The 272,443-nt window shown below is 33.0% G+C and overlaps 4 protein-coding genes across 39 annotated transcripts; 1 reads left to right on the top strand and 3 right to left on the bottom strand.

Moving 5' to 3' along the window:
- Positions 1 to 22,597: 22,597 nt before the first annotated feature.
- On the bottom strand, positions 22,598 to 72,653 carry LOC124369013. The gene is made up of 2 exons (XM_046826638.1): positions 71,262 to 72,653; positions 22,598 to 24,450 (listed from the first exon to the last, which is right to left on the bottom strand). The coding sequence occupies exons 1-2, from the start codon at positions 72,259 to 72,261 to the stop codon at positions 22,793 to 22,795; spliced, it is 2,658 nt and encodes an 885-aa protein (XP_046682594.1). The 5' UTR covers positions 72,262 to 72,653; the 3' UTR covers positions 22,598 to 22,792.
- An 11,973-nt stretch (positions 72,654 to 84,626) lies between these two features.
- On the bottom strand, positions 84,627 to 160,356 carry LOC124369014 (calponin homology domain-containing protein DDB_G0272472). 35 transcript variants are annotated; one of them, XM_046826641.1, is made up of 22 exons: positions 160,252 to 160,356; positions 158,079 to 158,163; positions 139,006 to 139,204; positions 130,521 to 130,574; positions 127,362 to 127,418; positions 125,871 to 125,927; positions 124,497 to 124,553; positions 123,191 to 123,247; positions 122,064 to 122,120; positions 121,180 to 121,257; positions 117,654 to 117,704; positions 114,074 to 114,130; positions 110,255 to 110,311; positions 107,083 to 107,133; positions 104,041 to 104,100; positions 102,065 to 102,542; positions 99,905 to 100,080; positions 91,300 to 91,423; positions 89,793 to 90,100; positions 88,616 to 88,922; positions 86,961 to 87,259; positions 84,627 to 85,863 (listed from the first exon to the last, which is right to left on the bottom strand). In XM_046826641.1, coding segments are annotated over exons 2-22 (2,853 nt in total). In that variant the 5' UTR covers positions 158,081 to 158,163; positions 160,252 to 160,356; the 3' UTR covers positions 84,627 to 85,596. The 35 variants fall into 35 exon arrangements, with proteins under 35 accessions (XP_046682597.1, XP_046682600.1, XP_046682601.1 ...); XM_046826644.1 differs by lacking the exon at positions 158,079 to 158,163 and having other exon boundaries at positions 160,252 to 160,326; XM_046826645.1 differs by lacking the exons at positions 158,079 to 158,163; positions 160,252 to 160,356 and adding an exon at positions 148,520 to 148,602.
- An 11,988-nt stretch (positions 160,357 to 172,344) lies between these two features.
- Positions 172,345 to 208,816, bottom strand: LOC124369017 (trichoplein keratin filament-binding protein-like). Of its 2 annotated transcripts, none has more exons than XM_046826677.1 (11): positions 208,688 to 208,816; positions 206,902 to 207,080; positions 203,302 to 203,422; positions 196,714 to 196,869; positions 187,698 to 187,924; positions 186,545 to 186,673; positions 185,694 to 185,933; positions 183,155 to 183,260; positions 178,555 to 178,716; positions 178,114 to 178,263; positions 172,345 to 174,942 (listed from the first exon to the last, which is right to left on the bottom strand). In XM_046826677.1, exons 2-11 carry the CDS (start codon positions 207,072 to 207,074, stop codon positions 174,913 to 174,915), a joined length of 1,494 nt encoding a protein of 497 aa, XP_046682633.1. In that variant the 5' UTR covers positions 207,075 to 207,080; positions 208,688 to 208,816; the 3' UTR covers positions 172,345 to 174,912. The 2 variants fall into 2 exon arrangements, with proteins under 2 accessions (XP_046682633.1, XP_046682634.1); XM_046826678.1 differs by lacking the exon at positions 208,688 to 208,816 and adding an exon at positions 208,475 to 208,613.
- Positions 208,817 to 228,565: 19,749 nt separating this feature from the next.
- LOC124369018 (ras-related protein Rab-31) lies at positions 228,566 to 248,656 on the top strand. Its single transcript, XM_046826679.1, has 5 exons — positions 228,566 to 228,802; positions 232,759 to 232,886; positions 239,140 to 239,272; positions 243,436 to 243,591; positions 248,201 to 248,656. The coding sequence occupies exons 1-5, from the start codon at positions 228,760 to 228,762 to the stop codon at positions 248,395 to 248,397; spliced, it is 657 nt and encodes a 218-aa protein (XP_046682635.1). The 5' UTR covers positions 228,566 to 228,759; the 3' UTR covers positions 248,398 to 248,656.
- Positions 248,657 to 272,443: the final 23,787 nt, after the last annotated feature.

The following is a 272,443-nucleotide window of genomic DNA, read 5'->3' on the forward strand; positions in this document are numbered from 1 at the left end:
CCACATAAAACACGTGGGATTAAAGTTATTAGTACAAGTAACTACACTGTTTTGCTTCGATTCAAGGACATGTGATACATTACAATAGCAATAACTGCTAAATAAATGTGTAAATGCGGAGCTAAATGAGTTGGCACTCCGATAAAAATGAGAAGAATTATAATATCGACAGCATAAAGATAGACCTAACAATTCAAATTTATTTCATGTCACTGATAAACTCTAAGAAAAACAGAATAGAGCCTTTTGACACGCCTGAATTAGAACTGAAACTTTCGGAATGAATTCCTCAAAACCCTACTCATATTCTTACTACTACATCTAACTCCTATATCATAGTCTTTTTTTAATAGTACCCTTTGTAATAGGAGGCAAGAGAAAATCCAATAGGTGGTGGCCTCTTCCGAAATGCTTATTTAACGCCTTTTGTAAATCAATTTTTATACTAAAATATTAACTCGTCATCTAATCACAGGACTAGCCACTATTAAAAGGGTGAAAATCTGTTACAATTGAACGGTCTTCCATGGCATTGTGCTGATTTGGGAAAATAAGGTTAAAATTTAACTTAAAAACAACAGAAATTGCTGTAAACTAGAGAGACAATTAGTGCGAGTAACGCAGTGGAGGAAAAGAAATGTCCTCTCAATAAACTACATCTGGCCAATGAGATAATTTTAAGGAAATAGTTATATACTGTACATCTGATGATGAACACAAGAACAAACAATGGAGTTTAGAACGTTTTTTGTTCTCGATGACATACTCGTCAGTGGTAATTGATACGGGAAGATTGTCCCGTACATTTTAATTAAATTTTTTTCCAAATGGTAAAACATGCCTATTTAATAACTGTTTAAGAAAGAGTTTCTGAAGTGCACCTAGCTGCTAAAGTTTAAATATATCAAAACAAGACCAAGAATAAAAAAATCTTAATATTGCATGTTAAACCTAAATGCAGCAGAACAAATTGTCCATAAGATATTTCAAAATTGACTGTCATATTGAACAACGGCGGCAGAATTAAAAAAAATTCAAATGCGTAAAGTAAAAACAACGGTAAAACTTGAAACTTATAGACATTAATAAATTGATATAAGAAGATATCCTTATTTGTATATAGCATTCTTTCCAAGGAAAATATGTTTTCGCTTACATTTAAAGTTACGTTTAATTTACGTTTAAAGGCAAGTTCTAAATGTGTATCCTAAATGTCACTGTGCAAGGCTTTGTAAGGTTTTACGCACAGATGGTAAGGCTCTATTTCATACCCCGTTGTGGAGGGCCTATGTGAACTGCCAACATGACCCTATCTCTCGTATTGTACAAGTAAAGGACTCAGTGACAGGGAAGAGGCTAGTTTTCTTTTGAGAAAAGCGCAGTACTCATAACCCACCAAGCCCGCAAGGATCAAAATGATATGTGATATCAGCATTTAGCCTAAGGCCGGATCTGATGGCAAATCCTTACGAAAGCAGTTACTCTTCTTTCAGATGTTAGTTGGTATTTATCTCAGGTTGCATTTAATATTTATGGAGTTCTGCCTTCTATCGATCTATCTTTTCCAGCACTCCTTTCAGGCCAGAATACATTGCTTAGTAATTCGTAGCTCCGAGTTCTATTTCACAAAATAATAGTTGACATCCAAAACTAACGTAAAATCAAATACTAATTATTAAAATAAATTGTATCTCAGAAGCTATATAAAAAGTTAAGTTTAATATTTGTTATCATGCTTGAAGGCGGGTTCCTCGGTCATATATTATGTCCCAAGCTATTCAAACGTGAAAATATAATGCGGCAGAAAATGGTGCTGGCGTATGTCTTGAGAAAGATCTTTAACAATTATTCAACAGTTTTCAGCTAGAAAAGAAAGATCTCAGTCTAGTATTTGTAATATGAGTATGTCTCAATTTTTCCAATTATGAACATAATTTTAAAAATAATTTAAAAATATATGGTTGGTTTTCGTAAAAAACTCAATCAGATATCCGATAACCTTCTTAACTTCAGAAAGTTTACCTTTTTCCATTTGGCGTTGCCAAAACTAGCCTCTTGTCACTGATATTGAAGCAATGCTGACAACAAAACGCCAAATCCTGGAAACCTAATTAAAATAATTGTTTGTGAATTCAGCTTTTAGGGATCCTGCTACACAATAAGATTTTTGATCCTGCATACGTTGTTCAATAGTTATTTCACTGCTATTCATAATCAAACATTGTGAACTCGGGTGTTTAAATACTTCTTTCGCCCGATCTTGCCTGATTTCAGATCCTATAGTTAAAAAGTGGTTTGATGAGATTTCAAAAGTGCTTTTTCTCGAAAACTGTGAATGTCGTTCAGTAAAATTGTATTATTAGTTATAATGATTCATATAATAAACATATTTTTATGATATTATTTAATTTTCACCCGGTTCAATTTGGCGTGAGTGTTTGTGTGTGTGTTTGTGTTTTTCAGTAGTAGTTTTATCATTAAATAAACCCTATAATATTTTGAAATAGTATAGTGCTATAGACTAATTTTGCCTATATTAAATTTGGGTGTGCTGAAGAGACGTAATTTGTTTAAAAACTATAAATATATGTTTTTTGTAATCATATTTTAGCCTGTGTGTTGACTGATTTTATATTTGTTGTAAATGTTGAGTTTAGCTCCAGTTCGCCTTCCTCTTAGTGCAGCGTCAAAGACTTGACTCCTGGAATCTGGAGTCATGTTCGTCTGGAAAGATCCAAAATAGTCGGCTACTAAGTAGCTCAAAATGAACTTTTTACGTCGTTTCGAAATCAGAGAAAAAAGAGTACAAGTATTCTCATTCTAAAATAGATATTTCAAAGTGAATGTTGAGATCAGCTCCAGAATCAACCTTTCCAACCATAGCTACTTTATGTGTTATATGTGTTGTTAGTAGTTATTGATTAATAATCAAAAATAGTATTTGATGTTTATGAAAACGTTTTTGGGTTGTTGTTCCTGTCAGAGGGCATACAATTTTGGATGGTTCTGTTGTTCCATAATGATTTAAATAGTAGTGCACAATAAAATTAGTTTGGTAATGTTGCTTTTGCCAGACTTTTTTATGATGTTTAAAATATTTACGAGGAGTATTCCATCTGTGAAAGAAAATGCTGACAAGAATATTGCTTTACCTGCCGCACACGGCTCAGCTAAGAAAGGGGCTGGGTAATTCCAGGGTACAAAAGGCCACAGGCAAAAATATAACCTACACAATTTAACAGCGGAGTGGTGAATAACTCCCTACGGTGTCACTTCAGTCTACGTTACTTGCTAGAATATAGGCTATGAACTTGACTAACTATCACAAGGTTCTATTTGTAATGTCACTAAAAATGATAGACAGAGATATCTAGAAATATCTGGCAGTAGTCTAGCCTAACTTCATAACTATTTTCTTCAGCACACGTGTTGTTCTTGTTTCTAACTTTAGTATTGTTACAACAGGCTATAGGATGCCACAGGAAAATTAGATAAATTAGTTATGAACACGCTCATAATAATCACTAACTATAATAATTATGTTGATAAATGTTTTGATTTCAGAGTGTACTAAAATATTAAAGAGCCTAGCTAATCTTAAAACATTTCTGTTGTTGCACTCATGTTTTGTGAGTTATACAAATTGCACAGCCACGTTTAACAGGCCATGTTTGTAATATAAAATAAATATTCAATTATATAATAATTATAATTATATGTAATGCATTCACCATCGCGTGGGTCTGAAGAATATTTTCTTTCAATCAATAATTTAATTAGCCGACCAAATTCCTCTTAAATGGTAACATCCAGGCTTTTAACATATGCTCAAATCTTCGATTTTCCCTTTTTCAACTCGTGTACTAGATCGCGGATTTGTTGGTAACACTCCTTGCTCCTTCAAAGAGTCAACAGGGAAGATAATTTTCTTCACAAAATTCTACAATCTTCAATTCGATTTCAATATCCGCCATGTTGCAACTACGATTTACACACAACTATATTCCACAAACTCTCCAACACGATCTCTCGAGCTTCCTCTCCCTCTCTTTACTCTCCAAAACAGCTGGACTCTCGATCAGGTGACCACGGCCTGCCAATCGTCCGTTGCTGACTGCAGCCACAGCCACAGTTGCTTGCACTGCCACTGCCTGCTGTAGTATCATCGCTTCGCCGGGTTTATTTGCCCATTACACGAATTATACCCCCCAGCAAAATTTGCCTCGTCACATATTGTTCAGCAATAACGCAAATAGTAAATGGATTTTAACAAACTTCATTCAAGTTACTTCCGTTCAACTTTGTCTGATTTTGAGTAACTCATAAATAATTTAATCACTACCTATTTAAATATACTAGATAACAATATAGTTTGAAAACTGTTTTAGAGATGTTGCTTCGGTCTTAATCTGTACGACTTTGAATATGTTCACTTATATTTAATGTTTTAAATAGCTTCATGATACTTTCCAACATTGTCTGATGTTAGGTAAGTTGTTAAGTACAGCATAAATTATATTATCGATTAAACATTAATATGTAAATTTTCAAATACAATTTTAGTGATGATGCTGCTGTCCTACTCTGATATTGGGACGGTATGCAGTGTGTATGTATTTTATTATCATCAAAACTTAGATATTGTGAAATAAAATGTTAGGAATGGTGATCTGTTGAATATCGTCTGTTATTGGGGTATGTGGTACAGAAGTGATTAGAACAGGTATACTAATAAAAAATAAAATTTTAAAAATACAGCGTCAATTAAAATGCTTTTAGTTCATTGACAATTGAGAGTTGGCAACACTGCTGCGACAATACCTGAATACAAGTTATTATTGTACAGCTGTCCAACAATTCAGCTGTTACATTAACTCGTCTATAATCTTTGATTTGTGCAGTGTATGTGTAATATTGCATTGTATTTGTATTTTATTAGTGTTTTGTAACGACAAGATATAATTTACATTTTTAACTCAAGCGTACGCAGATATTGGTTTCGTCAATGGTTTGGCCAATGAACATAGTCGTGCAGCTAAACGTGAATATGAAGAGGATTTTCGAACAGAAAAACACATAGTAACGTAACATTTGCATCGGATTTCAATAACTTACGAACACATGGATTTGTTGATTCATCATTTCACTGAATCGAACAGTTGAAGTGCACTGATTTGCTGCTGCGCACTTAAAACTGCGACAATCAGTAGTTTTGCACTGATCATTAGTAGACATGTACTCAAACATATTTAGAGAATTTGTTTTTCTTACTAACGAAGAAAGTTAAACTCTTTAGAACAAACCCATTGTTAACAACTTTTAAGGTGTATAGTATAGGCTGATATTAGGAGACTAAAATTAATTTTATGAAACTTTAAACAAATTTAGATCGGATTAGATTAATTATGAGTAGCATAAGGGCCAGGCCCTGGTGCCACTGAGGCTCGAAGCCGACCACAGTATGGAAGAGACCTATATAGTGTGGCACCAAATCATAAAACCTTACTTACAAACCATCGTTGGCAAAGTTGTTCTACTAACCAATCCGAAATAATCGATCATTGACTCAGTGACTGTATTGGTACCGTATGTATGTATGTAAGACTAAGTGTGGTGTGTTATGGATGGCTGTATGCATACAAATTAACAATTAACCATAATTAAATACATAAATATAATCTAAATTTGGCAATAAATATGTCCTTTTCTTAAATAATATTTTACAGTAATTCTAAAACTAAGTATTTCACGCAATTGATTCCAATTAAATAGGACGTACGATGTTGGATTTATGTACGTGTATGATTCTATATTATAATGAATACGTGTGTGTGTTTTTGCGTGTTTGTATGATGGGACCTGGTATGTAAGTATGTATGTAAGACTGGGTGTAGTGTGTTGTGGATGGATGTATGCATACAATTCTTAAATGTATAATCATTAAGACTACTAATGTAGTCAGAAATAGTTGAAAACAATTATTAAATGTAGTGAGCGGGTGGTGCGGGTTTGATGGCAGGAGTGTGCGGGATGAATGACTTTTTGAATGAAGCAATTGATGATTTTAGAGTAGTAAATCCAGTAGTGTATGAGGATATTGGGGGTTTTACCGTTTGGGCGAGAGACGTTGATGGTTCAGACAGCTGTGGTATAACAATTTTACATGCAAATATTATGAGTTATAACATACACATAGACGAACTCTTAATTATCTTAAATAGTCTCGGTAATAAGTTTGATATTATTGTTTTAACAGAAACCTGGTTAGATGAAAGTTGTAGTACGGCTGGTTGTATGGATGGGTATGATGTGATTATGAACAAACGAAAGAGGAACCAGAATGATGGCGTAATTGTGTGTGTCAATAAATGTTTCCGAGTAGAGTATGAGGAAGTAAGTATGGATGGGGCCACAAGTATCAGAGTGGATATGTCGGTTGGCGGTGAGCGGCTCAGTTTGCTTGTGGTGTATCGCTGCCCATCCTCAGATAATGATCTCGATGTATTTATTAATGACCCTGAATTTTATAGCAGCAATAGACCCAGGGACCGAATACACTGGCTAATTGGTGACGTCAATTGCTGCATTTTGCAGGAAAATCAAAGTTTGTTATCACAACGTTATCTTGATATATTGTATATGCGCCGGCTTTATTAGTTGTATAAATATTCCAACTAGAGTTACGGCAAATTCATCTAGCTGCATCGACCACATTTTTGTTGATATAAAGAACACAGATCGCATTGAATCGGGCTTAATAAAATCAAGTATGACAGATCATTATCTAATCGTTACTAAAATTTGGACATTAGTACCTATTGTAAATAATATAAATAACAACAATATTGACAAATTTGATAAAGATTTGGTCTTGAGATGCATTTCTGAGCAGAATTGGAACTTAGTTACGGGTTTAGATGACGTAAATTCAAGTTGTAACGTTCTTGTTGAAATATTTCAGACCATAATGGAAAAATCAAAAAAGTCTCAATTTTGTTCGGCTAGGGAACGAAAATTTAAGCCTTGGATCAGAAATAGTTTAATCAAATCGATTAGATTTAGAGATAAATTAAGTCAACGTTGCAAAAGGGAACCATTCAATACAGTGCTACTTAAAAACTTCAAAACCTATAGAATTATCTTAAATAAAACAATTAAAAATGCAAAGTGACAATACTACAGGAGGAATATCTCTAAAGCGGGAAACAATAGCAAATTACTGCGGAAAAATATTGGAGAAATTACAGGCACTGTGACTAAAAAAGATCATTTTCCGATTGAACAGTTTTTAACGAACAAGAATAATATTTTGAACTCAGACATTATCAATGTGGCTAATATTTTTAATGAGTATTATGTAGGAGTAGGAGCTGATCTGGCCGGCGCTGTCCCTCCTGTGGCCGGGTGTGTGGACGACGACATGCACAGGGTGGACTCTGTCTTTCGGCTGGAACCCGTCACTGAGCAGGATATTGTAAAAGTAGTACAAGACATGCGAGGTGGGTCCGCCCCCGTGCTGGACGACTACCAGTTTGGTCTATAAAAGAAAACATCCAAGTTCTTAAATTTCCACTTTCACACGTAATAAATAATAGTTTTAGGTAAGGTATTTATCCGGTTGCGTTTTAAAACGGGATAAGTCATCTCCATACAAGGGAGGTCCAAAAATCAGTGCATTAGTTTCAGGCCTATCACTCTTGCAAGTGTCCTCGCGAAGATTTTAGAAAAGTGTGTAAGAAACCAATTTCAAAATTACGTTATTAATCATGGATTTTTGTATGGAAACTAATTTGGTTTTCGGAATGATAAAAAACCTGAACGATAACTTATTTTCATTTACAAAAGAAATTCATGATGCAGTTGGGCGTAATAAGAAAGTACTAATAGTTTTCATAGATCTAGCCAAAGCTTTTGACGCACTCAATAGAGAGTTACTAGTAAAAAAACTAGGTTGTATAGGTGTTAGTGGTACGACTTTGGAATGGTTTAAAAATTATCCAAGCGAGAGATATCAGGCTGTTTCAATTTTAGGCAATCATAGTTTAACCAAAGAGGTTGAATATGGTGTTATTCAAGGTAGTACATTAGGACCACTTCTGTTTCTAATTCATATAAACAATATTGGTAAAATTGACCTACTAGGTGGCCAGATCTTTCCATATGCAGATGACAAGCTTTGTTGTTCGAGGGATCCATCTCGAGGGAAGCATATGGAGCGGGGGCTGTGCACTGGCAAGCGATGGTTTGACCAAAATCAGCTCACAGTCAATTTATATTAAACCAAGTGCATGGCAATATCACTGAGGGCTGACGGAGATCCTGTGAACCTTACTTTGAAACTCCACACTTGTGCAGGCCAGAATGAATGTGGCTGCGAAAGAGTGACAGAATATAAGTACCTCGGTGTAATATTTGATAGTAGACTTAAGTGGACAGCTCATGTGCAATTGTTAAAGAACAGACTGAGGAAGTTTATTTACATATTTTCTGTTCTTCATAAAATATTAACGCTAGTTTTGATGAAAACAGTTTATCACGCATATGTACAATCATTATTACAATTTGGTATTATTGCTTGGGGCGGAGCATATAAAACTATTCTTCTACCATTACATACTTCACAGAAAGCCATTATGAAAGCGGCATTACAAAAACCAACTAGTTACTCATCTGAATTATTATTTAATGAGTTAAAGGTGTTTAATATAACTCAATTATATGCAAGAACAATAATCTTATATATTTTTAAAAATCAAGAAAATATGTTCTAAAAACCAACCACCCATACGTTACAAGAACACGGATTAACTCGGGTATTATAACACCAAGAATCAATCAATCTATAAATGTTACAGATACTTTTTATATAGCTGGAATTGTTTTCTCAAAATCACCCCACCAAATGAAAACTCCCGGTCCATGCAGTTACTATTCATATAAGAAAATAGTTAATAATTGGCTAGTAGAATTAGGTAGAACAGGGGTTGATAATCTCTTTAAGTCCACTTACCGGGCAACCTAAATACCGGGGTACTTACGTAGGCTATCTCGGTGGTTTGTGCGTGTGCGTGCGTGCGTGCGTGCGCGCGCGCGCGTGTGTGTGTGTGTGTGTGTGTGTGTGTGTGTGTGTGTGTGTGTGTGTGTGTGTGTGTGCGTGTATGGCATGTGTGGGATAGAGAGAATGGATGTATCGTAAATTAGGTAAACCTTGTGATTGTGTCTGTTTCTGAAATCAATCATGCGTGGAATGTTTGCTATTTGGAAATGAGTTACGCAGGGCAAAACTATTTATGCCCTTAATGGATTATAATTTTACTACATATTTGTACCTGGCTATAGTTAGAGCTACAGTCTGTACGATCAGATATATTGCTTGTGTTATTTCCACTTCAAAAACAAAGAATGTGTAAAATTGCTGTTCATTATTTTAAATATATCACTTAGTTAACTGAATGTGGACTGATTGGACTCGATTCTCGCGCACAGGTTACAACCCATGCGAGGATCTTTTTCTATACTTAGTTACTATGGATGTTTAATGTGTTTTTTATGGCTGGAAATAAATGTATTTTCTTTCAAAAAAAGTGTTTATAATAAAAGAATAAATTTAACGACAATTACAAGGTGCATATTTTATTTTAATGCAGTTTTCGTTCAATACACATTTTCATCGTTTACTTATTTTAAATTCTAAAAAACTGCCTTTTCCAAACTGTTTGGAAAAGATGACTACCTGATAAAGCACGAAAACATGCATTATCACAAAGGAAGTGTTTAAGCTAGTCAAGATTTCATAAGAACGTTCGAAGCACCAAAAGAAGAATTTGTAGATCAGATGAACAAACTGAGGCTCCAATACGTTGAGGAGAATAGAGCTAGACTATGGGCCATAGTTGTTGAGACAATCATATTTTTAGGAAGACAAAACATTCCTTGGCGGGGCCACAGGGAAGATGGACTACTAGATGACGAGGCACGCCCTTCCAATGACGGACATTTTAGAGAGCTCTTTGAAATTTAAAGTTGCTAGTGGCGACAATAATTTGAAAATGCACCTGGCAACTGCCTCAACAATTTACATTGAAAAAAATACCCAAAATGAGATAATGAACTGCTGCGGTGAATATATTACAAAAACAATCATTGAAAGGATTCATCAAGCAGGCTATTATTCCATTTTATTCGATGAACAACTACCCTTCAGCGTTCGATATATTTTTGATGGAGCTATACAAGAAGACTTTTTGAAGTTTGTAGATGTGTATGTGGACCCATCTGAAGGGTCGCGGGCAAGAACAATCAGAGTCAACTGAACCTAGTTTGCCAGAAAACAGTTTTTAAAGTTTAACGTCGCCTACCTACTATTAAAAAAGGTCTAAAGCTAAAAATAACTATCCAAACATGTTACAAATAGTATTTAGTTTATTCCAAACATAGTAAACATTTTTAAGTCACGACAATAAAAGGTTGTTTTAAATATTTAAAAAAAGAGTCATGACCTTGATTGGTTTTTCCCCGTCACTGGGCCCTCATCAATGAGTGGGTCGTCTGCAAACTCGCCGTCCGAGGCTTCCTCTAAAACATTCACTGTCAGGTACTAACGCTTCATAGAAAGCTTTTGACTCCTGGTGTGTCAAAAACTGTTTTAAGTGTAAAAGGTCTTTCACTTTTGCCGCTTTAATAGGCACTGGTCCGTTGTACTGTTTACTAAGCAATTTTGGAGAGTTGTTTTTGTTAGGATTTCTTGAATTTTGCTTTTTTTTTTCACTGGAGGAACTAAGACAGCCTTTAAATAACTACCAAAGTAGTTAGACTTGTGCAGCATGAATTCTTGGTTCATTTTTGTCAATCTTGAGTACTCTTATAGGTCTCGTTGGGATGGGACATTTTTTTACGTACTTGTCAGAAAAGTACTTCGTCCAGGTTTGAAAATTAACCTCAGTGCCACAGTTTATTACTGTGAAAGGTGAAGGTTTCACCCTCGAATTTCTGAGCACATCCCTCCAGTCATCTGGTGTCTCTGTGTAGGATTTTGAGTTTACAACGCTCATGTCTTTGTCCTCCCTCCATATACGAATGACCTCTTATGGGGAACACAACTTTCACACTATCGAAAACGGTCCTTGTCCACAACTGTGTGATGTAAAAAAAGCGTATGACGGTATAATTCTTGTTCTGTCCTGCACACACGAGTCGCAAAACAGAACAAGATGTCGCACATTCAAAGCTTAGTACATTGTCAAAAACATGTTCAAGCATTGAACAAACATCATCTGCTCCCTTCTTGGCGACGGTTTTCGTCGTATGTGTAAAACAACGATGTAGAGTCACTTAACACGTGGACATTGAATGATATAAAGTTGAGCTGGCGTCGATAATATACGTCAGATGTTGTAATGTTTGGTGTAGGCAAATTTTTTTTTGAAAGTCCATCGTAACGGCCTCAAATTCTTCTTTTCCTTCTTGCTTCCTTCCTGCACTTAGTTTTAATTGAATAAAATTTTGTGCCTTTAGCCAGGTGAATTTCTTTTTCTTTTTGTTTCTTTGTTAGATCTTGTGATAATGTATCTTTAGTTTTTTTGTCATCCGCTCATTGATTTTTTCTTCTAAAACAGAAATTTCTGCTTTAAGTACATCACAGGTACTGCACGTATCTTTCCTTGGGTACCCGAATGAAATATTGAATTTACTATCAAAAATGTCTCGAAATGTAGTGAACCCAACAGTATTATCTTTATTTTGTTTCATTGTACATTCTATGCAATTTAGACTTATTGAGCTCTTCAGGTAAGTATAATTTTTGATGTGTCCTTCAAAGAGTAATGTGATTTTCTACCCTTCAGGGATTGAATGAAACTTATTACTTTTGCTTTTGTTTCTTCGGACAGAGCATTAGATCTGTTTGCATGTTTACCTCGCCCATCTGGCTTGACCTCTCCAAAACTAGTAAAGGTGTTTCTTTATGGTTTGAACGCGATTGTTCCCAATGCCATGTAATGACATGAATGCTTTGTAACAAACTGTAACGTCCTGTAAATTATCATCTACATATGCACGAACACGGGTAACAATAAGAAGAAAGATTGAAATTAGCCTCTTCTTGGGAATTTTCGGTTGCGGCGCTGCTTAACAGGTACAACAGATATAAGACCACCCAAGTACTGATTTTGTGCGTTGTAATCACCTAGTCCGTTAAAGTTATTGATGATACGTTGTCGGTTTTCCGGTGAAACAACGTGAAAAACACTTGTAACGAGAACATTGACAATCATCACCAACCTCATGAGTAGTTGCACGAAGTTTTTTCATCACGTCGCTCATATTCCCCGTTTTCTTCCTTTTCTTTGCATTTTGTAAAACCAACATGAGTCCCTTCCTCCCCCTCACTTCCACTTATATCACTCAACATAGCGTTTACTAACAATAAAATAATCTAACAATCTTGAAAACTTGTCCGCACAACATTCACACATCCACTAAAGTAGGGTTATGTTTTGGAAACAAAACAACAAAGCACCTGACTGAATCTGAGTTAGAGTGAGGTGGAGGGGAGCGACATTGACTCTGATTGTTATTGTGCGCCGCCGCATGGACTATGATGTTTTCTTGCCCGTTAGCTTATATCTTTCCCTTTGAAAAACTTAGTGACTCTACTTGTTTTTGCACGTTTGTAATAGCATTAAGAAATCTACTTCTATTAAGCTATCGAAATGGCACTAAAAACTCGATTTCGTGAAAAAATTGACTCTGATTGTTCTTGCTCGCGACCCTTCATCTACGACTGCACCTGATGGTGACCCACTGAACGAGCGCAAGCTCTCTGGGAAAGCACTGGGAACGATCGTTTTGAATACGATGAAGGAACTAAATCTTGACCTCAATTTGTGTGTCGGAATAGGGACTGACAATTTGTAGTGTAATGTCCTCTAAGCTGTAGGGGTTGTGAAAGAAATAAATGATGAAGCAACTAATGCATGTAGAGTACCGTGTTATAATCACAGCCTGAACGATTTTCTGTCAAAATCTAGTACAGTAGCGAATATAAGAAACGCAGTTGACATTATGAAATCTGTTATTTCATTTTTTATATGTCTGCAAAGAGTAACTTTGTTATCAATAATACACTAGAAAGACAGTTATCTGGACTTTGTGAGACATGGTGGGCAGAGAGACATGATGGTGTTTGGAATTCATAACGTACTTCACAGAAATTATAGAAGCTCTTATCCGTATTTCAACTTGGAAAAACACACAGACATCTTCCAAAGCTATAACTCTTCCATACTCCATTATATGTGTTCACCAGAGTTTATCATATCAACTTTGATTTTAATGGATATATTCCAAGTGACTCTTCCTATTAGCAGATTGCTGCAGTTACCTGTTTTAGACCCCAATCGGGCATCCACACCTCAATTCACAATACACTTTCTACATTGGAGAATAAGAGGAGCGATCGCGATGAATTGTTCGCTAACATTTTCCCAGAAGCTAGTGATGTAGCTGCTTCAGTTGAAGTAGAAATAAAATTATCCCGAATTGTTGGTAGGAAAACTAATAGGGAAAACTATGCACACAGTTCTCCAGAAGAATACTTTCGACGAGCCATTTACATCTCATTACTAGAAAATATCTGTGAATATATCAAAGAAATATTTCTACAATCGACTCTTCAATGCTTTGGATTAAGAAACTTACTCCCAAAATTGTTACTGCTTGAATAAAAAAAACATCCCAAACGGTACAATTTTCACCGGTCCTCAAAACAGAAGAAAAAATTTTGCTACTCCAGTTCCGAGGTAAACTTCAACTAAGGGCCAAGAAATGGAAAACTGAAAAACCCAAAGTCATTCCAGAAAATTTCATTGATCTGGTTAACTGCCGTGACGAGAACTTTTCCCTGTAATCAAAGAAGTTTTAAGAATCCTCACCACTCTGCCGTTGCTTCCGCTGAACGCTCGCTCTCCTCTTTGAGAAGATTGAAGATATGGCTGCGCTCAAGGATGACGGTAAGTCGATCGACTGGATTTTGCTTTTTACACGTTCACAAAGACATTGATCAAATCATTGACCGGTTTTCATACAAAACCAGGAGACTTGATTTTGTAATTAGATTTTTCTTTAGGTTCACTTACACCTTTAGTTATAGAATGTAAAATAACATTAACTGTTTATAATGTAAGGTAACCTCTTGAAATTCCTTTCGACACACGTTTAAAATTAAAGTAAGTTTAATTATTTATATCTCGAATTGTGTTTAGTTATTAAAATTTGTAAAATAAAATAACAATGCCTTACCTTTATTATCTTTAGTCCTCATCCATACAATATTACAGTAATTGGTATGACTGCAAATAAGTTTACGTAAATACGAGTATCATTCTTAACACTTATTTGTACTAAATCATTATAAAATATAGTTTTTCAGTGTTATTACTATATCTTGTAATTTAATGTGAAAGATTCAATAAAAAAAATTAGTTATGGGTATGACTACAAATAAGTGCCGATATACGCAAAATAAGTACCAGTATATGTGCTTATTTACATTAGAAATATATTTTTTATTTAAAATGTGCTATCATTCTAGGAGCTACGAGGCTTCAGAAGTTACATATTTTGAGGTTAAATATTTATTAATGCAAACACCTAACCTATATTAATTTACGTCCCCTGATATAAAAATCCCTTGGATTACTACCTTTGGGATAATTTAAAGTAACTTTTGTACGTAGAACCAAGTAATTCCAAAGAAGAATTATTGAACCGAATTTTAAACGCTTGTGAACTACTTAATAACGACCAAGATGCTATAAAAAACGCTACACGTGGTTTCATTAAAAGAAATAGATTGTGCATAAATTATTAAGGAGATCATGTTGAAAACCATTTATAAGGTATGTAAATGTATTTTAGAAATATTGTTCCGCAATCTACCATGTTTAATAACTATTTACTTGGCTGAAAAAAACAGCAATTAACGTATTTTTTACGAAGAACGTTCATTTAATAAATAGATATTACATTTTACGTCTTATTTTTGGTATGTGTTGATTTAATTAAAAATTATTTTTTTAATATATATATATTTGTTTATTATTAGCCTATTTTACATTATTCTTCGGAATTAAATTTTATAACAGCTTTGGTAAAAAAGTTTGCGTGTTTATTTCCCATTTAATGAAGTTAATAATGTACGTCAAATCTAAATAAAAGCATGTTTTTCGAGACAGAATTTTGCATATTTTGTCTGATATCTCAGAAATGGGTGATCTAACAGGTCTGGTACGTATTTTATTCAATTTTTCAGTTCATTTGACATTAAATCCAATAAATGAAACAACTATTTTTACGCCATGAATACATCAGTTTAGCTTTATTTCCGTCCTTTCCTAGAAAATCTTTCGCTAGTCGTAGGTTGCTAAAAATGCGTTTCCGAACATATGTTTATATGACTTTTTACATTATTTCGATGAGAGGAAACCACCTGAAAGTTTCTCGGATTACACGGGTGACAACCTTTATTTTGAAATCAGTTTTTAACTTGTGTTGCTTCCGTTTCACTTTGGGAGTAAATTAAATAGTGTTGGTCCAGAATAAATTATTGAATGTTTTAAAAGAGGAAATTTTTCACCAATCTGTTTCGAGATTTAGTTTGTTTCTATTGTTACAATAGTGTTTAAGAACAGCAACATTTTTTTATTTTTAGAGAAAGATTAAACTGTGATGAATTAGCAGAGAGACAAGAGTAAAGGTGCAACGTACGACTGTGAAGTTGCCCCACACTTATAGCCCGCACATTAAAGTTTGATCTCAATCGTTAGTGATTCGTTACTTCACGATAGTTCAGAAAAAAATCGTTAGTTCAGAGTTTTAACCATAACTCTTTGCATAAGATAAATGCACAGGCCAACTTCAAGCTGGCCCCTCTCAACTGCTGTACATACAATTTGTATTAATAATGTTGTCAAGAAGAAGAAGGTTAGGTAAACTATATGATTTTATGATGTTTGAGATTGACACTCAATAGCGTGGGTCTTATACAAATGAATAAAACATGTATTTTAAACAAACTCCTAAAGAATCGTTGATATGCTATATTGAATGAATTACAAAGAGAATCGAAAACCTTGTGATTGATAATAACGCAGGTATCTTCAGAAAATAGCTATCGAACTATTTCTATAAGAAGTCAATACGAAGGCAGATGAATTATGGAGCCTTGAGGTACCCCAGTTCGGACAAACGGGAAATCTGAGGGATGATTTTTCTTTATTTCTGGACTTGAACAAATTGAGTACGGACGAGCCAAATAAGAGTTAAACCATTGTAACATATTTTCACGAATAGCTTACCTCTAAAGTTTGTACAAAAGAAGCACATGGTCTTGTGTATCGAATGCCCTGCTTATGTTATAAGAAGGTCAAGTAGTGTGCTCACCAGAATCAATTGAAGTACGTTAAGGCCGAAGCATCTGAAATATTACAACCTAGTCCAAAGAGGTAATGATAAAGAGATGACATTCCAATTTACTCACAAAGCTAAGACGTCAGCCGTGAACAAACGTTCCGAAATCGTTTTAGAATACGGTCATTAGGCCTACAGTACTTGGTTGGTAAGATTATGAATGTCTTGCTCCGGTTATTTATCCAACACAGAAACAGTTTTGCTGACTTTGTCAGTTTAAAATACCTGCAAAGTTGGATATGAAATATATCAAAATAGGAACAAGATCAGTATCAAACTCCTGTATAAAAATTATATATAAATATACTTTCGAATAGGAGTTTTTAAGGATAGCATTACACCTATTGTATTTGTGTTATCAGTCATAAAAGATAAAGAACCCCAAACTTTCCTTAAAAAAAGATATTAAGACGTCGAGTAAAATGTCAAGGGTGGGTTTTTAATATCTTTGACAACATTAATTTGACATTGTATAATTGAGAACGGATGTTATCTCTACTGGATTATTAAGATGGCAATATGGCGTGCTGTACTCAAGCTCTCACACTCTACGTGTAGAAACTTGGATGTAGCTCTATAGCCGTTTACTATCTACCAAACTCCTTTTACTGGATTTCGACTACCTGAGATACGCTGTTTAGCTTGATTTGATTTGGTACTTTTGATGGTATTGCGATATTTGTTCCGTAAAAATGGCCCTCCATAAGTACTACGCCTTTTTATAGACCCACTTGGTGTGACAAGGAGAGATAAAGTTTACATTAACTGTCCCTTTTTTTTCAGACAATCGTGAAAAGAATAAAATTTCAAATTTGAAGTAGCATAAAGGATGATTAGTTTTAATATTGTTAAAATGTAAAAAAATTAGTTGTAAATAATACATATGTTTTTCAAATTATTCAGCGTAATAAGATCTTTAAAGTGATGTATCACACCATCTGTAATTACAATTAAAAGTTCGAAAAATATCATCCTCCCCCAATTGGGGGTATAGATAAATCAAATTACTGGGTATAGAGAAATAAAGTATTCCTTTCATATAATCATTATATTTACCACATGAGTAGATAGTCCCACTCACTGTAACTTAAGATATTTTTTAATTTTAAGGTACATTTTTCGAATGCTTATATCATGATTATTCTGATTAAAGGTACTTTATTGATTACGAGACCATTGGTTCACTAAGAGTCCAAGAATGACCCTCTCTATTTAAATTTTTCTTGAGAGAGATCAAAGAAGTTATACAAATAAGATTTCTATTCCCAATAAACGACATTAAGCCTTCTTATCCTATTAGGGAATTGAATGATACATTCAACTTTAAAAAACAATCGGTGCGGTATCTCTGAGTGGTACATTCTTAACGCCATTTGCTTAAATGCCTAAACGCGCAAGTTTATAGCCTGCGGTAGTAGATATTAAAAATTTAGTATTATGGTTGAGAACAATATCAGTGGAATAGGCGTATTTCCTTGCAATATTGCAAAGGAACTTGATGTCGGATTCAATATCTCATTGTCCTTTGAACATCATATCATATTGATAGCATATTCACCTGACCCTCTAAACTTCTTGGCCTCATCTTCGGATGCCCCCTAACTGGCTTGTCAGCTGACTATTTCGTCTGCATCTATAACTATCTTATTAGACCATTATAGGTATATGCCTAAGTAATTTGGAGCCCTCTCCAACAATATCACAAGATCAAACCCCATACGATTTAGGGAAAATTCCTGAGACTAATTAGCTTCAGAGTTTGACTAGAGGATCGGCGTATTATTTTGTTAAGTTCCTGTTTTTTAAACTCTGATGCACTGACCTGATATTTCTATTGAGGCATTCTAGGAATGTTTCTGGTTGCTCTGCGCTAATCTATGTGTCGACCTAAGGGTACCTACAAGAAAAATCCAACGATCTTTGCCCGCCAGAGGCTAACAATTATCTAACGATAAACCAATCATGGTGAACTGAATTCAATAGCTGGCAAATGTTGATTATGAGGTGGACTTCTTTGGTGATTCCCAATATGTGTTTAGGGGGTATTATAGACTTGTCTGATAACAGGAGCACTCGAGTGATCAGTCTTTATTGATTATCTCTCTTGTAGATGGCATCTGTTAGGTTAGGGTCAATTGGAAGACAGGGCCTTATGGCCCTAAATTCGCACTTTGTACACAGTGTTACAAAAAAGTTTGTTGTCATTTTGTCATCTCTGAATAACTTAAGCAGTTTTTTCTTTTAATATTTTACTGAAACCGAAATTAACAAAAAATCTTATTCTCCGATCTACATTAGTATGTATTTGTATGTCGTAATGGGTTTTATAAGAATTTATAATTTACTTTGTATTGCTTTATATAATAAATATAGTAAAAATTTATTGCCGTTGAAAAATAAAATTTAAAAGAAATAAACTTAAAATAAAGTACTTGACCTTTAATTACTTTTTAAAATCTATAGTTTCCACTTATACGCTGTGCAGCCCTTATAATTCTTAAATTACTTGTTTAAAATTACAACTGGAGAATTCGACTTAATCGTAGAAAACTGTTTTACTCTTAGGGATGGAGGTTGCAATCAATAAAATATACCAACATCAACAATAAAATCGTTAGTTCTTCGTTTATTGAATGGAAATAATCTGTTTTATTGTTTGTTTAAAAAAAACTACATTTGTATAAAGAAATCGTATTTTCGGCTACAGAACGACAGTTTGGAGATGTTCTCAGCATATTATACTGTTAATTACCTTACATTATTAAAAGTGATAGTTTAAAACTAATGTTATAATAAAGCAATAAGTTAATATAGAACTAATTATGGTACATGGTGAACATTTGTTACAATATACACACACACGCGGATTTACATTTAAAAATATGAATTTATTCACATTATACAATTAATTTAACACTTCTTACAAGGTAGGTAGTACGAGTAGTACTACATAATATGCTGTACAGGTCAGGAAGAAAACTGTACAAACGTCAAACAATTGTATAATGTATTATATAAATATGAGTTGAGCATTAGAGTGAGCTTAATAGTCTACACTTTAATAAATACCAGAGCAAACTATAATTTACTCATAAACTTCTGTTACATAGGTTACATTAAAACATGATCAAAACGTATATATTTAAATATTAACACAAATTGTTAACTCAAAAAGTTTCCTTAGAACACGAACAGTGAAAGATTCAATTCCAACATATGACTCATCCTTGCATAGGAGTATGAACAGCCAACATTCCGAGTCATAATAGTTGTGTTCTCTTAGGAAAAGAAGCTTATAAATTGCACTCAGTCCTGTGAGAACCTTTGCGGTGCTTCCGGAGTGATTAGATATTCAGGATGGGTAAGATTAGGGAGTAGGGGCCGCCTCCTATCGAGATCCATGAAGAAGAATTAGGACTCTACATCTCAAAGTCATGTCTCCCTGGAAGAAGGGGAGGCCAGCTCTGAACTAGTCTCTCCAGTCAAAGTAGGTAGGGGGTGGCACACCCTTGTTGAGGCTAGCAAGAACCTCTGAAGTTAGGGAACAAACCCCACAAACTCCAACAGTCATCTCCCACAGTTAGACCTATCGAATTGCCCATGAACCCCAGAATCTCGACCTTTGCGGTTAGTTATGTGCCGCTCCTGGACATCCATAAGGTTGCCCAGATTGAAGTGACACATCGGTTTTTGCTGTGCCCAGTGGTGGGTTCAACTGGAAGGTATAAACCAGCCAGAAGTGATTCCTGCTGGGCTAGTCACAATAGTTAGAGGAATCTTTAAACTTCAGAATATCCTCGTATACGTGTTCTCTGTACGTATAGTTATTTTCACGTCAGTAGACAAAATGCTTTGTATAAAGTAATAGTGAGTTGTGATTAATCAATCCTTAATTGTAATAGTTTATTGTTAAATTTTAAGCTGTGAGTTACTTTACGAATAAAGGAGAGAAACCGGTGTACAAAGGATTGATTGAATCGAAAGCCTATAGGCCGGTTGACGATTTCGTAGAACGAAAGTACGTAGGTCTAGAGTTTTCATAAATGGGGGTAGTTTCACCGCTATATACATGGCAAACTGCACATTAAATGCAGAAACTCGCGTAATAAAGTTTTGCTCTTGAGTTTTTAAACTCGTTGGCAGTAGTTTTCATATTAAATAGCGGTTAATTTTGGATGCTTTTCATGAAGGACTTTTCAAGCTTCACTAACGTTAATTATTACCAGTTGCAAGTTTTACGCAAATCCAGTTGATCGGGAAGAACTCCGATTCCTTCACAAGGGGCTTGCCAAGTTCAACTTTGGCACAAACACTCTAAGCTTACCCATAATAATTTTAGGTATAGTTGTAATTTATGTATTGATTATGATGTTTTCAGATTTGTGGCTGTTTTACTAAACTGCTCACATTTCTAAGCCTTAATTTCATGCTTCCGGATGCTGTATTTTTTCCAATATTCATGAATCCACCGATGATACATCGGGAATTCGGAATTCTAAATACTAAAAAAACCTTATCTTAGTTGTTTGAAATCTGTTGTCCTATAACATTATAAAATTGCCAAATAGCCCAGCAGTTATAGACGTAATTAAAATGTGGTAATACTTACCTAAACATATCTGTCAACAAAGTTTTTGTTTATTCAGATCATTTGGACAACATTATGATGTCTTTCTTCGGAGCGATACATCATAACTAGGAGTGCTAGGTGCTCTTATGTTTCAAAGAGTCTTGCTAAGGTACAAGTTTAGAACAGTTGTGTGGAAAGGCTGAATTAAATACTAGGATTTGGGACGACTACGTGAGTTATGCTGATCTTACAATGAAAGAAATTAAAAGAAGTAAGACAGGGGAGAAGGAAGACAAGAAGGAAAGTGGGAGATGAAGAGGAAGCAAATGACCCTTTTTATGCCACTTGGTCTTTCTAAATAATGTAAGTGAATCAAAGCCTACTCTGTTATATTAAAACTTATACATTCAGTAAATTATATTTATTTCGTTCTCAAAAATCTTAATTAAGCCTCAAGAAACACTGTACTAAAGAAAATATTCATAGATTCTTCGGGGATTTACACAGCTCGTTCACTCCGCTACCGTTAGCAGAGTGCAGTAATCTTCTATCTGACAAATACTTTATTTTTGGTTCATACAAATAAAAATGTAACGATTAACAATTTATATTTTTAAAAGAATTATAATTACAATTCCGGTTCATTATAGTAGTCACAATAGAGTATAAATAACATGCAAAGTTTAAAATCTACAGAATTTATAGTTCTTTTAAGCATATTTAAGCACACTTAAATTCCGGCGATGTAACATGATGAAGATATGGATGTCCGTGTAACCTGAACTGTAAAAATCGAATTTTAAAACCAGATTGGTACTTTAGCGTGGTGAATTCAAAGGTAAGTCAGATTCGATTAAAAAGTTCAAGATGGTGTATATTCACATTCCTGCAGAGTTTTTGAGTGACAAATTTGGACTATTGCAAAGTTTACGAAGTTATAGAGCATGAACAAATAGTGTCACTGTCGGGAGCATACAGAAACGAAATAGGTATTGAGAAACAAGATAGATGTAGCATTCTTGTATTTTGTAATTAGATGTAGTTTATTCCAGTTCATGTGTATAAGGTGTAGTTTTATGAGGTAAGTGAACTTCATCAATATTTTCAGTACCTGCCAAAACCCAGATGTAACACATCATAGAACAAAAAAAAAAATAAATATCGCTTCAGAATACTCCCAGCAAAAACTGTAGAATGATTTAGTATTCAAAATGCCAAAATGATGCTATAAATAAAGTTTGCGATTATTTTTATCACTATATGGATTACTGTTTCGTTCGACTTTTGATAACCATCTATAACTAATGTATAACTGGTTTAATAATTACTTCTTAAGCCAAGGTTTGCTGTCAGAGATTCATTGTCCAGTAAGTTTACTTTATTATTATTGTATTAATATTGTACATAAAAAATTTTAATCTTAAAATATTGAGAGTGGATAAAAATATACATTTTTCTGTAAACATTTTATAATAACGCCAAGTCATCACATTTAAAATGTTATTCACTTGTATTCGTGAGACACAAAATATTTTGTGGATTTTTACAAATACAAATTTCTCCCTAGCTATACTATTACATTGCAATCTTCTTTGATCAAACAGGGTTTTAATATTTTATTACTGTACTTATATACTGTAGAACCTCTTGGGGAGATCTTGCTGTTATTCTGGTTGATTATACGAAGCTGTCGGGACAGGCTAATCCTGTTATAAAGGTAAGTACTGTACATCACAGCACGTAGCAAGCAGAATGTCAGTACGGGTGAATGGCTGCCATCCCTACCCGACCCGACGACAAGGAGCTGTTGGTGTGATGTAACATCTCGTGATGAGGCTGTAGTGTCGGCTGGTACTGATGAAAAGGTTCTGCATAACTATGACGATATCTCGGTGAAGAAGTCTGAACTTCATCAGCTGGATGAACTCTTGCTGTCTCTCGGTCTAGTCCTGGGTATCTTTCACGTTCATCAAGTTCTTGATAATCTAAACTGTTGGCACAGATTTCCATTGTAGGTCCGTGATCTTGGAATGACCTGCGTTTGAATTCTTTTGCTAGTTCGTTGGAATTCCTTCTTCTTTCGTCCTCAATGGATTCGTACATTGACCTTCGCTTTTTGTCGTTGTTATCATACACACGTTGAGGATAATTTCGCATATCAGAATGCATCACGTTCCTATAATCGTGGTCATCTTCGTCTTCGCTATTCGGTGTCGGGTACCTCTGATGCCTAGGAGAAGGTCTTGGAGCTGTAGAAACTCTTGGAGGGCTTCTATATCGTTCTAGTGGTATCGCACTGTTGTTTTCAGCAAATGGCACAGGGTTCATATTTAAATGACTTCTAGGTATTTTCCCTACGTACCTCGAATGTGTATCTTCTATTGGAGGATCGTCAGGATATTTCATTGGACTCGATCTCGGAATGTTCCCCACTGGACTTTTACATCTTTCCTTCCTATTCTTCATAGCAGGACTGTGTTCTCTTCTCGGACTAGCGTACCTCCGGTTAATCGGAGGATTAAATTTATCTTCAGGTGTGTTATAACCGTGGCTATCTATATTACGTGTAGAAGGACTAGGATTCACTTTTCGACGCTGTTCTTCAGATCTGTGGACATAAGGCAAACTCGGTTTTCCGTGTTGCATCATTGAATTGTCTTCAGAATCCGGAATGCTTCCGTGTGAGTGGCTTTTTAAATACGATGGTTCACGCCTCAAACCGTGTACGTATTCTCTCTCGTTGTGATATTTGTAGTTGTCATCGTTCGCTGAGTACCCGTGCTGGGACAATTCTTCGACCTCTTCCTCCGAATCTTTACTTCTCGACCAACTGTTCATACGCCTCAATCGCATAACCGGCATTACAGAGGGTGAAATAGGAGGTTCGATGGGCTGGTTGTTTCTCCTTCGTTCGTTAATCAGTGCTCTTTCTTGCCTTTCTCGTTCCTCTTGTTTTTCCCTTTCAAGAGACAAGAATTTCTCTTTCGCATCGTTAAACCTATCTCTTGGAGTCAAAGAGCCTATTGTAGATTTGGTGTTGGTGGGCGAGGGAGACCTCTGGCGTTCTTCAGCATTCTTTCGTCTTCGCTGGGCCACCGGTTGGTGCGTGTTAGAACCGGGTTGAGAAAACGAGTCGGCACTGTGTTGTTTCTTCAGCTTAGTCATATCGGGATATATGGACGGCTCTTCTGCCGGCTCGCGGCTGCGGTAGTAGTCAGCACAGTTGCTACTGTTCACTCTGCGGCGACGTGAGACCAGTTCGCCGTCAGGTACGGGCGTCGGTGGGTCGAAACCACTGCTGTTGAGACGGCGTGCACGCGGCAGTGACATCTCTCCACTGCTGCGCCAGCTGCCCTGCCCGGGCTGCACCAGAAACAGCGACTCCTTGGTTGGCTCTGTATTCCATTCCTCATCTGTAAAACAACAAAATATTCTTTTAGTGCCTGTTTTTACTAGATTTATACGCGATAACACCAAAACGTAATATACAATGAATACATAAATGATTAGCAGAGTTAAAACATGTCTTCTCCGACACGAATTTTCTACAGTATTTGCAACTTGATTAGAGCGAATATGCATAATAGTATAATACTACAAAGAATTATAATAGAACAAATTGTTCGCAGTTCCACGTTTAGAGATAGGTCCATTATTAACATATCCTGTTGGTCACCGCACGCGAAGAAATAGCCTTCAAATATAAAAATCTATTGATAACTAATTTGTCATTAAAATGTACTGTCGTCATTTAGTCCTGTAAAATTTAGATTAGAGTACTTGTACCTATTTAGAACTCTTTTATATACGATTGCAATAGTACTATAGTATATTTTTGGTTGGTTATAATGATAAATAAAATGCAATACTTAATCCTCTAGATCTCAGGCCACGATTTTACAAATGGATTTTAAACATTCAACCAGGAGCTATAGGCATTCAAATAAATGCCATTTTGAAATCACACCCTCGAAAAAACTGTTGAAGATAAAGGCAGTATGTACATGGGATATGGTGGAGAAAATGCATATATGTTATATAAAACTACGCCATTTTGTTATGTTATCTCCAGTCACTTTTTCTTCAGATTGGTTACAAAATTGCACAAAATGACTGTCTTAAATGCCTATACTTTGGTATGCAGTGATTAAAAAAACGAATCAAAACCAATAGCACCATCATATCTACCGGATCGACTCTTGAAGCTCGAGGACTAACATCGTATTTAAAGACGAACAGGATCCAAAGTGACCTAAAAAGAACGAGCACTTAAAAATTTCTAGATATCACTAAATTATCAATCCCCAGTATTATCAATTCGACTACGAGGCACCGTGAAAAATGATGTAGGAATTAGTGTGATCCAGATCACAGGTTCGCAGGATGAGGAGGTGGCCAGTGTGGGAGGTCGGAACCAGCAGCAGGAGCAAAGCCAGGAATGGAAGGTATGTATTAGTGAGGCGGGAATAAGGTCAACAACTGGACCCAAGTGGCAAAGCCGTCGACAAACAGGTCTCCTGACCCACAGTCCAGGGTCCTTGACTCTGCCCTAGCCGTGCTACGATCCTGTCTACCGGCTGAATTAAACCTCACCGCTAAATTAAATCACAGTGAAATGTACAAATTATGGAACTGAATATTTAAGTCATCATTAAGTATACAACCAAGTATACACACTTTGTTGATACAATAAATTTTAATTAAATAAAAAAATCACATAGGCGCCTAATAGCATATATCTCTTAATTTAACCGTTTAGTGTAAACAGGGTCTTTCGATGTCCTACCTTCGGGTCTGAGAGAGCTATTCATTTCAAATTTTCCACTTAATTCCTACTGAAATAGGCAACATAACTGAGTTTTCGCTTTGGAGGTCGAGGATTCGATAAGCGGGCAGGGGGTATTAGTAGAAGCCTGAACCGAATATGAATAGGAATTGTATGGTGACGATGTGTCGTGTCCACTTTTGAATCTGGAGAATCAGTTATCAGGCAAGACCAGGCGTGCAGGTTTACTCCCAGCACAATCCATTGTTGTTGGTTATATTCCATTTGTATCTGTAGATGGAATGTTAAAGTGTATTGAAATTCACTGCAGTGTTTCAGATATTCGGTATACTATTTAGCAAACAACTGTTTAATAATATTTTTTATCACTGTGTAAACCAAATAGCCACCGCGCCAACTCCAGCTTCCTAAGCTCTCACTTTCCTTAGTCTGGACAGTGTATTAGGCTCATTACTTCGGCCAAAGCATTCCCAACGTGGTAAACAGAAATTTTTTACTAACAGGAGTTTCTATTCTTACTAAACAAACAGGGAAATGGTATTATCTTTGGAGGTTTTTTAAACACAAATATTTACCAATCCCAACTTTTCAGCTGGGCTATTCTAAATACAAAATGGCTCAAATAATCTGATTGTGTACATGTACGTCACCTTTCCTTTCTTTGGTTTGTTTGTTTTGTCTATTTATGAGAAGAAGCTGAGAAGGCTCTCTTCGCACTCGGTCCTAAAAGGACTTTTGCCCTTGCTTCCAAAGTGACAGGGTGTTCAGGATGGGTAAAGTTGAGAGTTGGGGCCGCCTCCTACCACGATACCATGAGGAGGGATAGCGGACACACTATGTCTCAGTCATGTCACCTTGGAAGAAAGGAGAACCTCTGTTTCAGCCTCTCCAGTCAAAAGCGGGCAGGATACAGCACTTCCTAGTGCCCAGGCTAGCAACGACCTGTACACTAAGAGAGCTTCACTCACTCCAACAGTCATCCTTCACAGTAGACTAGAGCTAGCGATTCACCCTTCCACCCCAATACCTCAACATTTGTGGTTAGTGATGTGCTGCTCATGAACATCAATAGGGTTGCCCAGATATACGAGGGTAAGTGACACTCGACTTTTGCTGTACCCAGTTTAGGTTCAACTGGAAGGTATAAAACCGGCCAGAAGTGAACGTCACCGTAATTGGGATAAATATAGGGATTTCAATCATATCACGTATTATTAATTATATTTTATATTTTAAACGCTCCGGGTGGGAACTGTATCCTCTTGTCATTGACTAGTTGTAATACACAGAGTACCTAGCAGTTTGTTATTGTGGTGTAGTATGCAGTGTTATAGTACACACTTGCACTCTTGTGCTGTATTATGTAGGGTTACAACATCCCTTGTCCTCATTCTGTGGTTTCAGGGTTACAATATCATCTCGTTGCAGTGCTATGGTATATAGTAGTATAGAAATATCTTGTCCTCTTATTATAGTGTACATGATGACAATACTCGCACAACCATTGGAAACATACATTTTTAGCATAAGTTGTAATTTCATAAACAAAACGTACTATTTATTGTATTTATAAAATAATATTTGATTAGGTGTGTTGACATAAACTTTAAATTGTCAATATGAAGTGAAGACACACGTATAGTAAATTAAGAATGAAAGGGATATATATATATATATATATATATATATATATATATCCATATGAAAAGTTCTTAGAAGAACTTGCTTTTTAAAATTATAATAACTATGATGGAACATTCTATTTTGATTTTATAGAAGTTATATCACACCTATAACCATCAAACGACAAATCATAATTGAACATCGGCATTAACCCTAGGAGTGGTACTTTTTACGTCTTCAATTTTCTGTTTTGTTTTATATTTATCTTTAAATACAAATATGGATAATCTGAAAATCATATCGCATGCCTCATAATCAAAAATTTGTAATAAGATTATGATTATGTTGAATTTTGAAAAGTGAAGCGACGAGAATTGTAATAATAAGAAATAACTAATGTAATTAGTACGGTGCAATACACTGTTATGGTGTTATATTTTAAATACGATTAACATGTTACAAAATTTACTTGACATAGAAAGCGCTAAACCGTTCCTCGATGACTATTTTCCAACAAATTAACGACAATGTGTTATACACCGGCATTGTTTCCAGGCCAACTCTGACATGTTAATTGGTATTAAGTACTCCGAACGAAGAAGAAAGTAGCCTCTAAACCCGAGGAGAAAGTAGAGGTAGATTCTAGGTGAGACCTGCCAAATATCTCAACAAGTAATTTAACGCACAATATAAGTTGAGAAAAGCAGTCTATAAAGAATAAATTCTCGAGGACTATAAACTATTTGCAGGAATAAGATAGTTACACAATAAAAAGTTTGATCAGAAAACAATAAGAAACAATGTGAGTGGGAAGAAAGAGGCAAGTGGTGAAATCGGACAAGAAGGCCGCTGTGCCACGGCACTACCACGCTGAGTGGGTCACGGCATGATGCAACCGTACATGGGGCACAAGGCACACTTCTCACTGCCCCTGGCCCCAAGGCATCTCCTGGGCTCCTTCCCCAGCAGACTAACTTGGGTCCAAACTGTTTTTCCCAACGACGTTATTGTGTCTTCTGAGGATCTGCCAATCGAGAAAGGCAGTAATAACGATAAAAAACAAATGATATTTTTATTTACCTTTAGGGTTGGAGGGAGCTTCTAGGATATTCTCAAACAGCTGATACCGATAATAATAATAATAAATTATTTATTGCGTAAAACATAAGCACAATGTTCTATCAGTCGTCAAGTATTTTTAGCTAAATTTTCCACTCGTTCTAGAATTGAAGTCCCTTCCATACGTACAATTTTTGCGTTCACTCTCTCTCACTCATTCGAATTTATCCACCACTTCCCCGGTCAGTCAGCCAATTGAGAGGTCTCCCAATTGTGTGCCATAAACTCGTCTATACTGTAGAACGCATGTGTAATCAATGTTGTTTTTAGACGAGTTTTGAATGCCTTCAGCATGGGGACACTTTTGATTGAGTTCGGCATGTTGTTGACAATTCGAACTCCTGTCTGTCTTAAAACTCCAGTTCATCTATGATGTCTGGCAGACAAAAATAAATTTGCCATGTTTTTACTGAAAGGTACTATACGAGTAATTGTTAACATCGATAACAATCATACAGAGCGTTTAAAACTGTAAAAAATTATACAAATGTAGCATATACATGGTTGACAAATTCATAATATTGGAGTATCGACATTAAAAATTCGTCTCTAATTTTGACGGACTACGCCTATTGTTGGTGTAATAAGAGTAGCTACGTATTACATTAAAGTTTTTGATCAAATGTCAATGGGTTACATACATATATGATTCAATTTAAGTAGACATTAGCTTACTAAGCTATTGACATTTTTAGTCTCTGTATCAAAAGAGACTGGACGAGTTTGTTGAGAACAATACACGTGTTATGTGTTACGAAAATTGTTATGCTAGTCCAAAAAATAAATTAAAGTTATACATTTAATGTGCCATGTTTATATACTCTACTGATTGTTGTTCTAGTCCATTCACACCAATTCAACATGAATGACTGGGTAACGAGGTTAAACTTCTTTTGTCCTTCTTTAATAATTTTTGCACGAAGTAAAAAGAAAGTATTGTAATTTTATAGATGCAATACAATAGGTTTAAAAAAAATTCTTTTCAAATGTCAAATTCTGTGATAGCTTAAATTTGTAATGGTAATGTATTTTGTCCTCTCCCATTGTTAAAATCAAATGTAAAGTATTATATGTACCTTAGGTCTCCTTGAAGACTTATACACATAACAATATAAATGTTTCCACTTTGACTTTGACTAATTTTGCTGTATATACAGTGTTATTTAACAAAATTTATACAACACTATAAGTTCAATTATTTACAATTTATTAACCGGGTATATCACACAAATATAGGCCTACCTGGTTAATAATAGTGTGACTGATGGGAAATTTGAATTTTTTAACTAACTTTCTCAACTTTTAAATGAGTATTAAACAATCTTAGCACACACTAATAAGCCTCAGTAGTTTCAGGACAAGTGAAATAAACATAATCATTGTTATTTGAAGACCATAGAATGGAAGTTAAATCATTTACATCATTTAGGCTACTTAGTTTACATTTCAATGTGAAGTAAAAAAACTTACACTGAACACTGGTAAAACACAATTTGAGAGTTTTGGACAGTTTCTAAAAGATGTGAAATTGATCTCTTATTAGCAATCAAAACGATCATATAAACTAAAAACTGTTACTTTTAAACCACTTTGTTGCGATGGATTTTTGACATCAGTGGAATGTGTACACATATTCACATCAGGACTGTAAATAATATATTTCACTAAATCTTCCTTTACTTGAAAACTTTAAGACAGTAGAACATTATAATCAAATTTAATACTGTAGATAACCTTAATATGTAGACTACAATTGTAACTCTTTGCAGCCTCTCTTAAGATTCTCAGTTTGAGTAAGAACGCGTCTAATTTTAAAGTTGTAAATTATGGAGTCATCAACGCGTGACCTTGGGACAGGGTATGTCTTCATTTGTCATTGACGTTCTCAGCTGGTGAATGTTATACTATCGTACAGCTAGGTCTCACGCGAATAGGGTCGATGTCCAAGTTCACAAGGCAATGAGAACAATGAATAGAACTGTAATCTCAACATTTCAGTGAACGCGCCTCTCTCCGCAGGCAGTTCTTTCCTGTCCCGATGAAACCTGTAAAACAATCTACTCCGAATCCAGTCGATTGAGATCTTCCATTATCAAGGGATAGATAAAGTTCCGTTTTCGGTTAGAGTAATCTTTTGAAATTTCACAGTCATGACACTTTAAGATACCTTTGTTAAAGACAGGAGAACAATTATGGGGGTATTACACGAGGATCTGTACAAACTTGGAAAATCTTGAAAATTAGACTCGTGGTAAAACGACTAAAGATGTATGAAAACGAAAACGTTTGTGAATGTCAAATGACCGAAAGAAAGTAATCATAATAAAATAATTTCCTTATATAATATTCTATTTACAAAATATGACTATCTCAGTCATAATGTATTAAAATACTTGATTTACCTCAAATCATAATTCATAAACCAAATGTAGTACATTCCTATTTTTCTAAATGAACCTAACTGAAGTTACAGACACTGAAAGTCCGGTCTAACGTTATGAAACTTCGACTGTTCAAGCATTGTCCTTCAGAAATCGAGAGTTAATATCCTACACACGTGCCCTATCGCTGTGATGTGTGTAGGCTAAACAGAAGAAATGAGCTGCAGATATTTTAACTAGATCAAGCTACTATGTTCATGGTTTAACAGGCCAAGCAAGCCCTTAGAAGAGTTTTCAGGTGATCACTGGCAGTAAATCTTATACCACTCATCTCATTTATTTGAACTTGAAACATCGTTTGTACATGCGAAAGATTTTAGAACTCTTTGAAAATCAATAGAGGAAGAAAATTTTGCACTACTTAGAAACTTGCGAGATACAGTTAAAATCCTAAATCACATATTGAAAATTGAAGTTGATAATAGACTTTCAAAACTCAAAAAACCCACCAGGTGGTGTTTGTTTGAATTGATTGAACAAGCTGAAAAAGGTGAACTTAAATGAATACTGCAACGGATACTACATGAAATCTTCTTTGAATCTTCTTTAATTTTACTAGTAGGGTTTTAAAATGTGTTTCGAAGCCTAGTTAATTAATTAATTGCTAGTTTATTCATTGCCTAACAGCAAAATATTACACATCTACGTTTTTATATTTTTCATTGCATGTCTTTTAGTGATAATTTGAAGCGAAACACCCACTTTACAAGTAGAATGTGTTCAATTTTTGAAACTTTTGTGAAATCCAATTATATAGTGAATCGTTCTCATGAACACCTAAAACCTAATTTGGTAATCGGGATGTCAAAATTCGAGCCAAAATAGAAACACATCGTTGACCAAAAACAACTGTACAAATCTCCCATACATAAGAAAGACAAGGGATGGGTCAATAGAACATTTTCTATAATGTTTCTTCAACTGCAAAGAATATTAATTTTCGTAAATAGAGATAAATGTATTTTATACCCAAATAGTTTATAGTTATCTCTAGAAACCTACTATACTTTCTCAGTTACTGCACCACTGTCGGGTCTTGGTAATTGTGTATACATACACTATAATCATGTTTTCTTTCAATAACATACATGCAAAAGTTCTTGACCCACCTGCCTCCAAAGATTTTTCATTTTGACCCTAGAAAGAGATTTTGAGTCGAAACTGAGTTATAGATGGTACAGATTCGAATCCTGCCTGTGCTCGTTGTACTTTTTATCAGTACTTTTGACCTTGTTCTGTACTGACTCTCCTCCTTATTCAGTTTGATAAAATACTAGCACAAACCAGTGGCTCTTGAGGACGGGCAAAATAAGGCTAGAAAGGGGGTTGGCCTATAGTTTTCTTAAAAAAGAACAAGACTAACCCAACACCCATACGCTCACTGCTTACTTTACAAATTTTGATTTACAGATTCCAGTTTGAAAACCAGTAACTTCGGTCAATTCGTTTTAAGGCGGTGTCCAACGTTTAATTCTTCCTAGTTTGATCATACTAGTATTTTTCAACCAAAGCTGCGGTAATAATTGTCAAAAGTTCGTATACAGACGATATTTGTTTTGTCGTACTAGTTAATTTTCCACTGGCATTAGACTAAAACCGTTGCTTTTGCGTACATACCTGTTTGTATGTTTGTTTCCGTGCCCTGTGTTACGGACTAAAACCAGGCAAAACTATGAAATTTATGAATTGGCCCATTAGTTAGTAAATAAAGGAATACATTTTGTTTAGTTTTCATGCCAACCAACATTAATTACAAAATTGTTGTCTTTTATTGTAATAAAATACATAAAGTAATAAATAATAAATACATAATAAAGTTGAGTAAGGAATACGGATTTCTGGTGCAAGTTATTAGATTTGTTTTGTACTTTTACATGTTATACGTACTTTTAAACAATATAAAATACATTTTTCAAACATCACGCTCAGGAATTTAAACACTTTTATATGACTAAAAATATATGTTATAAATTCCATAGTTACCATTTTCAAACACTACTAATGAACGTATAAAGAGCAACTGAACTGTTCGCAATGAATGTTAATGTAATAGTCACAACATGCAAAACTGCAAATACCACTAGGGCATAACATTTTACAGGTCGGCGTGTCGCCCCCGACCCTGGCCTGCGGTTTAGGAGCCATAATTTTTGGAAGGACGCATCCTTAATTCTCCGAAATAAGTGCATCGCTTAATAAGATTCACGGTCTTAGAAATTATTTTCTAATTTAAAATTAACTCCAACAAAGTTCGCATGTTTAATACGGACTAGCAAAAAGATAAAATAAACTAGAGGTCTAATATTGGCCACCAGAAACGCTTAACCGCCGCAGATGTTTTGAGATACTTTGTATACTCTAGCAATCATTACAAGACAAAATTATTTTTAATAACAACCGGGCTCCTTATCTTATTCTACTCTTCGTTGTGTGCAACAGACATGTGCGAATATGTTATCAAACAGTACTACAAGAGGGTGAGTCGGTACATAACCAGGAAGATGGTTCTATGGTCACTGACAAAATAAATGGCGTTATGATCACATACAGGATAGGTGGTGCTATGATCACATACAGGATAGGTGGTGTTATGGTCACAGACAGGATAGATGGTGTTATGGTCACAGACAGGATAGGTGGTGATATGGTCACAGACAGGATAGATGGTGTTATGGTCACATACAGGATAGATGGTGTTATGGTCACAGACAGGATAGATGGTGTTATGGTCACAGACAGGATAGGTGGTGCTATGATCACATACAGGATAGGTGGTGTTATGGTCACAGACAGGATAGGCGGTGCTATGGTCACATACAGGATAGATGGTGCTATGGTCACAGACAGGATAGACGGTGTTATGGTCACAGACACGATAGGTGGTGATATGGTCACAGACAGGATAGATGGTGTTATGGTCACAGACAGGATAGATGGTGTTATGGTCACAGACAGGATAGGCGGTGCTATGGTCACATACAGGATAGATGGTGCTATGGTCACAGACAGGATAGATGGTGTTATGGTCACAGACAGGATAGGTGGTGTTATGGTCACAGACAGGATAGATGGTGTTATGGTCACAAATAGGATAGGTGGTGATATGGTCACAGACAGGATAGATGGTGTTATGGTCACAGACAGGATAGGCGGTGCTATGGTCACATACAGGATAGATGGTGCTATGGTCACAGACAGGATAGATGGTGTTATGGTCACAGACAGGATAGGTGGTGATATGGTCACAGACAGGATAGATGGTGTTATGGTCACAGACAGGATAGGTGGTGCTATGATCACATACAGGATAGGTGGTGTTATGGTCACAGACAGGATAGGCGGTGCTATGGTCACATACAGGATAGATGGTGCTATGGTCACAGACAGGATAGATGGTGTTATGGTCACAGACAGGATAGATGGTGATATGGTCACAGACAGGATAGATGGTGTTATGGTCACAGACAGGATAGGTGGTGCTATGATCACAGGCAGGATAGACGGTGTTGTGGTCAAGGAAATAAATTGCGCTATTATTTACACATATATGATAATAATTGAAAATATAAAACTAGAGTTTTTGTACTATCCTATTTACCTAACTTACCATAGCACATTGGATGATCTTGATTCTTTACCTAAACCTGAATCTTATTTATGATTTTGAGTACAAGAAAACTTGCCTTATTGTCTTTAATCTTTCATTCGTATAATTACTTAGTATTAAAATTCTTAATGTTTTAGGTTTAAGATTTAATTTACACCTTTAGAAGCGTTGTCACTTAACTAGTGGGTTGAAAACTGCGGTTTAAGAGTACACAATCATGGTTCTCTTAACTCGGGTTATACTTATCATCTGTATTATGCAAATTATTATAAAGCTCTACTTATAAAAATGTTTTTAACACTATTTTCAAAAGCATTTAATTGTAGTGAAATTTACAATTTCTTCTAATTATTACCTGGTCAGGGGTGAATTAATATAATACAAGACTGTAATACAAGGTAATAAGTTTTAGTAAGAACATTATACTGAAACACTATACACTATAAGATTTTGTCAACATGGGTCTTATATTAAACCATACACTTCATTCACCCCCACAGTTTGTTGACACTCAAAGTTAAGTGTCCAAAACTGCAATATTTGAAACAGTTATGCCTTAAACCGAGCTAGATGTCAGTTACATGATCATAGTTCGCATGCCATTTGTATGTTCCAATACTACTTGCTGTCATTACCGAAAAATCCTATTTGTCAAAACTGTTTACTGTATCAGTACTGATGCCGGATAACAAACTTCAAAGTTGGCAAACTGAAATAACGTATCTATCGTGAGTATGGTTGATTCAATGCAAATATTAAATTAAGCTCCATTTGACCTTGCTTAGTGGACATCTAGTGGAGCATCTGGATTCTAACACTAGTACAGATTGGCATCAAGGCAACAACGGAGCTTAGTCTGGTTACCTGCCTTAGCTACTTTATGTGTTCGAAACTTGGTTGATCCGCTGTTCTGTGGGATCGTGTCTAAAACATCTTTTTGCACTTAATTGTGGACCTGATCAGACAATCAGAACACCTCTTCATCTATTTTACGCTGGATAGCTGCTGGGTACCGACACTAAACTCCTTAGTAGCCTAAGTGTCTCTGATGTACCGAAACGATGCAAAGAGTTCGTTATGAACGTCTTTGTCACCGACTTTTATGGATCTTCTTAGGCAGATGACGACTTAGGAGTCAATTACCAGCGTTAGATTTCAGATGCCGCACTAAGCAGAAGGTGAAATGGAATTAACACAATATTTGCAAATAAAACTAAGTTGGCACTCTAAACATAAGCTACACGCTGGAAATCTTGGAACTATATTTTTATGATATTCAGTTAACCTCGGAGGATTAAAAAAAAACTTTAGTCACAACGTACAAAACCAAAAGATCTGTGGAAATTTACCGTCTACGATGTAAGGATAACTGCATCTTTTTGTATTCTAATTTTTCTTCTAAATCTAAACCAACGCAAAATGTACATCTATTGATAATTGTTCTGTATTTAGCCAACGTTAATTTATAAGAGGCTTGTGGTATATACTCCGTCCTACTAGTATATTTGTAACTGATAAATGGTCAAATAACTGTTGACGTCTCTCTTGGTTTTAAAAGACAGTATTATACAGCTCGTATACGTAGTCTTCAGTCACGGGTGAGCATTTACAGTGACAGGGTATGATTAATTTACAAATTTTATGAGGGTTGTTATAAAAAACCTTACAAAGTCTTGGAAATTAAACAGCTGGCGTGTACTGAAGTCATTCTCAGTTAGCAACACCTCCAATTTTCAACCACATTAAATTGTTACTTTGTGTTCAGCATTTTTTTGAGTCTTACGACTCAAAAAGTCCATACAGCGGACATTCTTTTCCGCAATTGTACCCTTGCTTAAACAAAATTCCATTTCATCTAGGCATTTTCCATGCTGGGGCACAGTTAAGGATGCAACGGAACCAAATACCTAAGTAGGGGTGATTCAGAACAGCATCCTTTCCATTTCGTGTCCACCACTCCTTGAGGAATGATCTGGTGGGGTTTTGTCATAGAAACATATTTTTATGGGCCAGTTATAAACTTTGAAGTTGTGAAAGATTAACCAATCCAAAAACTATACATAATACACACTAGTGATCGATTTTCTTTTTTCTAAATAGATTAAGAAGATTATTTCTCGGCTTCTCAAACAGTGCCACACATAACCCTTTCAGCCATAGAAACAATATTTATCTTTTGATGGACACCCTTCTCTGGCAGCCTATGATATAGTCTAGTATTTTGTTTCAGACATGTAATAGTGAATCCATAATTCATCCGCAGACAACGAAAGTTCTGATAGAGAGGCTGTCAAAAGGTCGCGGCAGTAAAGCTCTTTGGAGTGCCTCAGAATTGTTAGCTCATATTGAGTCTTGGAGGTGGCATACTATTTTTAGGAAGTAAATATAATATAGGGTTAGAGTTTTTAGGCGCTATATTTTTACAAGCGCTAGTACTTAGAATTGACTACTGCGGAGTGGTTGTTAAAAAAGTGAGTCTTCGGGGTGACAAATTACTAATTACGAAGGAAAATTATGAGACGGTTTCGGGAGCTTCCATTTAGCATTGATTAATGAAGGAGGGTTAACACCAAAACGTGAACCTTGGGAATAGACATATTATATTTCAGTAAGGAAATATGAGACGAGGGGCATAATATGAGAGCGCTGGTATGTAGGACTGACTACTGAGGAGTGATTGTCAACAAGGTGATATATAATTCTCAGGATGATATATGAGACGAGGTGGGGGCGCTAGTACTTAGGATTGACTACTAAGGAGTGATTATCAACAAATTGAGACTTGGTGGTGATATATTATTTCTCAGGATGATATATGAGACGGGGTGGGGGCGCTGGTATTTAGGATTGACTACTGACGAGTGGTTTGTCAGCAAAGTGAGACTTGGGGGTGAAATCTTATTTCTCAGGATGATATATGAGACGGGATGAGGGCGCTGGTATTTAGGATTGACTACTGACGAGTGGTTGTCAGCAAAGTGATACCTGGGGGTGAAATATTATTTCTCAGGATGACATATGAGACGGGGTGGGGGCGCTGGTATTTAGGATTGACTACTGACGAGTGGTTGTCAGCAAAGTGATACCTGGGGGTGAAATATTATTTCTCAGGATGATATATGAGACGGGGTGAGGGCGCTGGTATTTAGGATCGACTACTGACGAGTGGTTGTCAGCAAAGTGAGACCTGGGGGTGAAATATTATTTCTCAGGATGATATATGAGACGGGGTGAGGGCGCTGGTATTTAGGATTGACTACTGACGAGTGGTTGTCAGCAAAGTGAGACTTGGGGGTGAAATCTTACTTCTCAGGATGACATATGAGACGGGGTGAGGGCGCTGGTATTTAGGATTGACTACTGAGGAGTGGTTGTCAGCAAAGTGATACCTGGGGGTGAAATCTTATTTCTCAGGATGATATATGAGACGGGGTGAGGGCGCTGGTATTTAGGGTTGACTACTGACGAGTGGTTGTCAGCAAATTGAGACTTGGAGGTAAAATATTATTTCTCAGGATGATATATGAGACGGGGTGAGGGCGCTGGTATTTAGGATTGACTACTGAGGAGTGGTTGTCAGCAAAGTGAGACTTGGGGGTGAAATCTTATTTCTCAGGATGATATATGAGACGGGGTGAGGGCGCTGGTATTTAGGATTGACTACTGACGAGTGGTTGTCAGCAAATTGAGACTTGGAGGTAAAATATTATTTCTCAGGATGATATATGAGACGGGATGAGGGCGCTGGTATTTAGGATTGACTACTGACGAGTGGTTGTCAGCAAAGTGATACCTGGGGGTGAAATATTATTTCTCAGGATGACATATAAGACGGGGTGGGGGCGCTGGTATTTAGGATTGACTACTGACGAGTGGTTGTCAGCAAAGTGATACCTGGGGGTGAAATATTATTTCTCAGGATGATATATGAGACGGGATGAGGGCGCTGGTATTTAGGATTGACTACTGACGAGTGGTTGTCAGCAAAGTGATACCTGGGGGTGAAATATTATTTCTCAGGATGATATATGAGACGGGATGAGGGCGCTGGTATTTAGGATTGACTACTGACGAGTGGTTGTCAGCAAAGTGAGACTTGGGGGTGAAATCTTATTTCTCAGGATGATATATGAGACGGGGTGAGGGCGCTGGTATTTAGGATTGACTACTGACGAGTGGTTTTCAGCAAAGTGAGACCTGGGGGTGAAATATTTTTTCTCAGGATGACATATGAGACGGGGTGGGGGCGCTGGTATTTAGGATTGACTACTGAGGAGTGGTTGTCAGCAAAGTGAGACCTGGGGGTGAAATATTATTTCTCAGGATGATATATGAGACGGGATGAGGGCGCTGGTATTTAGGATTGACTACTGACGAGTGGTTGTCAGCAAAGTGAGACCTGGGGGTGAAATATTATTTCTCAGGATGACATATGAGACGGGGTGGGGGCGCTGGTATTTAGGATTGACTACTGAGGAGTGGTTGTCAGCAAAGTGAGACTTGGGGGTGAAATCTTATTTCTCAGGATGATATATGAGACGGGGTGGGGGCGCTGGTATTTAGGATTGACTACTGAGGAGTGGTTGTCAGCAAATTGAGACTTGGGGGTAAAATATTTTTTCTCAGGATGACATATGATACAGGGTGGGGGCGCTGGTATTTAGAATTGACTACTGAGGAGTGGTTGTCAGCAAATTGAGACTTGGGGGTGAAATCTTACTTCTCAGGATGACATATGATACAGGGTGGGGGCGCTGGTATTTAGAATTGACTACTGAGGAGTGGTTGTCAGCAAATTGAGACTTGGGGGTGAAATCTTACTTCTCAGGATGACATATGATACAGGGTGGGGGCGCTGGTATTTAGAATTGACTACTGAGGAGTGGTTGTCAGCAAATTGAGACTTGGGGGTGAAATCTTACTTCTCAGGATGACATATGATACAGGGTGGGGGCGCTGGTATTTAGAATTGACTACTGAGGAGTGGTTGTCAGCAAATTGAGACTTGGGGGTGAAATCTTACTTCTCAGGATGACATATGATACAGGGTGGGGGCGCTGGTATTTAGGAATTGACTACTGACGAGTGGTTGTCAGCAAATTGAGACTTGGGGGTGAAATCTTACTTCTCAGGATGACATATGATACAGGGTGAGGGCGCTGGTATTTAGAATTGACTACTGAGGAGTGGTTGTCAGCAAATTGAGACTTGGGGGTGAAATCTTATTTCTCAGGATGACATATGATACGGGGTGGGGGCGCTGGTATTTAGAATTGACTACTGACGAGTGGTTGTCAGCAAAGTGAGACCTGGGGGTGAAATCTTACTTCTCAGGATGACATATGAGACGGGGTGAGGGCGCTGGTATTTAGGATTGACTACTGACGAGTGGTTGTCAGCAAAGTGAGACCTGGGGGTGAAATCTTACTTCTCAGGATGACATATGAGACGGGGTGAGGGCGCTGGTATTTAGGATTGACTACTGACGAGTGGTTGTCAGCAAAGTGAGACCTGGGGGTGAAATCTTACTTCTCAGGATGACATATGAGACGGGGTGAGGGCGCTGGTATTTAGGATTGACTACTGAGGAGTGGTTGTCAGCAAAGTGAGTCCTGGGGGGTGGGAAACTTTTTTTCTCAGGATGACATATGATACAGGGTGGGGGCGCTGGTATTTAGAATTGACTACTGAGGAGTGGTTGTCAGCAAATTGAGACTTGGGGGTGAAATCTTACTTCTCAGGATGACATATGATACAGGGTGGGGGCGCTGGTATTTAGAATTGACTACTGAGGAGTGGTTGTCAGCAAATTGAGACTTGGGGGTGAAATCTTACTTCTCAGGATGACATATGAGACGGGGTGAGGGCGCTGGTATTTAGGATTGACTACTGACGAGTGGTTGTCAGCAAAGTGAGACCTGGGGGTGAAATCTTACTTCTCAGGATGACATATGAGACGGGGTGAGGGCGCTGGTATTTAGGATTGACTACTGACGAGTGGTTGTCAGCAAAGTGAGACCTGGGGGTGAAATCTTACTTCTCAGGATGACATATGAGACGGGGTGAGGGCGCTGGTATTTAGGATTGACTACTGAGGAGTGGTTGTCAGCAAGGCGAGCCCAGGCAGGGCCAGCCAAGCCACTTCCTCCCCGCCATATGTAGAGGTGTTCCGCATACCAGCACGCCCGTTATGAACGGGTTTGCGGCGGACTGGCGGTCGGAGCAAGGCTCGTTGTGAGCCCACCTGCTCAGTGCTAGCTGCTCGGTACACGGCTAGTGCTCCTACACTAAACAACTGCACTTCACATGCACATGCATATCGCTGCAGCTGTTATCGCACCAATCTTACACCTCATTACTCCTTTCCTCGCCTCATAAAGGCGTTCCAACGTTTATAGCACAGTGCGTTACTGCACATGTACGGCACATACAAGGACGTCTGTTAGACATATTCTAAACATAGAAAAGTGAACAATGAATGTTTTTTTTATAATTTCTCAGCAATAGCTAACACATACATAGAATATACGGTTGAAAACTCTACTTTTTGAGCCCGGGTTGGAGAAAGCGTGTGACCAAATCCTGTTTTAGATCTGAGGAATTTTTATCAGTACTGTCTACTTCGGCTCTCTCTCCCTTACTCAGATCTATAAAACAGACTGGTCCTAAGTCTCTGGACTATTTTCTAGCTATACTACTTCCCGTAACCTTGAGATGTGAAATTTTATGTCCAAACAATTTTGGCCGTAAACATAAGGGTAAGCAAATATGATTTATATTTATTTTGTTTCTACTGTTTTTATTAATCCCGGTAAATAATCGAGTTAATTCTGTACTATTAAAATGGTAGTCCAAAGTTTAAGTACAACACACTATACTGTATGGTTAGTGATATTTATAGATTAGTTATAGATTAAATTTTTAATACTGCATGGTTTTTCACGAAACGTAATTTAACTACTGGACAAACTTTTATAACATTCTATTTATGTGTTACGAGTATAAATACGCATTATGTTCTCAAGTTTGGGTTCCAAATTAAAAACACACGTATAAAATACTTTTGTAATATACAAATCTCTAAATTAACAAATTTCACTTGAGTGACGCATTCAAATAAAGTACTGCTGTCTAGTATATAACAGAAATAAAATAAAATAAAACACCTCGATACTAGTTTGTAACGTTTGATAGTGAAATGAGGGTTTCTGATGACAAACCAAGACCTTGGGAAAGAAGACTGGATAAACTGAATAGATGGTTTCTCCTAATCAATGGCCATAGGTGGTAAAGGATTGCTTGAAGACATCTTGCTATATAAAAAATGTACAAAATAGAATCTTATTATATGAAAGCCCTTTCGAAGTCTTTTTGATTTTAAGGCCAGATAAGTGTGTGTAAGAGGTGTGGGAATGAAGGTAGCTAAAATATCATTTAGGAATGCTTAGAAATGATATGTATTGACTATCACCATGAAAAAGTTTTTTTTTTATCCCAATGATTCACTCTTTGGTGGTCCCGATCCAAAAGACTACATAATGAAGCGAAATGATTTTAAATTTTGCTTTCTTTCCTTAGATTTATCAGCCTCTGGGCTAAGTACAGCACTAGAGGTAAGCAAGAAGTAATATATTTTATCTCCAACTATGGACAGTGAAACAGCTCACGCGCCTTTTTTATGACTACAAATATATATTTCATAGATGTTACAAAGCAATAACACATAATAAAATTTATTGTCTTTTGAAATGGTCTCTGCTGTTCCCGCAGCCAGTGGCAGAATCAACATCGTATTGAGATTGTTTCTGTGTTTGATAAATAAACAATTTTGCGTTTTATTTTATTACAAACGTGAAGGTTTTTTTATAAATAAATCTCAATATTTTTGGCACTTCAACGTTTAAATATAAAAAAGTATACACTAAAAAAACGGAAAAGCGTTTGGATGCGTATTAATTATATCTTTACAATCACACATCTCTTATAACGCTGCGATCAAAAATTAGGACATAAAGTGTTAACTTCAACAGGACAGATATAGACTTTTTTTTTGGGGGGGGGAGTCTTCATAAATAAAAATAAATAAAGTTTGTTATAGACGATATAAGGTTTGAAACGATAATATGATTTCGAACATTTGCCATCGTTATATGTTTCATACAAGTATAACACGACGTTTCGAGGATTGAAATCTATCGCCTTCTTCAGTTGTAAAAATATCCTAATACATTAAAAACCTTTAAAATTTGGAAATTGATTAACATTTCTACACTCTCGCTAGTTCAGGAGTGACGTGGTAGTGCTCCTGGCTCCTGTGCAGTGACATCGTTTGGACTCAATCTGTCCAGTCTGCTGCAATTTACGTGGCAGTTTGCCTATAACCATGAAAACTGTTCGAAATTCTAGTATCCTTCAAAAATGAATAGCTGGCAATCTAATGTGTTGTTTATATCCTGGAAGGAGATTGAGACATTTAATTGCTGTGAATCTCATAAGTGGGATTTTAGCGCGTACATGAGACAAGAAGTGTTTTATTTGTTGATTCATTTTATATTTGCTTGTGAATGCAATTTATAGTTTTTTTCAGCTCCGTACACAAAATCAAGTTAAAGTTTAGCTGAAACCAGTAGAGGAGACGGGAGTGCTGAATTATTTGTTTCATAGAAAACGCATCCTAAACTACATTTAAAAATATTTCGTCAAATATGTCGGTTCTGTCAGTATTCTAAATTCAGCAACAAACCAGATTCTATAAGCTAGCTAAACTATGATGAGACATTACAAATATGTATCTGTAACAATAATACTACACCCAAACAACATCTGAATTCTAAAGTTAAATATAATATTTTCAGTGTACTACAAATATACTAAATAAATGCCCACTTTACTGCAATATGGAAATATTAAGTGATAACCATATTTGAATTCGCGTCTTTAATATGAATATGAATTATATGATTACAGCAAGATGAACATGAATAGCAAGGTTAGATACTTGCTCACCTTCCTACTGTAGGAAAGTTCTGAGTCCAGAAAGTGTCCCGCCTACACGATGTTATACTCTCATTATATGTACTACTAAATACACAACGACATTGAAATGTAATATATGTTTGTAGTTTGTGGTCCAGGCATATACATTAATTATGTATTCAACACCTATTCAATTATTGATATGGAATATATGTTTTGCGGTAGGTCTAGCAAATACATTAATGACTAAGTTTTCCGGCTCACACCACATCGAAACATAACGATTAACACATTTAAATATTCCAATATATTATTGTGTTAACAATGTTATGACGTTGTGTGAACCAGAAACCTTACGTTACAGATGTGACACGGCCGCGTAAGCGTAAGAACTAAAAGTACATCAATGGAACACTGATCAGTCAATCGGTTGACTACAACTGACGTAAGATGGGATGATACTTCTCACGATACCTAAATAAATCAGAACATTATCAGGATTGTTAGGCAAGGATATTTATTTGTAATGATTTGCAGACTTAAAATTCATGTACTTTGATTGTTTTATGTAATACAGTGAGACTATGATAAGGCATTTAATTACTTTATGTCGTAGAGTGGACAAATATTAATATTGTCTGATGTAACGATTGTTATAAGTACACACAGTCTACTAAGCAAATCGTGGAACTTAAAATAATTCTAATATATAATTTAACATGTATTACATTGCTGTACGTATTTATTTATAACGCTAATAGAGTATGACGTAGTACTGTACGAAATTGTATCTGTTAATTACTGATGTCATAAGAGTTTACTGATGTATTTTGGAAAATGTGTTTAACGTAAACGGAATCTCACACATACATTTATTCTTAAGATGGACCGCTAGGTAGCTGGTGACTGCACATATGAGAAGACCCCTACACTAAAATCTTAGATTATAGTGTATCATATTCAGAATAGATTTTCCCATAAGAACTTCTCTACATACAGATTTCTACTTTTGCAATGGATTCAGGTTACGAACATTGGTAGCAATTAGTTTATTTTTGATATAAATCAGATTACTTAGCTATAAAGACTTCAATTTAAATAAATTTCTACGCATAAAACATGAACTTCAAATTTTAATATATTTCCTTCAGAAATAGTATCATTTTTCTTAGCTTCAAGTTTTATTTTATATATTAATATATATTTTGGTTTAAAATTATATAAATTTAAAATTTCATAATAAAGCTTTATAATTTAACTGAATTTAACCTTCATAATATCCATAATTACATACTCAATAATAGTAACTGTAATGACATGAGCTGCACGTTTTAAAACTAATACCTTCATTAAACATATACTGACATTGTTCCTTAACATTAATACGCTTGTACAAGGTTAAATGTGAAGCACTGAGTAAATGCCATAAAAACAGTGTAGGCTTGAAGCTCGTAGTCTTTTACATGAATGTACAAACAACAGTTCAAACATTACAGACCAGTGCGTGTTGTTAAGATAATTAAATTTATTTAACATTAAAATTTGCATTTAAAGAACTGCAGATATAAAAGAACGGTTGAAATATGAATTGCATGTGTTATGTGTAGTCATTATAAATGTTGTGTAATGAACGGGGAAATGTCTTTAGTAAACAATCATAGTAAAATATGTTGTCATTGGCACAAGTAGCGTTTAATTACTCCCGGAATTGTGTTTTTTTTAATAGTTGCCTTATTGGTAATTTTTTTATTTCATCGTGCAACTTATATAGAATTGCACCAAAATTCTCTGGCAGGGCGGCCACATAGTACTTTAAAAATATGTAATAATTCAATTTAAGATTAATTCCTAAACTTATAGCTGTATGTTTTAAGTTTAAGTTAAAATCACACTCCTAGTAGACTTAATGTTTAATTGGTTTAACATTAAATATGTTACCAGCATAATCTAAAAGTTAAGCGCCATATTTGGAATAAGGTTATAAGATTGTTAATATGCATGGAAATTATAGTTATTAACTCTATTCCAAATCTCTCTTCGGTTTCATACACACAAAAAGTGTCTTATACGTTTTCGTATGAAATGAATCACGAAAAGAGTCATCGTTTGACGCGGGGTGGGAGTCAAATGGCTACGTGAGAATGCTGATTTTTGTAGGATTATTAACGAAATACTCCGATTAATAATAGTTGTGTAGAAGTGAACGCCCAAATGTATGTAATATTTATATGTATATATGTGCTAATGTTTTAATAATTTTTTAATAATTTCAATTTTTCAATAAGAGTAAATGGAATAAATAATTTTGCATTAAAATGAGTGTTAAGAAATATTTGTCTACTTTTCATTTCAAAGCTTCTTTATTCCACCGCCAACGAGAATGATCAATGGCAACTGATCAATATAGAAATCTCAATCATTTGTGTGGGTGTGTGCTGTGTCGCAGAGTTGTAAATTTTGGGCCAAAAAGGTCACGTGGCACAACCATGCTATGGATTAAAATATTGAATGAAATATGCTGCCATGCTTAGCGTGTTTTCGCCAGTTTGCGTTCATAGCCTGCTTGTCATCCGATTCCCGGATAAGAGACAAACGAATAAGAGACCAACTCCAACAATAAGAGACAAACGAAGAGGATAGCTCAAGATTTGTAAGCTTTAATTGCCTACTCAAGCACTGTAGAAACAAATTAGTAAGTTACGACAAATAAGGTAATGTAAAAAAGTGAGGTTTTCTATTTTAAGGCACAACTATTCAAATAATGTCCAGAAATTTCCAGCCAATCCACAAATTGCTATGAATGAATAACCGAACTTCAATAGTTATTCCAAAGAATGGTAGTTTCATCTAGGTAGATGGGCCAAAGACATGTAAAGTACATTGGAAATTATTCCCTGTCATAAAATTGGACGATCTAACTATAATAAATTATGTGTATTATAGTAATTTAAATATCCAGGTTCCTACTAGGTGTAGAGATAGAAATAAGTCAGGAAACTATCCAAGATCCCGAACGACGCAACTTTCCAATTCCCAAAAACAAATTCGGGTGAACAGTTAATAACGAGTACCAAACTCTTTCTATGGTTCAGGGATTTGCAGTCATTTTAGCCAACCTCACCTACCTGAAGATTAGATGGTTCATGGTCTGCAACTCAGAGATTGTAATACCGTCGGTAGTTCATGATTTTTCATTGATAAACAACTGGAAATATATTTCTTAAACTGAAACCTTCAAAAGCAACAAACCTATTCGTCTTCAGTTGACTGAATCAAACTGTACATCACATACTTGATAGATAAGAGCTATTGGATATGACCGGAAGAAAATGTAAAAGGCCCGAAAGCCTCCTCGGAAACAGGTGACGAGACAACTGGTCAAACGTTTTGTGAACCTCAAGATACCAGTACTAACATATCTTCGTAGCTCAACGATACAAATTTTTAAATTTTGTAGCAGTCATAGCAGCACCGTTGTATGTAGAAGTAAGATGGCGAATTTTCTCATAAACAAAACTAAATTGTTGCAAATAAAGTTTTGGTACTAAAACAACAAACATATCGGTGTAAAAATCTAATTATCCACGAATATGTCTTATTATGATTCACTGTGCTTTGTGGTTTTATTAATGAATACTGTAGCTGTATATGTTTCATATAGTCTACGGGTTATCTCGGAAGACAATAGCGCGGATATGGATTGTATGGGTAACAATACTGCTATATAAGTTAGAAAACGGTGGTAAGAATGTTCTATTAACATGAGTGTTAAGAAATAGCTTTGTCTATTTTTATTGCAAAGCTCGTTCATTCCACTGCCAACGACAATGTCAATGGCATTCGAACAATAGAGAAATCTCAATCATTCGAGTATCGCGGCACTATTACTACAACACAACAACACAAGTAGGTACATGCATAAAACCATAACCATTAGATTTAAGTTATACGCATCAACAAACTGGCATTTACAACGGATTTCCATTAATGTATACTTGTATTACTCATTTACCTACTCTTAAAAAATGTAGATTTACTTTTTTTAAGTGAAACTGTTATAAATATTACGTGTGTAAATCATTAGTGTAAAATGTATGGCGATCTAAAATTGTTCATAGTTATTTCTCAATTTTAACATATTGCTATATTGTTTTTTAAAAGTCGGTTCGATCTTCCTATCCAGAAACATTTTCCTATCTTGATAGTTCCGAAGTATTTATTTTATGCGTTTATATGGTGTGTGTAGTTTACAATGATAAAAAACTCATGTTTGAAAATCAGGATGAGCAAAATCTAAACGAAAATTACAGAGTAACGTCATTTATACAACCGATGGCTTAACAACAGAACAATATTATAGGTGTAGATCAAAACCAAATACCGTGAAGAAGAAGTGAAGCGTGGCGCCGTGTCGATCGTCAGTTGTAGTTATGAGGTACATACAATAAAACGGCATTAATACGAGAGAATGAATAGGATAACGTTGTGTAGAAGTAGTAAGGAGAAAGGTCGATCGAAGAAAACCCCGAGGAAGGTCATCGTTAGACCTTCTATGCTAGGTCTGAAGGCCGAATAACGGGCATGACAGGGCTGCGACGACTGCGGCCTACGAGGCGACAATGGCACGAACCGTGCCGCCGAGTACCAGACTGCACTTGGGAAATCGATATTCGTAATAATATATTGTAATTTTTATGTGATTAATATTACAATTGTTGTACACTTGTGTTACAGTCAAGATTATTAAACTTATAATTTTCTTAAATATTGTATTCAATACGTGAATTCGAATTACACTTTCGTTCGTTTAGATACGTTGATTTGGTAATCTAATAATTAAACTAGTAACTTTCTGGTCCCCTTGGATTTGTTTTTTTTCACTAAGTTGTGGGTACACCATAATTTTAAAGTTAAGTTATATACTTTACTTATCAGTAAACTTAGATAGATCTGACAGTTAATCATATATCTATCAGCAGTTCGCCATAACATAGGAAGTGAGAGCGTTATTCCAACTATTGATGGTAGTTGGATTGCAGCGTGCTCCTAATTGAAAATATATAAAAAATAAATAACATTTTATTTTGTCAACAAGATTAGCTTTACAGACTAATCAAAGCTACCGTTGAACTTTAAAGATGTTTCACTTTGTGTCTTGTAAAGTCATTAGTGACAAAATCTGCTTTTTTATTTTCTTTATGTAATTACATTACTTTTCGTTACTACAAGTTTTCCGCTAACGTGGACCATAACAGTATTCAATGCGCGTGTTTGATGTTTTATATACGACACAATCTATTATGTATTGTGGTTATCAATTATTATTTTACGACACAATTATATATTCCCGAAGGATTATATGTTTTCTTTTTTCAATGTATCGCAGTAAAAAACTTCAAATTGTCACTATTAGAAGATGTAACTTAGCAATTTTGAATATTTAAGAAAGACAAAGTAAGTATTTTGCCAATAAGGATTTTTGGTTTCATAAAACTAAGATTTAAGTATAATAATTATAGTTTTACTTAATTTCAATTTCGCTTGCAAGATCTTCTAATGTTCCTTTGAATTCATATCCAATTTATTAAAAATATTGGTAAGAAATAATTAGATTTCTAATTAGTTGGTATAGCTTAAAAGGCAATTCTACTGGCTCAAGTGGAAAATATCAACTGACCAGTGTAAATCGCATACGAAACCTTGGTATAAAAGAGGCACTCTTTAATTCCCTAAGAGGCTACGCTGGCCAGAGTTGCGGGAAGGGCCTGAAACCAGATCTAAGTGTCAACTCCCTTCCCTTCCCCAAGGTTTAAACAAGCAGATTTACTTTCACTTTCAAAAGTTCGAAACGAAACGTAGTATTAGTTTTATATTTCAATCCAAAGTAAAGGTTTCAGAAAGGTCTTTGGACATTCTCCAGTTTTGTTCTACTTTCTTCACAATTAATGTAGGAAATATATACAGAATACTTCTTTTCAGGTATATCCATAGTTTGTACGACGATCTCAACAATTACAATCAGAGGTGCACCTATACTGATTTTTGCCAATGTATTTGAAATAATATAAAATCTTGATCAAGATCTAAATTCTGTATTATCCAAGTCAGAACAAAAACATACAGTTTCATTTCTTTAAGACGTAATTTCAAGAACCAGTTCATACAGCAAAAACTATTACTTATGTTTTTATTACCACACATACACCGAGAAACTTTAATATTTTTTAATGAGCCGTTTGATACCTGTGATTACATTGTTTATCTCACTTTTTACCATTTTACCGCACTTTCGCTGCTTTCGCCATCAAATGATTCTCTGGCGTATCAAGTATCTGCGGTATTTATACTCAACTTTTTCATTTTATTTCATTTAAAGTTTCTCAGAGTTCAAAATATGTTAAGGTCTTACAACCATAGCGTTCTTCAATATTTTAATTTTTTACTATTTCATATTAAAACATGAATACAGGAGGTATTTACAGTATTAGTTTAATATGTGATATAATATATTACATGTTAAACTGTAAATATAATGTAGAAACATTAAATATAATATCAAAATTAAATAAAAAGCAAAACTAGGAAATTCTACAATTTATTTATTGAGATGGCAGCACATAAAGCCAACAAAATCCTATTATCAACAGTCGACAATCATTATATGTTTATTAGAGCGGCTCTCTACAGAACGTTGGTTAGTTAGTCCTTGTATATAAAGTTATAAATATTTATTTAGTATAAATACAGTATCGATTAAAAAATAATGTAATGCGAATGTTGAGTTTAGCTCCCTCAACATCTTCCGTTCATTGCAGCGTCTAAAATCTGGCACTGTTACCAAAATCTAGATCTGTGAGTTGACTCCTGGAATCTGGAGATCCAAAATTGTTGTTTATTTTGACGAATTATATCAAAATAAACTCTTAACATCGTTTCTACATCAGACACACTTAGACTATAGAATATAGTGTACTCTAGGTGAAAAGTTATTCTCATTGTTACATTAGTAATCTCAAAGTGATTGAAAGTGAATATTGAGTTCTGCAGAAATATTAACCTTTTCCGCTATAGCTACGTTATGGGAGCTCCTGGAATCTGGTGTCTACGTCCGTCGAAGCGATCCAAAAATGTTGGCAACGAAGACGTTCAGAAAAAAACTCTCTGCATCGTTTTGATACCAGAGACACTTATACTATACGTATAAGAGCTAAGTCTTGTTACCCAGGAACCACGCAGTACTCAGGATGAAGTGATGTTCTCATTGTCTCATCAGTTGCACAACTGAGTGCACTACGATGTTTTAGACACGATCCCAAGCACGCAGGAGCAACCGAGTTTCAACACATAACACAGCCACGGTAGGAAGGGTTGGCTCAAAACATTTGCCACTATAGCGTTGTTATGCATAACACATTACAAGTAAAAAATTGTCTCAACGTTTAATGGAATGAAGTAGTCCATTCCAATCTAAAATTTAAAAATACGCAACATAATATCTCATTTATTACCTGCCATATGTGAGCGGTTGATGGTAGTAAAATGTATTGTGTTAACATCTTTATAAGGAATTATTACACTTTAAATAAAAATATACTATTTTAAAAATTATAAACATTATGCATTATTAGCCTAAACTGGCAAGCATTTCAAGAAATTATTTATATAATTAATCTGAAAAAGTCTGTATTAGAAAAACATTAATTCATCTACTCTGTCTGATTATAATTTTTCATTAAATTTACTATTTCATCGCGATTGAAGTCACCTGAACCGTAACACAAACAAAGAATTATTCCCCTACATTGCCTGAGGTAATTTATATGCGAAGATAATTCTGAGATTGTTTTTTTCCGTATTTCTTAAAGCATAAGCTGGAGATGTCTTCCTCGAGCTAGGCACTGATGGCTTTCACAGAGTTTTCTTGACAATGGTCCACGTGCATGAGTCGACGTGCCAAAGCAATACAGAACGATACATTTTATTGTGTATATGCATTTTAAATGGACCATGCAATTATTGAGTTTTAAATTAAAATGACAAAGCGTCTATTCAAATGGACACATTCTGAGGACTGAAATTATTCAGCTTCGTCTTAAACGTACGGCGTAATTGTATTGACAGTGAAATAATGAACACATGACTTAATCTTACGCTATATTGATAGTAGAAATAATAAATAATATGATGTTACTTCAGTAATTACTCGAAACAGGAAACAGTCAGATATCATTTAAGAACAAAACATTTTATGGGCGTATCAGCGTAGAGGCGCGTAACTTCACACCTTTTGTGCATTTCTAAATATCGTCCTAGTTGAATACCGTAGCAGTTGAAATATAATCTCATTAATTTTTGCGAAAGTATCTTTCCATGTTTTGCTCACAAAGAATTATAGCTGTAAATCCTAAAACTTAAATTCTCATACTTATTTAAAAGTTCAATTTAGCATCAGTTTAATACGACAAAATTATAATGTTTGGTAAATTGAACTGAAATGGAATTTCAATAGTAGTACTGTATACATAAAACCTGGAATAATGCAGTTTTTGTTCGAATACACCATTTTTTAAAGCAGCAGCCACGATTTTAGCTAGGTTTACAGATACAAATTTCTTTACAAATATAATTTGTATAAATATTCTGTGTTGTGTTAGTGGTTGTAACGATTCTTCTTTACATGAGAATACTTATACTTATCAATAAATAAAAATGACGAACTTGGAATCGCATAGAGATAATAACTACAACAGAAGCTGTACGTTACTTTGACAGAGACGGAGAGCAGAGCATCTCGCAGTGAGTGTTCTTCTCGTAGCCGAATGATGCTGCAATCTCTGAATGCGATTACTAAAGTTCAAGGATGCCTTTCACCACGACTGAGTTAAACAATAGGAGATCCACTACAGCGCGGCGACGCCATAGTCGCTTCTCCACAACTTACCAGCGGTTGTTAGTGCATTGCCGAACGTTACTCTCTCCGGTTTTACTGAAAGACCCGCTGCAAAAGAACCGAAACGACTTCCTTATTCCCTACAACTCTAACAACAGTAACCGAACATTACACTGTGCTGTAGTCGTTCCTAGTGGCCATAATGTTCTTGCAGTAAAATAATAGCCTTCTGCCGGCGAATAAAAACCTTTCACTTTACGATACACTGTAGCGCAGCACTGCACTCAGTATAGTGACGCTACTCTAGTCTGTCTAGTCTGGTTCCATAACTAACACGGCGATACACCGCTCCGGGGTGGATCACTGTCCGCTATAAGCGGAGCGCTAGTCGCTCAACTCTTCTTTTGATCTTGGGTGAAAATGTTCTTCTATGTACCAGGTAATATAACCTTCAGTTGTCAACAGAAAAATATAATGCACCCGTCGACTCAAGATGTGCGGGCTGACCGACCAGTTGAGTCTGTATATGGTTTCAAAATGGTACAGATTATCAACTCTCTTCTTAACAAAGCTTGATCTCTTGACAGAGATTGACGCCACAAGGTAGTAACGAAGAAGAAACATATCAAACATTATCCGATACGATATAACTGAATTCCAGATAGAAAGCAATAAATTGAACTCCAAATACAAAAATAGTTCAAAACTGCTAGAAACACTTGTTTCCGACTTACTTATACCTTATATATGTATTAAGGTATCAGTGAAAAACTGCCTTTGAATGGGAGTTAATATAATAATATTTGGAAATGGGGTTTAGAGAAATAAAATAAATTAGGACAGCAAGACCAAGGACGACAGAAGACAACGACGGCGGTTACAGATGGGTCGTCTCAAAAAGGCTATAAACCGTGCAATAAATAAATGCTTCTACGGTCTTAAGGCCACTGACCGAGTGAGCAGGGTCTAGACTAACTAACATGATGTAATAGTGCAGTGGATAAAAGAGAATGGTAGTTGTAGTTTTAAAAGTTATAAAATAATAGTACTACTAGATGAAGCACGGTGATTGACCAAGTGATTTAGATGTTTACAGGCTGAAGTCGTAATGTTATACTACGACATTGTAGGTAAAGCACTGATATATACCGGAAGATATGTTTACAGGCAGAAGTTGCTCTACGTCTAGTTAATGCAGGGTCATGGACCGGGTGGTATAGGTGTTCGCAGATAGATGTCGTAGTCCTACTAGGTTACATAAAGTGTGACAAGTGCAGGAACAGCTATATAAAGGGTGATGTAGATGTGTTTACAGGCAGAAGTTGTACTACTGCTTCAATCACTGTTAGGACTGAATACTAAAGGTTTCATATTCAGAAATTATTGTATTGCGCTACGAAATCGTAGTTAAGGCTCCTCTGCTATGGACTCGATTACGTGTTGTTACTAGTTATCATGGTATTACCAATTCATAGACTAAGTGATAGATATGTTTACAGGAAGAAGTCGTAGTAACACTGGCTCAAGCACGGTCATGGGCCGGCCGACACCGATGGTTGTCACAGTCGCAGCACCGGCTCAGTAAAACCGGGATCGGCGACACGGTTGGCAGTTTTTACGATCTCGTGCAGCCTCACAGCGAATTACGTGCGTAAGACTTCACCTCCGTCTTTTACTGCCGCTGTGAGTTACGGCTTTTTAGACATATAATGACAGCCGTCCATCGGTCGGTTCAGCATTGGATGGACGCCGTTTTGAAACATGCACCGCAAAGTTATATTCAATTACATCCTGAACCGGTAGAAAATCCAGGAGTTGAGGTTAGGCGATGGTCCAAACCCATAATCTCATGCTTTATGTGATGTGGAAGGTAGATAAATCTCTTCTCCTTTGATATAAATTATTAAAGGTGTTAACAATATGTGGACCAATGCTTTGCGAAAGGGTTAAATGGGGTTTATCAAAAAACTAATATACTGTGTTGTAATGAATAAAATTAACTAACTAGCATATTACTATTCTTGACGTTATGTGACTCACGGTTAATTTTTGAAAATCTCCGGATTGGGTTACAGCTGCAATACAAATCTAAACTAACATGCTTTAACCAAGCAGGCAATACGTGCATAATACCAGAGGGGTTTCAAATTCTATCCATACATAATTCTATGATAAATAGTATTAACATGTTAACAGTGAATAGAAAATTCTGACTGAATAGTTAAACGTGCTAGTCTGAATTACAATCACTTTAATGTGGCTTATTCGGTTGGTGCAATCAGTTTTCAGTTGCAATTATTTTTTAACATACCTAAACAAAATACTGCCACAGACTTTTAAGATATATTTAAGATGTTCTTTAAGATATAATTCCCTTAACTCATAAATCATGAAACATCACTTCCTGAAGATATACCCAATGTACATAATGGAAACAAATTCACATTTGTATTAATTGAGTTAGATTAATATCAATAAAATTAACGGCCGTTTAACGCCTGATTTCCTACTTTTAATACCAGTACTGTAATTATTTGTTTAGAGACACCAAATTTTGTTCTTCTTTTTTCCTTAGGGAAGGGTTTTTAAAGAGGTACAACAGTAATAATTTAAAAAAATATCCCAATCATAAGCCTTTTGCAATTCGACGCCTAACGCACCACACAGAAGAAACGATTGCCACAATTACAATAGTTTTCGCCTCTGTGTGAGGGTTGGGGTTGAAGTAACTAATTCAAATATATCGCTCTTTAATTAATGTTTTTGTTTTTGTTTGCATTGTTATACTCGTAATTGAAATATACGAAGTAAAAGTTACCTTAGTCAGAGAAGTTTACCTACTCGGGTAGGAGTCGTCCCGGGTCGCTCGCCTCACCGTGTTTTGTCTCTTAGTCAAAACAGAAAAATCTTGCTTATAAAAATTGAAATCAATTCAAGTACGGACAAGGAGATACATTTATCTTGCTATATCTAAACTGATTGTATATTTGATGATGCCCTATCGGTTATATGAGTTATATTATGGTATTGCTATTACAGTATTATTTTAAAATATGTATGGAAACTACTTCCAGGGGCTACGGATTAGGAAATGAACTTCGAGTCAGACAAGAAAGAAATGTGAAGGATGGAGAACGCAGGGAGGGTTGTATAGAGGAGGATCAAGCTTCCTTTTTTGTCGATTCAAGATGGCGGTCACTGGCGGACCACTATACCTCAGGAGCACTGACTCCAACTACGTGCGTAAATGTCGATTTTACTACTGCGCAGTTCTGTCTGTGTAGGCTGCTATCGCCAATATATTCTGATATAGCTTCTTGAAATATCTTAACTCTTAATATTTCACACTGTGATAGTTTACTATCTGTTTGTGACGCACTCGCTACAGACAGAAGTAACAAACAGTCTCACTTTCTTGTTTTAATTTCACTTTCATGAGGCTGTGCATCAAAGATTGGGAAACGAAAGATTGCGTTCTTTGTACTGTACACCTAGAATTCAAACGTAGACTTAATTAAGTCTTGTGAGGCTTTGACCAATTCTTCTGTTCGACGAGAGTTATCACTCTAGAGATTCAAAGTTAATACTTAACAATCTTTTCCCACCGATCTTTTGTGAACAAAAATATGTGGTATCTTACCTTACTAAACAGCTCCAACACTTTTTTTACTGTCACGATATGTTTCTTCACCAGTGTGTCGTCATTAGATTTTCTTAAACTGTATAATCGACAAGAGTCAAAACTCGTAACATATAAAATTAATGAGAACACACAAATTCAATAAATAAAACTAAAATGATTAACAAATAGGACACGGCCACACCTGCAACAACAACGAGCCCGAACCGGTCGGTAGGCTGACGATGGTTAAGTCATGAGACTATGTTTCGAAACAATTCGTGACATCCACAATAAAACTATTTTGAAACTATTTGACAAGTTATGATACCATTTATATTAGTCTATTATTACAATACGATGAGTTATTTTGTATCTCCTCCCGATCCATCTAATAGAAGCTCAATAAAACAGCAGGAGTTTTGCTTAAAAAACTTTGCATTAACTCTTCCATTTCTGTAATTGAAATTTGACATTCATGTCTAAATACAGTTATACCTAAATTGTGTATAGAATACACATGAGGAACAAAATACAAAAAATGAGATTTTGATACTTGTATGAAATCTATGCTGAACTACACCAAATAGAAATATCGTGTTCAAACAAATAACAATAAATATTTATTCTGACAGAAATTCAAATACATAGTTTTACAAACTATATGGGTCTAAAATTGATAACAAAAGAAAAACATAATTTATAATGTGTGCCCACTCACATTCATAAACAATATACAACTTTTCATATAAAAATGAAAATATTACACTAACTGAGTAGTCAGTATATACATATACATCATGGCAAAATAAATAGAGTCCCCTTAAGTGAAACCTTAATTGGGATCACCATCACTTGAATGAACTCAAACAAAGCTAGCAGCGACTCGCAAAGCAAAAAAAAATAAAAATGAATACATCAAAACTTACTTTAAACAATGACAAAAATATAACTCAATCAATGTGCTTTATGTGCTTCAAAAACTTAGTAATAATTAGGGTAGCCATGAAGATGCTAAGTAAACCAGTTATACACATCTCATAAACTAGCACGACCATAAGATATAGTAGCTTTCTATCACAATTAAAACTCAACAACAATTTAAACCATCATTTAGGTCATCAATTCATTCCTGTCCAAAAAGCAATATTCTTAAATTATTCAAAAAGCTGTTTAAATGAAACAAAATCATGAATTTTAGCATTCATGTATTCATTTTTAACAAAACACCTATTCTCCTATTATCAAGCAATGTAAAACATTGATGATTAAATCAAAACGTGTTTTATTCAAAGGATCCGTTCAGTCAAACGGTGATTTCTCCTGCAAGCCAATCAGGGATTAGTAACATTCAATTTGAAATAACGAAACCAATTCAATTTGAACCGCAGAATTCAACTAACGTTGCGGATTGTAAATCTCAAATAGAAGTTGCTTGTTGTTTTAACTTTTGGAACAATTAATTTTCCATAGACTGAGTATGACATGTTGACATCCGCAAAAGAGAATTCGTACTGCATTGTACTGGCGTTAAAAGTAATACCGTAGCTGGTTTGTGAGACACGGTCAGAATTCTTTGATATATTTATTTAGTGTTGACCTTATAAATTTAATCCTTTGGTTTCTAGTACGAAATCCTTGAGTATCAAAGTACCGTTGGCCTTGAAAGGTCAGCATTAACATAGCCGCAGGGGGTAAAACACGAAACACGAGTAGCTTCGAGATGGGGGACGGCGTGACGCTGGAGTGATCACGGCAAGTCACCAAGTGAAAGTCGGTCGGTTGCCAGGGTTGCCAGGAAGTGACGGCGAGCAAGTGATAGCCGTATTGTCTTTGCCTCACATTCTTTATCGTCTCTTAACCTACTTACATCGGTATCGTCCCTGCCTCTATTTCAAAACGACCCGACAATAGTCCTAATATTAACGTAACGCGCAACTTTGGAACTTTCACCAACTGATTTTAAACGGTGGAAAATTACCTGGCTGTGAAACTGCTGGAGAAAGCTGATTTACTTTCAGCTGATATTTGTTGATAACAATGACTAGTCATTATGAACGTTTTGTTTTTTACTAACTGAAAATACGTCTTGTAATCGACGCTTTGTGTCCTACAAATGCCATAGACCATGAAATCGTAGGACATACATGACTCACTGAATCTCTAATTTTAATCCAAAGATTAAAACACAGTGATCTCGAAGGTCAGTTGTTTCATTGGTAACAGCATTCTAATGATTTATATTTATAAAAGTCAATCAATTTCTTAATAGGATTTCAGCAATGTTTTATACATCACCATTATGTAATTTTCTCTCCGCCCCTCCACCTAGCTTGTATACGCAACGGACTAACTACAACACACCGCCACATACAAAAGCTGCCAAACTTAAAAAGTAATCCACTGTATCTTCATTGACCTCTCTAACCTGTAACCCATTTAATAATATTCCGGGCCAAGACTTCTTATTGAATCTTGGCGCTAGCCCCTGGTCCTTTTCGTGCATCCTTTCGATCTGCTCGGCACTTCTATAAAATAGAGTTATCCTTATAACCTTATGATCCTGAATTAAACTAATGATTTGTTGCAAACAGCCAATAAAATTTGTGATTGCTAGGCCTAATATTAATAATTGATGGCCTATAATATATTAATGATGGGATATATTAATAATTGCATTGGCGTCCTTTGTATTCCTGTATAAGTAATCAGTTTGTACGACCGTTGTTGTTACTGTCTATGCTTTTACAATTGTTGATACCAACGATTAACGCTACTTGTCATAGCTTCGTTCCTATATGTAGATTTTTTGATGATTATTTAGTGCTTCTCATTGGAGTACACCAATAACAATTCAGTTATTTAAGGTAATAAATAACCACTGCAATTTACTGTATGTATATACTATGTACTTGTAGTTGTTTCTCATATGTATCGAGTATCCATAAAGACGGGAGGGGTAACATTAATATTATAACGGTTCACAATATTTCAATCTCCTTTTGGAATATGTAATGGCATCACCTGAGGACGATTTTTGATGGATTTACCTAAAATAATAATAATTATTATTGCATTTATTATATTGTACTTCCCAATGTAAGATTGTACCGCAATCGTGAGTAACTTGTAATAGTTGGACTCCCATTTAGATAACCAGACATACACTTCGTAGATTCTCCCCAACACTCATTCATACTGACTTCAAATCCACCACTACCAAATATCCCAGTACCCATCACGAATTCATCGACAAAATAGAACGCACCCTAAGACACTAAAACGAGTTTGAGGCATATTTAACATTTTTTTCGTTGTTGAAATGTTTCATACCCTTAGGGAGTGTATTGATTAGTCTGAAACCAACTTGTTGCAGCAGGTGTTGAGATAAGTCGGCCTGTGGTGCTGAGTTCGAAAGTTGCCCCTGCGTCAAGCTCTATAGAAAAATTCCCTTCACGGCTCTACATAATTCAACTTTAAATGATTCTTACATGGCTTGTTGATGTCTGAAACTAGTTACATTTTATTTATTTTTAGGTCATAGTAAGCAAATTTAAAGGTCATGGGAAACAGAAGTTAGACTGCACAAGGCATAGATATCTGAGGTTAATCTGCATGGATGTTATCAATCAAGCTGATAAAAAAAGGGTAAAATGAAACTCAACTAAACAATTTAAAAATGGGATGAGCCATCGAGTCTAAAATTAAAGGCTCTTATGAGACAAATCCAATTACAACAAAAATTAATTTTCTTCATCCAATTTGTTAATTTGTTTAATTTTAATTTTATCACGTTGAAATATTATATTAATTTCACCACATTGTTTAAATGTAATTATTTTATCCTTAAGGTAAGTTTAATTAATGTTTTAAATTTTACGTTGTCGCAGGGTAGGTGTAAGAAAGGGCCATGCGGCCCTACTTTTGCCTGTATACAGAATTGTTCATTTCATTTCCATAAGTAATCTTTTTGAACAATGGTAAATTTTTAAATTTAAATTTGAAGCACAACAAACAACACACAACAACATAGAACACAGCTTTTTTCTGTTTGATAAGATCCTCGCACAGGCCAGTGGCCCATAAGGACGGAAATAATAAGGCTTAAAAGGGGATCGGCTTCTCCTTTTTGAAAAAAGCTATGTTGTATAGAGGTTACTGTTTGAAGCGTTTTATTTATCATTGGTGGAACACTCACTTTTTGGGAAGTGATGAAACATCTGTTTTGAGTTAAGATGGCTCGACCCGTCAAAGCGTCAAATCGAAGTTAAAATTTTACCTTTGTTCAAACGGTACCCATTTTCATCAGAAAGGCCAGAAATTGGTTTTCTTGGTTGAGTTGGTTTTGTCTTACTAAGACCTTTAATTTGAGGTATTACATTTAAAAATGATAAGTTTCCTCCATTCTCATATTGTGGTAGAGGAGAATAATTTTGAAATCCATAAAAACATCTTCAGCTGATCTTATTACATATGCCCAGAGCATATTTAAAACTTCTCATTTATTGAAAAGTGAAGGTGAGGGAGGAATCATTTGGGACCCTCGTTTATTTACATTGCTAAAGATTCATTGCAATGTAATCATCCTAGCATTTTAAAGAGTTGCGATGCAGTTTTTTATATACACATCATTGTCCTAAATAAGAACTTGATAGATATTGTTTGGCCACCTATATTACTAACTATTATGATACATTGACATGCTTAAGGGCGTATTTTAGAGTAATCATTGATACCAAATGTAATACAATGAGGGTACAGAACGAATGTTTACAGAGTAAAATTATTGAGTAATATATTTCCAAACTAAGACCTTTATTTCTTAGGAAGGTTCTCTAATTACAACATAATGACAAATTAAAACAAAGGCTGATCTACAGTTTCATATTGTGTCCGACAAGGATATTTAAGTCAAGATTATATTAATAGACTAGTTAAATCCAGTTCCAAAGCTAAATGTCACCTCCCCCCATAGTGTCCTCCCTCATTTAAGTCTATGCTGTCTGGTTTCAGTTGAGATGGTTATTGAAAGATTTCTAAAAATTTAAAATAAATCCCTTTAAGATAGCCTACCTCCGCGGAAAACAGGAATTAGAAAGACGATCATTTTACAAAAGATTGTACGCATTTATGTAATAATTTGGATTATCTTGAACTTGTTAAAAAAATTACTGAAGGATATGAAATATTGGCAATATGTATGTGATATACTACTGAAGGGCATTGCAAGTTTTTTATATAAAAAGAGAAGTAATATATAAAAAAACGTGCCAACCCTTAAGCAAAGATTTCATTATTTTAATTGATTCCAATTACGAAATTTCTAAAAATGACTGTTTAAACCATTTAATAACGGAATAATACTAACAATTTTATTAATTTCTTCTTAAATTAGTAAGACATTAACCTAAAAACCAATTGGGTCACCGTCAGGGTTAACTGCAGTAAAAGCTCCTCTTGAGCTTTTTCCTCCAAAAGAACAATTTTAAACTACAAGCCATTTTACAGCTTTATTTCGGGTCTTAGATCTATAGGAAATGTTTCGTTTTATAGGTTGCATGAATGGACGTCCAAACGATTTTTAGTTTTCTTTGTAAACTGTATACTTTTTGAATATTTAAATGATGTAATACGAAAATGTTTAAGATTTGTATGACTGAATAAACAGTATATACAGTATAAACAGTAAATAAAAACATATGATTAGACTTTGTTTGCGTTTTAATATCTTTTAAATTAACATCTCTATAATTCTACGGTGAGAAATAGGTCGTAAAAGTGTTTTTAGTGAATTAAAGTGTGAAGTGAATTTTAACATTGTTCTTACTGGGCTAAAAAATTATGGCCAATAGTATAGCCGGCCTCTAACTAGGCTCACGCTGTTCAGGAGATTGTGTAAGATATCAATAAAATTGTCCTCAAAATCGAGTCTTATAATAGCCCTCAACATGCGGACTGTTCTGTTCACATTGTATAGTGGTATCATATGATAACTTACGTAAATGCGTTTCCACGAGTTTAATAATGCTTCAATGCCAATGAGTATATATTACTGTCGTGAAATCTTAATATTTACATATAAGTATAGTTTATACCGCTGACGAACACATCCAAGAAATATACTTGTAGTGTCTAAATGCGTAGGCTAGAACACTAGAGAGGGAAACCAAACACTATTATGTGACTGCCTTGTTGTACAATTTTAGTGCTTTCCTCTGATTACTCTGATAACTCTTAAAACTACTATTATGTGACTGCCTCGTAATACAATGATAGTGCTATCTTTGAATACTTCGGTAGTAACTCACAAAACTACTACGAGTATTATGTGACTGCCTAGTAGTACCATGTATGTAGTCCGAATTCTGGAGTACGAGCTCTCAAAACTATTATTATATGACAGCCTAGATGTACCATGTTATTTCCTTACTCGGAACGCTGGAGTAGGATCTCTCAAAACTAATATTATGTGACTACCTAGATTAATCATGTAGTTGCCTTGCTCTGAACTCTGGAGTAGAATCTCTCAAAACTAATATTATGTGAATACATAGATTTACCATGTTGTTGCCTTGCTCTGAACTCTGGAGTAAGAACTCTAAAAACTACTTTTATTATTTGATTGCCTGATTGTACTAAGTTATTGCCTTCCTCCGAGCCCTTGAACAATAGCTACATTTAGTAGACTGCTGTTGTTCTTCGTACAAATATATCGCATGCGTTAAAGTCTCCTTAATTTTCGTTTTTTTTCTCATTCGCCTCTGTTGTATTTTGATTTCTGTTTTAGTAAAATATTTTTAAAACAGACTTTACTGGCGGATATCTTTATTTTGTCCATATAAGAACAATATTACGCCTCACTCACTCTCACGTCCTTATTTTTGGTCGTAGAATCGTGGGAATTTTCTCATTATAAAGATAAAATTTAATAAGTTTGTGGATGGATATGTTTATTGGTTTTTTTTTTCAGAAATATTTCTAAACTACTATGCATTATATCGTTGCTCTTTTGGTTTGTTAACCTTATTCTGTTCTGTTCTGGCGGCTTCTGTGATTAGCAGTTTTAAAATTCTTAAATTTTATTTTGTAAATAGGCACTATTTTGTTAGCTGCTATAACTTGTTATTGAGTGTACTATTTGTGTTGATTTTCTCTAGCAGCTTCAACTGTACATCGTGTTGTTTTTTTTATAATCAATGCTGCGTAATGCTAAACACCACTAAAATATGTTCCCTACTCTCTTTATCTCGAAGATTATTGAACCACGATTATTTTATTTGTAATTGATAACACATTCAAACATTGTATCTTCTTTAAAAATCTCTAGGTTATTTTCTGGAGCCTACTTAATACCCTGACTGAACAACAATTGGTTTACGCATATTCTAATACAATTTTTCAAAACTGTTTCTGAAGCAATCAAGTATATGCAACTTTTGTACAACTTGACTAATCTGATGACATCGAGTAGTCGAGTAGCACTGATCATTCCCCGTTCAACGTACAAATACATATTCGGCCGCTTTGCTTCAGTCAATATCATTCATAAAAGCAATTGGGATATGCAGCAATTCAAATCCAGATGGCATTCATTGCTCCTGCACCCAATCACAGTATCACTTATCCACAATGTTAAATATTGACAATCTCAACTTTAGCCTTTATTTACGCCTTTCATGACCCCTTTGTTTCGATCAATATCATTCATAAAAGCAATTGGGATATGCAGCAATTCAAATCCAGATGGCATTGCTCCTGCACCCGATCACAGTATCACTTATCCACAATGTTAAATATTGACAATCTCAACTTTAGCCTTTATTTACGCCTTTCACTGTTGCTTTTTATTGCTTCGGCCGTACTGAACCCATAGTGTGAAGCCAGTATACTGTGTGCTCAATGTCATGTTGAGGTTTCCGTGACAAAAATTAACCAAGAATCTGTTTTGTTTAACCAGTGCCGTTCAGACACTGGAGATAAAGTCGTAAGGAATTTTTTTTAATGTAGCATCTTAAACTAGTGTTCAATATCTAAGAACTTGTTATACATTTAGTTAATTAACACTCTCACTGCTGGTCTGTACTGAGCGATTGTGACTAGTGTCTTTAATCCTGACGTAGACAACGTCGTATTAGATAATATTGTAGAATTTTAAACAAAAATGCTAGGATTCGCAAATACGTTATTGGTTTTGACAGCTTTTATCCATTAATAAAAATGTAGATTTTAGAGTAATGGCTATGGTAAGGGAGAAGATGTGTATAAGCAGGTGGATCCATTTACTGTATTTCATTACCCTACCAACATAATTTTGCTCGACGTGTAACTTTAGAGGTAAACGTCAGAAAACCAAAAGCATTCTTAGTCGTGTTGCGTAGACATATCGCATTACAGTGAAACACGAGTAGATCTGATCCTGTGCGAGCGAGTCATGGTGTCAGGCTCGGGCGGCAGACGAGCGTGGCGAATAACGGAGTAAGGAGTGACGTGGAAGGTGGAAGCGTGCTGAGATGTCCCCTGATTAGGCCCCACTTTATACCGTGCAGAAGTGGGTAACCTATAAAGTGACGGCCCGGGCCAGCCTGCCAGCTGACAACTGGCCGCTATCGGCAGGCTACAGTTAGGTGTCGTAGGCCTGCCTACTGTGCACGGATATTCAAGGATTACTCACGCTCGTGTAAGGTTGTCAAAACGTTATTCAAAGAAACGTAAAGCGTAAATAAAAAAGTTATTCATAGATTTATACATTTACATATTCATGCATCCTTACAAATCAATATACCATAAGGTATTATTTCAGCTACATAATAGGTTAGCACTAAAATCTAAGATTAGTAAACATCATTTAACCTGTTCATGACTCGTGAAACACCATTTTGTGAAACGATGCTCGTATAAGCCAATTTGCCTATCTAACGGAATTCGAAGATCAGTGACAATAAAAAGCTAATTTCAGCAGATTTACATATTTTCATAAACATGTTGAGTTTCTACTGCAATTCGTAGTAAGTTTTCCAAACAATGTTTTTAATTCCACAAAAGCCCTTTTTAGATGTATGACTTAGGAGAGAATTGTCAAACTTAAACCATATTTTTTTTAAATGGTGAACGTTTATTTATAGAATCCTATAATGTGCTATTTATTACAATCATACTAAATAATGGAGGAATTGGATATTTCGATTAAGCGGTTATCGATCATTTAAAAAGGGACCTTAAACTAATACCCATACTTGAAATGCCTACAATTCCTCATTTAATTATAAATAAGATCTAATTTTCTTCTCTTCAGAAAAGACATATTAAGCGGCTGCTTAAATTTATTTTACATTTAACCTGATAACTAATGTGGACTCAGTGGTGATAGTAGGTTTATGGTCTGTGTTGGTTTGTGCACGTTCATTAAAACTGTCGTCGTTAGTTGGGGTTCGTCTCTAAATAAAACTCTCGGTAAACAGATTCAATAAATTAATTTTCCCAGACAAAGTAAAAAGATAAAAGGAGAAGAACAATAGTGCTTTTAGAGCGTTTTTCATTGAACGTTCCCTAAAAGCAATATATCGTGCTTATAGACATATTAAACTAAGATAACTGCTCATATTCATCCATTGCTTATTCTCCAATCCTAATAAACCATACACTATTGTATTATGAGTAGAAAACATACCTTCTTATTATTTGAACTTCTCGTATTTGTGATATTCAGTAAAAAAGATTTAAACGGCCACAGTTATACTGGTAATTTATATTTAATACACTTTCACATTTATTTATACACAAAAATAAATAATCATAAAATTTGATATTAATGACAGTTTGTTCCTTAGACATACAGTGTAATCGGCCAAAATCAGTAAAGAATTCAGTAAAAATTACGTACTAAGATCTGTGGAGAACTTGTTTGCGCCTTTTTGCGAGTTTCTGATTTGGAGTATCTAGATTTTAAAACATTGAAATCTTATTTACAAATATCATTATTGAGAGGCATGAATGGAGAGCATTAAAGTGTCGATATTTTTGAAACCATTCAGTAAACAAACCGATAAGCCTATAATTCAACCATTCCGATGATCGTGTTTTAGATGAACGACTATTTTTTCTAGATCTGTACAAATGTATGGTGTTTGAGATTTGTACATTTAAATATACCAAACATGTAAACACATACACATCTATGCACTAACCCTAACATTTTCCACATACTGAAAAAGTCGTTTTTCGGCTCGTGTTTGCGAATCAGGGAATTATAATATTTTTTCATGGCTTCTTACTAATATAAAAGCCACTTAGCTTGGCTTTCACCATTACATATCGGAGTCGTTAAAGTTTCAACTCTTAACGGAGAACTCACGATTGGCGAACCCGGGGAGGTGAAAGCAATTTCACTTTGAGAAAATAAATACAGGGCGCTCAATAAAGCTGGAAAATTAAAATCCTATTTGTAAAAATACTATAATTTATTTTTGTACGCTGTAACCTTTGTTCAGGTTATTTTCATAGGTGCCTAATTTAGGACTAATAGCTATCTAAAAATAACTCATTAACTACATTGACATAACATATAAGCTATAAGGAAAGGAAGAGTTTAGAAGTCAAAATAGTTCGGTTGTAGGAAATGGTAGCAAAGTATACTTTTTATTACAAATGTATCAAGAATTACTAAGGGTGTCCTAATGAAAACAAATTACCATTGAAGAAAAACGTATGAGTAATTAATTACTGATTAATCGATGAATTTACTTGAACTCTCATTTTAAATATCAACGTATTCCACACGTTTAGTGTAATAATCTCAATTTTAGAAAAATACGAGGAAATGTAAAGCATACATGTTGACACAAAATATACGTAAACTTTAGGATTCTATATGATCCAATGCTAAGTTTGCGCTTCCAATGCGGTTCAGAAATTAGCAATAACGGTTTTGTGGCGAGAGTTATACTTAATGTCAAAAATTAAATATACTTTCACCACAAGACAACCGTTATAACTAATCTCTGTAGGGCATTTGAAGCGCAAACTTAGCATTGGCTTATTTGGTGTATATACTGTAGAACCGCAAAAGGTTGCCCCACTCTTAATGTAGAGTGGGGGTGTCTCATGGTTATAAAGTCGAGGATTCAGCAACTGGGAGATACAGAATTTGGTGTAACACGGTTGAGACGGCTGTGTAAGAGGCCATCTTGATTTTGGCTCCATAAGAACAATGATAACCTCGTGCACTTTTACCAACGGATACTACATTTTACGATCTTATTTCCAGCCGTAGAATTATGGAAGATGTTTCATTTTGAAGACATTAATATCCATCTAAAATGCTCTTTATTTTTCTTTCGACATTTTTATAGGTTATGTAGAAAAACTCTCAATTTTTTATTTCATTGTTTAAATATTTAATACGTATACATTTTACAAAGAGAAATAAAAAAGTTTAGATCCGTAGTAATTCTATATTTAAATTGATACAACTCCCATGAGGCTACGAAAAAATAAGGGCGTAAAAGTCCATGTGGTTTAACATTGTTCTTACAGAGGAAACCTCAAGGTAGCTTTACTATTAAATTGTTTTAATTAAATACTATTCGTGATTGCTCAAGATGGCCACAATGTTTTCGTAGCTTCAAGAAAAAAAAACAAGAGTAAAGTTGAAAGTAAACCAATCCTATGACAACGAAGCCGAAGCGAGTATAGTTAAGATATAACAGGTTTTACAAGGTCAAAGTTACAGTTTAAAGAGGACAAACATAACCTGATGTTATTATCAGTTTACTGTCAAAGAATCCAAACTCTCCTTAAAGTCTCGTATTTTATCTGGATATTTTTTTTAATTATCCTTATATTTATTGTCTTCACAGAAGGTTATGTTAAAGGGCTGTGGTTAAAATAATTTCAAAAAGTTTGAAACGTTAAACAAACCGAAAACCTATTGGACTACTTTACATACTAAGGGAGTTCACACGAATGTCATGCATCATTAAATCTTATTTGATTACGGCTTAAAATTGCGTTGCAAAGATGATGGGTTTGCCAGGGCTAGCGTGTCGGGCTGATATAAACGAAGGTTCGCCAGTTCGGTCCTCAGGTACTTGAGCTTACCCTCAATTAATATTATGGAGGCGGGCAAGCTAAAATAAAAAGCACAATAACTGAAAATGAAAGAAACAACAAACCGACACGCACAGGAAGACTAATGTTGTTTCCGTCTTGAGTAGTTTTTCAGACTGATGATGGTCTCCGTTCCACTTGTTAGCTACAGAACCTACTAGCTGATCCTGCCGAGCACTGGGCAGGCCTGCAGACGACATCTAATAATATAGCCCGACCCAGTACTACACACCCCCCTGCAGGCGATGCTGTATGAGAGTACCACTGACTTCAACTGTTCTTGCGAGAGCAATGTCATCAGGCCAATATCTGGCTGGTACATATGCATCTTCACAGCGTGCGTATAACATAGCGCGGTGTGTAAGTATTCACAACAAAATCGAGGAGTTGAAATCGATATTCGGTTAGAATGTTAAACCTAATTTTTGTTACAGTACTATAAGATAAATTTCCTGGAGGCATGAAAAACATAATTTTTAGACATTTCTTGAAATGCTGTAGAAATTTTAAGAAGAATTTATTAAGTTTATCACAATCATGTCCAAAGAAAACCATATTGAAGATAATAATGTGTTTTTCCACAATGTATGTGAAAGATGGCTGGAAGGCTTGACGTGTTTTTAATTTGTATTTGATTAAAAACTGTACTGTCTTTGTCGTAAATAATTTAAAACGTGTCACTCCATGTTATACACTCCATTATGTCACTCCGTGTTACTCATGTGTACGCTGTACAAAATTCACATATTTCTCTTCAGCCGTTTTTATTTGGCCTGACTGCAAAATTTCACAAGATTCCTACTTTAAATTCGTGCTATTTATCGTGGAGTGACCAAAAAATATTCTCATACCTTTTCTGGATTTAGGTAAGTTTAAGGGATATCTATATTTTTAATAAAAATTTTCCCAACCAAAAACCGATTGCGTTACCTTGAGTATGGCCGGATCGAGAGGCTGGATCGGAATGAATACAGGTCGTGGAAATCGAAAGTTTCACGCTAAAAAGAAACTAATCTGTTTGGACAATAGGGTATTAATGTTTGATTATGCGCAAGGAATTTTACGATTTCTCGGATGTGTGCTAGGATTTATAGGTGCTTTTGGTCTACGAGTGACAGATGAATTGTTCGATATAACACTTATTGTCGGTCCCAACTGGTGCAGCATTCTAAGCAGTAAATGCTCAGTGAATTGCTGGTGTTGTTTGCTATTCATAATTACTTCGATGAAATCAGTGAGCCGTTGTTTTCCATGTTTATAAACTCATCCTGAATTAGCATCAATCAACTTGTAAATGTTTATATACGAGCTAATTGTGTACAATAATACAGGTTGATAAAAAGTACTTTTCTTTATTTAATACATATAATGATGACTTAAACCAAGGCCTGCGGGAGGATTAGGAAGCCAACCCCCCCCCTCCGCCACCACCGAAATACACAAGTTTTCATAACTAAAAACAGATCAGATTCTTCACTTGTTGGTACACATGTTCCTGAAGACTTTCAAAACATTAGTGGTTATGTTAATGCAAGCTGGGTGGATGTTTCTGCGCAATTCTTGTTATGTGATGAGCCGGTTATAATAAAATGTCTTCCTAAAATGTTCCCAAGCGGAGGTAGATTGTAACCTACATAGAGATGACAAAAATCAACCTAGGGCCACAAAATCTACGTACTTTTGATCTAAGTAACACTTAATTAGCTGGATACAAGATTGGTTGTTTCTTAATAGAATAAGTATTGCTTCAAAATGCGTCTATAAACGGGTACATATGGGGTTTTGAATGCACACTTTTTGCGAATGATGACGAAACCTCTCTTTACCTTGAGAGTTTTTTGCTGATCAAATGAGACTATTAAGACTGTTCAAAATCCATTTAAAGTGAACTAAATTTCCTCACTAAAAATAAATTTGTTAAGATAATTTATAATAGACAAAATCATGTGTGAATAACCGAAGTCGACGACAGCAAAATACGCTCTTGGATTATACCTGAGTTGAGACTTAATTTTGAACACTTTGTTGTCATTCTGTAAGTCAAACAGGCCCTACTTATTTGATGTGTTACCCAAAGAGATCTTTTAGAATTTTGTAACGAGTACTGAACTGTGTCCACCAACAGATTAGTTAAGATAACTTATAGACATATCTTTGAAGATTTTAAAATCTCATGCATTGTATTTTTACATGGGGTTGGTGGTTATGAAATCTGGCCATTAACAGTTCAACACGCCAATATTATAACTCGAACTCAATAACAACAATAGTATTTTACCGGAAATACCCAAATGAACAATGCTGTCAACAGATTTCTGATATTTCAGTCGTCACTAACAAACAATAACAGTGGCCTAATAAAGAAATGAACAATAATGAGTTGACTAGTTACAATTTCTTCATCTGGAGCTCAAGGACTTTTGAATTATTCTGCATTTAATGTTAGGCACAGTGAGTGCTCTGTACTATTAAACCCCCTACCGCTCACCCCAACCACAATATTAATATTTGTTTACATTTACTAAATTCGACTAAAATAGAGTTTTAATAACAACAAGTAATAATTTGACTAACTAACGCTTTTGCCGGTTTGTTGTGTGTCATAAACATACAAACTGCTTTAACAGCTATATTTGATTTATTTTTATTATATAGCAGAATTGCGTGGCAATGGCTTTAATTTTGATTATTATTATTTTTATAAACGTTAAATGTTTAATTACTAAAACAATTGATACGGACTTATTATGTTTACGGGATAATATATATACTGATATAAATAAATAAATATATATATATATATATATATATATATATAATAATATAAAACATATAATATAATATAAATATATAACTGAGAAATATTTAAATAAATGCTATCTGAACGATTCCAGAAGTTTTATAGGTATAAAAATCATTACACAGGCTTTTCCGAATGTGTTTTTTTCAATACTTAATCTTATTTGATTGCAAACAAATCCTTACCATAGGTTTCAGTTTTAAATTTTAGATAAGCGGAATGTTCAGCTGAACTTTTTCTATAAAGCCCACTACTCACCCGAAGTTGAATGGTTGTCCAAGAATCTAGTGTCTGTCTCTTGGTCGGGACTAGGCGCGTGGTCGGAGCCAATACCGCTGGAACCACCGCTAGATCCGATCTTCCCCGGCCCGTGGGTGGAGGTCGGCTTGAGGCCAGTGGCTCCCTCCGGCGGGGCGGTAGCATTCATCCCTACGATATTCATATTCAAGCATCGCCTGGCGTTGATCTCGGAGAGGTTTCCTTTCTGGCGATGAACCGTGTCGTAGTCCCTGGGTGGCAACAGAATGGGCGCGTGTGCCTGAGGGCCTCCGGAGCCCAGCTTCTCTCTGAGTTCGGCAGCGAGAGAGTCGTACAAATTGGCGATTCTCTCCTGGTGACCTACGCCTGAGAGCCGCTCGGACGACGACCCTCCTGACGATTCGGACTCTCTGGTACTGCGACCGTCCGAACCCGGAGGCGCCACCCGCCGCCGAACGGAGGCCTGTGGCAACAACAGCCCCTTGGCTGTCAGCCGCGCCTCTATCTCTGACAATTTCTTCTGGTTGTCGGGTCGCTCGATGAGAACGCGCAGTTGTCCGTGAAGCACAGTCGCAGTCTCCACGGAGTCACAACGGTAAGCGTGGACGTGCACAGGACACTTAGTGACCGGGTTGTACAGTAGGAGGATACACGCGACCAGGTCCTCTTGTTGGTGGACGCAAGTGACTGCGTGATGCGGGATCAAGTGTTTCACCACCTCGGGTTTGCTGCCACCACCCACGGCTTTGGTGGGCTTGACCGCCGCCCCCACTGTCACTCCCGCCACCCCCGGTCCCACCCCCGGGCCCGGAACGTTCTGCACTATCTTCAATCCCTTGTGGCTGACTTGCAGCGTCACTTTGAACGGTTCCATCTCCCGCTCCTGCTCCACCAGGCTCCTGATGACGGGGGTGATGTACTCCAGGCCTCGCAGTCCTTTGGCCTCCTGCGCCCCCAGGAACCACACGTAGTAGGACGATTTCTTGATGTCCTTCCGCATGGTGGTCGTTTCGTGTGGCTTGCGGCACTGTCACAGTCTACCGGACATCCTCGCTACCGACCGTTCAAATCTGCGGGTCATCGGCACTGCTCCTCGGTCCGAATGAGCGCATGCTAGACAACTCAACAACACAAATCGGACAGGTGTGAAAACAACTAAAATGACTTTTAAATCTGAGAAAAACAAAACCACACAACACTGAATGACAAAGTTTCAATTATTAAATGAAACATGCGTGTACACGGAATTATCTTTACATCACATGTTTCTAGAAATACGTCCAGACAAGAAAAGTGAAGTCCGACACTTTAGTGAGTGGATTAGCATGCGATCACCGGAGACGCACGGACATGAACCTCGCAGACGACGTGGACTGACTGACTGAGTCTCCTCCGTCCTCGTTCACCGGTGCGGTGCGGTGGCACGGCGAGCCCCCCTCCCCACCCCCTCTCAGACGACCGGTCGTCCTCGATTTCACATCCACATCCACTCTGCCCTCCGCACATCCACGGCCCACCTCACAAGTGACCGCTGACCTAAAACATTCCCGCAGTTGTCGGTTCAATGTCGCCCAGTCCTGAGCTCTTGCTCCTCCCCACGGCACGTAATCGTCTTTGGGGAGGAATCTCTTCTTCGGAATTCCGGTCACATACGGGTTTATGCGTCAGTAAACCCAACACTAGACTATTCGACCAAAGTTACAGCGTTCGTAATTTCGTAAGAATGATTGCGCCAACTAAAAAAAAATACTCAAACTATTTTCTAATATTGAATTACGATTTAGTCACAGTCGCAATTTAAGGTTTAAATCAACAGCCACTTTTTAATTAAAAACGCATTATGCTATTTTATGTTTCATCGTGTTACACCATTACAACGATTTTATTGTAATGATAACTAACAATAAAAGTCTGTTTTTGTGACATCAAGGTTCCAAATTAAATGAATTCAAGAAAGTGCTAAGATTCAAACTGACGAGGTGCAAACTCTGTTCATGCAACGTAACATCAGTTGCAAGCAACAGATCATTAAAATAATTGAAGATAAATATATTATTAATGTTCAACTGCTGCATTATTTAGTTGGATGTTTGATGCATACTACTGAAAATTGAATTGGATGTATACTATATTGTTACATACACATACATACATTCGTATATATTGTTATATACTATATGTACAGATTCCCATAGTCACATGACAGGCTCACAATCATTGACAATACAATTACTACTTAGTCCACGTTACAATTTATGAACCGGCAATTCGGAACGCTTCGTGCGGAATTTATTGTCCGTGAGTGTGATTTGGAAGAAAAAGTCATTAAAGAGGCTACATCATCATTATATTACGAAGAGTTGTAGATGCATAACATCGAACAGTTTAACCGAAATGAAAAAATGACGACAAAATTTGGTTTTGAACCATTATATAATCCACCCATCCGATAGTTATTTTAATTTACTCAAAGAGCATTTTATGTTACATTAAAATCAATTAAAAATAAAGTAGTGGAAAGTTCAGTGAAATGTATTATATACAGCATTGTTGAGAATGATATAACTACAAATTAATTAATAATACGCATACTGATGGTGGATATTTCAGTAATTCATTGAAATCGTAAAATAATATATCTTTAAGTCGATATGCTCCACCAACGAAATCTGTAGACAATAGAATGAAAGAACTAAGCAATCTTAAACATGTACAATGACAAATCTCATAAAATGAAACTCATAAAACCCCAATCTAAACCAGGCCATTGATATCGGTGAGATAAAAGATCGATGTGGGTGTCAATGTCATGCATGCATAGGCGATGTTCAAGTGTTTGTCCTCATTAGGGATAATTGGCCGTGATAGTTTTCTTTACAGATGGCAATACTAAGAAAATGTTGAGTGTCGAATTCCGAAGACCAAATTCGGAATATTAATCGTCATATTTGAAATACTGGAAGACAGTTGTCGATATAATACTTATAATACTAATTATATTATTATAAAAAAACAATGAGGTAACATGCGGTTTTGCGATGTTTCACAAACACGACATAGTTCAATTAGACACGACATTTTAGTAATAAAAACTGATTACGTACATATTGATAAAATTATGCCAAATGAAAATTAAGCATAATTTTCGCATAATGCACACACTAATGTAGATCAAAATTTGCAAAAAATATATTTTTGCGTTTTCTTATGTATTTATTAAATAAAACTTAATTTCAACACCTTTTGGTTTGGTGATTATTGCATAGCTCATTATCACCCTTTAATAATATACCAAACATTTACATTTTCCAACACATATTATGAATAAATAATTTTAAAATCCGACTTTCTTTCAAGCGTCATGCGCGGTCGGTCCCTGGTTCAATCAATCAATTTGAACCTACATGATTTACATGTATAGCAAAAGTCAATAATTAGGGTTCAGAGCCAAAATTTTGTACATTCTAACAACAGCAAAATCACACTTAAACATACAATTCAACATTCATGCATCTTTTATCCAAGTGCCAATTTTCCACCTACAGCCGAAGTCAATCTCCTGATTAGGTGATCTACCCGTCAAATGCCTAAAACTCTGTAACTTTATAAAATGCTTGTGATGCTAGAAAGCGCCTCAAATGAGTTTTTGTTGCTTTGGGTGTTGCAGAATTCTTTATCGCATGGGGCAGCTTGTTGATGAAGTGAACACCTGCCTGTGAGGGCAGATGTTAATAAACTACCGGTCTGTGTTTACCAGTTCGGTAGTTTCCTCTACCTCTGGTCTCATACGAATGACGTCTTGGCCAGCAGTCACGACAAATTTAGACATACAGAACAGCGTTTTTTTTTTTTTTTTTTTTTTTTTTGAGAATGTAGACAATTGGGAGAGTTAACAGACGAAGTTTTTTTAAAGGTTTTCCTACAAGACTCTGAAATTCAACCGCTTATTTCTGCAATTTGAACACTCTCGTCAACTGGTTATTACACAGGAACCCCACAATACCACTCTGTAGGTAAGGTGGAGGTAAATCAAACCATAGTACGCCGTCATCAAAAACTGAGTTGGGCAATACTTGGCTAAAGACCTCAAGACATAAACGCTCGAGGATGATTTGGCGCAAACATGGTCAATGTGGTCATTCCATGTCAATCCTCAATCTAGGTGTATTCCATGGAATTTAGTGTTGTAAACTTCTTCCAGAAATGAATCTACTAACATGGCGGCAGGGCCACTTTCTGGATCTGCCATCCGCAGAGCACAATTCATGACATTGTATTTTGTTGTGTTTGTTTTGAGATTGAGGCTGCTGAAATGTTGAACACAATTGTTGATTTCAACAAAAGTCTGTTCTTCCAAAATATATTATGATTTTCCACTGAAACAGAGACTCGTGTCATCAGCATACTGCACGATTTTTCGATGTAGTAGTGACGACCTAGTGTCATTGACATATATGAGAAACATAATTTTACTGGGAATTGATGTCTGCGGGACCCCGTAGCTCAACTGGATTGCATTTAAAAGTTGATTTGAGATTTGGACGGTTTGAGTTATGTCTCTTATAAATGATCTAAGCCACAAGTATAGAACACCTTGGATGCCATGTGACTCCAGTTTTTCGAGCAGGGTTTTGTGGTTAACACAGTTTGATTAATCGAGAAACGTACCTAGGGTTGTATTTCGATGTTCTAATCCCTCGACAACCAAGTCGACCAGACTCTCAACAGTGAGTTTTTGATGATACCACATACAGTTTTAAAAACATTTTTTTGAAGAAATTATTGATTAAAGTACATGATATGTTTTCGCTGCTTGGATTAGTTTTTCTTAATTTTCGTTACCATACTTTTTGAGAAAGAAAAACGTCGCAATTTTCGTTATAGGTATTTTTGTTGATTTCGGAGAAAACTTTGAGTTTTTCTCTCGAAACAAGTATGCCTTTAGTGATCCACTTGTTTGCTCTTTTAGGACAAACTCTGATGGTTTTTGTAGGACAGCGCATATTTAGATGAAAAAGCAGGACACCGTAAAAAGTTTTAAATTGCTATTCTACGGATTGAGTTAAATTTAGAAAATTCAATTTTTTTTTGGAGAGGCAAATGTTGAGAAGAGCAATGTTTTTAAGCATTATGTGTCTTAATGTTTTGGTAATTTTTGGCTCCCATTCAATTCTCTTTCCACTTATTATAACCGCTTGGCCATTGGCCATAGTAGTCCGAGATTGCTGTGTTAACCACGGACAATGCGATGTTTGGAAGATTGGAAATGACATTGTCTATGGCTGTCTAAGTTGTTGCAGTTACTCGCGCCGGAGTCGTGATCAACAGTTCAAGGCCAAAAGGTATCAACAAATTGACACATTGTTTGGTGGTTTGATGGTCGTTGTCCATCGCGTTAATGTTAAAGTTATCCGTCAGGACGAATTCTTGTCGTTGGTAGGTCAGGTCTGTAACTAAGGGTTTTTAATGTTGAAAAAAATATTTCTTTGTTTCCACTGGAAGACCTATAGATTCTAAGGAAAAAGATTAAATTGTGTGATTGAAGTTTTATACCAACTGCTTCATAACGGCTTCAAAATCTCGTTCGACTGTTTCCTGAATTGAAAATACTGAAAATGAAAATTCATTTTAAAACATGGTTCTGTAATAATAAAAATATAAACTATTTGAATACTAGAACTGCTAATGGTGCTAATTGCCAAAAATATAAATTTCCAGGGGGTTTATTTTTCAGACAAATTAATATTTTAATTGTAAATAAACATAAATGAACTCTTCCTTCATTTACAAAAGTGTTTACAACGGTTTTATCATTTTCTTGAAAAATGAGATGGTTATAGTGGCTTTTGAGCAGAAAGATCCGCAAGATTTCGAACAGCTAGTGGATCTAAGTGCCACGAGATAGTAATGAGCTTATTGACTATGAAAGTTTACTGACGTAATAGGTCCTGGAAAAAAACCTTGTTATTTTCACTCACGTAATTCATCATAGTCGAAAGATTCTTTTTTCTTGTTTTCTTCCAATAGAAATGTAACCGGAAGCTTTTCCAATTCCACATGGTTAATGTCTTTCATTGTGTTTCCTTTCTTCAACACAGGAAAATTCTTCCAAACACAGAAATAGAAAAAGTTTTTCTTGCAGAACGCAATACCAGGCTGTTTTTTTGCTTATTTTCATCTAAGAAACCTAAGTAATACCAATTTTTGTTTGTAGAAATTAAGTCAGAAGCTTTTTTCAAAGTCAAATAAACTGTTTAATATATTCAATACTAGGAAAGGTTTCGTAGGCCTAGCTTCTTGATTAAATTTTCAAGATCTTGCATTTTGGCTGTCTTGCTGCGTTTTTTTATAATAGTAGAATCTCGATCGGCGGTAGAAAACTATGGCCAGACAAAAGAAATTTGTGTTCAACTGACGTGAAAATACCCAGTTCTACTAAATGCATGTAGAGAAAGATTAACATTCTATATATTTTTTATTTAGCCTGAGCAGTTGTCGCTCCAGGCAACAAGATTCGGGTTTTTGTTCGGAAGTAGAGCAGAGTTTAATGCTTGCAAAATTCACGATGCCATCTCATTACCCCCTCTACCTCCTTGTCCATCATGCCACAAGCACAAGCACGTTATGTTGTCTGTATCGGTTATGTAAATGTGGAAGTTATAACAAGACAGTTGGTGCAAGTAGTACATGTTATTGTGGTCAGTTTAAGTAAAGGGGAAATCCATAACAATGGTGCAATGTTGGCTGAGAGGTAAAGTGCTAGATATTGAGTCATTTTGTATAGAAGAAAAAGCACTCTCAGCTTTCCTGTAGTGTAGCTCAAGTGTTTTTTTTTGTTTATTTGTCTGATTGTATGGGGTCATTGATTGTATCTTTAAATAATCACACCTTTTGCAGGTATCGTTTCTTGGCCTTCTAACAGATAGCTTAGGAAAGTCTTTTATGAATACCTCACGGTAGAGATTGTGTGTGACACCACTATCAGGATTTCTTTCCGTAAAGGCAGCAAACATGCGATTTACGTTTATGTCACCATCTAGGTATTCCTTTTCATTTTTTTTCAACGACTTTGAAAACAGGGCCTAATTGTTTCTTCTTAGCAATTCTTTGAATTTTTCAGGATAATTCCAAAGGTATTTAAAAAAAGTAATGTTGCAAACTTTCTTGAAGTTTCCAGAACCATCTGGAAGTGTGTAGGTAATGAATGTCTCCTACTTTCTGTGTATTCATTATAGGCCTCATGTCGTCGTCGTTGAATAAGAAGAACCTCAATATAAATAAGCCCCATCAGGTAATTGCCTTACTGGTTCAAGTCAAGTTGGTGGTAGTCCTCAAACATATAACGATTCATATTAACGATCTCTTTGCAGCTTACTTACACTGGTAAGAAACCTAACTCAGATATTTGGATAAGGAAACCAGCAAAATCTATAGTAAGTATCTTGAGTGAGTATAGGTAAGAAATGGCGGCATAAAACATAGGTAAAAGTAGGTTTTTGTATTGCGGTAGAACAATATAGGCCCAGTTACGCTAGTTTATTTTAAAGGTTGATTAAGATTTGTTAAGTTATAACTAAGTTTTTTTGGAAATTGTATATTTTAATTAAAATAATAATAATGTAGGCATTCAGAAACATCGTGCATTATAAATTTACTTGTACCGTACTGTAAAAAACTACATAACTAACCTGTAAAGTTGGCGGTTGTCATGCTGCAATCTCCCTTCTGTTCCGATCCTTCTATGTAAGATAAGGCCTTCCACTTAGCCTTGCTTTTCGCTGTTTTCTCTGAAAGTAAGTTTATCAACACTTCCATCTCCACTAAAAGCACTGGCGTTCACATTCTCATCATCATTCATCATTTTAAATCCAAACCAACCCTTAAATAAGCAATATAATGAGAGTTTGTTTGATCTAAGTACAGCTCAGCTGGTGGCAAACAGCTGTGGCACATAGATCCAATAGCAGTGTAAGATTGTACGGACATAGAATCAGCGCTTTCTGTTAGGGATTGTAGCAACTAAAAGAAACACCAATGGCACATAAATCTCTTGGCAGGGTATTGACCGTAGGAGTTAGATTCGTTAACATGAAAAATCTCAAAATTTAAAACATGGCACTTAGATCCTTTAGTGTTCATTTGTTTTTGTTTTGTAAGGTACTGAAATAATAACAGTTGAAACTTACCATAGATGAAAATAGGGGATTTAAAACGTAATATATTATCTGTAATATTTATTACAAATCTTGTGAGAAATAATAGACTCACGTGCCGGCAACATGTCTTCAGACTGCTAACCTGAGCGTGTCACATTACACGCTAGCGGAGGATGTGTCCGTTTGTAATTAAATGTTTTGATAGCGTGTTTAAAACTGAAACTGCTCTCTCAAAGTAGATCGCACTGACTGTACTTTGTATTGTGCCAGTACTATATTAGACGATATGTGACACATATTCTATACAATTGACGAACACATCAGCAAAGTTGTTGCCTGGATATATCTGTAGTAGTTGTGCAAAAGCGACAGCTTTTTCTTACTAGCAGTAACTGGTGAGGGTTCATGTGGAAAATGAGGGCTTGATATTCAAAGCTATAAAATGAAATAAATGGTTACATTATAAAAAGTAGGTACTGTGTAAAACTACGTGAACATTTTAATTGTTTTTTTTTTATACTCTTTTGCCTTTAGTTGCTTTTTACACTCCATCGAGATTATCACAAATGTTTGATGGGAAACTAAATCTACTTTCCTAATTTCTTTATAATAATATTTAGTAAAAATCTAATCATCAACGTTAGCAAAATTTGCCGATACTACATAAAATAGAGTATAAATGATATTTTTTTGAAATCGCTATCTATGTTTTAGGGTTTACAAGACATTATGTTATTACTGATTTTGCATTACCAGTACTGGAGTGCTGAACAATTTTCAAGTCTTGTATTTTCATGTCACCTCCAGAATACAAACACGATTATTGATATGCTAACAGAATTACACAATTCAAATGTTTTAAAGTGTTATGAATTGAATTAGGTATGGATTGAACAACCAATTAAAAACTCATGCATAAGCGGTCTTGTACAATGTTATTTTTGAATAGTTAGTGTATCTCTAAAAATGGTTATCATTGTTTTTGTCTATCACATAATGTTAGGTGCAAATATTTACGGCTGAACACTGAGTTATTACGAGTGGAGAAATGCTATTTCTTTGATTGATCTACTGCAAAACATTAAAAATTTTGATGATGTAGTTTATTGATCTAATATTTTTATATCTTGACTTATTTCGGGACTCTCACACTAATTTTAAGTGATCTTTAAAGGTTCAGGGATGCCTGTATACTCAGATTTAGGACCTATGTTTTGGTATTTTTATCAATGGCATAACACCTACCATGAACTTCAACATTCACTTTTATGTCATCGATCCAATTTCTTTCCAGTGCTAAAAAAGTGGGCAGATTCAGCTTGTAGACCTTTACCCGTCACTTTAATGGTAGAAAAATTGGTAGATAAAATCTTTTTGAGAGAAGCATACAAATTTCATATTTGTTAGCCTGTTGCATGTTTCTTTTAATATTAATTTCCAATGTTTGTACAATACCAACACTAGTAATAATTCTGTTTTACCATCTATCAGCGGTAATGAACTTAAAAAATAAAATAATGCCACTCTGTTTCAATGACAGTATGCGGCATTGACTTTCTAATCTGCTGTTTCTTACGAAGCTGTAGGTAAAGAATGCCATAAAACATAACTGTTTTATAAGTTCCATCAGTTTGCATCATTAGTGATAATGCCAAGTTGTAATTATAACGTGTTCACTGCAATAAGATTTTGATTGCCCACAGTTTATTTTAGTCGAGAGTTGTCCTTCATGACCCATCAATATACACTTTTACTGATAAGGCTAAATACTAATTAGAGAACAAAATAGTCTCTTTGTTGATGGAACAGCACCTGGCACTACCAAGAAGAATGTTTCAAACATTTTTAGAAGATTCAATAATTCATTTGTTAATTTTTGCCAGAGAAAAGGATTTATGTATTATAATTTATGCCTTGTCATCATGTTGTTTTACTTACTATTCAGAATTTATATGGCTGGTTCTGAGAATCGTAGTTAATGTATAATGTAGTCCAGAAAAAGAGTACTTACCATTAGATTCAGTACTCCCTCATGATCAGAAATGTAGTCTTTGTTATGCTTGAGACTAGCAGCGAGATAGAATCTTTTTCTAGTGATGTCTGCAGCCTTGTACAATCACGCACTCTGTCAATATCAGTGAAGATTTTCTTCCAGTTTAGTCTTCTGGCCATACAAATTTTATGGCTGAACACCAGCATATTGTCATATATAAACCCGTTTCCTAAGATTTTGCTCACATAGAGCTATAACTCCCTTTCTTAATGAGATCAATTTAGATCTCTACCAGTATACATCAGATCTCTTCCTAACAGGACAACTATCCTTAAAAGAATTCATAAAAGCAGAAATAAGCTGTCAGCTGATCTATCCAGTTGGACAGAGTTGTATTTTTGTTACAGGATTCAAATCTTGCCTTCAGCTTTTCCTTGTTTAACTCTTAGTCTGTGATCCTCCGATTCCTATCAGTAAGTTATTTCGGTTCAGTGTTGAAACAGATATGAGGATGATGCAAGGAGGATGGCTCGTTTGACACATGCCAATCATGTATCCTATTGACCATGCCCTCTGTGATCTGCATATATAATTTCTCTTCTTACCTTAGTACGGAACACAACAGTGTACCCACATTCACAACAATCAGGGACAGATAATATACTCCCTAACTTACTTCTATTGTTGGTGTTGATACAGAACGTATGAGCACTAGTTACATTCACAACAACCAGAAAGAGATAATAAAATGTAGAAGGTAATTGCCTCTATTTATGGTGTTGTTGCTCCCTCCGACCTTGCTGTGCAAGTTTGCATCACAACTAAGGATGAGCTCAAATCCTCTTCCCCAGCATGGTATACCAAAGCAATCAGCTCTCGGGATGGATGATGAGAGCATTAGGAACCTATTAGTGCTGATTCCAAGCAGTCTTATTATAGATAAGTCTCTGAAATAAAACTCCAGAACAGGAGTGTTTTTCAGTTTGTCACTTACAACAATACATGCCCTGAGGTTCTAACATGGATACCAATTAGATTGGCCCCTGTCATAAACAACCCTGTTAACCTATCTTTGTAAATTGAGGGTTCCTGTATCAAAGCCACGTCAAACACTTCTGCCAGAGAATGTCTGGAAAACACAGCCACCTTCACTTTATTGGCCACAGCCAATTTACTTATTAAACCTTAAATCTGAAGTACCCTGACCTCATAAACAATGCAGCTTCCACCCTACAGCCCAGCTGGTATCATGACTAATTTAGATTACACCATTTATTATAATTAATTCCTCTAATACAAACAACTGTTACTTCCTCATCAGCGATATTGAGTACGATGAAGAGGAAGAAAAATCTAATGCCATATTGCCAGACGCCGCGTCTGGTTGATTATGACTATTCCTGATCTGTTGTCTTGTTAAGATCAGTTGGGTTGGTTTTAGGTATGTATGTTTTCGACTCCATGCAAGCTCCACAAGCATTAGGTAATAACTGGTCCATCTGGTAATAGCTCTATATGGTCAGGTAATACTGCTTACACTTTGCAGACACTCACCTACCACGTACAACTCCTGTGTTTGAAGACGTTCAGCCCTTGAGCCTGAGATAGATTGGTGAAAAGTAAAAATCAATATGGTCGACATGATTTTATTTTATGGTGAATCAAGGAGAAATTACCATGAACATGAAAAAGAGTGGCTTTTAACAATACTCATGATAACAGGCCAGTTTACTGGAAGTATTTTCAGGAAGTCGTGAACAAAATTATGGATTGTAAGTATCCAAGAAGACGGATCAGACACCATGGTGCCCTTGAATAACATATGTGATTTTTCTTGTGGGGGCCCCTTCAAGAGTACATGGTTTGTGATTCCACATTTGAATATGGATAATATCCAGATGAAAATTATTCAATAATGCTAGGAATATTTAGGAATGTATAAGCAGACTTTATTAATTAACAATACGTTAAACACTGAGCAAATTTTGAGAAAGAGTTGTAACCAACTTTCAGTAGGAATCTAGCAATTATAGTTTTGTCTTAGTAAAAACATGTTGGAATCCCCCTCCCCGGTTCACCACTGCTTTAGTGCCACTGACCATCATGTTTTTGTAACCATTATCTTGCCGTTGATGAAAAAGTTTCATCCAGTTCATGTAATTTTAACTTGGTTGGACTGGATTTTAATTGAGGAATAATTTGAAAATTACATTTGACATCTTCAATATATATTCTTGATATTTTTGAAAATGTTAAAACATTACAAAGAGAATATAAATTTTTGAAATGTACTGACTGACTCTTGGGAGTCTATCCTACTTTTTGTGTTAAAGTTGAGTTCAAAGAGTTTGTAAGTTTGTAAACTGGTTTAGTTTTAACTTTGATCTAAAATATCTAAAAAAAAAAAAAAAAAAAAAAAAAAAAAAAACAAAGACATTCAGTTTTGTGTTAAAATCCTTGTTTTTATACCCTCCTCCAAAACATATAGTGAGGTAACAATTTGACAATTTTGAGTTGTTGACATGTTATTTTTGGTTACAACTCCCAAGAATTTCTTATATGTCACAAAGTAGGCATAATTGATCTAGAAACAAAGAATTCCTACATTTAAAATTCCAATATGTAACTGTTCAAAACACTACTAGCCGGAGGGAAGATTCTATAATCACCCTGTTTAACACATTTGTAGCCGGTGCATTGCAGCTAACAGTTCAGCTAAAGCTCTAACAGAATAATAACTTTACCCAATTTTACTGTAATAAGCATAAAACTACAATGGAATGGAAAAAGAGAAAGGAATGCATTTTTAATCACTGCTGGGTTTTTAGTAGAAAATTTGTTTTTTGTTTAAGACACAAATAAATGCCTCCATCAAATTTCTTTGCTCCAAAACTTGATCTTGTAGCTCACACTAATTTAATGCCATTCCTTAGAAGCATATGTCTATTAAATTCATAGACATCTCTTTCTCCACTATAAATTTTAAATAAATATATTCTATATACTATTTCTTAATGTTAACTTTGCCAATGTGGACACAAGTCATAATAGTGTAATTAGCTGAATTAAAGAAAAGCCTACATCACATCTTTGTTACAAAGTCTAACACTAAGGTTTCAGCTCTTTAGATATTCATAAACTATTGTCAGCAATTTTAAAATAATAATAAAAATATCTGTGTCATGGTTATGAAACAAATTAAAATAAAACTCCAAGTATATAAAAGTATTTTATGTTATTAATTCAAACACAAAAACACATTTATGTATAAATACTATCATTATATAAAATGTTTTTTTTCAAACTATTCCAAAATATATTTCTACAAAAATATATTCTATGAACAACAATGTTGTATTTGGTAAAATGGATTTTAGATTTATAATATCATCACAAACTAGCATTAGTAATCTGATAAAAGTATTCCGGTTGCTGACAACAATAATTTGAGAATATAGGTAGCCACATCTTCATGAAGCTTAGATTATTTAATAAACTACCTCAGATAGCTTTTAGTGTAGACATGAATAGATTAAAGTAAATTTATTATTAAGTAAATGGTTAAAAATGAATGCTTTCTACTCTTTTGACGAATTTAACAATTTAATTAAATTTTTGACATGTGATATTAACACCTTGATTTTTTAATTATTTTAATTAATTATAATTTGTTATTTACTATTTGTACTTAGTTTGTATGTGTCATGTTTATTTATTAAGTTTTAGTTATGAATTTTAATTAATTATTTATAAATGCTTTTAAATATAATATAGTTTAGGGTAAACGGTAAAATATTGCTGTTCTGACTTTGTCTATTGCATGTCAATTGCTTAATGACAATAAAATATCTTGAATCTTGATTTTTAATAGAAGTAAATTGATATGTTGAAATAGATGGTTTGGTCTGCCATTAAATCATGCACATAGATAAATAGACTAAAATAAATCTAGGATTACTTGTCATGTAAACAGCTTAGATATAAACATTTATTCTAAAAATAAAGTCCTTGACACAAAAACACTGTTCATTTAAGCCTTTTAAATAGTGATTTATCTTTATCTCCAAAAGTATTACAAATAAGGTTAATCACAGTAAAAAACTCAACTACTCACTAACTGAAAACTTATACAACCAAAGTAATATACAAGTGTGGACATTTTACAAAATAAAATCTTAGGTTCAAACTAGCCCAATTCTGCCAGGACGGAATTTAGGTCTTCTTGTAATGACAAGGACATCTCCCGCTGGCGATTAATGTCATCTTGGAGTCTGTCAATGTTAGCTTTCAGCAGGTAGTTGCCTTTCTTGAGAGTGCCAAGGCGAGTCTCATGGTGCTTGGATCTGTCCGTCAGGTTCTTCCTCTTGGCCTCCACCGTGGCATCCTCAGGCAGATCTCCGTCTGTTGGGTCATCTTCTTCACTCTCCTCACTCTCACTCTCACTCTCTGTTTCCTGTAAACAAAACATGTATAATTATTTATCATCAATTTATGAAATGTTGACTTATTTTTGTTTTGTATCTTCTGAATCTTCTCAAAAAATAATCTCCTCCAAAAACACTTTTACAAAATGTGTTATTTGGAGAGAATTTCAGGATAAATCATAAAGAGATCTTTGATCAAGATTCCAGTGGGCTTCTTCACTAACTAGTCTCTCTACCGCCTTAGTGTAATTTAACACCATTGTTTTGGCCCACATTTGTGATTTTATTAACCAATTCCAAGGAGACTGTTTGCAGCATAACTGTTTGACAGAAGACATGCACTTGTTAATATTTTCAAATTTACTGTAAAGAAAATGCCCTCTTACCCATCATTAGACTTTTTATATAACATACCTCAAAACTGTGCAGTTCGTCTACTGAGGATTTATTTAAACTTGATAATTTAAAAGCTATAATTTTCGTTATGCTTGCAATTTTTGTTATATTAACACATGACAATAACATATTATGCAACCACAAGTATAATCTCAGCAATGGGCATGGCTGTACTGGTAAGCCGAAGTCATGATGCCAGAACCCCTCCTATGTTCCTCTACCAATACTCCTCCCATCATACGGCTATCTACCATACTCACTACACTAGCAGAGGAAAATATAATCTGGTTTGTAATGATTTTGTAATATGCTGTATAGGTAATGAAATGGTCACTGTTTAGTTTTCACTACTTTACTGCAATTGCATAATCTCTGTTTTTATATTTAATTTAAACCAAGGGGCACCTCTGCCTACTTTCTGAGACAAGTCCAGTTTGCTGAACTCACCTGTTTTCTGTCTTTGGCCTCGACACCCAGGAAGCCTTTATAAAATTAAGACTCATTTTATACTGTACTGTACTCCCTGTATTTTCTTATAATAATTTTATCAATATTTTTTTCATTTTTTTAGTAACTTCAATTGAAGAAAAAGAATATGGAATCACCCAGTCTGAACTTGTGGGCACAGATTCATTCCATACCTTCTTGTCTGAAAAATTATATCTAATATTTATACTTAATTACAACTTTTGACAGTTTAGTCTTTTAGCATTTTTAAAATACTTCTCACCTCTTCTTCTTCTTCATCCTCTGGCTTCTCTTCTTCCTCCTCCTCTTCACCCTCCTCTTCATCATCCTTCATGAGTTTTGCCATTTTGTCCACTTCTTTTTGTAGAGCTTTGTACTTTTTCTTTTCTTGTCTCAGTTGTTTTTGTTGTTTCCTCAGCTGTTCCCGGAGATTGTGCCTCTCTTTCAGAGCTATTGCTTGTTTTTCCTTGTAAGATCTCAATTTTGTTGCAAGAAGCTTGAGTTCCCGGGCAATTCGTCTCTCCTGGACTGCAGCTGCGTCTGCTTCATTGCCTTCTTCTTCTGTTCAATAACATTAAAAAAAATAAATTATAAACTGCTGAAAATCTGTCTTGTTGAAATAATTAAAAATTCCTGTATATTAACAGAAAATCATAATAAGAATTATTGTTAAAACTATACAATTTACCATTTATTTACATATATGCAAAAACATTGTGATTTATTGAAGATTATATCACTGAAAAAGTGATTGGTAATATCAACAAAACTGATAAGTGAGTAAAGTATTAAAATATCAGTTCTGAACTAAAGAGACAAAAAGAGGAACTATCAGCAGAAAAAAATAATTGAACTTTGGTATTTTAGTTCGGATTAGAGTTTGAATGCTTTAGAATCATAGCATTATTCTTCATTAATGATCTCCCTAAATTTGTCCCTGGTAAGGTTGTCTTGTATGCTGATGATACTACTCTGTTATCATCAGACAGAGACTCAAAATTAAATGATGTCGTTATGGGCTATATGAGGGAAAGGTCCTATCTCTGGTTCTCTGCTAATAAATTAACTGTGAATAATAACAAGACAGAGGAAATTGTCTTTAGTTTACGTAATTCTGTAAATAAGTCTGTAAAACTACTTGGTATCAATTTAGACTCAAAGCTTAGCTGGGGAATCCATACAAACCATTTATGTATTAGATTGGCAAGAGTAATATTTCTACTAAAAAAACTAAAATTGTATACAAGTCTTAATCTTGTCATTAGCGCATATTACGCTTTCTTTAATGTACACCTTCTGTATGGGGTTTTACTGTGGGGCAACTCTAGTGGAGCCAAGACTGTGTTTAAGTGGCAAAAGAAAGCCATACGCTGCATAGTAGGAATTAGCGACAATGAGTCCTGTAGGCCATTTTTTGAAGAACTGGGTATACTTACGCTTCCATGTATATATATATTTCACAGTTTAGTTTTTGTTAAGGAAAATCTCGACTCTTTCAATCTTAGAAGCTTTAACCATGAACACAACACTAGAATTAAAAAATACAATTGATGTGCAATATGCTAGGTTAAGTAAAACTCAACAGAACTATGCAATAACCGGAGCTAGGCTATTCAATAAGTTACCATTAAGTGCTAGATCAATTTCTGTTGGTAGGTTTAAGAATGTTGTTGCAGAGTGGCTCAAGAGAAAAACATTTTATTCTGTAGATGAGATTTTTTTATGCTAATTTTAGTGACTTACAATTTTAAAATTTTAAACAATTTTAAACTTTTAACATAGATATAGATTGTATTTATTTTAGGCTCTGTAGGCCTACTTAGTGATATTTTTAATATCATATTTGACTTTGTCAATACAATTTTGTAATTGTTGGACGACAATAAAATGATTCTGATTCTGATTCTGATTAGCTACCTGACTCTGTCTCCGTCTCTGTTTCCTCTGTATACTCCGACTCATCATCTGATTCTAAGGCTGTTTTGCCATTTGGCATGGAAGCCATAGAAGCTGCAAGTTTCTTGGATGAGGGCTGTTTGGTGATGGGGACATTACCCCGGGCCCCTGATTTCAATTCCTGCTCCAACTGCTGGTTACGCAGCCAAGCACTCTCCAACTTGGCCCGAGTTGCATCCAGTTCTTCTGCTGTGCCTCTATATTTGTCTTCCATCTCCTTTGCCACACGGTTTGCTTCTGCCGCTTCATCTTTCAGTTGGTTTACCAGCTGTTTTACAAATTTCAATAATTAGTTTATTATTTCTTTATTTTTGTGACATGCATTACTGACAAATTTTGAATTTTCTAACTTAGGAAAATATTACATAACTAGAAAAACACATATTACATATTCACTGTTATTTAGTTTATAAGGTTGTAATTGTGGGATTGAGTTATGGAATGGTAGCTGCACCAGCAAGTAAGTAACTGTTAAGGACTAATTGCCAACGATACGAAAGACAATATAAAATTAAATTAAACCATGTTTTTCATTTCACACGTGCTATACATAGCACATGAAATGTATGCATTGTACTGTAATTTACTACTAATAAAGAATTTTTGAACTTGAACTTGAAAAACAAATCTAATGCTTCAAAAGCTAAATCGACTTAGAATGAAGTATTTTGTGTTTAGAAAATAAAATAACCTTTAAAATAAATTTCAAAACAAAATAGTATTTAATCACACAAATTAAAAAGTTTTTATTAGGAATCGTACAATTTAACAGAAATGTTTTGCTGAAAAATTTGATATATATATTTAAGATTTTTTTTAACGTTTATGATTCAAATTCCAACTCTTAACTGGCAAGTTTCTAATTTCCCAAATTTTAACATGTTTATATTATTGGTGGAAAGGGATATGGTCCCAGCCTGCTTCCTAGCTTATCGACCATAATCATTACACCATTAGAGAAAGAGAAATTAAATTAATAGGGCAAAACGATTAAAATATATGCTTGCGTGTGTATGTGATAATAAAATACAAATCAACTCATATGACCACTATTAATATTATTTGTAAGTAAATAAATTAAAACAGTGAATATTAACTCTATGTGATAGTCTGAGGTAAAGTTGTGCACTCCACATACCTTCTCATCAGCAGCTGATCGGCCCGTTGTGCCCTTCTCTGAGTCCATCTTGCGGGCGTTCTTCTCCTTCTCAAGTTCCACCTCCAGGTTGAGTAGCCTGGCCATGAGACGCTTGTTCTCTCGCTCCAGTGCTTCTTTGTTCCGCAGCTCCTGGGCCAACATCTGCTTGGTGGACTGCAGGTCATCACGCACCTTGTCGATGTCGTCCAACTCATCTGGTTCAGCAGCAACTGCTACCACATCAGCCATTGACATCGACTTCTGGATCTGCTCTTCAATGGTCATCTGTCGCCTGAACTTGCGTAATCCTGAAAGAGAAAATTTAAAATGAGAGCTGTAATTAAGTTTAGCATTATTAGTGAGATCCTATCCTCTTTCTAACTATTCAAGTAACAGGATACAATAAAATCCTGTGTTAAAACAGTGTTGGATAGTTTTGAAGCTATCCAGAATTAAAACATCATACTCACTCTCAATTCTTAAGCACTTTCATAATAGTTTCCTAGATTCTATGATGTTTATCATGTTGAAGATGAAAGGCAAAACCTGGAGTGAGATTAAGAGGGACCAAGGGATGAAGTAGATGTGCCCTGAGAACCTCTTGAATTGACAGATAATCATTGACAATTTAGACCTCAGATTTTTAGAAGCTATTAAAAGTCCTTACTATGATAGGACAATCACTTGATAAGCACGACTAGGACTGGAGTGTGCTATGTGGTATTGTAAAATAACTCCTGCACTGAAGATGGGGAAATCATTTTGATAACATGGCTTATGATTTGAGCAGATACCTTAATTACTATGTAAGCTCACTGGTCTATGCCAATTGCATCCTATTATTTTACTTCCAATTAGCTCCAGCTAGTGAAAATGTCAACTATTTACCATTTAAGGAGTGCAACTCATCGGTTCACTGCAAAACATACTATTGTAATTAAGTTTACACAAAACGATATTTAGGGCCTACCATGTAAGGTCTTATTAAGTTAAATTTAAAGCATTGGAGCCTTTTTCCTAAGAAATAACATGGCAGTTCCAATCTTTAGAGCTAAGTGCAAACAACAGTATAAAGTGAACAACTAAAGTATAAAGATAACTAAGCCTTCTACTTACAAAACATTTTGATTTCATCAATCCTCCTGTACAAAGCAATCTCTTAATTTAATAATACATAACCAAACAACATCATAAAGTATGTTTAGACAATCCCTTAAAAGCATTTTAAAAAGAAAAATGAAAATTATGAATTTTTCAATGATTTTTTATAAGTTTTTTATGATTTAAACAACCTGGATTTGTAAATCAATTTTAAATCATATAATTTATATCTTAAAAACGTAATCATCCTACAAAATGTACAGTTTATAACCACGAATTTTTATAGTTAAATTGTCATAATTTGCTGAGTACATATATGATACACGAATTTAAAATATTTTTGTGACCAGATTTTCCGTACAAATTAGGACTTATCAAAATACTTGGAAAGGGGTAAGCAGCTCACCATCAAGATTAGGTTTGCTGCGATCATTACACTTGACTCTTTTCAGCTTCACTCCACTCTGAATCTGTGATAGTAGCTGTTTGTGAGGATCTTGGGTGGCATCCTTTTCCGACTCATAGACAAACTGTAAAATATAGAAATTTATTAATTAGGTGAAAATATTCTATTAAATTTACAGTACTCAATTAACAATGTTACTAAAGTAAGAAATCTACTATTTATTTTGTTTATTCCGTCTGATTTCCCAATCAAGTGCTCTTGCTTAATTTGTTTTTAATTCAGAAATTCAAACATTAATTAATAATTTACAGTATTTACTCACATGTATTTATGTTTCACTTTATCCTTCATGTATATCTATGGTTGAGATTTTCATCATATCCTACATTCATCATACATTATTACTATAATAAAAATACTTAGATTTAATTTTAATGCTCTACACAGAAAATTCACTAAGATTTTTGCAAAACTAATTATGAAATTTCGATTAGTACAACTTTATTGAGCTATATCAACTTAGTTTTGTGTTTATACATAATTATTACGATTCTAATTTTTGACGGACATTAAGCTAAATAATTCATTTTTGTATTATTAAATAAACTACAAAGTATTTTACAGGGTTACCTCTGATTACTACAATGGGCTATCCAGCGAGTAAATTAAATGTTGATTAGATTTTGTTGCCAATATAAATTTTCGTTTAAGTGCAACAAACAATTTAACTTTGTGAAAGTTAAAACTATTTCAGCAGACTAAATACTGTTTTCTATGAATCCCTGTATAAGAACAGAAGATGGCTTTATAACTGAAGAATACTTGTTTAAAGCCACACTTCTCAATAACTAAGGACATACTAAGAGGTTTTGTTGTGTTTTAGTCTTATGGATTTACAATTTACATGTATATTTAAATACTTTATTTACCATTCTTTATTTACAATATATTTTTATGTATTTTAGATTATTTTTTTTATTATTTGACAAGGTATGAACAATATAAATGGTACAAACTTTTAAACACTTAGCCCTTAATAGAACTTATACATTTCTAATGCATTGTCTTCTGATTCGTAAGGCATGATCTAGATTTTAAATTGTGTTTTTATTTTATTAATTTTCATTTATTTGCAATTTGCAATTTAACTATTCCAATCTAATCTAGGATTTGAAATTTGATGACACAAAATACCCGTGACAAAATTTTGATGTATTGTAATGATTTAAAATAAACAATCTGTCACGCTTTGAAAACAAAGAAAGTGTTTATACTTTCCTAAAGTCACTTCTCTAAAATAAAATAAACAAAATATATTACTAGTTATATTTACACTTATCTGGATCATCAGGACTCTGATTTTCCTCAGATATGTCCCCTGAAACTGTTGTATATCCATCTTCTATAGTTGCATCTACATCTATATTTTTGCTGGTGGCGATTTTAATTGTTTCTTCAAGCGAAAGATCTTTTTGCAGAAGACGAGTCTGGAGAGATGTACTGTAAACACCCATCACTACTTGATACTGAAGAAGTTTTGTTTCTTGATCTCCAAAATCACATAATTTCACTAAATGTTTCAAATCTGCAAAGAAGTCTTCAAATGTTTCTTCCCATCCTTGCTTGCGAAGTAAAAAGTTAAATATATCCATGATGGTACACTTGTGAGGAACACAATGCGTTTGGAGGGTTGAGAGTATACTCTCTACAGTCTCTTCCTCTAGATTAGTCTCATCACCCTCTATGTGGCTGGACAGCGACCTGTAGAGGTCCCAACTCTCTGGTCCCATCAGTTCTCTCAATAGATCAACTTGCGCTTTTCGTGGTAGTTGATCAGTTTCGGTAACCGTGAAATAGAAATCAATTTCATCGCTGAAGAATTTGAAGTTTTCAGATAGATCACCTTCTAACTTCAGACTCTCTGGTTTGAGAAATTCCATTGTTACAGGTGCACTCTAACAGATGAAACAATAACTTTGATGTTTGTGGAGATCAAATTTGCTTTGCCAACAGAATACATTCAATAGCTTATTTCTTGTTGTTGACTCAACTCCAATGGTTGATTCTACTGGTCTGATTTGATGTTCAAAGTTTGTCACTGAGTCACATAATTTAAACAAAAGTTCAATAAGTGGCTGTTTTAAATAAACTTCTTTGTTCATTAAATCTTTTCCAACTTCCTAAAATGTGATACAATATTTTAAATTAATTTTTGGTGTACCAAAACTACCTTCCCTTTACTCTTTTTATTATTAATCTATTGTAATTAATATTTTGTAAACTATTAATACTTACTAAGGAGTGTTATTGATAAACTTTCATCTATGGAAAGGAAGGTAACCTAACGTAAGAAAAAAAATATTTAATTTAAAACTAGCAATGTAAATTTTTAATAATTGACAATACTTTTAATCTTAAAGATTATCAATAAAGGATTTCTGATTTCCGGAATAGAAGTACCAGTATATAATAAACTGATATTGTTTATTAGCGTAAAGTTAATAATTGGTTTTTTAGTCCAATAAACTTTATCCAGTAAGTTTTTTTTATCAATATGTGAAGTAAATGTAAGAAATATTTTGTATTACTTATTTTAACATATAGTACACTATTTTGGATTAAACACATGCTTATCAGAATAGCTTTGGTGAATTTTTAATTAGAATGCATATATAATTACTATACATAATTTTAATACATTTTGTAAAAAGTTTAAACTGTTGTGTTTAAAATTTTAAAAATTGTTAATTTATTTTTAATCAGACGTTTTATCAAAAAATCAAAGTAAATCTTTAAACTTCTGAATATATCAATGCTATAATACAACAAATCACTTACTGAAAAAAAACTTTCATTATTTACTGAACAATCCACAGAAAAAACAATATGATATTTTTCAGTAACACATCCTTATAAACAAGTGTTTTCAACACAAACACAACTTAAACATCCACTGAACTGAGTACAACAAAAAAACACCACTGACACACTAACACCATCAGCGCGCAACTAATCACATATGGTCACACTAAACACAAAACAGTTGCATGGAATATGTGAGCAAGTTGAGAAACAGAAACACGATATTGTTCACACACCAGTCCCGAGCCAAATGTGATAATAAATTGTGAAGCTAGATTTTATTTTCATCATTAAGCGGTGGAAACTATGTGTTGATTATTGAGAGAGTAATACAAATTTAGCTCAAGTCTGAAGGTTGCTTTATTCTATTTTGCCAATTGTTATTTTAAGAACAGTTGGTAAGGTTGTGATACCTTGACAATAATAGATACTTATGAGAAATAAACATTATATCTCACTAATATTATGGTACATAACATATTAATTTAATTTTTAATGTCATTACATCATTCTCTTCTAAAGTTTTCATTCTATCAGCATTATATGTGATTTTCACAATATAATAGAGAATAATATTTCTCAGAATAATAGACTTCTCACTATAAACAAAGAATTAAAAATTAAAATACTATTTACAAATCTTTTATCACAATGATTAACATAAATTTATTTATAATAAACTTGAAAAAGTATGAGATACATTAATACATTAATGGCCAATGGTCTATAAATATTGAAAATAAAAGCCAATTTTTTAGAGGAATTATTGTTTTTATTGAAAAGGTGATTCTCTGGATAAATATAAAAATAATGTTAATTTAAAAAAATGTAAAATAAGTACAGGCATTTACAAACTACACCCACATTCCAAATTTAGCCAAAACTGATTGGTTCTTTCATCATTTAAGGTCAATGATTGTTTGGAAAAACATTGATAAAAACAACTTTTTTGGATCTCAGGGATCTTAAAATTTATCACTTTACTAAAGACCAATTTTTTACTGTAACATACTTTTTCTTAGACTACGTGTGGGGAAGATTGAAAATGAGAAGCCATTTGAACAATTTTGATGGTGGATATTAAATTACCCATAGCCTTTTTACTAGGACATTTAAAAAAAAGACTACAAATAAAAGTACGAATATGAGGAAGATAAAAAATTATATGTTTACAAATTATATTTCCAGATATAATTATGAGTGTATAAACTTAAATATAATTTAGAAACCCCTTTCCTAGAACATCAATTTTATCTCCATACATTTTTCTATTTTTATTACTGTATATTCCCTTAGACTTTTTCAAACAAATACTTTATATTAGAAACATATTCTTTTCATTAAGCAAAATGTTCTCAGTAAGCAATTTTACAAGTTTTATCAAATGTGTATTATTTTTAACTCATTGGGTACAAATTAAAATAATACAAACCAAACTCTACAAACATTTGTAATAAACTAAATTGAAATTCTGTGTTAAGTAGGGGTATTCAGAATTGTTTTAATGTTTTATAGATATCTCAATTACAATACAGTTGTTATTAAATGTATACTTCCTTGAGGCTGATAGAAGGATTGCTGGGAAACCAATATTCTTCCAAAATAATCTTGAGGCTATGTATTTTAAATTTTAATACTAAAACAGATGGGGCAGTGTTGCCAGGGAAGCTAGAGTATTTCCGATGCCAACATGAAGCTGGCAAGACAGTGATTTCTTGGCAAAGATAGTCATCCTTCAAGACTAACAAGAGAAAGGAGCTACTATTAAAAAACTTGATTTAGTTGTTTGTAGTGGAATGGCCAAAAACTTTCTCAGAATATTTTGTACTATTACATAAGGAATATCAGAAATTTTGTACAAGTTATGTGCTGCATTTACATTGTCTCTCCTATTGTATTGAAATATTTTAACTGAATACATAGTTATTTATGTTTATAGAATTCTGAACTGTTAAGTTATACATCCCATCCTCAGTTTACTAAGATTTTAAAAAGAAATAACGACTCTAAAGAATCACTCCCTGCTTTAGAAGTTAGCCTCACACTAAGTTCATATATCTCAAACAATTAAAACATTTAAACAGGAGATCAGGTGTTAAAAGATCCTGTATAGCAGGGTATTACTTGTTTGTCAAATACACAATACTCTCAAACTAAAAAGTCCATTAATTATTACGTGTTACATATTTAATTATTTGGTGAAAATATAATTTTGTACTATTATATCGATAATGCAGTACAGGCTTCATTGCTCTAATAAAAGCTTCAAAGCTCTCCCTCCACTTCATTTATAATGATAATATGCTGGTAATTTAACTTTTCCCAGACGGAACTAGTAAAGTACTACAAGTTGTTTGTTGTTTGAAAAAAGGTAATGCCTTTGCTCAAGAAGTTTTATGAATTAGTGTGTGTGTTGTATGTGGAGTACTGCTTTATTATATATTCACAGTTTTCTCATGAACCTTTATTTATATTTCAATTACATTATCTTATAACAAGAAATTTTTTTATTAATAACTTTTTTCTAGACTTTATTAGAGGATTCTTAGAGAACAGTATTTATTAGTCTCAATACCATGTACAGGATTCAAGTTAAACAGGTTCTGAATTTGCACTGTACAAATTCTTCTACAGGTATAGCTAAGAATCTCGTTGCTGTGCAGACTTATGAAGCGCAGAATTGAGTTCCTTTCCTTATTTGGGTTCTTAGTTTGGCGGGTAGTTGGTTGTGTAGGTTCCTGCCAATATAAGATGGTTTCTTCTCAAAGAGTGTCATACGTTGTGCAGGCAGGTTGAACATTGTTGTGTTTCTGAGGTTATGCTGATGAGTGTAATTTCGCCTTGGAGAGTCCTCGTTAATGCATGCATTATCAGTTCCCTAACATAGAGCGCTACAACAGTAAAAATGCCTCACTGCAGCTACCAAGTTTGCAGTCCTGCCAGAGTTCTGACTGCCTTTTTCTGAGGTATAAGGACTCTGTAGATTAGTCACAGAGGTTTCACCCCAGATCATTATCTCATATCTGACATGCAATAAGAAAATTGTATGATAGGCAGTGGTTGTTGTTTGGTCATCTGTAGCCTCTTTAATTCGTCTTATTGCAAAGAGACTGCTGCTAAGTTTTATGCAAAGATGATCTATGCGAGGTGTCCAAGTTAGGTTCTTGTCTAAAGTGATGCCTAGAAACTTTGCCTCACACATTTCAATGTTGATAGGTGTGGGACTTGATCAAAATTCCTTCTAAAAGCTATTTGAGATATTTTGGTTGTATTAATTGCTAGGTTATTATTGTGGCAATATTGGTAAGCCATGTTGAGACTTACAACAGAATTAAAGCCAAAATCCCCTGTGTCAGTTCTTTAAGTACTAAGGTTGTATTGTCCGAATACATCAAAGTGAGACAATCCTCACCTATTTGTTTAGATAGGTCATTTATAAAATGTATGAAGTGTGCATTGCCCATGACAGATCCTTGAGGTACTTCTCAATTCATAGGTTGGAGAATAGATCCTGCTTCATTAATTACTTAATTTACTACATGCCTAAGTCGACTATCTAACTCTCCATTCAAATAGCTTTTTGGTCACTTTTTAGGCGTGCATGCACTTTCCAAATTCTCTAGTTTATGAATGATAATGTTGTGTTCTAGGCAATCAAAGGCTTTTGTGAAATCCAGGAAAATTCCTGTTGTAAAATCTTTATTTTCCAGACCATAATTCAGTGCCTCTACCATTTGTACTATAGCTATATTGGTAGATTTACCTTTTGTGGACGCACGTTTGACATTGTTGGGTAGGTTGTGTTTTGTACAGTGATTTAATATTCTTTTTAGAACAACTCCTTCAATTAGCTTGGTGAATGAAAATATGAGGGAGATAGGCCTGTAATTACTGGCCTGTGACAAACTTCAATTTTTGATTTAGGGTAAACTTTAGTTGCTTTTTCTGGTGAGGGAAAGTGTCCATTTCTGATTAATTTATGTGTTAATTGTATCCACTAGTGATGGAACTAATTTGTTACAACAGAACTTGATAACTTTTGAGAATATTTTACCGCTTCCTGGTGAGTTTTTTTCAACAACATCTGGTACATATTTTATGCGGATTCCATCCATCTGAAGACATTTCTTTTCTTATTTCTTTTTTAAACTGCACTGTGTTCATTATATTCCATAACACTTCTTACTTATTGTCTGCATTGTTGATATATATTGTCTGCATTGCTCTCTTTCTTCCCTATAAATTTCAGATGGAGGTCACAGTTTCTTTTGGTTTCGACCAATGCTTTTTTGTCATTTGTATTCCCAGTCTGTTCACATTTCTTAAGAATTCTTAGATACTCCTCTTTAAGCCTGGATTGAATTGCAGTTTGTACTTTCTTTGAATTTTGGATTTCCTCAGGGGCATGCTGATTCCTTTGCAACTATCACAGTGTTGTTGATAGCTTCTTCAGTATTGTGGATTTTCATATACACCAGCCCAGCTCTTACAGGGCAATGTTAGTTTGAGAATTTGGAGTGAATTGTTTCCAAAATTAGGGGTGATTTTGATTGATGCATTACATTTTACATTACAGCATACAGTACATGTTTACACTGTGTGATCGGAGGAGCCCGACATTGACAATTTCTGTGTTGATATTGAGTAGATTTACATTGGTGCAAATCCAGTCGATAGATGATTCTGATTAATGTGTGATTCTAGTAGTTGGAAGTTGGAGTCTAACAATGTTATGGGAGGCTAGAGTTTCATTCAGATGTGTGGTTTTTCAAAATGTATGTCTCCCATGATGATTAATGGGGTGTTTTAAATTTCAGCCTTACCAAACTTTTGAGAGAGAGCTAAAGGCATTTTCAACATTTCCATTAGGTGATCTATATGTCCCGAAGACGTACGGGTTGAATATTTTCATCTTTAATTTTTCAAGGGCTGCTTCTAAAGTAATATCTTCACAGAAACGTGAGACATTATCATTTATGTGCAATCTTCGAGGTTCTGGTTTATATGACCACACTTTCCTTTTTGTGTTCTGTTCTGCAGTAATATTATTTAAGAGAAAAAACAGGAGGCTTAACTTACTGTACTGGCTGTGATCACTAAGAACTAATATAGGGTAAATCTCTTAGACTACATGCATGGGTATATTTATTTTGTCAAGAATTATATGTGTAATTGTAAATGTGAACAACTATGTTACAAGTATAGCTTATGTTTTTGACATACAACTTGTTTGTTGTCAACTTAAATTTTGATTAAAATATCATGTTTCTGTTGTTTTAACTTGAAACAATGAAGTATATGTCCACAACACTGTTGTCCTTTCAAACATGATTTAATTAAGAAATTATACAATATAAATGTTCTAAAATGTTTATAAGAATAAAAATATTAATGTACATTTTTATTACAAACTACAATAATATTGTTTTTCATATACAGAACTCACTGTCAATCTTTTCAGGTATTATATATCAATATGATACAGTGACAAAAATAAGAGTAATAATTGACTGATAAATGTAAAAACTTTTGAACTAGTTTTAAATGTAAACTTTGATCTTTTTCTTGCTATTTGGTCATTTAATAAGCAAACAAAGAACGTTATGTAATGAATTTGTTTAGCATTGAAACAAAATGTAAACAATGGCCATACCTCATTTTATTGTACTGGACTAATAACAGAAAAAATGTTATTTGTAGTTTTAGCACTCACAGTTAAACGTTTCAAATTTAATGTGTATACCTGTCCTTTAGCCTTCTCCTTGGGTAGAATGGGAGCACTGCGATCATTGCAGTGAACGTGACGTAACTGTCGCCCACTCTCTACTTCCTTCATCATGTCAGTCCAGTCTGGCCGCCTCCTTGGACGGCTACGCAGTGCCTCCAGCTTGGCTGCCTTTGCTGGTGTAATTTCACTCTCTGTAAGAACACAACTATATTAGTGTATAGAATATAATGTGTAACTATAAAATAATCAGACTGTTAATGCCATTATGGACCATCAGACACGAGTTCGTATCTAGAGAATGTTATAGAATCATATCCTGTTGTCCATCTTCCACTGGTTTCTCTTCCCAGCTCAGTTGAAAGTGTTTTATAATATGATATAGCAAAAATAATGAGTCTAAAAGAAAAACCAGCATATTAATGGTAAATTTCTATTAAAAAATACTAATGGCTAATGGTGGGATAAAGTGCATCATAGTTAAGGGTGCTGAAATTAAGTTAGGTATAATACTAGTGTATGCCAAACACATATACAAGTATTGTTGAAAGCATATTTATAGTTATAAAATATACTTAACAGTTTAAAAAATGCCATTATTACATGTTCATTTCAAAATATCTTACCTGATAGACAAGTGATCCTGTATGAATAGATGATGACCTATGAAGATAAGTAACCAGAGTAACCAAGTTTGTCAAATATCTAACAACTCTGAGGTATTGTTAACTACTACCACATATTGTGTTCATGCAGTGTTGCATTTGCATATTACTTTCTACTATAATTATGATGAAATATTTAATTTTGCTGTTCATTTACATATATGTTAACATTTAAAATATATTGTATTATCTCCTCAAATTGAATTCCTGAAAATATTTTACCACATTCTGTATTTCAATTAGAGAATTTACAATACTTTTTACTAGTATACATTATTTTTAAATATTAGCACAACATTTATAATGCCTTAATTTTAATTCGGGTTCACAGTATTTTAGTTCTGTATTTTTCTCCAACTAAAAATGTGTTTAATAGCCATTACAGTAAATATAGTTTGGTATAAAGTTAATAGAATTAAATATCAATATTTATATAATTTTATAATTCTTACATCAATATTAAAATCATTTTCCATGGGATGGTGCCAAACACATCATTGCTATTCCTCTCTTAACATCATTATCTAAAGCACTGCTACTTTTCTTAACATAACATATTTCCCACCAGAAACCTCTAGAAAATCCTTAACATAAATAATAATTATTTTAAACTCTTGCAACAGTTGTAAGGTAATGGTTGTTAATTGGACACGCTTGTTTTTGAATGGTTGATTAAGACCAAGGCTTTGTCAGATCAACTTTCATGAGAACAGCTAAGAATAAGTTAATAAAAATACTCTGGAAAACTTAATTTAATAATCAGAGCAGTACTTGAAATTGCAATAGGTAAACTAAAGTTACTAAATTATTATTTCGGTTGAAATAAGAAAATACTTGATATGTGGAAAATTATTCGCAGATCCCTCACCAACGCAATGCTAGAATCCCCAATTTGTGTGTTTAGATGTTTTTAACCAAACTCAATATCTCTGGTTTGTTCCCAATTAAATAACCTCAATAGCCATCTCATTAAAGTGATTCAATTTCCTGTAATTTCTTAAAGTCAGGACAACCTGAATGATACAATATTCAAGTGTGTTTAAAAAAATGGACAAGCATCAAAGGTTAAAAACATCTTCATAAAAGTTACTTCCAGCACTGCATTTCATGATGGGAAATTCACATTATGTGATGTAGGTATTAAGAAGGGGTGTAATTTAAAGGAGATATTGCAAATTTGTAGCTAAACAAACTGAACTTTTGTCAACCTTAGTTTTTTAAACCACACCTCATATTTTTCTCCTCACCACTACTTAACTATAAAAATAGCTTTGAATCCTGAACAACCCAATCAGCAGTATTACATTTTTGTAATACATCAGCAGTGCATATAGAATAACACTGTTTTATGGATATGTCTAGTTCATTTTTCTTTTTAATTTATTTTATGGCTTTGACGTAAATGGTTTTATATCTTTATGCAAAAACTTTGACACCATACTACATATTATATGTAACACAGTAAACTGATTGTACAATACTAAGTTAAATACTACACCATTTAATTACTTACTAATCATTGGAGCTCCTTTATTGGCAGGAGGCGGAGGTGGAAGAGGTGGAGCCATCGGAGGCGGTGGGGGTTTAGGTGCAGATGGAACTGATGTTTTAGATGGATCTTTGAGAATCGACTTTGGAATCTCTTTATCAACAGGTTTTGGTGTTGGCTTGGCGAATTCTCGAGCAGCTACAGGTGGCTCTTTCTTCTCAGGCTCTCTCTTGACTTGAATAACAGATTCTCTCTTCCGTTCTCTGGGGGACGTAGATTCCACCACAACAGGAACAACCTTGTCAGTAGATTCTTTTCTCTTTGATTCAACCACAACAGGAACGGGCCTGTCAGTAGATTCTTTTCTCTTCGATTCAACCACAACAGGAATAGGCTTGTCGGTTGACTGTTTACGCTTGGACTCAATCACCACAGGGACAGTGGTAGTAGACTCTCTGCGCCGTGTGTCTTTCACCCCAGAAGCTGACTGCCCTGCCCCCTCCTGATAAAAATCAAACACTTCACATTAAATGTTTGTAATATTGAAATCTTTTAAATATTGATACAAAAGTAATTAAATTGTTTGATTAGTACATAAACATAGTGCTTTGTTTGCAGTTATCAGTAACCTGTAATTCAAAATTAGAGATACTACAGATATATATCCTGTGACAGGAGCACTTTTTACCAGTATTATCCACTTTGTATCCATTCCCTCCCTTACTATGCTTGTCAAGTAATGTCCCTTCTTGTACAGGTCATTAAAGTTCTTGTGTACAGTATCCTGTACAGTTCCTTTCCGGTATCTATACATTAGGTAATAGGTGACATACAGTTAAAAATGTTAAAAACCCTTTTTTTCTGTAAAAAATCCTAATAATCTAATTTGAATAGAAAAATACAACATTTTTCACACACACAAATTTTTCTTGAGTTGTTGAATACTAAATAACAATACAATTTTTAAACATTTTAAAATCAAACTTCACAAACCGAATATTTTAAAACTCATACTTTAAGAATGAATGAACAAAGAAATATCATTTTGATACCCAATAATAAAAAATATATAATAACAGTGTAAACACCAATCAGAATTATTAGTATCTATTTCTTAATGTTAAAAAATATGTTTAATCCCATGGAGGACATTAAGACCTTACATTGAAGTGGCGAACAATATTTAAACATTAGAAGGCAACTTGATGGCTTCAAAACATTCAAGGGTTAGGTTCTAATTTCAAGTATTCTTCCAAATAAATGTTTCAGACATGTTCTAAAATTTAAATAAAGTTTAATATATTTGTTCATGATAAGATCTCTTGATACATTAAAATAACAGGAAAGGTAGATTATTTTGAATCATTAATACTCTACAAACTATATTTAACAATTATTTACCTTTATAAATCCAATGCCCCACCATGATCTTTTTGTGGGTATCCATGCAATTAACTAAATGAAATAATCAACACATTTTGTATTATGATACAAACCTCCTTGAATATGGTGTTAGATGAATATTTGTTGTTGAGATAAATGTTCTGATAATGTACAACTAAATATTTGTTTGTATTTGTTAAAAAGTTTACCCATGTTTAAATTCTCCACTTCTTGTTGTTGATGTATGACAAACACAACTGAACCCAGTGATGAATAACGGTGGTCTTCATGTCTGCTATTATTACAAAACGATAGAAGAAATAATACACCTGCAGAAGCCTAAACTTATGTTCATGGTTCAGAGTATGTAAGCTATTACACTAGGATGCTATTATTGCAATCCTATGAAGCCATGCTGCATTGTTTTAATGTAATTGTGTTAGGAATAGTTCCCTCATTAGTCTTAAACAAAAACTTAATTGAATACTAGCTTTTATATATCATGTTTATTTTATCATTGAAGGGATAAGAGCACAAACCAAAAAGAACTTGCTGAATGAGTTCTTAGTTCCCTTCTTCAGGCAAAACTTTTAACTCATTTCAACTTAGTAAATTACCTTAGACTTAATAAATGCTGAAGGTCGTTTGGCAGTAAATTGAACTGTACTGGGAGGATCCTAAACAACACACTACATAAGCTACGACACATCAAGACAGTAAGATATCGTATCTCACAATAAGCTGAGAAAATTTCTGATTGAAATAAAAACCAAATGCTCCCAAGCAAACGCCAAATAAGTAAATAACAAGGAGAGAAAATAGATAGTTTGACGATTGTTAAGCATACAAATGGACTTTCCATGCAAAGCAGAGAGATAATAGTAATAGTTAATTATAACTTTTAAAACCATTGACAATTACTATATTAGGCCATTTCCCTTTTGGAAAGGCGTTTTGGACTTCTGGTAAGTTTTTTGTTGTTATGTTTAGGGTCTTCTCCACCTTTTGTTTAACAGTTTTGGTTGTTGTTTATAAATGGTATTTTACACACACATATTTGAAAGAACATGTTTGATAACGCAGTAACTCTTTAAACATTAGTTGTATCAAATTGAAATAAAAACAGATCTTTAGTTGATCCATAAGTTTCAGTTAAAAGTCTGTGACATTGGTTATTTTGTTTCAAGACAACGGTCAACTAAGAACTTTAAGTGTAACACTTTCCAGATACCAATGTTTTTCAGCCATGAGTCTTGTGAAAACTATTTGATTATTATAAAAACTCATATGCCGGATCTTTATTATATTTGAAAATGTGCTCTAGAATTCAAAAAGATTGGTTAGTTGTTTAGGTACTAGAACACTAAGATACTTTTCTGGTACAGATATTTTTCACCTCGAAATGTAACATATACTGTATGTTTTAGTTTGATACTTTTCCAAATGTATGTTGTGGAAAAGGGTTGATAACAGTTTTTCAATGAAATGTCTTACTACACACTACTGTTTTACTATATTTATTCTGGAGATTTTGAACTCTCCTCTCTAAAGTTGGCAAAAAGGACCAAATGAGTTGTCAGTCAGAGTTTGGTGATAGACACACAATTTTCATAATTTAGAAGATCACAGCAAATAACACTTCTTTATGTAGCTACAAGTGATCCATTCGCCAGTGAAACACATTAGTGTAGAGAGTCATGATAAGCATGCAAAGCACTGGAGTGTGACTAGTTAAGTATACAGGTATTTACATACTTTTTCTAAACATCTACTGGTTTCCAAATACATACTTTCATTTTAGAACAACAAAGGGGACATGATAACAGGTTCAAGTTAAATAATATTCAAAATATCATATTAGATATCAAATTAAAGATAATTTTTAATAATTAAACATTTTAAAAATCATAATTTTTGTTTAGAGGGTATATGGTATAATTTTCAAATATATATTCAACTTTTTGAATCATTATTTATAGTTTTTCAACTAGATGTATTATGAAGTTGAGTGGTAGAGAGGGCTTGATAGCCCTAACTTCACATCTTTAATAAAGGCATTTTTCATTTCATTTCATTGCATGTATTGCTTTTAATAGACCTACACTTTTTCATTGTTGGTTTAAATTTTTTGTGTTTTCCTTTTAATAACTGATCTTATATGGTGTCTTATACAGGAGACTTGTTAGTGGTCTTGACATTGTATTTGTTTTCTTCCTTGACCTATTTTAATCATAGTCTTATTCAGTAGTACTTGTGCTTATCTAAATTGATTAAACTTCATTAAATCTTTAAATTTCAAAAACAAATTTGTGTAAATTAATGATTTTATTAAATGATTTAATTTATAAAAAAGTTTCCAATGAGAAGAGTTTCTTGGAATTTTGGTTTTAACTTAAAGAAATTATTTTTTACACTAAACAATTATTTTCTTAGGAAGTTGTTGAAACTTAGATTTTGTTATTATTGTTTAGAAACACGAGTTACAGAAGTAATATTCTATATTGTATATACACCTGAAAATTAAAACTATAGTGTACAATCTATACCACTAAGGGGAAACTGCATGCAATTAAGTAATGTAACAACAAGTTATAAAATTCCAATCATTCAAAACATTAAACATGAACCATTTGTATTAATATATTCAGTTTTATCAGACCAAACAAGAATCAAATCTTTTTAAATTCACACATCAATTTCTTTCAATATCTTCATCACCATATACTGATATGTACTATTTAGTGTTAAATAGTATACATAATTTAACAGGATTGAACTTAACATGTTCTGGTTTTTAATAATTCTTTCCTCTTTGTACTCATTTTACAAATGAAAACATTACTAAGTAGTTTTGTAAACCTCCATGAGTTACAGTCAGTCATTAACTGTGTTTAAGTATATGCTTTTGTGAATTTAGCACTAGGAGGGTTAAAACAAAAATAAGAGCACAAGATTCCTAGATTACAGATCTTACAGAAATCTTACTGAACAATTATCAAAATTTAACTTGGGCCCCAATTACAATTATTTTTTTGAAAAAACTCATAAACAAAATCAAATTAATCGTTTCATAATAATTAATAAAATGCTTATTAATATAGCATGTTGCTTTCTAGCTTAAGGTCTGAACCAACTAAATTGATATAATGATATTGAATCAGATTATTATTTACCACATCACCCTACATAATTGAAATGAGTGCAATGCATGTATAAATATAAGCAGAGTGTCTAAGGCTTGACATTCTTCAAAGTTCTGTTAATATATGATTTTTATTCCAGAGATGTATCGCTAAATAACTGTTTCATCTACCTCATAAGATAGTCCAAACAGTTCAAGAAATAACCCACAAGTTATTTATGAACTGTAAATAGTAAATTGTTTTTATATTCACAGACTTTTAAGTCATTAGATGGAAATAAGGGAATTTTGAATGACTTTGATCTTAGCTCTACAGAATTTTTATTGGCTCAAACAGGGCACTTTTCTAAGAATAACAATGCTTCAATAATAACATAAAAATTTTGGATCCTATGTTTGACAGGATTTTTCAATTCTTTACCTTAAAATACATAAAACTAATGAGAACATTCATATATTTTCAAGCAATGTATAAATTTAAAACATATTTAGAAAAAAAGATTTCTCTTTTACTCACCTTTTCTTTAGGTTTAGGAGTCCATTTCAGATTGGCTTGGCTGAATACTTCCTAACCAAAATAAGAACTGAAATGGCTTAAGCTGGCACACATATTTAACTACAGAAACATACTACATCATCATAAAAACAAGCAAAATAATCTACTCTAAAAACAAGCTAACAAACTACAAAAGCTAACTACAGCAATATTTTACCTGATCAGTTGTAATTCTTATGATGTTAATTTTAAACACTATATGTACAGTGCTTATGATTTGTCAAAAAAATCCAGTAATCTTTTGACACAAGCCTTTGATCTGCAATTCATTCTAACAGGCATTAACCCATTAAAAAGTGCATCAAATAAATATCTTAACTACGTGCAAAGAGACAGGTATTTACTTTGTTTGATTGACGTCTTCAATGACAATGCTTTGAAGTTTTCCTAAGTAGGACATAACAATAATTAGAAATACCAAAGTATAAATCTTGAAACTTTACTTATTATACTGTTACTTATGATTTTTAATTAAAACATGATACTAATTTGTATAGGAAATATTTGTTAGAGCTATAACTAGAGATTTTAGAGCCTATGACAACTACAACTTTGAGCAGAAGAATACCTTCATCTCAATGGCTTTTTCGTACTAAATTCTTTCACTTAAAAATCTCATCCAACTCAACAATCCCTCATTTCTTCTCACAACAATAACTTAATTGGGGGCCTTCTTTCCTGCCTAAATATCTCTTTTGGAAGTCTCTTCCTTATCAAAATCTCTCACCCTTTCATATATCTACACTAAGGCTCTCTCCACTATGTGTGTGTGTGTGTGTGTGTGTGTGTGTGTATGTGCGCGCGCGCATGAGTGCGTGCGTGTGTGTGTCTATTGTCTCTCCTGATAGAGATATTTTATAAAATTATCTCTATTTTAGGTCCCTTTCCGTTACTAAAATATCTTATTCAGAGTTCATTCCCTATCAAGATCTTTTACCACTTTCCATCAGAATACCTGAATTGGCAATCATCTTCTGTGCTAATGCATCTTACTTTAGAATTCATTCTCTATCAAAATATTGTTACAGAATTTTTTAATATAGTTTATAACTTAGCTTTTTTTACCAATACATCTCAATTTGGGGTACCTCACTAGAATTTCTAACTTGGGAGTTCTGATAACTAAAGTCTTAATTGAAGAGTCTTCCTTACAGCAATCTCTTACTTCTACATATACAAATATCTCTTTCCCTTTCAAAATATTTCACTCTATCTAAAAGATATCACTTAACATCTCTTAACCAGAATTTCTACGTTGGATATTCCTTCTTTACCAAACTCTTACTTGGAAAGCCATCCCTACCAAATTCTGTCACTTGTGAAACCACCTGGCCTGCACATGAACTCAAAAATATTAAAGGTTATTTAAGAGTGCATGATAATTTGGGCAAATGACTCTTTTAGCATAAATTAAAAAAAATAAACTAAATTGAATACAGACTCAAATTATATTTATTTTGCATAGAATACATTTTTTTATTTTTTTAGGTAACAAAACTAATTAATTTTAATAAACTTTATATTTTTTCACAATACTGTATATAGAATAAATTATCATTATAGTTATTACTTTCTCTCACATACATGATATAGAATAATGCATTATAATGGTGTACATGGTGAACTTTATGTTTTTGATATAAAAAGTTCATGTATTTTTGAGGTCACATGAAAAAGTCTGTATTTTAGGTTAATTTGTAATTAATATGTACCACAAATCAATATTTGTATTTTCTTTACTAAAAATGTATGATTACACTGAAAAATCATGACTTTTAAAAGATTTAATTGGCGATTTTTTATTGCTGTTTATGATTTATAGACAATTAGAAGTAAATTAAAATAGCACACACTGTGTCAAAGGTTTTGACAAGTCATTACAAAAAACTTTATTCTGACTTTGGATTTAAAAAATGCTATAGACCAATATTGTGATCAACCTCTTTAGTGATGTTCTCATCAGGATGGTATTAGAAATACATTAGCTTCCTCAACAAATCCAGCTCACCATCCTCAAGGTGGTACCCACTAGCTTCACCAGCAATTCCATCATTGCAAACCTCAAGGTACTGCATCACTGGTAACCGTATCACCGATCTCATGGCAGTATTGGTAATAAATTGGCCTGTACCTCTATCTGAGTAGTTTCATTGTCGGACTGAGAATAACACAGCTTCTCCAGCTATATTCTTAGCTTGAAAGCGATATTGGGAATACACCAGCTTTGATGGAAATTCTATTCACCAGCATCATCACGACATTAGTTCTACACCGGATTCACTATCAAATTTAATGTGGTAGTACATATCCCTCTAATAAACTGAATTGTACTTAAACTACACTTACAGTATATTATTTTAAATTTAATCGTTTAGTATAAATTTTTTATTACAGTTAAATCTTTTGCCAACATGTAAACGTTCACTGAAGGCATAATAAAATGGGTTCCATTATTAATTAAAAATAATTTTTGTAATAAGTGGCATTTTATCTTTTTATAGCTTTTTAACAAGACTTTTTATGGAGTTTATCTCATAAGAGTAATGTTAAACCTCAAAAATTGTTTAATTTTTAATTATTTATGGTCTATATCAGAGCTATGGGTGTATATCAGTTAAAGATATGATCAATACACACCCAATTCAATTAAATAATAAAAGACCAAAAAAGCTTGGAAGATATATTTTTGAATAACCAATAAGGTGTTCCAATTAAGTAAAATGAGATATCTACCATAACCCTACAATCAAAAATAATGCAGTAAAAGTGTTTGAATTCTAGCTTTGCTCTTATGGGTCTAAATAAAAAAGACGCCGTCGGTATTTCCTGCTCATAAGAATCTAAAATGGTAAAAATGTTATGGAAAACTTTGACATCATTCTCATTTTTATATTTTAATTCTTTAACTAAATAGTAGTAGGAATAAATTTGAATAAAGGATGACTATTTCTATTTCCACCAAAATCTAAAAACCAATGTTGTATGACCTGACTATACTATGCATATGGGAGAAAGTAAAAGTACAGTATTGGTTTTTAAATGTTTTTCTGAAAGTGGATTGCCTTTTTAACCACTACAATGGTCCAAAAGTGATTCAGTATGAGTTTTTTCATCTAATTTCCTCAAAACTTACCTTCTCCTGAACAGCTGATGGCTGTATCTTAGGAAGTGATGGTAACGTTTCTTGCTTCTAATAAACAAAACAAAAGCTACAGGAAGCAGCAGGAAGCAGTAATAGCATATGAAATGTTAGACTAACTCTACAAAAGCCAGAACTAATATCATATAAACTAAAACTCTCTTTATAAACCGACAAATAAAATGTTAATTTATGATCATTTACTTTATGGTACAGGCTTTATATGAAAAAATGTACAAATGAAGTTTTATAAAAAAGAAATTTAAACAATCATAGACAAATTATTAATTTTAATTGTAAAATCAACTATAAAACCACTATTCATGAATACAGCATTATTTCAAATGTAGTTAAAGATTAAACACAGTTGTATTAGTTAAGTTACAATCAATTTTAAGGAATTTATTCCAGTATCATCAATAATATAATAAGCTGTGTTTGATCATCCCCAAGAGGTTATGCCTATTCTATTCTACATTAAAATTTTCCCAAAAAGTACAAATTTGTTTTTATGGTAGTCTAAAACTATTTGGATAGTTTTAGCCAAAATCTGGTAATCGTAGTGAGGTATACTAACTAAGCTGAAAGTGCATTATAAAGCATATAAGGGTGGTCCTCCAAACAGTATTTATAATTAATTTTTTATTTTGATACTAATTGGAGAACATTTTTTAAACTAATTATTAATATTACTGAGGTGCTTCAGATTTCTGAAAAATAATGATGTTATTTAAGGGTTTAATAGTTATTAGTACCATTAGATGCTTTATTTTTAAAAGATAATTCAAATCCAATAGGTATAAAAAATATGTTTTCATAGTATTCTACCTATGTTACAAATTATGAAAATTAATTTATTTAATTAGTGTAATCTCAAATATTCAAAGCAATTAGGAGAGAGTCCATGAAAATCTTTCTCTGTTCTACTTGCAACAATGGTTTATTTTGATTTCACTTTCTTACTTCTGCAAGGGCAGTAGGTTGCATGTCACAGACCTTGGCCTTTCAAGACTCTACTGATTGCTATTGAAATACTATTTATAACTCTTATGTCATTGATCCTATTCAAGATTTAACTAGATTTGAATTATACACAAAATAAAAAAGTAGGTCCTGAAATAATTACAAATAACTAACTATTAATCACATTTGAATTAATTTTTGGAATATAATATTGCATTTTTATGAGTATTTAAAATTCTTATTTTCTCTTTAAAAGTATGATTAGAGGAAAAATTTCAATTTTTAAATAGATTTATAAAATATCGCCAAGATTGTTGATGATTGTAAATCTTGAGATCCTGTAAGATTAGTCTAGAATCATTTAGATATCATGTTGACAAAATTTGGTAGAACCCAAACCTAAATTATGATAACCCCAATTCAAATTATGGAGAGTAAGATGCATTTAAAAGAAATATTTTTGTATTCATTTGTGTAAGTAATAAAATTTAAAACAGAGCTAAATACCTTAATACTAAGGCATGTGAAAACATATTCTGGGAAAGCAAGATTTACAGGAGAAAAAGTCACTAATAGGGCATATATATTTGTAGTAACAAGTGCTATATGTTGTATTTTCTTTCAGATTAACTTCATCCAAATCTAAATGAAGAAACTGTTCTGTGATATGTATGATTGAATACTACATATTTACAATGCAATGTGTATTGCTAACCCATACCAATTATAGACCGTTAATTCTTTACTACAGTATTATGTGTAGTGCCTAAGTAAATACCAACTTATTAATTAGCTTATACATATCATATTAGTAATTTTCTGATATTAAATCCTATTCTGGTTGTCCTATTTGGACTGGCAATATGTGTAAGTTAACAAAATTGGTAGAATCTTTTGGTTTTAAGAAAAGTCTACCATTCTTCATAATTATGCAAATTTAATGAAGACAATAATACAGAATGAGAATTTGATTTTATAGACATGAAATCACAACATTGTATGTAAAGATTTACTGTTTACAAAAATAATCATTATCTATATTGTGATTTATACCGTTATTGTGTTAATACATTTATAACTCATGAATCTATTATTTACAGCTATGCACCACATGATTGAACTACAATAGCCGTGTACAGTACCTTGAATTGGGCAGCTGCACCTTCAAAATATTTTTGACAAGAAGAGCTAATAGTATTTAACAATAGTGACACCCACTGTTATTTATCTTTTAATGTGAATGAACATATTTTAAAAATAGAATGAACTATCTTTTAATCCAAGATGGCACACCAAGATATATACTTGTTTTCAAAACGTTAAATGTTATGAAGTATGCAGTGGTGGCAAGAAGACCTCTTTGGGATTAGAGCTTTCTGTGTTTTTATACCCTCTCAACCTTACTCTATTTACAAAGAGAGCATCTGCTTGAATTTAACTTGTTTTATAATGAGAAATAAAATATTATGACATTATTTACAACAAATATGCGGATACAAATTTAAATTTATAAGGAATTAAAAGTAAATAAAGCATATTAAAATATTGTTCAACCCATTGAAAAGTGGATGTGCAGTAATAGTTTTGCAGTCCTTCAATTATTAAAAAGTTTGAAGCAGATTTTTAAATGTTTGGCATAAAGTACTAACTAGGTTTTATACGAATAAACTCATTTTTAAATACGAATAGACTAATTAATGTTAATGATGATAAAAGGATAGACTTATGTACAACAGGTTGGAAAAGATATCCAAGTCAGAAAATTAGGTCAGACCAATAGTGTTAAAATCTCATGAACTTTTTGAGACAAAAATTTTGACTACCAGCTCCCTTTAGTTTTCTACTTTCTTTTTTGTCGAGTTAAAATACAGACCAAAATTGCCTTTCAATCTTCAATAGAGGATTGAAGAACCTTCAACAAAATTTCACTAACGGAATTATAAGTTTGAACTTTTATTGACTTAAGTTTAAGCCAGATATAAAAAAAAACAATGACTTTGAACTAAAACTACAGTAGTTTTAAGAGTTCAAACCATTTCAGTCAAACCGGATGATATATTCTGTTAAAACTCTAAGGCATTTAATTTTCAGCCTAAACAAATCTAAACTAATGACTTCAAACAATAGACTTCAGTGATGTTATCCAGGTCAAATACGAGGTGTCACTAAAGACTTCCCCATAAGAATATTTCAGCCAGAAAACTGTTGCCTAATTAAAATTATCTTCTGATTGGCCTGCAAACATTTCTTCAGCTCAATCTGAAAACCCATAGTTCCAAAACAAAATTTAGTTCCAACTATCATAAAATTTGGCAGACAAAGAGAGTAAAGTCCATGAGGGGTCTAAGTAACAATGCTTCTTGCGCTTGAGTAACAACACTGAAATATCCTTCTTTGTAATCATTGTGTTTGATATTCGAGGATAAATCTTAAAAGTTGAGATATATAGTTCTGACCAAAATTATTGCTGTAAATTTTACAGTTGAATTGCCCCTTTTGAAATTTTTCTGTGCAGTATGTATTATGAACTAATCAAAAAAGAAAGCTGACAAACAACCCTTTCAATTGTGAGCTTTTTCTTGTCACTGCTATGAGGAAGCTGTTAGTAATAGCACAATAACATCATTTCAGTTTTAGCTTTGCTGTGAATATCTCCAGTTCTCCATCCAGGTAAGGCAAGTTATCCTTAGACTTATGATAAGGAACATGCTAAGTACCCACATGGCCATGGGACACTCTAGTTTTCTAACAGAGATATGCCAATTATGTGATTAATTTTTCTTAACTGCAAATGAATTACCTAACAAACACTTTTCAGGAGCGTAATAAGCAAAGTTAATTTGAACTTACCTTTTCTATCACTTTGAGTTCAAGTGGTTTAGAAAACGTTACAGAATTTTCCTGTTTCTAAAATTAAGAAAAACAGAATTATGACAAAGCATTAATAAAGGCACACAAAGCTACTCTACAGCTACACTAAGACAGCACAAAAGCTAAAATATTTATTTACTTGTACAAATATAATGAACCATTATGTTATTTTGAATAAAAATTACAGACACAATAATCTATTCTGCAACATAACAAATTATTTCTTACTCGTAAACTTAAAATATTAAAATGTATTTGAAACTTAACAAATCCTGATTATTTGCAAGTAAATATGCTTTAATTCTGATAACATTTTTGTAGAATAATTAATGTTTTGTAATCTAGTTAAAGTCTTCTTTATTTATTACCACATGATAATATAATAGGTAATCATACTTTTTAGCTACTTTAATTTTAACAGAAATAGAAACTGCAAATCTAATTAACTCATTGTAGATCCTCCGAAATTTGATAAGATGATGAAACAAGAGGTTAACTTTCTGAATTTGTTCTTAACTATATAGCATGTTGGTATTTTGTTTGACTATTAATTTTATTATAACTTTTAATATTTTGCAATAGTTTGTTAGATAGTTTCACTGTATTAGTCATTTAGTATTTGTTTGTTCTTAAGTTGTAACAATTTGAAAATAAGTACTTGCATTGATTTAATGGTTTCTGTATAAGCTAACGTTTTTTCAGTTTAAATAATTGTTTGCAGTAATGATAATCCCAAATCAGGTTCACCTAGGTGAAATCTATTTCTTTTACTATATGATATTGTTATAAATACAAACATTTTACCTAGAATATTTTTTAAATATTCTATTCTCGTACACATTTTGATGTCATATAACAATAGCAGCAAACCCTTAGTTATAGTTGGCTTCATCCTGCGTAACTATGCAGGAGTATGAGAATCTACTGGATATTTTATATATGAATTTATATGTATTATATTATACATTGTGTACTGTGGTATGAGATGAGTTATGTACATACTGTTACTATTGTGACAGCATAAAAAAATGTGTAATAAAAACATTTTGTTAATCAGTTTCTTTTACAAAAACACTATGTGGGCTTTGATATCTAGATATGACATAAACAGTCATAAATACAAAAACTGAGTTAAAAACACTTGTGATCAATTAATGATATTTGTAATATTTTTGTATTATGAGTGTTTGATAATGATATCTAAATACAAAAAACATGAATACTGTTTTTATTTTATAAATAGAATTGACTAACAAAACTAAAATTAGTTTAACTTCTTGTTTGATTGTGATTGTATACAACAATAATGGTGGGCCTATAACTGCAAAATTAAAGTAAATTATTGTATTATAAATATCATTTAAAACTAAAACAATAAAATACTATACATAATACACACGGAATAAGACTGAATATTAAAAATAATAACTGGAAAAATTTTGTTTTTAGAAACACATTTTGTAGATCACTTATACCTCTCCAGAAAACTCCCCAAAAATTCAGAGTGGCAAAGACCCTAAAACACTGCCAACATATTATATTTTCAAGAATAGGAATTATAACCTTACAGAGATTTGTTGGATTATAACTAAACAGCAAAAAATATACAATGACAGCATAAAAATGCATGATTCATATAATAGTACAGTTGGTATATTATTATATAATATTATTATATTATATTATTATAATATTATTCATATAATAATAATTCTAGTTGAAACATATTTATGGATGACACTTAATGGATAATTAATTTTATATTTGTAAATACAATTCAAATCAAAAATATAAACCAACCAATGTTCAGTTTGTTTTTTCTGTCACAAAAGAATATTACAACCCTAAATTATAGTAAATGTTTAAAAAGAAAGATCTTTTGTAATCGTTTACAACTGTTGGCTCTCTCACATACTACATGATGATATAAATGTTCTTATAAGACCTCATAAAGTGACTCATAGAAAACCCATTTTACAGTGTTCATAAATGGTGTTTGAGTAAGATTGTCAGAGTTATTATTCATTCCTTTTTTAAAGACAAATAACTGTAACAGGTGAGTTACTTTTATAATCATATTAACAACTTATTATATATGTATGAGGTTTGTTTTTATGTAAGTACTGTTTTGAGATTTTACCGTTACAGTGTTGTGATTAGTACTTGGTGCGTACGCTGTTAGAAAACCACAGCCACTATTACAGAAACATTTAACTATATTTATATTTGTTTGTGCATATTTAAAATTTTCTGCTAGTTTAGAATCTTGTTGGCTGTGAAATACAAGCTGTGATTCATTTCTTAATGCTAAAACTTTGAAAGCATGAGCAATAGGATAGTATGAATGGTTTAGAGTTTATAAAGAAGGCTGCAAAAATGTTCTTGATGCGAAATGAAGAAGGTGATCTTCAGTTGTTAATAAAGACTTAGTGTGGAAAGTAAATGATAATATGAACAGGAATTTCACAATTTCTTTGTTGTTAGAGGAGTTTCCTCAAATTTCAAAAAGTATTATCTATGATACTTTTATTGAACGTTAAAATGATTGAGAAACATATTTTGCTGTATGACAAGGTTGCTACATGCGGTTGCTAGGAACAATTTGATAAACCCCAAACAGCCCCAATTTAGTGTCCAGTGACTATAATTAGTATTTTTCATCAAATATCTTGAAGATCAGTGCCGCAACAACAATAGCAATAGCATCAAAATGATTGCAATTTAGTAGTTGTTAAATCAGGCAGCAATCTTCTATGACGACAATATACCAAAGGTTGTTATTAGATAAGGAATAATAAGTTCCTAAATATTGATGGCAATGATGTAAAAAATAGATAAAAGTGTAGGCTTCCATATAAAAATAAAATTGTTACAAAAGTTTACTTGATTTTTTTATACATCAAAACAGTACTTACTTTAAAAAAATACACCTTAGATTATGTATGTATTATATACATGTTCATTTTTATTTTGAAATGGTACATCAAAATCACATCTTATACTTCATTTCTGACATTTCCCAATAGCTTGTTTTATTTTTATTATTTGGTTTGCATAACGCATTTTTTATTTGCAATTTTTCTTACATAAATATAGAATTAATTCACTTTTATTCTTGACCATTGATAAAGAAGCCAGAGAAATTAGTGAGCACGCTATGGAACCATTTCAGTTTATGTCAATGTACATTTACTGATACGAGTATACAGTATAATATTGGAAACCTCACAAGAATATACACTTTTCTTCAAGTTGACATTATCAGTTTTAAGATATCACACAAGATAACAATTTTAAAATGGTATGTAAAAGCACTTGATACAAACACAAAGGAACTATCATTTTCACACAGGGTTAAAAAACATATGTGATCAAATAGGAAGAATGAATGGTCTTGCTAGTATTTAGGATAGGTTTTGGAGAACAAACAATACTAAATTCTCTTTTCTTAGTATAACAACAACTAGTTTTACACCAGAAGTAAATAGCTTTGATTCTTTAAGGTGAGCTAGTGAACTCAAATTATCGATAACCCAACACAATGGATATAATTATTTACCTTTTCTTGGCTTTTTGGCTTCCATTTCAAATTTGCTTGGCTGATAACTTCCTGTTAAAAGCATAATTAAACTTGCATAAGCTGACATATGTTATTACAAAGATGAGCATAAACAATGTTGCAGTTAGTCTGCAGATAGACAACACTTTTGAGTTTGGAACATGGTAGATTTTTCCATTAGCTCAAAAGGCCAAAATCATTTTTCAATTCCTAAGATAATCATAATAAATTCATAACAATTTTCAATTGTATGTATTTGTGATGGCCTGGAAGTATAGAAAGGATTTTAGCTTAGTTATATGTTAATAAAGAGTTGAAGCACATATGGTCACCAAAAATATCTACAATACAATGAACTGACCATGATTCTCAAGGTGTCAAGGATATGTTTTATCTTTTTTATATTTATCATAAAGGAGATTTTAGTTTAATAAAATATTCTTAAATTGAAAGTCGTAAATTACAAGTACAAAAATACTAGTATTCAAACAAATTTAATTCGTTTTGTAGAATTTTAAATGTATGTGCAAAAAATATTTGTTAACTTAGCGTAAAATATTGGGAGATATTCTCAAATAAGTGTGTCTTAACAGATTTTAAAATACAGTACATTTTACACTTCCGAAAATGTAGTCATTTGACTGTAAAATATAAAAATTTGTGCATAATTTATTATTTTTCACTTGTGTAATTTACTATTTGACATTAGGTTATATCTGAAATGTGCTTGTTTTAGTTCAGATTTGCCATATACAATTAAAATGTTTGTAGCTTATTATTGGAAAAACCTGGAACAATGTTTCAATGTTACCACAGTAACATACCTGTATCACAGTGTAATATACAAGTATGCAGTGTATTACTAATTTGAAATTAACCAAGACTTTTTTATTCACATAGTACAAATATGTTTAAAATCAATTTGATTTCAGAATTACTGATTTAAAATATTAAATTTTGAAACATCAGGAAGCAAATAACAATTTGTTTTCTCGTTTACTATCTGTAGTATATAAATTGTATTTTTATGAGTCCTTAACCCTCTGGGGTCCGCTAGGACAGTGTCTGTCCAATCAGTGGCCAAGTTGCATGTGGGACAGCGTCTGTACCGGCAGACTTAGGTAGCTGATTAGTGCACGAAACAACTGCTGTCTCGCTCTGTTCTTTATTTATTTACTCAACAACCAATTAACCTTTTTATGTAAAATCTTCACTGTTCATGATAAAGAGCTATATTTTTTAAATAAAAAATATAGTGAAAATTCTGATTTATTATTTGGTTTATATAACGAATTTTTTGTTTGCAATTTTTTGTGTGTGAAAATTATTTCTATCATTAACTGCTAAAATGCGCTGACTAAAAGAATTGATTCATTACTTACAAATTCATGTAGTAAAGCCAATTAAAGTTTAATATTTGACAAAAATTTAGTCTGTAGAATTTAGATTTCTTGGCGGAATATTAGGGAAGTTAACCTTTTCTTATAATTCAACTCTTGGTTTTTGAGACTTAATAATGAATAAAAATACAATTATATCTTTTAAACTCAACCTAATGTTTTCATTTTACTCTACTCTATAGTTTAAATTATTACTATTCTAACTTATATGATTCACTAATGTAATTGGTAACACAGCAAACCTGACATGTTTATTTTTATTTAGTTATCACTGGCATAATGTGGGTTAATACCTATTGTGTCAGTTATGTATTATAAATATTTAATGGTGACCATGAAAAAGAATAGAAATGCAACATTAAGTTAAATTAAGCAGTTTTTTGGCAGTAAAATAGAAGACGGAATATTATTTTATATATCTTAAACTAACATTGAAAATTTTATACATAATAAACAAAATATACAATTCAATTTTTTGTAAAAAATGGTAGTATAAATTAAAATCAAATAAATAAACAAATGAGTAAGTAGAGTTTATTAAGAATGTATACTGTAGACAAATAAAAGCACAGCACTGAATTTTGGCTATGCAGCTGGTCTTGTAATTGAAATAGGTAGTTAGTTATACAGAGTTTTTGGGAGGAGGGGACAAGGAAGTTGATATGACAGTTTTTCATCTGTAACATAACTTTGTTCTCCAGCACAGCTATACCCATTGTCATGGCAAGTTACATCAGTGATTGTGCAACTATCAAGACCTCAATGAATTTAGCTTTTGGGGTAAAGTAGTGAACATCCACATTTCAACGCAATTCATTATTCAGTGCAAAACATAATTTCTGTATTTCTGAGGTTGATAAACAATCCATTGACACACATCTTTGGTCAGTCTGGCTATTTCTCAAAAAATGTACAAAATTTTCAACGTAAAGATAAAAAGCACACACCACTCATTATAATTTATTTTTCGTTTTAGTCGTAATACACTAATACACTTGTAGTTAGATACCAACCGAAGATGATTTTGACTATTAAACTTGTACATTGTACTTGTATGTGTGTACTGTACATTGTGACTCACATTTCCTACAGTATCACACTAATACTTACATTTGTTTAGAAAACTTAGTTCACATAAATATAGCAATGCTTTATCCCCAAACTGTACAATAAGCAATATTTAAAAAATTGTCATAGTTCCATTTTCCTAATTTTAGTGTTTTAAACTAGCCATTAATATTCTGTTCAATCACCAACGTAACTCTTTCAACTGATATGGCTGTATTGGAGAGGAATGATGCCGCATCAAAAATGTATTTCTAAAACAAGTGATTGCATGACCAAATGTCAATAAATACTAAAAACTAATGACTAGAAAAACCCAGTCTCATACAATTTCTTAACAATGTAAAGGTAATGTTAGTTAAATTGTTTTTTTTTTTTTAAATTTTGGCTTTCAATAAAGGCAAGGCATTAAAAATCTTTATTCCTGCCTGTACAAAGCTGGAATGGGTTACACTATAATGACATCTGACAATTAGGTTAATTTTATTCCTATTTTTACACCTGTGTATATCAGCATTTACAAGAAGTTTGGATTGATTTAACTGATTTAGATTGTACAATTATAACCAATAATTTAATAGAAGTCACATTTTGCTTATTGCTAAGACAAAGTGTTAGGTCATGAAAGAGATGGGATTGAATTATATCTCCTCTTTATCCTCCCCCACAAACACTCCTGGATGGCTCCACATTTTATTCAATACTTCAACAAAAATTCAAAAGTGTTATGAAAGTTTTCATTTTTTAAGTAGGTATGAAAATATGGTTTTTTTCTTTGGGATCCATTCTTAATAAACCCACTTTCTTTTAAAACTGTTTGTTACATTCTCATAAAATTAAATTTCCTTTTATCAACTTTACATCTCGGTTATTTTAATCTTCAACAATTTCATTAGAATATTTAAATCTAATGGGACGTACTGTATATGTACAACATACAACATGAACTAGACATCATAAAATAATTTGGTGAAGTACAACATAGAGAGAATTTGCAAGCACGATGGTGTATAGAACAGCCAGAGTGCCCAGTACATGCACTGTACAGGAGAGTTACTCACCTGGGTGTTGCTCTCTGGTGGAGGTTGTGAGGGAACTATGGTGACTTTGCTCAGTTTCCTTGGAGCTGGCTTCTCTACCTATCGACAAGAGTAAAGTTACACATTGTACAGTTAGATTATCATGTTAATAAAACATTTTACAGTTACTATCAGGAAAATTTATTAACAAGTTTAAATTTAATAGAACACTATATAACAACCATTACCTTTAATACTTTCATGTATTATACACCCAGTATGTCAAAATATGCATAGTCGTGTTTTGGCGCAAATAATCAGTTTAGCCAATGCATTATTTCAGCTATATCACTAGTTTGCAAAACAATTGCTTCCTCATTTAGATGAACAGTTACAGTTGGTCCATATATACAGTAAAATCTGAACATGATTAGAGTTTGTGCTTTAGTGATCAAGCGGTCTGAGGAATTGCCATAATAGCCAAGAAGCTTTATCTTTAGTTAAAGCCCAAAGCTTTAAGAGTGGTTAAAACCCTCCTATAGGTACAAAAGTATGTTTCTAGTTGGTGCATATATATATATATATATATATATATATATATATATATATATATATGAGCTGTTGTTAAGCCAGAGGAAAGAGTGACCTCAAATTAAAAGTGCTTGGTTCTGGAGATCTTTGGTGGAAGCATTGCACTCTTATATAGGCTTAACAGACCTAAAACAGTTATTGTGGCAGATATCACTCATGTACTATCCTGAGTCTGTGTTTCGCACCATGGTATCTAAAATAAAGTCAGTTTACTGTAGACTTAGTAAGACTTTTATAAAGCATTTAACAATGATTCCACAATTACTGAATTTACTAATTTAAAGATGAAGATACAAAAACTTAAGAACCATGCTTAAGTTTATCAAATAACCTACCTTATCTACGACCACTGGAACCTGGGGCTTAGAGTATTGTGTAGGTTTTTGCTGCTTCTAAAATTAATAAAACCAATCACTACACAACAGTAAGCGGACAAGTTTCACAATAGCCTATATCTACAGAAATGCACAAAAAACTACACTTTTAACTATCTACAAAGCCATACATAACATATCACAAGTTGAAAATAAATGTCTACTAAAGCGTTTTTGATATGTACATTCAGTAGAACGTATCCCAGTCCAGTTATAGAAGATTAATTACTTACTCATATGAAATATATAGATACACAATAAACATTATTTGACTTATTGTTGAGTTTTCCAGAACTGACTGAGAAGTATTCTACAATTATGGATGCTTACCAGTTCTGTCCTCAGTTTCAAACCTTGTGTAGTGACAACCTTATATAGTTTATAAAACTATTGCAACCTTCTTTGGCCTAACATAAGAACTGTATCGGTCATCATTAAGTTATTATTACACATACAATATACCATATAAAGACACTACACCAGTGGAAAAACAATAAAACATTTAATATGTTAGATCAATTTATTGAAATTGAATGTTCATATCAGTCTTTTATTACATAATATGTAGTAGCATAATGCATACAAGTATTCCAAGCACTTATAAACAAAAACTGTAATTATTTATTCAGGTATTTATAGACAACAAGAAATCTTATATTCAGGACGCACTTCATATTTTATGAGGGCTGTCCAGAAAGTAGGAGATGTTTTGACATGGCGTGACAATGGGCGGGGCTAGCTAAGCCAATTTGGCATCAGAGTGTACCTACACTCAGTACACAACCAGCTGTGGTAGATTGAGCGTCATGCCTATTGTAATTTGTATTAAGGGGAGTGTTGAAATGAGCGCTGCAATTGAAAATCCCACCAGTTGTAAAGTGCGATCTGTGATAAGGTTTTTGTTGACAACAAATCACAAACCAATTGAAATTTATCGCCAAATTTGTGATGTGTAAAGTCAAGGAGTAATGAGTGAAACCCGAATGAGGCAGTAGTGCATTGATTTTAAAAATGAAGTGATTTTGAAAACATTTTATAAAAACAGTCTAATGATGAATCTTTTGTAATGCATGACAGTTAAAACTTACCTTCTCAATGACTGTTGAAGGCTGTGGTTTAGAAACTGGACCAGGAGTTTCTTGTTTCTGCATTTCATCAATATAGTTACATCACTATGTAAGTATCATACAAAACATCTAATAATGGTGTCATTGACTGAAACTGATTTGATATCAACATACAAATAATACAGGATCTCCTTATGCAAATGAAAATATTTTTAAAGCAGCATCTATTTATGTGTCCCAGAAGTTTCAAATGTTACATTAATAGTGTAAGAGAATTGTCACAATAAACAGTATAAAAACAAGCAACCATCTGGTCTCTCCATGTACTTTTTAAAACATAAAGATCTTTTCTTTGTTTGAAGTTTGTTTTTGACAATGGAAGGATTGTGAAGGAAACAGGATGTTTTCTGGACATTTGCCATTGTTCAGTGATACAACAACAATACAGCTGTTGTGATTCCTAACTTATTGTGGGTCACAACACTCTGGTATGTTTTGTTTACTTTAACCTAGATTGAAGTCATGCATTAGTTTAGTCATTTACCTGAAGAAGGGATCAGATTGCAGATCTCAAAATGTAGTGTTACTGATTGTATTGTACCACTGTCCGATTTCCTTCATAAATATGCACTTCTAACCACAACTACCCAAAAATTAAATATTGAAATATAGTAGAATCTTGTTTGAAAAACTTTTATGAGATCAAGGTAGTTGATTTAAGTAAATGTTTTGTTAATACAGAATAATATACAAAATCATACTTTCTATAGCAAAAATGTGTGTTAAGCATGGTGAACATACAGATCATTAACACTTGAATATAAATTGAGCTTTGCTTTATTCTGCAGTTTATCATATGGCCGTTTTATTTTTATACATGAAACATAAAAGAGAAATAATTTCAAAACAAAACACGAATTATTGAAAGTGAACTAAAGAATACAGGTCACAATAAATGTTTTGTTTTTTATTAAGTGCATGTTTAGATATAGTGTGCATGGAGTTGACACAAAACGTGTTTATTGTGTTAATTCCTGACTTATTCATGTCAGAAAGCTCTGGTATGATTATTTTATTTTAACTTAGATTGTAGTTATGTGTTAGTTTAGTTATCCACCTGAGAAAAGACAAGATTGCAGATCTCAAACATAGTGTTACTGATTTCTTGTATCACCGAACAATAGCAAATGTCCAACAAGAATCCTGTTTCCCTCACAATCCTCCTCCCAATGTCAAAAACAAATATTACGCAAAGGACTACCAGATTATCTAGTACAAATTAACTACACAACTAGCTGCATAGATTCTTATAGTTAATGATACTTACTTTATCAAGAATTAGTTGAGGCTGTAGTTTTGGAACTGGTGCAGGAGTTTCTTGTTTCTGTAGTTCATTAAAACAATTACTACAATGCAAGCATTAGGTATACTACAGCAATAAGTATGAGCAATCTACAATATGGTAATTTAATGTCAGCAACCAAGCATGTTAAGTGCGGTCTACAGAGGTATTAAATTTTACAACTTCGACTTTAGCATCAAAGTGATTTCACTGAGAAGGACTGTATACACCAGAAACCTCATTGAATATTAAGGATATTAAATTATTAATATTGTGTACAATGTATAGGTACAGAGAAGAGCTATCTGGAAAGCACTATGACTGACAATAAATCACTAAATGAATAGTGCTATAAATGTAGACTTCCTTAGAAAATCAAAAGCTTGTTTGTGAAACCAACACAAGTTATTCATTTAATTCTTCCACTCTGTATCAAATGTTTGTATTGGAATTTAATTCAGACTACAACAGAATTTTTTTATGTTGTCAGTTTGTTGAAACAAACTTTCCACCTGTATATTACAAGTATTGTGATCGAACACACAATTGAAATGAATTGTGTCCTCTTTATCACTTGCAAGCAGTGGCGTAACTAGGTCTTGGCTTTGGGGGTGATGAAACTGAATGAAGAGCACACCCCACTGGAGAGTCTGGGAAAAATCCAAATTTGTCTAAATGAAATAGGACTAATTCAAATTTAAACACTTAACTGGTGAATTTCAAACAAGTTGGATTGCTGTTATACAAATATTTAATTTAATTCTAGAGATCTTGGAGGGGAGGGTTCTACCCCCTCATTTCTCTCATAGTTACACAACAACTTGTAAGTAATTGAACTATATTAGTCAGCTAGTAAGTCTAACGAACTGTATAGTAAATATACTGGCATTTGGATCACTGGGGGCTTTACCCGTTGTGGAATGTGGTATATTGTACATAATAACCACTTAATTTTTGAGCAAATTTCTGTGGGTAGATCTTTCATGAGCTTAAGTTGAAACGTATTGGTACAATCTAGTAAGAAATAAAAATAAGCCTTGAAAGTTGTCAAACTCTACAAAGTTTGATTGTTAAACCATGTGAGATCAGACAATAAAGTACTTGTTGCCTGTCTAATTATATACATGTATAAAAATGCATTTTATAAACTGAAAGAGATATGTCAACATCAGGTATATGTACAGTGGTAGAGAAAACAAAATTGGATATGGATATGGACAAGAGATATCCATAAATGTATTTGATCTTGAAATTACAGTATGACAAATCGGGCTGTGTTGAGAATAAAACTAACGGTTTATCTAGTCCAAATTAGCTATACAACTTACTGCATTCACTGATATTTTAAATGATACTCACCTTCTCAAGTATTATTTGAGGCTGTAGCTTGGAAACTGGAGCAGCAGTTTCTTGTTTCTGTAGTTCATTACAACAATTACTACACAATAAGCGCTAGATATACTAAAGCAACTGATACAAGCAATCTGTAATAGTGATATAATTTCGGCAACTAAGCACTAAGCATATTAAGCATACACTAAACAGTCTATAGAAATTTAGTTTTGAAAATGCTACAATGTTAGCATCAAGGCAATTCTAATAAAAAGGATTGTACAAGCTAAAAGGTCACTATTTGTTAGGGATATTAAACTATTAATTTAGCATAAAATTGATAGACATCCTAAGCTAGAAGGGTTTGCTAAGAAGCAAGAAGTGTATTCAGACTAAAGCCAATTTTACTTCTTCCCTTGTACGAGAAAGTATATAATTTTCAGGTTAGTTTAGTTCCATCTGGAAGACAGTGATTGTTACACCAATTTCAAAATAAAATCTCCAAAATGTCTTTAGTTTTAGACTGATTTATGTTCTTGATGTAGTACCAAAGATATTCAATATATGTGTTAGCAGTTTTATATCTTTACAATAAAACAACTTTACAATAATACATCAACATTAAACGTCATTTGACTACAACACAATTTTTTGCATTTTTAACAATAGCAGGCAATGCACTTGAGCAAAAGTAGGTAAGATTTTATTACCTATCTTGACTTTCAAAAGAACTTTAATTAGCTCTCTAATCACCTCTTCATTATAAAGTTTCCATGTTTTGGATTTTATCCTGGCCTTGCATAATGATGTGAATTCTGAGTTTTGTTACCGATTCAGAAATCCTTTTATTATGTAGAGCAATTAAGAGTTCTAAAAACCATCCCAAATAGAAAACTTTGACACTTTTCCTTTCAATTAATTTTTTAATGCTAGGAACATACTAAATTTATAGTTTATAAGACAAGCAAATAAACATGTGCGTAGCTTATGTATAGTATAAAGAGTAGTCCTTGATGTTTGATAAATTTGGAGTTGCTATAGGGTTAAGTTTAAAATATTGGCATAATCCAGCCTCACATAAAGAGAAGTATAAAAATTTGCCAAGAGTTCAAACATTTATGCTATTTTATTAATAGCCCTTACAAGTCATGGCAATACAATATTTGTTCTTCATGTATCATATCTAATTGTAAATGTAAAACTACTGTAAGTTAAACGTTACAAGATTTATAATATTCAAATAAAAATAACACATAGAGTGATCTGGAAGTACTGCAACACCTTTAAATGTCATAATTTAAAATTTTGACACTTTTCTCTCAGATAAATTTTTGAATCGCAGAATAAATTTATAATAACAAACTTATAGATATCCATATATGTATTTGGAGTTAAAATCCCAGCACTAGCAGATCCTGCTGTGGAAATAAAGGAAAACTGACTGTATATGTACACAAATATACTAAAATCTAGCTATAACATTATACTGCATACATTCACATTGTTAATGAAACTCACCTTCTCAAGTATTATTTGAGGCTGTAGTTTGGAAACTGGAGCAGCAGTTTCTTGTTTCTGTAGTTCATTAAAACAGTTACTACATAGTAAGCTCTAGGTGTAGTAAAGCAATAGATATATACAATCTACGATACAATGATCTACAACACCAACTAAGCATGTTAAGCATATACTGAATAGTCTACAGAGTCTTAAGGTGGAAACACATAGACAACAGGGTGGAGTGGAACACAGAGTAGCCTATATTCAAAATCGGAACAGAATGAAGAGATGTGGTAGCGATCACATCACAAACATACAGCATCAGTAGGTGAGGAGTGGGAGCATCAACTAACAAATAAAAACAGCGCTTTCTAAGTTTGTAAGTAGCTAACTGTAGGGTGAAGTCACGTATTTAAATTAATTTATTTTACGCTTTTCAAAGAGATCTGAGTGGGCTAAGGAAGTAAATAAGGGAAAAATGTTATACAGTGAATATCATTATGTATTTGTATAAAGTGTTATAGAAGCACAGTTTAAGTCATGCTTGTGTTTGTTCTTTAATATTTCACTTCTTTTATAAACACATGCAATCAAAAGTTCCACATCCATTGCACAAAACTTCAGAGCATAAAAATTGAACAGTAAATAACAAGATAGTAATAGTGGTCTGACAATACTGGCTATGCTGTCGCTCAAAAAATCAAAATGAGTTTGTTCCAAAACGAATCACTACGCTGCACTGCATCACTCCTCTCTCACGTGATGTCATTGTGCTCACACTGGCTTTATAACATACATTTGATTGTGTTGTTCTGCTCCACCCTAATATTTGTGTGTTTCTACTCTTATATTTTATATCTTCAAAGGTTTTCAAAGCATTTAATTGAGAAGGACTGCACAAGTCAAAAGTTCGCTGTATATTAAGAATATTAAAAGCGTACCATTCATAAATAAGCTAGAAGTGCTATCTGGAATTGGAAACTAACTAATAGCTGAAAATAAACCACTTACATTTTTTTATAATATGTACATACTTCCTTAAAATAAGAAAAAATATGTGTTAAAATCATTTTAGCAAATAATTTTATTGTTCATCTGTGATCTCAAACTATTTATTTTATACTTCCCTGAGTTTCTTCTTTATCAAAAGGTTTACACTGGAATTAGATCTAGCCTTCAACAGAATAAATTTTGATTGTCAGGGTATTTAGAACAAAGCCATTATATGGAAGTGTTGTGATCACGCACAAAATTGATATTTTGATTATTTTTTTTTGGGATATTATGAATTGTAAAAATGAATCTCTTGAACAGGTCGGTCATCTTCCATATGTGTGTGTCTGTATTCAGATTCAAGTGACACTCCTTCATTACCTCATCTTTAGGACATTTTAAAGATTTGAACTTTCTCCTGGCCTTATTAATGAGCCAAATTCCATATTTTAGAATGGAAATTTAAACTACACTTTGGTGGTAACAATTTTAACCGTTGTTACTCTGGTTCTAATTTAATAACATTGTTTTGTTTTTTTGTTTGTGAATAACATACCATCTATCCTCAAGTATGATTTCCAGTTTTATTGATTTCTAGACTTTGGCTTGCTGGGTGATCTGTCCCTTCAGTTGGGGGTTCCATAAACTTGGGTGTTCGACAAATTGAGAAGTTAAGTTTGCCATGAAGCCAAGTAGATCAGTATGGTCATAATTCGGCCACAAAATAATAAATTATGACAATTAGAAAGAGTTTAAACTTTTATGTCATTTCATGTCAATACACTCACTTTTGGGTCACTGTGGGCTTTGTCCCCTGTGAAATGTCAGTAAACTTCAGGTGTTAAGTTCATCATGTAGTGAAGTTGAATAGTATGGTTAAAATCTGGTGAGAAATAAAAAGAAGCCTTTAAAGATGGCAAGAGTTCGAAATTTACACAATTTCATTGCAAAAAATGTGGATGCTACAAAACACAGTGTGTTTAGAAAGTCGCTGTGCACTGGAATTCTCCATTTATGAAAATATGTATAAAGAAATGACTAAGCACTTTGAAGAAAAAATCAATTTAATACCTTAATTACATTGTTAAACCATACCTTAATACATGATTACATTGTTTATAAAAGGTGTTAGAATTACCCTTCGTTGGCATCAATATAGCATTGCACTCGTTTCATTTTGTTTGCAAATATCTAACCCAACTGAACAACAGTGATTCATCAAATGTATGCTGTTATCGCTGCTTTAGTTCATCAATCATGTGTGGTCTGTTCCAATACTCTGTTTCACTAAACCCCATAAAAAGAAATTGGAGGGAGTCAAATCAGGAGATCTTGCAGGCCACACATTCTTGGAAATGATTCTTTCACCAAATACATTGCACAAGAAAACCATTGAGATGTTAGATATATGTGCTGTTGTCCTGTCTTGTTTGAACCAACCATTATTCATTTCCACTAGTGTTAATTGATGCATGAAGTTCTCTAAAATATCAGAAGAATAACGATCACTATTGAATGAGTTTAAAAAAAATTGGTCCCACAATGCATGCTCTATTCACAGCAACCCAGACTCCAATTTATACTTCCTGTAAGGACTGTTCGTGTAAAGTGTGAGGGTTAGTTGCCAAACATAGTCGAGTATTTTGTGAATTTACATAATCTCCCAAGTGAAACCACGCTTCATCTGTATAAAATGTTACGTCATTCAGTTACGTACTTCAGAATTTTTGTCATGGATACGCATTGATTTTGTTTTGGCTGAAACTTTTCAGAAAATTTACTCAACTAAATCACTGTACTTGTCACCTTCACAAAATACGTATTCAACAAAAAAAATGCATTCCTCTACTGAAAGAACCATCACGTGCAACAAAAAAACACTTGCAACAGAACTTCAATAAATGAAACACGTACAACCTCAACCCAACGACTGACAGGTCTCACTGTCTTTGGCAACAGAACTACCAACCTAATGGTGAAATTAATCCCTGTTATGTCACTTGGTACACAGCGACTTTCAGAACGCACAGTATATGAAGTTTGTACTACCATTTTTACTGGCATCCATACATGATTTGACTAGAAATAAGAGTGTACAGATCCTGATATGATGAGAATAAAACACTATCAGATTATCTAGTCCAAATACACATTACAACCATTCTTATGGTTAATTATACTCACCTTCTCAATGATTTGAGGCTGTAGTTTGGAAACTAGAGCAGCAGTTTCTTGTTTCTGTAGTTCATTAAAACAATTACTACAAAGTAAGCGCTAGACATACTGAAGCAATATACAAAAAAAGCAATCTACAGTACAGTGATCTAATGTCAGCAACTAAGCATGTTAAGCATACACTAAACTGTCTACAGAAATTTCATATTTATAAACTCAAATGTTAGAATTAATATAATTCCACCGAAAATGGCTGTACAAGCTAAAAGCTAATGTTTCATAAAGCATATAGTGATAAGTTAAATTATTAATATAGCCTATAATGGACAGATACGTTAGAAGAGCTGTCTGGAAACTGACTTATGGCTTAAAGTAAATCAATAAATGTATAGTACTGTAAATATAAACTTCCTTATAATATCAAAATTTTAGTTATGAAAACCATTCAAGTTATTCATTTCATTCATTTACCAGTTTCCTCTTTATCCACTTTTTGAACTGGAATGGGATTTAGGCACAACAGGATATTTTCTGTTATCAGTTTGTTGAAACCAAAATTATTTTTTACTTCCACCCACATGTAACAAAGTACTGTGATAGCACACAAAATTTATTTTCAGATATCAGTGGAAATATGTTGTAGTCTGAATACCACATTAGAACGGGTTTCAGTAAAGTAATGCAATATCCAGTACCATCCTGAGGCTGGTGAGATAATGTCAGCAAGCCAGTATATATATATATATATATATATATATATACACTCCTCAAAACAATTAAAGGATCACTTTTTTAACAGAATGCACTCGGTTAACGGTTCGAAATTTTCTAATAATTTTTTTTTATTTCAAAGTCGGTGTTGAAAGTAAAATACATCGTATATGTTTTTTTTATATGATATTTTATTTTAGGCTAGAACAGTAAACAAAGTTTAAAACCGCAAAATTAAAACGAAAACAACTCTCTTAATAAAGTACAAATGTAATAAGAAATGGTCTGGTCTTTTGAATCTCACTTTCAATACCTTGTATTGCCACCTCTAGCTGATATAACCGCAAGAACACGCTGTGGCATGGTTCTGATGAGTCGTCTGAGGCTATCTTGAGGTAACCGCTCCCATTCTTCTCGTAATGCCATTTCCAGCTCATCCAAAGTCCTGGGTTGGTTTGGGCGGGCCCCGGATACTTCGTCCTAGTTGGTCCCAGACGTGCTCAATCGGGTTTAGGTCCGGACTGCAGGCTGGCCACTCCAGCAGTGGTATGTTGTGTTCGCCCAGGTACTCACGGACCAATCTTGCTGCATGTGGTCGAGCTCCGTCTTGCATAAATAAAAAATTTTGACCTGCTTGCTCTGCTCTCGGACGAATATGAACGTCTAACACCTCTCGTCCACATAACGCTGGGCTGTCAAAGTACCGTTTCGGATTATGACAAGGTCTGTACGACCGTCCATTGTTATGCCACCCCACACTAATACTGAGCCCCCGCCAAACGGAACTCTGGGAGCTAGGCAACAGTTAATAAACCGTTCATTTCCTCTTCTCCACACTCGAACGCGGCCGTCATTACCAAAAATTGTAAATTTTGACTCGTCTGAGAACATTACCTTACGCCACTGTCTCAGCTGCCAACGCCTATGGTCTCTTGCAAACTGCAATCTGGCTCTCTTATGACGCACAGTCAATCTCGGCACTCGGGCAGGTCTCCTAGATCTCAATCCAGCTTCCCGGAGTCGATTTCTAACAGTCTGATCCGACACACGATTTCCAGTCACCTGGCTTAGGTCGTTTTGAAGTTCTCTAGCAGTTAAAAATCGATTACGAAGTGCATTAACTCGTAAAAATCGATCTTCTATGTGCGTGGTAGATCTCGAGCGGCCTTGTCCTGGGCGTCTTTGAAGAGTACCTAGCTCCTGATGTCGGTTCCATAATCTTGAAAATTACTGATTGACTCACACCTAAGCGCCTACCCACTTCTCGTTGGGAAACTCCCACTTCTATCAAAGTAACAGCTCTACTGACATCACTCTCAGACAAAAACCGTCTAACACCCGCCATAACAATAAAAACACACAGGCCTAACTATAGAAGTCTAATCCAGACTGAACGAGATCAACTTCTGACAAAACTGAGCCTGAACCTTTCCTTATCTCATTCTTGTTTGGACATGATATCGAAATAATCGCTCTTATCTTTTACTGAATTAGTCAGAAATAAACAAGAATTATTTATCTTTGCTACCGAGAGGTTCCTTTATCAGTGTGCAAAGTTCAAACATTCTTCTGTTATTAATACTTGTTTTTACAAGACGCAATAAAAGTGATCCTTTAATTGTTTCGAGGTGTGTATATATATATATATATATATAGTATGTAATTGCTTGTGTATCCAGTGGCTACCACCATGAGGTTAAACTTAGTTCTTAGATATATGTGAGCGATGTCATCACTATCATCTAAAGGTTAAGACACTACTAATGCACTAGAAAATTTCAAGATCTTTTTGATTTTGCTGTGGAGAACCATCTTTAGTCAACATTTATTAAACCAGATCTCATTAATTTTTTAAAACTCAGGCTCAGTTCAATAAGTTTTAACTGAAGATGGTTTTCTACAGCAAGGTCAAAATATATGAAATTTTGGGCATTCCTTGTTTTAATGCTAGTGCACTCTTATCACCATGTAAAGGATAATGAGAGACTTTAACTCGTTGTGATCAAAATGTGGTTCTTCTAGTCAGTAGACTATAGGGCTAAAAGCGCACGTGCTGCATCCTCCGTTCTAGGTTTAGCACTAACTTTTGTATTTTTTTACATTTCCTCTAGAAAGTGTTTGAATGTTGTGAGCTTACATGCATATATTTCATTCTGCTACTTCAGTTTTGTTTATAAAAGGCATTCGGTTGTATTTTTGTTTATGAATCATAACTCAAGAGATTATTTTTGGAAAGTGGTACTGACAGAAATCGTAGTAATGATGATGATTTGCTTTGTGAGAACAACAATTTCATTGCCAAACACATTCCTTTAATTGTCAGACTGAAGCTTCATCCTAAATCTACTAGAAAGTTACTGTGATGTCTGCTGCTGTGAATAACTTGTCATGGATGTCAAACAAAAACTGTGCCCGCAATAGGTTAATATTGTCATCAATGGGGTGTTATATACCAATTACCATTCTGAAAATGGTGAGATAGTAATCCTAGCAAAGCCAAGGTATTTTCAATACTATTTTGAGGTTAGAGTGACAGATTTGCCAATGAAGCCACTGAATTCACAATACCATCATAAATCTGTTAAACTAGGCTTGCCAGTCACGTTGGTTGTATTTCCAATGTTACTGTTAGGCTGGCAAGGCAGTGAGTTCTTGGCATACCTATTACATTTCTAATAATGATGCTAAATTTAGAAGAAAGAGGGGGTTGCTGCAAAAGCTTGATTTAGTTGATTGTACTATTAAATCTCAACAGATGGCCAAAGACTTTCCCAATTATTTTTACATACCAAAGAAGTAAATAGACAACATATGTGAGTGGCCATGAAAGCCAGGACAGAGCAGTTTGACCAATGAGGTGTGATGAGTCATCCACTACCGAATAACATGCTTCACTTCTCAGTACTGCAAATTATTACAGTATAATAACAGAATGTACATTTTAACAAAGGTAGTTCATTTGAAAAACAATAATGATTTTGCTGTCATTTTAATATACAGCATTAGCCATAATAAACAGTACTGAAACTGAATCAGCTGTAGTTGCCTTCTCGATCAGCTGATTCAATTGTCGATTATTGCCATGGCTTCGTGTTCATTACTTCTTTCTTATTTGAGGTTAGTTTTTGCTAACATGGTGCTAACAATGGTAGAGGAAGTTTTTACCGTAGAGCATTATTTTCGCTCATACAGAATTGGAAGTGCGGGTGGGCCAAGCTTGTCATACACTGCAAGTACGTTTTCAGGAACATTTCCAAAAAAGCCCACCTAGTAATGCTATGATTCTTAGTGTTGTTGAAAAATGTCGAAGAACAGGTAGTGTTTTGACACAGCAAAAGGGCTTTTCAGGCTGCCCAACTACTGTCTGTACAAATGAAAACTACGGAAGAGTGTTGCAGCAAGTGTTACAGTCACTGAAATTAAGCCTAATGCAAGCATCTCTTAAACTGAATATTAGCAGGACATCAATTGCAAAGAATGTTCAAAAACATTGGTGGTTTTCCCTACAGGGTACAAACTGGACAACCTTTGAACTGGAGAAACAAACTAGCCAGATTTCAGTACTGTGCTTTAATGTTAGCAATATGATATAAAGAACCTGAGTTTCTGAGTGATGTATGGTTTACAGATGAATGTCATGTGCACCTTAATGGTTTCATAAACAAGCAGACAACACGTTTCCTTGGATTCGAACGTTCTGACATTGTTGCAGAGAGGCCACAACATAGTAAGCGTGTAACCATTTTGTGCGCTGTGTCTGTGAAGGGGTATAGTGGGACCATACTTTTTTGAAGGCAACAATGGAGAGACTCTTACTGTAAATCAGTATCGATATACGCCATTCTTGATCGTTTTGTGAGAGACTTCAGGAAATTTTGTCAGGTATGAAACCTGCCGTTAAATTCACAGTGGTTCCAGCAAGATGGTGCAACCAGTCACACTGCCGTTAACAACATTGCTTTCCTCCAACAAACCTTTGGCAACTGACTCACCCGTCTTAGAACAAACTTTCCTTACCCAGCCCACTCCCCCGATCTTACAACACCAGACACCTACGTCTGGGGAATGTTGAAAGAGATCATTTTCCGTGAGGACTCACCATCTACCATTGTTCATCTCAAAGAAAAAATAACCATGTGTATTAAGAGAATGGAACAACTCCTTATTCATAAAAATTATGCAAAACCTACAAGAACGATACGAGTGCTGCCTCAAACTGAACGGGGGTCATGTTGGACATGTTAATACCGAGTTTAACCGATTTTGCTTCCTTTGACTTGTATTTATTGGTAAAATCTATATGTAATGTTACTGTGTTTACCATAATAAAATATTACCATTTCAGTACTGTTTATTTTGACTAATACTGTATTATGGAAGCAACTAACAATTTGTTAATTTCTTATGTACTTTAATGTATTTTTAATTTGTCCATTGTTTCATAAAAATGTATAAAATATGCTATATACACTTATTTGTTTTCACTAACTAAACATAACAAAATGTTTAGACAATATTGTCTATAACATTATTTGTCCTTCAACACCTCAGTTATGAACTTCACTGCAGAAGACTTAATGGGCTATTCTGATAACAACTTAGATGATACTGGGTAGGGCGCATCACATGATAATAGCCCACTTCCAACCACATTTGTAGCCAAACTACATTTTATAAATAATATGAAGAGTAAACATTTTTATTCAGGTCTTTTTCTAACAACCTTCCTGCTGACAAAATTCACCTGACCAAATAAACAAAAACTTTCTCACAGAAGGACTTTTAGATATTTTTAATTAAGTTTTGTTACTAGTGTTTATGATTTTTTTCTAATTAATGTGAAACACAAACTAGACGTTATAACAGCTTATCAACATGCACATATACTTATGTACAGAAGTAAAAAATTTCAGAATTTGATTACAACTGTAACCATGCTTTATGGTAGTGTTAATAAACATTGTAAAATAAAACTGAGTCCCAGTTTTGGCCATTGCTTTAATGAAATGACCAATGAGGGAGTGTGGTTCGACTTCAACTTCTGTAATGGTTTTATATGAAAATGCCCAGTCTATTTCTTTCTTTGGTGTCATTTTATTTTATACTTATACTATTTAATTATATGAAGAAGAATACTCATCTGTAAAAAGTTTGAACTATACTCTGATAGATAAAACATTTAATTTGAAGTGATAAAATTATCCTTCAGTTTATTGACAATAATGTGAGTTGTCAAGCAGTCGTAAGTCTTCAAGTTAACTTATTATGGGAATTAATGGAATTACTAGATCAGAATCTATTGAAACAATAATAACATTACAAGAATGATAAGAACAAAGGATGTAGTGAAGTAACTACTTACTATTCGTGTAAAAGTAGTAACTAAATTATTTTGTTATCAAAGATAAAATTCCAGATAGCCCTTGTATATGTTTTATTAGTTTTCAAAAATATGGCAGAAACAAATTAAACTGAAAAAGTAGATTAATGATACTCACATAAATTGGATGTGTACTAAGGGGCAGAGGTGAGGGGAAATATTTTTGTAATATATGAGTTTAACTTTATTAAAGTTTTAAGTTTGTATGTCCGAGCTTAAAAAATGCATATTTACATGATCTATTAGTTGACAAAATAAATTATAAGAAAACTCATCTTAAAACAATAATTATTAGATTGAGAACAAGAACCTTGTTAGACTACAAACTGTGATAAAGTTACATCTTGACACCTTCTTTCAACACTCCTCCAACTTCTGCAAAACATCTGAACATGTTCTGTAACCTGAAGATGAATTGCTTTGTGGTAATGGTTATCTCTTCTCTCCCCAAATAATTCCCTCCACAAATCACAACTAATACTTTAGTTCAGCACTTCTTCCAACAAAGGAAAATATTTGACCTTATTCTGTACTTTGAAGATGAATTACTCTTTATTTAATGATATATAATTCCAGGAAGTTATATTTTTATATAAGTAACATGTTGTTTTCTTCAGTCAACATACATGTAAGTACATACTGTAAAAATTCACATACCAATGAGCCACTATGTGGGCAAGCTGCTCCCAACTACTACTTAAAATAACTACAATTGTTGTGGAATTCCCTCTTGACAGGCATAAAATATTGAGTTGTCCTTTAGTATAAAAAATGGAGTTATAAAGAAGAGGCAGAAGTAAGCTATAACATCATTGGAGCAGAACATCCAATGACTTTGACAGTCACAGGGGTTCACAGATCCTTTGGTGAAAATAGTGCAATGGCTTTTATCCTACCCAAAAGGAAAATCGTAACTTCTGATAAGAATATTTACAAGCCAGAGTCCTCTTAACACTTAAGAAATATTTTAAAGAGACTAGAACTTGAATAGGAGTGGCTCAGAGGTCAGGAGATTTGGCAATGCAGAAGTTAGCAGATGATGTTAGAAAAGTTTTTCCTGAGCTTTTCGATATAAAGAGTATAAAGATAATTAGTGGATTTGGCATAATCTACTACTTATGTGCACTTATACAAAGTACAGTCAAAAGTAGTCTGGATTTGATTTAAATGTACACCCAGCGTCCTTGCCGCTGGAATTCGAAATGGAAAATAATTTAACAGGTGACAAAACATGGTATTTTCTCTACGACCATAAATCAAAACGTCAGTCCTCTGAATGAAACACAAAAAAATCTCCAAGGAAAGGAAAATTTTGCTTGGACAAAAGCAAGGAAAAAGTTATGCTGGAAGTGTTTTTTGACTAAAAATGTTTAATTCACTACAATTTCGTTCAGAGGGGAAAAAATTGACCAAAGGACTTTATGTGGAAATTTTTAGCCACTTAAGAGATGCAAACAGGAGGAAACATCCTAAAAATTTGATGGAAACAATTGGTTTTTGTTTCGTGACAACGCCCCTGCACATCAGTCTTTGTAAAAGCGTGATTATCTAGCCAAGAACAGTATTACCATGCTAGAACATCCACCCTACTAGCCTGACCTGGCACCAGCCGATTCTTCAGGAAAAAAAGAAGAACCAAGAGTTTCTTTTTTCTTGCTGTTAGGTAACCTGAACAGGTTCAGGTGACTGAAAACATCATTGAAGGGAAAATGATTTGTAGATTTGTAGGCTGTCAAGAAAATGGCGATGACAAAAATTAAAGAACTATTACATTATGATTTCCAAAGTGTTCGAACAGCTGTATGAACATTGGGGCAAGTGTGCTGTTGCAGTAGGTGAGTATTTCAAAGGAAAATAGATGTGTAAGTTTATAACTTTGTTTAATAAATAAATAAATACATATATATATATTTAAAAAACCAATTCCGAGAATTTTTTTACTATACCCCATTCATTATTAGGTAAAACAAAAGACCTCCGGTAATATTTCTAATGATTCGAATTTATATCCTTGTCAGAACAAAAAGCTAATGATGAATAAATCTGTAGTATCTGTCACCCACTCCCCTTCAAAGTACTTCCTTCCACAACTCACAGCTTTACATCTACTTTCAGCACTCATGCCCTATACAGAAATTTTGTTGTTTGCCACATGAACAGGTTTTTAGAATGTTGTAACAGGTTCAGGTCTGAGAGTACACAAATTATTTTCCATTTACCCAAACATTGTTAAACCACTCCGATTTTAGCTGTTTTCTTTTTAAAAAAAGTACTATTAGATTAGAATATTGAAAAATAAATAGTCTAACTACATAAAAAAATTGTATGCAATAAATATTTACATGTTATTCAATTTAAATAAAAAATTGTGATGCTTTTCTAGAGTATAAACTACTATTGTACCTTCTTAGATTCCTCGGGAGGAGCAGTGGCAGTAGCAGCAGTGGCTTCCCTTCCTCTAGCAGTCCAAGGAGCTGTGGGCATAGGCAGTGGTGTCGGCCCCTCTTTTACCCACGGCGGTCTGAACGTGGTTCTCTGTGGACCTCCCTGGTTAGGGTTGTTGGGGTTCACAGCAGGCATGTTGTAGATGAATACAGGAGGCCTGTAACCAGAAATAAATACATTTTTATTTCACCTGGTTAAACAATATGGAAGAATATTTTAATGTAGTAAATTGGCAAATATGTAATTAGTGGCAAAATAGTATATACTTTCCATTATCGTCCAGTATCGTCCAGTATCATTAATCCCTATATTAGCCAAGCTGTTTGAACTGATAGTATATGATCAGGTTAGCTTCTTCTTTGAAAATAATAACTACCTACAATTGTCTCAGTTTGGATTTAGAAAGGGAAGATCGACAATTGATGCTGTGGACAGGCTGGTAAGAGAAATTCTTTTGACATTTGAAAATAAAGCCTTTGCTCAGGTTACTTTCTGTGACTTGAGTAAGGCTTTTGATTGTGTAAATCATGATGACCTTTTATTGAAGTTGAAATATTATGGTATTTCTGGTACACCTCTAAAATTTTTTTGAATCTTATCTTAAGAACCGTTTGCAGTCAGTTTCAGTTAATGGTGAAACATCCAAGGATGTTTTTGTTGAATGGGGAGTACCTCAAGGATCTGTGTTGGGACCACTCTTATTTTTAATTAGCATTAATGATTTGCCAAACTCATTAAACACAAAATCATTTTTATATGCTGATGATACTACATTCCTAAATACTGCCAATAATGTGAATGAACTTAATTTACTATCTCAAGCCACTATAACAGATGCTGCTTCTTGGTTCAGAACAAATGGATTTTTGCTCAATGAAAATAAAACTCAAAAGATGTTATTTACGTTAAGAACTATGGACAGCAATAATATTGACAAGGATAGGGTTTCCAGGACTAAATTTTTAGGAATCTATATTGATAATAAGTTAAGTTGGCAGGCTCATATAGATTATATATCCTCAAAATTATCAAGAGTTATATATCTTTTAAAACAATTAACAAGTTGTGTACCAAGTCACTATCTGAAAACAGCTTATTATGCTTATTTTCAATCAGTTTTTCGATATGGTTTAATTTTATTTGGCAACTGTTCTAGGATCGATGAAATTTTAATTCTTCAAAAAAAAGCAATTAGAGTAATAACAAAATCAGAAACAAAAGCTCACTGTAGACCTTTGTTCACTAAATTAGAAGTGCAAACAATCATAAACTTATATATATTTGATTTGATTACTTTCATTTTGAAGAATCATGACTTTTTAAAATTTACAAATGAAATTCATGACCACAATACTCGTAACAAGAATAAGGCAGTAATTGAGTATCACAGACTAAGCAAATCTTTATCTAGTCATATTGTATTGTCTATTAAAGTGTACAATAAGGTTTATTCACCTTATAAATGAAAATTCAGTGAAGATATTTAAACACAAATTTTATAAGTGGTTACTCAACAATCCCTTTTATTCTTTAAATGAATTTTTTTTACTGTCTGTGATCAATTTTTAAACTAAGAATTTATTTTTATACTGTGCAACTGTACTTAATTATTTATTAATGTTTTATAATAAGTGTTTGTCTAATTTTATGAATAAATAAATTTATGTTTTTGTTTATGTATGTATAACTTATATTGTTTCTATTGTTATTTTGATCTCTAGTTTTCATAGAGATTAAGTTGTTTAAGATTTTACTAAGTAATACATTTTTAACTGTTTTTTATTTATTGACTTATTTGTTGTAACTTTAAATATCCTTACATTATTTATTTAAGTAGATTAGTGACGTGGCAATACTGCTCAATATAAATAACTTTGTCAATGCTTTTGTAAGCCTGAACGACAATAAATACATTTTTATTTCACCTGGTTAAACAATATGGAAGAATATTTTAATGTAGTAAATTGGCAAATATGTAATTAGTGGCAAAATAGTATATACTTTCCATTACACTACATTAAAAGCATCTAATTCTCTCCTTATTGGTGTTTATGCAACAGCTGATAAGACATACAGAATGAGAAATATTATCTTTTCTAAACCAGTAAACAGTTCAACAAAATTTCTTGAAGAATGTTTTCTTAATCTTAATATTACATTATGTTTTTGATAGTTTCTTTTAATAAAATTGCAACAAAGCTAGCATTTTCATTCGTTGTATTTGGTGCAATGTGAACGGTTTGCTCCTTGCTCAGAAAGTTTTTAGAGTTCACATGATGATTCCAGATGATAGGAAACATCACTAACCTCTTGGCCTTGGTACATACTATTACAGTATAGTTTTAATATAATAATTCACAATGGTTAATTATTAATTAGTGTATATCAAACTCTCACTGTCTTAAAATATATCTTCTTGTCTTAACTTCTGAAATGTATTTGGTATAAAAATTAAATATATATAATTTTTTTAAACTCTTCTAACTTAAACATTTGATGATAAAAATACTGATACAGATAAGAAGAAAACCTGTAACCAAAGCTAAAACAAACAAGACAAACCCCATATTTTAAAAATGTCAAATAATGTAAAAACAGCCATTGGAGCGCCAATCACAATAGAGACAAAAGAAACAAACATCACAAACGTTCCAAATTTTTATTAAAAAATGTATGACGTTATGGGAATAGCATATATTGCCACAAATTCAGTTTTTACTTGGCTAAATGTATTTTCTAAGCAATAAACACTTTCCTGTAAAATTTAAAAAAACCTTACAGACCTGTAGGATGAAAATTATAAGTTTAGGATTCTAAGTAACTGTCTGTAAATATATATCATCACAAGTTTGATTTTATATTTAACTTAGCCTAATTAACTAGTAAATACTAATTAACTAGTGTTTTGAATTAAACATAAGTATATTAATGTGGTGATGAAATTTTGAATACACTACATTGAATATTATTTATTGCTCTAAAACATATTATAAGCTCAAAATATGGTGGTTTGTAGTTTCCATTAAAATACTACTTTATTTCCATGTGGATATTTTAATATTCAACGGTTACAGAACACTTCTAAAGCACTCATTAAATTTTAAAACACAGCATTGAATAATATATTCTCAGCATTTTATTGCATTTTTTTCTGAAGTACTCATTATGAATATTCGTTATGATATGGTTATGAGTATATGCCATATACAGAATGTTATACCATGTAACTGTGTCAGCTATTTAAAAATCATCAAATGATACTTGTAACTCGTGAGTATGTGGTTTTCTATGTATATAACCTATCTAAATATTGGATATTACAACTAATAAGGGGTCATAAAATAATACGAATTTTGAGTACAGTTACTACTAAAAAATCAATTTAATTGATGTAAATATTGCGCACAAAAATTCATTGGAAGCTCAAAGTTTATTTGATTACAAAATCTAATAAGAAGTACAGAATATATGTACTTTGAAGTATAAATAATCGGAAGCTATATAACAAAATAAATGAATTTCCTAAACAAATTAGGTAAAAGAGGAGAATACAAATGAGTAAAGTTATGTGGAGAATCGACCGAGTTAGATTATCTAGGCCATTCCTCTCCTTCTCTAAAAATACTTCACCTACATCGAGAGGCCTTTCAGCAACTTTCTATTGACAAACACAAGATACTATCAACGAAAAATCTATACTTGTCTTTTTCTACTACCCTCTTTAATCTGAGAAAGGAATAACATTAATTTATTTCCTTTAAATTAATATGATCCGTTTAATAGGTTAAAAATAATATATTTTAAACAAAACAATTTCCTTTGAATCAATAGCTAACTAAAAGCATATTGTTTTAAATTAAAAATATTCAAAGTTAATTTTTGAGTTATGCAGTTACATTGTAAAATTCAAAAGTTTTAATGTTTAAAATAGTATAAAATATATTGTTAACTATAATTAAATATTTTTATTAAATAATTACACTCTTTTTGGATAACATGAGAACATGGATAACATGTATAATGAATATTCTTACAAAGCGTGTGCGTGTATATGTGTGTGTGTGTGTCCAATTGTTTTATTATTGTTACTAAGAGACATTTATCATGACAGTAAAACAAATTGTTTAAGTGAATTTACAAATGATTTTTATCTCTTTAGTTTTTAAATGAGGCAGTAGAATAAATATAATTAGCAATTTTATGACAGTGGTAAAAACAGTGTTTTGGGTTTTATTTTATAAACACACTAATTTAATTATTACAAGATAAAGCATTAATAATTTACTGCCATAAGAAGTTTAGAGTTAGAATAATCCAATAATTGTATTGGTAAAAGGTTGAAACTATGAGTGAAAATGAAAGACAGTTTGCTAGTGCGGTAGAGTTTCCAGTTCTATTGAACCATCAGACCAACATCCTCTCTATTTCTGGCTCTGTGTTGTCGAGGACTGTGGTGTTTGTTTATATGTCAACACTGGTCCAGTTCAAGAATTGGGCCAAATGCAAAAGTTCACAATGCATTTAGTATTTCCACCTTAAGAATGAATTTAACTAAGTGTTAATCACTGAATGTTCTGATTCACTTTTATAGAAATGTATGTAATGGTGATTTATAACTGATTATAAAACCGGAAATATTTAGATGTTGAAGAGAAAAAACTAACTCACCACATATCATACTATTTTAATTACTAATTCTACAAAAATTAGAATTACCATAATTATGGTATATAAGTCATGTGTATCAAGCTTATTAGAGTGTAAAAGAAAGCACACTAGTGATCCTTAATAGCTTTTTTTGAAACGAGATTGAGTTTGAAGTGATGGAACAGAGGAAAAGATTTTATTAGTTTAAACATTAACAAAACCTCAAATTATACTACCTCCCTTTACGGCTTTAGCCACAAATGTGGATTGGCATTGTCAGACTATTAACAATTTAATTATACACTCAATAGAATGCACTAGCATTTGTGCGTTGACAGAAAATTATACTAGTCCACTCCACTTCAACACTGTGAAAAACTTATCTCATATATAGTCAATTCTTAATAATACTAGAAGAGCATATCAAAAGAAAACAACAACGAAAGGAAGTCTTTTTAAATACCCTTTCAGATTTTGTATTGTATTTTGTCAAATTTTGAAGATAATTTTTAAAAAATTTGTAAAAGGTAAAGAATGTCTTCAACAGGCAGAGTTAAGGCCAAATAAGCCCTCTCTAACACTTAACCTGAAGACCAATGGCTTAAAGAAGACTTCCGAACCACCACCAATAACCAAGAAGACAGACTGCTATAATGTACAGTTTTTACTACATTGTAATAGGTATGCAGTACTTAACTAAAATGATGACTTAACTTAAAATTTCCTCAAATTCCAGATGACATTTTTTATTTAAAATTTGTTTTTAAATTATGTATAAAGTTAACATATATTTAAAACTATGTTTTACCATTAAGTATGTTTTTTATCTGTTCTATTTTGTATCCACTATTTTAAATAATAATATAATAAATATCAAATACCATAAACAACTAGCCCTACTGAAGTATTTAAAGCAAATGATCATACAATTGGCTAAACAATAATCTCCCCTGGGCATTCACACCAAAGTTAAGATTATCACCTCTTATTCCTTTATTGTTTTACAGAAGTGGCCCAACAAGCATAAGATGTGTTAGGTTAGTTATTCACCTGAGGAAGAGATCAGATTGCAGATCTTGAAATGTAGTGTTACTGATTGTTTTGCATCAATAGACGGTGGCAAATATCCAGAAAAATCCTTTTTCCTTCACAATCCTTCCATCATCAAAAACAAAATTCAAACAAGAAGCTTTGGATACTTCCAAACAAAGTTTTTAAATACTGTATGTACAAAACCAGATAACTTCTGCTTAAAAATGAATATTCAATGATTGTTATATACATTCAATAGCTGATATTATAGCTTTGCTTATTTTACATAAGGCAACTAATGTGTATAAATATAGACAATTTATAAAAAATTATAAATTCTTGGAAACCAAATTAAATACTGTTATATTTTGTACTACAGTGTAAGTCAGTTGTCTCTGTTAATATAATTTATTTTACTTTTGTTGTTTAGTAGTCAACAGAATCAACCATTATTAACTTGGGGTTTCACAATTTTTTTAGTTATAAAAACCATACATTGCATTGAAATAAGTGTACTCATGTAATATGTATGATGTAAATATCAATAATGTTATGTACTGTTGAAAGATCATTCTCAACATTGAAACAGGTTAAGAACTTTTTAAAGAACGAAATGGGGAATGTGTGGTTCTTTGTTTTGTTGCATAAGTACTTATCTTACTTTTTGTCCACTACAGGAAAATGTCAGTTGTCTGACACATTCCCCAAAATTGTATTATGGCTACGTTCTTGCCCAGGTCTACAATTAGACTAAATTTGCAAATTAGTGTAGACCATAAAAATGAATGTCAAAATTTATATTTAAAGGCAAGTTTGGAAGATCCAAGTGATTTGCTTCCTAACCAGAATTTTCTAGCATCTTAGGATTGATGAGATTACTTTTGAGATGGAAATATGCAATGATGATGTATTTTCTGTCATTAGACTGTTTGGGGTTACAATAACTGTGTTTAGAGTGTGTTTATAATTTTAAAGACAATGTTCATGACTCATATTATGAATGACTTTTCTCTTGTTCTTGTTTGTAAAAGATATTTGCCATAGTCTCCTGGATCATTCTAAAATGTGGCATATTTTTAGAATTGAGTCTGATTAAGAACTAATGAATAAAGCTAATCTTAAAACTAGTCCAATATAATCAAGGTTTGTGTTTTATATGTAACTTTACTAGTGACCCCAAAAAATGTCATATAGACATAACTGTCTATTCCCTCCTTACACCCCTCCCTCACCAATACTCTTGCACAGCTTCCTGCTATGTGAGGAGTGTACCCAATAGTTCTTTGAATAGTTTTATGACAAACGAAAAAAAAAGTGATTAGTACTTTACCTGAAATAGGTACCTTGCGAGCTAAGTCCAGGCAGTTTTGTTGAATGTTCTGCGGGAAAACTTGGTCACTTGGACCATTTTGTCAAGTTTTCCACTAAATTAATGGACCTGCTAAAGCCATAATTTCAGTGTATTCTTTTAAGCATGAAACTACATGTCTCCTTATTAAATCCCTATTCAATGGTTTTTATTTGCCTGATCATGATTTGTGCACTTTCATTTTGTCCCCACAGATAAGGAGGGATATGAAAGAACAGGGTTCTGACAAAAACATGAAGGAAACGACACTATTTTGAGAACAAACTTTACTGTGATTGAACGCAGTCAACCAAGTGACAGTAATGACTGCGCTTAACCTTCAAGGAGTTGCACAACGCTTGCCCACCGGGAGAAATGTTTACCATGTAAGCTTCATCCAGCCCAGTACTATTTCAGGAACTTTTGTATACCTTCTTTGGTACAAGTGTTAACCAACCACAGAAACAAATTCCAGTTTAAGTATGAATTACTCTCAAAGTTAAATAGTTGTAGCCTCCTATTAGGTCAAGAATGTTTGGAGGCTGATCTCATTCTCACGATCATCATACCTTACGATTTCAAAACTACAGAACTTTTAAGCTTAGAAAATGTTTCTGCACACAATATGTAGCCAAGTCGTTATAACTCTGCAGGGAATAGTACAGTATCTTTTCAGTCTGTGATACAGATTTATTTTACTCAGTACAGCGTCAGTAACAAGAAGCACAAGTGTGTCTTTCTTTGATTATACCAGTACTCCTAAACGCACAATCCATCACTTGTTACAAGGAAAACACTGAATGTTATCTTGGTCTTATTTAGAGATGTGCATTTTTAAGGACAGACCCAACAGAGTAGTGTGGTGTAACCTGACATCATCTTCAAACTATTAAATGAAATTTGAGTCCTTGAATGAAAGTAAAGATGAATCTTATTCTTGAGCCATAACCAAAATTGACCAGTGATGTGTAACTGAGATGAGTTTCTGTTTAATATCTGTTGACTGAGGATAGCTTCCCATATTAAGATAAAAATATCACATGATTTTAATTATCTTAGCAATGTATCAATGTGAACCAGAATGGAAACATAGGTTACAGTTACGATACTGGCCATGTAATCCTATGACTAGATTTGTCTACCTATCTCATATGTGAGAAACCAGGGAGTTGAAAAGTCATTACTGCAGGTACTCTTCTTATTGATTTTTTCTCACCTATTGCCATTTTAATTTCAACTGTCACATACCATCTATTGTACTTGTAATCAAATTTAAAATGGCCTTAACGAATTGAATATGTACAATACAACTTGTTGATCAAATATGGTCAAAGCAGGAACCCTTGCTACCATTGATCCTAGCACCTTGGGTCTTTTGAAAATCTGCTCTTCTAAATTGGATGGGATTTTTTATCCAATAGAAAATTAATCTAATTAATTCCTGGTTCATGTGTACATGTACAACACATAACCAAACCATACAAAATTAATGCTTGTAATAGCACAGGAAATTTACTTAAAATGAAAATAACAAACAGGTTTCAAAATATAATTATTTTTAAAATTAAAATAATATCACACATCTAACAAATGTAAAACATAATTTTAAGGACAAAACTAATTACATGCTTTTTACTCATAAAAACAAAATATTATACATTCATAAAAGATTTATATTACGCTATTTACAATCACATTAGGTGTATTAACATCTGTCAGAAATCAATAAACTTTAATATTTTTAAGATTAAATAAAACATCTTTGTTCTAAATGCTAGGATTTCCTTTACTTTTCAACTGTTAGATGTGTACATAATGGAAAAAGATTGGCCTGATCAGTTTTAAAAGTGCGTCACAGTGCGTGCTACATGTGTAAATTCTCACATCTTCTAACCTAATATCAATTTTTTTTAAGAATAAAAAACTATTCTTCTCTAAAACAAACATATATTCTAGAGGTAGAAGTCTATTTTTAATTTCAGATCTTAGTGCAAATAAGTGACTAATCATTTATAAACTTTTTAAGTGTTGAGGAAGGTGTCACATTATCAGAAACACAATCAAAATTTGAAAATTATATGAAAATGTCAAGCCTGATAACAGATATTTTAATAAAATCCCACAATTCACTGTAAAATACACTTGTTTTAAACATAAAAAATGGCAAATACATGGTCCAGGTGGTCTATTTAAGAGGTTCTGTACTAATGAGGTATGAACAGAGGATTCTAGAGATTAGATCGATATAATTATCTTCATCCTTAAGAACAAGTACAACAACTACTTTGGTTTTGGAAGGGTTTAATGGCTTAACTGATTGTAAAGTAAGGGTTGAAAATGAAACCAACCAAGTAAGGACGACCGAGGGAAAGACAACACACATACACAGTTGACGACAAGACGTACACGTGGGGCGGTGACGGTGTCATGCATTTAGTTACGGACCATGTTGACCAAGTGGGCTGAGGGCACAGTCGGTACGGCACAATCACATTGAGATTGATAACGCGGTTAGGTAGTCCTCAAGGTTGGATATTTCCGTCCCTGGTCTAGTGCCAGCCTCTAGTGCGCAAGTAGGAGCTCTGTGTACATGATCTCACAAATATCACTTCCTTTGCTCAAGCTTTGTTTATTCCATTTATTTCCTATTAGCTTCAATGTTCGTTGCTTTCAATTAAGTTATTTTTAGAAAACTGCTAATGGATAAAATTTAAAATTATTTTACACTATAATATACCATCATTTATTGCTGTGTGAGTAGCATATTATTTGGACAGTTAAGTACTGGGACCGATAAATCTGCTTGTTACTTCTATATGAAATATTAAAATATTTATTTTGTTTAAAAATATTTAATAATTTTTAAACACTATCTACACTTCTTTTTGACCTTTTATTGTATTTAGTGTTGCGTTGGGTTGGGGTTGTAAAGTTGGGTTTTAAGAAATTCATTTTAAAATGGTGTAAATAATAATTTTTTTTAACATATATATCTTATATAAAGATGTACATCTTTTCTTCACAATGGGTTTTATTCAAGTTGACAGTTTTAACCCTTTTAGAACCATTGATTTTCATATTTTCAATAGCAAAAAGACTGTTTATATTTTACAAACATTTTATTGGTTAATGTGAATTTTCTAAAACAGAAATAATAAAATTAGTTTTTTTTTATTTATCTTGTGATCAACTGGAAAGAAAAAACATAAATAGTTTATTTTGTGCAGAAAAATGTTGTTACCTACTCTAAAACACAGAGGTAAAACAACAAGAATTCAATTTTTTTACATGAATTAAAAAAATAATGTTTAACATAAATACATATATTTGTAGAGGTTACTTGTTACAAAATTGCAAGTTATCTAAACAATTTTCATTAAAAATTAATTGAGATATAAGGGAAAATAATAATAATAGTAAAACTTAAAAATTGAAAATAAGTAAGTAAAATTTCAATGTAACCATTGATTGACTATTTGTGCAAATTGACAAATGGCATCAAAATTATAAGTGGATATTAAGTTATTCGATAGTCAAAAAAATAATATTAATATGATACAATATTTAATAAAATTAAAATACATCCTTTGTACTTGTTTAATGCCTTTTAATAATTTTATAATTATTAGTAATCCATAGTAAATCACAGTAAACAATAAATGTATACAAGCTCAATATACGGTCAGCTGGCTTTTGAGTGTCAGTTGCACAAGCAAGTGTTGCCAGGTGTCAGTTGGAGAAGCAATTATGCAATTCTTTCTTCCTCACACTCTTGTGAATTGAATCTTTGCTGAGTTCAAGACATATAACAATGTACAAACTATTATTAGATTTAGGATCCAAATTTGGTAGAATAAAAGTTAATAATAAATTTAATTGGTTATAAAAGAGTTAAGGTACCTTACAGGCTGTGTCTGGTGATGGGTTATGTTTTTTCTATTCCCTGCCATATCCTAACTATGGCAGTCAGGCATGTAAGGTCTGGAGCAAGAACAGACTTTCAAAATGGTTGTAGTGGGTTTAAGGAATTTAATTGCAGCTTCTCTCACAGTTATAAAAATGTTGTCTCTTTGGGTATAAACTATCCTGAAATGTTAGTAAGCTAAACATGCAGCCAGAGAAGCATATGAAAATTATAGTATATAAGAAAGAATACATATATTAACAGAACTTCTGATAATAACATCTACAGTAGATTACCATTAAAAGGCATTATTTAACATTATATTTCCAGCTTAGTTAAAATCATTACTTGTAATAATTATTAAGTACTGAGAAAGAAGGTAAAAGCAAATCTGTAATGCAATCTCATATGTAATTTCACGAGTCAAAAATCATACACTGTAACAATTTGTGACCGAACTGATTGTTGCAAATATGCTGTCCTCTGATCTTTTAGTGCGGAAATCAGTAGCCTTTTTTCTTGGACCAAGAGAGAACCCTACGTACCAAGTTTCAACTTTCCAGGACATTTCTATAACAAAGACAGGCAGACAGACAATGACACGATTGTAACAATGATCTACAGTGTTCTTAATAAAAAAATTCGGTTTCCTTGTTATATTACCCCAATCCAAAGCTTGGTAAAGAGATTCTAGTAATGCCATACTTGTATCTAGTGTTTTGTTGAAACATTGAATATAATCAACTGAACCAATACATGCAAAAACCTTTCCTCCCAATAAAGTGAGATTAATCATTATAAGTAAATGTTTGATAGGGTCATTCATATTCTCCAAAATATTGTAATGATGTAGATAATGTAAGTGTAATTGCTAGTTTCTTTATCATTGTAATATGTACATACATAGCATGATGAGTTCATAAAAAAGGTCTGGAAATACTGTAATATTAGGAATTTGACCCTACCAGTAAAATTGTTATAGTTATAACGATAAATATTATTAAGAAACACATACAATTCAACTTATTTCAATTATTACAAGTAGTATTGTTATGTATTTTATTAGTTCAAATGCTGGAAGCTAACTGTCCTCTTTGTACAAAGTTAAAATTCAAACACTAATTCACCTACGTAGAATTAGATTATTAACTCAATTTAATTCAATTAGAATTAGATAACTCAACGCTATAAAACTCAAAATCATTGGTAAGTCAATTTTTTCAAATTATCTTGAACTTCTCATACTATTCAATATTAACTTCACTAATACAACTGGAATAGGTAGAGCCAATGGTCTCACGGTCTGACTTTGGATCTGCGTTAATCATAACACATTGCACTTTTTATCAGAACTGTTGACTTGTACTGTACTGACTCTCCTTATTCTTTTTGATACAGTCCTCACACAGAGTATCTTATCCCATAAATATTGTCCTATGAGGATGGACAAAATAAGAATAAGAAGGGGATAGGCCTCTCCTTTAAAACATTGTCTATTTTCTGGAACAGCATATTAACAATCTATAACTCAGATTTCTACCTATATAAGTCAAAGTTATAATCAGTTTACATATATAACTCGAAGTGAAACTGGATAGGCATTCATATTGTGACAAGAATATCTCCCACCCCTTGTCCCTGTATATTCACCTATTTACTGAAGTGTTCTATATCACATTTTGTAATTTCCTACTACATTTGTTTGTGAATATGATACATTTACCTATAGTGTATTTTACTGAACAATAAGGTTTTTTGTTGGTGCTTTTCTGTGTGTAGTGTGATAACAGATATTGTATATGTGATGTTCAGTTAAACGAGTAATTATGGAAGTTCACTAACTAGCAACACTTTCTAGACCCAGTTCAATAATCTTATTGGCTCTCTATTACTCAAAGTCACCCTTGCTAACTTGTAACTTGTTTACTCAAATATTCAATAAGTCATATATATCACAATATGTTAGAAGGTGAGCATTTAATCAGTTATTTGTAGATTTTCTGTTGTCTATATTATTCTAACTGATTCACCATTGCTCTACTCAACCAAGATCAAAAAGAAGACACTATCTTTGTTTGAATACAATGTTCAGTAACAATACTTTTTCATTATAAGTTTCAATTACCTCAAAAACTGTACCATTGGACTTTTATATGTTTTCCATAACAGCATTTTAACAAGGGAAAACAAATATCTGAGATGAATAAATTCTCTGCTCAACATGATACAATGCTGGTTAATAGCATGCATTCATGAGCCAGCAAGCTTCCTTTACAGCCTTCATTTTCAAGCTTTACGTTAATTGAATAATATACTAATCATACAAATAAGATACAATCAACCTACCACATACAATACTGGATACTACAGTAGTTCTGGTTATTATTAAAAATATAATAATAAAAACAAAACTGAAAATTACACATGTTGTGTTAAATATAAATATATAATTTGCAGCAGTCCTTAATTTTAATGTATTTAAAAAATTAAATACAAAGTAAATATATTTGTTTACATATCAACATATTTATCATTGGAATTGAAACAATAAAATATTCCTATAAACCAAATTGATTCTGTAAAAGCGCTGTGAGAGGACAGTTGTTTAAAAATATGTGTATTTATAGCACATTTATTAAGCTGTTTGTGAGACAATGATTTACTCTAAATAGAACATTGTGTAACTAACATTTCTTTCACATTACCACAATTAACCCAAAAATAGAAATTAACTCCACTATTTGACATTTCTTCTGATGTTTAACTATTGAACTTTAATGGTTGTTTCTATTTGGAAGACCGGTTAGACTGTTTTAAGAGTAGCACACAGCGGAATAAATAAGTTTAAAATAGCAACAATAGCTTTGGCTTGAAACGAGAGGAACTACAACAAGATGGGCATAACACGTGTTCATCATTTCAGCACTGTAAACATTTCTACTTGTTGATAGCTACCAGTGAATGCAGTTTTTCAATAAGTGTTTACTTAATACAAGAAAATGTTTATCCAATTATTTGAGAAAAATATATAAAACTTACTTCATTACTTATTTACTTTGATATATATATATATATATATATATATATATATATATATACTTGGTACTATACATACTTGAGGAATTACTAGTACTAAAAACTATCTTTATCAATACCAATAACCAGGAACAATAGTTACTTAATGTCAACAATAAATTTAATAAGAATAATAACACAATAACTTTTAACACATTTAAAACAAAATAATTTATTACCAAGTAGAATGTGAATAATTTATGCCAAAACTTAAAATTGATTATCTATGATAATACAAGGCATTGTTACGAGAGTCACTGTAACATAATTAACTGAAGAATTATTTTCAAAGTAGAGTTAAAGTTCTTCAAAGTATAAGTATGTTATCTGTCTGTAACACCAGAATGGTTTCCATTATATTACAACCAAATTAGCTATTATGATATGATTATACTTTTAAATTGCATATTTTTGCGTATATATATAAAACAAAATTTTATTTCGAATGTTTATACAATTTTACTATACATTGCTTAGTATCAAAATAATAAACAGTGCATTCTTTTACTTTAATATTTTTACAGATAAAGTATAAAAAGTCTAGAGATCTAGTAGGAAAGTTTCTTTAAACTAAGACCAATCCAGATTTTTGTGGAAAAAATGTATTACAATCACTGTAAAACAATAATTTCAATTGGTACTTATCTGTTCCAGAATTATATTTCCCCAGTAAATATTTTTAATCTCTATCCATATCTAATAATTATGCTTAGATGTTGCTCTTAGTTCCCAAGCCAAATGTGAACAGTTTCACTAGTCATTGACTGCAGTCCAGGAGAACTCATCGACCATAAACTTCAAGTGTAATCAAGATAATAATGTATAACATATAATTTTGAATCCTTTTCATCTAATAAATTTTAATGTCTTCTTAATTAATAATCAATGAAATCTTATACTGTGCATTTTGGAAGGCGTTTTATAATAAAAGATCATTGTTTTGATTTTATTATATTAGTACCTCCATATTTAAAATGCTATAAAGGTAATAAAATTGTATCTGATCAAATAATTAAAAATCGTAATAAAAAAATATGAAAAAGTTCTGTATTTTTAAAAAGTTTTAAGAATATTTGTATATACCTGTACAAAATAATACAGTATTTCTCAACAAAACTGGAACAAAAAACAAATATTTAATATTCCTAGTTTTAATATTTATTTTATTTCACGGGGAAAGAATATCTAGAAATTACTCTTCAGAGGATTGGGTTTACTATCCATGGTTACTAACAAGCAATTCAAATTAAATTAATTTTTAATTTTGAGTTTGTTGTCATTGACTTCTTGCATGTATTATGCAAAGATATTTTAAGCCTCTGTTAAAGTGTCAATCAAGCCAATCATAAAAATTCAGAAACTGTTTGTCGCTGGATAAGCTATAAAGAAATGTCTGAAAGTGTTGGGGAAGGTTGGGACAGCTATGAATAGCACAAGTATTTTGATATACTCATGTGTATGCTATTATTGTACAGATTACGTCATCATGTCTAGAATGCTCATGTGTTTCAATTTGTACAACGTTACTTATCAGTAATTTGTGGAAATAAATGAGATTTTGATTTGATTTATTTTATTCTTAATAGTAACATTTAAATAAATAAAAGAGAACAACATAATCTAAAAACAATAAAGAAAATTAACCTTAGAAAAAGTTTCCAAATAATAGTATTAAATAAAAACAGTGTAAAAAGGATATAATCAGCACCAATTACATTCCCAGTTTTTATATATTGAGAGAATAAGTAACATAATATCCTTGAATAATTTTTATTCTCTGATATGCGCTTTCACGAATTATCCCATGATCATAGCCAACTGCATTCAATACTATAAATTATGAATACATAAAAATCATAACCAATTATATTTTATAAAATGAAAATCTTTTTCAGTAAAGTTTGTTGTAATTTGGGATTACCTTCATAATCTTAGTATGTATATATATATATATATATTTAGGGTAGGGGTATGAGAAGAAAAGAGAGGAATACCTCAATTTCTGAACTTTATACCCACATTAGTAGATAATAAGTTTAAATTTCACCTCAATTTTCAAAACTCTACTCTGATTTAACAGCAAAAGTTTACAGAATATTGTGCAGTTTAGAAAAGACACATAATTAAATTACGTGTTTTGTACCTATTAATGTATATATATATATATATATATATATATATATATATATATATATATATATATATTCTCATGAAAAAATCAAAGTAACTAATTACAATGTTTATATTTACAAACAATAGTCTTAGTGTCTTCAACTTTCACTGTTTTGAAAGTGTATTGGTATCTCTAAATTACAAAAGATATTGAAATAAGGAAATGCAAATCATATTTTTTGCAGTTGTTTGAAAGAAAGCTTCTGAAAATATATCAAGAAAGGGTAGAAGAAGCAAAGCCTTGAATTGTGAGTATATTTGAAAAGAAAGTTAATCAAGGGTATTGCGGCTAAGGAACCACTGAACTAAAAATAAGGACCAAATATAAGTGTATCTGATTCTATCCATACTTAACTATGTAAATTTTCTGAGAGAAAGAATCTTCCAAAATCTTACCTCAAGAAGGATTTAATTTAATTTATCAAACATATATCAGTACTAGAATGAGACAAAACAAACTGAGTACTTAATAAAAATCTAGAAAGGTTGGTTTTATTTGTTAATATTTATGAGTTAAGGATTGATTTGTATATGTAATAAACTGACAATATCAAAAAAATGTTATATTCTTAGAAAACCACTGAAAGTGTACAAAAACTAGTGCCTGTGACTTTACAGGTCTATTTTGACCCAATACAAATTTCAATGAATACACTAACTATAACTTCATTAATTTAGAGTACAACGATTTTGTTTAAAAAAATTAAAATGTACTTGTTTTTAAATGGATTAAAAATACATTAAGCAATTAGTAACGGAATTATAAAAAACAATTATAATGTGAACAATTTTAAAAAGACACAAGATTTTAAAAAGACAGAGATTAAAAAGAATCTAATGGGAAGAGGAGTGGAGTGTACAGAAAATTGGTAAATATCTCATATATTCTTCATGTAGTCTAATGTTGAAATTTAGGCTTGGAGAATTACTGTAAACAATACCTTGAATTCTAAATTAAAATACGAAGTATTCATGGAACGTGCTATAATAAATGTAACCTGTAAATTGAATCTCCAACTCGGGAATCAGTTTTTTAGAAAAATAATCAATTTTGAACAAGAAGGATAAAAGAAATTTTGTGAACTTCATGACATAAACAAGACACTAGCTGCTCCTTTTTGCTCTTTATTCATACATGTAGGAGAGGTAATGTGACGGTGTACATTAAATATAGAAAAGTTTTTGTAAAATATATGAACACACTTTTAAAAATAAATTTTAGTAAACATCATCTAAATTGTGATAGACATCGTAAGAATGGTTTGATTTTTATGAAACTCAACATGTAAGTCTATTTAATTCCACAAAATATTTTTGTTTTTAAACTTAAAATTTTCAAGATCATTCTTATTTTGTTTCTAAATAAAAACTACCTGGAGGCCTTTTTATTTTTAATTATTATAGTGATTTTTATCAAAAGACAAATATGTTTTGAACTACATCTGCATAAAGTTATTGTTTAATTATTGTTTAATAAACATTTATTTTTATTTTGTGCAAATATGCTATTCAAGCTCCAGGGATCCAAAGACAACTTGATCTTGAATGTTCAAACCTTTCTGATCACATGGGAATGGTGAAATACAATGTATAGTTTGTAAAGGAAATAGGATGCAAGATTCTTTTAATTTATGCAGAACAAAATTTTGTTTCTTAGGCAAGAAAACTTAACAATCAATCAACATTTTAATAATTTTTAAAAGGGGAACATGAAAGCCTTACCATTAAATTGATTTATAAATAATTCAGTCTTTACTGACTTTGTTATTTTTGAAATTTGTCATGATTCAAATATGTAGTCGACTGTAAATTTATCATAACAATAAAGGAATAATTAATTGCATCTATGTTTTGGCTGTTGTTCTGTGTAAACACCCAACTCTTGGCTTAGTATGATAACTGTATACCTTTCTTAAATTTTTAGCATGCAATAAAAACTGTAATTAAAATTCTAAGTGCTATATGGTATACATAATCATAGTAAACAACAAAATTCTTTTATGGAGCACTATATTTTTCTTACTAAAGTATCTAGTAATAAAAGTAATATATTGCTTTAATTAAAATACTGTATAAAACAATTTTTAAAATTATTTTGTAATTGAAGCAAACAGGATTTTTCTACACATTTGCCATCGTTCAGTGATACAAAAAAATTAGTAACACTACGTTTTGAGATCTGTAATCTGATCCCTTCTTCAAGTAAATAACTAACCTAACACATAATTAAACTAGGTTAAAATAAACACATCATACCAGAGCGTTGTGACTTGCGTTAAGTCAGGAATCACAACCACCATGTAGTATGTCAACTTCACTAACTCTAAGACATGCACTTAACAAAAAAAACTAAATACAACACTAATCATTAAAACTTAACTACAGAATACAGGTCAGTTGTAGGTGGTTGGTCGACAAATGCATACCTATTGTGACCTGTATTTTGTAGTTCAGTTTTAATAATTAAAGAATTAAAGTTGCGTTTAGTTTTTATAAAGTGCATGTTTTAGAGTTAGTGAAGTTGACACACAACATGGTGGTTGTGATTCCTGACTTACATGTGTCATAACGCTCTGGTATGATTTTTTTATTTTAACCTAGTTTGTAACTATATGTTAGGTTAGTTATTCACCTGAAGAAGAGATCAGATTGCAGATCTCGAAACGTAGTGTTACTGATTTTTTGTATCACTGAATGATGGCAAATGTCCAGAAAAATCCTGATCCTTCACAATACTTCCATCATAAAAAACAAACTTCAAACAAAGGATTTTGTAATTATAAAGAAACAAGATGAATAATAATGGTGAAATATTAGTTAAGCTAAATAAAGCAGAGACAGGGAGCAACTTACATGTTCGTTAATAATGGGAAAAGTTAGAGTTTAACCAAGTAAGAGAAGCAGAGAACAGGTGAAGGAGCTCTTCGCAATAGCAGGCCTGTAAATTACCAAAAGCAAATAATTAAATTAGCTGGCAAATTCATAACAAAAGCTGAAAACATTCTGTTTACTCAATGAGAAAAATCAAACTTAAAGAAATTTGCATCTCTTTCTTTCATCTCAACATAAACTATACTTATTAGAAATTACTACAGATAAGCAATAATATCAAATGCTATTACTTAAAAAAAGAAATAATATAGAACACAAAATACTTGAGCTTTCGAAATACATGATAACCATTCAAAAGCCATGAACTCTGGCAAAACATTGAAAGCTAAGCAATAATACACCACTATCAAGAATATTTTACTGTAAACCGTTATTTAATCGAAATATAAAACATTACAATGTAGATACAATGCTTAATCGAGTTCAAAATATATAATCTCAAAATATTGAATAAAAAATAATTTAGTATTTTAAAATTCTACATTTCTATTTGTGTCTGGTTCTGCAGTTCTTGCATTATGCTTAACTCGACCACACTTCCATTTTGTTTTAATCCATATTTTTTAATTTGACTACTTATAAAGGTGAAATAGTAATTTATTTGCTGCGTTTTAAGGGTTTATGTGTGTGGGCCTACATTGTATTTGCACTTATTCATACAAGTACACATTTAGCAATGCTGGAACTGTACAAGGAACGCCATGTAAAAAAAAACCTTAAGGAACGTAATCTAAGTAGTAAGGACACCCAAGAGGTACTTACACTCGTACTTAGTCAAATATATTAACCACTATATCAGATCTTATTAGTCTATATCATACATGAAAGTGTTTTATTTTAATGATTTAAATATATTTAGTAAAACATTGAACTGGTTTGAAATGAGACTATCAAATTAGGTCAAATACACTATTCTATAAAAAGATCTTTAGTTCATAAAAATATAATATTATTATTATAACATTAAGCATGAAGCAGGATTCTCATAATCCTACATGAAAACTATGAAATTTAGTAAATTCCATTGATTTGAAGCAGTTTGAGAAATAAGACAGGAATTTCTGTATATAAGTAAATGAACATCTTGATTAAAACATTGAATCGGTCATCAGATTTCCCACAATAAAATAATAATCAAATAATTGAAATGGCCCATTTATTTTTTAATAAAATATTGTTCAGTATTAAAAGCATACAATAAACTAAGTAAAAAATAACCATACAAATCTTCTGAGCTGATAGCATTAAATGTAACAAATATGAAGATACAATGTTTTACTTGATTAAAATATTGAGTCTAGAAATAAGTGTATATATGTATATGTCTTGACACCAAAGTGTTGTAGAAGAATTTTTAAATAAGAATTTTGTATATTTATCTTTTTAAAATAATTTGTTATAGGAGAATTATGCAGTGTACACAAAAACATTCTGCACACAGAAAATATGAAATACAATATTCAAATAACATTAACACCATCAAAAATACACAAGTGTAGGTAAGATTCATTGACATGTCCGTGCTCAGACAATCTGTTGCACAGATTTATAGTCAAATTGTTTAAGAATGTCTCAATTTCATGTCTTATTTGTCAAGATAAATAGTTGTTGATTCAAAATAGACATAAGTCTGTATAAACCTACAGACAGAAAGAGTGTTTTATTTGGAGCTGGATATGTTTAGGTTTCGATTTTCAACATCAAACATCTACAACTAGGCTATAAATAAAATGATTAGGGCCTTTTTATGAACTATTCTGTATTGGTGTCATCAGGTTCAATCATATAACATGCATTTTTGTTTCATCAAACTATTTCATACATAATTAATTAATTACAGTCTTGTTTTTATGGCAACAAATTACAACTAGATACAACATATGTAAATATATTAATTGCTCCATTAATAGAAAAGTTATTTTACAACTATAGTATTCAAATAGATAAAAATGTTGTCTTCTGCTTAGCAGAGTAAAAATGTAACAAAAATTGATAAAATTAAAAATTGAAAAGTTGTTATGAATAATCTCCTGCAAGTTAAGTCACATGTAAACTATAATTCATAAGTTATTTTGTAGTGTAAGGAAAATTACAGTATTAGAAAGAAATGAAAAGATGGAATTTGGCAGGGTACCTGAGTGAAGTATCCACTTGTGCAGAATGATGGTGAATGTGTCAGAAGCTCTCTCCCACCCAGAGCTACTGACAAAGCTGAAAATATCTGGTGACTTCCACCCACAGCCTCTTCTATTGTTTTGCACAATAACCATCCCAAAAACATTGACTGAGATCCCACAAGTGTTAGTCATACAACATTGTCTGCCAGCTACTAATTCGTCTGCTGCCATTTCTGCACATCTGCTGCCATCATTCAATATTTCCTGTCCCTTTATATCCATACAAGATTGAATATTCAATATTCTAGGGAAATAGCTTAAATAAACCAAACTTTAAAGAATATATAAATAAATAAAAAGGTAAAGTATTGTACTAGGACAAATTCATCAACTTAATATCACTAAGGTTAGAAAAAACTTGAAGGAATATGATGCATTTAAAGATAAAGTTATTTAATAAGTTACCAGTAAATGCACGGTTTAATATACAAACATACATATAGGAAATTATTAAAATATAATGTTTTTACTCTGCTAATAACTTTGAGGTCTATGATTTTACTGCTTAGTTTGTGAGTGCTATTTTATCCTAATATTCAAAGTTTTGCTTTGATTTTTCTTGAATTTATGTATATTTGATCATCATTTATTTCAAACTACAATCATAAAATTGTTATCTCTAATGTTTTAATTTTAATGTTAAGTGTTCAATCTTTAGCATGTATTAATTATATGTAATACAAATTGATACATGAAATTGCATAACATTAGACATACAAAGTTAAGGTTAAATAGACTTTTTGTAACTGTATAAATACAATAAAACTTTTGTAGACAATTGACTCAATTCATATACATGAAGAACTGTCTATAGATCTGTATCTGTATTAGTCCAAGTAAAAGTTGAGTTTATATTGAAACCAAAATTATTCAACTTGATATATTATGGTAAAAAGTTTCCGTTCTCCCTGTCTTGTCTCTATATTTTGTAATCTTGTATTGTAAATCAAAGTGTAATTTTGTTCAGGGCAAGGATACTCAACACAATGGGACTATGGGAGGGGACAATTTATAATGGTTCTGAAATAATTAAGATTAAACTGATATAAAACACACATATTTTTCTTTTCTCAACTCTGATTGGTCGAGCAAAACTGGCATAATGCTCTGGGAGTGCATGAGAAGGAAAGGTATTAAAAATATGTCAACGATTCATTAGAGAAACAGCTTTTATAACCTGCCCTGCGTGTTGAAGTAAAAGTTTGGGGCCATGTTCCATGTGTAAAATTAGTATCAGTGATTTTAAGTGTTGAATTACATTCTAACTAAACATTAATGACTCTTAAGATCTGGAGTGTTTGTTTTAAAAATGGAGTATATAAAGGTAAACAGAAGATGTCTGTGAAAATCTGGGTAAATTATATATATATATATATATATATATATATATATTACTGCAAAAGAACGGTTTGATGTATTGACATAAAAGAATGTGATTTCTCTATAGAGAGCCCATTGAAAATATGTTCATCAAAATCTATGTACAGGGTGTTCCAAAATTAAGAATCTAGTGCTTGAATCTAAAGATTTTAAAACATAAACATAGGGCGAATCATACATAATTTTAAAGCTCTTGTTAAAAGGAACTTATTTGTGAAAACAAAATTCACTTATCTTAATTTGTTTGAAATTGGCGACCATTTTTTTTAAACTGTTGAAATTTACGGAACACCCTGTTTTTTTATCTGTTTGAGTTTTGTAATTCCAATATCTTGCTCACGAAAACTCTGCTTCATTCTGATATACCACATGACTACTCTTAAGATTATTTTGGTGTTAACCCCCAACTCAAATTTTGAAAAATTCAATATGCAAATGCATAATGTTGAACATCATTTTAAAGGTCTTGTTAAGACAAACAAACTTTTTTCGTATATCTCCCACGGTTGTCAAAAATAAGCAGAAATCTGTTTTTCACATAATTTTTCCAAGGTATTTTAGTGACACTTTGGTCATTAACCTCCAAAGCGTGCAGGTCTAAAACTCATGTTTATTTTTAATGGTTTAAAAAATTGTTAAAGTAATACAGACTGTAATTTATAAATGAACATTGAAAACAGAACAAAAATCTTACTTAGTTTATTTCACTCAATTACTGGTTCTCAAACTGCAATCCATTACTTTATAAACACAGTTCTACTCTGGAAATGAAGCTATCAACTGCTCGTAACACATCTTGGTCACTGATCATATTTTTATAGCATTCCTGATTCGCTGCATCATATCTTCGTCTGTTGTTGGTAGTGTTCATTACATCTTTCAACATACTCCATAGGTATAAATCCAGGCATGTCAAATCAGGAGGCATGTACATTGGAGTATAGTTGACAAGACCACCTTTTCAGATCCTCCTTCTAGGTTTTTGTTTATTGAGAGTTTGTCTAAAGTTGGCATAATGAGGTGGTGCCCTATCGTGCATGAATCACATATTTTCCAAGTCTTCTCAGCTGGGCTATTATTTGAAAATCAGATAGTATCCTGATAATTAATAAGATATATAAATATCAAATTACAGAAGATTGGAAGCTTCTGAAGCTCTTGTGGAACAGATTTATGTCAATCTTATCAACGGACTTCTTAAATGATTCAAATAGTTCAATGATTTTTAAAATGTATATGTAAAACTTTAAATTGTACACTGAATAAATAGATTGATTAATAAAGTTTAAAGCTGAATAAAAAGTTATAATTTTACTGTGGGAGCAAGTACATAGAAAATCACTTGGACAGTTGATTATTGTTAGAACCTAGGTTTGATGGTAATAGTAGTGCAGAAATAATGCACGAGTCTGTGAATGATAGACAGGTTAATCTCTACATAATTGACAACTGCTATGTACTAATTAATATCTGTGTCAACAGTAATAAAAGAAATTTATCATGTTTAAACTTGGATGATAAATTTGTAGAAATTCAGTTAACAATTTCCATTCTTACTGTGTACTAGACGCAAGGCAGTCTAACACAATCACCTGATTATTTGAAAGACATTCTGTTTGCAAAATGTCTCTATATTCTTGTTAAATAAGCTTTTAGTACCATATGCAAAGACTAGTGAGTCTATAGTTCATTAGAAAACATACCCTTGATCAACTCGTGAGAAAAGTATATACAAGATACAATAATTAAAGATCCTAGAATTCTTACCTATATTCAGCAGTGGTTCATTGAAGGAGAAAATTCTCTTCTTACAGTTGGCAGCACTGTTGGTTTCATTGGACCTCAAATACTCCATAGCATACTGGTTTGTCCTGGTTACCAATGTCGTCAAAAACTTTATTGTGAAAAATAAATTGAAGTAGGCTATAGGCTTGGAATCAGATGGGGGTGCATGTTTTAGGACTAATAGTTCATCATAAATAATGTTGTTCACATATCCAGTGTCACTCGATTCATCAGTCAATGACCAACTTCTGATATTTTCATCAACATCATCATTATGCCTAACATTTAGGGTTTGGGCTTGTAGTTTTGAATTGCATGGACCATCAATATTTATGTCATTATCTACAATATTTATAACATTGTTTTTAGACTTACCTCTATGAGGAAATGTACACCTATCTTGACCTGTTGACATTGAAGGCATATTTGCTTCAGCCTCGTGTTCTGAGGAAGATGCTGTTTCAAGATGTGGGAATAAAATCATCTTCATCAATATTCCCTTCCAAAATAGCCATTTCTTCATCTTCAGAAGACCATTCACCATTTGAGCTTATAATGTTGTCTACAAAACTATTGCTCAGTTCATTGTTTTAAAAAATAGCACCTTCAGCACTAACAATATTGTTTATCAGAGTCTTTTCACTCACTGGTGAATTTTCTCTATGATGCTTACTCATTTTTTACTAATAACACAATAAATCATATGATAAACAACTGTTTTCATTCACGCAAGCTAATTGAAGTTATAAATGAGGGCATACAACAACATATCCAGCTGATGTTGTCTGACGGCTGACATTGACAAATAAACTACGCTCAACAACGACAAAATACAATGCCAATTGGAGGGTTTATTGTTTTTTCCATGTAGCCTGTTTCTTTACTGATCGCTACACCAAACCTGGTGGCATTTGGACACATAAGCCACTACATTAAATTCTCATGATGTCTGATATACCGGACGTTGGGCATTTTAGCTAAACCACGTCTATCCCATATATTGGATGCTGGGACTAAAAGAAAAAGATAGAGGGAAGAAGTACTATTCATATGCAGGAGATAACCCCAGAAGATCTACAGATTACAGTATCAGTGAAATAGATAAAAAACAAACTGCAGAACTGGCATCTGATTATCCTTTAGGCTTTTAAAAAGATGATCTAGCTAGATCAACCAGGATGATCTTGCTAGGTTCTGAAGAGGAACCTTTTTACAAAGTTAAAAAAAAGTTGAACATTTGTATAAGTGGTAGTTTTTTGTCAGGTTTATATGTGTCCTCAAGTTAATTTACAACTAACTATTAGTTCAAATACATAAATCCCTTTGACTTTTAATGGTGACTGTTGTTACCGTAGTATCTGGTAAAAAGAGCATTCAGTAAGCTCTCACAAATAAAACTTTAAGTCATCACAACTGAAGCTAGGCTTAATCACTTGATGTTAGTGAGTATTGAGCATGAGCTTGCAGATGAATTGTTTTTGACTCTGTAATCAGTGCCGGTTTTAGCACTACTAGCGCCCTGGGCGAGATTTCTTTGGCGCCCCCTAACTGCAATTCAATTACATACAAAAAAAGGCAATGGCGCCCCTTTTCGTCCGGTGCCCCTGGGCGGTCGCCCAACCACGCCCTACCCTAATGCCGCTCCTGTCTGTAAGTAATGATTTTACTGCAATGAAGGCTTGGAAAATGACTCTTTGATTCAATAACATTACATTCACGTGTGATATATTCAAATTGATGAATTTAAACTTCACTAATTTGGACAATATTAGGTGATATATTTATTTAACAAATGAATAAAAACAGAACAATATGTTTGAATTCCAAATGAGCTTATTTTTTAACATAGTTGTGGTAGGTTGAGTTTTATTCTTATTGTGTTTTTAATCCTTGTTCTTTAAGTGACTATATTAGTTAATACTTGACTAGGGCACATACTTAATCGAGATTTTTAACTAAAGGGCTTGATAAATATAAATATTAATTAATTAATTAATTTAAGGGCTTGTAAATTGTTCATTGGCAATTATATTTCAAGTTGAAAATTGGGTTTTGAATGGGGGCCGAGAGCCAAAAACTCTGCCCTGAACCATAAACAGTCTCTGGGTGACCCTGCCCCACATTGTTTAACAACATATTATACTGTACCCAGTGTTTGTCTGTGCAGGTGTCACCGGTTCAGGTAAAAAACTGAGCCTACCGGAAATCTCTACAATAAGACATCATTCCTGAATACACAAACATTGTCAACATCTTACTGAACCGTCTTCTACTAATTCTTGGTCCTTTTGGGTGAGTACTCTGGAAAGTCATTGAACATACTATGCCAGATGCTATAGGCAGTTTCTATATCAGAGGCCGACAATTTCTGTGTAAGGACAAACGTCTCACTGTTAATGGAGCTAATTTAGAAAATGAACATTTTCTATCACATCAATTTTCACTTTTGCACATTACAATAGTTTAGGTAAAAGCAAAAGTTTAAGTAAACAATAATGCTTGCATTTATGGTATTATTAACAATGAATGGCATTTACCTTTTAGGCTGATCACACACTGTATGAAAAACAATGCATTGTAACAAAATGTGTCAATAGTGGTTTTTACCTATTTTTAATGTGGTATCGAGTGCACACAAATGAGAAGATAGTCTATGATGTGTTACTTAATGAACTTTCCCTTAAGAGAAGAACCAATTATTTGTTATATTCAAGTTCTAAACATAATTTAAATTATTCGTGTTTTGAGTCCATCATTCCTACTGTAGTGTTTCATTGTTCTAGTATCATTATTAATTATTATTAGAATATATTTTGTAAAAGTTATTGCGTGTTGCTTTTAATTTTAAATATTGACTGTTATTTGCTTATTTACATGTTGCTGGCAATTTATTTTTCTAGTTTTTCATTGTTTATTATACGTTATCTAATAGTTTAGAGTACATTATTGTATTTAAATATCAATCAAGTATGTTCCAGAAATTATTTAAGCATGAACCATTTACAACAGTTCTTTAGTATTTGATTTTTTTCAAATTTGTTTTATTATTGATGTAACAATAATGTAAAATGGTGTAGAAAAGTTCATAAATAAATAAATAATACCTTGCCAAGTCTGTTTATACAACTGTTAAGTCAAACCGTTATACTTTCTAAAAATTGTAATAACTGTTATGCACTGCAACAAGAATTACATCAATGTCTGCAGCATTTATGCATGATGAACCATTGTCCTTATCTTTATTTATGATGAACACATACACAGTAAAATTTCTCTTTTGGACTATGGTAAAATTTCTCTTAGGACATTCAGGGTCACAAATGTAGTGTTACCAATCAAGTCTTACAATAAAATTTGAACAAAATAATTATAATATGTCAAGGCGTCAGCACCCAACAGACTCCCTACATTGGCTGAATATGCAGGACAGTTGTGGAAAGAGTAAAAATTAGGATGGTCTGGTAAATTCAGAAAAGTGGTTGACTCTACGCCTAAACCTCATTCGTCACTCAGGTCTGGAATTCGACTAGCTCATAGTCCACATCTGACAATTTGATGAATTTGTACTAACTAGCCTTTGTACTTGTCCTTGTACTCGACTAGTGTAAACCAGCCAGTGGCAGATCTAGGGGAGGGGCTCTGGCCACCTCCGAGATTTTGAAAAAAGGCAGTTTTACATGATAAAAACTAATTGCTTTTGTAATGTAACCATAGAAAATAAAATAAAGTTAACTTTATGAACTTAACTTTGGATATAAGTAAATTTCATTCCAAAAATGTTACTGGAAATTTTAGTTGAAATGCAAAATTTATTGACTGTTACACTAATAATGATAAACTTAAACTCAGGTGGCCCCCTCCAAAAATGAGGACTGGATCCGCCATCAAAACCAGCTTTAATAAAATGTCTTTAAAACTATACAATTTATAATAAGTTCAAAAGGTTGGTGGTTTGGTTGCTGACAACTAAGAAAGATTGTTACAGAGGAGATCGTTATCTTATTTACTTTTGGATATAGGTGAGCTATCACCATCCTTTCTATGATGTTATATATTTTTCTTCCTAAACTGAAGACAATCATTAAAACCAGTATTAAAAAAAAGAATGCTGTCTAAGAAAATACATTTTTATATCATTAGAGTGTAAACCATCATAAAGAAATAGCCTGATATTAAGTTAATTAGTAGATTGAGAATAACTACCTGATCAACATATTATGTTGATCACGCTATTGCGTTTTAGTAATCAGCTGATCTAAACTAAAAAAAACTACTCTCAAACGATTAACATGGGAACTTTGGAAACTCATGGTAAAGAGCTCTATAGTCAGATATATTTCAAATCCACAAAACTCACATAGTCATAGTCATATCATTTTATTCCATAATATGTACAAGGTACAAAGAATAGTGTCACTAAAATAAAACTAAATACTAATATTAATTTTAAAATATAAATAAAAAATGGTAACATTAGTTCATTTAAATAATAAAACTTACATCTTACAATTTACCTTCAATACTTCTTTAAATGAATTAATTGGCTTTTATTCCTCAATAGAATATAGAGACAACTTAGTTAAATAATCCTTTACTTCTTTTTTAAATTTTAACAAACTTGTTTCCATTATAATTTTGTTGGTAAATTATGAAAATATTTCACACCTCCGTAGTATGTTTTCATTTTGTAAAATAAGAGAACGTATTGATCGATATATCTATTAAAACGAGTATTATATTTATGTTTGTTAGTTTTTGTTATAGGATCAAAAAATGGTTTTACATAATTTATTGATTCAAATATGTGTAAACCATATACTGTCAGAATTCCAAGTTCAGAAAAAATATGTTTAACAGAATCTGTATATCTTAAATGTTTCACGACTCTCAAAGATTTTTTTTGTTAAACCAATAGCCTATCTAAATTGCTTATCGTTGTTGCTCCATAAATGCTTATTCCGTAAGCTAAATGTAATTGGATCAATGAAAAATATATTAATTTGAGTGTAAATTACTAATTTTTGTATTTGTTGCAATGCATATAGACCATTAGACATCTTATTAGTAACATGATCTAGATGATTATCACAAGCTAAATTTGTATCTATTATAAGTCCTAGAAACGTTGTGTGGTCTACTTCTTTAATTCTGTCATTGTCTAGAAAAATGTCACAGTTGAAATTTGGTTAGGATTGCTTTGTAGAAAAGGAAATATAATAAGATTTTTCTGAATTTAATCAAAGATTATTTTTACCAAAAAAATCCTTAACTCAACTTAGACCAATATATGATGAAATTTCAATATCCTCAAACCTCTGACCAGAAAAAAAAACATTTGAATCGTCAGCATACAGACATACAGCACAATCCAAACCCTCCATCACCCCCTCTATGAGCCCTCATACACTGACTTTTATCATGAAAAATTGTTTCTTCTATTTCTACAAATTGTTTTCTGTTTGTTAAAAAGAAATCCAGCCATGCTTGCTCCTTTCCACAGACACCTTAGCTGTTTAATGTCCTTATTAACTTAAAATGACAGACACTATCAAATGCTCTGGTAAAATCTAAAAAAAAAACCAATTACTTTTTCTCTTTCATCAGCTGAGTCTATAATGGAATGTATAAATTCTATAACGGCCGTTATTGTTGATTTTCCACAACAAAAGCTAACAGTAATCTAAAGTGCAAGAGCTGATGACTAATAACATACATATATGCATATAAAATAATAGGTTTGGATATCTTAAAATCAGGTTTGGATAATTAAAAATCCAGAAACTCTTTTAATTATATAGATATTTAAGGTTATAATGAATATGTACAAAAGAAACTCTCAATTTATTTTAATTTGTATTTATTTCAATCTTTATTTTGCAAGTCATAACAATTACTAGTTAAATTAAAAATAATATAAAAATAAACAAACAATACAAAACAAAAATAAAATGTAGGAACATTTAAAAGTAACACCAATTTCTCTTTGTAAAATTATAAAAATATCAAAGCGTATAAGACTTATGACTATATAAACAATTGCATACATACACCTTCTTAACTGACACAATGTGAATGAAACATGAGAACACAAAGAGTTCTTATTTTATAAAAGAATATTAACACTTCATCTGTCCAATGTAGTTGTAACTAACAATAATCATAGATGGTTTACAAAAATGAATAAAACAAGATTTACATTATGAAAATAATGCCATATCCAGGTGTAAGCAATCTAGTTTGATGAGCTCAGTAAACCATTTGATCTCTTTATTGTCACAATCAACTTTGCAAATTCAGAAAATGTACGAAGTAATGACATTGGACAACAAACCTCATGGAAATATTAATTAATATAAAAATAACTAACCTGTTGTTTGTTTGTTAGATGTGTCTTGTATATTAAATTCTCAATGTTAGTTCACTGAAAATTTAAAAACACAGTAAACAATATTATTTTCTATGAAAGGAAGTAATTTTAATGTTATTACTACATAAATGTAGATATAGAATTAAGAGAAAACCACTGTCTATTTCCTGGATTGGTTCATAGAGTTCAATACAGTTTTTTAAATTAATTTTTTTAGAACTAAACTAGATAAAACTTTATATCACATGTGTTTTTGTTTGTTTTGATCTGTTAAATTGTCTAGTAAAGTTTGGCATAATAATTTCTATACATGTATAAATAATGAACGTACATAGTTAAATTTCTTTAACATCATGGGCAAGAAAATCTTAATTTTGTTTATATATTACAAATGAGTTGTTTCCCACGAAACAGATTTGAACATGTTTATGCAATGGGAATTCACAGAACAATTCAATCACTAACTACATTTCTCTAAATATTATAAGCTAAAGCTTGAATGGAGTGCATGTCATCTTTAAACCATTAATGCTGGATAAGTACAGTTTTAAAAATATTTTTAAATGCAACAATGAAAATAAATGTGTAAGAAGGTAGCCGTGTGTATGCTGTTTTCATGGTGCAGCAAAATCAGATGATAATTCAATCAAATGAAGAAACACAAATAGTAATTTACTTCATAAACCTAGCAGGGTTCATACTTCGGAAAAACAACTTCCAGTTTGAAGGAAAGAATTTCTTGCAGGTGAGAGGAACAGCAACAGGCACTAGAATGGCACTATCTTAAGCCAATATCTGTTTGGACGAGCTTGAGCAGACCTTTCTAAACAAACAACTTATCCTCCCAAGATGTTGACTTTGTTTCATTGACGACATCTTCATGATATGGACTGCTGGGCCAGATCCTTTACATAAATTTCTAGAAAACCTCAACATATTCAGTTTCCTGCAGTTTACCCATACAGCTCCCCATGTATACATACAGCTTCCAACACAGACATATTGTTTCTAGATGTCACCGTTAAACTGGAAAAAGGTTTACTGCAGACTGGAGTTCATTTTAAACCAACAAACACCTACAATACCTTCAATTCAACAGTTGCCACCGTAACAAAAGATCCATCCCATTCAGCCAAGCCATAAGAGGACAGCGCATATGCTCCAATGAAAATGAATTTAACACTTTCTACAGCACCATCACGGAAGCTTTTGCACAATGGGGATACCCACAAAACTTAGTCCGGAACCAAATCCTGGCTTGCCCAATCTAACATTAGACCCCCACCAAATCTGATAAGTTCTTGTCCCTCACAACAACATTCAGCCATGGCCTACAACTGAATTCCATATTAAAAGATGGCTTCAAAATTGTACAAACCTCTTCTCACACAAAGGGTTTCTTAACGTTTGCTCCCACTGCCAATTTCAAACAACTCCCTAATCTGAAAAATCTGCTTGCTAACCTCCTGATTTCAACACACCTAATTATAAAAACTATTCCAACACAACCCAAGATTCATTCCCAAGCAAAAACCAAAAGTTCAAAATATGTCCCATAAACCAACCTACTGACACCTTCACAAGCTCATCAAGAGAGGTGGTATTTAAGATAAAAGGATACAACACCTGCTCTACAGAAAATCTAATTTACCAACTTCAATACTAACACTGTCCAGCAAAATATACAGGCCTGAAAACCAATAGCCTAAGAACAAGAATGAATGGGCACAGGCAAGATGTCAAAGTAGGCTATAAAGAAAAACCATTCCCTCAACATGCGGCAAGCCATAACGTCACAGACTTCAATAACTGTTTTAACTCTACAATAGTAAAATCATTACCAAAAGACTGTAATCCCTCAGAGTTAAGAAGATGGGAACTTACATACCAGTGTAAACCTGAGATAAGTCTCTCCCTACACTCCTTTCAGCAGACTAACAGTTTACATGGATATTTAATATAGTACTTAATACATTGTCAACAATTATAAAGTGATAATAGTGTCTATAAAAAGTGTATTGGCAACACTGCTTCCCACACTGGCTCTGCAACCCAAAGTGAATAGACAACTAGAATGTTCTCTACTTGTTGAGAAAGATTGCAGTGCTATAGAATATTTCTGATTACGTGTAAAATATTTGTACTTTTATGTGTTCTTTCAATCAGTGGACCCTACAAATGTAATTTTCAAGGTAAGCCTTCTAATTTTCTCATCAACTAGTAACAATCCCTGGCTTTCAGCACTATTAATTCAAACCTAACTCATAGAATATTTTATATACTAGTTGGAACTCATGTAGTATACAATTCTCCCATAAGGAACTGATCATTTTCTTAGTAAAAATTTTTGTAAAAGCAGTTTAATTTTCTGGGTTACTTTTTTATGGTAGAGTTACATTAAGAGAAAGCTGCTGAGAAATGTTACTTATTTGTTTTAAAAAAACCACTCTAAAATCTTTAAGAACTATGAAAGTTACTTACGAAGGTAGTGGAGCAAGGAAAATAAAATAATACAATATATAATAAAAAATTTTACATGAGTCGTTTACTAGGTGTCTGTTCCCAAACTGACAAAAGATTTGTTTAATAGTGTTTGAGGATTGACGACTGACAAAGGATTTATGGAATATTAAAATGTTATTTAGCAAAACACTGAGCTTGTTTCAGTTAATAATTAATTAAGAAACAAAAATTAATAGAGAAGAAGAAGTGTCAATGGAGGAATTGGGCCTCGAAATTGTCCACTATGACAGCACAGCTGATCATTCATCATCTCAGTGCACAGGTTTATACCAAAAACCTACATGATTCTCTAACCCTTGACCTTGGTTCATGTGATTTAGTTTTGTTTCTATGAATGAGAAGGGACATCAAAGAAGAGTGTTTGTGCAATGTGGATGAACAATTTCTTACATCAACTGTGATAAAAAATTAAGAAAACGATAACGATCTCACAAAAAATTGCTTACCCAGGTCTCATTCATAGAAACAAAACTAAATCACATGAACCAAGGTCAAGGATTAGAGAATCGTTGGTTTTTTTATATAAACCTGTGCACTGAGATGATGAATGACCAGGTGTGTTGTCATAGTGCACACATTCAAGACCTAATTCCTCCATTGACACTTCTTATTCTCAGGAACATTCTTGTGACAGAATACTGATTTCTTGAAGCTTTTCCTAAAATATGTACACAAGTTAGTGTTTGATTAAAATAATAAAATAAACAATATAAATACACAAAGTAAGATATATAAAACAACAAAGTGTATTACAACCATAGGTATATTATTGAAACAATATCTCAAAATATCAATAAAATGTACACAAACAAATATATATATATACAATAAAATGTAGATCCAAACATTTTTGTTTGATTTAAATCTGATTTGGAATACAAAAGATAATATAAACTACTAAAACAAGAAACAAATCAAATTTATGTATTGATTATTGGTCTTTCAATAAGTATTAATTTTGGACAAGCATGAGGGCTTAAGAGTAATGTATGTGTGAATAAAAATATTTATTAAAACTTATATTAAAATTAAATTACAATGAAAAATACAAAAATACAGATACAACTAAATATTAGATGGATGAATATTTTAAATAAAACACAGATAAATAATATGAACAAATTGATTATATGATTTATCTTGAGGATACACAAACACAGATTTATCTTTACCTTATAAGCAAATCCATATGAATGATTGTATGATTATCTTGTGCGAATTCACAATCATAGACTTATCTCTCTTTCATAAATAAATCCATCAGCGATGGGTTATTACTAATTTTACAAGTAAATCAATTATTATGAAATATAAGATATGCCTTAGCCATTTGATGACAAAATCTGATCAACATGAACTTTCACCATTATTTGAATTTTTAAAATCTCCTGGAATCCCTTGTTTTTAAGAGGGTAAATTTACATTTTATGTAATATTAAAGTTTTTAAACTACTCTAAAACTTTTGAGACAGTACTAAAAGGTTAAGAGAATAAATTATTGTATGATTGATTCAAAACATATATAGACCGGTATCTTAGTTATAATAATTAAAATGAATGCAAAATGTTTGATGAAATGAAACTCTGTGGATTTGACATTGTAATTTACCTGATTTACTTGTAAAATTGCATGAATCTACTACATAGTACCATGACAGTAGTGTTTTTTCTTATCTTTATATGTTTTATACGTTGGAAAAAATAAATCAGTGTATCTATAAACTCTGTTAGGAGTTGGGGGAAACTTGTAACAGCGCATAAAAAGTAAAAACCAGTTTTCTGTGATCAATGTATGAGCTGTACACGGATTTATGTGGAAAGCTCCAAGCCAGCCGTGACTACAGCTAAGGAGAACGCTTATAGTTAATTTTATTGTGAAGGGTACTTTGTCATCATAACTGTCTTGAAAAATTATAATTCTCAACGTCATAAGTCAAACCATTCATTAGTAATAATTCCAGCCCTTAAACTTTTTGAATAAGCCAAGTATGTTACAAGTTCCCTAATCTACCATAACTAAATCAATGGCTTCAAACAATCAAAGATATAGTTTGATTTATTTCTTAGTCATTATTTAATGTTCTTAAAAAAAGTATATACTATATTTTTAGTTTTTAAAATTAGACCTAGACAAGTCAAAATTGTTAAAAAAAATATTAACAAATAATGATCACTAATTCATAATAAAATTGTAAACTTGAAATCCTTTAGTTATAATTATTGAGTATCACTGAATTGAATAACCATATAACAATAACCTGCTTAATCATGACTGAAGTATAAGCTCAAAAATATTGGTGTTTTAGGCACAAAATACCCTGTTACTCTTATATAAAATCTAGTTCAGAATGACAAAAGTCTAGACCTATAAACAATTGTATCAAACATCTACGTCAATAATATGATCACAAAATGAAATATTATTGATCATAGAATCAAGATCATAGTATATGATCTAAAGTCAATGTAACAAAATTGGTCCATAAATGAGATCACATTTCATTGGTAAATTTAAATATTGTGAAAATTTGGCAGTATACTGTACTTGTATTGGTGAATGGAACTAAAAAATCATGCGTCGTCGCCGGAAATCCTGCAAAGAAAAACTTTTTTACTTTAAAAAATATGAAAAACACATTTGATGATTAGAATTCTACAATGAAAATAGTGGTTTTTGTAGCTCGTAAGCTTCATACACTGAGTGAAAAAGTAATGACAAAGCCATGGTACATGTCAACATTTTTTTGCGTTAAAACAAAATTATGAAAAAAGACAGGAATGAGATCAAAATGTGATGTTTCATAGTAACCTAACACTCTTAATACAAGTGTCTGATTTTCCAGAGGCTTTCAAAAATAGTAATAAAATATATTAACACCTCATTGCTGGTCCATTCTGAGTAAGACCAAATACTCTCATTGTGCTTCTACGCCATAAGGTGTCTGCTGCAGTCAACGTGTTAAAAGTCTCATTAGAAGTGATTTAAAGTTATTTATAAGTGCTACCCTCTTCACTCCTGTTAAACATTTGAAATTATGACTTGTAAAATGTTAATAACTTGAAATAAACTGTATTTTAGAGTTCTATTAGTTTAATAAGTTAATTTTTCATTACAAATAGCCAACACTAAATTATCACAACGTTTTGAGGATTGGAATCTTCGAATCTTCATTGTTACCAAAGTGGTTTAACCTAAAAAACTTTTTACGCAAACTTATTGAGGGTTTATAAATAAAATTAGCAGACCAACCGCTAAAAGTCAACCTTCGGTTGAGGATAGACCACTTTAGGTACCAATATTAAAAAAAGAACTAACTAGGAACATAAAAAGATTATAACAGTTAAACAAACCTCAACCAACAAAATTCGTACACACCATGACACTAAGGTCTAGGACCCAAACATAGGGCCAGAAGGGGCTTGCCCCTTCCCCTTCCTGACCATCGCCTTCCTTTATTATTGTTTCAGATTGAAAAAATAAGTCCATCATTTAAAAACAGCAATTCTTAGGAGACGGTTAATTACCACCTAATTAGCCTTTTGCTAACAATATCAAAAATTTTTGAACGTTTAATATACAAGCAGCTTCCCAATTACGATGAAATAAACATGCTTTTAGACAGTGAACAGCATTGCTTTTGATCCAACCGATCTGCTATAACTGCTATCACGGTGTCCTTAGAGTCTGTAATTAGTTCCTTAAATAAAGTTAAAAAGCTGATGGGATTTCTATGGACCTCAGCCTTGCTTTTGACAGTGTCTGCCACAGGAAGTTCATGGAAGTTCTGTGTTTTGTTTTGCTTTTTTTGTATTTTTGGAACGGAAGAAATGTGGTTCCAGTCTTATCTTACTAATAGATGGCAATATGTTCAAGTAGATCACTTTTCTTCAAACAATAACATTAATAAGTATGAATTGTCACTCCAAAAGGCAGAGTATGGAGTTCCTCAGGATCAATCCTGAGCCCTTTGTTATTTCTCTGCTATTTGAAGGGTTTACCTCCAATGGTCCCTGATAATGACTGCAGGATATTCATATACGCTGACGATGTAAGTTTACTCGTTATAGGACCAAATAATGATGCAGTGGAACTGTCCTCCTTTGTAAGCTTGTCTTCAATTTATAAATTTTTTCGCAGTTATATTAAATAACCAAAATCTACCTCAACTATACAAAATTTTTAGATTTGTTAATTAATGAAAATTTAGGGTGGGATTTACATCTTAAACATGATTAAAAAAACATATCTTCAGGTATATTTCCGATCAGAAAATTGGTTATGTCTCGTAATTTAGAAACATTACAAATCATTTACTTTTCTCTGATTCAATCCCACATCGTGTTTAGCTTAAGTCTTTATGGTGCAACTACTAAAACAAATCTGGACAAAATTCTCCTAGCACAAAAGAAAAGCTGTTAGGAAAATATTAAAGCTTAAATGGAGTGACACTGCCAGGGCTGGTTTTATTGAGCTAGGTTTTATGACAGTGTATAGTATATTCTACAAACAGTATTTCATTTTAAGGATTCAAAATTATCTATTTAACAATTAACAGTAACTCATGGTTACAATACTAGAAATCGGAATTTAATTGTTTTGTTAAATCCAACTTTAGAGATCTATTAAAAAAAAACCAAGCTAAATGTTAATTTTTTTTAAATTACCTCTTTACATTAAAATTGAAGAAGGATCTTAAACTGTTTAATGTAGCCTAATTGACGCAATTCATGTACTAAAATATTGAATAAAGAGATATTGATTTATTGATAACACTATGCGGTGCCGATGAAAGAGCCGACATCGACATTCTTGTTAGTATCTCACTATAGCCAGTGCTGGTGTCATGTGTGATTCTCATACTTGTGAATTGTGCTCGGGACTTGCATCCTGTGCAGTGACAAGGCCTGGACTGGACTCAAAGCAGCTTTTGGGTATATTCGAACCCTTTCCTTTCCCTTCTTTTCTTCTTTCTATTCTTTATTTTTTTATGTACTAATACCTCCCCTACCTGACGAGAATAGATTCAATCCTAGAAACGTTGTGTTATACCTTTTGTAACATATACGATGTCAAATGTCCGAATTCCTTTTAAACTTTCCATCGTCAATAATTAAATTTAAATAAAAACTAAATTATCTTTAAAAAAAATTATTTGTGTTAGTTCCATATTTGTATTTACAAATTATATACGCCTGACTGTACTTTTTTAGTGTTTTGTTTACGTTTGACAAGTGCATTTTTAGTTTATGGATACACACAATTGAATTATCTTAGCAAAAAGATTTGTAATGATTAAGTCAGTTCCTTATTTGTATTAACAAATTAAATTATGTACAATACTTAAAAAACAGCCACAAAAATGTTATTCATTAAGTTATCTCCATGATCTTTTTTATTTGTTCAGAAATATATAGTGTATCAATTAATGATTGTGAAAGAAATGTTGAGTTGGGCCTTCAATATTCTTTTCAAACCAAACTATAAAACTTTAGAAAACTCCAAACAGAAAGGTAAAAATTGTATTTTAAATTTTGATGAAGATAATTGTAATATTGTTTCTAATACTAAAATTCTTTAGAAACACAACAAAGCATATTCTAGTTGTATATGATCATTTAAAGCAATTATATGAATGTTTACAAAAAACTTTGCAAAATGTCTAAAACTGATCTAGCAGTTTCAATACATGACACTGGAGAACAGGCTGTGAGCAGATCACCTGGCAGTGAAAGGTGAAAACTGTAATCCTGTTTTATTTCTTACCTTTGGTCTGTACTCATTATAGTTCAGCTGCAATCGTTCCATTTCAGCTGCTAACTTCTGTTCAGCCTCAGATTCTACCTGGCTCCATTTCCTGTCTTCTTCTGCTTCCTCCTGTGCTTTTCTTACTTTTTCACAATTGTTTTCTGCTACCTGCAAATGTGGTTGATTTTTAATTACAGTTCTTTTAGTTTACTTATGCACGTGTACGTATAAGTATGTGCAAAAACATGCACAAATGAAAACCTGTTGTTTTATATACATACAGGGCGAGGAAAAATATAATTATGTTCTCAGATTGGCAACTGAAAGGTCTTAGCTATATAAATAATGAAGTGAAATTCTAAAGTCATGTAAAGGATGTTCTATTCCAAAGATATTAGTTTAAGTGTGATGAGATTCCACAAATAATTCATAAAATAACCACTGAGGTTAATAGATTACCTGATTATCTAATTGGCTACGGTACTGTTTTTGAGACTGCTTAACTTCCTGTTCCTGTTCATTGAACTGTTCATACAGCTGATTCATCTCTTTTAACAACCGCTCTCTGTCTTCAAGGGCTTCATCTCTTGCATTTGAGTTTCTCTTCAATTTATCTTCAATCTAGTAATAGCAAACAATAAATTAGTACAAAATATTGTACAACATAGTATGACAGTATTTGATTTTCAATTAAAACTAATGCTTTTTACCAACTAAACTGTAACTGAATATTTTGATATTATAGGTACCCCTTAGGGAACACAAAGAAACATTTTAAAAACATATTGAAATAATTTTGTTTGATTGCGAAGGCTACATACTTTTTTTGTTAAACTTAGGTGTTTAACATAAAAAAAACTATTACCGGTTTTAGCCATTATTATTGAAAAATTCGATGGCATATAAAAAAATTTTGAAATTAGCTGTTATCATGAAGTATTAAAAAAAGAATGAATTCAACATTAAATTACTACATAAAGTTTCATTAAATTGTATGTACAAATGTCTGAAAAAAAAGTAAAATCTTAAACATTACTTTTTTAGTTTAGTGAACAAATCATTGCAAAAAAATATAAAAATGTACTTAAGTACATACATAGATGGTGTATTACAGGAAAAATAAAAAACTATATGACTCTAAAATACTTATTAAATATTTGGCCTTACTTAATATTTTACTGTCTTATGGTCTTTTATAAAAGTTTGTGATATACTAACATTTACACACCAGGTAATACAATTAAGCAAAATAAAGCTAAGCATTGTCAATAAATCATGTAAAATTGATCAATAATATCTTTATTTACATATTCATCATAAATGGTTACAGAACCAATGTATACACTGAAATTAATGTAATATAAGGTTAGATTAACCCGTTTAAAACTACAAAAAATGCAAAGGGGAAAATCTGTTTCAATTAGAGTTAAACATTTTTGTTAGACAAATATTGTAAGTAATATAATGAAGACATTAAAATGAGCTCTTATGGGCATTTAAAAATTGCTGTGATTATTATAACTTTGTACACCCATTCATCACAAATCCCATAAGTTTTATGTACATATATTTTCAACTTCCTAAAAATACAATGTTGGAACGAAAAGGATTAAAAGAATAGAGAAAATTTAAACAGGGTAGCCACTCAAAACCTCTTTTCAAATTCCTGGGTTTTTCCCAGTTTTCCTGGTAGAAAATTCCTGATTCTCTAGTCCATTTTTAAACAACTATAATACTGTATTTAACCTTTACACCGAGTGGAAAGGTAAAGATTTATCGTCACCAGCTGTATTTGCAAGAAATACCATGAAGCTGCATTTCATCTCTAGTGATAAGCGAGAAATTGGTGATGATTCATCGCTATCACCTATTTTTCAGCTCCTTAGTTTTATCTTTGTGTCTTTCAATGTGTCGATATAACATTGTATATACCTCATAAATTTCCTTTCTGTGATGTTTGGAAATACATATATCCAATCTGGAAAAAATAAAAGAACAAACAATTACCAACAGAGTGCAGATCAGAGGTCTGTGAACTACAAACTTTTGGTACAAGACAACGATTTTTCCAGTACACAAAGTCGGTTCGGTACAACCAAATACCCTCATCTGAGCTCTTTGACATTTTGGGAAAACACAAGCCTAAGAAGGCCACGCTACTTCAAAGGAATTCGCAGAGATTCAGGGAAATGAATATATTTTTACAACTACAAGTCATATCCTCTACCTTCTCCTTTTAAAACAAAGAAATGGTAGCTTATTAAATGAGCTTTCAGAATATATTTAATTTACATAAAATATATAGATATATATATTTAATTTAAATAAAATATATAGATATATATTTATGTACAATTACACAAAGTATGTATAGATAAAATACAAATTTGGGATCGTTTGTCTACCACCGAGCAGCTAACATCCGCGCATAGAACCGGAAGACACGCTGGCGTTCACAAATACAGATATGGAAAATAAGAAATATTATTTATACATCACGTTATTTTGTTACTGTATGTTTCTAAATAGTGTTTATACATAAAAAATTACAAAAATACGTGCAATGGGTAATTAATGGGTAATAAATGGGTAATATGTGCAATAAAAGCAATGGGTAATTTGCGTACTGCCGACCAGTTGTCCATGAATAGACAACAGACCATGTGCCAAAATAAATATAGAAAATGCTAATCAAAATATTATTTGTTGATTTGGTTATCTACCTACATGTTTCATACAGAAAGTAAAAAAAAATTATTAACAATCGACAATTTGGATAAAGCCGATCAGCTATCGTCAGTGAATAGACTGATTTGGATTCGAGATTCAGTTTCCACATATCACTAGATGTAATACTGTGAGATCTTAATTTTCCAAGCGTATTTTAAGCACTTATTATACAAAAAGAATATAAATAATTAAAAGCTGCGGTACTGAGTATCAGAACGGATCCATCTCTAGTTAAAATTCCAGAGGTATCATAAAACTTCACGCATGGTTCCCGGAGCCTTAAATGCAGGCATAATTCATGTTTTTCCAGATTATCATCGTTGATGGCAGCCCTGGTTAAAGACCTGTGAAAGTATCGTTGCTTCCGAATATATCCCACTGCCGGTTAAAATGAAGATTGCATCATTAATTATGAAGTGCAATTAATTCAAGATCTGTACAATAAGTAGACAGACCAGAACCCTTGTTGCCCCTAGAATACGAGCACAATTAATGTTATCAATTACAGACTTTTGCAGACTTTTTGCAATAATTTGTGTATGCCCTATACAGATAATAATATGATAAGTAAATAAATACAAGAAAAGATGTGGTTCAAATCACAACGTTTTCATGAGATTATATTCATGGACTACAAACCAACATGACGTAAGGCTCTTTATTTACATTGGACTATTTGGTTTGAACAGTTCGAATACTGCCCAACCGATCATGACATGTGCGTGGAAGTTGTTCAGATGAAAGATTGATCAGAGAACTGATGAGATTTCTACCAGCCTCATAAAAAAACTGACATGTGCGTGAAAACTGACGTGCGTAGTAGATTCGGCCTGCAGACTGGTGACAATATTATGCTGCACTTAGAAAAGTAAAGTTATGAGAGAATTTGTGCAACTACTGTATAGCTGTGTGTTGTGAGAGTCAATATAAAGTCTGTTCACACACGGCACTGATGTCTCTGCAATGTTTATAATTGAAATTTTAATGGCTGACACTGCTCTCCTGTTCTTGCAAACAACTGTCCAACACTAGTTGCGGCAGGGATTGCGAGAGCTTTTGCGGCCGGTTAGACAAGCGATTATTACTGTCGGACACAAAACTTGCACAATTTTTTGCCACTGTAAACGCAGGTATTTAGTCGAGGTTTGGATGGGACCACAATATCATCACTTTCTTTGTTTTTGTACATAATCTGACATCGAATAGGAACTTGTGTGTGAGGAGCAATCGTTCATAGAGGCCTCAGCCGCGATACGAGTAGTAAGTGATGGGCGGTGAGCATCTTAGTGGCGACTTAAAGTTTAATGTTTGTATTGGACATATGGACAACACTCGACACTGGCCACAACAAATGTGAGCAGCAGCATGGTGGTAATACACAATGCCACTGATCCGCCGTCTATTCCAGACATTAAATTTTCCTCCAGCCGCTCAGTCCTCAGCTCACTTTGTCAATGCTGTGCATCAAGTCAACCCAAACTTCTTGGGGTTACTTGTCGCAAACCCACTATTCTTCACTTCTCCAAAAGGTGTCTTATCAGGCATGGTAAAATTCAACTGATATTCGGGTGTATTCAAAAAACCAGGTTGCTTATCTTATCAAACAGGTGATAATATTCACCGAACTGAACTCTAAGCCTGTTTTAGGGTGAACTCAGAACATTTTAGCCCTGCACAATATTTCTAACAATCGTCTTTTCAAAATGCCATTAAAAAAAAAAAAAAAAAAAAAATAGAGTTGAACAATTTTGTTTGGAGACCCATGTGGGTGACTAAATAAAATTTAAACACAAACACTACCACTTTTCTGCTTGCAACTACCGTTTGTATAGTGGTCGAGGCCCAAGATGATCGGTCGGCCGACTTTAATTGTCCAATGAATAGTACGATTACGGGCGCTTGCGACGACACAGGGGTAGAAGTAACCAAGATAAACTCCACTACATTAGTGGAAGCAGCCATCATCAGATGAGGCTCACAAACATATGTCGATCTTCATTCACAGTTTCTAATACCATACCAGTTTCTAGGACCATATCATGTAAAATACAATGTTTTGAGGAAATCAGGTTCTGATTCAATGAGGACTAAAATTATTCTTGATTACAGAAGTTCATGGAAAGGGAAATAATGTTTTTCAGACTTTCCTGGTTCTAAAGGAGATTCCCGGCTTATTCCCGGTTGGGTGGCCTGCCTGTTAAATAATGAAAAAGGTAAAAATATATATTTGTTAAAGCATGACAAAAACTAAAATTTAGTTTGACTTAATGTAATTTTTAACCACTCACTGAATGTTTTTAACTATTTATTTGACTGAAAATTAAGTGACCTGCTGCTTGATGATGTTCAAAACTTCAGACATAAGACGGTCTCTAGCTTGTCTCTCCTGGGCCCATTTGCGCTCCTGGATCTCCCATGTTCGCTTAGCTTCCTCACTGTAATACATCAATTATTCAAATTTAGGTGTGAAATGACATTCTAGAATGTCATTAGTTTATGTCTTCATAAAAATAAGGGTAAACTAATTGAACAGTACTAAAAATAGTGAACAAAATTTTATTCTTAGGCTTACACGGATTATGTCATGACTACCATTTAGATTTTGTATGATTATATTTAATCAAAAAAGTGGTAACACAATTAAAATCCTGGTATATTTTGGCCTCATTATGGAGAGCGATCTTCAGTCAAAATGTTTTTAGCCAAAACTGGCAGGGCCAGTAATTCATAATAGTAGTTTGTTCCATCGTTTAACTGAAATGCTTCATAGCCAGGTCAAAATATTTTAAAATTTCAATAATAATGGCAATTTTTCAACATGTATGGACTGAAAAATTTAGATGATGGTCAATACAAAATTTTGTTTTTTCATCAAAATTATCCAAACAAAATTAATTCAATGAATAAAAATAACTATTCTAAGCTTAAGAATCTCACAAAGTTATTGCCCTCAGTACAGTAATAAGACTACTGAATGTAGGAAATATTTTGTACATTTCTATTGACAATTTTTATGTATGAAGCACCTCAGTCATTAGAGGTTAGAATTAATTTGAATGTTTTACGTGGGAACTGAGGACAGGGTCATAATAAGTTAGGGACAGACAGTTACTGTTTCTTTCCACACAGTACAAGTACTGAAGCTATAAGAAAGGCCCTCAACATTTAACATACCTGAATGTTTTATGCTGTCCTAATTGATTTTAAATGTAAAGGCTTATAGCTGTGCTTCATGCTATAAATGTTCTTATAAAAAAAGACAAAATGTAAAAGATTAAATGCAAAGGACTTATCCAAAATTATTAATCGTCACTGATATTTTCATTTAAATTATAACGTCACTAATATTTAGTAGTAAATTTATGTACTTCAGAAATAGTTACATTTCATTTTGTTCTGAAGACAATTTTTATACAAGAATAAAGAACTGTATAATATAAATGACAATTTGGAACTTTATCAAATTTTAAATACATAAAGAACACACAATTACAAGTGTAATCATATAAAATAATAAAGCAGAAAGCTAAATCAAACAACTGCTTTAATTTCTATACAGAGAAAAACTAATGCATATTAGCAGGAAAGGGCCATAGTATTTGAAATTTATTTTAGTGTACCAAAATAATAAAGCACAAAGCTAAATCAAACAACTGTCTTAGTTTCTATACATACTACTTCAGTATAAAACTACAGCATACTAGCAGGGATTATTAAAATTTCCACTTTAATGCACCAAATATACTTTGCTGGTATAATTTATGATACTGTAGTTATCTGAACGTTAAATTAAATTAATTCTGTTTACTGAAATTATAAATTGTCAGACTAAGCAGTCATCCCAATAAAAACATGGAATAAAATGTTAAAAAGTAAAAAAGATACATATATCAAATTTAATTTGTACGATTACAGTCTGGTTGTATTATTACTACTAATATATTTAAGAAAGAACTTATCTACATACTAATAAAAATATAAATGGAATCATATACTTAACACCAAAATAACAAAAATTTCACTATTGCTAAAAAGGGTAATTTACTAAATTAACTACCAAAGTGCCTTAATCATTTGTTTAGATTAATTTTATGAAATACAACATTAAAGAATTTCCTAATGTTTTGAAGTTATTTATAAAACTAGATTCTTTTATGTATAGTATTAGCAATACCTGATTGACAGTTAATGCTTAGTAATGTAAAAGGATTATTTCTATAATATTACTAGTGAAGACCTACTATATTGTATATTACACAGTGAAATCCCTTCATAATGTCTTGTGCGTCTTAAAGTCTTTCTGTTTATAGCATTATTTTTCCATTCCAGCAAATAACATTATTGGTTACAAGGTTGGTACATAGTTTTTCACTTGTAATGCTTTCAGTCAAGTTGTTGCACATGAGTTACAATATTAGTTTTGTGTTGCGTGTTTGCCAGCTTCATGGGTCCATACATCTCTTCAATAATTGAACCAAAAGTGTTAAGCATCCCGGCAAAATGTCAACCATTTATGTGAGTGCTAACATGAAAACTCTGAAGGAAGCCACCAACAAATGTTATAACAACAATCAACTTTACTATCCATAAATATAAAATTCAAGGCCTATTTTCATATCATAGGTGAAACAAATTTCAATTTAAATAATTTTTAACAATTAGTTGTTTTACATCACTAATATGGAAATAACACATGACAAATTATATTATCTATAAATGTAAAATTCAAAATCTAAATAAAAACCATTTAACATATTAACTGCAGCGGACAGTCAACACTATAATCCCGGTTGTCATAAAGACATGACTGGTGTCCCAATGAAAGTGTTTAGAGAATGAAATTTTTAAGTCATGTCATTAATACTTACAAAAACATATACTCATATTCCTTCTGCCGAAGCAACTCCCGTTGTCTCTGTGTCTGGAGCTCTTTCAATGCAACCTCCATCTCTTTCTTGGCAATTTCTCTTGCCTTAGCTTTAGCTCGTGCTTCCTCATTGAATTCCTTTTCTAGTTTCTCCAGCATCTTCTGGTCTTGTGCTATCTCCTCTTCCATTTCTTTTGCTTTTTTCTGAAGCTTCAGCTGGTACTGCCGTGTCCAATAGGCCCTGAAATAAATATTAATGAACAACTTATATGCTTTGAAACAATGACGTAGCCAGCAGGAGGGTCCAAGGAGTCCAGACCCCTCCAAATTGTTTATCCTTTTCAATTACTTTTAGCAAATGATTATTATTATTATTACTATTATTTAAATAATTCAGTATTGCTGACATGTACTGTGAAAGGTCATTCTCAACATTGAAACGGGTCAAAAACTTTTTAAGGAACAAAATGGCAAATGGGCGGTTGACTGCACTTGTCTTACATGCTGTCCACTACGAGAAAATATTGGTCGTCTTGACCCCCCCAAAACTTTATCCTAGCTACGTCCTTGCTTCGAAAGTGAGATTAATAATGGAAAATTAAACTGAAACAACTGAAATAGTCATGTGACTGGAAGTGAAGATTAAAAAAAGAACTGCTACCACCCTTACCACCTTTGAAATAAGAACGTTGTGACATTCAATCATTTTCAATTAATAATGTAATTAATCTGATGTTAATTAATTAAAAGCATTAATAGTTTAGTATGAATCTACCAGTATGTGAAATTAATACAGTAACATGTTTCAATAACCAACCTTATGACTTAATCCAAAAATCATTCTTAACTTACGTTAGTTCTTTGTTGGCCTGTTTTTGTTCAGCTAATTTCCTCTGGGTTATCATTTCTTCTATTTCACTTTGAAATTTACGCTCTTCTACTTCTTGTTTTTCAAGTTCTTTGTACTTTTTCACACTCTCTCTAAAACATCAGAAACAATGAAAATAATTTTTTTTAAACATAAATATTTCATATAAAAATATTATGATTTCTGAATTCTATTTGGCAGCATATAGTGAGTGAGCCACATTAATATTTTATATAAAAATAATACAATTTCTAAACTCTTTATAATGCCAGCTAGTTAACTCTTTATTTGGCAGCATATTGTGAGTGAGCCACACTAATGAGAGTAGGCACAGTCAGGATGGTGTATCTAAATGGATACATGCTATGAAAAGGGTTAACCAGTTATTATGCTAGCTAGTTAACTCTTTATTTGGCAGCATATTGTGAGTGAGCCACACTAATGAGAGTAGGCACAGTCAGGATGGTGTATCTAAATGGATACATGCTATGAAAAGGGTTAACCAGTTATTATGCTAGCTAGTTAACTCTTTATTTGGCAGCATATTGTGAGTGAGCCACACTAATGAGAGTAGGCACAGTCAGGATGGTGTATCTAAATGGATACATGCTATGAAAAGGGTTAACCAGTTATTATGCTAGCTAGTTAACTCTTTATTGGCAGCATATTGTGAGTGAGCCACACTAATGAGAGTAGGCACAGTCAGGATGGTGTATCTAAATGGATACATGCTATGAAAAGGGTTAACCAGTTATTATGCTAGCTAGTTAACTCTTTATTTGGCAGCATATTGTGAGTGAGCCACACTAATGAGAGTAGGCACGGTCAGGATGGTGTATCTAAATGGATACGTGTATTTCATGTTTGTCCTAGGGCAAGTAAAGCCAGAGAGGATTACATTGGAAATTAAAATGAAAAAAATTAATAAGAAAACCTCATTAACATATTTCACTATGGGAAATAATTGACTAAACAGGATTGTTGATGGAGCCAAGTCTCTTATTTTAAGTAATAATAGCTCCTGTTTGTATTTAATACCGTTATATGCTGACCTATATTTGAATGTTTTGAGCAGATTAATCTCCATTCACTAATGAGAATCCAACATTAAAAAGACTTCCTTTTATTATTACTTACTCAATTGCTTCCATTTGCTGTTTCATTTGTCGCTTAAGCCGTTTCACTTCTTCCAACTTCCTCTCTTTGCATAATTTCTCGTACTGCTCTTCCTCTTTACGTTTCAATTCTTCTTGCTTGGCTTGCAAAGCCTCGTCTTCCCTTTGTTTCTCTTTAATAGACTCTTTTTCCCTCACTTGATCAATCCAAGACTTCTTCATGAATTCCAAATGCTGTCTTCTTTCCAACTGTAAAAGTATAAAATATTGAAATTTCAAACATGTTTGACTAAAAAAAAACAATTCTTTAACCCTTTTAGTGCCAGAGATAAATTCAAATTCATGTTGGAAACTGCTGAGTTATTTTTTGTGTGATTATGCGAAAATTGCCACAGGGTTTTGGACGAAAACGCAAGGTTTTAGAAAAATTTACAAAAACATTTATTTTTGATCATAAAAAGCTCCCTTTTTACTTCTTTTTAAAGGAAAATGAATTATGTATCAGAAACTATTTAACATTTAAAATGTTATATAATTTTTAAAATTAAAAAACCACTTTAAACTGCAACATTTCCACAGAAACAAAATAAAAACCAAGTTTGAGGTAAAATAACTATTATAAAAAAAAATTATTTTGAAATTTCAATACTTTTATGATACAGAGAACTTAAAAAAACCCCAAAATCATGTGTAATAACCTAATATTGTACCATAAACAAAATTTTTATAAATAGTTAATTGCCAGAGAATTTTTACTAAAACGCAAAAAACTAACCTAAAATTTATTTTTATTATTAAAAGTTCCTTTTTAATTCGTTTGAAAGTTAAATAAATTTTCCATCACAAAATATATAATAAGATGTTTAGATAATTAAAAAAATCACTTTAGAACAGTGACTTGTTGACGGAAACAAAATAAAAATCCAGTTTAAGGTAAAATAACTAATATAAGACAAATTTATTTTTAAATTTTAATACTTTTATAATAAAGAGCATTTAAAAACACGCTAACATCATGTGTAATAACCTAACATTGTACAATAAACACATTCATAAAAATTATGCAAGCGCTAGAGGTTTGTTTTGCTAAAAAAAACACAAGGTTTTGAAAAATATTCAGTTAAAATTTATTTTGCACCATACAAAGTTTTTTTTTATTCTTTTCGAAACTTCAATACTTTAGTGATAAAAGCCATTTAAAACAATGCAAAATTATGTGTAATATAATACTAATTACTAAAACGAAACTCAAAACATAAACATAACCTTATTCAGGCAATTTTCAAACAATCTCTACAACACTGTCTTTATGGACACTCGGAAGTGAGTGTCATCACTTTTTTTTATTAATTTTAATATCTAATATAACTTTTTTTATTTATTCTCTTAGGACAAGAAGCTTATAAATTGCACTTAGTCCTGTAAGAACCTTTGCGCTGCTTCCGGAGTGACAGGATATTCAGGATGGGTAAGGTTAGGGAGTGGGGGCCGCCTCCTATCGAGATCCATGAGGAAGAATTAGAGCACTACATCTCAAAGTAATGTCCCCGTGGAAGAAGGGGAGGCCAGCTCTGAACCAGTCAAAATAGGCAGGGGATGGCATACCCTTGGTGAGGTTAGCAAGAACCTCTAAGGTTAAGGAATAAACCCCACCAACTCCAACAGTCATCTCCCACAGTAGACTAGACCTATCGAATTGCCCATGAACCCTAGAATCTCGATATATTCAGTTAGTGATTTGCCGCTCCAGGACATCCATAAGGTTGCCCAGATTGAAGTGACACATCGGTTTTTGCTGAGCCCAGTGGTGGATTCAACTGGAAGGTATAAACCAGCCAGACGTGATCCCTGCGGGGTACTCATATGACTTAGAAACATTTTAAATTAATAAAAAAATGTACGGGGTACTCATATGACTTAGAAACATTTTAAATTAATAAAAAAATGTACAATCATATAACCTAAAAAAAAACACTCCACTACTCGTCACAGCACCGCGATCGCCATCGCGATCCAACTGAGAAAGTGTGTTTTAGTTAGTTGTTTACGTCACCTAACAGCATTAACACATTCACTGCTGAAAAATAACGTAAAACTCATGCACCATGCTAAAATATTTTTTTACAAATGAAGACATCAATCAGCTAAAGGAGCTAAGGCCAAAAAAAAATTATCATTTGCGAGTATATTGATACCTAAGGGATGTATGAACGGACTGTCCCATGCATTGGCTAAAAGAGCTAAGGTCCAACGCCATTATAAAACAGGGGAAACAACGTGCGCAAACTGGTTGCGCAGTAAGAACCATGGCTTTTTGGGCGCCGGCTTAAGGAGCTAAGAACCAATCAGCTTGAGGTGGTGATATTTTCGACATCACCTGTTTTATTGCATCTGTAGAGCTTGTTTACATCTCAGATGTTCTTATTGTAGTTTAATATGATGAATGTTGATCCTAATGATTCAGCTGCTTTTTGAGATTGGAACATAAAAAACAGCTCCTTTTTAGAGAGAAAAGGGATGAGGAAAGCGAGATATAAGAGGAGAAACCATACGGTAAACTCAGAAGAAGAAATTGAAGCCTGTAAGACTGCCAACCGGAACAATGAGGTTTAGTTTATAAAAATTTAAACTATATTATGGATATTATTATTGACGCTTTTTAGGCTTACAATATTATTAAAGCATAATGTATAACTTTTTATTAACTATAACTTAAAACTTATATGTTTAAAAAAAATACAATAACCTTAAATCTAACCTCACTTTACTTCAAAGCCTAACATGTTTATAGCCTAATCCTTATGACCTTCTAACGTTGCTTTATTAGTGCTTAATCGTACTTCCTCTATCTCATATAAAAGCGTGTACCCACATAAATTACTTTTCATATTATTATTAAGCCTAATGATTATTGTTTGTTCCAAGGACATATGCCAAATGCTAGTTATCATGCCGGGATATTTCTTCAGATGAAGATTAAAGCTCCACCAAGAGTTCTAGTCCAAGCTCGATGATGGAAACGCCCAAGGGAAATTATTTATTCGGCCTTGTTGATGTTTTACCATATTGGTAGACGAAGGAAATTTTTTTTATGGACGTATGAAGAAGCTGGACAGAGTAGGGAGACAAGTTTACTGTAAGCTACACAGTTGACGAACGGTGATGGAGGAATTTCATAAGGTATGTTAAACAGGACTTTTATGAAACATATGTGGTATTCAATCAAGCAAGAGGCTTGAGAATATAGTTAAAAAAGATATAAAAGCAGGTGTGAAACTACTTTCAAAGATAATCGAGGAGTGGTTTGGAAGACCTACAAAGTACACTTTCCAAAGACCGTTAAATTAAATTGTATAGAGGTTCATGTAAACTGTTGTCCAAAGAGATGAGAGCCACTATGGGCGGAGAAAAAGTCCAATAAGGAGTATTTGAGGCAGTGATTTAAATGTACCTAAGATGTACAAAGCTTTCTTGATCAAAATTTCCTGGACTCTCAAATTAAAATTGAGGTTTTATCGCAAAGTCTTTAGGAAAAGATTTGAATCTCTCTTTGCAGGTTGTAGTCCCACACGAGATAGATACTTGTAAAACATGCGACTTGCTTCAACATTTGCAGTCCAAAATCTCCTTGATGCTGTGGAAGCAAATTAAGAGCAAAAAGAGATTTAAAAACTGCATCAGTTACAAGCTGAAAGTGGCATTTGAAAGCAATGAAAAAAAAGATGCTTTGGATAGTGCTTTTGGCCTTTGTAGCACGAAAGTCAATGTCGTATGGATTTGCAAAAAAGTATTTCCATTGCCAAAAACTTAACCCACAGTGAAATGTAATTATTCGAGGCAGCTTTCGTGGCTTCAACTTTGGTATTCACGTATCCAATTAACTGAGATGATGGTATCCTGTGATTGTGGCACGAGGGCCATATCAGGAGAGGTGGAAGGAAACCAGATGGACGTTCAATGTCTGCTAGAAGCGATCAATTCTGGTTACTTTGGATTCCAAACAAAAAACATTTGACTGTTTGGAGTTGATAAACTTGTGGGGGGTCAGTTAAAAAATCGCATGCTTGTTTTCCCTTTACTTGATGCTGACAAATTCAGGTTTCTTTGATAAAATTAAACATAACTACCTTGTTTGAAGTGGCCGGTCATCAGCACTCCCGCCACCCTCCTCACGCTTCATCCTCACACCTCCTGCAGTCACTCAGAGACTCATCCATGTCTATAATCGAGAAAAGGGCTAAGGTGTGCAGAGGCAAGTTGTGGAAGTTGTAAATGCCACAGTTATTTGTCATCACTAGATCAGCAAAGCCTCACACTTCTCACAGTTCACTTGGACATGAAAGAGCGCAGCACATGCTGTCACTCTCGATATTGATAGTGCTCATTCCACAGATTTCACAGTTCTCGACCACAAAGGCATTGAAAAATTTCTCACCACAGCTCACATCATGTAGCATTCCCTCACAGCACCATTCACCCAGTCACATCATTACAACACCTTTCCACACTGTCAAGGTATCATTCTTCTTTTTTCTTTCTCATTTTCATTAACAGGTTCACATGCTCACAAGATCAACTTCGGTGACTTTGCTATAATCGTGGAGATGGGACAGTCTACGTTTTGCAAGTTGCTGAGATGTCAAATAGAAGACATTTTTGTCATCCTTTTGTCTAAGCCATTCATAAGTTCTTGCGACATGATGGCGTTTTTTCGATTTTGATAGTGCTAATCAAAGCAAGGCATTGGAAAATTTCTAAGATAAGTACCTTTACCCAACAGAAATGATACTGTATCTACAAGAACAACTTCGGTGAGTTGCAAACTTGGAACAATGTCAACGTTTGAAGGGCTGGGGTTCAAAATAGAAGACATTGCATCCTTTTGTCTAGATAAAAATGATGGCGTTGACACTAACTCCCAAAGCAAGAAAGAAAAACTGACCTTTCCAACAATACGTATCTAGATGAGAAAAACAAACACTTTTTTCGTCGAGCTTGTCGATAAATTGTTAAAAATAAAAACAAATTAAACAATCTAAGTAAACTTTTTGAAAAACTTTTTATTAATGGTTAACAAGAGTTTGGCAAAGCATGTTGTTTCTTTACTTCAAACCTTGTTAAAGTAAAATACTTTTGTAAAATAAAATTACTTTTATTTAAGAAAGTTTGCAGTGTTTTTTTTTTAATTACCATCAATTTACATTTTTGGCTCTTAAGCTCCTTTAGCTATTGATGTCTTCAAAAATTTATCTTACCTAGTTGTCATTAGAATACAGAAAAAGCATGGACACAATTCTCCGGTAGCAAAATGGCGCTGCTAGTGACGTCAAAGTTTTTGCCTCCTATCGGAGGCGCCCGGACATCGCACTATTTTTCATGTGCCTCCGATCGGAGGCGTTATGCACCTGACACATAAATCCATATGCCTCCTATCGGAGGCGGATTCCCATAACACGTGAAGCAAGCTATATTTCACTATTGTTCTAGTAATAGGACAATAAAATGTCACTAACCTAAATACAAAGATACTATTTACATATGTACATGTTCTTGAACGAGTTTAGCTCTTTACGGGGAGTGCCACTTGTCAAAGCATGCCAAGGCACACAATCCCGGCTCTCCTGGACACTGAGCGCAGATATACACTGTCATGGTTTTTTTCTTATCCTTTGCACATTGCCTGCACCTCTTTCTCAAGAACCTAGTTCATTGTGTGTCTCTTTTGTCTGTTTTGGATATAACGTGTCTGACAGTAAGTGCTTGTCGGGGGCGAAGTGGTGGTGTTGTAACATTTTTTGTCAACATCTTTTCAATTACTGCAATTCTGAAGCTGTACAAACTTGTTTTTTTTTCTGGGATTTGCTACAAGATACAACTTAAAACTATTTATCATGAGCATTTGTAGAAAATGAATAAACATCTTCTTGTACCATTGTAAGCTTTTGTGCTCACAACGATAATAGCTCATTAGCTGGTCGTTTCTATCAACTCCCTTCATGTGAGCATTGTAATAATCTATTGGCAATGGTTTTTGTCGTGGTTCACCATGTCTGTTATTTGACATTGCCCAATCATTTTCAAACCTGGTAGAAATGTACAATACATTGCGTTTATCACGCCATTTTCCTACCATTACTCCATCTGCATAACGCTCTATTTTTTCTTCCTTTTTTTAGTTTTGCTCCTACGACTTCTGGAGGGAGATGTTTTCTATTTGACAATAATGTTCCAGTGCAGTAGGTATCTTGAAAAAGAAGCTCAGAAGCCAGTGGAAAACTATTGTAATAGTTGTCCATATACAAAATATGGCCAGCTCCTAATTTTCCCACCATAAGATGCATCACCACCTTTCTGGCATGACCTATGCCACTAAGCTCTCCCCCTTTCCCAGAATAGACTGTAAACGCTAGACAAATTCCATCAGGCTCACATAAAGAGTACACTTTTATACCGTACTTATGGCGCTATCCAGAAATACACTGTCTGAAAAGCAGACGGCCTCTCCATAGTACAGTACCTTCGTCAAGGGAAAGTTCACAGCCAGGGTAATACACTTCTTTCATTTTATTGTTGAAATAATCTATCGGAACACGGATTTTTGATAGTCGGTCATCAGTTGGTTGTTGATTGTCTGAGAAGTGGAGACATCTAAAAATTAACAAAAATCGGTCCCTGGGCATTTGTTCTCTTACAAACTGGAAATTGGAACATTTTATCAGTCTTCCAATAATCATTTATTCTATTTAGTCGGACAGTTCCCATGTGGAAAACCAAACCTATAAATATTTTTAACTCGGCCACAGTATGGTCTGACCACTTGTTTATCCTAGAATTAGGTTGTAAACTGTCTGAAAGAAATACTTCCCAAGCATATGCATTTGTTTTGTCAACAATTGTTTGTAAAAATGCATCATCTAATAAATACTCCCACCAATCAAAAGGTGTGATGTCTTCAGGAAATGGTACCAGTATTTTATTTTCTTTTGTAAAGGATATATCTCTCAAGCCTGCAGTTCGGGGTTGCCACTGTGGGTTATAGATTATATTGTTGTTAACAACGTCATTGACGGTGTCGTCGTCCTGGTCAGACGCATCATTGGGATCTACGTCATTGATGGTGTTGTTATCCTGGTCACACTGCATATTCTTGTGCTTCGTCAAGGTCACTGTCATGGCGATGCGGCGTGTTCAAGTTGTCTGAATCTTCTGACTCACTTGAATAGTAAATGTCATCTTCACTGTCTAATAGCATTCGGTCTATTTCACTACTTCGTTCTACACGTTCCATTATCACAAATAACAAAAACACTATATATATATACACTATACATCATGGCTTATCTCAACCAGCCTAAACAAAGTACAGCACAACCCAACAACAAAACAACAGGCTCACATAACCTCTTAGCGTTCACTATTCTGTTCTATTTCACTGCTCCGATCTACACGTTCCATGATCAGAAATAACAAAAACACTATATATATATATATATATATATATATAATACACTAAAAATCATGGGTTATCTCAACCAGCCTAAACACAGTTTAGAACGTATGTCAACTACAAGCTAACAACAAACAACAGGATCACTCAGCCTATTAGCGTTCACTGACCTATTTTCATACACCATTCCCGAATGCCTCTGATCGGAGGCGGACGCACCCGACGAAAGAATGACAGGTCTCCGATCGGAGGCGCCCGCAGTGAATGTGTTAAAAAAAAGAAAAGAACAATTCTTTACAAACAATTTAATATTCTATTCGTTTTAAAATATTAAGTTTTCAATTTTTAGTGATTTTTTTCCCGAACATCCGGTAAAATCGGCACTTTTCTGACAACTTTTGACATCCGGTAAAATCAGACGTTGGCACTTTTCAGACAACTTTTTACATCCGGTAAAATCAGACGTTGGCATTCAAAGGGTTAATAGATTTTTTTATTTCTTAACCCTTCCTACTCCATAGACGGATAAATTAGAACGGTAGACTTTGACCAGTTATATCCGATATTATAGATTATGTCTCTGGGAGAGCTTTTCAATTTACAAATGGCCTACAAAATGCTTGGTGCATGCACTGTGCTTATCACAGTTGCAAAGGAAGTATTTAACAGTTTTGTAAATAGTTCTTTTTGAATTTTATCAATAAATACGCTAATTTTAAGTAAAATGCCCGGTTTTATACTTTTTTTTCTTTTACCTTTTATAATTAAGTTGTAATAAAAACTAGCTTTCAACTTTTTTTTACTTGTCTTGGTGGTATAGGAAAGTTAATGAATTTATTAGTGGTGTGCGAAGGATTAAATATTATAAGTGAGCAGACATTAACATTTAGAGATTGGATCAAATAGCAAATCAATATATAATATATTTTAAAGCCACACTACAAATGGCTGACACATAATTAAATATTTTTGGATAGTAAAATACCTGAAAGATTTTTGTTTGATGTTGTTTGCCCTCAAATTGCTGATCAAACAAACTATAATAATAGGTTAAATATGATTGAGCTATCAAATGATCCTCGAATAGTTGTTGAATCATTATTTGAGTTTCATAACTCATCCTCAGGTCTTAAAAATATATTCTTACACAGAAAGAACTAACAGGATCTTGTTTTATTACAATGAATAACACTTCCAATTCATTAAATAATCATCAATTGATTAGGGCCTAATTGAAAAAGGTAAGCCCTATAAAGAGGGCATTCTGATTTAAGAGGGGTTAAGTTAAGAGTTATTTAGAATTAAGCTTTATCCATTAACTAACAAAATAATAACCTATTATTGTAATTGAAATACAAGCGTATTTTATTTACTATTTTAGCTATTTATTTGCGGCTTACTGACATTTTACTGTTTTTAAATATCTAGAAAAACAACACCTACTTCTGGGACTACTTTACAAGATATTTTAAAACATTCAGTCTGTTATTGCATTTATGTGGCTACATAAAATAAATGTTCTATTCTGTATATTTAAATCATTCTTATCTTATCCCAAAGGACTCTTAACTTAAAATATTATTTAACTTACATCTCTTAAAGAAGGCTGCTCTTGTTTCCATCGATGATACAGAAGTAATTCGGCCTCTCTCTTACGGGATTCCTCTGAGCGTCTCTTCAGCTCAAGATTTACAGATTTCAGTTCCTCCAAAGGCATCCAACCAGACCTTCCAGATCGATTCAGTTTCTAAAATTAGCAAGAATTTGAATTGCATCAAGTTTCTACTCTTTCTTTACAATTTACATTTTGATTGTTTTAAAAATGTATCAATCCTGTGAGGTCTACCTAAATACTTAGTGTGTAAAATATACAGGGTGGCACAAAAGTCACTGGACAGTTGGTTAAAACAAGACTAAATTTATTTGAAATTATTTTTTATTACAAACAATACTTACAATTATTTTTTATATTCAAATTGTTTTCCGTCTTCATTAATACATCTTTGAAGTCTTTCTGGAATACTGTTACATACTCTACGGCATAGTGTAGGATCATTGTCCAAATCATAAAATGCGTCATGTATGTAGTCTTTCAGTTTGTCAATAGTATGAGGCTTTCGAGAATAAACAGAGTCCTTGACTACTCCCCATAGGAAAAAATCCATTGGTGTGATATCTGGTGAACGTGGGGGCATGTCAATATCTGCCCTTCGACCAATAACTTTTCTTTGGAAACGTTCGTTTAAATAATCGTGAACGGCAGTGGCGTAATGTGGTGGAGCACATTGTGTTGAAAGTAAAGTTCTTGAAAGTTTTCTGCGTAATTTTGAAGTATATCCAAATATTTATCTCCTGTCACTGTTCCTTCAAAAAAATATGGTCCAAGTACGCCAAATGATTATGCTGTTATTTTTTTTCTTCTTTTAACCAACTGTCTAGTGACTTTTGCGCCACCCTGTATGTTAACATAATTCTTTAGATAATAGGCACCAAAGCATTTTTGTTTAATCGGCTTATTCCTCTTAAAATAGAGTTCCACATAAATTACCACAAGTAAAATAGTTTGTCATAAATATTGTTTTTTTTGATTATAGGTATTTAAATAAGACTTTCCAACAATAACAATACATAGTATCCTATGAGGCATTTTAATATTATTTTATACTTTAAACTTAAATAATTAAACAACTATTCAAAGTTTGTTTAATGTATTTAAAAGCTTTAGCTTTTTTAATTTTAATCTTTGTATTTGATTACCAAAATAATAAGTAAGAAAAAAATTCCTTTCAAACAACTTTTATTTTGTTATTGGGTTGTTTTTGAATATGCAAGCATACTGCAAAGCCTTATTTGGAATTATATGCTACCACAATACAAAAATTATTTTTGCTAAGAACATACGCAATGTAAGGATGACAGGATTTCAGACATTCGCCATTGTTATACGTTACAAAAGGTATAACACATCCTTTTGTACGAGGGTCTTCCAGAAAGTAAAGAACGTTTTGTTATAAGTCAATAAAAACAAAAGATAAGAGCATGAAAATTTATTTATAAATACTTATAAACTTACTCTATTTTTCTACAAAATCGCCGGAACTGTCAAGGCACTTGTTGTAGCGTGGCACCAGTTTTTCTATACCGACGTTATACTGTTCTGCCGCCAAGGAATGAAGCCACGTTTTTACTCCTTCTTTGAGGTCTTCGTCACCCAAAAAGTTTTTTCCGCCTAAAAACACTTTCAACTTTGGAAACAAGTGATAGTCACTCGGAGCCAGATCTGGACTATACGGAGGGTGTCCGAAGATTTGCCATTTGAAAGAATTGAGTTCTGCTTTGGTTCGTGCACTGCAATGAGGGCCGAGCATTGTCATGGATCAGCACCACTTTCGACGACAGCATTCCGCGTCGTTTGTTCTGAATAGCGCGGCGAAGCCGATGCAAGGTCTCGATGTAGGCCTCTGAGTTGATTGTTTCGCCTCTCGGCATGAACTCCACATGGATTAGGCCTTTTCGGTCCCAAAAAACTGTTGCCATCAATTTCCTGGTGTTCAAATTTGGTTTTTCTTTCCTGTTTTTTGTTGGTGAATTCGAGTGATGCCATTCCATTGACTGGAGCTTTGTTTCCGGGGTTCGATAGGAAACCCAAGTTTCGTCACCCGTTACGATGCGGTCAAGAAACGCATCACCTTCTTCGTCATACTGAGTCAAAAACTCAAGAGCTGCTCCCATCCGTTTAGTCTTGTGGACATCAGTAAGAATCTTAGGCACCCAACGAGCACACATTTTCTGATAACCAAGACGTTCAGTCACTATTTCGTGCAAAAGCGACCTTGAAATTTGTGGAAAAAATTCCACTAGACCACTCAAAGTGAAACGACGGTTTTGTTGAATTTTTCCATCAACTTTCGCTGCCAACTCGTCAGTAACGAGTGACGGCCTTCCACTTCGTTCCTCGTCGTGCACATTAGTTCGACCTTCCTTAAATTGAATGCACCATTTTCTCACTGATGACTCGTTCATCGCATTGTCACCGTAAACTGCCTTAATTTGCCTATAAATTTCAATAGGTCGAACATTCTGTGCATTCAGAAACCGTATCACACTACGCAGTTCACACTTGGCGGGATTTTCAATTAACGCCGCCATTTTAAACTTTCACAGGAGACGCAAACGTGACCTCACGGTACCGCTACTCAGCTCACACTGAGGCAGAAGGTGTGGCTAACGAACAAGCTATCTACCGCGGTGGTGGGGGAACTGCGCCGCCGCCCGTGATGCGCAATCGTTCTTTACTTTCTGGAAGACCCTCGTAACATATAATGATAGCAAATGTCCAAAATCCTGTTAGCCTTTCAAACCTTCTATCGTCAATAACAAACTTTAAACAAAGAATACACAATGTAATGACCACAAAATTATTTTTAGCACAGTTAATATTGAGCTGTGTCATGTAATTTCAAAGCATTTAGATGGTCGAATGTGTGACCAGTCCAATATATCTGATTGTGATAATTTACGTCAGTTTGGCACTGCCTAGTATATTGGACCATTGCATGAAAAGGACATTATTTACAAAAGTAACAAGATATTGTACTAAAAGGGTTTTGTAATTGCAGTGTTACACCAAACCATACTCTTCACTCATTCCGCACAGGAAACATATTTTGTAGCTTTCATACACAATTTAAATATAAACAAACACACAAAATTAATAGTTGTATCTTTAATATTATAATATAAAATTTTAAAAAAAAACCCGAATCATTTATTTATTATTTTGTAAAAAAACAAGGGTTAAATAAATAAAATATTACTTATATTATTTATAAAATTTACTCTCAATATTCAACTTTAAATACAAACATTGTAAATGGAACTCATTCAGATATGGCTGACTTTCTTTTTAAGTAATACTTACAAGAAAATTGAGAGACAACTAAATTTCATGTTTAAAGATTGTTTCATAATTTACTGTTATCAAAAACTTTAAATAATAAAACGTCAGTTGAAAAATTATGGATAGTAGATTTTCACATTTATAACACAAAACATTGTTCAAAACAAGTTTTGAAGCAGCAAACAATATACAGCAAACACACACAATATTACTCCCTATATACAAAGGACTAGGGTTGCTTATCAATTATTTTGCACAAACAGGTTCAGGAGAAGAACACTGAAGAATTTATATCCAGCATATGTAGACCTGTGTATTGGCAAAGTGAAGTCCTCAGCATGCCTTGTGTTGTATGCATGAATGTCTTGGTGTTGTTGAACATTGTGAAATTTAGCTATTATGATGCATTTCATAATGTAAATGCATACAGCTGTCAACAGTTTTCACTCTCTGAACATTTCCCTACAACTCTCTCTATAATCCAGGCCAGCTATAATCCTCACAACCCTCTTCTGGAGAACGAGCATCATCCGCCGAAGACTTTCTTTTGTCAAGCAACAATCCCATAACTCAAATGGCTTTCAAATAAAACAAAATAGGCTGTTAATGTGGCTCTATTGATGCTAATAGCTCTACGTATATTGAGTGCATATAGTGCTGAGTTTAGTCTAAGATATAAGCTATTGATGTGATATTTGCAACGAAATATTGTCATCAATAATAATACCTAGGTAATTTGTTGAGGTAACAGATTGGAGATTTGGAAGATCTAAAATTGTATTCCTCTTCATTCTAAACAAAATTTGCATTGTATTTGATTTATTAAAAACTAGGTCATTGTTCAAACAACAGTCCATAGCAAGGTTCTCAACTATATATGAGTTTATTTATACTATGTCATTGGCAGTTACAAACATTGGCACTTGTTGGGCCACCTCAACAATCTGCTGTTTGCCCTCCAGGTAGGCAGAAATCCACAAAAGACTGTATCCTGTAATACTAAATTACATAGTTTTGATAAGATCATGTCATGGCTTAGACAGTCAAATGTTTTACTGACATCAAGCTGTATCCCCACTATTGCTTTCCCAGACTCAATGTTATCCACTAGGTATTCAAAAAGCTGAACTATTGCTGTTATAGTGCAATGTCTTTTGATAAAACCATGCTTCTCTGATAGGAGGTTGTTCAATTTTAAATGATTAAACAATCTAGTAAGCACAATTTTTGAATTGATTTTGAATTTAGTTGAAATTAATAAAATTGATCTGTAATTTTCAATTAGGTTTTTACTGGATTTTTTATGTAGAATAAATCAAAGAATGTTATGTAGAGGTAAGTGGCCTCTAAGATGTTAGGTTATGGTAGGATTTATGGTAATAAAGTATTTTCATTTCATTGTTCTGTTTAAATAACTAAATTAATGACAGAATCAAGCACTTTAGATTTTAACATTTTTTTTCAGCAACCAAAGAATCCTGACTGTTTTAATGTGATATATACTAACATACGAAGTATGAGAGCTAATTTTAATAATTTCAGGTTTTAGTACATGCTCGGCACTCCTCAATCTAGTGGATGACATGCTTTCAGATAAGGATGGTGGTTTGGAGAGTTTGATGATTGCATTGGACTTCTCACAGGCCTTTGACTCGGTAAACTTTGAGTTGATGCTGGCAAAGCTGGCTTTCTATCGATTTGATGAAACTTTGGTTAGATGGTTCTCATCTTATTTATCTGGGCGAACGCAGAACACAAATGTTGATGGAAAATTGTCATCAGCAATTCCTAGATCTGTTAGAGTTCCTCAAGGCAGTTGCCTGGGACCCATTCTCTTCCTCATATATACCGCAGATCTGAAGGATCAGTTGATATACTGCTTGCTAAGTTCTTATGCTGATGATTCACAGCTGTTGTTGTCTTATCGAACCGGTGAGTCGGCTGAAGCTGCAATCATGACTTGTAGAGAGTAAAGAGGTGGTCAGATGATCATGGTCTTCGGCTAAACTCCGATAAATGTTCTGTTTTGTTAGTAAATGGCTCATCTTTGAATGGCCAATCAGTAAAGTGCATGGCTGAAGGTTGTATCCATGTAGACGGTAAACCTTTGACTTCATGCAATACTTTGAAGGTTCTTGGCGTCCCTCTTGATTGCCAACTCGACTTTTGTTACCACGTGAAATCCATATGTAAAAGTGTTACAACCAAGTTGAAATTTATATCTAAGCTAAGCACAATACTCCCCGTCTCTTCTAAATTAAAAATTATAAGATCAAAAATGTTCCCATTAATAACATATGCCCTTCCAACCTTTGCTTTTAGTTTAACACGGGAAAACGTGATGGTTCTCACCCGCTTACAGAAAAGGGCATTGAGATTTGTTTACGGTTTGAGGAAGTCTGATCACATAAGCAAGTACCGATTAAAAGCTGGGGTGATGTCGGTAGAGGGTTGCTCCCATCTTCAAACCGTTAAGCTGATTCATAATGTTCTTCAGACGGGAAGGCCAGAATATCTTAGGAGAAAGCTGGTTTTTAGGCACAAGGTGAGTCAGCACTGTACTCGACAGGATGGTCTATTAAACCTACTAAGGACAAGTTTAGAGACAGGGAAAAAGGCATTTAGACACTTTGGACCAAGAAAATATAATGCTCTGTCCACTGCAATAAAAAACCTCAGACTCTTAATTTTTAGAAAAATTAAAAAAATTAAAAATTTAAGAAAAGTGTTATACGCATATTTAAGTGATAAATGTTACTCGTAATTTTATCATTGTGTGATCTATGTATAATGCATTTTGTATACTTTGACAGGAGTTGTCATGAAAAGCAGAGTTTGTACTTTGATGAACGCTCGACCAATAAAGACATTTTTATTTATTTATAAATAAGAAATATTTTCTATAAATTCTCGGTTATAAAACATTACCTACTATTATCAGTATATACTAATGCTATTATAATCTTTTTTCCTAACTGAAATACCAAAGTAAAAGTCTAAACTGTTTTGTGTGTAGTCCAAACTTGCAAGGACAAAATTCATTCAATTATAATCAAATTCTTACATTTATGTTTTACTTTAACATTTCATTTCACTTTAAAATGAAATATTATTAATACTCGTTAAAGTATTTGTTATGAATTATTGAAAAAAGCTTACAATCAGACCAAAGTAGACTTGATTATATAGGACTATCCAAGGTTATACTACCAGGAAATTCCTTAATATTTCTAATGATATTATATACTTATTGTTCATAAATGAAACATTGACCAATACCTTTATTTCATCTTCATAGGATTTTTGTTCATTATCAAGAACAGTTCTCAGTTTTTCTCTACGTTCTGTTAGCGTCTGTTTCTTCTTTTCTCTCTTTTCAGCTTCTACTCGTGCTTCTTCACTGTAAAACAAGTCAAAGAGAATATTATGTGTATACCAAGTTATATCACAGCCTTAAAAACCACTTTAATTATACCCCACAGTTTGATAGTTAAAATAATGCTTATAATTTATGATTTATATGAGTTATTCTACTTATTTAGGTAACATTTTAAAATTTGGGGCACCAAATATAATATAGTTACATCATTTTCAATAATACTAGCACTAATGTTTGGAATTATAATGCCAATTTTTATAATATTGATTTTTTTTTAAAATGAAACATGCACTACTGATATACTCATTGTTTTACTTGGGAAGAAAAGCTAGTTAAAGTTTCAAAACCTTCCCAACTCAGATAGTGAATACTGTGTACTCTAAACAACAGCTTGGTTCTCAACTAGGGTAACCAACCATCCCAAAAAAAATGGAAACGCCAATTTTTCTTACTGTCTGTTCCGATTCATGAAAAGTTTAATTGGGATACGTAAATGTAATTTTTGTATGGTGTTTTTATCTGTACCCAATTCCATTTTGTCATTTTGTTACAAGAATCAAGAATGTCTATTAATTGTCATACCACAAATACATTGTAATGTCAAAGTCCTTATAGCAGAAGGGTTATACATATATACAATATAACACCTACAGCATAAATAATATATAAATATATACTACATACATACAGTAAATAGTACAAGTCAAAGGCAAATTTTAAAGGAGTAAATTATCTACATTAACCTTATATCAATTCTTCTTATCTAAATCACAACTGTGTTTTATTTTTGTTAATTTTTAAAGTAGACTATCATATTTGTGAACATGACTAATCGTGAGTGTAAGTTTAAAAATAAGTTGTCTGAAAGGAACTGTATCATACGGACGTCATTAATATGGTATCAACTCCCGACGTCTGTATAATGCAGATATGTACTTTTTATTATTTTACTGGCCACCTATTTCACCAAATGCTTTGAAATTCCACAGACTTGTGTAAAAAGATGTATTGCATCGAAATATAATTGTTCATAAAGCTTTGACTTCATATTTTGTCAGTTTGTGTTGAGAAATTGCAATTCATCTCAGTAACTGCTCACTGATTATCACAGACAGCAGTATTTCGCTATGTTGTGAATATTCCACCTTGCTTAATGTTATTAGGTTAAAACAGTATAAATTATGGCAGTTAAATATTAGATTGTAACTTATTTTATTTGAAAATGAGTAAAATGAATCGTTTGAAATCTTCCATCATTGAAAATACACCAATTACTATCTTAGTTGCAAGTGATGTGGATGTGGGCAGTGACAGCTATCTTGAAATTCCTGAAAACATATTCTATTTATGTAAATATTGTATTAAAATGGTTTTTTTTTTTAAATATAGGCTAAGTGGAAATAAACAATATTAGTGTTTGATCAAATGACTCCTTTGATAAATTTTTCAAAAGAAATTTTAGACTGAGTGATCCAGAATGAATCGATGAAATTCCATACAAAATTAGTCAATTCTTTTAAATCTGTGACAACAGATTAAACTACTTTCGACATAGTGTAGTTGCATTGATTATATTGTTCCAAAGATTACCAAAGAGATTTTTATGATTAGAAAATTGATTAATACGGTCTCAACTGATGATCTTCTTCTAATTCATCATAGCTATCCATTCACTCTTAATGGGTGCTGCATTTTTCTTTGCTAATTTTTCTTATTCTCAAAGTTTTTTTGCACTACAAAATAGAGCAAGAGTTTTTTTTCTAATAAAAATAGCTGATCGACCTTGAGATTGACTAGTTCTATAGAAACAACACATCTCGTCATCTTCTAAAGGAAATTCTTTATTCTCAATGATTTCTGAAACAGAATTAACTATACACTTCCATATATTTGTATATGAATTATATCATACAGTATTATATACTGTATATGATATGAGGTCGAGTGGTAGAGAATTTTACAGCCCTAACTCCACCTCTTTAAAAAAGGCATTTTTCATTTCATTTTATAATTCAAGCTGAACCCATATGAGCACAAATCAAAGGTAAAAATCATGAAATTAAAAAGGTGGTATAGTTCTAATTAACTTATTTTACGTTTGTGTTATTTTTTCACAAAGGCTTATCATAAATCTCTTAAATTACTGACCATACAGTGAGAATTTGTCAATAACTTTCTCCCGGTCATATTGCTGCAACGCACTTCTGGCACTAATGGACTGTATCGTCGGCCACTCTGCCGCTGGAGAACACTTTTGTGCTTTGATTATTTTAACAACTCCAAAAACAAAAAATTCAAAACAACCTGTTACATGTTATACATTGTTGTAAATATTATTAAATTCTCTATAATATAGAGCTATTTGAAAAATTAGTAAGCCTTATCACCTAAATGCCTACTTGGACCTGCCATCTTAGTAGTAAAGAAAGCATAAACCAATGGCAAAACTCCATAAACAAATAACAATATGATGTCAGTGAAGCAGCAGTTGCAGAGAATTACAAATAGCGGTAATAATTATGATTAATAGCAGCATAAGTCAAAAAGATTTGTGATGCGAAATGGCTACAATTATTCAATGGATGGAGACAACGATAATAATCCATTACCAGTTCCAAAGAGCAGTATGGCAGCATCAATGATAAAGGAGATAGTGGTGATAGTAAATGAATGGATTTTAGCACCAAGCTTCCCGCCATGACAATTTCATTGTCCAGGATAGTGTTAATTTCCTAATTTTTTTCAAATTCCATAATTAATACATTTTGACACCATAATTTCTTCTTTGTGGTAGATTGATAACTTAAAAAAAGTAAAATAATTGAAATTGGATCTGTATTTATTTCACAGAAATTTAAATTCTAGTTGAATAGTATAGATATTGCCTTTTATTTATATATGATTTGTGTAATAATTATTAATAATGAAAGCGATTTCTATTAAGAGTTAAAGAATGACGCCCTCTCAGGCAGCACATCAGTGACAGAACCTCTTCTATTCCATTAAAAACCATTATGCATTTTTAATTTGTCTTATTAACACGTTTATCTTGAGTACCATATATTTCAACATTTTTATCCAATTAAAAGTACAAGTTAGTTACAAATAGGATGAAATGCATGAGTGATGGTTCAATGTAGAATCAAAATGGTGTCTATTCACTAATTACTTTTATTCGCTAAGGCTCAGCCTGATCAGCATGAACTTCTGATGTATGTATATATATATTATATAATATATACATGAAATATACTTTCTTAAACTACTAAAACCTTATAGCTTAGAGGAAGACACGATTATGTTCATTCTAGCCACAAGTTTTCAAGAACAAAATCCTACCTCTAATATCTTGGTTTCTTCAATAGATCCAATTTCAATCAACAATTACAATTTTACAGTAATAATAGAATATTACAAAATAATGACTCATTGCCTAATATGTAAAAAATAGTAAATGTCACTTTTCACATTAAAATCGAATACATATTCATGTTATTTACCTCTGTTGAAAATATCTAGGAGATGTCCAAGATTCATATTTGGATGTTGTTACATCCCATGTTTTAAAATACTTGGCTACATTGTTCCAATGTTCTTGTTTACGTAGCTCAGCATTTCGACGTTGAACATGAATCTCTTCTTCTTGTCGTGCTGTACGTCTTCCACTGTTCATTTTAGCCTACAAAATTATTAATATATTATGTATTTAAAGAGGTGTATGTTGCTAACACAGCACTTTTAGAATTTTGGTTTGAAACCAAAACGTATATAATAAATACAACCAAAATATTAGAATATGTACCAATCAGGAACCATAAGTTGTGTAGCACATTCAGGAATGTTAAGTAGACACTAATGCACTACATAGTACATAATTAATGCTATTAAATACTTTTTACCTGTTTTGTGTCAACTAATACTCAAATATTACCATCTTTGTATATAACAAGTTATGTATCAAAATTACTGAGTCAGTGAAAATGGTACGAGAAATTCCAAACATGCCAGACAATTATGCCTCTGGCATGTGTACTTCACAAGATATTGTGTACTGTAGTTCGGATCAAGTGAGTGCTTTTTAATCATGGATCAACCAACCACTAGTTCGATGAATCTTAGTGAATTGTGTGTGCCAGTGTTTTGTCGGGCATGTTAAGAGTTTACGTTTTGACCGAAACGAGATTATTTATTTTAATGGTAAGTGTTCTCTGTTACTGTCCATTTATATATTATGCTAATATTGGGTTTTTACATGATTATTACGTTTTTTACACTTTACATAAATTTCTTTGTATTACCTATCAATTTATATTTCTGATCAGCCCCTCTAGAATTTGATATTTTACTGATAGGTACTATCTCGAGGGATGTTTTTCTTTAGTTGACATCAGTGCGGGGCAGCCAAAGATGCTGCCACAGCCCGCGCTGATGGCCGAAGGCACTTGTCACAACCCGATAACAACTAATAAATTTGTAGCTCGAAAATTAAGAAAAAAATCATTCATTTGGGTCAAAATTTTACTCATTTCAGTATTATTTTTCATTTATGTTTCCAAAGATGGTGGCGCATCTGATAACGTCACCATGAGGTTGAATCATGGTCACAAAAGGTCACATGACGCTCAACGCGGTTGTATAACATGGAAACATTGTATAACATGTATTAACAAAGTCAAATATTAGAGAAATATTGCACTGTGCGTGAAAAGTAGTTCCATTTTTATGTTCTACAACTTCGTTATTTTTTATTTCCACACTGTGAGACCTTATATTGTTTTGTAGAGTCGGACAATTCCAATAAGTTAATAACGTGAAACTCGTATTTCGCCACTCTGGCCGTTACTTTTTCAATTACCATATGTTGTGCAAATAATGCATGATAACCTGAGAAAGCCTTGACAAGATATGTAGCCATACAACTTAAGTTCTACATGTACAATGAAAGTGGAAGCCTATATCGATGATTCCTATACATAGCTGACACATACACAAACAAATTGAATACAATCATCACCATTCTATTGTAAGTAACTGTGATTTCTAATTTTGATCAAAAACTAATTTTGAACTCACATTTCCTTATAGATATTTTTTTGAGTTTTTTACTTATCATCTATAATTGACACAACTGATTGACTGAGCACCCGCAACAACTAGTTTACATGTTAAACACAGACGAAACAAAACAAATAAACTTTGAATCCTACACACAGTATAACCTAATTCCGCTTAAATTAAATACTGGAAAGTAAATTAATAACAATACTTCTGTTATGAAATTCCTACCTCATTGAGACTCACTTGATTGAAGCCCGGTATAGAATTTTAATAGTTATAATAAAACTGTGTCATAAGTTACAGTTAACTAAATAAATGTCACAAGTATAGAACTAGGCAGTAATCACTATTGCCTAAACCGATAAACAATTTTTTTTTTCTTTTCTGTTTATAATAAAGGCTCGGGCATAATCCCATGCAGCCTCGTGGTTCACTGTGTTGTTAAACCTCTGTGGTAATTTAATTGGAAAGAATTAGTTATTATTATTAGTTTGGGTTTAATGTATTGGACATATATGTTTTGTGTACCTATACTGTTTGTGTTTGTTAATAAATAGCGGGATTACTATGGGATTCTATAGATAGATATTCAGGATTTGGGGAGTCTTCCCGCCAGGGGTCCTTCAGGCATTCCTAATCCGAAATATGGACCACGGATATAAAGGCCAAAACCAGGATACATATATGTATTGTGTTTTGTTGATTTGTTATTAAATGTATTTGTTTATGGTCATGAGAAAGTTATTTATTTCTTTATATACTTTTGTGTCTTCTAATTTCATTAAATACGTTAAGTTAATATTAGATATTGATGTTAAATTTTTAATTAACTTAAAGCACCGATCTCTTGCATATTCGTAGGCTGGGCACTGTAAAATTACATGGTCTAGTGTTTCGCGTTGAGCTTGAGTGCAGCTTAGACACAATGGAGTGAAATATTTTTTTAATATCATATAGTCTAGCGTTTACCTTGGCATGTCCAAACCTTAATCTAATAATATTTACCATTTCCCTTCTGTTGAAGTTTGCATTACTATACCATCGATTATGAATAGTCGTTGTCTGAATTTGTTTATACCATTGCGCTTTTTGTGATAGTTGGTACTCCTTTTCATTTTCTGCTGCAGATTTTCTCCGTTGGTAGGCTTTGAAATCATCTGGTGGAATGTAAATATTTGTTATCTTGTTGCCGTTTGTTATTGAGTCTTTGGCTAGGCTACCGTCAAACAGGCTAACTTGGGACAGTAGGTTAACTTGGGACGTTTTGTTGTTTTGTTTATTTTTTTTTTTACTGCTCCCACGTGGAGTTGAGTTAATGAGCTTTGAAGAGTTTGAGTGTGCTGTCAGTGTATTGTTACTGGTTTTTCATCACATTCTGGACTTTTAATCATCAGGTAAGTGTCATTCAGTAACTAAAAACATGTACTTATAATCTTATCATTAAAATTGAACCTTGCAAAACTTTGCTTGTACACACATTACTTTAAATGTATTAGGGTTTGAATTGGTTCAAAACATAACCTCAAATATGTAGTACACTTTCAATGTGTTGATCTTGCAGTGCTGCCAACTTTAATTGACTAGTAAAAAAAAAAATTCCCACCGGCACTGAGTGGTCTAACTTGGGACAGTGTCCCAAGTTACCCTGCTCTGTCTTTTTATGTGTATAAAAGTGTATAATAACTAATAATGTGTTTTATTGTTCCAGATTGACTAAAATGGATGGAAAAAAGAAAGAAAAGAACTTAAAAAAGAGAAAATATAAAGACTTTGATCATGAACAAATGGAAAAAAGCACTTACGGAAATTGGAAAAGGCATGTCCTTTCGTAAAGCTGCTGAAAAGTTTGGTGTGTCGAAGTCAACTTTAAACCGATACAAAAATGAAAAAAAAAACACTGGGAAGGTTGGCCCGTCCATATGTGTTTGATCAAGAAATTGAGGAAGTAATAGCAGAGTGTATAGCTTTGGCTGGAGATTGGGGATTTCCCTTTACCATTTTTGATATTCGACTAGTTGTGAAATCATTTTTTGGATAGGCAAGGTGTAAGTGAAAGGCGCTTTCAGAACAACATGCCAGGCAGAGATTGGGCTATTTCTTTTGTTAAAAGATATTCAAATACCCTGACAAAACGCTTATGTCAAAATGTTAAAAGATCCAGAGCAGGTGTGAATGCTGAAACAGTGAATCAGTACTTTGATGAACTTACAACAACACTAAAAGACGTGGACCCTCAATCTAATTGTTAATTATGATGAAAACAACTTGACAGATGACCCGGCGGAAGAAAAAATGTTATAGTACGGCGTGGAATACGCCACCCCGAGAGGATAATTGATTCGTCAAAGTCCAGTACCTCAGTTATGTTCAGTGCGGCTTCAGATGGAAGCTTATTACCACCACCATACATAGTGTATAAAGCAGAGAACTTGTATAGCTCTTGGTGTGAAAAATGGGCCAAAAGGTACTGTGTACAACAGATCAAAAAGTGGTTGGTTTCACTATGGAAATTTTTGAAGATTAGTTTAAAACAATAGTTTTAACCTTACTTCAAAAAACTTCAAAGACAGTCCTAAAGTTCTGATTGGAGACAATTTGGCGAGTCATGTTTCGCCTTGGGTTATTGATGAGTGTGTAAAGAACAAAATAAGATTTGTTTTTCTACCACCTAACAGCACAGGTATTTGCCAGCCGCTTGACGTAGCATTTTTCAAACCCCTAAAGGTGAAGTGGAGAGAAGTTTTGGATGAATGGAAGAGCAAAAATCGTGGAGGAGTTTCAAAAGATGTTTTTCCCTCGTCTACTGAATAAATGTTTAGTTTCTATGGGCCAGGAAGCAACTGTCAACAATGTTAAGTCAGGTTTCAAAGCATCAGGTGTTGTTCCTTTGAACAGAGATCAGGTTTTAAAGAGGTTGGCTAAGAAAAAAGAGCCGCAATCTAAAGACAGTGCAATAAGTGGTTCTAATCACTCTGTCATTGTAAACAGCTTTGAAGCTTACCTTGAAGAGGCACGAAAAAGTGAAACAACTCCACTAAGAAAACAAAAGAAGAAAAAAATTGATGTTGCTCCAGGAAAAAGTGTGATCCAGGATGACTTAAATAAGAACTCTAGTGAACCTGAAACAACAGAAGCAAAAAACTACTATACCAATCAAGAGAAAAAAGCCTACAGCTGAAAGAATCCAGTGACGAGGATTCGGATGGACACTATTCTCTTCATGATATGTCTGATGAGATGCACTTTTCCTCTGAGGATGAAGATGTCAGCGAAGAAAAAGCAGCTTGAAAGACCAGGTTGTAGTGGCGCGCTGCCTAAAAAAAACTGTGCAACTGCAAGATCTCACTCTTGATTCTTTCGTAGTGGTTGAAGTGTTGTATGACAAGGGAACTAAAAAGGAAAAGTGTAAAAAAGTTTAATTGGCAAGGTTTTATCTGTTAAAAAATTCTGATGTTGAAGTAAAGTTTCTTAGAAGATCAACCAAAGCCATGAATGTGTATATTTTTCCAGAAATCGATGACATTATGACCGTGGATTTCTCACAGATCTTGGAGGAAGTTAAGCCCATCAATGTGTCAAGGGGAAGATATATTTTTCCATATGAAATGGACTAAGTATATAGTTTTAATTCCATGTGTACTATGGAACACTTTGTTTTTCAAATTAAAATAATTATGTATTTCACACTTGAGTCTTAATTTATTTTTTCCACACGTTCTTTGTTCGTTTCATTTTTTTCCCAATGGGGAAAATATAGTACTTCATTATTTACACCATTAACATACTATAAAATTGGTTGAATCAATGTTATTTTAGCATGATCAATGTTTACCACAAAGTTCTCAGTCCCAAGTTAACCTGCAGAGACCTTAACAACTCTTTAACACAGAATTTATATGACTGTCCCCAAGTTAGCCAACCTTCAAGGGTAACTTGGGACACGTTTTTAATTTTTTTTTATCAACCTGGGTAATTTAGCGAAGATTTGAAAATGTTTTTTAAAAGTTTCTAACTAAGACCTAAGTTTTACATGAGAAAGCAAACTTTCCACTAAATTAAGAGTAGACATAAAACGGCGGGAAAGTTGAAAAACTGTCCCAAGTTAGCCTGTTTGACGGTATCTACATATTCATTGCAATAAATACCTGAGTGTCCCGGGATCCATTGAAATGTTACATTTTTACCACTTTTAATAACTTCATAGATAATACTCACTGGAATGCCTTCTCCTTTATAGCTGTTATAGACTTTATCGAGTGCTTGTATAGCTGCTTGTGAATCAGTAAATATTACTATATCTTGTTGTTCTATTGAGTTAAAGGTTTGTGTTGCTTTTAAAATAGCAAGTAGTTCCGCTGAGTAACTAGAAACCTGATTTTCTAATGAAAACTTACCTGTGATGTCCAGCTCTGGGACATAGTAAGCTGCACCTGTCCCCAATGTGGATTTTGATCCATCAGTGTAGAAGTGCAAATGTTGTTCATAGTTGGTATTGATTAGTTCCAAAAAGGTTTGTTTGGTAATTGTGCTATTGCTTACCTTTTTTGAAGTATGTGGATTGTCTATGTTGTGCTTAAATTTAATATTGTTGGTCATCATTAATATTGGATTGTTGAAATCCCAAAAGGTTTTGTAACTCTCCTTTTTTAATATATTTAAATCTAAGGAATGAATTTTTGATATAGATTGTATGTACAGTGGCTGATTTTTTTTCTTCCAGTATGACATACAGTCTGTCAACATTTTAAGAAACATTAAACTTCTGTATGCTGGATGATTTTCATGAGTTATGATTTTATAAATAAATTTATCACATAGAAACTTTCTTCTGTTGCTTAAGGATTGAATACCGGCTTCTGCTTGTAGAGCAATAATTGGTGTTGTTTTAAAAGCACCTAATGATATTCTTATGGCTTGGTTTTGGATTGAATCTAGTTTTTTTAATTCTTTTCTACATGCATGTCCATAAAGAAATGCCCCATAATCTAATTTTGCTCTTATTAAGCTTTTATATATAATCATTGCAAACTCAGGTGTTGCACCGTTAGTGCCACAAACTACAGACTTTATTATATCAACGTCTTTTTGGCATTTTAGAAACAATTTATTAATATGAATTTTGAAATCTAACTTATTGTCTATAATCATACCTAATAGTTTAATAGAACTTACTACAGGTATTATTTGATTATTAATTGTAATTTGTTTATCAGTGTTAATATTTTTTTCCGTGTGAATATTATTACCTTACTTTTGGTTGCATTGAATTCCAGATGGAGTTGACTGAAGTTTGATTGTACTGTGCTGAGAGTGTGTTGCATGTTTGTGTAGACTGTCTCGATATGTTTTCCAGAGGAGTATAAAACAATGTCATCTGCAAATTGAAGTGATTTTACATAATTAGGAATATAATCATTAATGTGAGCTATGTACAGTGCGAACAACAAGGGACTTAGAACACTACCTTGCGGTAATCCCTTATTCGTTACCCTAGTTATAGTTGACTTAGAGCTAATTAAAATTAATTGTCTATTGATTAGCCATGAATTAATATGGGAAATAAACTTCCATGGAATATTATAACACTTCAGCTTTCCTATTAATTCTGGTATGTGTACTGTATCATAAGCATTTGATAAAGCCGATAAACAATCTACAGCCGGTTAACCAACCACACATCAGTATATTAGGCTCGACCGAGATGACTCACATGTTTGACTAAGTAATAAGAGGAGAGAATGTGTTTGTGTATAGTTTACGTTAGCAACCATAGTGAAACTAGCGTAACTTTGTCGACCAGACCGTGAAGTTGTCGTACCTTTATATTCTGTGCGTAAATGTTGCAGTTCTCAGATTGAAGGCGCTATCAATAATTTAAAACTATACTAAGATGTTTACAACTAACTATAATAAAAGCACTTGTTCCCCAAATATACGCCGTTTTTCTTATTTAAACTATACGTAAAGGTGTCCTGTTAGTTGTATAATAACAAAATCCCAAATATAAGATCTTGACTGTAGAGGACTTATCACCTAAATTAAATACATGTTAGACGTGAGTTCACGGTTAAAATATCCCTCCTAAGACTAATCCAAACATATGCTCGCGTGCGTGCGTGCGTGCGTGCGTGCGTGCGTGCGTGCGTGCGTGCGTGCGTGCATGTGCGTGCGTGTGCGTGCGTGTGCGTGCGTGTGTGTGTGTGTGTGTGTGTGTGTGTGTGTGTGTGTGTGTGTGTGTGTGTGTGTGTGTGTGTGTGTGTGTGTGTGTGTGTGTGTGTGTGTGTGTGTGTGTGTGTGTGTGTGTGTGTGTGTGTGTGTGTGTGTGTGTGTGTGTGTGTGTGTGTGTGTGTGTGTGTGTGTGTGTGTGTGTGTGTGTGTGTGTGTGTGTGTGTGTGTGTGTGTGTGTGTGTGTGTGTGTGTGTGTGTGTGTGTGTGTGTGTAGAAAAAGGCCAACGTATTGGTATTAGTGTCTTCTATATTTCGCATTACTCTTCATCAGGTACAATTTAACAAAATTGAACACATAACATAGCCAAATCGTAAAATACAAACAGATAATAAATGAATAAACATAATATTTTTGAAATATAAAACAGATGTTTAAACTATAGTTATAAATATGTGATAAGTGCTCAGATCATTTTAATGAATTATCAAAGATTTAATCCAAAACGAAATTTTGATTTTGTGACAATTTTACAAGCTTGTTATAAGTATTTCTTAATGTCAATGTATTTGAATGGTTATTAATTTTTTGTATTGGTTTTACTTTATATAAATTGTTTGTTTTGTTTAGCCAATGTAGTCTTTCGAGCATGTTTTACATTGCATTTGATACACTACGTTTTTCATATCACATGTCAAATCGCTAATAATTTTGTAAATTTTTCTAGTTGAATTGTTTTTTTTTTTTTTTTTTTTTAATTCTGACGACTCTTATATTTGATTACATAACATGGGTCTTGATTTATTACATTGTTGTGTTTCCTTGAATTAAGTTTCCACATCAGAATCAGCAGGTAATTTTGGTTATAATATAGTCCTTTACGGTAGGAGGTCTTTTAAAAACAATACGTGGAATACTTTTCACAAATGAGCTGTAAATGGAGAATTTTGTAAGCCACTTTAAAAATGTTGTTAACTTTGTAGAGACTATGATGATATTTTGTAATTAATTTAGGCCCATTATAATCTTTCTTTTTGACACAATTATTATTAAGGCTATTTTTACTGAGCTGTAACTTTTCATTCAATAGCTTTTCAGGATATCCCCGTTTTAAAAACGCATTATATAATTATGTCTCACAGTAATTCTTAAGATCTCTATAATCAAGCCTTTTGTTTTTTTTCTGTTTAAATGCTGATTTTAATTCATTCTTTTAGCTTTTAGTATTAAACAATGGAAATAGGTAAAAAATTAAATATTATTCACTTTATATACGTTTGAATTATGTACTTGTTGAAACTTGTAATCTACATTACTTACAATCTACAAATTAATTCATGATTAAATTAATTTAATTTATATTACGTTTTTAATGTGACTTGGAGCACGAACTAATACAGTTTGTCCATTAAATCATGTCACACTTTTAAATAACTATATTTATAAAACTATACACAGCACAAGAATGTGATTAACATAGGATTGAAGAGTACTTTATTAAACAGTTTTACATAAGTGTATCTGAGCTCGACATGAGCACCATGCATCTCTCTGTAGACGTCCGAGTGAAAATATCCTCCAATATCTTGATCAGGATTTCTGATTCAATATCAGCTCTTATTCGTTGCTTGAAGTGTTCAATATACGAACTTTATGACGATTTACATTACCATAAAAGTAAAAGCCTCATCACTAAAAACAATACGGTTTATACAATTTTGATCAACTCCATTTTCATTCAGAATAATAACAGCAAATTATACCTCTTTAATTTTCATCAGGCTTCAAAACATGCAATATTGAAGGTCTATAACAATTAAATGTATGTCTTTTCTTAAACACTTTGCAAACGGTAGACTCGGCAACATTCAACCCATGACTACGTTTCGATACTGACTTTTGGAACGATTACAAAACTGTTTTGGATGTTTTCGACGGTTTCATCTCCTATTTTTGTCCAACTGTCTGCGTTGTGACCAAGCTTATGTTTCCTTAAACTTCTTATCCCATCGATCATAGCTGCGTCTGTCAGAGGGATTTTGTGAAAACACTCGACGATACTAACGTTGCACTGAAATCACAGAATTAAACTTTGCTAGCCACAAAATACACTGACATTTTATTTGGAAAGTTGCTACGATAATAACTTTCGAAAAACGATCGCCACATAATACTAGATAGCAATGGGTAACTCAACTAATGAAAACAAAACTTTAGAAACAGTTGTTTTTAATTTACGTATGTTTCATACACCAGTGATCAATAATAGAGTAGCTATAAGCAATTAAAAGTTTGACATGACTTTGTGGACACACTGTACTATTATGACACAAACTAACTGCAATAATATTTTATTTAAAGTTATGGAAGGAATTCACATATGAAGAATTGTATCTAATAGCCAGCAAGGGAGAACATAATACACGGTGACTACCCGTGTTCCGCACTGGCCCTTCCACCATCAATACTCCTTGACATCTGTAATCTGTGCGGTATATTTAGTGTTGAGTTTCCTACATTTACATTTCTTACCTCTTGACAGTTACCTCAGCAAGGCAGAACATACATAATACACGGTGATCAGCTTCTGTACTGGCCCTTCCATCATCAATACTCCTTGACATCTGTAATCTGTGCGGTATATTTAGTGTTGAGTTTCCTACATTTACATTTCTTACCCCTTGACAGTTACCTCAGCAAGGCAGAACATACATAATACACGGTGATCAGCTTCTGTACTGGCCCTTCCATCATCAATACTCCTTGACTTCTGTAATCTGTCCGGCATATTTAGTGTTGATTTTCCTAAATTTACATTTCTTACTTCTTGACAGTTACCTCAGCCAGCATAACTAAAGGGCATATCAAAACGATGTTCTGGACCTGACAGTATGGATCTTGCCCCTTCCTTGCCAGTGAGTCTGCCTCCTCATTTCCTATGATGCCTTCATGGCCTGGTACCCACACCAGCTCTACCTGATTATGTTTTTCCAGTTCCTGTAGCATTTGGTAACAAATAAACACCACCCTTGAATCAAACTCATTGTAGTCGACCGACCTGCTCAACGGATTCGAGTATTGAAACTACATACAAGAGACAAAAACTAAAGACAGTATACGAGTATTGTGTTTTCAGAACAGGATACATAAGATCTCTTGGTCGTTTTGCACTTGTCAACGCACTTGCTTCTAAGAAACTGCTAAATAAAATGTTAATTTCCTATGTAGAAGATTAGCAAAAATGTTTTCTTTACATCCCCTGTCAGATCTCAGGTTGATGATACAAGTGTTCCAATCCAAATCAGTACTTATTGTAAGTTTACATTGAACTATGTGATATGACGTAGTAGTATTTTATGCCAGAGAGAGCTACTATCAAACAACAAGGAGCTACTATCGCACTAGCACGGCTGGATAGGCCCTATTGGCTAAAGAGCGAAATGTAATCAACCTTCAAGATAGTTCTTTGTTTGAAGGTTATTTTTGACGATGGAAGGATTGTGAAGGAAACAAGATTTTTGTTTGTAATTATGTACTAGATTAGTTCTTTACCTGAAGAAGAGATCAGCTTGCAGACCTCGAAACGTAGTGTTAATGATTTCTTGTTTCACTGAACGATGGCAAATTTCCGAAAAAATCCTGTTTCCTTCACTTCAAGATAGCTTTAAAAATGTAGAAGTGGCAACCACCCGACCTAAAAAGAACGCTTTGCGAAGTGCAACTACTGAGCTGACAAAGAAATAGCAGTGGTGGCCATCTGACCTGAGAGAAAATTTTGCCAGGTGCAACTACCGAACTGACACAGAAATAGCAGTGGTCGGCAGTGTTGACCACTCGACCTGAGAGAACATTTTGATAAGTATAAGTACTGAGCTGACAAAGACATAGGAGTAGTCAACTGTGCTGACCATCTAACGCGAGAGAACATTTTGCAAAGTGCAACTACTGAGCTGACAAATAAATAGCAGTGGTGGCCGTCCGACCTGAGAGAACATTTTGGTAAATGCAACTACCGAACAGACACAGGAAGAGGAGTGGTCAGCAGTGCTAGCCACCCGACCTGAGGCAACATATTGCTAAGCGCAACTGCGAAGCTGGTACAGAATTAGCAGTCTTCAGCAGTGCTGGCCATCAGACCTAAGAGAACATTTTGTTAAATGCAACTACCGAACTGACACAGAAATAACAAGGGTCAACGGGGCTAACCATTTAAAACGAGAGAACGTTTTGCAAAGTGCAACTACTGAGCTGACAAAGAGATAGCAGTGGTGGCCATCCGATCTGAGAGAATATTTCGTTAAGTGCATCTATCGAGGTGACACAGAAATAGCAGTGCACAGCAGTGATTGATGGCCATCCGACCTGAGAGAACATTTTGCTAAGTGTAACTGACAAGCTGGCACAGAAATCGTAGTCGTCAGCAGTGCTGGCCATCCGAGCTGAGAGAATATATCATTAAGTGCATATACCGAGGTGACACAGAAATAGCAGTGTACAGCTGTCCTGGCCATCCGACTACTATTACTAGGTTTTTTATCCCTTATTATATAATATATTAGGGAAATCTTTGGATCAGGGAGTCATGCCAGTTCAGTTTAAATCAGCTGCTGTGGTTCCGGTTTACAAGTCAGGGAATTAATCTGAGGTCTCGTTTTATCGTCCAATCTCTGTTTTAAGTACGATTGCTAATGGATTTGAAACAATTATTAAAAGTGAATTACTTACTTATTTTGATAGTAGACAGTTGTTTTAAAATAATCAATTTGGGTTTCTGCCAGGGAAGGATACAGACTAAACTGTGAGTAAACATATCGCTAATATTACTAACTGTGTGGATAGTCACATTTATACATTGTCAATATATTAAGATTTCCAAACGGCATTTGACGTAAATTATATAAATTTACTTATACAAAAATTTCAGATGTATGGTATAGGCAGCCTGGCTTTGTTATGGTTGTAATCTTTCTGCAAAGGAAGAAAACAAGCTGTAAAAATTAACAACCAGTATAGTGAAACAATAGATTTGAACTACAGAACAGCACAAGGTGGGGTGTTAGGACCAGTTGTATTCCTTATTTTTATAAATGATATGTTAAACATGGATCTTAATTCTTCTGATTTTGCATATGCAGACGACACCGCTCTTGTATGTGTGGCTTACAATAGACGTTCATTATTTCTAAGAATCAATGATGACTTGCAGAAGATTTCTAATTGGTTGATCAGTAATAGATTGCTTGTAAATGTAAATCAGTCTAAGTGTATTACATTTTTTTATAATAAAAAAACCAAAAAAATATTTGCAAGATATGTTTGAATTGCGTTGTCACTCCCATCAATGTATATATAGCTGTAAATGTTCTAGTATAGAAATAGTTGAAAGTGTGAAATATTTAGGTTTATGTATTGATGAGTATTTGTAGTCGGAAATCCATGTAAACTGTGTGATGAAAAGGGGAAAATAAACTATGCACTTTACCACTTGAAAAATTTCCTTAGGAGGGACCATGGGGGGGGGGGTTTGAGAGTACCATGAGGTATGGGATATTTATTGCAATTTCGAGGGGCATATGCCACTATTGTAAAACCTGTTGTAATGAACCAAAGACTTGCATTACGAAATATATAAAATGTAAAATATAATGAAAGCATGAGGTACCTTTTTACAGAACACAATATTTTAACTTTCACACAGATCTATTAAGTCAGAATTTTAATCCTTAAGTTTGATACACAGGGTTATAAGTGCATGTGTGATTAGTGTGATGCACAATAGTTAAAAATTCGCAACTGCATACAAAAAGGGGATGATTTTACCATTTTTGTCCATACTTGATAACCGTGTTCTAGTTTATCTTTTCTCTTTACTCGTGTAAAGGTGTCCGTCACCCAGAGAGTACCCAAAGCCAAAATTTTTAAAGGCAACTAATACCTTGTAACTCGTCAAATTGAAGCTCATAAAAAAGGCTGTATTTTGGTAAACAACATTTTAATCAGCCAAGCTGTTTGGTATCAGCAGTCAATCATGTAATTTCTTACACAACAATTATTAGTCTACAAACTACTGTACTGCTGCTAATAACACAACACCATTACTTACTGAATGCAATGATATTGCCAAAAAGCAAAAGGTGTTGTGTAATATCAACATAATTACTAATTTCGCTATCAGTATTTGTAAGTAAACAGGACAAACAAGTGTCTTATCATTCTTTTATCTTTCTAGCCGTTACCCGCGGCTTCATACACAATTTCCTGTTGAAACAGGACACTATATTCACGTATGATTTTTCTATGGCATTTCAAACGCTCCTGAGATAACTGATAGCCGCTCAAAGCTTTTCCAATTTCGTGATCCATTTTAGATTTAAGTTTTTTTAACAGTGTTTTTGGACCCTGAAGTCATAGAGTGAAATCGTTTTTGCTCCGACGATTTGAGTAACAATAGAACTATTTTAGGCCATTGTAGAGGAATCCTTAAACGGAAGATAATAGCAATTAATGATACGGCATTTTGTGCAGTTTAGTAATGGAATTAAGCTCGACTTAGATATATATTATGTTGGTGTCCATATTAATTATATGCTCACTCTATGCTTTCAAGACTATAAATAGCAATACTTTTCAAATGGTACTTAAATTAATTAAAAATATGATTGTGTTGTAATATTATACTATTTACATAGAACAGTTGATTACTTTATGACATGTTCTTTTAATAAATCAAATATATTTGCTGCAATGCATTTCTTATGAAAATTTTCACAACTTGATCACTAGCCCTGTTATCGTAGAGAAAAGTAATTCTTTCTTTGATACATAATTCAGGACACTTCCTTTACATAGATAAGTCTTGATAAACTAAAGAATAAAGTTATAAAGTTATATAAAGAATAAAGTTCCGTCTCCTTAATGAAATACACTGTCTTATATCCAATACCGTTGAAGAGATTGCCTTGTGCTCCGATCAAGAAAATATATACCAACGGAAACCAACTTCGGTCATAAAGCATCTTCTTTCGGCTATTTTAATTTACCTTCGACCAACAATTAATTTTTCAAGTGACATTTATAGTTAGCATATTTATTCCGATGAAGAAAATATATAACTTGATACTACTTAAACGTTACTGTGGTCAAAAAGAGTCAGGTCCGGTCTAATTTATTTACTTGATCTATAAAATATATACATATGTTCGTTTTCAAGATCTCATTGGGTAAAAAATCGTCTACTACCAGCACTTGTAATCTACCTCCGGTCTAAGACATTTCAAGGGTTATAGTAACATTTTTGTCCCAATGACGAAAGTATATAGTACAACTAAAACGTATCAGCGGTCAATATGAGTATGTTCCGTCTATGTTATGTATAATTTATTAACGGTTCCACGATTGAATTATGCTGTTCTACTAACAAAGAAAATTATTACATATGTTTTGGAATCCAATTTAAATTAATATCTGGCGCTGAATTGATTTTGATATTTTCACTGATCAAAAAATATGTATAAGGTCATATGCTTCTGGTATAAGGGGAAGAGTATTTTAAAGGTTGCTTTTCTTTAACTACAGTAAAAATGCCATACACAATGTCAAGGGAGTTAACCAGATTTGATTAACTTATGTGCAAACATTCACAACGTTTTGCAATAAGATACTTTTTATAACAGTGTTTAAATAATATTTCCATAGAATTAGATACCGTGGTTTATTAATCATTGTTGCAATTTAAATTTAGAATTAAACAATAATAGTTAATTAGATTTTAAATTAAATTTAAAACTAGATAATAGCCTTTGCAATCTGCATTACACTACTAATCAAGCACTTTACAATAATATCATATTTTCTCAAATTTAAATGTAAACAGATGTTTCTGCTTGTTTGATGAACTTCAGCTGAAAGTGTTAACAGCTGTTAAGTATCAGTTTACATTGTATTACGTAGCACAATCTGCCAGATCCATTGTAAAACTTTCCAAATTCGACAAAAATGTATAAATAAAAAGTTAATTAAATGAGCAATTTAAATTGGGCCAAGTTGTGAATCTAAACCATGCTCAAATCCATTTCAACACACACAAAATTTCGTCAAAATCGGTCCAGTCGTTTAGGAGGAGATCAGTTACTTACACACGCATACAAGAAATAAATAAATAATATATATATATATATATATATATATATATATAATATATATATATATATATATACATTACATGTTTATTATATAAGCAGTATAGGTTTTATAAAAAAAAAAACTTAATTGACCATATAAATCAATAATGAAACATTAGGTTCATGTTACTCATTTTAACATCAAACATGAAAATACAACTCGTCTAGCCATCTTCCCTGCAAAGTCATCAATGATATCATCATATTTCAAACTCCTTGCCAATTCAGATTCCGTTGTCACACTGCAGAGATCTTTCATATTTTCTTCTAAGACTGAGTCAAGAAGCTTATAGAAAACATTGATTCCGAAATTCTCCCCTTCATGTATGTTTTATTGGGGATGTTCCGGTACACGTCTTGTTGATGAAGCTTCTTTGGTTTCGTCATGGAACAATTTTCTTCTCTTCAGCCTTTTCTCCTTGAAATACTTTTCATATTCTAACTTTCAGCCATTAGTCTCAGTGTGTAGATTACTTAATTTGTCTCGCAGAAACTTTAGTTACTCCATTAGGTCACTGCTTGATGTTCTTTGGCTCTATGTTAAATGTTGCTGATCGGGCTTGTAATACTTTATTATATTGTTGACATCATGATGTACTCAAACGATCCTCGGTATTTCATTAGCCCTTGGATTAGTTTTGCACTCCGTTGTTAAATTAATCTTCTCACAGTCATTCAGGGCATGAATAATGAGGCAAAATGTTGTATATCTTTTGCAACAAGCCAAAACATTTTATCACTTCCTCGCAGCATTCAGCAGCATTAACTCCATGCAAATTCAGGCTATGTGTAGCACAGTTGTTATAAAAAGCCAAATTGTTATGTTTAATTATGCTGGCTTGAGCGCCTTTATAAACTCCGGCCATATTTGACCCATTATCATATCCCCGGCCTCAGCAGTCCTTCAACGGAATTGAGCGTTTGCTGAGTTCGTCAATGACTAAGTTAGCCACATCCACTCCAATTTTTTGTTACAGTCAACAAAATTTAAAATCGATCGCAAATTTTAAATTCCGATTCAAAATCTAACATATATCTCAAGGTCAATGCTCTTTGCCTAGTATGTGAGGCATCGGGGATAGAGTCTGCAATAATAGCAAAATATTTTGATTTCTTTCTTTCAAAACCTGTCGAACTCTTTCCCCACAAACTGTACAAACTCATTTTGAGTCTTTATACAGATAATGAGCTTGAACCTGTTTCCCCTCTTCTTAGGCCTATTTTACTTTTGAAATATGCTCTCCTAGCAAAGGGTCATATTACGTCAATAGCTCTATCTGACCCAAAAAGTTTCCATTGTTCGGATCCCCTTTTTTCAAAGGTTCCTCTGAGAGCTAACCCTCGCTCTCCCAAAATTAAGATTACAGAGAGCAATCTCATATATATATATATATATATATATATATATATATATATATATATATTCTTCCAATATTTTCTTTCTGAAGCCAATTCTGAGTCGAGCTTTGAATGGATGTCTGATGCGCCACTTAGCCTTCTTTCTAACTCTCTCCATTAGCTCCTTTTGTGAGAAGCGCTTGTTTCATGCGATGGTAATTTATTTTAAAGCTTTCGCCATCCATATTTATTTGTCCATCCATCATTACTTAACGAAACGGACTTATTTGGATCAGGTTTCTCGCCCCCAAAACTATTATAAAAAAGCCTACACGGTAAAATAAATAAGGACGCAGCAGTATCACTCTATACAAGCTAGTTTCTTCTAATACTCTCTCAGGTTGGTCTTTTTGAAAAAAAGAACTGTTTTTGGAAAAGCTCTTTTTCCATCACTTAGCAGGTCTGACGGTATCCCACGTGGCCCCATTTACACTTAAGTCTAATCATACTATCAGTCACCACCTTGTTTTTTAGAAGTCGAAAATCTGAGTTTGTAATTATAGTACCTATCCCAGAATCCACGTTTGACATAACTTTTAGAGTATCGTGATCTTCGTTAAATGTAAGAAAAGAATATGTAGTCCTAATTTCGCCTCAATAAAGAAGTGTTTCTATTCTATTCCATCATCCATAAAATATCTTCTTTAGTATTATGTTCTGAGATGAATCCGCCGTTGTTTTTCCTTCGTCCACATTACACTTATTACGATCTTCACTTTCTTTAGTATTAGGGGGTTCGTGTTCATCAAAACTATGAGAAACTCTTTCTGAACCAGGGTCATTAGGATCGTTGCTAGTGTACTTTCAACTTCAAATAATATACCTATATATTATTTCTATAATATTCTACGTCCTTTTTTATATTTTTAATTTTCTTTTGCATTTCTTTATGTTTTTGAGCACCAGATTTGTGTTTGTAAAGTGCCCAATTTTAGTTATAACAGTGTTCTTGAAGTGTATAGTAAAGCAAAAAAAGCTAGAAAAAGTAGGGCATACTGTGATAACTGAGCGAATATGCATTTTCGTTTGTTTATTTTCATAAAATATCCACCATACTTAAGATTTTTTATAATTTCTTTAAGAAATAAATAAATAAGTTGTAGGCTAATTATGCGCGCTTACATAGCTAAGTGGAAAAGAAGGTTATTAATGCTAGTATTTACAAAACAAAGTTTTAAATGGTAATAGTATGTATAAAGAAATTTTAAGTATGTTTACTACAGCAAAATAGTATGATAGGCATTTTAAACAACAACTAGTAAGACAGCAAGAATAATTCATTGATTAATAATAACGGCTTGTAACAACTGTGACGGTAACGACTAACGCGTCAATGAAGATTGGTGGGAAATACCAGCTGAACGCAGTAAAAGTAGCCTCTTATGGCAAATAATAGTACCCGTGCCAGACACCTATTATTCACACACTTATTATATGTCTATAATTTTACATACTATAGCGCTTAAAATGGAATATTATTAACTGATAATAACACGTGTATCAATTTTGGGATTTTTTGGTAGTCAAATGCAGTTTTTTATGTGCACCTGAGTGTAAACAAATGATGATGCTCTTTTATTCACATTATCTACACCATATAGTTTTATATAAATTGACAGCGCACTTTTAAGATAAATATTTATTGTAAGTAAACAATTCAGTTGTCAGTCGGACAAATAAACTCAAAAACCTATAAGGCTTAATAGTCGACAGGAAAACAATGTTTCTGAAAACAAACGAAAAACCATTCGCTCAGTTACCTGTATGTTTTACAAAATCAGAGTTAAATTAATCTTCTTACAACTTGTACACAGAATTGTACAAAACCAATCACACAAGAGCATAAAACAGCACTGAAATGCGAGCTTGAAGGAAACATAGGTTTAGTATTGTGTTGTTTCACGTTCAGGTTGCAACCTGTGGTAAGGAATGTGTGGGTAGGAAAAAGTGGTGAGTCACTGCTTCCGCGCCTGCGTGACGCGGATGTAAGCGACCACCGCCAGTCAAGCACCACGTTTCTTGGACGTTTCTTACAGCCGCGCCTCCACTATCAGTGTTTAAAATTGGCTTAGAATGAAAATTAAACCAAAATAACCATTCTCTGCACATTAGGCACGTTGATAAACAGAGCAGCTGTAAAGCATTTGAACTTAATCTGTCATTTAATTTTTAACAACGAACGTACATTTTAAACATTAGGATGTTTTTAATTAATATATTCGTCGGGCCGGACCCTCTGTGAGTCCGGGCCCCTGTGCATTTGCCCCCCTGTCACGCCCCTGTCAATTAGCGGCAGGCGATTCAGTTTATATAGTGAAATGGAACTCACCGGACAGAGGGGGACAGCGGAGACCCTTCTTGAAGATTCCCTTTTCTCTCATTGTCTGCCGCCTGTAGATTCTTCTAAAACACGCTAGAGACCTTTCACTCTCTTGAATCCCACTAACTGGTTACAATAAATAATTCCTCTAGCAGTCGCTAGATGGCTATAGATCAGTGTTGCGAGACTTTCGATTACGATAGTATCCTATTGTAGTGTTACTTTTCTGTTATAGAAAATAACTGTGTACGAGTGTACGATAATTTCGATTGACAATAAAATAACGATAAATCACTCTAATTTCAATAGTGTAAGTATTTTTTTTTATTGTTAAAATAGTTATTTCAAGAATAATTGTAATACATTTCAGAAAAAAATTGAATAACTTTATTACAATTTTGCTCTAGAGGGGGGCAGCTGCCTCCCTCTCTGAGTACGCCCTAAACACTTTCAGCTCATATTTTGGCGTTCTAATCTATCTCTGTCTATCAGCTCACTACTGTGACATATGGTATGAACAGTTCTCACTATCTTGCCTTCAAAACTTGAGACAAGTAGCCAAAGATGAAGGTGTGCGCCACCCTCGTGCAGTCGAAGTCATCACTCATTAATGTAATGTGAATGACATCATCACTGATGAAGGTCATTTAGCATTTGTATTACCGGTGCAAAAGTCGATGAATAAGCTTGGCTGAAATGTACTTAAATGTACAAACGAGCCCAGACATTAATTCAGGTAATCGTTTCCCATTGGCCGATTGACGGTCTGATCGTTTGACACAGTGACTTTTGTGTAGTGTTAGCGATATCGCCATTCACCTATCCACCCATGGATATCGAATCGATCCTACTGGAGCCCAATTGAGGATCTGAACCAGATGGACCGCCTGTAAGCCTGATCTGAAGCTAGAACGACGAGGATGGTTAGCATCGTTCCATATCAACCCTTTTGTTATCTCGCTAATCTTTCCCAACAATCTGTTTCCTTACTTAAATTAACGAATACTAAATAAGATTAAATTTTCTTTAGTCAGAGTTACGAGTCTTTTTACTGCTTTATGCAGTCTTAATATATTTTTAGTCCTAGTAATAGCAGTAGCATTTGTACTTAATCTCCAATTTAAATACTGATTATATCATATATTTTTCGTTGTTTTTATAATATAAATAATATGTTCTATGATAGGCTGAACTATATTTTCTATTCCTATTCCATTTACTTCATGAATCACGTTTAGTGACTATGACTTGATCATTGCTAAGCATGTACGATCAGTATCAATTTATATACCTAAAGAAATGCAAGAAAAGAACAAAATCCAATCTACACAATTTAAAATATTTCGAGGCGACTTCTTCGAAAAACTTGAATCCCATTCCAACTGTAGAGAATTAAAATTGACGTAAATATGAGTCTATAATAATATGGAATTATTAACTACATCCAGCCTTATCTGAACAATTTATAACATAAATTCCTATAGGTAGTGTCTTGAAATTCCGTTACTATAAATACATTTCTAAAATTCAGATTGATATCTATGAAGACATCAAGGAAGTCCATTGAAAGACAAGTCGTGGTTTCGTATTTGTCGATTAATAATGTGCCATCGTCATGTAACCTAGGATTCCTTATTTAAAATAAATTATTTTGGTGTCCTATTATTTACAATTTCAATTACAACGTCGTGTATAACAGAAAGGATACTAAAGATTTATTTCTAGGGTCTCGTGTGTGTATTTACAGTGAACAAAAATATTGGAAATTTTCTTAATACTGTAATTCTTAAAACAAAAAGGTGTAAAGAGAGCATTTTAAATGTATAATGAAAAAGGACCAAGGATGAAAATGATATCTGAATTATTGTATATTGTAAACACACACCACAATGCCTTGCGTAATTCCTTCAGTTAAATTTGGGCAACATGGATGAAAAATATGAACTATAGTAGTGTTTTGATAATTCTAGGGTAATCGTTTTTGGGTAGGTGGCGACACTGCGTTATCAAGCTGAACCTGCTGTGAAAAGGGAAAACATTCGTCACAGCACATTGAATACAATCAGAATCAAGTCATTCATTCAATTGTGACAACTGTTTTTGTTGTGTGTGCTGTTTGTTGTGTATTGGTTAGAGATGATAATTGTGAGGAACTGTGACTGAAAATACCACATTAATACTACAAAAATTCCTAATTTTATATGTTCTTTATCTCTATGGATGAAGCGGTAAAACTATGAAAACCATTGAAGGAAAAGTTGTTGTATTAGGTGCTCAAGGTAAAGGTCCTAGATTAGGGTTATGCAACTACCCATGTTTTCATAGACTATTAGTATTATAAGCAATAGCTACTCAATTATTCTGTAAGTATATAAGGTCCCTATAACTTAAAAATCAAGTTTGTAAAACCATACCAAATAGGTTTTTTTATAAGTAGCAGGCCTAGTTCCTGCCATGAAAAGTTTTGTAGGCTAGGTAATTTACTTAACCATTTGAAGATTATATTAGCCAAAAGTCTTGGCTATTTGAGACGTTTTGTATAGTTTTACATGCTTATTGCAACTGTGTAATGCTTATGGCAGCATGATTATTTTTGTTTTATAGTTTGTTGTTCCTAATAACATTCTCCATTTAGTTTGTATACCATAGTATAATATGGTTTCTAGCCTATTGATCTGCTTACAGACCTTAAACAAAACAAAAAAAGCTACCCATATTTTAGTTAGCCGTGATGAAATAGTTTTTAAATTTCAAGTTTATTTCAAATAGTCTGTAGCTATATTAAATCTTTACTACCTACCTACCAGTACTAAGGGGTTTGGAATGTTTAGTCTATAAGTTAAGCTTTTACAGTAACAAAATAGACCAGCCACTTTACAAAATGGATTAGATTTTTTAAAACATATAAATTAATATTGTGATTTATTATGTTGTTTTCATAAAGATAGGTCAGCCTGTTCTTTTATTTATTAAAAAATATCGTCAGTTTTAGCGAAAAAAAATATTTTACTTGACTGTATATCACTGAATTTTTGTTTACTTTCAAAAATAAAACCAGCACAGAAATTGAATAATAAATTGGAGCAAGAAAACAAAAGCTGACACATAACAATTATATGTAATTTAGCATATACTATTACAGGTTACATTACAAGCAGTCAGCTGTTTGCCTGCCATATTAGTTGATGACAAGTGCATTTTAATACAGGTTCCATAACATAGATACCATATTTTTTAACCCTCCAACTGGCAGTCATTTTTTCCTGTAGTGGCGGCATGTTTTCGAGCCTCGTGCAAGGGTTTTTTTAAAAATTTATTAAAAATATAAATTAAAAGTAATATATATAGAAGTATATATTTTTGTGTTCAGAATTAAACATATAATAATATTAGTATTTAAATTTGGCCTTAACAAAATGTTTACTAAAATTTTTTTTCCATGAAATTCAAAATTTACATTTTTTTTTTATTTGGGAGGGACCATACCTAGCAAACCAAGTTATAGTAAGAAAAACTATAAAAGTGAGAGTACCATTGTGTGTCAAATTTATTCTAGTTTCAGAAACACATAAGCATTATACAAATTTATGAAACTATAATAACACTATATAACAAAAAGCAGCGATGCGCATAAATTGTGAAAATAGGGTGTATATGTAAGAGTTTGCTAATAAAAGTTTTACTAATACAGTTTTACTTCTATACATGTTATATTGCATATTTTATTACTCAGAATGAAGTAAACTATACAGCAGTAGTAAAATAAATTCCATAACTTTTTTTTTGAAGAGTCGAAAAAAAGTTTCATTTTGTCATTACTCAAAAATTTTGCGAAAAATTTTCGAGAAATTTATTTATTCTAAAATATATTTATTTGCACTACTGCAATATTTAACAATTCACCACACACTAAACACAACACTAAAACACAAATAAACCTACTAAAACTTACTAATAAACACGACTCGTCACATCAACAACATGGCGGTCACATCTTTTACGTTCCAAACTACGAACTTGGTACGTTGCAACTACAATATAAAGAGGAATAAAACTATAGTATTCCTTAGGCTTTTTTTCCCCGAATCCAATGGTGCATGAATCGAATCGATACGTTGCCGGAATATACTGTTATGAGTGATTATGCAAGGGAATGTTTGTTTATCAAAATTTTGATAAACAACAGTTGGAGGGTTAAAGATATTTGGATTAATATTTAAACTTAAGTTTTCTGGTAGTCCAATCTTACATACATTGTGACTGTTGATTGAATGAATATTGGTCTCAAAAGTTTAAAATTGAGTTGTAATTATTAACCCATTCAGATCTAATTTAGTTCTAATTGAATAAATAAGTGATGTTTACCTGTGTGATAATAAGATTGTGGACATTGACCATTGTTAAATGTTACAATAAAATAAACATGACTTAATCTTTTTTTCTATGAAGGTGGTGTGGGTTCAGGTATGTTTGTTGTTTATGGAAAACATTTTGTTGTCAACTTTGATTATATTGTACCAATCACCAACAATTGATATATGTATATACGTATATATATATATATATATATATATATATATATATATATATATATATATATATATATATATATTATCTGTACAATATACTTTTTCATACAAACTGATGTTTTATTAAGTATTTGACACCTGGATAAGAGGATAGATTCAACTCTGTGAAGCATTTTTGTTTGTAATGCTTAATAATAGGGAATACCTGAAATTCTGTATTGATGATGTTAACCCTTCTCATTAATTGTTATTTGAACTTCAAACTAAGAATATAATGCATTTCATCTCTAATACCTTATCTCTTCATTTTTGAAGAGGTAAACTTTAGGCCAATTTACATCAATATATCTTATATTTATAGAGTATAATCTTAAAAATAAAATAATGTTACTAATACAAATAATAACATGACTTCATTAGCGTATTGATGGTAGTTAATTTGAACACTAGTAAGCTTACATTTCAAAACAACTCAATTATTATATTTAATGTGTTTCTTCCATAAATTAAATTAAATGTCAAAAAAATTTTGGGAATATAAAATATTTTCTATTGTCACGATTACTTATCTAATACCTTACAGCGTGCTGTATAATGTCATAGTAATTTAGTAATTTGAATTGTTTGGTGTTTTGGGGAGGTTGCTGAGGCAAGAATGTTGTGTTATGTGTTGGTGACATGTGAAGTAATGTAGTTGAAGGTGTGTAATTGAGAGTGCTGCACAGCTGTTCTGCCCGCCCTTCTTATCAGCACAAGGCCTCTAGTTGCTCTAAGAAATTTTTCTTTGGAACAAATTCTCTTCACAATGTATTATGTTGGCTTAGTACCACTTCTAAAGATGATTTTTAGATTAGTGTCTGGATCACCATGTCTTGAACTGTTTATAAAAATAAAGAAGAGACAGACAATAGTTTGAGAAGCATCATGTTTCTGTTATTGTAATATATAACGATGGCAGCAAATGTCTGTAATCCTTTCATCCCCTCAAATCATCCATCTTTAACGATGAATGAGCAAAGAAAATGTCTTTCTCAACACCTAGGGAATACAACAGTCGTTAACGTACAAGGAGCTAGTCTGATTGTGCAGATTGATTACAATTGTCCCCGTTTTTGTACTCTAAAAGTTAATATCATTAAAATTTATCTCAAAAAAGGATGGGGACAGCTAAACATTTGCTCAGGGCAGTTAAATAGCTAGTACTGTCTCTGAATTTATTTCAAGTGTAGGAATGAGGTCTAATCTTAGTATTTGGGTGCAATTGATAAGAAAATATTCACTGGTATTGCAGTTTAACTATGACAAGATTATTAAGTTTACTAGTTATATAAGGAACTGTGGTGATGGTTGTATGAGGTCGCTCAGCTGATAGCTCATCCTAAATCAGAAAAATTGATGAGCCAGCAATGGCATGGCATTGCAGTAGCAGTTGATTTCACCATACCCCATTTGAACTGCTGTTTTGTTAATCATGTTACCTCATCATTGCTTATCTTGGAACCATGCAATGGCCCTTCTTGTGGTTTGGCACTTGTACCTCATAGTTTTTCCACTCTGGTGACACTTTCAAATTGTTTACAGTCTACTAATAACAAACTTTAAACAAGAATTACTAATCTAGTTTTTGTTAAGTTGTGATTTTTCAATTTCAACTTATTATTAAAGGTTTTAATTATTATTAATAATAGCCTTTATAATTTTTCCAGGTGTGGGTAAAACTAGCATGGTTGTGAGATACATTGGCAAGATGTTCAGCCACCATATAAGCCCTACAATCGGAGCATCCTTCTTTACTTGTAAAATCAATATTGAAGATACCAGAATAAAACTGCAGGTATTTCATCAGTATAAAACTAGAAATTAGTGGGTTTACAAAATGGTTAAAAGGTTTTTTTTTACCACATTAAATTTGTAAATATCATAATTGAATAGAAATTAGTAAATGCTTCTAAAATACTACATACATGTTGGTTTTAAGATAATTATAGTTTTATTCCCGCTTTTAAAATGGATGAGGGGCACTTTAAATTTTTAATACATGCATATTTGTTATCCATCATATAAAAAAAGTTCTGAAAATACAACCCAAGGCTTATAACAAACTATTTTATCCTGCCTCTATACAACAAAATGGTGGAATATTGTTGAAATTTTGAATTCTCTACAAGAAAAATAAAACATGTACTTTACTTTTCCCTGTGAAAAATCAAATAAAAATCAATTAAATATATTAGCAACATGGACTGTGTCATGCAATAAGTTTGTTAGCAAACTGTATGATATAAAGGAATTGAATCCCCGCTTTAAAATACAGTATAGGTGCAGTGACGTTGTTTATCTGTTCAGGTCAGGAGGAATTTACTAGGTCTGATCACCAGTATATCACCTTCAGCACTGGATAGGGATAGCGGCAAGAGCTGCACAGAACTCGATCTTGGGACTGGACCAGTAGAACATTGCCTACAATGGGATGCTCTGAATGAAAATTCTTGAAGGGAGCTTGCTCATGGGATACATCGACGCGTCATCACTGCGAGGACTTTTGACGAGGCACAATGGCTGCTCGACTGAGTTGTGGTGTGAAAGCTGGCCTGTATGGTTGAGTATGACCTGACTCTGGCGACGATGAAGACGACAGAAAATTGTACATCTCATCAAACAGAATGTTGATACCATCGTTCAGGTCCGAGAGCGCTGTGTAGTATCTTGGCGTGATGCTTGATAAAAAACTCACATTCTGAGACGAGAACTCTAGCGTGACAGATAAGGTGGGGATTGCTATTGTTTCTTTGAGCCGACTGATGCATAATATAGGGGGCAGCTGTTGGTGTTGGTCACTCCATGGTTATGTACGGATGCGAGGTATGGGGCTTTACATAAAGAAAACTACCAGCAAAAGGTGGTGGAAGAGCGGGAAAAGGAGCCATTGCGGATCGCAAGTGCTTAACGAACTGTCTGCGAACTAGCCATCTTCAGACCTGTTTGTGGCCTGGGCCATTCCAGCTGACCTGAGGAAAATTGTAATAACACACACTGAGGTCCAAGTACACACTATATGGGATTGGCACAGACTATGGCTGCTAGAGAGCAGATAGTATTGACCGGCTAGGCCGATTGGAGGCCTGAGAGAACGAGTGGAGTGAAAACATGGGGAGGTCAATTTCTACCAAACTCTTAGAGCGTACCTGTTCAAGATGGGCAAGTTTGAAAGCTCGGAATTTCCCTATGGGGACATGGAGCACTACAAAGCCAACCACATGTTCTCTTGTGAACAGTGGGAAAACGAAAGATGTGGCCTCGAGATTTTCATAGACCAACTCTTACCGGACAGGATTTTTCAGTAAATGGTCTGTGGCAGACTTGGAATATTGTCTCTGTATATATATATATATATATATATATATATATATATATACACACACACACACACACACAGACATATATATATATATATATATATATATATATATATATATATATATATATATATATATATATATATATAGAAAGGTTGCTGAAAACAAGAAATTAGAAGAAAGGTAATACAGCCCCAATGTTACCCAACCATCCTGATACTGTAGGAGTCCCCTGTTGGATTAGGTAGGTACCCTCTTGAAGTAATATGGAAAGCAGTCCTGAGAGGCAGTGATGTCTGGGCTGGTGGGGTTCTTAGTGGGTGAGAGTCCCATGGAATACGCTGACTATTAATGCATTAACATTTTCCTTAATAGTAAAAAATAAATACTGATCTCTTCTTGTTTTCTAATACAAACTATTGGATTTAAATATTATACAGTGAGATCAAACTTATCACTTTATATTTCATGAAAGATTGGTCAGCTGGATTAACCTCTTCTTGTTTTATGATATAGGCTGTACGTAATATTAAAATATGAGTAAAGTAAGACCTAAAATCGGAAATAAGTATACTAGATTATAATTACATTCATTATTTAAGTTCTTAAATTGCCTAAACTATTCTTTTATCTCAGTATTACTATAAACTTGTGTATAATAGAGCTTTTTGTGTACATCACACCAAAATATCTTTTTGTATCACAAAGATTATATCTGAAACACAATTGCTAAATTTCTGGCAAAACTTCATGTTAACTCATTGCTCAAGACATTTATGGTGAATTGTCACACAGTCAAATGTATTAGCATAAGGAGCAGAATACTTGTGACTCACTAGCTGGGCAAAGCGCACAGAGTCCCTGGAAATGATCTCGGATGGGTCTCCTCTCCATCCCATGCCGATCTGAGATGGTGATTTACATAATAATTGGCCAGTGTAGGGAGGTCGGATACTGTTCAGACAAACCTCATTTAAATGTGTACTCTGTTATACCAAATTTGGTTCATTTCCAGAAGATAATAAATCATCACTGCTGGGGTGCTATATATTCAGATACATGTAGAAATAACTTATGGGAAAAAATAAATAATGATCTTAGACTTTTAAGAGCCTGGTCTAATAAAAATAAAATGTTAATAAATGTAAATAAGACTAAGTTTATCAATTTTGATTTTAAGGGCTTTGGTTTTGACGTGCCTGTGAAGTATCACGAAGAAACTTGTACAACCTTTATTACATGTAAATGTATTGAATTAGAAGAGGTAAATTTTTTTAAGTATTTAGGTGTATATTTTGACCAGAAAATAAATTGGAAAAAACACATATCTTTCATCCAAAATCAAATTAGAAGTAATGTTAGGAAGTTTTATTTTTTGAGAAATTTTTGTGACGAAAAGCTGTTACGTACTCTGTATTATGCACTAATTTACTCTAGGTTACAGTACGGTATTGTATGCTGGGGAGCAGCTCCAAAAACAAAAATAGACGAAATTAGAGTAACACAGAACACTTTTATACGTTTAATCTTAAGGAAAAAAAGGCGCGACTCTTCTTATCCTCTTTACCAACAATTACAAACTTTTCCCATACAATATATTTTTATTTATAAAGTATTAAGATTATTTTTTTATAAGAAGTGGAAATAGAAATAATATTGAACAACAAAAACAATATGTCACAAGAAATTTGCAAAGAGGTCTTATCCAAAAACCCAAAGTTAATAAACTAGCTTTCAGGCGTTCATTTTCCTACATGGGTCCACATTTGTTTAATCAAATTCCAAATAAAATTAAAAAAATTAAAACCTTAAATGCTTTTTGTAATGCTATAACTAATTGGTTACTTAGTCAAACTGAACAGATAGATATTATACACAACAGATTAGTCTAAAATATTCTTAAATGAATTCATTCTTTTTCTCATATGCAAACTAAAATTCGTCCCCTTTATAGACAATTATTTTATATGATTGTATTCTCTATTAATTAGTAACCAATATAACAAAACAGTCTGTAGAATCTTAATATTGTTTAGTAACCATATTAATATATATCTTAATATGTCTTATAATCTTATAATATCTTATCTTATCTTATATAATCTTGTAATATATATATGTATATGTATATATATATATATATATGTATGTATATATATATGTATGTTGATATATCTTGTATATCTTAATATGTATATATCTTAATATGTCTTGATGTATAATAATATAACATATCTTAATATTAATTAGTAACCAATATAACAAAACAGTCTGTAGAATCTTAATATTGTTTCCATTACTCTAAAATGTTAAGATAATATTGTCATTAGATAAATTGTATTTTTTACATAGATGATTTAAAGTCTTCAATATATTAGTCTTTTATGTATATTTAAACATTGTATGTAAGAATAAGATTGACTAGAGTTTAAATTGATTAAGTTGTACTCTTATCAACGTTAATGTATTTTTATTTTAATGTTGATTTTAGTTAAATATAGTGAGAAGATTTCAATATACCGCAGTGATCTGCACATCAAGTCCTTTTCAGAGAAAACCGGACTGTTATCAGACCTTTCCTTGTTTATTGTTAGTTTTATCTAACCACGCAACTTGTTAATGTGGTTAGATTATATTCCTTAATAATCTTGTTTGTAAAGTTTATATTTTTTTGGAATAAATCTCATTATCTCATATAAAACAAAAAAGTAAATATACTGATTAGACCAGTTCAGTGTCCTAATAACCCCAGTTGTTTTATTGGTAAAGTGTATTCTTAGGGGTTGATGTCCATGTCTAGTATTTAGCAATAACCTACCATAAAACAATATTAACTAATAAGTGTTATTTTGATTTCCCCAATTTTGTAGATATATTTTAATTAAAGAATGGTATACACTTCTAGAAAATATCCATTATTATTCTTATGAATCTACTGAGTTTTGACTATTAACGAGGTATTCAGGTTCAAACCCTGTTGAAAAATTGCTAACACAATTTAATTCTTGGAACATTTCGGCCTTGCTTTAAAGAGCTTTATTTATTCAAAAAATGTTAGACTAACAACAGTTTTTGGTCTAACAATTGTTGATGTAAGGTAGCTCTCCACAGCAGCGCCGAAATATTTTAAAAATTTTATTATGTTAGCAGTTTTTCAACACAGTTTGAATCGGAAAAACCTTCATAATAAATATGGCATCATCTGTGAAACCCTTAAAATTAAGGCTACTGAAGTTTCCCAAACTTAAAATGATCTAAATACTGGCATTAACTTTTAAAAAACTTTATAAAAGTTAAAAAACATTTAAGGCAATAGATTTATATTTATTATATGATAAAGAGGAAAAGATTTATGATTGAACTATGACATTGAGTTGTCTTTATTAAGATGATTCTGATATTATATCTAACGATAGAACTTGTTATGCAATGCCTGCTGGTGAACGTATTTCAACTGTCTCCATATGTTGTGTAAACGTAATCTTTTGGGATTATATGGATGTTTGCAGTAGAAATGTGACATTTATGGTCACATAATTTGTTTTTTTTTTTACGTTCAAACTGATTATGCAATTTGATTTAAATAGATAAGAGTTATTAGTTTAAATTTACCATCAACATATTTGTACTTTTACGGTTGAGTCTATACTTGGTCAGTCAAATGTGAACTAAAGTTGCGTTATTTCAACAGTGTGTGTACTGTATTTGGTTGCTAAAATTTTGTTTAGTCAAATTGGTTTTGGTAAAAGCTTTGTCTTTATTATTTTTTTCCAGTACAAACAAAAATGAGACATTGAAAGAAATAATCATTACAACCAGAGTTTTTTTTGCAGGCCAGTGGATTATGAGGATAAATATTTTTTAAATATGCTTCAACTTTCAGTTGGAGGGTTAACTTTGAATGGTATATTTAAGAGAAGTTGAAGAACTTAAGATTTTAATGTTGGTAAAATACAATATCATTTCTATATTTTAATATTAGATTAAGCTAGTGTTGAGAATTTGACCGTGCAATCTGTTTTTAGTAGCATAGCTACTGATTAGAATGTACTATTTTCAAATAACATAACAGGAAATTCAATGTGGAAGAAATAGGCTCATACAATCTTTAGATTAATTATTCCAGCCTATCAAGCTAAAATGACCATTAGTAAGATAGTTTCAAAATTAAGAGTTCTGTAGTTTTTTATTGATTAAATTTTAAATAGTAAAAATCAATTGAATTAACCTTTTAACTACTAGTGTCCTCAATGCTACACTCATGTATAAAAGTTTCCATGCATTCAGTGAAAGTGCCCTCAACTACTTTCATGTATTATGTTTTTTGCCATTCTGAAGAACATTCACTGCTTTCTAGTGGTGATAGCAGTAATTCTGTGTTACAAGGATTTAACATTATTAATAATTATTAAATACTATAATTTACTGGTAATATTTATGTATAAAATAATTTTTTGCACCATAACACCTCAAACTACTGTTTAGTAAAAATATAGGTCAAATGAATTGTTTTGAATTGAGGTAAAACAGTTTTTAAAACAGACAAAATCATGTTTTACCATCATTGGCCTGCACTGGGAGTGCCATGGTTGTCCAATTTAACCACACTATGTACTTGATGCTATTACACAAGTTGATACATTTACAGTGGTTTTAAGGATTAAAATTAATTCATTTATTGAAAATTAATCAGCAGTAATTATTGCTGAAACTAAGTAAATAGTTTTACAGGTGTGGGATACAGCAGGGCAGGAACGGTTTCGCTCCATGGCACCCATGTACTACCGCAATGCTAACGCAGCCCTTCTAGTCTTTGATATAACACACTACTACACATTCACTTCCATCAAGTCCTGGGTCAAAGGTGAGATAGTATGTCACTTTCATAGTATCTGAAATGATAGGTTGGTGTGTTTGTGTAACATTGACTGTTACTTGTTGATAAATAATATCCTCACTCGCAGTTATTCAAATGTAAAGTAACTACTGAAACATTAAACTATATTTCTAAATTTTTAACAACATGACTGCTATGATCTTAAACCCATAGCAGGCATGTGTTTTAGCGTGCTCTTTAAGTTCCTTTGAGAAATAAAATAAATGTAGACATTTTATAGTAAAATCTGCATTGTATAAATGTTATAAAACTTTTACAGTTGTTAGTTGTCTCTTTGCCCTATTCTTTTTTTTGCTAAAATGAGAAATAAAAAAAATCAAGCTCAGCACATCGTATATATATATATATATATATATATATATATATATATATATAACTTTTATCTTTTTCATTTCATTAGATAGGGTGTCTAATATTACATAAAAAGTGTTTGTTTTAAAGTTCTCTCTGCTTAGAAGTTTTGTTTCACCTTCTCCAGTCTCATCAGGTTGGAGCTTTCGTGGCTTCTTTTTTTGACTTCATCTTCATATATACATATTTCTGACTTTAGCAGAGCTCAATTTTCATAAATATAGAACTTTTTTCATATACTACTAATATACTCTGATAATGATCTATACTTTAGTGACAAGTCGGTTTTAGATGATGGTAGCTTTTTACTAGTAATATTAAATCTGTTGAGTAGATCTCCCCACATAATAGACAAAAATGCAGTTTCTAATCTTTGAAGCTTGCAAAGGTAGGTACCGGCTTCAATTTGTGTGGTTGCCTTTTCTGTTTTGACATTGAAAATAATGTTGAGTGCTTCTATTACTTCTTACCAATCTTCATTAAATGCCTTGCAAGCGTCATCTCTCGCTGACCAATGTGTGTTTGATAGACATTTTAGGTTTTTCTGTATCCACGTATCAACGGAAACTACACTACTTGCCCTATATAGTACAGACTACAGTTGACAGCTAACTTCCTGATATTTTGTATAGAACAGTGCAGTACACTAGCCTTGAGATACTTGCCCTTAATTTTAAAATATTCTCAATTGAATTATTTCCATTACTGAAACCTTTGTCGCTCCCAAAATTTTGCCGCCCTGGGCTACAGCCCCTATAGCCCCTCTCCTAAATATGCCACTGCCCTGATTATGTAACCCCTGACAAGTTGTAAACTGAGAAACTAAAGACCCTAAAATTGTTTATCTATTTATGTTACTATTATATGAAAATCTAATGGTGTCGTTTTATATGTGTGTTACTCAATCACGTAAAAACTACTGGACTGATTGTACTGAAATTTTACATGGACATTTTTAGGGTCACTAGTTAACATTCTTAGGCCTATTCTTATTTCGTAAATCCCTCCGGGCTTTGAGAAAATCCCATTGATCTCTAAGTTGCATTACAGCAAACAAATGTTATTAATTAAAAAAGAGCCAGTTAAATGTAATCAATTATTCTTCATAAACATTGTTAATAACAGTACAAGTATATGTTTAATTGATTTAACCAGTATTTTCAATTTGTTGATATTTATAGTCTTGAAAGGGTAGAGTAAGCTTGATAGTGAAAACCCTTCTTATTTCAAACTTTTCTGTAACCAATGTTGAGCACAGAGTAAGAAAATTAAAATTTTACTAAAAATATACTTTCAACTGTACATTTTAGCAAATATTAACTATGCAGTGCTTGGTCAGTACTATAATGCAGATACTACAGGCAAAGTTACTGTAACTTTTATTATAGTTATCTAACTTTTACTAAAAATTGTAGACTTATAAAACCCATCTTAGTTGTCTTTTGACAAAGAAGGCTACTCAGGCCTGCTTATATATATATATATATATATATATATATATATATATATATATATATATATATATCTTCTTCATCAGGCCAACAAAGAAAACTCAATTGTGGCACCAGAAATATTTTGACAGGAAGTAAATTACAATGGCCGAAAGTAGATGCTTTATGACTGAAGTAGACTTCTCACACCTGTTTATGTATATTCTTGATTGGAGGACAAGGCAAAATCAACTATTGAACAAAAAATACAATACCCATTAATGTACACTTTTGACATATTTTATTGATTGTGGCAACAAGGAAAACTCACATTGGCATCAGAAATATAATTCATTTATGTTCATACAAGTGCACAAAACCTACGAAATTGTGTGCAAAGCCCTGCGGCTTTACTGTTATTTGGTAATAAAATTACTAGACACTAATGCTACATGATTGCCACCGTAGAATGGGATCATTGCCACACTATCAGAGATCAAGCCAATGATAAATATGGCTGCTTTTACTCAGATAAAGGGTTAAGAATCTTGTGAACAAGTACTGTTATAGTGTTTTATATATCTTCATCTAAGGCAATAAAGTAGTGGTGTGTGTTATTTAACTTTGTTGTGATTTTAGGGTATAATTAATTTGGTTATAGTTAACTGCAAACTAGTGGTTGGATATAAATAATTGACCAGCTACTGCTGTAGTTTTGTGATGTTTCCAAAAAAGGGGAGTGCTTTTTATTACATAGCAAAACCCTGAGAAGAGCTGTGTCATAAAAAGTGATTAGGTAGTACTTTTCTGATAAAAAAAACGTTTTTCATGTAAGTTATAATAATTCACAAGTTCTTAGAGTAATTTGATATTTTTAAATTTTTGTTGTTTGTCCTTGTATTAAACCCCTTTTGTAACTAAATGTATTCTTATAATCAAAGAATTTTTTGGAAGAAGCATATATATCCTTTGGTCTTTTTCTATTAGATTGTGAATATATCTTGTAACAGGACTATTATTAGCACTGGGTAGTTGACCTTCAAAACCACCAAATATAGTGTTTGATGTGTTCAATCGCGTTAGACTCTGTTATCAAATTTGATATTGCTACTACCTGGACACAGATATTTTCGTAAGCACTATACAAATTAACTTGTCTTATGAATCAATCTGTGAAAAATTAGTGAAATTGTCTGTGTTCTTGTAATTACTTATTTCTCTTATTTTCTTTAGTCAAGATTCAAGATGTCTTATGTTTATAGATTAATTGATAATTAGTTGTGTAATATATTTACTTTTAAATGTTATAGATATGTATTTTTAAATTGTTTTAATATTGTACTAAATTTGTAACTTCATCCCTGTGTAACAGTATATTTTTTAGACTCATTAATTTATGGTGGTACTTTAAATTTCTAAAATTGGTAGTGTGGAAATATAATTCATATATTAATAAGTATCACTTTTAACATGTTTTTTTTTAGTTTATACAAACACTTTTTGTATATAGAGATGACCTGAAGCTACTGGGATGAATTTAAAAAGTAAAATTTAAGAATTTAAATAATTTATCTATAAATATTTATAATTGAATGATAATGCACAAAAACTGTGTACAATGAATGTGGATAGTGGCAGTTGACTTTACAACGTACATTGTTAACTAAGGACATTGACAACTTTTCTGAATGTGGATGTGTGAAATTTATATGTCCTCTGCTAATTGTGATACCCTTCATAAAGAGGTTTACTAAAAATGTTTTCTTGAAATTACTCACAAGAGTAAAAAAACCTGTTAATTAGTACCTCCCTACAACTTATCACAATATTATATGACTTCATGATACACGTTTTAAATAGTATATTTTTTATGTCCCCAAAACAAAAGGGTTTTTCCAATTGAAAAAGATTAAAGAACTCTTGTATGACATGAATAAAAAAGCTAATGTACTGTAACAAAATTTCATTTGTAAAATTAATTGGAAAACACTTGTTATAGAGGATTATGTAAGAGTCCAATGCAGTGAGCAATGACTATTGGCAATTATCATATAGTTTATCAATTATTAATTAATATTATTAATCAGTATCTGTTTGTGTGGGTTGTGAAGAATTTATCGGTCTAGGCAGAAGGAAATTATTTGTAAACAAGTTTCATATTTTGTTATGGAATTATATTAGTATTTACAGTATATTATTTCTTAAGTTATTTCAGTCTTATTCATTAATTTCATTTAAAAAATCATTAGTTTGCCAATTTTTATTTGTCTTCTTTAGTGTATTGGTTTTCTTAATTTGCCAAGTTCCGGAAGAGTTTGTTAAGTAATAGTGTCATGTCTGTTTGTGTAGAGCTCCAGAGGAATGTAGAGGAACCACTAGTGCTCTGTATTGTAGGCAACAAGACAGACTTAGAGCATCAACGGAAAGTTCCCAAGGAAGAAGCTCTTCAGTATACTCAGTCAATTGGAGGAACATACTTTGAAGTTTCTGCTCTCCATGATCAAGGTAATGGGGATTATTTAATTAAGGATGAGCCTTTCTAACAACCTCTACTACACACTGTTAGTCAATTAATCAGCTGCATCAAGCAGTGCCAGTACATTGAAGTGTATTCTTTGACTTTGTTTGATCATTGATAGCAATGTGTTCATTAGTTAACTGCAAACTTCATGCCAATATTAATGCTGATATAGTCTCTGGGTTGTTTCTTATAATATTGGGTAACTTCTATTTCCTTAAAAAACCTAATTATGTGGCTTTCAATGCAGAAACATCGTTGTTGTCTGTTAACCCATTGAAGAAGTATTTATCAAGGCCTCTGCAATACCGGTAGTAGCAATGAAATTGGGCAAATCAATTCCTTAACAGTACAATTTTCATTGATTATACTAAATTCAACATTTGTAATAAAATTATTAATTTAAAAAATTGTTACTTTTGTAAATGTTCTTACAGATTTTCCTAATTAAAAATTACATTTTTATTATTTTTGGTAATTTTTTAACTCACTGTAACATACTTTACCTAAAATATTACTAGTATTTTACATAAATACAAAAAATTACTGCACGTATCTAACATAATAAGCTCAAAAATAAATTAAAGACAAATATTGTGAGTAACTTTTTTTATGATTTTGCTGTACATTTACTTAAACTTATTGTTTCCTAGAAAATTTATATTTGCTATTTACTGCAAACAAATTACTTTACAGTTAATTAAACAAACTGTACAATTAGAAAATAATTAAAATAATCTTCATCTTGACGTTTAAGTTCTTCATCTTTGCACAAACCGTGAATTGGCAAACGGTTTTTGAGCACGGGAAATAATTACATCCTCCACACCTTCATCACAATCAAGATATCAGAATTGCTCTCGTTATCACTGTCTAATAACAAAGCAACAACAGAATCCTGTAGTTTTGTTACACCCATTACGATCAATTTCTCAACTAAACAAAAACAAACAACACACCTAACCTCGCATTTAGCAGCTGAAACAATGACGTTATTTCAATGCTGCCAGTAATAAAACAAAATTAAATGTATTATCATCTTAGTAAAGGAAGCAGTAAATGTCATGGCAACGATATCTGTAGGATATTTTCAGAACTAAACCATCTATAACAATAAAGCATAATCAGCATGTGGCTCGGCATTCAGTCCGGACCGCTCGGCATGTAACCAGCACATATGTCTTCCCCAATGAGTTAACATGAATTTGGCAGGTTAAAGTTGCCTTGCTCATAAATGCTCAAAAAATTATATTCCTTATATTAAAATAACATTACACACAAGAAAGTATATAATTTAAAATTAGATTTCTTTGTTTGGCCTTCCATAATATCTTATATAACATTTTACTCATTATTATATAATGTCTTATTTGTATTTAAATAAAGTTTTATTTTTTATTACAGACTCATATTATCATCTGTATATGTTATCTTATTGTATTAATAAATTAAACTTGACATTGTTGTTTTTGAACATCCTTCTGGACATTTATTGTAATAATTTAACATATTTGTTGATTATTTTTAATTTAATTTAATTTCATCATTTTTATTTGCCACAAAAATGTACAACATCATTGACAAAGTCATAAATACAGCTCATTATTACAGCCACGTCAAAATCTTAAAACTAACAATAATTATATCTTTCTTATTAGTAATTTTTGGGGGAATTGCGTAAATTTCCCAAAAATTTTTATGTATTGTTATATTGGGTGATTCCGATAAAAATACACATTTTTTCAGGGTTGATTGAGGATTTGAATACAGACATTTATGTCCAGTACACATGTGGTCGCAAATGTTTAATTCCCGAGAAAATTGTGAATTTGTGAAACACCTCCTAGTAGGTAACATGTGGTATTCCCTTTGAGATTCTGCCAGAAAAAAAAAAGCTGCTAAAACTATATTTGTTTTTCTTCTTAAAGCTACTAAAACTAAATTTGTCTTTCTTCTTAATAACAAATTAAAGAACCACTTCATGCAAACAAGAATGTAAAAACATGTTAATTAAAAATAAATCTAATCAGCAGAAGAGAGAGAAAAACCCCCAACTCTTTCAAAATTTAAGACTGTCGATGTTACATAGAGGCTTTGCATCAACATAAACGGGAGAAATTTTAAACATTGGTTATAATAATTTTTTTCCATTCTTGATCACATTATGTGGTTATTTTATATATTATTATGAAGGAAATCAAAGTTTTGCCTACAAGGAGGCGTTTCACAAATTCTCAAATTTCTCAAAAACAAGACAGTTGCAACCGCATATGTATTGGAAAAAAATGTTTGTATTCAAATCCTCTGTCAACTCTGAAAAAAAATGTGCACTTTTATCGGAATCAACCTGTATTTGACCATTTCAATATTATCATGGATACTTTTCCAGTGTGTTAGTATTCTGACAAAGTAAAGTGCCATGAACTAATTATAACAAAAAATGAATCGGATAAACAACAATGTAGCAGGAGAAATGTAATCTTGGCTCAATTAATGATATAGAAACTATTTTAAAATGTTTACAGCTTTCAGCTAAAACTAACAACTTTGTTATAATAATAACTAGATTTTAAGCATTTTTTTTTTGTAACTAAACAATGATTGTGTGTGATATCAGTATTGCTCAGTTACAACTGCTTATGCATAGAGAAGCACTGTATTGCAGATACAACGGCGAAAGCTTATAGAATTTTTCATTGCCGCTCAATATTATTTACAAGCTGAAAGAATATTGTTTGTTACAGGACAGATACATTTTGTGATACTCAATACTCTTAAAGTGTTACCAAAACTTGCCTCTTGTTCAATTTAACTGTTAAAAAACTTGTACGAGGTCTGTCCAAAAAGTATCCAACTGCCGACCAGTAGGCGGCCGCAGCGTTAACCGACCGGCTCGAACCGGTTATTTGAGGGGAGGGGCGAGCCTACTCCTTCCCATATTAGGCATTGAATACGATCCGGTCACTCAGTGAGTCACAGCGCTCTGTTCCGTACAGTACTGCCGTGTGTGTGCGTCGCATTTCAATATGACTGAACGTGTTGAGCAGCACATTTGTATTAAATTTTGCCAAAAACTTGGCCATTCAGCATCAGAGATGATTACTATGATACGGAAAGTTTATGGTGACGTGACTATGGGCGATACACAAATAAAAGAGTGATTTAAGCGGTTTAAAAATGGCTGCATATCAGTGGAGAGTGATGACTGATCTGGCAGGCCTTCAAAGGCCAGAAACGCTGAAAATGTTGAACGTGTTCGTGCAGCAATTAATGAAAACCGTCGATTGACTGGAAGAAGATTTAGGAATACCAAAATCGTCAGTTTGTAACATTTTACACGAAGATTTAAAAAAAAGAAATGTGTCGGCAAAGTTTGTTCCTCGTCTGCTGACAGAAGACCAAAAGAACTGTTGACTTGAAATCGCACAGGACAATCTGGATTTGATAAAAAGTAACCCAGGACTATTTAAAAAAGTTATTACTGGTAATGAGTCATGGGTTTATGGCTACGGCCCTGAAACAAAGGCTCAATCTTCATAGTGGAAAACTCGCGAAGAGCAACGGCCGAAAAAAGCAAGACAAAGTGGAAGCAATGTTAAGACAATGCTGACATTTTTTTTTAACAGGACGGCGTTGTTCATCACGAATATGCTCCAAGAGGCCAAACAGTGAATAAGGAGTATTATCTTGAGGTCCTAAGGTGGCTACGAGATGCAGTGCGAAGGAAACGACCTGAACTGTGGACAAGCCGTGATTGGATCCTGTACCACGACAACACGCCAGCTCATTCCTCAAATCTTATTCAGCGTTTTTTTTGTCAAACACGATATCAACCAACTACGACAGCCTCCCTACAGTCCTGACATAGCTCCTTGTGACTTCTGGCTATTTCCGAAATTAAAAATTCCTTTGAAAGGAAAAAGATTTGATGATGTTGAACAAATAAAACAAAATGCGACGAAGGACCTGTTAGCCATTCCGCAAAATGAATTTAAGGAGTGTTTCCGGAAGTGGAAGGAGCGTTGGAATAAGGTAGTGGCTTGTGGAGGGGAGTACTTTGAAGGGGACCTGATTGCCGTTGCCGCCGAGTAACGTCAGTTCATGCCAAACGTCAAGGTCGGATACTTTTTGGACACACCTCGACCTCGTATTCTCAAATCTCTATCAAACAGTAAAATGCAGAACAATATCCTGGGTTTTAAATCATCTGTTATGTGTTTATGCATTATACAAAATACATAATTATCTCTATTACAGCATAAGAATTCAAGTTGTAATTTCATTATAGTAGGTCAATACCTAGACTTTAATGTGTAAAGCATGTCTTCTCTTTAAGTACTGCACTGTTATTCTCTTATCCTAAGTAGAATATATCAGAAGTCTGAGCACAATATTAGAAGCATTGATTTAAAATTGTGTACATCAAATTAAACATGAAAAAAAATCATTCCATACCTGATTGCTCCTTTAAAAATAAAACGGTAACATTAATTTAGAACTTTAAACTTTATATTTAGACACATACAATATCTGTTGTAAAAAGAATAAAGATGTCCTGGATGCCATCACTAAACGTGCTTGTTTCATCTGTTTCAGGAATAGAAGACGTGTTTCTGAACACTGCGATGGGATTAATGAATCTCAGCAAGGACTCGCTGGTAACGAGCCTGCGTGTGTACGATTCTACTGACAAACCAGATGCATCCCTCCTATCATCAGGTTACGGTCCCACAATACATGCTCATGACCCGGCACCTCACGCTGAAACAGCGAAGCCCTCCCTCTGCTGCTGAGTCTCTTCTGTCACACTGCTAGTATTTCCGTTCCGTCCAGGTCATACAAATCCAAATACTCTTTCCAATGCAGCTATTTGCTTAGCACTTTTGATGACCTACATATTTTTTTTTACTAAGTGAGCGGTGATGTTATTGTAACTGTCATAGTTTTAGTGTTTGTTACAACTTGGATACATCAAGTATAAAGAGGTTTGAGAAAGTTGTCAGGACGGTGATATATTTTTATATTTATAAAAATGTATATACATATTTTGTACTTAACCCTTTTACTGCCGACGTCCGACATATCGGACGTCGGCATTTTTGCCGAAAACGCCAACGTCCGATATGTCGGACGTCTGTTTTTTTTTATCGTTACTGGCTACTGTTATGCTCAAATGCCAAAATATTCGGTATTTTGGTTGTTTAGGAGCAAAGGATAATGAAAGAAGCCATTTGAAGAACTTTGGATTTCTATTTTTGTCGTCTTTGACTAGAATTGACGAACTACCTAGACAGCTGTCAAAACCAGATGATCGGATTATGTTACTGAAATCTTCGTTCATTGTTGTTGTTTACAATGTTATCGAAAGTTTTTTGAAGTGTTACTTTTGTTGATCAAGGATAAAATGAGTAAAAGAGTTACATCTAACTCTCCTGTGAGTGAGGGAACAATAAGTAAGTGCAAGACGAACTAAGTGACGATTTCCTTCAGAATTTGTCAGATTCAGATGCCGAGAACGAATCTGATATTATTGTTAGGGCTATTGATGACAATCAAAGTGATGTGGATGACACTGATGACGATCCTGACTGTATCTTACCATCAGATAATGAGGAGTTATTAGATAGTGAGGGGGATGTGGCACAGATAAGTTTACCTTCAAATTCCACTGGTAGGCCTAGAGGAGGCCTACCAGTTTTGGGAAAATCCTCATAGTGCAGTTATGTTTCAAGGTAGCACCTTCAAATTTGGTATATGTTCTAAGCAATTGCTCTAGTTTATAATGATATCATGCTCATAATTTTAGTATAATTTTAAAAATAAATTATCAGATGCCAAACACAATTTTTATTTATTTTTTATTTATATCGTTTTTAAAAATAAATAATGTGTTTGTTTCAAATTAAAATGTCTTTTTATTATTTAAAAAACAGCATTTAAATACGAGTAAATAAAATAAAAATTCATGCAAATCTAATGAAAAATAAAAAAGATACAGCATTTTTTGTAAATGAATGCACAACAGTGATTTTCCTCCTTGGCAATTTTGACTGGTACAATAAAAAAATGGCCGGCAGTAAAAGGGTTAACATTCCACTCAAGACCACCTATCACTTGAATAACTTTTATTGTTAAATGACAAAATATATTATATTGTATAAGCGATATGTAATAATAAGTATTTCATTGTCGTCATTATATTAATCTATATCAAAAAGAACCATACTGAAATGGTACTGTTATTGCTTGTAGTTTTATTGTTATTACTATATATTAAGAAGTTATTCACAATCCTTTTTCATACCAGTAGTAGCCTATTTGTCACTTTTTGTTAAAATGCAATTAGCTTACATAAGTTCCTTGGTGCATAACATTGACTATGATTTTCAAGAGAATGTTGCATCTGCATAACTTATAGCAGATGGTAATAACTTTTGCATTTAAAAAAGTGAAAACAGGTTGTTTTTACCTCACTTATGTGGCTTTACTCTATGATCTTGAGGAGGTTGAATCTCACGGGTAAGATACATATACTGTATCTTCATATCAGTATTAATTTGCTCTCTTGCTTTTATTATTTACTCAGTTTTAAAATATATTAATTAAAACTCTACCCTCACCAGATGTGCAACTTACAGATTGTCTCATATGTGTATGATGATTGTAAGTTATGTGTTATTTTACTGTACAGTATGACATTCAATAACAAAAGTAAACTGGTTGGTTGATCATCTCAGATGTCAAGATACTCAATTTTAGAGATTGTCCGAGTTTCGATAGTAGAGTTAGTAGAGACTATATGACAAGTTCATCAGCCATGACTCCTTAAACTTTCTGACAACAGCCAATAGGCAACCAGTGATGAAGAAAGCAAACCAATGTGAATCGATTTATGGGCATGATTGATGATGTTTAAAGATTTATTATACTGTCAATACTCATAAGATATTTCTTGAATTTTAAAGCCACATTATAATGAAGAAAAAATTTAAGCACAATTGATGAATGTAAATTTTACTCTAATACAAAAAACATCCTGGAAACAACGGTACAGATCAGAACGTAGTGACAGTATGTGTAAAGTGACTTATAGTAAAGTGTGGTCCTATCCTCAATTGGTTGCACTCCTTCCCTTTATTATCACGTCAAGGTCAGCAACCAATTTGCCTTTTTTACCATAGCCTCATATCTACTTTCTACGTTTCCCTACTTTTGAAAAATACTACTCTTCATGGGATCAGTAAATAATTTATGTTGACTAGATAAGTGCCTTGCTTAATTGATATAATGTCAATTTAACAGAGATTTTGCTGTATAATGATCCTCATAATTGTATTATGTTTCAGTAACATTTTAACTGAATATTCTGCTTGCTGGAGTATTTATGCCTTGTCTGCAAGTGGGTTATGGAGAACCTCCAATGTAAAAGTCTGAGTAGCATATTTAACCCTAGAAGTAGCACACACAATCCCAGTAGTAGCACAATATATTCGGCCCACAGTTCAAGTTATTTTCTAAATCGTATCTCAACCATGCACTGGAACAGTGTACCTCTGTACTTCTCTCTGATAAAAATAAGAACTTGTGCTTCTTGCAGGAAACTTTCCCCAGCACTTCAGAAATAATACTGTTTAGAGACCTTGTATTTTCAAAATGTTTCGAAAGAGGGGTACTGAACTCCCTTTCATCTGGTCACTACTGCATACCCTCCAAAACTTCTGGGATGTTAAAGTTCTGCTACCTCTACTTCTGAGAATCAAGCACTGTATTCATTTGTATATTTTATGGCTACTGAATATAAAAAAAAATTATGTCTGAATTTAATTTTATACCTAACTTAAATTGTATAAGTGTAAATACATAAATATGTAAATTTAGTAAAAATGTAAATACAGTTTCCCATACTAACTCGCTTCCATCTTGGACAGTTGGTAAGCTTTGCAAGTTATTGTATATAAAACATTTAAAACCTTATATTTGAGTAATCCGAATTCTTTTCTTTGTAACCATATAAATCAACATCATATATTTAGTCTACACCTTTAAAAGTTAATTAACATGAAAATATGTAAATGCATCTTAAATATAGCAGTGCTACTTTAACACTTTGAGTGCTGGCCCTAAATGACATGTAACTCTGTAGAATGCTGGGCGTTTTTGGTGGTTTTCAAAAATTTATTTAAAAAAAAGTATTTAAGGTATGAGAAAAATACTTACATGCCTTAATTCAGCTTACTTTCTTCTTTCTTTTAACGTGAGATTGTTAGTGGTTTTTTAAAAAAGTACACATAAAAAATGTTTTTTTTAAAACATATATTTTTGGAAAAAAAATTATTTTTTGAGACAGTTTTTTTATCTAACCTACTAAACTAAGCATATATACAATTATTTACAATGACCCATTTACAAATATAAACTGTCCTTTGAATAATACAAATCATGTTTTTATGTTTTGTAGTTTTTTGACAAAAACCTATGCCGTCATATTGATGCGTCGGCATCACTTTCGCTGTCAGCACTGTTTTCAGCATCTGTAACATAATAATATACTATGTAAAATATGAATATATTTTCATTTTATTCATGAGAATAGAATATTAGTTGAATAAAGTTAATTTATTATAATACAAACTATAGTTTGATTCACGAAAACAATAACATAACCAAACTTTTAGACTGATGTTTATATGATAAATAGACTTACTTATTCTTACCTGAAGTATGTGTCTAATCTTCTTCCATTAAATCAGGATCAATGTCAGAATCGTCAAAAATACTATCTACACCAATAAAACTATCTTCATCTAATACATCACTGATCGCAACGTCGTTCAAGCTGCGAGAAGCCATGATTGCGACATCGACTGCCGGCTGCAACGAACGTCACGTCAGCGGCACGTAAACAACGCGACCGAAGTTGCTTTGTCATTAAGCTCATACAATACATCTGACGCTTTCTAGCGGTGAATTGTGTTACTAAAAACCCAAATAACATTGTAGAGTAGGCAAAACCCGTTTAAATACGGACAATGTAATATAATACCAATTGAAATGACAACCACGTAAAACTACGGGATTAGCATTCTTCCGAAGTTTCGCCGTTCCGTAAAATTACGGGATTAGCACTCTAAGTGTTAATAGCAACCTAATTTCCTTCTTAAAATTTAAATTAGTTCTCTATTGTTGTTCTTTCTTACTTTTAAGTTTTCAGGTTTAATTTCAAAATTGTTGGTTGATATGAAAATAGTACATTTAGTTGAATGATTTTAGTAATACAAAAAGTTTATCTATATGTAATGAAACAAAAGCTCAGAACAAAAATATCATTATAGTCAGGGCAGCTTGAAAGAAAATTTTAATTTTAACAATTTTGTTAATGTTTAAAATATTTGAATCCTGTTTGGGGTAATGCATTCCTTTTTCTTAATGTTGTATGTGCAAATAAATGCTTCTCTCCCTATAGTAACTGACAATTAATTTTAAAATGAAACAAATAATAATATTATACATTATTTTAAAGATATCAGCTAACCTTTTAAAGCTCTTTGTTACAAATTGTTGCTGGACTATGCTAACAATAATAGCGATCATTAAGTTTCAAGAAATTTATCATTTTTGTTGTGGGCAGTTTTCTTCCATCTGAAATACTTTTGGTAGTCATGCAGATTCCAAAATAATCTCCTCAACTCTATAATTTTAGACCTCTGTAATTTCTGTTTTTGGCATAATATTCTTGATAAAAGAGTTTACCATTATGTATCTCCAAACCACAAAGACTTCATGAAAGTTCATATGAGTGCCACAAACTTGTAGTCGTTTTACCAGTGGTTGGTCCTGTGGTTAGGTTTGGATGAAGTCAGGTTGATATTACCTTCACTTGACTGGCCAAGGCCCTCCACTTGAAGGTGTTTGACAAGTTCCCCCACCATCTTTTTTCGAGAAAGCATCTGTTTTTTGAATTGTCTCCTGATGGTACTTGCTAGTTCATATTCTATTCTTTAAAAATGGTTTTTAGAATTTAATGGATTGCATTCTGAGAGTTAAATTGCTGATTCAGGAGTCCCTCAAAGCTCCAATTTGGGACCCTTGTGTTCTTCTTGTCTATTAATAACTTAACATCTACCCTGAACTGTGACACCGGCTACGTCCTTGTCTGCAATGCTACACTTTCTTAGGATATTTGCAAGTTTATATTGAAAATAATAAGTACATAAAATTAACAAAATGTATCATCGTCAATAGAAAATTAACAAATTCACAATCTTTTCATCGTCAAAAACAAACTTTAAACAAAGCATGTATCATAATAATGCAAGATCTTGGTGTTCTCATAGATTCCAAGTTCATCTTCAATGAAAATTTAAGTTGTGTTGATTCGAAAGCTAGGAGGAACTTGGGTTTTGTTTTGTGGATTGCTCAATTTTTCAACTTCAAAGATTCTTGTCTGAAACTTTAAAGATCCATGGTTTGACCTTGGGTACACAACTGTTATGTGAAATAGAGACCAAGGTTAGTCTCCTATGCAGCAATCGAGGCTGAGTAGAGGAAATTGTCTTCATATATTGGTCGGGTGTTACTAGCAAGTCGAGAGATGGTGAGGGGTAATCGAAAAATAAATTAAAGAAATTAACTATTTCCCCATTACAAAAATACTCCACCACAAAGACCAATTTGAACAGAAGTTCTGGTGTTGAAAAATGTTAGCATAGTGAGAGTTAAATAAATTGTGGCATTGGTGGGATTTCCTAAAAAAATATTGTTAGTTGTGGAAGGATAAATATAAATGCTAAACAACTTTTCAGAGAAATTCCAATTCTAAAATATAGTTTCTTACACTGTGTATTTTGAATACCTTTATTATAATTCATATCTTATCTTTTGCTTCTCAGAATTCATTTTATTGTTTAACCAAAAAGAGTCGTAACTTCGTTTTCAATCATCCTATTTGCATCATCTAATTCCACTAAAATAATATTGCCTGTATTTAATTCAACACAAGTTAATATAGTCTTAACTCACAATTACTTTATACTAAAATATAGTAAATAAGGTAATAATAGTATATTTTATTTAATTCTACTGAGATACTTCTGTAAAAGAAATATGCATGCCTGTGTGTTAAAATAGCATCAATCTTGTAAAAAGTGATTTTGTAGGTCCTTGCTTTTACCTAATAGAATACTGTTAGTTTAACCATGTAACTTAATGTTAATATATTATTTAGGAGGATGTTTAGCAAACAAGGTTGGATAAATTGGATGGATTTGTTGTGATTTCTTCTAAGTCAAATAAATTGTAATAAATACTTTAGTTCTAATAAAAACCTGTCTTTATTTTGTGATTGACAATATGCAATAACATAGGAATTTTAGCTTTATAAAAGAGCTGTCCTTAATTGGGTGATTGATATTATGAACTGCTTTAGATTGTATATAACACTGAGTATATAGATTTTCATGTTTGAGGCCTTATGTGTTGTTTTGTATTGGTCGGAATATACTTTAAATATGAGTGTGCTTCCATAGCTTTGAGACTTACCATTTAAGGCCAACATTTAAATATACAGAGAATAGTGCCTTGTGAGACAATATAAATATTTCGTTGAAAACTAGTAGGATTTCTGAGTAAACACTGTGAAATTTTAGATATTCACTGTAGTAGATTTGTGTAGGTTTGTATTTATTGAAACATATGAAGGTACATAGGTTTCTATTTGTTCATAAAATGTCTTTGAAATATAGTGCAGATGTTAACAAATCAAAATGTAACTAGGTTTGTTACGTAATAAGTAGTATTATATTTTTTTATTTTTATAACTGATTCCTCTCACTTTGTTTCAGCAATGTGTCTTGAAGCAGTGGACTAACCAGTATGTTATGTAGATATATCTAATAAAAAAATACTGAGACTCTTTTAGATCTGCTGGTATTTAAATTACTGTGTTTTTTATTTATGTTTAATTTAGTTGTGTTTTAGTAATGACTTGTTTAAAAAACCAATAGATAATGTACAGAAAATGAAATAACTTAACAGACTAGTCTTGTACATTCACTAGAATTAACATAATTGGAAACAAGGCTAAGAATAAATAGATTTGGACTCATTTGAAAAGATTAACTTCTATACAGCAGTTTATCAATGTATCAACCTTGATTTTAGATTTTAAATATTGTATTAAAAATAGAGTCATACTCAAGAAGCATTTACTTTTAAGTATAGTATGCACTTATTTCAAAGATAACTATTACCTTCCCTAACTGAAGTAAATATTAATAATAATTATTATATTTGACTGTCCATTGTGTGAGTTGTCAGATATAAACTACTGTCCCTGTTTGAACGTGTTAGCAGAATATATAAAATCTGTAAATTTTTATAAAGATCATCCAAATTTTGTAATAAACATAACCACTAATAATGTATTAGTTTGTGCTAAGGTTTTGTAAGAAAGCATAATGAAGTAGGAAAAGTGTATGCCAGTGAATGGGTACATACCTCTATCAGCTTATATAGTTTATTTTTTCGTGCAATACATTTATTTATATATATTTGGTGTTGAAATTTTATATTTTATAAAAGAATGATATATGGTGTTTATTTTTTAAGATTTATCAACTGTAATAAATTAAGTTTTTCATGTTACCCTGCCAAAAATAAAACATTTTAAACAACTGAGAGTTTGTGTATTTTGGAAAAATATTTAGTATATAATACTGTCTGCATGTTTTTCTCATTGTTAGTGTAGAGAAAGTGAAATGATGTTATCAAATTAAGGTCGGCCTTGTCCTGATATATGTGCTATAAAATAGTGTGTTTACATTTTATACTCTTATTGAATAATAAATGGATTTAAATTTTCATTTTATTATTACTTTCATACAGTTTACTATTTTCTTATCAGTTATATCAATCGTTTTGTGAATAATATAATACATTGTCTGATAGATGTGAGAGTGTATTGCTCTAGTACTCTCAGTCACATAAGGTTTTATATTTTGAAAAAGTGTTAATTGTGTATTTAGGTTAGCGACAGCCCTTAACACTAAGTGACCTCTTTGCCTAGATGTAGGCAACACATCATTTTTGTTGTACCCAGTGTATGTTCACACATATAATGCTCTCTTAACACTGTATGAATCCACTAGTGAAGACAGGAAGTGTAACAGGTAATAAGATTCAATAAATTATATTCATACAAAATTGAAATGCTGATTCCAGGCAAGACTATCATCTACGTGAAGGAATGTTATGTTGGATCTATAACTATTGCTCTTATTAGTGTGGTTTTGAACCACTTATTCGTATATAATCAAATGAATTGGTTATAGGTAAATTCAAAAGCATTATCAGCATATGTTGCTTTTATAAATTTGTTTGGTGAATCATTGATGTAATTTATAATAACAGCCGTCCCAAAGTAGAGCCTTTTGAGGTATCCTAATTACTGCATGGTTCATGTTTGTTAGAGGTAATCCAATTCTCAAGAATTATATTTGATCTATGATCGTTAAGATATTAAAACCATTTCAAAGCATCATCTAAAATACCATTAAAATGTAATATGCCATGTTGAAATACTGAAATGTGTTTGGCAGATCACAGAAACCCTCTGCTGTGAATTTTGATCTAGAAATAGCACTCATTATTCAAGAGGCTATCTCATACCCAGGGGAGGTCAAATAGTAAGGAAGGTGTTTCTTACCTTTCTGAATCTAAATTGTAAAAGGTGATAGTATTTATTTTCTTCAAGATGACTGCCATGTTTTGTAAAATTTACTTTATCCTAGCTCAAAAATTTTATGCTTTTAAGCTGTTACAAATATTTTTTCTTATTCACAGAACGAATGGTGGTCATAACGAAATGTGTTTTCATGTATATTTAATCTAAGATTGTCTCTCTCACTTATACAAACGACAAGAGTATGATTATTTTGTTGTAGCAATTAAAAAAAAATTATCTGACAGTTTGAAGCTCAAAACAAGGCTTCTGTCTGAGAAAACATTTTAATTTATATATATATATGGGATTAAATTGTAGAAGTGATGAAATCATGTTAGTTTACCTCTTCTGCACAACAATTACTAGTAATTAAACTTTGCAAATAAATTTAACACATAAAACAGCTGATCAGTCTGGAGTGGGGGAAGTTGGCTGCATATGAGTGAAGAATGTAATGTGAGAGTTCTTGTCTGGTAGTTTATTTATATGGATAACATATTCTTATATAGTATTGTTCACGTATAAGAATCACATATACAAAGCCTCGGAGCCCTAATTTTATAAAATTTTATTCCAAAATATAAAAATACACAGTAAATTATATTTTTTGTTTGTCCAAGGTGTTAAATGCATTGGTATTCAGAATTTTGTGTGAATTATAATTTTTAAACTATTGGATTAACTATAGTATATATATATATATATATATATATATATATATATATATATATATATATCTGTTATATACAATAACTGTTACTGTTTTAAAAGAATGAGAAACAAATACATGGATCTTAAATCGGTCTGTAATTGAAATATTCTTATATGAAAAGTAAGCAGTAACGAATTAAAAAAAAAAAACTTTGTAAAACTGGTATTGCAGGTTCTTGCTCAACAGTCACATATTCCTGTTTTAATAGGTACTGAAGGTTGTCCCACAGGTTTGTTTTTGCTCATCTACATAGCTGTAGCTTTTCTTTTGCTAAATTTTTTAAACTCTGCCCATGCATTACACATGCATACCACAAAATGTGTGGTTTCTGAACAACTTAAACTCCTTATTTAATCAGTATGGTCTCATGGAATCCACTCAGGAAATCTAACATTTTTAGAATATTGTTGCAAAGACTTTTGCTGAGTTTCTGTTGTGTATGTTTGGAAAGTACAGTAAACATGGGCATTTTTATCCAGAAAATAAAATTGGAAACATTTTATTATTATTTCATTGACATTAACTTGTGGTGCATTCGTAAACGCCTACATCCTCATTCTTTCATTTTTGGTCTTTAAAATTCAGTATAGTATATATGTATAGTAAAAATTAACTACTATATATTACCGTATATTTATGAATATATATATATATATATATATATATATATATATATATAAAATGTCCATGTATATTTAAAAGTGTTGTTTATCCAAATCAAATTGTTAACAATGAATGAGCTCCCAAAAATTGATTTTTAACTCCTAAAAACAAAAGTTATTTACATTTATAGATACTTTTTAAATAATTTATAACAAATTACACACAAATTAATTGTTTTTAAATCCTTAAAAATCTTTTTTAGAATATTGTGTAATTTAATGGAGAACAAGGCAGTCCTGTAAATAAAATGTTGTAATCACATAATTTTAACACCCTGTATAGTATATTTTTGTAAAACAACCAAATGTTTGATTCTTCTTTTGAAGTTACATGAATTAGGTGTTTTCTAATAGAAAATGCCTCTTCAATTGAGTCCTATTGGGAAAGGCTATAAAAAGATCTTCCCAATGAACTAAAACTTGACGAATCCCTAATGTACTTGAGCATATTTAAAATATCAAGCATATTACTTAATTAATGAGTTCCTAAATAAGTGACAGTTTAATAAACTGAATTTATTATGTTTTATAATTTTTTTGATTGTAGTTTTAGAATTTGTATAGTATTTTTAGGTCATGCACATAGTTCACATGTTTATTTGAACCTTTGGTCATTGCATTGTGAAACTAGGAAAATAAATAGCTCTTCTAGCTCATTAGTGTCAATATTTAATCTATTTACAGTTAATTAGTCATTCTATTTTGCTGAAATAAATATTACTGAAAAGCGATATCGTGCCTGACTACATGCTATAAAACACTGGTATGAAGGGGTGCTGAATGTAATGGACTGTAACAATGCGTTGGGTATTGCACACCCCGGAATTTCCACATGCCTCACAACCACTACTTTAGATTGAAACGTTCATTTGTTTCATTATAGAAAACATTAACCAAGCAAATCATGTATCAACCATTTTTTATGTCCTTTTAAACATTGTTATATTTTAGCTAGACAATGTGCCTCCATGCTCGAACATCAAGAGCTTATTTCTTTGATTGTGAGTTTGGCCACTGCACTGTAGAGCAACTAATATAGAATATCATATAGACATTGCTTACATTGCTGCTATTTGATAATTATTTTGTAAGTTTATTTATTTTAGGGTGAAAACAGATCTCAAATGTTTATTGTAGTATTTATATATATATATATACACACACAGTAGAACGTCGATAATTTCGGACGTCAAAATTCCGGACCGTCAATAATCCGGATTTGTATCTAGCAAAAATGTAAACATCGTACTAGCTGTCCTGAAGAAACAGGGCCAACTCAAGCGTTTGTAGCAGCGGAGACACTGATGTCATAGCTAGAGAAACAAAACGAGAGCTCACTCACTCAGCTGATTTTTTAAAAACGAATTAAAGACTTAGCTGCAAAACAAAACGAACCACTACTGCAGTTTAAAAACCTATTACACATTTTTTTTAAAAGCTTAAATAGTGTTTGATGATTTTTTTGTACACATGTTGCTACTAACAAATTACAATACGGTGTTTCAACATAAAAGATGTTTTTGATTAATTTCACCTCTAAACCCTTTACTGTATAAGAGAAAATATAACATTTTGAAATGTTTGTGTACTTAAATAGTGTATACTGGCCTTTTTTAAGGTAATTTAGATAATCGGATGGGGTCCGGTCCCAATTAATCCGAATTATTGACGTTCTACTGTATAATATATATATATCTTATATTACTGAGAAGTGGTAATGTTTTAATGAAATGTAAGACTTATTTTGACTAGCACAAGGGTTCATTGAATCCTTTCTAAAATACACAGATTATCTCTCACCTCTATACCAAAGTAAGTTGTAGGCAGGAAGGTCTATTTATTGTTTCTGTAGTATTATTTTATTACGTAACCTTTTTTTTCATTTAATACGTTTCAGACCAACATGTCTGAAATAAAACATTATTTTTTTTTGTTACAAATCTAAGATATGACAAAAGTTTAAAACATTCACTTACTCTCTACTATAAGTATAGTTTAATTTTGTTGAAATGTTTATAAGGGTTTGTATACTGTAAAAGGATATCCCAATAAAAAAAATAAAAATATATATATATATATATATATATATATATTTTTATTTATATTAGGAAAACAAACAATTATAAATATTGAATCTAAAGTTTAACACAAGTTATACTAGGCAACTGAACAAATTTAGTTGATTCCACTTTTAAGATTTGGGCCATATCTGTAATTGTTATTCATAATGGAAAATACTTTCTAGACTTATAAATCAGTTGTGCTAACTAGCTCGACGAAATTTTGCACAGTTTCTCTGAGAAAAATATTGTCTTTGTCATTTGTTATTTACTCTTAACTGAACTAATCTATAGCGAACACATCCTTTTAGTTATTTACTATAACTTTTGGCCACATTTTCAAATAAACTATCAAAATAAGTATTTTTTTTTCTGAATTTGTTGAATGAAGGAAAGGCTTAGGAGAAATTTAGTATACTTATTATAACACATCCATCAATTCAAGGCATAAGCATATCCAAGGGGCGTTTGGGGGGTTGTAGCTCCCCTATTGATACAAATATTCAAGGTATATTTTAACTTGTGTCAAACTGAAAGTATACTCGTAGTCATACAGTGTATCATCATTCAAGTGTGGTTGTATTTATTTTGATAGTTTAACTATAACAGCTAACATATAGTAAAATACAAGATTCGTGCTTAGTAACATTTCGGAATGACAAGTCCGACTACGACCCATTATTAGGGGTTGACAAATATAATACATACACTGTCGCTTCCACACTTCCGGCACTTCGGGAGAGAGAGAGCGAGTAATGGCAATGAACATCTATCGGTCATCTCTTTGAACAGCTAATTTGTAATAGTCTTAAAATAGTTCTCATCGCTTTCGTTGTTGGTGCTAGTCTGTATTAGTAGCTTGTGTTATTAATGAATACCCACACTTGTAGTAGTAGCAAAAATAAAATAAAAGTACAAACCTCTTAAGTTTGCTATAACTAGATATATGCATTAACTATAACATTTATAGTTATGCCAAGGTCTCAGCAAACCAAAATTAAAACTTCATTTTTGTGTAAAACAGGTCAAGTCGTCGCTTGACCCGTTTTAATCAAGGCGATTCTGGGTGGTTGTGGGACACATCCCAAGCTTCTTCGCCCAGCCTAATGGATAGCCGGGTGAGGTCGGTCTGACGTGCCGACTTTCTACAATAAAGCGATGAGCTTAGGATTCGTCCGAGTGCTGTCTAATGTGGGGTTGTTAGCTGACTCCCACGTCTGCAGCACCAGAGACCACTGCATTTCTTCTATTTTCGTACTTCTTTCTTATTTCTCTTCGGCTTTTTCCTTATTCTTTTATTTCCTCCTTCTTCAATCTTCCGCACGATGGATAAAACACTCTTCTGTGCCCTTCATTTAGGACAGCGCCACCAATGCCTGGAGGGCGTGCAGTGTATTTGAAAGCGAGAGGGCGTGAAATGCCATTTCAACCATGATCACGGGGAGGGCATCTCTGCTTTGTCTGCTGCAACGTAGAATTTTCGTGCCAACAGAACCGTTATGCCCTTAAGCAGGCCAAGGCCCATTTTGACGAAGAACATCTGGGGGCCGATTTTCTTCTTCCTTCGTACAATACTCTTCAGGAGAAGATTATCGACATAGCTACCCCCATCCGGCCCAGGACTCCGCCTGCTGCCTCCCCCTCCACCTCGGGATCTTCTTCGTTGACGCTCTCCCTCCCCCAACCCTCTCAACTGACCCCGCACTGCAGCAGCCATCGCGCGTAATGCTCACCGCCGCCGACGCAGAGAACGGCACGTGATCCCTTCTCGTGAACCCCTGCCTGCCGCCCCAACATCTTCACCCGTGCTATCCACAGCGTCAATGCCCACCCCACCATCTCCACACGCTAACGAATCTCCATCGCCAAAACCTCCAGTGATTCCGCCGGTCTCTCCAGCCTCATGTGTCAGCTCGCCGGCCGCGTCTGCTGGATGGTCCATCTCCGCCGCCTCTAGGCCCACCATCATCTTCTGGCTCCACTCCGCCTGGCTCACCGTTTCCCTCGTCGAGTGGACAACCTGCCTTCGAGCTCTTGGCGTGGCAGCGTGTGTCGGTGGCTAACTTTAACTCGGAGATAGCTTGGGACGCCTTCCTACGCGCCTCAGATCAGCTCGTTACTTCGGCGACCTCGGTGCCTGATGCTCGACTTGGGGAACGCCGGTATGCTCGATTATCAAGGATTTCTCGCCCAGGGCTGCCCAACGTCCAGATCTCCAGGAGGCCGCACGCCTTCAGAGGCTTTATCGGCTGGCTCCAGGGCGGGCTGTCCGGCAAGTACTGAAGTACATTTGCTGCATCCCTGGCGAGGACGTTGAGAGCAACAGGGATTGTTACTCTCCCAGGGAGGGCGTTGGTGTCCCACCTCCTAATTATGTCCTCCATGTTACCCCTCAACCACCGCTTCTTGAGTTTACAACACCTGGGGAGGTTGTTCCTCTCCTCCGCCGGACCTCCAATACTGCTCCGGGCCCTGATGTGGTTAGATACGGAGTGCGACCTTGGTTGCCAGGTCTGAAAGCATCCCTTGGGGGTGCTGCTTGTAGCCGTCGTTCCTATTTGAGGTTCGCCGCACTAGGTTCGTTGACTGGTGTTTTGTACATAGGGCGCGCCTCAATGTCCTTCCCCTCAACGGTTGCAGGTGCTGGGGACCGTCGCTGTCGCCGGTGTGGCTGTCATGACAAGACCACGGCTTACCTACTATGGCCGTGGTCACAAGGCGTCATGATGCGGTCTTTGGCCTCCTCGCTGCTGCTATTCGTCCATCTCCTGGAGTTGAGGTGCGCCAGCTATAATTATAACAGCTATTATTTGGGCGTGTAGTTGCGGATGACATGGTTCGCCTTCGGCCGGACTTTGTGGTCATCGACCGTGACTGTAAAACTGTTAAGTTGGGCGATGTCACCATGCCCTGTGAGGACGGATGGCGATCCATTGTCGAAGCCCGTGTGAGGAAGTGTGCCGCATATAATCCCCTCGCCCAGACTCTTCCAGCCGGCGGCGGCTTCCATGTCACTGTGGATGCTTTTGTGATCGGCTCTCTAGACGCGTGGGATAAGGACAATTGGGGGATAACTACTAAGACTGTGTATTACTTATCCCGCGCCTATTTTTTACGGTTTATCTTCTACATAATATAGAGAAAGTGTATAAAAGCTGGCCGTATCTTGGACGAAACTTGTTATCAGCAAATAAAAGGATAAAATTATAACAGACGAGATAAAGTATGTGTTAAAGGATAATTGACTCCGGTATAAAATATTGATATCTAGAAACATTCCCCAAGTTTCAATTTTCTATCTGCAAAGAATTAGGAGGTTGGGGACTTTATGATCGCCCTGCATATAAGAGGTGAAACTAACGTGGTTTTAGACTGAACTGACAACTGATGAAAATAAGAATACTTACTAGTGTTTTAAGTTGTGCATGGACTAATGTGAAGTTGGCCCGCATATTTAGTCTATCCTATAAGTAACACGTCGAGCTATTTTAAAGTTAACTAATGAAAAACTAACCTTTAGTTGCAAATAACGTTTGCGAGTTAACCTACTTTCAATAATCTGTTATTCATCATTTTACAACCCTGTTCCCAATTGATTCGGTTTGCGTTGCTAGTGATTAAGAAAGAAGCAGCCATTCGTTTCCTATAAACAGAAAGATAATCAATATGAATGAATGGACAAGTGATATAGTGTGTACAATGGGAACACAGCCTTTTTTCTTATTATTATTCTCGGATTAAAAAAATAAGATACTCGATTTTGAAAGTTAACCACAAACTAGCCAAGTAGAGTTACAATAACGGGAATTACATTAAAATTTGTTATGTTTATTTCTGCGTTTAGACATATAAAGAAAACAATTTACAAACAACGACTTCCAGTGTTTATGTCGATAACAACGGAAAAGTGCCCGGTTCTGATGTTTTCCAACCAACCTGTAACTTTTAAAAGTCATAGTTACAGTCAACAGTTACAGTTGTTGTTTTGCCTATGCGCTGAGAACATCAGTACGAGCCGTGTCTTGTCACTCTAAATCTGTTGTAAATCAGTTTTTGTTATTCGATTCAAATAATTTTTGTTTCATTAAATTTGTGATGAAATCCAAAAAAGAAATATTATCCTTATAGATACTTTTTTTAGTAAAATTGCCAGTTTTTAAGATATTCAAAGTTGGTGGACCAATTTTATTAGATGTGCTCATGTAACATACCATTTTAAAGAGAATTGATTGCAGATTATGAATTTGCTGGTTTAAACATTTGTTTAAATATTGAGTTTTATATAAAAACCAATTTAGTTATGTTTTGGTTCACCATTTTGAAACGGTACAATATTTATGAAAAAATTACCAAAATCTTTCTGTTAACTAGAATCTTAAGACAATGTGCCATGTGCCACAATTGTATATATGAAAAGTATGAGATTCGAACCCGGGAACTTTAGATTTAATACACCATTGTTCCCTAACTTTGATGTAAAAGATGTAAACATTATAAATAGATTCCTTGCATGCAATTTGGAGGGTTGCATTTTTTTTTTGTAGTTGTAATTATTCACCTAATTTACACTCGCCCAAGTAAAAATCTTGAAAACAAACAGATATTTCAATGGCAACACACCAAGCTTAATGAACAATGGCAATATAGGAATTATGCAACGGTTTTGATGGCTCACAAATTATTCTATAAGTAATATTCTAGCAAGAGATCCTATAATTGAGTTACAAGTGGACAAATGTATGATACATCTGACACATATTTTCTGAGCAGATTGTTAAAATGAAAACGTTTTATTGGCGTAAAATTACAATAAAAAATTATATAGACCCATAATAATCATTTAATCCATGTTTCATGTTTGGTTGGTACGTAGTTCTTTCAGCTTAAAAATTGAAAGACAAACCCAGATGATTAAGATTTAAGTCTGCACTAAAAACTTGGCTTAAAATAAATATGTTGTTTTATAAGTGAAATTTAGTAGGTGGGTCAAAACTGAAACTGTGTAATAAAAAGGAACGAACGTTAGACATTTAATATTTATATTTTCCCTATATACAGAACTAGGTACGTTTCTCTCTTGCACGTGAATTTTCAAGACTAATTTGAAGTCGATACCTGGCATAGATGGATCTACATCGGTGTACGTTTATTGAAGACCAAGATGATCGAGCGGCATTATACAACGCTATCTCAAAATCAATTTTTACGTTTTTTTTATTGAATTGTAACTCGTAATGTTCGCCTTTTAATTTTAAATAGGCCTATGTACGTAAAAAAAATCACTAGAGGGATATAGTTGCCATTATTTACTCCTTGAATGGTAAAAATTAATAAAAGTGTTTCGGTGCGTACAATCCATAAAAATATTATTTGTTTTTAAAAGATGTTCCTAGTTGCATTGAGGAGAGAAAACCACAATGTTTGAGTTAAAAAGCAACAGATCCTGATTGTCTTGATTAAAATGCTGCCAAAGGCGTTTTAAACGTCATGGATCTTATTTCTTTTGGTCGGTTGATGTTTATTCGCACTCGATGCACGTCATGTCGTGTTATATCATTGCTCATAAATTCAGGCACAACCATGATTTCCAGATTTATGACCTTTGCAAGTGATTCGGATAAAGTTGCGGTCGCTTCACGCTTTTCACAGTTGGATATGTATTGCCGGTGTAAATTTGGACACGGTTCATAATTACGATGACCAACGCCTTTTAACAATACATCACCCCTTTCATGTGTAATAAATGCGCAGAACATGTTCCTTTAACTCAACGCCACTTTTTACCGCACAGTGTTCTAGTTTTGACAAAATTAAAACCCTCTATCACTATTAACTGAATACCTTTTCACTTAGCATAGATAACACATTAGCACTATTCACACTGATGGCAGCAGACTAATGTGAAGACTTGGGCTAGAAACGATAACCTTTGTTGTTCCATCAACAATAAAGACGTACTGGTCAGCAGCGGAGTTAAATGCGTTGCTCGTCATTCGTTGAGATATATGATATTGCATTGTAACCCATACCTCATACCTATGGGTTTTTGTTATTTTATTATAAACAATGTTGTTGCATAAATCGTTCTTATTTCAGCATAGTTATACCGTAATCTTAACATCATGAATGACACAACTATATTTTAATGCTCTAATGTTATGATAATGTTGAAAATATTGTATTACACTAAAAAAATTATGTAAACCGAATACCAAATAAGTCTCCTGAAACTATACTAGATATTATATATTAAACTTATTTGACAAACTTGGCTCTCAGATGTCAATTTATGTGATAAAACAAAATGATTTCGATTCAACTAAACACGAAGCCAGGTTATTGTTCTTTAAATTGCACCATAAAAAAGACCATGGGAAAGAATGGGAAATCTTACTTTTGAATCAGGGTGAAGAAGAGAACAAAGGTAGTATCTCAAAACTTGAGACGCTGAAAAAAAACTCTGGAAGAATTTATTTTAAATTGCAAGAATCTGCTCGGAATAAGAACGCTTTTGTAGTAAGCTATAATAGATAGAATATAGCAAAAAAACTCTATGTTTAAAATTGAACGAACTTAATAAAATATAAAGTTTAATTTAGTAAAAAAAATGAAAATTAGTACATTACAAGGTTTTAACTTATCATCCGCACTTAAACTGCTGGCAAATGTTGGCTTAAATAAAACCTGCACCTGTGAACTTGATTGTTTTCAACAAATTAATTACATTGTGGTTTTAATGTCATTTTTAATGCCAAGTATGCGGTGAATAATTATTCCATACCAAATGTTTCAGGCAAGAGAAGAATTCTTTGTTTGAAGGTTATTTTTGACGATGGAAGGATTGTGAAGGAAACAGGATTTTCCGGACATTTGCCATCGTTATCAGAAATCAGTAACACTACGTTTCGAGACCTGCAATCTGATCTCTTCTTCAGGTAAAGAACTAACCTAATACATAATTACAAACTAGGTTAAAACTAGGTTGAACGATGGCAAATGTCCGGAAAAATCCTGTTTCCTTCAAGAGAAGAATGGTATTTATAATTAGTTGCTTGATTGTAATCCATTACATATATCATTCAATGTTTCTACTGTAATTTCTGAGTGAGTGAGAAATTGTCGTAAAGGTGCATCGTATCTTCTCATTATATCAATCTACTGCCCTTAAGTACAGGGTGAGGCAATGATAACTCCACAATTTGTTTATGCTGTCATGTGATAAATATTACAACAATGAATAATCTGTTATGTTTATAACCTTAAGTGAACTGGGCCATTTTTTTAGTGAACATGGCTTTTTTGAGCCCTGACTACCTTGCTTTTGCTGTAGAAACCTTTTTTTAAGAACAGTGATTCTTATGTAATAGCTCAAAGATTGTTTATAACTTACTTCAACATTGGCCGACATGGCGCTGTTCCAGATCAAAAAAAAATTAAAAACTGGGTACGTTTATTTCTAAATACGGCCTCTACCCAAAAGAAAATTGAGGGAAGTCTAAAAACTGTTTGCACACCAAACAGTGTGAAAGAGTGAGAGTTGCAGCTACTCGTAGTCCAGAGCTATCGACCAGGAAGTTGGCATTTGGGCTATCAAACAGATCCCTGATGAGGATTCTGTGCCATGACCTTTATTTTAATCCTTACAAAATCCAAAATGTACAAGACCTTATGGTACCAGACCATGGTAGAAGAGTTGTGTTCTGTGATGAATGATTGACATTAAAAAATGAGTTTTCTAATTTTTATAACCTGTTGATTATGTTTGATGAAGCACATTTATACCTTTCTGGCCATGTTGACAAACATAACATGCATTACTGGAGTGATCATAACCCCAGAGAGCTTCAGCCCAAACCTTTACATAGCCCCTAAGTGACAGCATGGAGTGTAGTTACGACAGAGCGAATTTGTTTATCTTACTTCTTCGAAGATAATGCGGGTAACAAAGTTACTGTGAACTGAGCGCGGTATGTTGTAGTGTTAAATAAAGTTTTTATTCCATTACTAGAGGAGCTGGATATTGATACTGATGATCTGTACTATCAGCAAGACGGGTTCACTCTCCACACTGCAGACCTATCCATGACCGCTCTCAGGAATTGTTTAGTGGTCATATTATCTGAAGATTTGGTAACATACACTGGCCAGCTCGATCACTTGACTTATCTGTTTGTGAATTTTTCCTAAGGGGCTACTTGAAGTTTAAGGTTTTTCAAACTTGTTCCAGACATTTGTATCAACTGAAGCAAAGGATTGCAGAGGGAGATCTGACAGTTCCTCAAGAAATGCAGGAACAAGTGTTCGGCGGTCTTGTTTAAACGCATTGAGGAATTTCAGCGGGTTAAAGGTCTTAATTTAAAAGATATGGATAAAAATGACTTGGATAAAAAAGTAAAATTGCATAATATTACCTATTTTTTTATATGTTATTTAACAATAAACTATTAAAAGCATTAAACGTGTGATGCAAATCAAACGTGGAGTTCTCATTGGCTCAGCCTGTATATTCAAATCCATGATAACTGGAATACTGATGTATAAATTATTAAGCCTTCCAATAAGTCTAAAAGGTCCTCCATAACAGTTGTACGTGAGTACATGCAGGAGTTTCATCCACTTTGTTGCCTAATGGCTATATTTTAGTTGCTCCCTCATATGAAAAAAAGAAAACAATTCTCGAACTGTAACATTTTTTTGGTTACAATTTTAAAGACATAATATTTGCTGTACTTCATATGAAAAATGATAAAACTACTTCATAGCTAAAACTAATTGTTATACAACTAGATTGTTTTAACAACTACTCATGTAACATTAATCCAATATTAAATAAGCATTTTTACGATGAAAGTTAATAATAATGCACAAAGGCAATAGTAATGCTTGTATACTTAGGTACCTATATACCTCGTATCGTAATGGAAGAGCAAAAAATAATCAATTTTTTCGGATAATATTTTTAGAACTTACCGACCGTGAGACATACAACTAACAACGGGAGAAATATATTGAGAGTCGCTACTTGCAGCCAAATCGCCGGTCTCGTAAATGGTTAGCTGATTTAAAGTTTATTTACGCGCATGAAGGTTGATTTTAAGTGTGTCAAGCTAAAAATATATGATCTGAAAGAAATCATATTTTTAACCCTTTTGATAGCCTATCCTCCCACTTTCTCCCATTTGTCTTTACCGATTACAAGAAAAATTAGGTTGTGTGCTTATACAATGTAGTGCCTTTGAATAAAAATCCAAAACAAACCAAACAAGACCAAAGAGATTGTTCTTTCGTTTGACATTGGTTCATCATTAAACCAATTGGTCTCAAGAAGACGATAGTTTCAACAAGTATCATACAATATAACTATCATACATCGTAGGTTGTAGTAGTGAAATTATATTAAAGAAAATTACATAGCTAATACGTAGAATTGTTCAAAAATTAAGGTTCGTTTACATTTAAAAAAATAACAAAATGGGATTGAACCAATAGTAAAATAAATTAATAGGAAGAAGAACTGATCTAGCTAATGTTTTTATTCCATTACACAAATTTAAAATAATATTGTATCGCTTATGGTTTAGGCAGAATTAATCCAAACGTGTTTGGAGCAGAGCCCCACGGAGAAACATTATTCTAACACGTTATTGTAAAAGAATATCAATAAAACCGGACATTTTGTAATGCTTTAGCTGAAGCTAAGAGAAATGTTTTATTCAAGTATGACTGGACACGGCAAAACGCCAGCCAGTCCAGATGTTAATTTGAAGCAGTGATTATATTCAACAAGAAGTGTGTGAGTGTAAACATCTGTTTCATTCTGTACCCAGTGCAGGTTCTACTTGCCGGTATAAACCAGCCAGAAGAAACCTCTTGTTAGAGGACAGCAGGGAATCAAGCGACTGGTCTAGGATTTTTTGTAATTATTGGATTAATCATATCCAAATTTGGCACAGATGGCTTTTGTGTTATAATAGAATTAATATTGATCATGTGTATAGACAAAGGAGATACAGCATAAAAACGGTTCAACAACATTCTTATGAGAGCTTTGTTAATGAAGAGTTCTTTACAAAACACGAAAAAGTCCTTGTTTGGGAAATACATTAGAGTTCACATTATAGTTATTAACACACTGGCCTGTGTAGAATATATGTATTAATGAATTGATTTTGACTTGGTAATTTATATGTTTTTCTAATATAACGATTTAATTTTGAACAATGCGTCCAAAAGATACAGTCTTTTTTCATTCAGCCCTTTACACGATTAATAGAGCGTATACCTAGTATGAGCATAATCAAAATAATACAAACATTTTCTAATTAGAATGATATAGCAAAAACAGACCGATAAAAATATCTTACGAAGTTTCTTATAAATCCGATGAATACCTTCAACAGAATGTGAATTTACTTTCAAAAATATAACATTTTAATTTTAAATATAGTACACAATGTACAGTAAGCAAATTAGTTTAGTTAGTAAGTAAATACGAAATCATTTATACAGGGTGATTCAAAACTAAACGGCAATCTCTCGAGAGCTTATTCTATAGCTAAAAACAAGTAAAAAAGTTCATATAACCATATGCCCGGAAAAACGCTTCGTTAGCGAGTTACGCCTAGCGAAAGATTTCGCCCGGATTTCAGAAACCCTTGGTGAAGTCAGGCCGTATAAAAATGGTAAAGGTAGTTACAAAGATACAAATACGATTGTTTTTTATGTTTTTTATATCTGACAAAATTTATTAAAATTAGTCCCAGAGCTGTACATGCAATACTTTCCGAGATATCTTACGTAAAAACACAAGAATTGGTGCAAAGAAATAACACATTTTTGTGTTTAACGTAAGATTACTTTCCATAAATGTTAAATAAAGGTCATTTTTTTCTTAAACAGATTTGTAGAACATTTAATTCTGAAAAGATTCATGTGAATTACTTAGGAAAAAATTAATAATAGGTATTGAAATTTAGCTTTATTTAAAAATAAAACAGACGCACAAAAAATGCATATTCTTATCTGCATAAAATATTAACTAATGTTTAGGTTGTGAGTAACAGCTGATCATTATTCAACACTTTTTATCGTCATATTTTCTTTGCAAAGGTTGGCAATATCAGCTGATCAACAATTAAGTTCATGAAGTAATATTTGAATAACCTTTATGGAGGTTTTTTGTATTGTGGCGTGTGAAGATTGTATTTTGTGAGATCCTGTGATTATTTGGAAATATTTTATACAAGTGTATAAAATATTTTATTAAATATTTTTATAAAAGTGTATGTAATTATCTTAGTAAATAATGGCAGATAATGTAAATGGTATGTATTCGTTTGAAGAGTATACGGACATGATACTGATTTACGGCAAAGTTAACAAGAATGGTTTAGCTGCAGTTCAGGAATATCGTGATACTTTTCCACATCGAAGAACACCTGATCGCAAAAAATTTGAAGCTGTGGAGAGACGACTTAGAGAAACTGGTAGCTTTAAACCGAAGCGAATAGATACTGGTCGTCAACGTAGCGCAAGGAACTATAATAATGAACAAGCAATAATAAATGCTGTAGAATTATCACCAACCACAAGCACCAGACGATTATTAAATATTTGCCAGTCAAGCGTATGGCGGACACTTCATGAAGCACAGTTGTACCCGTTCCATATAACACGTGTTCAAGA

Source organism: Homalodisca vitripennis, chromosome X (genome assembly GCF_021130785.1).
Source record: "Homalodisca vitripennis isolate AUS2020 chromosome X, UT_GWSS_2.1, whole genome shotgun sequence".
Taxonomy (NCBI): domain Eukaryota; kingdom Metazoa; phylum Arthropoda; class Insecta; order Hemiptera; family Cicadellidae; genus Homalodisca; species Homalodisca vitripennis.

Excerpts from the sequence above, each read along its gene's own strand:
- LOC124369018 (XM_046826679.1), top strand. The coding sequence starts at position 228,760 with ATGAAAACCATTGAAGGAAAAGTTGTTGTATTAGGTGCTCAAG. Across the intron at positions 232,887-239,139 it reads ATACCAGAATAAAACTGCAG|GTGTGGGATACAGCAGGGCA; the intron begins GTATTTCATCAG and ends ATAGTTTTACAG. Across the intron at positions 243,592-248,200 it reads TTCTGCTCTCCATGATCAAG|GAATAGAAGACGTGTTTCTG; the intron begins GTAATGGGGATT and ends CATCTGTTTCAG.
- LOC124369014 (XM_046826639.1), bottom strand. The coding sequence starts at position 148,457 with ATGTGTGTTGTCTTTCCCTCGGTCGTCCTTACTTG. Across the intron at positions 130,575-139,005 it reads CTCCCGAGGAATCTAAGAAG|AAACAAGAAACTGCTGCTCT; the intron begins GTACAATAGTAG and ends AATGAACTACAG. Across the intron at positions 107,134-110,254 it reads CATCAGCTGTTCAGGAGAAG|GAAGTATTCAGCCAAGCCAA; the intron begins GTAAGTTTTGAG and ends TATTTTGGTTAG.
- LOC124369013 (XM_046826638.1), bottom strand. The coding sequence starts at position 72,261 with ATGCGGAAGGACATCAAGAAATCGTCCTACTACGTGTGGTTCCTGGGG. Across the intron at positions 24,451-71,261 it reads GGACAACCATTCAACTTCGG|ATGAGGAATGGAATACAGAG; the intron begins GTGAGTAGTGGG and ends GTTGTTTTACAG.
- LOC124369017 (XM_046826677.1), bottom strand. The coding sequence starts at position 207,074 with ATGAACAGTGGAAGACGTACAGCACGACAAGAAGAAGAGATTCATGTT. Across the intron at positions 203,423-206,901 it reads CCTAGATATTTTCAACAGAG|TGAAGAAGCACGAGTAGAAG; the intron begins GTAAATAACATG and ends CTTGTTTTACAG. Across the intron at positions 178,717-183,154 it reads TGAACATCATCAAGCAGCAG|ATTGAAGATAAATTGAAGAG; the intron begins GTCACTTAATTT and ends TGCTATTACTAG.